The sequence below is a fragment of the Salmo trutta genome, chromosome 8 (genome assembly GCF_901001165.1).
Source record: "Salmo trutta chromosome 8, fSalTru1.1, whole genome shotgun sequence".
Taxonomy (NCBI): Eukaryota; Metazoa; Chordata; class Actinopteri; order Salmoniformes; family Salmonidae; genus Salmo; species Salmo trutta.
The window spans coordinates 46219584-46442673 of NC_042964.1; the positions used below are offsets into that span (position 1 = coordinate 46219584).

The following is a 223090-nucleotide window of genomic DNA, read 5'->3' on the forward strand; positions in this document are numbered from 1 at the left end:
CGCTGTGTCTCTCTCTCTCTGTGTTTTGCTGTGTCTCTCTCACTGTGTCTTTCTCACTGTGTCTCGCTGTCTCTCTCTCTTTGTCTCTCTCTGTGTCTCTCTCTCATGTGTCTTTCTCTCTCTCGGTGTCTCTCGCTCTCTCGCTCTGTGTGTGTGTGTGCGTCTCTCTCTCTCTCTCTCTCTCTCTTGGTGTGTGTGTGTCTTTCTCTCCCCATCTCTCTCTCTGGACGAGGATAAACACACCAGCTTGTCTTTAGATTTAGCCCCAGTAAACTGGAAGACTGCATGCTGAAGTGACAGCATTATGATCCAGGAGGAAATGATACAACAAGTTCAAAATGTTACAATGAAGAACTCTACCAGAATATCAACATTGACCTCAACGTTACAGCAACCTGCATTGGGGATAAAAACTCAAACATCTTCAAAATACATCAGGAAACCTGGAACCAGATAAAAACACTAGAGCCCTCAAACTCAACTCTGGACCTCTTTTTTCCATTGTTCCCCTCTAATCAGGGACTGATTTATACCTGGGACACCAGGTGTGTGATTCCCCTCTAATCAGGGACTGATTTATACCTGGGACACCAGGTGTGTGATTCCCCTCTAATCAGGGACTGATTTATACCTGGGACACCAGGTGTGTGATTCCCCTCTAATCAGGGACTGATTTATACCTGGGACACCAGGTGTGTGATTCCCCTCTAATCAGCGACTGATTTATACCTGGGACACCAGGTGTGTGATTCCCCTCTAATCAGCGACTGATTTATACCTGGGACACCAGGTGTGTGATTCCCCTCTAATCAGGGACTGATTTATACCTGGGACACCAGGTGTGTGATTCCCCTCTAATCAGCGACTGATTTATACCTGGGACACCAGGTGTGTGATTCCCCTCTAATCAGCGACTGATTTATACCTGGGACACCAGGTGTGTGATTCCCCTCTAATCAGGGACTGATTTATACCTGGGACACCAGGTGTGTGATTCCCCTCTAATCAGCGACTGATTTATACCTGGGACACCAGGTGTGTGATTCCCCTCTAATCAGCGACTGATTTATACCTGGGACACCAGGTGTGTGATTCCCCTCTAATCAGCGACTGATTTATACCTGGGACACCAGGTGTGTGATTCCCCTCTAATCAGGGACTGATTTATACCTGGGACACCAGGTGTGTGATTCCCCTCTAATCAGCGACTGATTTATACCTGGGACACCAGGTGTGTGATTCCCCTCTAATCAGCGACTGATTTATACCTGGGACACCAGGTGTGTGATTCCCCTCTAATCAGGGACTGATTTATACCTGGGACACCAGGTGTGTGATTCCCCTCTAATCAGCGACTGATTTATACCTGGGACACCAGGTGTGTGATTCCCCTCTAATCAGGGACTGATTTATACCTGGGACACCAGGTGTGTGATTCCCCTCTAATCAGCGACTGATTTATACCTGGGACACAAGGTGTGTGATTCCCCTCTAATCAGGGACTGATTTATACCTGGGACACCAGGTGTGTGATTCCCCTCTAATCAGGGACTGATTTATACCTGGGACACCAGGTGTGTGCAATTAATGATCAGGTAGAAGAGAAAAGCAGCAGGCTCTGTGATCAGTGATCAGTCAAGCATTACAATAATAGTTACATGAAACCCAACTGATGCATGCTTCATTATGTGTAATCCTCACACACCGGGACAGTCTCACACTAGCCAACTGTAACTCTCACCCCTTAAGGAGAGGGGAACAGACTTGTGTTGTGGTTAAACTGGAGGGTGCTACGATGCATTCGGTTACTCGTCAGAAAAGGTCGCTGAACTATGCTGTCTATCAAATGCAGGAATATTTAGAGGTCTACAGTGGAAAAGGGGGGAATGCAATAGTGTGTGTGTGTGTGTGTCAGAGAGAGAGAGAAAGAGAGAGAAAGAGAGAGAGAGAGAGAGAGAGAGAGAGAGAGAGAGAGAGAGAGAGAGAGAGAGAGAGAGAGAGAGAGAGGTGTTTGTACATCTGTCCAGTTGTGCGGGGGTCTGTATGCATATCCATCTCTCTGTCTGTCTGTGCATATGTGATTCATTCAATCAGTCAGACAGTTTGCATGAATAATCTGCCGGCTGATCAAGGGGGGAGAGGAGGAGGGGGCGGAGGGGGAGAGTCAAGGTGTCCTGGGGGTGGTGAGAGTGGGCCCTGTATTTTCATCTGGGTCGGAGGCTCGCATTTTTCTCATGTCTGTGGCTTAGTGAGCTCAGCTGGAGAGCACATAGAACATGACCTCAGTCTATACATCTCTACTCTCTCTCTATCTCTCTGCACTCTCTTTCTCTCTTTACTCTCTCTATCTCTCTGCACTCTCTTTCTCTCTTTACTCTCTCTCTCTCTCTGCACTCTCTTTCTCTCTCTCTACTCTCTCTCTATCTCTCTGCACTCTCTTTCTCTCTACTCTCTCTCTACCTCTACACTCTCTTTCTCTCTCTCTCTATCTACTCTCTCTCTACTCTCTCTACTCTCTCTCCTTCCTTATGTTTCTTTATTTTCCTCTCTCTATCCATCTCTCTCCATCTGTTTCTCTATCTCCCCCTCTTTCCCTGCCTGCTTTCTCTCTTTCGTTCACTCCCTCCCTCTTTCTCTCTCCACTCTTCTTTAATTTCATCTCCGTTATCTCCTCTCTCCCCCTCTCTCTCTCTCTCTCTCTTTCCTCTCCGACCCCAAACATTGCTGTTAAAATGTCTTGTGGCTAACGAGCAGTGCTAACAAGAACCTGGCTCCAAACCATCATTAGATATTCACTGGTCTCGCTTAGCTTAACCTGAGAGCTTTTCCTGCTGTACCTACTGTACTTGATGACCTTTCCTCTTTCCTTTCTGCCAGCCCTCCCTCCCTCTCTGACAAGTTGGTCATTGTTTAACTAGAGCCATGTAAGACGGGATAGGTCCGGGGGGGTAGGATGTGGGTGGGTGTGTGTGTTAGGTGTGTATGTGTGTCATAACGCTACAGTGTTAACGTGATGTATAAGTGTCTCAAAGAGTTTTACACAGACGTAGCTCAACTCATTAACCATCAGAGTATATCACCCAATAATCCCACTTTAGCCTACAATGTCCAACACTCTAACAAAACCATAGAAAAACCACAGACTGACAAATCTGCGAACCCCACAGAAAAATAACATTTCAAAATGAAGTAAAATAGAGAAAATTACGTGTGTTCGTGAGGGAAGGATTCAGTCCATGACTGACAGGGAATGTTGGCCTTGGTTACCGCCCTCCTGCCTTTGTAGTTCACCCCGGAACCGATGATACACTCCCTCACATAATCTAAAAATGCCAAGACGAGAGAGAAAGAGAGAGACACAAACATTCATGTCAGAGTTAGCAAAACACTGTCATTATTCGCATGGAAGATATAGCTCCCTAAAGTTAATTAAATGTCACTTTGGGGCGTTTCATCAATTCTCAAGCGCGAGACTCCACAGCTTAAACAATCCCTTGGGTCCAAACTGTAAACAGCGGCCATGTTGTTTATGCTCTGGTTGGTTCACCGCCTGTTTGTGTGCACATCTCTGTCCACTGGAGCTACATAACTAGAGCGGGAAGGCAGTTGTTGTGTCAACAGACATCGAGAGCTCTTAAACCTTAGAAAGTCAAGCTCGGAGGATCCGTCACACCACAAGAACCATCACTCTAAACAAACAACATATCTGCATTGCTATAAACTTCTATAAACTTTCCACTGACATTTCAGAACGTTTCGGAGAAAATAGAGAGAGTGTAAAATGCCATGTTTGAGGCAGATCTCGCTAAGTCAACATTAACGGTTATACAGAGTTTTTTCCCAAGACAACCTTTTATGAAGCTTTGGAGGGGGAAAAGTGACAGTGTAAGGCTAAAATGTCATGTTTGAGCAAAAGTCAACAGTTTTATTTACCTTTTTTCTCATAAAGGTCAAAGTTCACCCTGTGTTCCCTGTGAGCACCGTCCATTAAGCGGTCAAAGGGAAGCAAGTGGCATTTCCTGTTTTGATGGTCAAAGTAGAATGCCCTGTAAGAACAGACAGGAAGTAGTTGAGAGATAAGCACTGGGTGATAAGAAATATGAAGGCTGTATGAAGGGAGGAGGGGGAAAGAGGGAAAATGTAGGTCACTGGAGAGAGAAAGATGGAGTAACTGTGAGTGAGTGAGTGAGTGAGTGAGTGAGTGAGTGAGTGAGTGTGAGTGAGAGAAACGTGTGTGAAACAGTTGCATCTGTCTCTATGACCATCTTCTTTGTTTGTGTGAGATGCACCTGCAGGTGAAGGTTTTCTTGTTCTTGCTGCACTTGCGAGCACAGTGCTCCAGCGAGCGGCTGTTCTTGACCATGGAGGGCTGGGGGCAGTCTGGACACAGCATCCTGGTGTCCTCACTCTTCTGGTACTGCTGTAACGACTGCTTCCTGCACTCTGAAACAGGACAGAGTTGGTACTGCTGTAACGACTGCTTCCTGCACTCTGAAACAGGACAGAGACGGTACTTCTGTAACGACTGCTTCCTGCACTCTGAAACAGGACAGAGACGGTACTTCTGTAACGACTGCTTCCTGCACTCTGAAACAGGACAGAGACGGTACTTCTGTAACGACTGCTTCCTGCACTCTGAAACAGGACAGAGACGGTACTGCTGTAACGACTGCTTCCTGCACTCTGAAACAGGACAGAGACGGTACTGCTGTAATGACTGCTTCCTGCACTCTGAAACAGGACAGAGATGGTACTGCTGTAACGACTGCTTCCTGCACTCTGAGACAGGACAGAGAACAGACCATGAAAGAGAGTAGACAGACAGACATGTACACACAGAATCTCGGCTATCAATCACACACACACACACACACACACACACACACACACACACACACACACACAACTAACTCCGCTTCCCTCAATCAATTTGTATGAAGCCGAGAGCTGCCCCATCATTTAACATTAAAGCAGTGAAGTCAGCAGTTTATAGGCAAGAACCAATGAACCATCATCCCTCCAATGTATTTGACTCCACTGCTGAGTCCACTAAGTTTTTTGGGATCATCGACCTTCTCAATGTCTCCTCAATTTCTCTCTCACACACACCCTCCAGGCGTCCGCACCCTGAGCTTTCTTATATCTCTTGGATGTATGGCAGACACTTCAAAACCTTATTCCCTATGATTTATTTTTTGACTGTTTGTTTTGCCATTTATGAATGTGTTATTCAATGTGTTTCTATGGGCTATAGTAGTAGAGGCCAAATTAAATATTTGAATATATGTTTTTGATACCTACAGGGGTCCTAAAATTGTAACTCAAATAGCTAAATGATCCATGGTATTTTAGATCCATGGTATGACCATCTTAGAACAATTCTGTTAGCTTAGTAGACCTCCCCAACGGCTTAGACCTTTAAGGGTTGATAATGTCCCCTGGCAGATATGAAGTTACATATCAGAAAGCCACAGGGACCTCAACTGAACATGTGAGGAGTTACAACTAGACATACTTTTGGTGTGAAGGGGTTTATAGGACTGACGATAATAAACTTGTTATCACATGGTCTCTCAGAGTTCTCATTATTGAGAATCCATAAATAAAGTATTTAAAGAGCATATACTTAAGTGATGTAGTCTTTCCTTCATCATTTGTGGCCAGAGTGAAAAATTCTCAATTGAAAAGTGCTTAGGAGTTTTGAATTTAAGAAACCACATCAGAGACAATTCGTTGTGTCTGTACTCTGCAGCTCACTGTGCTGTCTGTGGGACTCGCCGTGGTCGGAATGGGTTCTGGGAGGACACAATGCCTGGGCGGCATTAGTACTAGATCTGGGACTCATCACGCTGTTGTTCTAACATGCACCCCTCCTCACGCCGCGCAATTACACTTCACTTAGACTCTTCCTCTCCCTCAGACAGAGAGAAAGAGACATTCCGTTATCTCACCGACGCAATATTAGATTGAGTCGTATTAGTTTTTTTAATTGACCAACGTTGGTCAGATATAGTCCGAGTTTTCTTTTTGGAGTGATGCCAAAAGACAAACTTCGGGTTGGTATTATCGGATTTGGTTTTAGTCCACTATCTTGGCATTAACGTTAAACATGTCAATGTGGGATGAGGGGTTCCGTTCCTTTTTCCAAAGTGGAGAGGACCTGTATCCAATAAAACGCATCTCCTCTTTAAACAGCAAAGGAACCGGTTAAAGGTGCGTCTCGGTATCGATTTTGCATACGCATTAAATCTGTGTAAGTGAAAATGTGCGAGGGAGTTAATGGAACTCGGCTCTGCGTCCAGATGTGGCTATAGTGCAGCTCACCTCTGCGCGCACACGCGGGATTCCCAATCAATCAGACTATTCGGGCATGCGCACAACATCCACTGGGTTTAACCAGTGCAATTAAATTTACCTTGACTCAGCTCAGGAATTAAACTTAAGTTAATTTGTCATTTTCCCTGAGCAGTTAGTTAAAGGTCTATTTAGGTGTTTTTGGTCTACTTGATTAGATCAACATATCAGTTGCGTGGATAGCTGCACGAAATTATTTCAGTAGCTATGCAGTTATCGTTCCAGGGACCGTAAAGAGCCTATTACATAAATGACCATGACCTATAACAAAATGTTAATGACAAAGCAGTTATATCGCCAGCAGACGCACTTCAAAAACATGTCTGCAGCGCAGAGGGTCTAACTCTTTGATGTGTACTATAGTTACCTTTACGCAGATGGCCGCGCATAACGCATGCATTAGGCCTACATACATTAGGTATTTATGACAGTGAAAACATAAAGTAATTTCTCACTGATATGCACATTTTCTTACGAGTCAATTGAACCACTCGGCCTATTTCATTAATATAGCCTAACACTGATATAGGCAACGATCAATATAGGCCTCTTTTTTTTAAAGAAAATCTTTGAAACTGAGAATATCTGTTACATTTTGACCAAAAATCAGTGTTGCACAAATGATCCTCTCTACTAAGCAGCATCATCGTGTTACCTTAGCCTACATGCCAAAGCGCAAGGCGCATTCCCTGCCGCACCAGCCAGCTAATGCACACATAGGTACAAACTAAAGACATGGCCACCTCGCCACATTCCAATTACTATATCAACCAGTATCAAATTCCTCGAAATAATTCAGACCGTTGATTACCACTGTGGATTTTGATAGATGTTGCAGCGTATCAATGTATCAACCACTAATTCAATAATGTTTTACGTTTAGGCTACCAATACAAATAAACCTTTTAGTCTTCATGACATATGCAATATTTCTGCGCAAAAGTAAAAGTCTGCAGGCCAGTTAAACGTAGGTTATAAATGATTGGTCTATGGAAGTGCTAGACTTCAATCCATTTCACTTACAAGTCTTCTGATCTGTGTGATATATTTAGAGAACTCGTTCCATTTCATGCCTATGAAAATGATATAGCCTATATGCACAGCCGCTAAACCGAATATTAATGACGGCCTATGTAGGCTATACATAGTTTACCGTTAGGTCATATTGCCTAGTAAGATTTACCTGAATTCACAGCGAGCACAAAACACAAGAAAAGTTTGTAAATCCAGATATCTGCCTTCATCTTTGATGGAGTAGAGTGTATTATCCTAATCCAAGGTTTACGGCGGGGATTGATTGAACGTCCTCTCCGCGTTATACCTGTTTATATGGTCCGATCTGGGATTAACAGGAAGAGCCCACAGTGCAGCCAGCGATGCCCCCCTTTACTGGAAAGAAGCCGTCCTTGGTTCAACCCCCCAGTCCGCTTTATCAAACCGGTTCCCCTCCCCCAGCTGCGCGGCAATTAACCAGCACTTTAACCGCACTCTCGTCCCTTCTTCAGTCAGTTTCCACAGCCACACGCAAAGTGCGTTTGTCAACTTGTTTATCTTAAACAGCTGGAGGTGATACCAAACCGGATACATGTCATTTCCCTTGTAATAGACTGAGAGCTAATACGTAGAAGTATATGCATTTTGGTTTCATATGGCACATTTGAATACAGCTGGACAGAACGCGTACGGGTCCAATGATTCAGCGGGACTGGGTTGATGATAAAATATGAAAAAATGTTTGAGAAGTAGGCTTAATCTCCCCCCCACACACTTTTCCGATTTTTGGCTGAAGTTGCAGATTAAATTGGGATGATTTGCACATGCATGTATAAACTTTATGCAGCGCATTGATTAAGGCCCATAATGACCTAAGTGCTGGCAAAATGAGCAAAAAAACGCCGTGCACCTAAACGCATGGGGATTAGTCTAGGTAACTCCTGTGACCCATAACAAAGACAGTGCATTTTTTTTTATTCCTGAACACATGGATTAAGTTATCTTCCCCAAAATGAAATAGAGAATTTGTGGAATGCAAGTTCCAAGTAGTTGGCTATAGTTTATGTTAAAAGAACGTACCCAGTGAGCAAAATTGGTTGAAATATGTACTTTCAAAGTATTTTTAACGACGTAACCTATTTTCAACGTTTTTTAAAAAGTCTGTGCTCATAGGGTAGGCTCATGAATGGTATAGATGAGTGATAATACCTAAACGAGAGAAACAAAATATAGCCTAGTGGAGAATATTGCAGCAAATGCCGCAGATGCCACGAGACAAATGCATATCTATTTTGTTTTTATATGTCCAAGCGAAAGCAATATTTTAGATAAAATATGATTGGGGGAAAATAATCATTTAGTTTATTTGCTTACATTCTAAATCGCAGCATGTACTAAGATAATCATCAGAAATGCCCCAAAATACGAAATAAACTGAACATAGTAAGGACTGAGAAGTTGGGAACTCAGGAATGTTGGAGGCAGGCCGCCTTTAACTTGGAATGCTGCCCCAAAGCAATGGCTTGCCATCAGATTTCTGGGACAGTAATAAAATGCCATGCCAGTTATTTCAGTCCCAGACCCACATCATAACGACGTATAAAGAGCTGATAGACAGTAGCTTCAGGCTGCCTTTCGGGTTTCATGGCGGCATCCCATCGGGAGCGCTTTTGGGTGACAGTGACAGGATCTACAGTCGTACAGTATGGCGTTTTGCTCTTGGTGTGGCGAGTGAGCGGGAGGGGGACAAACACAGCTGGAAACCATCCCATTTTAGGTACCAGCCAGCCGGGCTTTTTGTTTAACCAGTAAGTTTTCCTGCGTTTTGGACACGAAACAAACCCGTGGAGGGGGGAGCCATCTTTATTTGACAGGAAATCCACACTTCAACCATTAATGAGAGCCGGTAAGAAAGAGCTCTAGAGAGAGAAAGAGCTCTAGAGAGAGAAAGAGCTCTAGAGAGAGAAGGAGAGAGGTAGCGGTAACCCCTCATTCAGGGCAAGTGGGGCAGAGCCCCACCTGTTTTGAGCCCCACCTGTTCAGCCCCGCCAGTTTAGCCTGTTATTTTGGCATTAATATGTGTCACGTATCAGTTTGCAAACAATGTAAAAAAATAATATATATATATATAAAATCATCATTGCATTAATAAAGCCACACACAAACTTGATCTATTTTTTTGCTTTCTTGAATAAGGCAGCTCCAAAATACAGGTGTTTCACCCTAGCTCAGTGCTTTCTGTGGTGGTGGGGCGGCTACTTCTTATGGCTTGAATCCCGTTAGCGGGATCGATATGACAACAGCCAGTGAAAGTGCAGGGCGCCAAATTCAAAACAACAAAAATCTCATAAATTCCTCAAACATACAAGTATTATACACCATTTTAAAGCTTTACTTCTTGTTAATCCAGCCACAGTGTCTGATTTCAAAAAGGCTTTACGGCGAAAGCCAACCATATGATTATGTTAGGTCAGCGCCTATACACAAAAAAACAGCCATTTTCCAGCCAAAGAGAGGAGTCACAATAAGCAGAAAAATAGATACAATTAATCACTAACCTTTGATGATCTTCATCAGATGACACTCATATGACTTCATGTTACACAATACATGTATGTTTTGTTCGATAAAGTTCATATTTATGTCCAAAAATCTCAGTTTACATTGGCGCGTTATGTTCAGTAATGTTTTGCCTCCAAAACATCCAGTGATTTTGCAGAGAGCCACAACAATTTACGGAAATACTCATCATAAATGTTCATGAAAATACAAGTGTTATACATGGAACTTTAGATAAACTTCTCCTTAATGCAACCGCTGTGTCAGATTTCAAAAAAGCTTTACCGAAAAAGCAATAATCTGAGTACGGCGCTCAGACACAAAAACATGCCATACAATATATCCGCCATGTTGGAGTCAACAATAGCATTATAAATATTCACTTACCTTTGATGATCTTCATCAGAATGCACTCCCAGGGATCCCAGTTCAACAATAAATGTTTGTTTTGTTCGATAAAGTCCATCCTTTATGTCCAAATACCTCCTTTTTGTTCACACCTTCAGTTCACAAATCCAAATTCATGATGCGCAGGTCAGACAAAAACTCAAAAAATCCCATTACAGTTCGTAGAAACATGTCAAACGATGTATAGAATCAATCTTTAGGATGTTTTTATCGTAAATATGCAATAAAGTTTCAACCGGAGAAATCCTTTGTCTTCAGAAATGCAATGGAACTGAGCTACCTCTCACGTTAGTGCGCATGGCTGAGCCTCATGCCCTGCTGGCAGTCATCTGACTCCAGGAGATCTTATTCATCCTCACTTCACAGTAGAAGCCTCAAACAAGGTTCTAAAGACTGTTGACATCTAGTGGAAGCCTTAGGAAGTGCAAAATGACCCCACAGACACTGTAGTTTGGATTGGCAATCACTTGAAAAACTACAAACCACTTCCTGTTTGGATTTTTTCTCAGGTTTTTGCCTGCCATATGAGTTTTGTTATACTCACAGACATCATTCAAACAGTTTTAGACTTCAGAGTGTTTTCTATCCAAATCTACTAATAATATGCATATCTTAGTTTCTGGGAGTGAGTAGCAGGCAGTTTACTCTGGGCACGTCAGTCATCCAAGCTACTCAATACTGCCACCATCCATAAGAAGCTCTAGCAGAAAATATATTGCGCTGGGATTGTCTCAGTGTTCTGTCACCAATGGGAACACTATGTCACCACAAAACAACAAGGTGAGTCAAAAAATGTCTTGCATGCTGCTGCGTAAATGATATGTATACGCCAGGTAATATGCCAGGGAGATATGTATACTTTAGCTAAGAAAGTAATACTAAGTGTATGTTGTGTAGTAAGCTGTTAGCTGTTGGTGGTGCACATGTAGCCTATAGCCTGTTTTCGAGAAATCAAATCCAATTTTATTTGTCACATGCACTGAAGATACTAGCCCTTAACCAAGAATGCAGTTCAATAAATATTTACTAAATAAACTAAAATAAAAAAAAGAAAAAAGTAACACAATAAAATAACAATAACGAGGCTATATACAGGGGGTACTGAGTCAATGTGCAGGGGACAGGTTAGCCAAGGTAATTTGTACATATAGGGAGGGGTAAAGTGACTATGCATAGATGATAACAACAGAGAGTAGCAGTGGTGTAAAAGGGGGGGGGGGGTAGAAGCTGTTTAGAAGCCTCTTGGACCTAGACTTGGCGCTCTGGTACGGCTTGCCGTGCAGTAGCAGAGAGAACAGTCTATGACTAGGGTGGCTGGAGTCTTTGACAATTTTTAGGGCCTTCCTCTGACACCACCTGGTATAGAGGTCCTGGATGGCAGGTAGCTTGGCCCCAGTGATGTACTGGGCCGTTCGCACTATCCTCTGTAGTGCCTTGTGGTCGGAGGCCGAGCAGTTGCCATACCAGGCAGTGATGCAACCAGTCAGGATGCTCTCGATGATGCAGCTGTCGTGCCCTCTTCACGACTGTCTTGGTGTGCTTGGACCATGTTAGTTTGTTGGTGATGTGGACACCAAGGAACTTGAAGCTCTCAACCTGCTCCACTGCTGCCCTGGCAATGAGAATCGGGGCGTGCTCGGTCCTCTTTTTCCTGTAGTCCACAATCATCTCCTTTGTCTTGATCACGTTGAGGGAGAGGTTGTTGTCCTGGCACCACACGGTCTCTGACCTCCTCCCTATAGGCTGTCTCGTCATTGTCGGTGATCAGGCCTACCACTGTTGTGTCATCTGCAAACTTCTATTTTTATTTATCCTTTATTTAACTAGGCAAGTCAGTTAAGAACACATTCTTATTTACAATGACGGCCTAGGAACAGTGGGTTAACTGCCTTGTTCAGGGGTAGAATGACAGATTTTTTACCGGGGATTCGATCTAGAAACTTTTTGGTTACTGGCCCAACGCTCTAACCACTAGGCTACCTGCCGCCCCAACTTAATGATGGTGTTGGAGTCATGCCTGACCGTGCAGTCATGAGTGAACAGGGAGTACAGGAGGGGACTGAGCACACATCCCTGAGGGGCCCCTGTGTTGAGGATCAGCGTGGTGAATGTGTTGTTACCTACCCTTACCACCTGGGGGCGGCCCGTCAGGAAGTCCAGGATCCAGTTGCAGAGGGAGGTGTTTAGTCCCAGAGTCCTTAGCTTAGTGATGAGCTTTGAGGACACTATGGTGTTGAACACTGAGTTGTAGTCAATAAATAGCATTCTCACATACGTGTTCCTTTTGTCCAGGTGGGAAAGGGCAGTGTGGAGTGCAACGGAGATTGCATCATCTGTGGATCTGTTGGGGCAGTATGCAAATTGGAGTGGGTCTAGGGTTTCTGGGATAATGGTATTGATGTGAGCCATGACCAGCCTTTCAAAGGACTTTATGGCTACAAACATGAGTGCTACGGGTCGGTAGTCATTTAAGCAGGTTACCTTAGTGTTCATGGGCACAGGCACTATGGTGGTCTGCTTAAAATTTTTTGGTATTACAGACTGGGACAGGGAGAGGTTGAAAATGTCAGTGAAGACACTTGCCAGTTGTCAGCAAAAGCATCTACCTCAGGCGAACAGTAGCTTGAGACTTCCTTAGATATCGTGCACCAGCTGTTATTTACAAAAATACATAGTCCACCTCCTCTTGTCTTACCAGACACCGCTGTTCTATCCGGTACAGCGTATAACCAGCCAGCTGTATGTTGACAGTGTCGTCGTTCAGCCACGACTCCTTGAAGCATAAGATATTACAGTTTTGAATGTCCCATTGGTAGTTTAATCTTGAGGTTAGGTCATCGATTTTATTCTCCAAAGATTGCACGTTTGCTAGCAGAACGGAAGGAAGTGGGGAGAGAGTGAGAGAGAGAAGGATTAAAGGGCTTAGGTAAAAGCCAGAAGCCTGGTCTGCTCCTATTAAGTCATGTGCAGGTTGATTCTTTTTTGGGGTCCCATTTCTTGGGGCCTGTACACTTACTGTATGCGTTTGTTTAATGCAGCGCTGAAAAGCGCCAGCAGGTTTGTGTGTGTTTGTGTGTGCGCCTTAGCCAGGGGGATCTGGGGAGGCCAGGAGTGGAGGTGTGCCTTTAAGGGCACGTGTCACACTGGCAAGGTCAATCAATGTCAGCGAAAGGAGAAATCCAGATTCCTGATTTGCTCTGAAAACATGCCAGGGAGCAAATTACTGTAGGTTGGTACATTTGAAGCACTGGCAGCCTTGTCCCTAATGATTTCATACACTTTACCTCAAGTTCGTTTTGACATTTCATTATGGGTGGAGGCAGGTGAGGTTGCAAGTCAAACTCTTCTTTCACTCAGCCTGCTCATTTTCCCAAAACACATTTTAAACACTTTAGGTCTATCATTACTATAGTATGTTCCAGTATCCACTTCTGTAGGCTATCTACTCCAGATAAATTGGAATAGGGCCGGGATTCGGAATCACATCAACGACTGAAAACAAAGCATCATTCCCCACTCCATTTCCATAAATTGGGATGACCTCACGGTTAGATGCGGCCTCCTGGCTATGAAACACTACGGTTCATTTGGCGGGAAGAGCTGGACCGGGACCATGTGTGTGATCTCCTTCCAGCTCGCGAGATGGGGTTCTGTTATATACCACCCCATTAAAACCCCATCAGTCAGTCCTTCACTCCCCTCCCATAGCTAACTCTCTCAGCCCCAGAGCCAAAGCTCTCCCTGCTATAGGCCCACCTACCACTGCCTAGGCTCACTCTCTCCTCATCAGGACATAGTCAGTGACAGTCCCTGTGTGTTCTAGGCCTCTCTAACAAAGAGAGGGAGGCTAAAAGCTCAAAACATTAAAATGCAATACAACATAATGAGTGGACCTGTCAAATGAGAAATGGAGACAGGACAGACTGTAGCCTTTTGGGGGCACTAAGAGAGATTTGTTTGAGGGCCCCCCCACCTCACAGAAAAACATTTTAGTGGCCGCCTCTTGACGTTGGAGAGAAAAATGTAAATTTTAAAATGAATTTTCTGCAGTTCTACAAATTTTGCCATGGGGCAATTTTTGTTTATTTTTGACCATTTGAATTAAAAACATTCTGTTACCCAGAAATTATTTGATATTAAGATAATAAAAAAAAAACGGCTTCATTGATCCTTTAAAGCAAGTTTTCTGCAATTCTACACATTTTGGCATAGGACGGAGAGAAAACTGCATTTTTATGGGGCAGAGATATTTTTTGTTGTTGCAGTTTTACAGATAATTTCATGCCATTCTACACATTTTGTAGTAACTTATGCCATGAAATTATGATATCTGAGTGAGGAAGACTAATAAAATCAATGGGGCCCCCTGGAGGTCAGGGCCCCTGGGCACATGCCCTGCATGCCCAATCGGTATTCAGCCATGATTACTACGAGTATAGATAGTCTAGCCAGTTAACTACCAATCAAAACATTGTTAGCTGACATGGCTAATTGAGTGACAGTCATAGGAAAAACACTGTGGATGCAAATTGCATCTAGTGTATTCTACTATTCTTACTCTCAATACTAAGTTGAGACCATGACTGAGTTCCGAAAAATAATTATAACAATGTTTTCACCTAGACGTTGAACTGACGTCTGTGCCCAGTGGGTCTGGCTGGAAAACAACTTCCGTCAATATTTCTCTCATTCTACCCACATCTGCTCACCTCTCGCTCCGATTCTCTCCACATCTTCCCCTTTCTCTCTCTCTCTCTCCCCCTCCATCTTCCCTTTCCACCTCCTTCCTTTCTCTTTCTGGCGACACTGTCTATATCCTTCCTGCTGCTCTCTCTTTCACTCCCTTTCTCTCTCTATTCTTCTCCCCTCACTCTCTGACATGCACCAACACACACAGTGCCCAGTGGACAGGAGTGCTGAGCTAAGCAGAGAGGTGTGGACAGGAGAGGTGAGGAGAGGAGGAAGGGAGAGAGCCAGAGGGATGGGTGGTGTTCCTCACCAGGAGGATAAAAGGAGGGTGGACCTTGGACTCCACAAGGACAGACCTTGTCAGCACCAGCCAGACAAAGCCATTGATCACGTGACCCCATTCATTCCTATGTGATGACTCAATAGAGCATTGAAGCCAAATGGAGTTGGTTAAGATGGCGTCTCATGGAGACAACATGATCAATTTGAGCTACTCCAGGAAGTGATGTTGCAGGCTAGCTCAGTGCTGCCCCCTCTCATTGTGTAACTCAAGTTGAAGGCCGACCAGGGTACTGCAGGCTGCCATGAGCAAATACAGTAAATTATCCTAATAACTTCTTCTTTGTCTGATTTTTTAAATAGTCGCTTCAAAGAGGTATATCTGGTGTATTAGAATAAATGATTGGTAAAAAGATTGCAATTTTTCCAGTCATTATAATGGGGATCCTGTTTTCTGCCTTGAACATCTGTGGCTTCAATACGAGGGAGCAGTCATTCTCCCCTGAAATGAACAAATACAGTACCAGTCAAAAGTTTGGACACACCTACTCATTCCAGGGTTTTTATTTATTTTTACTATTTCTACATTGTAGAATAATAGGGAAGACATCAAAACTATGAAATAACACATATGGAATCATGTAGTAACCAAAAAAGTGTTAAACAATTTTAGATTCTTCAAAGTAGCCACCCTTTGTCTTTATGACAGCTTGGCATTCTCTCAATCAGCATCATGAGGAATACTTTTACAACAGTCTTGAAAGAGTTTCCCCATATGCTGAGCTCTTGTTGGCTTTTTTTCCTTCACTCTGCAGTCCAACTCATCCCAAACCATCTCAATTGGGTTGAGGTTGGGTTATTGTGGAGGCCAGGTTATCTGATGCAGTACCATCATTCTCCTTCTTGGTCAAATATCCCTTACACAGCCTGGAGGTGTGTTTTGGGTCATTGTCCTCTTGAAAAACAAATCATAGTCCCACTTAGGGCAAACCAGATGGGATGGCGTATCTCCATGATGGTTAAGTGTGCCTTGAATTCTAAATAAATCACTGAGTGTCACCAGCAAAGCCCCCCCACACCATCAAATCTCCTCCATTCTTCACGGTGGGATCCACACATGCAGAGATCATCCGTTCACCTACTCTGCGTCTCACAAAGACATGGTGGTCGGAACCAAACATCTCATATTTGGACTCATTAGACCAAAGGACAGATTTCCACCGGTCTAATGTCCATTGCTCATGTTTATTGGCCCAATCAAGTCTCTTCTTCTTATTGGTGTCCTTTAGTAGTGGTTTCTTTGCAGCAATTCGACCGTGAAGGCCTGATTCATGCAGTCTCCTCTGAACAGTTGATGTTGAGATGTGTCTCTTACTTGAACTCTGTGAAGCATTTATTTGGGCTGCAATATGAGGTGCAGTTAACTCGAATGAACTTATCCTCTGCAGCAGAAGTAACTCTGGGTCTTCCGGTCCTGTGGCGGTCCTCATGAGACCCAGTTTCATCATAGAGATTGACAGTTTTTGCGACTGCACTTGAAGACACATTTAAAGGTCTTGACATTTTCCGGATTGACTGAACTTCATGTCTTAAAGTAATGAAGGACTGTCATTTCTCTTTGCTTATTTGAGCTGTTCTTACCATAATATGGACTTGGTCTTTTACCAAATAGGGATATCTTCTGTATACCACCCCTACCTTGTCACAACTCAATGGATTGGCTCAAATGTATTAAGAAGGAAAGAAATACCACAAATTAACTTTTAAGAAGGCACACCTGATAATTTAAATGTATTCCAGGTGACTACCTCATGAAGCTGGTTGAGAGAATGCCAAGAGTGTACAAAGCTGTCATCAAGGCAAAGGGTGGCTATCTGAAGAATCTCAAATATAAAATATATTTTGATTTGTTTAACACTTTTTTGGTTACTACATGATTCCATATGTGTTATTTCATGGTTTTGATGTCTTCACTATTATTCTACAATGTAGAAAATAGTAAAAATAAAGAAAAACCCTGAAATGACTAGGTGTCCAAACTTTTGACTGGTACTGTACGTGCTTATGCATTTACTCACACACAGTCATATACAGTATATATGTTGTATGTGAACTTGTATGCGCCTATTGTACATAAATATGTTTGGAAATACACACATGAGCACACGCATGGGCAAACACACACACACACACACACACACACACACACACACACACACACACACACACACACACACACACACACACACACACACACACACACACCGCACACACACAACCAGCTAGGCCACCTGGGTAATATAGCCATACCCATCCCACCCCTTTACACCTCCTTTACCCTCACCCTATCCCACTCCCCACCCCACCCATCACCTAATCCCACTTCCCTCACCTCATCCCACCACCCCATTCCTCCACTCACACCCCAGAGGGGGGCTAATTGGTCTGTGTGATCTCCTTTTTTTCACCTCTGACCCCCTGATGCTAGAATAACAATCCTCCTCCACCCCTAACAACCCCCTCCACCCCCAACGCTTCGCCCCAATTAGGTGGGTCCTGTTTCCCCTCTCCAGTTACAGATGAGAGGTCACGGGGGTTGGAGGACCCACATGTTAGTTTCCCTCTCTGGGTCCAGTGAAGCATGGAAAGTAGCTGGACAACATAAACAGCTTTAGCGGTGAGGATATCACAGGTTAAACAGAAAGTAGTGTTGACTTAACAGAGAAAGTAGTGTTGACTTAACATAGAAACGAGTATCGACTTAACATAGAAAGTAGTATCGACTTAACATAGAAAGTAGTATCGACTTAACATAGAAAGTAGTATCGACTTAACATAGAAAGTAGTATCGACTTAACATAGAAAGTAGTATCGACTTAACATAGAAAGTAGTATCGACTTAACATAGAAAGTAGTATCGACTTAACATAGAAAGTAGTATCGACTTAACATAGAAAGTAGTATCGACTTAACATAGAAAGTAGTATCGACTTAACATAGAAAGTAGTATCGACTTAACATAGAAAGTAGTATCGACTTAACATAGAAAGTAGTATTGACTTAACATAGAAAGTAGTATCGACTTAACATAGAAAGTAGTATTGACTTAACATAGAAAGTAGTATTGACTTAACATAGAAAGTAGTATTGACTTTGAGGAAAATAGTGACAGGTGGAGAAGCAGGAAGGGGAGGGGAGAAAGAATACATTCCAGAGAGAGAGGTACAGAAATGTAGGGAAACAGCAAAAGGGCAAAAGGAATGATGAGAATGTGTTAGAGAACTAGAAAGGGAGAACAGTGAGGAAGAGAGAGAGAGAGAGAGAGAGAGAGAGAGAGAGTGTGAGAGAGAGAGAGAGAGAGAGAGAGAGAGAGAGAAAGAGAGAGAGAGAGAGAGAGTGAGAGAGGATGCAGCTTAAGCCCCACCCTCCTTAACAGATATATCAACAAATTGGCGAGGGCACTAGAACAGTCTGCAGCACCATACCTCACCCTACGAGAATCTGAATGTCAAATGTCTACTGTTTGCTGATGATCTGGTGCTTCTGTCACCAACCAAGGAGGGCCTACAGCAGCACCTAGATCTTCTGCACAGATTCTGTCAGACCTGGGCCCTGACAGTAAATCTCAGTAAAACAAAAATAATGGTGTTCCAAAAAAGGTCCAGTTGCCAGGACCACAAATACAAATTCCATCTAGACACCGTTGCCCTAGAGCACACAAAAAACTATACATACCTCGGCCTAAACATCAGCGCCACTGGTAACTTCCACAAAGCTGTGAACGAGCTGAGAGACAAGGCAAGAAGGGCTTTCTATGCCATCAAAAGGAACATGACATTTGACATAACAATTAGGATCTGTCTAAAAATACTTGAATCAGTTATAGAACCCATTGCCCTTTATGGTTGTGGGGTCTGGGGTCCGCTCACCAACCAATAATTCACAAAATGGGACAAAGAACAAATTGAGACTCTGCATGTAGAATTCTGCAAAAATATCCCCTGTGTACAACGTAAAACACCAAATAATGCATGCAGAGCAGAATTAGGCCGATACCCGCTAATTATCAAAATCCAGAAAGGAGCCGTTCAATTCTACAACGACCTAAAAGGAAGCAATTTCCAAACCTTACATAACAAAGCCATCACCTACAGAGAGATGAACCTGGAGAAGAGTCCCCTAAGCAAGCTGGTCCTGGGGCTCTGTTCACAAACACAACCAGACCCCACAGAGCCCCAGGACAGCAATACAGTTAGACCCAACCAAATCATGAGAAAACAAAAAGACACATTGGAAAGAATTAACAAAAAAACTGAGCAAACTAGAATGCTTTTTGCCCCTAAACAGAGAGTACACAGTGGCAGAATACCTGACCACTGTGACTGACCCAAACTTAAGGAAAACTTTGATTATGTACAGACTCAGTGAGCATAGCCTTGCTATTGAGAAAGGCCGCCGTAGGCAGACCTGGCTCTCAAGAGAAGACAGGCTATGTGCCCACAAAATGAGGTGGAAACTGAGCTGCACTTCCTAACCTCCTGCCCAATGTATGACCATATTAGAGCCAACTATTTCCCTCAGATTACACAGATCCACAAATAATTTGAAAACAAACCCAATTTTGATAAACTTCCATATCTACTGGGTGAAATATCACAGTGTGTCATCACAGCAGCAAGATGTGTGACCTGTTGCCACAAGAAAAGGGCAACCAGTGAAGAACAAACACCATTGTAAATACAACCCATATTTATGTTGATTTATTTCCCTTTTGTTCGTTAACTATTTGCACATCGTTACCACACTGTATATAGACATAATATGACTTTTGAAATGTCTTTATTCTTTTGGAACTTCTGTGAGTGTAATGTTTACTGTTAATTTTTATTGTTTATTTCACTTTTGTTTATGATGTTAACCCCCTATAATTGAATTGAATTGAGAGGGAGATAGACAAAGAGAGGGAGATAGACAAAGAGAGAGAGAGAGAGAGAGAGAGAGAGAGAGAGAGAGAGAGAGAGAGAGAGAGAGAGAGAAAGAGAGAGAGAGCGATATAGCTTTGTGCTCACTGAGTTGAAACCAATGGGACACACAGATGAAGAGTGACATGATGGAGAGTTTTAGGAGGGACCACTGTTCATATGGCACAGCTAGAGAGCACTAGACAGACAGGAGGAGAGCTTACAGACAGAAAACGATAAAGCTTTGCTCACTGAGATGAAACCAAGTCTTTCCCTAACCTCCCCATAATAAAATCACAATCTCAGTCTTAACCCAGTGAATCAAGGTGTTAGGGGCTCTCCTCTCCTGGTGGTGTGTTTCATCAACTAGCTAATGGAGAGCAGATGTGGAGGTATTTCACAAGTGCGGCTTCGGAAAACATTCCTGCACATAAATCCAATTAACTTGAAAACTGGACGCAGGCAGGCGACCGCCCGCTCCAAATCCAGTTGACTTAGGTAATGTAGTTAGAAGGATGAACAACAGAGGATGGAGAGATATAGACAGTCTGCGTTGTGCCTACGTCAAGGCTAAAGGCTAATTGATTTAGCACGCTGAAGCTGAGGTAAACTAAAGTAAACTGCCGTGGTTATTCACACGCGTCACTGTTTTGGTTTATCTGGAAGTTGTCAAAGCATGAGACAGACACATTTGTAGCTGGTGGTCACTTGAGTTGCAAAACCCAGGGTGTTGAACTCATGCTGGCTGACTAAACGAGGGTGAGCGTCCTTTTCTCTGGGGGCAGCAGAAAGTCTGGGTGAGGATCCAATACTTTATCTCTAATCACAGATCTAGGATCAGATCACCCAAACCCTAAAACCTATACTGAACACAAACATCTGACTCTGGACCAGTAGTTATGGGCAACTTCTACCAACAGTGCAACGGCTAAGCTGGGAGACCATCACGGGGATATAAAAGCTCTTAGTTGGTGTGGCCGCAGCTGCAAGGTTGTCTGGCACCTCATTCACTGCTAACTGGCTCCACGTGTGTAGGGGGACAAGCCTAAATAAATTAGCCTCCCCTTCCCCCCCGCCACCATAGACCCCCATCCACGCCTGCCCTTGGCGCAAGGCCCTTTTAGTGGCACAGCGGGACTGCTGTGGTCTTGTGTGGCTTTATTAACTGGGTTGGGGCGTGGAGAGGTGAGATTGGGGAGGGCGACAGGGAGGAGAGAGTCCCACCAGGTGCTAATAGATTTCCTGCAGTTTTGAAACGTTTGTTTGTGTGGGTCCCCTGGAATGGCGTAGGGTTTCATCTGTGGCAAATTACCTGGACCGGGGTTTGACCTCCCTGCAACACTCCTGGCCCAGACACACACTCCTGGACAGATGTGAATACACACACCCAGAAATACGCGCCTACACACCTTTCCGTCATTCCATAACTCCACCCACTCTCAGCCACCCACCCTCAAAAGACATACACTAAAAAAATGCAACTCTCTTCACACGCATGTCTGTACACCTCCTGCTAACCAAACAAACACATTAACACCTGATGTGCAAACAGTCACGTTTCAAAACTAGCCAACCTTTTGAGAGCTGCTGTGAGGGAGGCAGACTTGCATGTGTTTGTTTCCCTCCCCTCATGTGTGTGTGAGTCTGTGTCTGTAAGTCTTTGTGTGTGAGTCTGTGTGTGTGAGTCTGTGGGGTTTACGGTTGTGTGAGTGGTCCAGGCGGGGGGGGGGGGGGGGGTCTGGCATCGGGACTGTGTGTATGAGTCAGAGCAGTAAGTGACCTAAAGCAGGGGAGACAGTGTGTGTGTGTTGCATCTTCTCTCCAAAACAAGCAGCTGTGGGCCCTCTCTGGGAGTCACACACACAAACATGGTATACAGGGCTATCGTGTCAGAAGATGTTTATCTGAACGAGCAGGCAGCTCCCTGTGTGCCCCAGTCTCTGCCTCTTAATCACAGCCACGTTATTACCTTCTACGCCCCAGAACGGCTCCCTCTCAGCCCAAATCACAGTCACACACACCTGGCCCTCACAGCTGAGGAAATAACTCACTCTGCTTGATCACAAAGATGTCTGGATGTCTGCTCTTTGTCTGCATGTGTTATGTCAGTGTCTAAGTCCTAGATTCATTCAGATCAAGCGTTAACCTGCGATAGCCGACACCTGGTGTTTTGGCGGTGTACAAGCTGTAACTGCGTTAGAACGGTCAAATTGGTGAGAAGCTGCTATTGTGATTATTGTCAAGAAGCCACTCCCGTCCCACTCGTGTTAGAAGTTCAGAACGAGAAAGTGTAGGCTATATAGAAATAATGACACTCAAATTGAAAATCATTAAACAAAAAATTATTTCTATCAGCCTAATGGAGCTGTAATCACATCTCACATTCCAGTGGTTCAACTTGTAAACAAGGCTGCATGGAATTTCTCTTAATGCGACTCTGTGCAGCCAATGGCCGTGTCCGCTTTAGGTATAATGCCGGGTATTATGTAATATATACTGTATATAATGTCTGTCTGTCTTTGTTATTATTCTCTTCAGTCCATCTGTCTTTTGTATTGGTCTTGTTTGTCTTCTGCCTGTATGATTGTCCATCCATCCTTCAATCCCTAAATCCACCCACCCACCCACCCACCCACCAGTGGAGGCTGTTGAGGGGAGAACGTCTCATAATAATGGCCGGAACAGAGCAAATGGAACGACATCAAACACATGGAAATCATGTGTTTGATGTATTTGATACCATTCCACTGATCCCGCTCCAGTCATTACCAACAGCCTGTTCTCCCCAATGAAGGTTCCACCAACCTCCTGTGCCACCCACCCATCCATCTCTCTCTGTTAACCCATCCACATAGTAAAGACATATGATTGTGTCTTGCTGTTTATCAGTGGTTCATCAGTTTAACACACATACCAGACTCTTTCACAACACAATGGGTATTTCCCTTGTACACAAACCACTTCTTCTCTCCTTGTCTCTATGACCGGCTGGCCTCCAGTCATTATTCCAGCTAAGAGAGTTGACGTGCGAGCGCCAGTCACGCAGGTGATTTTTGTCAGTGTAATGAGAACCACATCAAACTATCAGCGCTGGTCATGCTGCTCAATGAGGCGGGACTCGGCCAGGCTGGACCACATCTGCCTGGGGGGACGATACATTAGGGAGGGCGATTCACTTTCACCACGGCCAGAACATGAAAGGAACATGAAAAGGGAGCGCTACCAGACTGCAGCAATTTACAGCCAAGAGTGTGCTGAAACAACCAGCAGACGAGTCACCCAGCGAGAGTTAGTGACAGCTGAAGGTAGAGATTGGGGAGTGGTTGCACAGGTGGAGGGGAGTTTGGAATGGAAGTCATATTGGAGGGAAGGTGGGGGGCTGCACCAAGGGGGACACACACCGCACGCCACAAAACGTATAAATACTAACTAAAGCACATGGCCCTTGGCAGGTTACCTACTGTGGCAGGTGGCCCAAAATAAGGGGCTGCTACAAAGCATCTGTGCCCTATAGCTTAATACATGACTTGTAATTATTATAGGTAAATGTAACTGGTCTCCAAATCTGTGGATAACTCGAAGAGGCCCACTTCCATAAACAGAAGTATTCTGGCATGGATATGATCAAATCAAAGTTTATTTGTCACATGCGTTGAATACAACAGTGAAATGCTTACTTACAGGCTCTAACCAATAGTGCAAAAAAAGGTATTAGGTGAACAATAGGTAGGTAAAGAAGTAAACAACAGTACAAAGACAGGCTATATACAGTAGCGAGGCTATAAAAGTAGCGAGGCTACATACAGACACCGGTTAGTCAGGCTGATTGAGGTAGTATGTACATGTAGATATGGTTAAAGTGGCTATGCATATATGATGAACAGAGAGTAGCAGTAGCATAAAAGAGGGGTTGGCTGGTGGTGGGTGGGACACAATGCAGATAGCCCGGTTAGCCAATGTGCGGGAGCACTGGTTGGTCGGGCCAATTGAGGTAGTATGTAGATGAATGTATAGTTAAAGTGACTATGCATATATGATAAACAGAGAGTATCAGCAGCGTAAAAAGAGGGGTTGGGGGGGGCACACAATGCAAATAGTCCGGGTAGCCATTTCATGGGTTCCAGTGTTGAGGATCAGTGTGGCAGATGTGTTGCTACCTACCCTCACCACCTGGGGGCGGCCCATCAGGAAGTCCAGGATCCAGTTGCAGAGGGAGGTGTTTAGTCCCAGCTTAGTGATGAGCTTTGAGGGCACTATGGTGTTTGAACGCTGAGCTGTAGTCAATGAATAGCATTCACACGTAGGTGTTCCTTTAGTCCAGGTGGGAAAGGGCAGTGTGGAGTGCAATAGAGATTGCATCATCTGTGGATCTGTTTGGGCGGTATGCAAATTGGAGTGGGTCTAGGGTTTCTGGGATAATGGTGTTGATGTGAGCCATTACCAGCCTTTCAAAGCACTTCATGGCTACGGACGAGTTCTACGGGCCTGTAGTCATTTGGGAAGGTTGCCTTAATGTTCTTGGGCACAGGGACTATGGGGGTCTGCTTGAAACATGTTGGTATTACAGACTCAGTCAGGGACATGTTGAAAATGTCAGTGAAGACACCCGCCAGGTACGTCCTGGTAATCCGTCTGGCCCCGTGGCCTTGTGAATGTTGACCTGTTTAAAGGTCTAACGTCAGCTACGGAGAGCATGATCACACAGTTGTCCGGAACAGCTGATGCTCTCATGCATGCCTCAGTGTTGCTTGCCTCGAAGCGAGCATAGAAGTGATTTAGCTAGTCTGGTAGGCTTGTGTCACTGGGCAGCTCGCGGCTGTGCTTCCCTTTGTAGTCTGTAATAGTTTGAAGCCTTGCCACATAAGACGAGCGTCGGAGCCGGTGTAGTACGATTCAATCTTAGCCCTGTATTGGTGCTTTGCCTGTTTGATGGTTCGTCGGAGGGCATAGCAGGATTTCTTATAAGCTTCCCGGTTAGAGTCTTGAAAGTGGCAGCTCTACCCGTTTAGCTCAGTGAGGATGCTGCCAGTAATCCATGGCTTTTGGTTGGGGTATGTACGTACAGTCACTGTGGGGACGACGTCCTCAATGCACTAATTGATAAAGCCAGTGACTTATGTGGTGTACTCCTCAATGCAATCAGAAGAATCCCGGAACATGTTCCAGTCTGCGATAGCAAAACAGTCCTGTAGCTTAGCATCTGCTTCATTTGACCACTTTTTTATAGACCGAGTCACTGGTGCTTCCTGCTTTATTTTTTGCTTGTAAGCAGGAATCAGGAGGATTTACAGGATTTACCAAATGGAGGGCGACGGAGAGCTTTGTACGCGTCTCTGTGTGTGTAGTACAGGTGATCTAGAATTTTTTTCCCTCTGGTTGCACATTTAACATGTTGATAGAGATTAGGTTAAACTGATTTAAGTTTCCCTGCATTAAAGTTTGCGGCCACTTGGAGCGCCGCCTCTGGGTGAGCGGTTTCCTGTTTGCTTATTTCCTTATACAGCTGACTGAGTGCGGTCTTAGTGCCAGCATCTGTCTGGCACTGAGACTGTGGTGGTAAATAAACAGCCACGAAAAGTATAGATGAAAAATCTCTTGGCAAAAAGTGTGGTCTACAGTTTATTATAAGATACTCAACTTCAGGTGAGAAAAATCTAGAGACTTCCTTAGATTTCATCCACCTGTTGTTTACATATATGTTTACATATATGCATAGCCCCTTTCATGCGACTATTTTCAAATCACCATTAGAGTCTCATCATGCGGCCTTAGAATGTATTAAAAATCTAAACATATAGCCCAACATTTCTATCACAACTAAAGTTACAAAAATAACTAAATTAAGCATATAGAAGTACCTGTTTCTTTGTTAACCACTCAAAACAGAATAGCCGCATGTGCGTCCTCCCTCAAATAGTTTGGAGAAAATATCCTTTCTATTTTATTCAGCTTTGTTCAATTGTATTCTTCAAACTATAAAATAATATAAAATAACACCATGGAATTCAAAGCAAATCTTGTCTGCTAAATAAACTAGTGTAGCCCACAGCCATACGGCATAGTCAGATCAGGACTTAACAACTCAGAGTATGCTATTCTGTTCTTCTGAAATAGACAACATTTTCTTCATATCATGTTTCTTTTGACCTGTCTAAAATAAGTCATGGATTTATTGTGTTGGTGTAGGCTATATTACATAGATTGTTTGTAGATGTTCCAATGGTCTGCATCATTTTTTACATTTTAGTCATTTTAGCAGACGCTCTTATCCAGAGCGACTTACAGTAGTGAATACATACATTTCATACATTTATTTTTTATTTTTTTTTTTGTACTGGCCCCCCGTGGAAATCGAACCCACAACCCTGACGTTGCACACACCATGCTGGCGTTGCAAACACCATGCTCTACCAACTGAGCCACAGGGAATGAGTGGCTTGTAGGCTGTGTGTGAAAGCCAGGAGATGCTAAATATGTTTATGTTAATTAACGGTCAATTACCGTGAGAGTGGCAGTTATTTGCTTGAAAATCACAGACTGACAAAATTTCATGACCGCCACAGCCCTAGCTGGTATCTCTTTAAATCGGAGGACAGGCTCAATGGATGGAATGGAATAAATGGAATGGTATTAATACCATTTCAGCCATTCCATTCCAGTCATTTCTATTAGCCTTCCTCCTCTTACCAGACTCCACTGTAATCAGTAGGCAGTGCCTGTTCTAAAAAGGCTGCCTGGCCCCTGTATGCTATCCCGATGGGCCCCCTGACGCAGGAACCCTGTGTAAACGTTTACTGTAATCTTCTCTCTTTTACATGTCATCTAATCTCTATTGATGACTGGAAGAGTGAGCTGGGGACCTGCGAGCTGGGGACCAAGGACCTTGAGGTCACTGGCCAGCTACAGTACATGAGAGAGGTGCTGTACAAACAGACCTCTGGAAAAACAAACACAATCTAAATATAAACGTCTCAGCTGTCCTAAATTGGGGTCCCAATCCCCATTCCCGTTCAAATCTCATAGGATTAAGATGTTGAACACCGTCAAAAGACCGTAATGGCCATCCCGACAAAGGCAAGTGAAACCTGCTTACGAGGCCTTTAGAAAAGGAAATTCAAAGCTATGTCAAACCAGGAGATCTGCAAACAAACACAGTTCTATAGAAACACAATGGACTTCAATAGGGATGTTGATAATGCCTTGAAGTTGCACTGAGAAGCTTGGAGACTCAGAGTTTTGAAATGGGCTCAACCAAAAACTCATCAAAGTCTAGGTGGTCTGATCTTCTCTGTCTTTTGTTGGTTGAGGTTTAGAATGTTTCTTTTTCTGCAGCTCTCGACAGCTTCCCACAAAGCTGTTCTCTCATCATCTATCCCCACAACAATTACACTGGACCACATGTATCTTTAGGTATCTCTGTCAGTTTTGGGGGGCTCAGTAGGATTTCACTGTGGGTACTTACGTCTTTGAGGGTCTCCATTTAATCACCAACACATATAGTTTAACACATTTCTCAATTATAGACATATTTCAAATGACATAGTCTTAAACGATTGACCATATCCCCATAAGCCAGTGTTACATTTGTTAAGAGTGAATGTTAAGGTGAATGCATTAGCTCATTCTAAAGGGATTACGTAACAGCCTATCAGCATGTAAATATTGTGCCAACATTCCTTCCCACCAGTGAAGTGCAACTAATAGACTCCATTTAAACAGTGCATTAGGGTTAACTCACCTAAACCACCACCAATGTGCAGTTCCACCATCTCTGTGATGCTTGGCGCCCATTTTGAATCTGTATTTCTGTTCACTAGTAATGAAATACATTTGTTTATGCGAACATATCGTGGGCCATCCAGTGACTGCAGTTCCCGTCAGATATGGATCAACACAAAGCTGAAACGCCGAAACTCAGATAACAATCAAAAACACAACATGACCGAGCCAGAACATAAACTGGAGGGGCCATCTTGGAAACCAGACACAGAAAGCAGAGCCTCTGGCACCGAGTACTTAGTGTCATGTCGAGGTGACCAGAGGTGTCATGGCCATATATTTTTGTTGCTGTTGTTGTTTCCCTCTGATATTACTAGCCACATAGCAATTTTATGAAGTTTGCTTTAGTTACCCCATATAGGTACCCAATCTCCCAAACTCATAACTAGCTATCAAGATGCCATTTCAGGCTATCAATCAAGTTAGAGTAGCTAGCTTGTCTAACTACAGGTAACTGCCAAAATAAAAGAAACACTAATATAAAGTGTCTTAATAGGGCATTGGGCCACCACGAGCCAGAACAGCTTCAATGCGCCTTGTCATAGATTCTACAAGTGTCTGGAACTCTATTGAAGGGATGCTACACCATTCTTCCATGAGAAATTCCATTGTTTAGTGGTTTGTGGATGGTGGTGGAAAACACTGTCTCAGGTGCCGCTCCAGAATCTCCCATAAATGTTCCATTGGGTTGGGCTCTGGTGACTGAGACAGCCATGGCATATGGTTTACATCGTTTTCATGCTCATCAAACCATTCAGTGACCACTCGTGCCCTGTGGATGGTAGCCAAAATGATGGCCTGTCCAGTATTTTTATACATGACCGTATGCATAATGATTTGTTAATTGCTTAATTAACTTTCAATATACTTTGTATCCCACATTTACTCAAGCATTTCCATTATTTTGGTAGTTACCTGTATTTTAGCTGGCCTGCCTGCTGGCAAGGTTGGTAGACTTTCTAAAAGCAAGCAATAACTAAATGTACTGAATAAGACTCACATTCCTTTCATTTTCAGATCTTAGCAGAGAAGCATTTTATTATGTTTCTTTAAAAAAGAACCACCAGCAGGAGGATACAGACAGCTCAAGAGGTGTGATTAGATATGCAGAGAAACATTCATTTTTTACATAGAATTAAGTATACTGATTATGGCTCTTGATTGCATGAAAAAAGCTGTTTCAGGTGCTTGAAAAATCCCAAATTCTCCAACTACCGGACAGGGGGACTAGCTCCCCCTTCCACCCTCATGTACTTTGTGCCCCCTCAGATTTTTGTGGTGCATGATGCCCCCGGGGGTGACCACTCATCCATATCTGGCATAAAAAACACTTTCTGAAGAAACTCTACCCGTGAATTGGAGTCCAAATAGAAAACCCATGACATGCAGATGCAGCATACCCAGAAGCAAGTTTTGGTAACACTTACCCATCCAGATATACTGCTTTATAACTTTGTATAAGCACATGTGAACCTTGTCTTATAACAAGGCTTATAATATGTTAGGTCTCTCTATATCGGGAGTCGGTAATAGGCTGCCCGCAGGCCAAAACCGGCCAGCTGGGTTTAGTTTTGGGTCAAAAAAGACTAAAATCACCAGGAATTCAGCTAGACATTTGTTTAATTTAGAAAATGTATTCCCATATATTCCCACTTAAGAGACATATGTGATCGTGTCTCAATGTAATCCAGGCATGAAATGATTGTTATTTTCAAATATAACCTTTTTTGGGGCTTAGTTGTGGTCAATTTGCAGTGTACAAATGAGTATAATTATGTTCTGACTACCCGACCATCTGCTCTGACAAAAAGGTGCTGGGTCTATATCTATTTGCCTACCCCTGCACTATACGTTACATTTTCAACGGTCTTAAACTGACATTATAAAAGGGCTCATACATGCTCATGACAAGTCCTACAATGCATTATAATGCATTATAACTGGATGATTTAGGTAAAGTGTTACCCATTTTTTAGCAAGGTACACAAGCATCTATTTACTAAAACATATTCCAATGAAAGAGTAGAGACTGCAGACTGAGCATGCAGTCTAGTTTGAAATATAGGTCAAGGGATTGGATGTGTCATGTGCCAAAAGGTCAGCCAAAATGTGAAGTGATATGTCCAATGAACGTTTGCCAACTAACGTTATAGGACTCTGCTCAGCTCTGCCATTTGCTGCTGAAAGCTATGGCATTTCACTGCTGAGTTTGACCTTCACTACGCCCTACTACAGACACCATACAATGTTTATGGTTTATCTTTATAGTTTATGATATTATTACAACTTCTTACAAAGAGATAGTGAGGGAACGACTGAGCCGCTCCATAGTGCTTTGGTCGTAATTGTTATGGTCAATTTCCTGCTCGGGGTCTGTAAAATATGTAATTTCATATTATTGCTCTCTGCTTAGTCATTTCCACAGCTGTGCTACCAGTAATAAAGACTGTTTTATTAATCATAAATACTAAAGGCATTGTAATTGGACTCATTAAAAATGTCCCTTAGCACCAGAGAGACTTATGCGTTCCTTCTTGGGGCCTGCAGTATATCATACAGTATACGGGACAATTTTAACGTTGATCATAAGGGGTAAAATGAGCATGTAGTCTGTCTTTGGGGGGCTGTGAGGGAGTATGTGGCTATGGATGTAGACTTGACAGCAGTTGGTTTCAGGTTCAAGTCTGAGAAGGATCTCTGCTACCGACTAAGCCAATTTACATTTGATAAACATACTGTCGGAGAAGGGGGATTACACTGTACATGAAAAAGCTGGAGCTCTCAAATCTTCATACAGTTGAAGTCGGAAGTTTACATACACTTATGTTGGAGTCATTAAAACTCGCTTTTCAACCAGTCCACACATTTCTTGTTAGCAAACTACAGTTCTGGCAAGTCGATTAGGACATCTACTTTGTGCATGACACAAGTACTTTTTCCAAACATTGTTTACAGACAGATTATTTCACTTATAATTCACTGTATCACAATTCCAGTGGGTCAGAAGTTTACATGAACTAAGTTGACTGTGCATTTAAACAGCTTGGAAAATTACAGAAAATTATGTAATGGCTTTAGAAGCTTCTGATAGGCTAATTGACATAATTTGAGTCAATTGGAGGTGTACCTGTGGATGTATTTCAAGGCCTACCTTCAAAGTCAGTGCCTCTTTACTTGACATCATGGGAAAAATCTAAAGACATCAGCCAAGACCTCAGAAAAATAATTGTAGACCTCCACAAGTCTGGTTCATCCTTGGGAGCAATTTCCAAATGCCTGAAGGCACCACGTTCATTTGTACAAACAATAGTACGCAAGTATAAACACCATGGGACCACGCAGCCCTCATACCGCTCAGGAAGGAGACGCATTCTGTCTCCTAGAGATGAACGTACTTTGGTGCGAAAAGTGCAAATCTTCCAGAAAAACAGCAAAAGGACCTTGTGAAGATGCTGGAGGAAACGGGTACAAAGTATCTATATCCACAGTAAAACGAGTCCTATATCGACATAACCTGAAAGGTCGCTCAGCAAGGAAGAAGCCACTGCTCCAAAACTGCCTTAAAAAAAAAACAGAAAAAAGTTTGCAACTGCACATGGGACAAAGATCGTACTTTTTGGAGAAATGTCCTCTGGTCTGATGAAACAAAAATAGAACTGTTTGGCCATAATGACCATCGTTATGTTTGGAGGAAAAAGGGGGAGGCTTGCAAGCCGAAGAACACATTGAAGCAACATCTCAAGACATCAGTCAGGAAGTTAAAGCTTGGTAGCAAATGGGTCTTCCAAATGGACAGTGACCCCAAGCATACTTCCAAAGTTGTGGCAAAATGGCTTAAGGACAGTGGCCATCACAAAGCCCTGACCTCAATCCCATAGAGAATTTGTGGGCAGAACTGAAAAAACATGTGCGAGCAAGGAGGCCTACATACCTGACTCAGTTACACCAGCTCTGTTCAAGAGGAAGGGGCCAAAATTGACGCAACTTATTGTGGAAACCTTGTGGAAGGTTTGACCCAAGTTAAAAAATTTAAAGGCAATGCTACCAAATACTAATTCCGTGTATTGTAACCTTCTGACCAACTGGGAATGTGATGAAAGAAATTAAAGCTGAAATAAAATCACTCTCTACTATTATTCTGACATTTCACATTCTTAAAATAAAGTGGCGATCCTAACTGATCTAATACAGGGAATTTTTACTAGGATTAAATGTCAGGAACTGAATTTAAATGTGTTTGGCTGAGGTGTATGTAAACTTCCAACTTCAACTGTAAATGTGTCCGCTAAGCAAATTCAATGTCATAACCACAGAGAGATATAGATATTCTTCACTTTCACTTCCTGGATGTTGTTGTTGGCCCGGCCTCAATTCTCATCGCTGATTGGCCGGTGGGAGTCCCTGGGGGACACTGGGATAGCAGACTGCAGCTTATTTCAGTATCTCACACACATTGTGGGGAAAACTGGGAAATATGTTTTGGCAACATTACAGTAACAGTAAGTCAATCTGGGTTGGGGAGGAAAGGGCCCAGAACTGCAAGAGGACGCCATTCAATAGCTAATGAGAAAGTTTTATTCTGAATATACTGTATTTGCACATGAATAAACATTTTCCAGGATTATAAACATTACTATTTTCTTTCTTTCGTCCGAGAATAATAACAGTATCGTACAAATTTATACATGACTGATTCAGGCGAATCAAGTTCCACAAAAGTGTAACATCTTAAAAGCACAATCAAGGGAGATTGACGGGGAGGCCCACCAATAGCCTGTCAAAAGGGAGGCTGACAAGGGGAGATTAGTGGATAGGTCCACCAATGGTCTGCCATAGTGTGGCAGGCATGAAAACGCTGGCAGAGAAAGTTTGGGGGGCGGTCCCACCAATAGCCTGACATAGTGTGGCAGGCATGGGACACTCCCCTTAAAACACACACTGAGCGTTCTTGAGAAGAAAAAAAAAAGAGTCCAGAAAAAGCATAACCCACACAATCCACACAGAGAGCACCACAGCATCGAAAAACACTTCCAATCACTCTGCTAATATGTTATTCCTGAGGTGACAGCATCTGATTTTAGCCCTTAGAGTGGCATGAAATAACCAGACACCATTTCCTAAGGGTCTCGTCTGGTCTTGAATGTGACAACCTGTGACAGAGGAAAAAATATGTATTGTCACATACACCAGAGAGGTGCAGTGAATTGTGTTGTTTTACAGGGTCAGCATAGTAGTACGGCGGACCTGGAGCAAATTAGGGTTAAGTGCCTTGCTCAAGGGCAAATTGAACGATTTTTCACCTTGTCGGCTCGTGCATTCGAACCAGTGACATCTCGGTTACTGGCCCAACGCTCTAACCGCTAGGCCACTGCGCTCACTCAGACCAGGGCGGTACCAAATGCTGTCTCCTCAAGAGAAAGGCAGTAGAAGCTGTATCGTTATCATATCATAAACAAACACCCAACAAACCCACGGTATTATGCTTCCCATCCCAACGTTACACACCAAAGCAGGAGAAGAAAGAGGGTACTTTATCTCATTGCCTGCCACTGATACAGTATCATGGCATTATCATGCAACACAGGGAAAATAGATGAGATTTGCATTTATTCAATCCTAAACGTTGCATAAACGTTAGTAATAGGTTTCTCGGTAAACAGAGAAAGAGAGTCCTATGGCACTTGATATTCTTGAATGTTCTTAGATATTGAGGGTCTTAAATACCAGTATGTTAGTTAGTTTCCCCACAGAACATTGAAACAACCAATACGGGACCCTAAATGTCACCTCAGACCACTCGTATAGTTTCGGACATGACAGCAGTCCGCCTTTGGTGATGGTGCTCGAGTTTCGCCACATAACATATTGGCAAATAATCATAGCTTAAGACTGGGATCATAACAAAAGTCCCCTTCCTCTTCAGTGTTTCAGAGAAATGGAAAAAGCCCAGATGGATCTATTCTGGGTGACGTAAGAACGCTTTTGTAATTAGAATTTAAGCAATGATAATGACGTGAGGGAGAAGTATTTGAATGGCACTACATTTAACATTTACATTTAAGTCATTTAGCAGACGCTCTTATCCAGAGCGACTTACAAATTGGGTGCATTCACCTTATGATATCCAGTGGAACAACCACTTTACAATAGTGACTAGAGACCACACAGCGTAATCATGTAGTTTCCCAACTCTACACTGAATTGACAATGTGGTTTTCTGAGTCCATATGCCTCTGTTTTCAAAGGAAACAATGTGTGAATGTTTCTGACATTACCCCAAGGCTCCTTTAAAGTCCCTGTTTTGGCAGTTGTTTGCATTTTCATTTACAGCAATTAATTCAATGAAGTATTACTAATACTAGTCTTAAGCAAGTTATCGGAAACTATGATTGTCTATTGTTATCGAATTGATTGTCTGAAATGATCTTTTTTAGTGCTTAAGAGGTCAATTCAGTGCCAGGAACTCCTCTATATTTGCTCTACAACAGATCAGTAACACTAATCGACCATCAGATCACGTCCCAGTCGAACTAGCTGAATTGCATCACAAAGAAAAAACATTTTTTTAAAGCACAGCATATCTACCATGTCCCTCTTTTGAACCATGTTCAAATATTAAACGAATACAATCAATTTAGAGAGGAATTGTTGATATTCTGACATGATAATAAAACCGTTTTTTAATAAAACTGTTTTTCTACAACGTTGAATAAAGAAACTTAACCTTATGTCTCTTTCACTCAAAAGTTATTCCACTGCATAATCATTTGGCTAGGATGATTGATGGGTCCAGATTTGGTCCTGAATAAAATGAGGCACATTTCTGTTATTTCTTATGTAGAATTTTGGCAGCTGTTCTTGTGGAGAAATGAGTTAGCAGGTGTATACCATAGTATAGTACACTCAGAAAGACAGTATCCTATTTTAAATCTGTCTTGAATCTCTAATTCATAAAGTTAAAGTACCAGAACCACAAGGCACACAAAAACTAAGAAAGTACAACAGGACTGATATCCACACTGATATGAATGAATTTAGATTGTATTGTATCGATAGACATTCTCAAGAGGTCTTAAAGCAATTTCCGTTTTAAGGGGGATATTCACTTTGCAACGAGGTGCAATTGTTTTTGATTTGGGGAAATGTTCTCTTCAATAGCGGGCAGAACATTGTGAGAAAGACAGATTCTTGTAGTTGCAAGTCACATATTCAACTATACTCAAATCAAGAAGTGATACATAAGCAAGCACAAATAAACTGTCATGTACCAAAGTCTACATTTCATACATCCCTCCTACTCTCTCTTCATTTTATATCCATTGTATTGACGCATTGAAATCAATCAAAAAAGAATGGCATTAAAACCAACATAACACAGTAGCATGCAGCTATGCCCTTCATCCTAATAAAAAACAAAAACAAACTTAAATATTAAAATGAATACCAAACACATCAAGTTTCCTTCAGGTCAGTAGCCACACAGTCAAATAAATAAAGCTAAAGGGTTTGTCTGACTAAGAATCAACATGGCACTAGAGATTAGACCAATGAGTGCACTAGAGGCCAGCCGGGGTGCCCTGATTGGTCAACTGCAATTTGGCAATGATGGTTAGTTCAAAGGGACCAGATACCAAGATGGTAGGACCTGACATTGACCATTTGTGGTCAGGGTTGAGGGAGAAGTGGTTGACCGCAAACAGAAATGGATCCATCACTTCAAACAGGGGATAGTGAGTGGGGGCAAAAGGGTTCATATGTGACCACATGTACTGTATATGAATGAATATGATGGTCGTACACCACATCTATACAAGAGGACAACAGCGTGAATGTAAATGTGTTGCTACTTTTAAATGGCAGTTGAAACAAACAGAATAATGCCAACAGCACCCCAGTGTAAAATAAAAAATTCTGATTTCTGACTTTCTATTAAACAACTTATTGCAACTTCAACAAAACAAACAAACATTTCAATACTGAGTAACAAGCCACTGCAAAACGCTTTGAAGTAAATAAATAACTTTGTGACAAACACAACGGGACGGTTGCGAAGGGCAGCACTGTTTCTGGCAGTGTTGAATAGAAATCTACGGGGATCTCTTTTAGAACATCACAAAAACCTCAAAAACCTAAAAGGAACCCAAAAGGAAGAGGCAGTCCGTTCACTTTCCCCCTGGCACTGTAAGGCAGTCCAACCTGTAACATTCGCAGGGTTGTCATCGTCGAGCCAAACAAAGGTCAAAGTTCACCACTCAATCACCTCGATCTCCCTAAACTCAGATGGCTGGAAGCTCAGACGGCTGGAGGGGAAAAGTCAGGGGTCAGGGATGAAAGTTCTCGCTTAGAATTTTTTTTACATCCCGCCGACGTTAACTTTCCTCACTTTCTCCCACCCCTGGGTGAAGAAATGTAACGAAACCCTTGAAAAACACAAATATCCCAAAAGAAGATCTGTCAGGATGTGGTTTCAGATGTTTTTTTGTTTTAGCGTTCGTCGTTTTGAGGCAGCGTTGCATGCCGGTTGCCAGGGGCAACCGAGGTCTTCAGAGGTCACGAGGGAATGGCGTGATGAGTTGAGCCGGCCAGAAGCCAGAGCAGGGCCAGCTGCAGCGCCACCATGGCCAACAGGGACGGGCTCAGAGCGGACGCACCACCACAGTCAAAGTCCTCCTCCTGTGACCACGGCAACAAGGGGGGAGGAGGAAGGTGGCAGGGGGACAAGTTAGTGACAGACACAACCAAGTTGATGACCTTCTGACCCTGCTGACTAAAAGATAATGGGTTGAGTAGGGGTACAACAGCCCAGTATGTCTTACATATTCATAAAGCTATGTTTGATGACATAATAGCAAGGTATAATGGTACTAGACTGCATATCCACACTGAATAGAGAATGGGGTATGTATGGAATAATTGTAATCTGAGTATGGAATAATCCATGTTGGATAATCTGATGTCTGATAATCTGTACAGCTCTATAGAGTGGAACGTAATAACAAAACATTGAGACATATATAATTTGCTACATGATAAAATAAATAATCATTTGTTAGAGTTAAATTAGGAAGCAAGGGCCTGCGTTAGCTAGCATCTAGATTAGTAAACATGTCAGTAGACAAACAGACAGATAAAGAGAGATGGACAGAAATACATAGTATGATACTAAGAAAAAGAGATAGAGAGAGAGAAAGAAAGAAAGAAAGAAAGAAAGAGGGAGAAAGAGAGAGAGGGAAAGAGCTTGATGGGACTGACCCGAGACAGCACATGAACAGTGGCAGCAGTAACATGAGCAGAGAGGAGGCCAATGGAGAGCCTGCGCTCGTCGGGCACATGTGCTCATCCTAACCATCAACAGCCAATCAAAGAGCAGGAAAGAAACAGAGAGAAAGAGAAAGTCATGCAGCAAACATTCCACAGTTAGCAGTTAGAAAGTCCATGTGCAAAGTGAATGGGCAGAAGAACAGAGAAAACAAAACACTTTGTGGAAAGGAGAAGAGAGAGAAACAGAGAGAAGCATCTAAATAGAAGGAAGGTGTGTGTGTGTGTCTACGTCTGTGTGTGTCTACATATGTATGTGTGTGTGTGTGAGTGAGTGAGTGTGTAATTGAGTGTGTGTGTAATTGAGAAAGAGTGCAAGCATAAGAAGTTAACTCCATCATGAAACTTTGAGAAACCAAAAGGTTCGCCACTGAGATAAGACCAGTCTGAAAAACAAACCAAAGCATTCAAGTGCAGAGATTTCACACAAAGGATTTTAGTCATATACACTAAATATTTGCTTACTCTTGAACCACAGTGCAGTATGTCAATAACTGCCAATAACTTGTATTTGTGTGGGAAATCTCTGCACATATAGTATTCCAAAGACAAGAGTAGAGAAAGAGGCAGCCATTTTGAGTAAAAGATGGAACATTAACGAGAGAATTATGCACAAAGAGAAAAGCACATGCATTGTGAAAACATATTAGTGTATTGTGAGTATTGACATTGTGACGTTAAATTTGACGGTTGCCATTTTTAAACACAGAGGATGACAAAATAATGACGTGACCTACCCTCTCGTTGTTGTCGAAACAGGCATCTGGACCTTTTCGGAACCTTGGTTTCTCAGCCATTTCACATGGGTCTGGTCCCTCAGCTACATCAACCCATTCAGGAAATAAACCATTGGTTCTGGTAGCTCAATTGGCTAGAATATATCTACTGAACAAAAATACACGCAACATGTGAAAATTATTGGTCCCATGTTTCATGAGCTGAAATACGTTATCCCAGAAATGTTCCATACATACAAAAAGCGCATTTCTCTCAAACTTTGTGCACAAATTTGTTTACACCCCTGTTAGTGAGCATTTCTCCTCTGCCAAGATAATCTATTAATCTGAAAGGTGTGCCATATCAAGAAGCTGACTAAACAGCATGATCATTACACAGGTGCACTTTGTGCGGGGGACAATAAAAGGCCACTCTAATATGTGCAGTTTTGCCACACAACAATGCCACAGATGTCTCAAGTTGAGGGAGAGTGCAACTGTCATGATGACTGCAGGAATGTCCACCAAAGCTGTTTTCAGAGAATTTAATGTTCATTAATCTACAATGAGCCGCCTCAAACTTCGTTTTAGAGAATTTGGCAGTACGTCCAACCGGCCTCACAATCGCAGACCACATGTAACCACCACGCCAAGCCTAGGACCTCCACATCCGGCTTTTTCCCCTGCGGGATCGTCTGAGATCAGCCACCCGGACAGCTGATGAAACTGTGGGTTTGCATAAGCGAAGAATTTCTGCACAAACTATCAGAAACCGTCTCAGGGAAGCTCATCTGCGTGCTTGGTCGTCCTCACCAGGGTCTTGAACTGACTACAGTTCAGCTTCGTAACTGACTTCAGTGGGCAAAGGCTCACCTTCGATGGTCACTGGCACGCTGGAGAAGTGGGCTCTTCACAGATGAATACCGGTTTCAACTGTACCGGACAGATAGCAGACTGATGTTTGATGATGTCAACGCTGTGAACAGAGTGCCCAATAGTGGAGGTGGGGTTATGGTATGGGCAGGCTCAAGCTATGGACAACGAGCACAATTGCATTTTATCGATGACAATTTGAATACACAGAGATACCGTGACGAGATCCTGAAGCCCATTGTCGTGCCATTCATCACCCGCCATCACCTCATGTTACAGCATAATAATGCATGGCCCCATGTCACAAGGACCTGTACACAATTCCTGGAAGCTGAAAATGTCCAAGTTCTTCCATGGCCTGCATACTCACCCTACATGTCACCCATTGAGCATGTTTGGGATGCTCTGGATCAACGTGTACGACACTGTGTTACAGTTTCTGCCAATATCCAGCAACTTTGCACAGTCATTGAAGAGGCGTGGGACAACATCCACTGGCCACAATCAACAGCCTGATCAACTCTATGCGAAGGAGATGTGTCGTGCTGCATGAGGCAAACGGTGGTCACACCAGATACTGAGTGGTTTTCTGATCCACGCCCCTACTTTTGTTTTTTAAAAGGTATCTGAGACCAACAGATGCATATCTGTATTCCCAGTCATGTGAAATCCATAGATTAAGGCCCTTATGAATTAATTTCAATTGACTGATTTCCTGTTATGAACTAACTCAGTAAAATCTTTTAAATGTTTGCATGTTGCGTTTATATTTTTGTTCAGTGTAATTCTTGCATCAGATATTGTGGGCACAGAATTAAATGGAACATTACTACATTGTATCTCTATGGCTGTGTGTTTCCCACATTGTGGCCACACATACCCAATCGATATCACTATCCACTTTGGATAGAAGTGGAGGAAAGCAACTAGTAAATTACCATATCAAATTAAATATCAAGCCATAACACTAATCTAAATGTGAAAGAACAATCGGAACAGATGCTTTCAGAAAGACATGGAAAAACCACGTCATTTTTGGAGCAAATCAAATAGCCTCCTCTGAAACCCTTTTGGCTGCCATTTTGAATTTATGTGAATTTTCATTAGGCTCCTTGCATAATTGGCTACAGCCCTGGTGTGTTGGTGTGTTGGATATTATCGATTTGTTTGTAAGCCTTTCAGAGTGGATTAGCCTTCGCTATCATCTGCCACAGAGAGAGACAGGAGACTGAGTAAGTACAGGTCTGAGTTTGGTTCATCGGCCACAGAGAGAGACAGGAGACTGAGTCAGTACAGGCCTGAGTTTGGTTTATCGGCCACAGAGAGAGACAGGAGACTGAGTAAGTACAGGTCTGAGTTTGGTTCATCGGCCACAGAGAGAGACAGGAGACTGAGTCAGTACAGGCCTGAGTTTGGTTTATCGGCCACAGAGAGAGACAGGACACTGAGTCAGTACAGGCCTGAGTTTGGTTTATCTGCCACAGAGAGAGACAGGACACTGAGTTAGTACAGGTCTGAGTTTGGTTCATCTGCTACAGAGAGAGAGAGAGAGAGAGAGAGAGAGAGAGAGAGAGAGAGAGAGAGAGAGAGAGAGAGAGAGAGAGTGAAAGAGAGTGGAAACAGTCAGTACAGGTCTGAGTTTGGTACATCAGCCACGGAGAGAGAGAGAGAGAGAGAGAGGAGACAGTCAGTACAGGTCTGGTTTGGTACATCAGCCACAGAGAGAGAGCGAGAGAGAGAGGAGACAGACAGTACAGGTCTGGTTTGGTACATCAGCCACAGAGAGAGAGCGAGAGAGAGCGAGAGAGAGAGAGAGAGAGAGAGAGAGAGAGAGAGAGAGAGAGAGAGAGAGAGAGAGAGAGAGAGGAGAGAGTCAGTACAGGTCTGGTTTGGAACATCAGCCACAGAAAGAGAGAGAGAGTGGAAACAGTCAGTACAGGTCTGGTTTGGTACATCAGCCACAGAGAGAGAGAGAGAGAGAGAGGGGAGACAGTCAGTACAGGTCTGGTTTGGTACATCTGCCATAGAGAGAGAGCGAGAGAGAGCGAGAGAGAGAGAGAGAGAGAGAGAGAGAGAGAGAGAGAGAGAGAGAGAGAGGAGAGAGTCAGTACAGGTCTGGTTTGGTACATCAGCCACAGAAAGAGAGAGAGAGAGAGTGGAAACAGTCGGTACAGGTCTGGTTTGGTACATCAGCCACAGAGAGAGCGAGAGAGAGAGGAGAGAGTCAGTACAGGTCTGGTTTGGTACATCAGCCACAGAGAGAGAGAGAGAGAGAGAGAGAGGAGACAGTCAGTACAGGTCTGGTTTGGTACATCAGCCACAGAAAGAGAGAGAGAGAGAGAGGAGACAGTCAGTACAGGTCTGGTTTGGTACATCAGCCACGGAGAGAGAGAGAGAGAGAGAGAGAGGAGACAGTCAGTACAGGTCTGGTTTGGTACATCAGCCACAGAAAGAGAGAGAGAGAGAGTGGAAACAGTCGGTACAGGTCTGGTTTGGTACATCAGCCACAGAGAGAGCGAGAGAGAGAGGAGAGAGTCAGTACAGGTCTGGTTTGGTACATCAGCCACAGAGAGAGAGAGAGAGAGAGAGGAGACAGTCAGTACAGGTCTGGTTTGGTACATCAGCCACAGAAAGAGAGAGAGAGGGGAGACAGTCGGTACAGGTCTGGTTTGGTACATCTGCAACAGAGAGAGAGAGAGAGAGAGAGAGAGGAGACAGTCGGTACAGGTCTGGTTTGGTACATCAGCCACAGAAAGAGAGAGAGAGGGGAGACAGTCGGTACAGGTCTGGTTTGGTACATCTGCAACAGAGAGAGAGAGAGAGAGAGAGAGAGGAGACAGTCAGTACAGGTCTGGTTTGGTACATCAGCCACAGAAAGAGAGAGAGAGGGGAGACAGTCGGTACAGGTCTGGTTTGGTACATCTGCAACAGAGAGAGAGAGCGAGAGAGAGAGAGGAGACAGTCGGTACAGGTCTGGTTTGGTACATCTGCAACAGAGAGAGAGAGCGAGAGAGAGAGGAGACAGTCGGTACAGGTCTGGTTTGGTACATCTGCCACAGAGAGAGAGAGAGAGAGAGAGAAGCCAGTCAGTACAGGTCTGAGATTCACTTAGCCATAGAGGAAGTTCTGATCCATTGAGGAATATTAAACATATTGTACTCTGCTTGTAAAAGTCAAGAATATAGGGACCAGTAGGATCAAATAAAAAACCTGTACAACTTACTTTTACAACTGTACACCATTTAATAATTAAACAAATAATAATCTAGTTATATGTGATTATTTTAAGAAGAGTCACTGTATATACAAAGACCAGTAAACTAGAACTAACAGACTGTAAGTAGTATAGATGAACTACACAACTACATTAGACATGAATATATTACTACTATATTAAACATTAGTGCTCTATTGACTGTATGTTTAAAGGATACAAGGCTGCTCGGCCTGTATTAAGGGCTTGTGGTCACATGACATGCAGGTGAGCTTGGCATCAGCGATGACGAACACCAGGTTGGTCTTCCACAGCTTTTCAGCATGGAACATCCTGGATCAAGACAGAAATGAGACAAAGAGGAGATGCCATGAGACAGTCATGTTTTCCAGAAATCCCGGTTGGAAGAATCCCGGAAACTAATTATATTTCATATTTCAAGTGAAATACCCTTATGTTCCAATGAAAACATAATTGGCTGAATGAGTTGAGTCTACCTACCAAACATAAGCTGCATCTAACCTTGAAGGGTCGGTGTGAGGGCAACACTGTCTGCTTATATATGGTCCAAGCTCTAGTCTTAAATTACACCGGCCTCAGACCATAGCAGACCATAGCGGAAACACGGGCCGGCAGTTTTGAGTTTAGACAAAAATTGACCTTCTTTATGGTGGTTGTTAACTGGCGACGTATGCGAAGCTAATGCACAGCAACACAGTGCGGCAGGCACCCCATTAGACAGCACGAGGGAGCCTTAAAACAGCAAACGCACCGCTAAGATTGTGGTCTGCCTTGCAGCATACTAACTCTACCTCACCTTTAAGGCATGTGGAGTTTACTACCTCCACGGCCCAGGGAACTCCACTTTGTCATTAGAGTGCCGGGTTTATTTGGTTGAGTGCAAATCCACTGGCAGCACTAGCAGCTCACTAGCAGCCCACTAGCAGCCCACTAGCAGCCCACTGGCAGCCCACTGGCAGCCCACTGGCAGCCCACTAGTAGAGCACTGGCAACCCACTAGCAGAACACTGGCAGACCACTGGCAGACCACTAGCAGACCACAAGCAGAGCACTAGGACCACTAGCAGACCACTAGCAGACCACTAGCAGCACTAGCAGACCACTAGCACCACTAGCAGACCACTAGCAGCACTAGCAGACCACTGGCAGACCACTAGCAGACCACTAGCAGACCACTAGCATCACTAGCAGACCACTAGCAGAGCGCTAGCAGACCGCTAGCAGAGCACTAGCAGAGCACTAGCAGACCGCTAGCAGACCGCTAGCAGGCCGCTAGCAGAGCACTAGCAGAGCACTAGCAGAGCACTAGCAGACCACTAGCAGAGCACTAGCAGACCACTAGCAGACCACTAGCAGAGCACTAGCAGAGCACTAGCAGACCGCTAACAGAGCGCTAGCAGAGCGCTAGCAGAGCACTAGCAGACCACGAGCAGACCACTAGCAGACCACTAGCAGACCACTAGCAGAGCACTAGCAGAGCACTAGCAGAGCGCTAGCAGACCGCTAGCAGACCGCTAGCAGAGCACTAGCAGAGCACTAGCAGACCACTAGCAGACCACTAGCAGACCACTAGCAGAGCACTAGCAGACCACTAGCAGAGCACTAGCAGACCACTAGCAGAGCACTAGCAGAGCACTAGCAGAGCACTAGCAGAGCACACCAAGACTATATGACAAGAGTACTTTAGAATGAAATTGCACAGAACCTGTGTGAAGAAGTTGTTTGTAGTCTCAGTGATTTAGCTATGTGGTGGGGGGGAGGGAATGAAGGTGCTTGTATTCAATTGAGGGGCTCCAATTCCCAAGATTCTTTGCGTCCAACATTCAACCCATTATTGTGCCTTCCACCCTGGCCAAAAGTAGTGTACTACCACATTTCAATTTCAGACGTATCCACAGTCATTAGAACCAATTGTATGGCAGCACCATCTTTAGATAGGATCCTGTGCCCTATTATTGGAACTAAACTGTCAGAGGTAATATGGGTCAAGCACATTCCACTGTCTTGAATCTGCACAGCTGGTTTAGAGCAGACCTGATCGCAATCAGCCAGTACCTTTTCCCCACTGAGCCACATATAATAATTCCTTCCATTGAGGTAGAGTTGTACTTGGCTCTTGGTGGGTTCATATATAATAAGTGTGATGAGCAATGATCCCTCATTTCTGTCGTCATTGAGTAAACTTCAGGTCTGCTGAGATCAAACGTTCGGTGCAACTTCTGGTGTGTTTACTGTGAACACTGAGGCTGTACCTGCTTTAAGTTACAACAGTGGCCAACTAGGCTACTTTGGCTATTTGATCATAATGTAGGCCTATCAGAGTGGTCTACCATCAAAAACAATGGAGAAAATGCATCTCAAAACATTTGAACATGGAAATAGCTGTTCTATCATTCAGCCTACAGTAGCAGCCAATGTGCGGTGTTTATTTAGGCCTACATTCCATGAGACTTTTGGAAAAAAACATGCAGGACTTGACCTTATCCACTTGTCCTTCAGACAAGGTGACTGAAATGTGTTGTTTGATGCAAGAAACCACTTAACAAAATAAAATGCATTATTATTCCCATACCATTATTAAAGAGAATCAGACAAATGATGCTTTGATCTCAAAACAAGCGTATCTACTCCCAACCTCTCATGCTGTAAGCACAGTCCAGTTGAAAGTGAACGGCACAGATCCATATATGGCAATGGTCTATTTGCATATACGCCTACTGCTGTTCTGATTATTCTATGGTGCGGCATAACCAGAGTGTGGAGTATGGACCTGAGTCATGCCTGTCAATGCAATAGAATCCTACTCCAATGCGCTCCTCCTACAAGAAAATCTCTTGCATAGCTCGTTTTGTTTCAGTATGTTGCATTGAAAGTGGCTAATATTGCATTGATTTGATCACAATTCCCACATTAAAGGGAAATGTTGATAGCATTAACTAAAGGAGAGAACTAGAATGTTGAGTGAAGTTCCATTTCGTGCTCTGCGTGGCAGTCCCAGAGGATTGTTGATGAGGTTTTACCAAGGTTATGTTCAGTTGGGTACGCCATACCAAAACGTTTTTCAATGGAAAATGGAATTCTATGTTGTTATTGGACAGGTTTAGGTAGTGCCTACCCATTTAAAAAAGAATCTCCCTACTGCGAAGGAACCTGGAGTGTGTGAAATAGGTTGCAGTGACTGACAACTCTCACCTGGAGCAGTTTTCACAGTCTAGCGTTCCTCTGAAGGACTTTTCCTCGTTGTCATAGAAGTATTGTGTCTGCTCCGTGATACAGCTCTCCTTGGACATGTCAGGTATTTCGTCATCAGTGTCCGCTGTGGAACAAACAGAACGCACACACAAATGCAGCACACACGCACGCGCACAACACACACGCACGCACACAAACAAACAAATTGTCAAGGATCCAGCAAAGTATGGGTTATGTACATAGAACACACCGTGTACATTCTCAAGTTCTGAGAAGACAAATTACTGTTCAGTTGCTCTGGTAGCCAAAACATACAGAAATCTATCTACTTTTGAACAATGTTATTTCTCAAATAATATTCCTGGCATAGGTCATCATTGCTTGATGAATAACTTGCCCTGCTCTGAGAATTCCGTGATTGCTTTCATAACAACAGCGTCAATACTTTTTATTAAGGGCCCGTCATGCTAAACAGAAAAGGGCATTTTATTACAACGTCATTTTTAATGAGATCATACTTAACAACCTAATTTTAAAAAATGTTTTAGAAGAGTCGGAAATCTCACCTGCGTGCAGGAAATGAGGGAACGCTATGCTAACCAAAAACTGCTGTAGTATCGACCTGTAGGGAATTAAAGTACACGAATGATAGAACATCCAACAAATCTTCTGTCCATGACAGGATAAATACTCACATACTGTATAATCACAGCCCACATTTCTTACAGATTTTCATTCAGACGGCGAGTTTATTGGCTTTTAGCGAAGGAACCACAAATGTCATAATCAAAAAGCCTTTGTGTGGAAAAATATGACAATGTGTTAGCCTCCCTGTAAACAAATCTAATTTTATTGGACATATTGTAAGACACACAGCTAATGAAATCAGGACAGAATGCGAGCTAGTGTAAACAAAGTGCTCTGGGACCTGTCGAATGCTTACACAGACTGCCCACAGACTGCCTCTGTATCTTTACATCTGCACTGGGAACAGTGTTAAAGAATCAAGAGTTGGGTCTCACCAGGCTGCTGCTGATGCTAACCATCCAACGTTCAAAATGTCTGCTATGGTGGGCTGCAAGGGACAAAAAGGTTGGCTATTACAAAACACATTTCAAAACATATTTTCACATATTTTCACAAGCATAACTTCAGGTAATCGAAACAACTCCCAATAACTAAACATTCCATGTAAAACAGCACATTTTAAACTTGGGCTTAAAACTTTTCTAAACATCCTGATTGTGCAGGCAGAGCGAGTCTCGAGCCGAGGCATTTACCAAGTGTGCGGACACCGACTCAGACAAGCCAGACAAGATTTTGGAAGGGAATTAGCGCAGAGCCCACCACAACAGATGCTAGTGTAAATCTACAAAGTGAAAAGGAACAACAAGTAGGTTCCTGTTTGACTGAAAAAACAGCCATGTTGTTTTGATTATGATTAGCATGCAATGCTCTGGTCTAGTGACTCAGGCCTGTGTCCTTTCTTTCCAGGTTGATAGAGTTTAGTCATCAAGGGGAGCTAACTAACCATGTTAAACGTCATATCAAATTCCTAACAAAAGCTATTATCTACATCTTTGATCTAAATTTGTAGTCAAAATCTATTAGTGCGTAACGATGAAAATGTAGATCAAAGTCTACAAAAGATTCTGTATGTTAATTGATACAAATGTATGATAAAAATCTAGAACCAACATTGTCCTGAATAATTCTGTAAATAACTTTAAATTAAAGTGATAGATCACTCCAAAAGTGTGTCAGAAGACTACAGACCACAAAAGTTGGTTGTGAAGATCCAACTTTAGATGTGCTATCTTAATTTGATCAATATTTTGTTGCAGAGAATTTTCCATTGCAGTAGGAAATTATGTAGGTTTAAAAAGGCTTCTAAAGTTTGTAATTTTAAAGTAGACTTGATTTGCCCTAACAAAAAATGTATCAACCACTACAAAAATGTCCATTAATTATAATCCACATTTCCTGTTTGTCACATCCTGACCAGTAAGGGGTCATTTTGTTATGATAGTTTGGTCAGGGCGTGGCAGGGGGTGTTGGTTTTGTGTGTTTTTTTTTTTTTGGGTTGATCTATGTTATTCTATTTCTATGTTTAAATATCTAGTTTTGCTGTTTCTATGTTGGAATTGTTTGGGGTTGGACTCTAATGGGAGGCAGCTGAATCTCATTGCCTCTGATTAGAGACCATATTCATGTAGGGGTTTTCTCATTGTGTTTTGTGGGTGGTTAATTTCTGTTTTGTATTACTTACCTGACAGAACTGCTTGGCTGTCGTTTTTTGTTTCGTTGTTTCAGTGTTCAGATACATGATGAGCACTAACCACGCTGCGCCTTGGTCTACTCCATTTGACAGTCTTTACACTGTTGCTGCAGGATTAACAAATAAACTCTCCTTCCAGACTCACATTAAGCATCTCCAATCCAAAATGAAATCTAGAATCGGCTTCCTATTTCGCAACAAAGCATCCTTCACTCATGCTGCCAAACATACCCTCGTAAAACTGACCATCCTACCGATCCTCGACTTCGGCGATGTCATTTACAAAATAACCTCCAACACTCTACTCAACAAATTGGATGCAATCTATCACAGTGCCATCCGTTTTGTCACCAAAGTCCCATATACTACCCACCACTGCGACCTGTATGCTCTCGTTGGCTGGCCCTCGCTTCATACTCGTCGCCAAACCCACTGGCTCCAGGTCATCTACAAGTCTCTGCTAGGTAAAGCCCGCCTTATCTCAGCTCACTGGTCACCATAGCAGCACCTACCCATAGCACGCACTCCAGCATGTATATCTCACTGGTCACCCCCAAAGCCAATTATTCCTTAGGCCACCTTTCCTTCCAGTTCTCTGCTGCCAATGACTGGAACAAACTGCAAAAATCACTGAAGCTGGAGACTCATATCTTCCTCACTAGCCTTAAGCACCAGCTGTCAGAGCAGCTCAAAGATCACTGCACCTGTACATAGCCCATCTGTAAATAGCCCATCCAACTACCTCATCCCCATACTGTATTTATTTATTTATCTTGCTCCTTTGCACCCTAGTATCTCTACACTGTGTGCACAATTATTAGGCAAGTGAGTATTCTGATCTTATCATTGTTTCTATTCACATTTTTGAACTCCAAACCATATAAACTTGAATGCTTATTGGATTTAATCATTTTCAGGTGATATGTATTTGTGTAATGAGGGAGGGTGTGGCGAAAGTGAATAACACCTTATATCAAGGTGTGCATAATTATTAGGCAGCCTCATTACCTCAGGTAAAATGGCCCAAAAAAGAAATTTAACTGACACTGAAAAAAAACAAAAATGTAAAATGCCTTTCAGACGGATGCGACACTCTTTAAATAGCTAAACTTTTGAGGTGTGACCACTGGACATTCAAACGTTTTGTTGCGAATAGTCAACTGGGACGCAAAAAACGCATGGGGAAGAAAAGGTGCAAATTAACTGCAAAAGACTTGAGAATAATTAAATGCTAAACAACCAGGAACCCATTATCCTCCAGTGCCACCGTATTCCAGAACTGCAACCTACCTCGAGTGTTCAGAAGTACAAGGTGTCAAGTGCTCAGAGACATGGCCAAGGTCAAGAAGACTGAAACAAGACCACCACTGAATAAGATTCACAAGTTGAAGCGTCAAGATTGGGCAAAGAAATACCTGAAGACAGATTTTTCAAAGGTTTTATGGACAGATGAAATGAAAGTGACTTGATGGACCAAATGGATGGGCCCGTGGGTGGATCAGTAATGGACACAGGGCACCACTTTGAGTCAGGTGCCAGCAAAGTGAAGGAGGGGTACTGGTATGGGCTGCTATCATTGAGGATGAGGTAGTTGGACATTTTCAGGTTGAAGATGGACTGAAACTCAACTCCCAAACCTACTGCCAGTTTCTGGAAGATTCTTTCGTCAAACAGTGGTACAGGAAGAAGTCCTCAGCATTCTAGAAGGCCATGATCTTTATGCAGGACAATGCTCCATCACATGCATCCAAGTACTCCACTGCTTGGCTAGCCAGCAAGGGCCTCAAAGATGCCTGAATAATGACCTGGCCCCCTTCCTCACCTGACTTAAATCCTATTGAGAACTTGTGGGCCCTTCTCAAACGTGAGATTTACAGTGATGGAAGACAATACACCTTTTTGAACAGCATTTGGGAGGCAGTGGTTGCTGCTTCAGCGAAAGTTGATCGTGAACAGATGAAGAAGCTGACAGACACCATGGATGGAAGGCTCAGGGCAGTTAATGGCTATATTGGTCACTGAATATTTTTGAAAGGCCAAAAATGTTATATAATTGTCATTTTGTGTTACTTATCTGCTACACTTACTCTAAAAATTGAGAATAAACAAGTGAGTTGAGAGATTATTTTTGTAATTTAGTTGCCTAATAATTCTGCACACTAATAGTTGCCTAATAATTGTGCACACTTATATATTTCCCTGAGAAAGACAAAACTCACTTTTCCTTTGTTAAACATTCAGGTTTGAGGTTCAATAACATTTTGGATTGACTGACAGCATTGTTTGTTCAACAATAAAATTAATCCTGAGGAATACAATTTGCCTAATAATTGTGCACGCAGTGTACTTGCACATTCATATTTTGCACATTTACCATTCCAGTGTTTAATTGCTATATTGTAATTACTTCGCTACCATGGCCTATTTATTGCCTTATCTCCCTTATCCTACCTCATTTGCACATACTGTATATAGACTTTTCTACTGTATTATTGACTGTATGTTGTTTATTCCATGTGTAACTCTGTGTTGTTGTATGTGTCGAACTGCTTTGCTTTATCTTGGCCAGGTCGCAGTTGCAAATGAGAACTTGTTCTCAACTAGCCTACCTGGTTAAATAAAGGTGAAATATAAAAAAACATGTTTTTTCCTGCTGCAAGAAACTGGCCAAATTAAGATAGTACATGTGTATATACCTTAAATTATATTGCCTCAAACGAATGGGAAAGACGTGCACAAATAGCCAGATCTACACAACAAATGGCTTGAGAAATGGACTTATCACCTCATCAAATAGCCAGATCTACACAACAAATGGCTTGAGAAATGGACTTATCACCTTATCAAATAGTCTGATCTACACAACAAATGGCTTTAAACATGGACTTATCACCCCATCAAATAGCCAGATCTACACAACAAATGGCTTTAAACATGGACTTATCACCTCATCAAATAACTAGATCGACACAACAAATGGCTTTAAACATGGACTTATCACCTTATCAAATAGTCTGATCTACACAACAAATGGCTTGAGACATGGACTTATCACCTCATCAAATAACTAGATCTAGACAAAAAATGGCTTGAAACATGGACTTATCACCTTATCAAATAGTCTGATCTACATAACAAATGGCTTGAGACATATCACCTTGATCTTAGACTACGTTTGACATCTAAAAACATCTGACAAGTTTTGATTTTAGAGTGAACCATCACTTTAAACTACATTTCTATGGCTTGTTATTGAAAATGTTCACTACCCCTTTAAGATCCCATATTACAACAGCTTCAAAATAGTCTTAGAGCAACCTAACACTCAGTCCACTCCAAGTGTTACCCAAAGACATTACTCTGACTAATCCATTCTTTTCAGGAGGCCTTTAACTGCTCAAACGGCTCTTACTCGTTACCCCGCATTTCCCCTGGTGTCCGTCTAATCTGTATTTATGGTTATTTATGGTCCTCTGGTGACGGTGTGTGTGTATGTGTGTATGTGTGTGTGTCTCTGGCTTATGTAACTCACCACGTAGACTGAGCGCAGGCCCGCCGCGGACCCCTTGCTCTCCCTCTTGGGGTCGCAGACCGACTGGTAGTCGTACGTCTTGTTGAGTGTGAACAGAGACATGTTGACCAGGTTGACCATGAGGATAGGGTCGATCATCCCGAAGAACTGGCCGATCTGTAGGGGGGGAGGAAGGAGATGTGCAAGCGCATTGCACATGTAAGTGCCCATGGACGCAGAACAGACACTTATACACATGAACACACACAGATTGACGCAGATACATTGGATGTACACACACACAACACACACACACCACACATCTGCGACCACCTGTGAGTTCCCAGTGCCCATATAAACTTTTCTAATAACATTTATGAAAATAAATACAAATAAAACAGATAGGTTCAGTGAAATGCGTTGTTCTAAAGGGTCGGCCATAGTAGTACGGCGCCCCTGGAGAAATTAGGGTTAAGTGCCTTGCTCAAGGGCACATCGACAGGTTTTTCACCTTATTGGTTCAGGTATTTGAACCAGCCACCTTTCGGTTACTGGCCCAAAGCTCTAACCTCTAGGCTACCTGCCACTCTTTATAATTGACGGATATACACTGAGTGTGCAAAACATTAAGAGCAACTTCCTAATATTGAATTGCACCTCCTTTTGCCCTCAGAACAGCCTCAATTCGTCGGGGCATGAACTATAAGGTGCCGAATGCGTTCCACAGGGTTGCTGGCCCATGTTGACTCCAATGCTTCCCACAGTTGTGTCAAGTGGGCTGGATGTCCTTTGGGTGTTGGACCATCATTGTTGATACACACGGGACACTCAAATCGGTGCGTCTGGCACCTACTACCATACCCCATTCAAAGGCACTTAAATATTTTGACTTGCCCATTCACCCTCTGAATGGCACACATTTAACCCGTCTCCTCCACATCATCTACACTGATTGAAGTGGATTTAACAAGTGACATCAATAAGGGATCATAGTTTTCACCTGGATTCACCTGGTCAGTCTATGTCATGGAAAGAGCAGGTGTTCTTAATGTTTTATACACTCAGAGTATAACCCAGGTGATTTGAGTAAAAATCCTGTCCAGGACTGACCAGTACAGAAATGACCCCCTCTAATAGGCTAGTGTGGCTCACCATTTCAAAAAGGATTTCCTTAGCATTTTTTTTTTTTTGAGGAGATAAAAACCCAAAAGCTTTAATCTTGGTGAAGTCATCTCAGCTCTCATGAGCACTCGGACACACACACACATTTTTAAAACACACGCACACATGAATGTGCTCTCACACACACACACACTCCTGCACATGTACTCCCGCGCACGCACACAATCACACACAGTCAGTAAATACCCCCTGGCTCACCCAGCTGATATGTAGCAGTGGGATTCAGTTTAATCAAATTAACACAGTATACCAGGAAGCCTAAATGAACATGGAGGAAGTGGTCACGGCACGTCTAGACATCCCTTCGGTGTGTGTGTGTGTGCGCGTGTGTATGTGCGTACGTCAGAGCAAGTGTACGTGTTAGTGTGTGAGTTTGTGTGTGTGTGTGTGTGTGTGTGTGTGTGTGTGTGTGTGTGTGTGCGCGTGTGTATGTGCGTACGTCAGAGCAAGTGTACGTGTTAGTGTGTGAGTTTGTGTGTGTGTGTGTGTGTGTGTGTGTGTGTGTGTGTGTGCGTGTGTACGCGAGAACCAAAAAAAACGCCCTCTTCTTCCGCTATTCAAGGTCGTTGTGAACGACCCCAAAATCACACCGCTCCCCTCATTTTGGACCCTGCAACCCCAAGATTCTGAGAAACAGTTGGTTATGGCTCACCACGTCTGTCATAAGGAAATATAAATCAATGCTTCTATAAAAACCTGTCTCCCCTTTCCCTGTGGAATAACACAAATAATGAATTAACAGTCACAGATCTGTCGGCTGGGACCCGCCAGGACCCCCTGGAGAGGGAGAGCCGTACCTCCTTTAGGAAACATGATTTAGGGTCGAGCGGCCTTCTCCAAACAAGGAACCCTAGTTTTTTAGTGCTCCTGCCAAACATCTGAAGGGGACTGATTTATCCAGCGCACACCCTGATTGGGGCCTGCAGCCTGGGCAGCATGAAAAACATTTATTCAAGTGGTAGGGTGAGGGGCCCACACTGGGTGTAGTGTGTGTGTGTGTGTGTGTGTGTGTGTGTGGGGGGGTGTATATGGTGAAGTTAGGTTCAGATAGGGTTTGAGTGTGTTGAAGTGCACATGGGGTTAGGGACATGTTGGGTAAACTTAGTCAGGATCAGGTTAATTTGAGCCAGTGTTGACTGTGGGTTGAGTAGGGCTGAACAAGGTAATATCAATGGAATAAGTGTTGGATGAGAGTGACTCACCTGACCGATGTATTCATCCCGATTGGCCATGACTAGGAATCCCCCATCATCCAGGATGACACAGTCCACATGCTGGAATCATATAGAGATAATGGGATAAACCATCATCATATAGGGGAGGTAGAATTGGATAATTCTCAATCATTATTTGCATGCTTAATCAAGTCATCTTAATTTAATAGTTGTATTTGTCTTAAAATTCGATCGCCAATCAAATAATTGTATTTAATATAATTGTATAATCAATCAAATGATCTTACCTCATCATTCCTCTGACAACCACAGATCTCGTCCTTACACTGTAGGAGACAGGAAAAGGTTTTCATTTCAGACACAAAGAGTTCATTAAGAGTCATTATGAAATAATGTCAATCTACTTACGTTCATCTTCAGAGTAGCATTGATGAAGTTGGTCATCCAGGTACTGATGTCCAGTTTCACTCCCACAACTGCAATCAACCACCACAACCACACAACCAGCACAACATTACAGTTCCACTATGGTCTGAACTAAACAACCACCACAACATTACAGTTCCACTATGGTGTGAACTAAACAACCATCACAACATTACAGTTCCACTATGGTGTGAACTAAACAACTACCACAACATTACAGTTCCATTATGGTCTGAACTAAACAACCACCACAACATTACAGTTCCACTATGGTCTGAACTAAACAACTACCACAACATTACAGTTCCATTATGGTCTGAACTAAACAACTACCACAACATTACAGTTCCACTATAGTCTGAACTAAACAACCACCACAACATTACAGTTCCATTATGGTCTGAACTAAACAACCACCACAATATTACAGTTCCACTATGGTCTGAACTAAACAACCACCACAACATTACAGTTCCATTATGGTCTGAACTAAACAACTACCACAACATTACAGTTCCACTATGGTCTGAACTAAACAACCACCACAACATTACAGTTCCATTATGGTCTGAACTAAACAACCACCACAACATTACAGTTCCACTATGGTCTGAACTAAACAACCACCACAACATTACAGTTCCACTATGGTCTGAACTAAACAACCACCACAACATTACAGTTCCATTATGGTCTGAACTAAACAACCACCACAACATTACAGTTCCACTATGGTCTGAACTAAACAACCACCACAACATTACAGTTCCACTATAGTCTGAACTAAACAACCACCACAACATTACAGTTCCACTATAGTCTGAACTAAACAACCACCACAACATTACAGTTCCATTATGGTCTGAACTAAACAACCACCACAACATTACAGTTCCACTATGGTCTGAACTAAACAACCACCACAACATTACAGTTCCACTATGGTCTGAACTAAACAACCACCACAACATTACAGTTCCATTATGGTGTGAACTAAACAACCACCACAACATTACAGTTCCATTATGGTCTGAACTAAACAACCACCACAACATTACAGTTCCACTATAGTCTGAACTAAACAACCACCACAACATTACAGTTCCACTATAGTCTGAACTAAACAACCACCACAACATTACAGTTCCACTATAGTCTGAACTAAACAACCACCACAACATTACAGTTCCATTATGGTCTGAACTAAACAACCACCACAACATTACAGTTCCACTATAGTCTGAACTAAACAACCACCACAACATTACAGTTCCACTATAGTCTGAACTAAACAACCACCACAACATTACAGTTCCACTATAGTCTGAACTAAACAACCACCACAACATTACAGTTCCATTATGGTCTGAACTAAACAACCACCACAACATTACAGTTCCATTATGGTCTGAACTAAACAACCACCACAACCTTTTCTGCTCTGGACAGAAACACGTCACTGAAGGGGACTACATGGACATTATTTTGATGTTTTCTGTTGCAAATGTTTTAAAAAAATGTACGGTTGTGTGCCCAATTAAACATGACCCTGGTGTGTAGAGTCCTTACCTGCTGGTTTGAGTCTGACTCCATCAATGTCCAGGTTCACTGCTCTGCTCACCAGGACTGAGTCCTCAGTCACTGAGACAAGAGAGGGAACAGAAGGGGTCAGTTATGACAGACAGACAGACAGACAGACAGACAGACAGACAGACAGACAGACAGACAGACAGACAGACAGACAGACAGACAGACAGACAGACAGACAGACACAATTGACTTACTGTTGGTGTCCTCCTGGTAGGGTGTTGGTGTGAAGATGTAGATGTCATTGTCCAGACTCCTCTTATAGAAGCTTGACTCGTACGTCTCTGGGTCCTCTGTCCAGTCTAGTCCAGCACTGAAAAACACACATACTCAGCTGCATCAACATTAATACTACAGATTTATCAAGTGAGCAAACATTCCTACAGAACATAACATACTGAATGTAAATTACCAATCAAGTTGAACTGCTCTACATGATGCTTTATAGGTAGTTATCATCATTAGAACAATGGATAGAGAGAGAGAGAGCTGAGAGAGAGAGAGAGAGCTGAGAGAGAGAGAGAGCTGAGAGAGCTGAGCGAGACAGAGCTAAGAGAGAGAGAGCACAGAGAGAGAGCTGAGAGAGACGAGAGAGAGAGAGAGAGAGCTGAGAGAGATGAGAAAGATAGCTGAGAGAGACAGAGAAAGAGAGAGAGAGAGAGAGAGAGAGGAAGAGAGCTGAAAGAGAGAGAGGAAAGAGAGCTGAGGGAGAGAGAGGAAAGAGAGAGAGAGAGAGAGAGAGAGAGAGAGAGAGAGAGAGAGAGAAAGCTGAGAGAGACGAGAAAGAGAGAGAGACAGAGAGAGAGAGAGAGACAGAGAGAGAGAGAGAGAGAGAGAGAGAGAGAGAGAGAGAGAGAGAGGAAAGAGAGCTGAGGGAGAGAGAGGAAAGAGAGAGAGAGAGCTGAGAGAGACGAGAAAGATAGCTGAGAGAGACAGAGAAAGAGAGAGAGAGAGAGAGAGAGAGAGAGAGAGAGAGAGAGAGAGAGAGGAAGAGAGCTGAGAGAGAGAGGAAAGAGAGCTGAGGGAGAGAGAGGAAAGAGAGAGAGAGAGAGAGAGATGGAGAGGGAGAGGAAGAGAGCTGAGAGAGAGAGGAAAGAGAGCTGAGGGAGAGAGAGGAAAGAGAGCTGAGGGAGAGGAAGAGCGAGGGAGAGAGAGAGGGGGAGAGGGAGAGGGAGAAAAGGAGATAAAACATCACATATCAACTTGAGGAATACCTTTTGGGATAAATGCGAGTGATTCCTCCATCAGTGGCCACAAACCTGGCCAGGACTCCATTTCTGAAAGGAATAGGAACATTCAATGACAAAAGTATCCAGTCCTTCAACACAAAAATGTATGTTTAAATCATGCAAGCTGACAATGTGTATCTGTTTTTCCTTGTTTGTGTTCATAGCTAGGTGGAAAAAACTTTCACAAACCACAACCTTTTAGTTAAATCTACTTGATTAAAACAAGAATTATGCATTTGTGTGTGGATTGTGTGCTTTCGTGCGCATAGTTTGGTTGACTCACGGCATCTGATCTCTCCACTGCTTGACGAGGTCTGACGTGATGCCAGCGTCCAGCAACAATCTGTTCACCAGATCCACGTTGCCTGAAAGACAAGGAACCAACATCACTTGGGCTTGATTCAATAATAACAGAAGGCTGAAACCCATTGACCTGCCTGCTGAGTGATCAGTATCTGATCTTTGTCGGTATAGAGGATTTTCCTTCTTTTTCAATTCAATTTAGCTTTATTCTTTGACCTTCAGACAGTGGTCACGAAACTGAGTCATCTTAATAAGAGCAGTGTGTTTGGTCTGCAGGTTTGAATGTATTGTCATGAATCTTGACCTGGAGGCATCTCTGCAGAGTGGTCATTAGCTGTCACAGCCACAGAGTCAGCAAATCTGATTTTAAACCTAACCCTAACCACACTGCTAACCTTAATGCCTACTCCTAAACTTAAAGGTTTTTTTTTTTTTAAATCACACATTTTGACTTTGCAGCTGGCCCAGATAGTGGATATTGCTCAGTTCTGCCTTCAGGGCAAGACTCGTGACAATAAACGTCAACCTGCCTTCGGTTTTTGAGACGCTGACCAAGAGGCCTACCGTGAGTCAGAGAGCCACGGACACAAGCTGTGACTCAATCTATATAATAGTAGGAGGGGGATGGAAGGAAGAAAGAGGAAGGGACAGAGAGATAGAGAGGAGGAGTTGGAAGAGAGGGGGAGACCAAGAGAAAGAGAGAGAGCGAGGGAGGTAAAGATGAGAGAGAGGTAGAGAGAGATGGTGACAGAGTAATGTGTGAGAGAGAGAGAGAGAGAGAGAGAGAGAGAGAGGGATAAAATAAAGAAATGGATCAGACGATGTATCAGATGATGGATAGAAAGAGTAGAATGGGAAAACACATTCCCATCTTGTTTTCCAAGTTGTGTGTGAGGTCCTGCACTCCAATGCTGTTATCCAGTGCTGTCATGATAGCAGAACAAGCACAGTCTCTGAATCTTCTGTGATGTGAGCCTGTAACGTGAGCCACCATATTATTATGAGGTAAAGTCATTAACTAGTACTTAATAAAGAAGTGCACTTGGAGTGTGTTTGGGGGAATGTACCAAGTCATTTCAGAGACGTCCGACATGACCAATACAACACAAACGCACTCAACTGAACACAGACTAGTACGCGATCAAAGGGGGACCGTTTTTTTCTGTTACGAGTCGCACTTTGAACCCGTTGCCTTCGCTGCTCCAGTCCATTAACGTTGAGACTCGGTAACCCTCCATTTACAACACACCACACACACCACAGAGAAAACAGCTGGTGTAACACTTTATCCCCCCCCCGTTCCCTCCACCTGCCCCAGTGGTTTTCATTAGGGGCCTCTGATTGAAGGCAGGCCAGGAATTCTAATGTACTTCACCGCCACTGCAGTGGCTTAAACAAGTAAACCATGTAATGTCCCACTCCCCACCCATGCCAAACATCCCACAAGGTCTGTATACACAGCAGTCTATAGTCCTGCAGAGAACACCCATCAATCTCCCAAGCAGAAATGGACAAATAAGGAAACTAATATCCTAATTACGGGAACTAATATACCAATTGGGGGACTTGTATTACAGGGGTATTTCCAATTGATTGTTTCAAGTTACTTTTTCAAACCTAAAAATCTGACTAGACTACACATCAAGCATATAAACGTTACTTTTGAGAGACATCGCTGCATTTCTAGGACAAACTTGAAAGAGAAAAAAGGACTGAGTATCTTTCCAATTGAGATGGCGGAGTACTACTTTTCAAACCAACACATCAGACCAATAAACGTGAGCTTTGAGTGACATTGCTACATTTCTATGAAACACTTTGAGAGGGAAAAGAAAGGAATGAGGCGAGTAATTAACCTCTACTGTTATATCAGAGAGTGATGTACTGCTAATGCATTGGTCAGATGTCGGAGACTCAGTCTCCATCGGTCTGAAAGCTCCGGCGCACAGGCCTGATTTGGCCCTTTTTATTGCTCCGCTCGCACTCTCACCTCGACGGGGTTCTGGTCTTTCTCACAAACACACAGTAATTGGACCAGTAGGTGGGGTATGTGGGGGTATATAACTTGGTGGAGTGTGTGTGTGTTTGTGTGTGTATGTTGCGGCAAAGCCGAGGCATCTAACACATGTGCCCTGAGGCGTATGATGGTCAGACTTTTAGAGTTAGGATCAAACAGGCCAACACAAGGAGGGAGGGGTTCTACAGACAGAGAGACCTGACTGTCTTTCTTCTGTATACAGTATACTGCATAGCACCTAGCAGTCACTCCAGACATCCAGACCTATGGTTCACTATAGGCACCCCAGGGAACATGCTCAGTTGGCCCTCCTATGAAGACATCAATACTGTAGCCTTCCCTGTAGCTCAGTTGGTAGAGCATGGTGTTTGCAATGCCAGGACAGAAAAAAAAAAAATGTATGAAATGTATGCATTCACTTCTGTAAGTCGCTCTGGATAAGAGCGTCTGCTAAATGACTAAAATGTAAAAAAATGTACTGTCCAAGACCCATGTTGTTCTAGTGCCCACTGAACAACGGTCTAACAACCAAGATTTTTCACGTAACTTGTTGAGCCTAAATTATCATTATTAAAGGATCATTATAAAATGTATTCCAGAGTGCTTCATTACATGTAATGTATATGTTAAAAAATAATAATGTAAAAATGTAACTGATGTCTCAATCTACTCACCACCAGTTCTGAGCAGTGAGTGTTAAACCATGGATGGTGGTTGGTTAGTGGCTGGAAGAGGGAACATAGGAAAGGTGTCTGATTTTCCCTGGTATTAGCTACTCTTTGTTGGAAGGGTTAAACCCAGGGAAGGTGTCTGATTGTCCCTGGTCTTAGCTACTCTTTGTTGGAAGGGAGAAACCCAGGGAAGGTGTTTGGTTGTCCCTGGTCTTAGCTACTCACACAGTGGGTTGTTGGGAGTCTTCCTGTCGATGTACTCGTTGAAGTCCATCAGGAACTCTGTGTTGTTTTTAGACGGCTTCAGATCCTTACAGTACTCCCTATGGGATGAAAAAAACAAACTCAAATCCTATACATTTATATGTACAAGTAACTGCCAAAATAAAGGAAACACCAACATAGTGTCTTAATAGGGCATTGGGCCACCACAAGCCAGAACAGCTTCAATGCACCTTGGCATAGATTCTACAAGTGTCTGGAACTCTATTGGAGGGATGTGACACTATTTTTGCACAAGAAATTCCACCATTTGGTGTTTTGTTGATGGTGGAAAAAGCTGTCTCAGGCACCGCTCCAAAATCTCCCATAAGTGTTCAATTAGGTTGAGATCTGGTGACTGAGACAGCAATGGAATATGGTTTTCATGCTCAACAAACCATCCAGTGACCACTCGTGCCCTGTGGATGGGGACATTGTCATCCTATGTGGTGTAGCCATGGTAGCCAAAATAATGGCCTGCCCAGCATTTTTTATACATGACCCTAAGCATGATGGGATGTTAATTAACTCAGGAACCATACCTGTGTGGAAGAACCTGCTTTCAATATACTTTGTTATCCCTCATTTACTCAGGCGTTTCCTTTATTTTGTCAGTTACCTGTAAATAAACCTTTCTAAAAAATAACAGTCAATCTTCTTACCTTGGTGCAATGAGAGTGTATCCATACTCCTCAAACTTGTCTTCCTGCAGGCTTTCAGAGACTGTAGAAGAGCAGAAAGCTGTGAGTCCTACAAACATCTCTGTGCCATTCATATACACAGACCTTGGAACCGGAAGAAGGGTATCACACATAACTCATGTCAAGTTAACATGATGACCATTGATTGATACAGATGCTGATGAGATTCATGGCTGATGGATCAAATGACTTCTGTTGACTGTAATAGTAGACTGTCAACTGATGGGCCATGGTGATTCAGACATCATGAAGACAATCCCCAGTCCTAGACGGTCCACAGTTTGTATAGACACATGACTCCACGTCTGATAGAGAGATACAGCTTTGATGAATGTAAGTTAAGTGTTGTCTGTCAACTCCTCATTTTAAAGCACGGTGGGGGTATACATTCCTCTGCCCATCGTCACAGGATGACCGTACCACCCCCACCCAGGGAGTAAGGCTCTTAGAAGTTTGTATCTTAAAGGTGGTAAATACCATGGCAAAGATTAGGTTTGGTAGCATAGAAGATAATACAGGAAATACACTCTATGTAAAGGGTTTATACTTAGTTGACTGTGACTAGAACTAGGTCTAGAAAAATCTACGGATAGCAGTGCACAGCAGAGAAAAAGAAATTATGAGACAATCGCTAATGAACAGATGTAAATCAGGTCGTGTGGGCGACATGGAACCTTGGCGTGGGAATGACTTCCCTATGCATGCTGGGAAAAACAGCAGACAGACACGACTCTTAGAACAGGAGGAGAGAGACAAGAGGAGAAAAAAATACTTGCCCTCATCCCCTGGAGTGGACAAAATCCCCGCAGAGAGAATATGTGAAAGAGAGATGCGTCCCCATGGGTGAACGAGGGAAGGAAGGAGGGAAGGAAAGTAGAAAAAAACAGGGTAAAACCACAAGGGTCAAAAGTCAACAATATATTTTATTCACAGAGCGAGGCCTTGAATAAAAATATTGCACTCCCATCAAAAGGTTTCTTCTCAAAATGTAAATGTTGACTGATCAAGCGACAAGGGTCACGCAACGAGAGGGTTTACAATGAGCATTCTAGCGATAACATTGCATTGCTTTCAATGCATTGATTTCAAGTACCATTATCATCATATTTTCTGTACTGTAATACAGTGGTAATGATGAATCCATGGGGTTATTAGTGTTGAGTAATGTCTTCATATGACAATGCCATGGAAAGGAATAGAAGAGACATTCATCATGGTAACATGGAACATAATCCTGTTGTATTGCTTGGATATTACTTTGATATTGTTTAAAATATGGTGCTTGTTATTATTATATTGTGGTGCGGTATTCGTTATGACCTCATGGGCTAGACTTCAGACTAGTACGTGAGGTCTTTGGTAGTAATTGTTGGAAAATAATGATGTCCATGTGTAGATTCTTGGTACATCGTCAATACTTCAATTACATGAAGTCTAATTTAAAAGACATTAATGACAGCCCCATGTTTATTTTGTCACTTTTTTTGAAATCATAGATTGCCTCCACCTACAGTGTCTTTGAGAATGTGAATGAATGTATACAAACACAAAAGACACACACTGATACACAGATTTCTAATGAACCAGAGACATGTTTTAGGGAACTCCACTGAAAGATGTGGATACCATGTTGAAAGCAAACATTCCATGGCAATCACATACACTTAGAATGTAAACATGCCACCTAGAGTGATATTCAATTGTACGGTATTTGTACAATTAGGGGTGAAAGGTGAAAGGTTGGAGAGTTTAGTTACAGGGCTGGGCAAGCCGATACCATTACAATACAGTCAAACCAGGAAGTGAATTGAAATCACAAATCGAATCAGCGTCATTATTGTCAATAAGGATTTTTCGATTCTTGAATTGGAATTTCAAATCACTTCCGGTTCTGGCTGAATTTAAATGGAACCTACCCCAACCAAATGTGTTTTGGATGGCCACTCTCTCAATACAAGTAGACTGTTAGTCTGTTATGTGACTCAGCGACCACATGAGACACACACCCACACACAGGGGAGACAATAGCAAAGGATACTGGTGCACACAAAAGGAGAGAGAGACAGAGAGAGACAGAGAGAGACAGAGAGAGACAGAGAGAGACAGAGAGAGACAGAGAGAGACCGAGAGACACAGCGAGAGAGAGAGAGAGAGAGAGAGAGACAGCGAGAGAGAGAGAGGGAGAGACAGCGAGAGAGAGAGAGAAAGAGAGAGAGAGACAGCGAGAGAGAGAGAGAGAGAGAGAGGTGGTGCTCTGTGGGGACGAGGTGGTTTCTGTCTTTTATTAAGACTATTTTACGAGCTTGTAAACCTCTGAATGATTAAAAAAGAGAAACTAAAGAAGGGAGAAACCGTCCAGTCATGTTTTGGGCAAACACTCATCGCTTTCTCTTTTATGGGTTCACCTTAAAATAATGCAAACATCCTCCCCTCTGTCCTTCCTGTTAGCTAGACTCTAGAGGGTTAGTGCCAAAGCCACATCTGAGTGCCATTGGGGCAGGTGGGATAAACAACATGCATACAGAGGCTTGTGAAAATACACACTCATACACACACTCACTATTGGGCAGCAGCATCGCATGCAAGGCTCTCCTTGTGTGTGGTCAGATTAGGGACTGAATCAGTGTGATCAAACACTATCTAAATCAGTTATAAGACCCTTATCTACATGACTCAGATTATTGTACATCACAACATCATTACACTACTACGGACCTCTTTACACTACACTACTTTGACGACACAATCTAGGTCCAGGAGAGATACTGTAATGTAAAGAGACAGATCTAGATTTTCTCTTTAGGAGATGTCTCCCACACTGCCTCTGGAGGAAGTGAGGGAGGCAACTACACAACATACACCCCTCCCACACCACATGTCCCTGCAAGAATTACTTTCATTAACCTAATACCAGCAGACAGCATTTTGTTTGCCTATATACTTCAGTATTTACGGTATGCTAATAGCTGCACTTACACAGGAAGCAGGAATGTGGCTTTGGCCACACCACATCAAGGTTAGTGTAAACAGAAAAGTTGCAAATCTAGTGTTGAAGAGAGATAGACAGTGTGCCTAGAGGAAGGGTGTTGTATTGGTAAGGAGATGGGACACAATTATGTTAGTTCCAGGAACGTCTTCACTAAGATAAAACAGAGCATTATGGGTACTGTTGTTCATCATGCTACAGGTGTGAGCGCAGGAGGACAGGGAAGGTGTGAGGTAAGGTACAGGAGGAGAATACTTGCCCAATTCCACTGAAGGGGTTCCAACACATGGAGAAGACAGGGGTGAGAAGGTCAGCAGGAGAGGAGAGGAAGGAGGGAAGGGGGAGCGGGAAAGAGAAGGGGACAGGAAAGAAGCAAACAGGGGTACACAATATTTTATTCATCTGAGTGTTGAATAAGAACATTGCAGCTTGAACAGGATGTATGAGAAATGGGCTTCCCATTTTACTGCAGAAGACAGATGATCAACTCAGGGACCGTCCCAATCAGCTAAGGGACTGAGTGGTAGGAAAGTAAGATGGATTGTGTGTCTGTGTGTGTGTGCGCTTGGGGGACCGAACAGACCCACAGGAGGTACCCAGACAAACTGAACTTCCCAGGAAGACCTGTGTGTATGTGTGTATATGTGCATGTAAGTGTATGTGTGTGTGTCTGTATGTGTATCCCAGTGGTAAGGGACAGTTGAGAGGGGAATAAAACAGACCCACAGGAGATAACCAGACCACGAAGACAGAAACACAGACCTTCCTATGGAAGACCCATCATCCTAATACAATGACTGACTAACAACACACAATGATTTGACTATTGAGAATCTCACAGCTTGACGGGGACATGAGAGGGGAGTTTGAACACATGGAAATAAGTGTAGTGTGAGAGAGAGCGAATGAGAGAGATGGAGTGTGTTTGTGTGTGCTCACAGACAAGCTGAAACGTGAGGCTTCCCTTAACCCCTATGTGGTATACATTTAAATGTCATTGTCATCTGACAAATGTGTTTTGTCATTCTGTCTACAGTCGTGGCCAAAAGTTTTGAGAATGACACAAATATTAATTTTCACAAAGTCTGCTGCCTCAGTGTCTTCAGATATTTTTGTCAGATGTTACTATGGAATACTGAAGTATAATTACAAGCATTTCATAAGTGTCAAAGGCTTTTATTGACAATTACATGAAGTTGATGCAAAGATTCAATATTTGCAGTGTTTACCCTTATTTTTCAAGACCTCTGCAATCCGCCCTGGCATGCTGTCATTTAACTTTTGGGCCACATCCTGACTGATGGCAGCCCATTCTTGCATAATCAATGCTTGGAGTTTGTCAGAATTTGTGGGTTTTTGTTTGTCCACCCGCCTCTTGAGGATTGACCACAAGTTCTCAATGGGATTAAGGTCTGGGGAGTTTCCTGGCCATGGACCCAAAGTATCAATGTTTTGTTCCCCGAGCCACTTAGTTATCACCTTTGCCTCATGGCAAGGTGCTCCATCATGCTGGAAAAGGAATTGTTCATCACCAAACTGTTCCTGGATGGTTGGGACAAGTTGCTCTCGGAGGATGTGTTGGTACCATTCTTTATTCCTGACTGTGTTCTTAGGCAAAATTATGAGTGAGCCCATTCCCTTGGCAGAGAAACAATCCCACACATGAATGGACTCAGGATGCTTTACTGTTGGCATGACACAAGACTGATGGTAGCGCTCACCTTGTCTTCTCCGGACAAGCTTTTTTCCGGATGCCCCAAACAATCGGAAAGGGGATTCATCAGAGAAAATGACTTTACCCCAGTCCTCAGCAGTCCAATCCCTGTACCTTTGGCAGAATATTAGTCTGTCCCTGATGTTTTTCCTAGAGAGAAGTGGCTTCTTTGCTGCTCTTCTTGACACCAGGCCATTCTCCAAAAGTCTTTGACCACACTGTGCGTGCAGATGCACTTACACCTGCCTGCTGCCATTCCTGAGCAAGCTCTGTACTGGTGGTGCCCCAATCCCACAGCTGAATCAACTTTAGGAGACGGTCCTGGCGCTTGCTGGACTTTCTTGGGTGCCCTGAAGCCTTCTTCACAACAATTGAACCGCTCTCCTTGAAGTTCTAGATGATCCGATAAATGGTTGATTTAGGTGCAATCTTACTGGCAGCAATATCCTTGCCTGTGAAGCCCTTTTTGTGCAAAGCAATGATGACGGCACGTGTTTCCTTGCAGGTAACCATGTTGACAGAGGAAGAACAATGATTCCAAGCACCACCCTCCTTTTGAAGCTTCCAGTCTGTTATTCGAACTCAATCAGCATGACAGAGTGATCTCCAGCCTTGTCCTCATCAACACTCACACCTGTGTTAACGAGAGAATCACTGACATGATGTCAGCTGGTCCTTTTGTGGCAGGGCTGAAATGCAGTGGAAATGTTTTTTGGGAATTCAGTTCATTTGCATGGCAAAGGGGGACTTTGCAATTAATTGCAATTCATCTGATCACTCTTCATAACATTCTGGAGTATATGCAAATTGCCATCATACAAACTGAGGCAGCAGACTTTGTGAAAAGTAATATTTGTGTCATTCTCAAAACTTTTGGCCACGACTGTATACGCAAAGGAAATGTTTACTGCGTAAAAGGTCATGCCTTGATATAGGTCAGGAGGTTAAAGTGATTTAGAATGCTACTTACATTTGGCCTGGGTGATGGTGTCTCCAATAGTAGTGTGGATGTAATGCAGGCTGTACACTGGAAGGACCAAGGCTAGACTGGGAGCACATACACACACACACACACACACACACACACACACACACACACACACACACACACACACACACACACACACACACACACACACACACACACAAATAGATGCACACGCACAGAGATGAATAGGTGCACACACACTTACATGCCACACACACACCACAACATTTTCATATTTTGCAGAGTTCTAACAAAGAACACATTTGCAAGAATCACAGATCATCTCCACACAAACTTAAAAGTTGATCCACACATCAAAACAAAAATGTCTTAAAACTTGTCATCACTGAAGCTAAAACTTTCACACAGACATATTCTGCTGAGCTTTGTAACTTATTTTTTACAAGTACATTTATCATTTGAACAGTAAAAGTCATCATTCCCCATTCAAATACAATATTTCTTATTTTGCTCCAGATATCTGCATGCTCCAGTTTAGTGCACACATTAAGGACAGTCTCAAAAGGGTTTGGACTAGGTGGTACACACACATTTAGGACAGTCTCAAAAGGGTTTGGACTAGGTGGTACACACACATTTAGGACAGTCTCAAAAGGGTTTGGACTAGGTGGTACACACACATTTAGGACAGTCTCAAGAGGGTTTTGACTAGGTGGTACCCAGCTACAACCAGAAGTGACTTTGTTTGTAGCAGGTTAGGAGAACTTACGCAGCAGGTTAGGAGAATTCACTTAACAGGTTAGGAGAATTGGGTTAAGGTTAGGATTAGTTAAAACGCTCTCCTAACTTGCCAAGAAAAGTCAATTCCGGGCGTATCTGTACTCCGTCTAGTCACAACCATAGAGATAGATAGAGGACTCATCTTTGTATCTGTGCCATTATTGCGTCTGTTACAGCATGGACAGCGTCATTGAGGCAATCTCCATTTTGAAGTAGTACATTTTCTTCTTCACAATTGGCTGATTTCTCCTGATGACCCGGTTGGACATGACTCCAACAGGGTCACCAGGAGGGATCAGCCAATGAAGTTGGATGTCCACCCAGTTGACTACATTAAAATCTGAGATTTGCATAACTAACCCAAGATAGACCACAGACTGTCGTTTCCAATGGGAGCAAATTCATTATAGTGGGCAGAACAAGCAAGGAGGTGGACAGAGACAAGCACAAGCTAGCGAGATCCTATTGGCGTGTTCTAGCATGTATTTGCATATTTCCCTTAGGGAACGCATACTCTGAAGTGTGCATGTGCAATAGCTCAATTCGCCCTTGCACCCCTTTTAAACAACGAAACATTTTGAAACTTTGGCAAAGGGTAAAGTCTACAAAACATAGTCCACTCTGTAAAATATTCTAGTCTTGGGGACAGAAAACTGTATCAAATGCTTAAAAATCTATGAGAACTTAGCAGAATGTGGGCCAAAATCCATCCAGCTGCATCTTCTTCCACTGCCTGCCACTGGGCTTCCTCTCATCACCATTTTTGGTGGCGAGTGGAAATGCCACCAGGAAGCTTCAAATGTACACTTCCGGTGAAACATCTGGCTCATTGTTTTATCTGCGATAAAATGTTGGAAGCCCTCAATGGCGCTACCTGTGCTAAAACTGCCTTTTGGCCACTAGAAGCCCCTATTATTCTCTATGGCCACGTCCTTTCAAGCGGTTGCATTAATCAGGTGTCAGTGCACTACTAGTAGTCATAAGAGATGAAAACAGTGACCCCTATTGTTCTTCTAGATAGGGCCCTGAGTTTTTATGGAACCTAGTTATATGCCTTGACCAGGTAAAACTCCAGACTCTTGACCCATGAGAGTTTTCTTGGTCAAGTCACGTGGTCAGAATAAAAACTCAAGGCCTTAAAAAGGAATACTGTACATGGTATACTCAGGTAGGGGTACAAATACAGTACATGTAGCTGTTACCTGTAATCTGTACCCTTTACAGGGGCATATGTGTACGATCTTTCGCTTCGGTCTATGTACCGCTGTGGAGCAGAACACACATTTGTCATCAAAGGGACAGCTCACCCCGAAATAGTCTAAAAAAGTGTTTTTGTTTTTCCATCATGTTTTAGTTTACCTCATCCTGGGACTTCACTAGTGTGTGCACCGTGCGGTGGCCGGTTTCTCCATTAATCATGTTCGTTCTTATCTGAGGACAAAAAACACTTAGCTCTTAGGAGCAAGTTCAACCCACAACAGGATAGAATGTGGACACAAAGGTGGAAGTATTAAAGAAGACCGTCAGTGGTCTCCATCTTACCTCTACTTTAATCTCATCCTCCAGCTCAGCGTCAAGGAAATCCAGAGTTACAGGCTCCTGAAATTTAGGATTCTAGAGTGCGAGACAGAGACAGAGAGCGAGAGACAGAGAGCGAGAGACAGAGAGCGAGAAAGAAAGTGCGAGAGAAAGTGTGAGACAGAGTGAGAGAGAGACAGAGAGTGCACGCATGCGCGCGAGAGAGATTTAATACAACATTTACTGTTTTATAGATTGAATCAACCCAGATAAGAGTTCACCCAGGAATTATTTAAGACAGTCTATGTGAAATTACCATTAAGGGTGACATTAGTCATGCAAAAGAGAACAGACCTGTGAAAAAAACAGCCTACCTGTCTATGTTGAATATTATGGTTATTTTGCTTACTGCAAATTAGTCATGCAAAAATGACTCTATGTCCAGATTAAAATGATTTCCAGTCAGGATTTGCCTCAATCTTTGTCCGTGAACCTTTCATCATGAGCCTAGACAGATACAGCACCAGAACTCCAAAACAAACTTTATGAAATAGGAGTTGAGATATTAACAGGAGCTAAACAAAACCATTTAATACAGATAAGGTACAAACACAAACATACAAAGATATGCTATGTGCCAACTTTACCTCTACCTACATTTACATATTACCTCAACTAACCTGTGCCACCACACATTGACTCTGTACCGGTACCCCTTGTATACATCCTCACTACTGTTATTTTATTGTTGCTCTTTATTTGTTATTTTTCTATTTTCTTCTTTTTTCATTTTGTTTTTATACATTTTTTACTTCAGTTTATTTTAGTATATACTTTCTTAACACTTATTTTTCTTAAAACTGCATTGTTGGTTATGGGCTTGTAAGTAAGCATTTCACTGTAAGGTCTGGCTCATGTTGTATTCGGTGCATGTGACAAATACAATTTGATATCTACCTCAGGTACCTTATTATTATCTATCCTGATGCCTTGTCACTTTACCCTGCCTTCATGTACATATCTACCTCAAATACCTTATTATTATCTATCCTGATGCCTAGTCACTTTACCCTGCCTTCATGTACATATCTACCTCAAATACCTTATCATTATCTATCCTGATGCCTAGTCACTTTACCCTGCCTTCATGTACATATCTACCTCAAATACCTTATTATTATCTATCCTGATGCCTAGTCACTTTACCCTGCCTTCATGTACATATCTACCTCAAATACCTTATTATTATCTATCCTGATGCCTAGTCACTTTACACTGCCTTCATGTACATATCTACCTCATACCTTATTATTATCTATCCTGATGCCTAGTCACTTTACCCTGCCTTCATGTACATATCTACCTCAAATACCTTATTATTGTCTATCCTGATGCCTAGTCACTTTACCCTGCCTTCATGTACATATCTACCTCAAATACCTTATTATTATCTATCCTGATGCCTAGTCACTTTACCCTGCCTTCATGTACATATCTACCTCAAATACCTTGTTATTATCTATCCTGATGCCTAGTCACTTTACCCTGCCTTCATGTACATATCTACATCAAATACCTTATTATTATCTATCCTGATGCCTAGTCACTTTACCCTGGCTTCATGTACATATCTACCTCAAATACCTTATTATTATCTATCCTGATGCCTAGTCACTTTACCCTGCCTTCATGTACATATCTACCTCAAATACCTTGTTATTATCTATCCTGATGCCTAGTCACTTTACCCTGCCTTCATGTACATATCTACATCAAATACCTTATTATTATCTATCCTGATGCCTAGTCACTTTACCCTGCCTTCATGTACATATCTACCTCAAATACCTTATTATTATCTATCCTGATGCCTAGTCACTTTACCCTGCCTTCATGTACATATCTACCTCAAATACCTTGTTATTATCTATCCTGATGCCTAGTCACTTTACCCTGCCTTCATGTACATATCTACATCAAATACCTTATTATTATCTATCCTGATGCCTAGTCACTTTACCCTGGCTTCATGTACATATCTACCTCAAATACCTTATTATTATCTATCCTGATGCCTAGTCACTTTACCCTGTCTTCATGTACATATCTACCTCAAATACCTTATTATTATCTATCCTGATGCCTAGTCACTTTACCCTGCCTTCATGTACACATCTACCTCAAATACCTTATTATTATCTATCCTGATGCCTAGTCACTTTACCCTGCCTTCATGTACATATCTACCTCATACCTTATTATTATCTATCCTGATGCCTAGTCACTTTACCCTGCCTTCATGTACATATCTACCTCAAATACCTTATTATTATCTATCCTGATGCCTAGTCACTTTACCCTGCCTTCATGTACATATCTACCTCAAATACCTTATTATTATCATCTATCCTGATGCCTAGTCACTTTACCCTGCCTTCATGTACATATCTACCTCAAATACCTTATTATTATCTATCCTGATGCCTAGTCACTTTACCCTGTCTTCATGTACATATCTACCTCAGGTACCGTATTATTATCTATCCTGATGCCTAGTCACTTTACACTGCCTTCATGTACATATCTACCTCAAATACCTTATTATTATCTATCCTGATGCCTAGTCACTTTACCCTGCCTTCATGTACATATCTACCTCAAATACCTTATTATTATCTATCCTGATGCCTAGTCACTTTACCCTGCCTTCATGTACATATCTACCTCAAATACCTTATTATTATCTATCCTGATGCCTAGTCACTTTACCCTGGCTTCATGTACATATCTACCTCAGGTACCTTATTATTATCTATCCTGATGTTGTCACGGCTGTTTGAATGATCGGACCAAAATGCAGCGTCGGTTTCGTTCCACACATTTATTGGACAGTGAAACTTAATGCAATACAAAAATAAACTGAAGGACAAAACAACAAACCGTGACGCAGGAGGAACAAACACACTCACAAAATATAATCACCCACAAAACACAAGTAGGACAAACATCAACATAAATATGGCCTCCAATTAGAGACAACGACAACCGGGTTCCTCTAATTGGAGGTCATGCCAAACAAAACCCAACCTAGAAATACAAAACTAGAAACTAAACATAGAAATACAAAAACGGACAAACACTCCCCTGTCACGCCCTGACCTACTCTACCATAGAAAATAACAACTTACTATGGTCAGGACGTGACAGATGCCTAGTCACTTTACCCTGCCTTCATGTACATATCTACCTCAGGTACCTTATTATTATCTATCCTGATGCCTAGTCACTTTACCCTGCCTTCATGTACATATCTACCTCATACCTTATTATTATCTATCCTGATGCCTAGTCACTTTACCCTGCCTTCATGTACATATCTACCTCAAATACCTTATTATTATCTATCCTGATGCCTAGTCACTTTACCCTGGCTTCATGTACATATCTACCTCAAATACCTTATTATTATCTATCCTGATGCCTAGTCACTTTACCCTGCCTTCATGTACATATCTACCTCAAATACCTTATTATTATCTATCCTGATGCCTAGTCACTTTACCCTGCCTTCATGTACATATCTACCTCAAATACCTTATTATTATCTATCCTGATGCCTAGTCACTTTACCCTGCCTTCATGTTCATATCTACCTCTAATACCTTATTATTATCTATCCTGATGTCACTTTACCCTGCCTTCATGTACATATCTACCTCATACCTTATTATTATCTATCCTGATGCCTAGTCACTTTACCCTGCCTTCATGTACATATCTACCTCAAATACCTTATTATTATCTATCCTGATGCCTAGTCACTTTACCCTGCCTTCATGTACATATCTACCTCAAATACCTTATTATTATCTATCCTGATGCCTAGTCACTTTACCCTGCCTTCATGTACATATCTACCTCAAATACCTCGTACCTCTGCACATTGATCTGGTACTGGTACTCCCTGTATATAGCTCTACATTGATCTGGTACTGGTACTCCCTGTATATAGCTCCACATTGATCTGGTACAGGTACACCCTGTACATAGCTCCACATTGATCTGGTACTGGTACTCCCTGTATATAGCTCTACATTGATCTGGTACTGGTACTCCCTGTATATAACTCTTCATTGATCTGGTACTGGTACTCCCTGTATATAGCTCTACATTGATCTGGTACTGGTACTCCCTGTATTTAGCTCCACATTGATCTGGTACTGGTACTCCCTGTATATAGCTCCACATTGATCTGGTACTGGTACTCCCTGTATATAGCTCCACATTGATCTGGTACTCCCTGTATATAGCTCCACATTGATCTGGTACTGGTACTCCCTGTATATAGCTCCACATTGATCTGGTACTGGTACTCCCTGTATATAGCACCACATTGATCTGGTACTCCCTGTATATAGCTCCACATTGATCTGGTACTGGTACTCCCTATATATAGGGTGGCAGGTAGCCTAGTGGTTAGAGCATTGGGCCAGTAACAGAAAGGTAGCTAGATCGAAACCCAGAGCTGACAAGGTAAAAATCCGTTCTGCCCCTGAACAAGGCAGTTAACCCACTGTTCCTAAGCTGTCATTGTAAATAAGAATTTGTTCTTAAAAGTGACTTGGATTGGATTGAAAGATTGTTGGGAAAACCACAAGTTTTCACCTTCAAAAATCAAATAAAATTGTATTCATCACATGTGCCGAAAACAACTTGTGTAGACTTTACAGTGAAATGCTTGCTAACGAACATTTCTCAACGATGCAGAGTTTAAAAAATAGTAATATAAAATATTAACTAACACGAGGAATAAAACAAAATGCACAAGAATGGAGCTACATACAGGGAGTACCAGATCAATGTGGAGCTATATACAGGGAGTACCAGTACCAGATCAATGTGGAGCTATATACAGGGAGTACCAGTACCAGATCAATGTGGAGCTATATACAGGGAGTACCAGTACCAGATCAATGTGGAGCTATATACAGGGAGTACCAGTACCAGATCAATGTGGAGCTATATACAGGAAGTACCAGTACCAGATCAATGTGGAGCTATATACAGGGAGTACCAGTACCAGATCAATGTGGAGCTATATACAGGAAGTACCAGTACCAGATCAATGTGGAGCTACATACAGGGAGTACCAGTCCAGATCAATGTGGAGCTATATACAGGGAGTACCAGTCCAGATCAATGTGGAGCTATATACAGGGAGTACCAGTCCAGATCAATGTGGAGCTATATACAGGGAGTACCAGTACCAGATCAATGTGGAGCTATATACAGGGAGTACCAGTACCAGATCAATGTGGAGCTATATACAGGGAGTACCAGTCCAGATCAATGTGGAGCTATATACAGGGAGTACCAGTACCAGATCAATGTGGAGCTATATACAGGGAGTACCAGTCCAGATCAATGTGGAGCTATATACAGGGAGTACCAGTACCAGATCAATGTGGAGCTATATACAGGGAGTACCAGTACCAGATCAATGTGGAGCTATATACAGGGAGTACCAGTTCCAGCTCAATGTGGAGCTATATACAGGGTGTACCAGTACCAGATCAATGTGGAGCTACATACAGGGAGTACCAGTACCAGATCAATGTGGAGCTATATACAGGGAGTACCAGTACCAGATCAATGTAGAGCTATATACAGGGAGTGTATGTAGAGCTATATAATATCACCAAACCACAGCAATTATCTGAAGTCTTTACCCATACTTGTGTATTTATTTAATGCACAGTAATGATGTTTTGATACAAGAACACCAGTGACATATTTTCTCAGGGCAGTTTACGGGAAAGCTGTGAGGCGGACCTTAAACTAAAGACTGATGTGAAACACATGGCTACGTGGGCGTAAGCTCCATGTTCTCCCTGTGTTTGTTGTGTGGAAATCATGAAGTGTCCCTCGCAAACCTTCTCTACACAAACCCATATGGTGACCTTTTCCGAGATAGCTTTGTTTGGCTAGCTTCCCCAAGTGCTAAGTGTGGCTAGGCTACGCTAGGGTAATGCTAAGCTATGCTAGCCTAACGGTAGGCTAACGCCAGGCTGCTAAATCTCCCATGCCTTGCTAACAGGTATATTGGGGCTTTGCTTAACAAGGTTGTGCAGCATACTGTGATTAAAGGAACAGATGAGTGTTGTAGTTTTGTGTGTGTGTGTGTGTGTGTGTGTGTGTGTGTGTGTGTGTGTGTGTGTGTGTGTGTGTGTGTGTGTGTGTGTGTGTGTGGTGTGTGTGTACTGTACCTTTGGGCAGAGGTTGGGATGCAGCAAGACATAACCGTTGGGGTCAATGGCAAAGTAATAGCCATTTGGTCCAAACTACAAGAGGTAGAAAGGGACGGGATAGTTAGTGTGTGTGTCGATGGTATTGATGGTGTTCTGGATGCTTAACATAGGCTATGTGGGTATGTGTTAGTGTGTGTGTGTAGCACACATGCGAGTGTGTCTTACTGTAAATCTTGGCGTTAGTCTTTTGATGTCGTCCAGAGACACATCGATAGCCATCACTCCCAGGATTAGCTGGTTTTGGGGCCTCTGAGAGAAAAAACAGTCAAGGAAAAGTGGAATGAGACCAAAACAAAGCATTATATAGTACCTCACTCAGAGGGACCCCTAGTGCTTCACACACACATTAGTATATCACTCAGAGGGACCCCTAGTGCTTCACACACACAGACACAGGCATTCACAAAAACAATTTTACTCCCATGACTCAAGTCCCTTGGCGACTTTAAAAAACATTTCCAAAGTAAAGAGCACAGTGGAGATAAAAAAATGTCCTTTAGAAATCCTTGTTGTTACTGTGACTCATTAACGAGTCATTCTCAGCCTGGCTTTAGTCATTACAGGTCCATCAAACACCATCCATGTATTGATATGTAGGCTGTGTGTGCTGTTTTTAAATGTATGTAGTTCTGTTCTTGAGCTGTTCTTGTCTACTAATTGTCTGTATGTTTTGTGTGGATCCCAGGAAGAGTAGCTGCGGCTTTCACAACAACTAATGAGGATCCTAATAAAATACCAAAATACCAAATAGCATCATCTTGAAGCAGTTAGCTACTGTTATCAGATGTCGTTGCTTCCTGTGGCACAGAGTGGGCAGGCTTTGAAGAGTGAAACTATATCAGCAAAATGGCTGACAAGTACCTCAACAAGGAGATAGTAGAGGAAGAAAGGACCCACATCGTAATCGACTGCCGAGCTGACAAGGTAAAAATCTGTCGTTCTGCCCCTGAGCAAGGCAGTTAACCCACTGTTCCCAGTCCTGTGGTGTGACCCAGTGTTCAGTTCTGGAGGTAAACCTGGCTGAGGTCATCAACTCCCTGCTTCTGGGACATACTGCTGTGCAAATCAAACACACTTCTGAAAGCTCATTGCGGGAATGCAAGTAAATTAGTAAGTAAGCAAGTAAGCAGTCAACCAGCCAGTCAGTCAGACAGCCAGTCAGTCAACCAGCCAGCCAGCCAGTTAGTCAACCAGCCAGCCAGTCAGTCAACCAGCCAGCCAGTCAGTCAGTCAGTCAGTCATACAGCCAGTCAACCAGCCAGTCACCCAGCCAGTCAGTCAGTCAGTCATACAGCCAGTCAACCAGCCAGTCACCCAGCCAGTCAGTCAGTCAACCAGTCAGTCAGTCAGTCAACCAGCCAGCCAGCCAGTCAACCAGCCAGCCAGTCAGTCAACCAGCCAGCCAGTCAATCAATCAGCCAGCCAGCCAGCCAGCCAGCCAGTCAGTCAATCAGTCAGTCTGCCTGCCTGCCAGCCAGCCAGCCAGCCAGTCAGCGCTGTACCTGTAGTCCCCTCTCTTTGTCAGCTTTGGTGTTGGTCTTGTTGAAGACTGGAAGTGTTCCTGTGATCACCAGACCCAGCTCCTGTAAACCAGATCACATGTATTTTCAGTCAGTCTCCTTTAGAACAGCATGTCAACACCCCTACTGGTCTTATCAGACTGATAACAACAGGTATAATATGCACCAGTTGAGGCTGGTGGGGGGAGCTATAGGAGGATGGGCTCATTGTAATGGCTGGAATGGAACCAATGGAACGGAGACAAACATGTGGTTTCAATGTTTGATGTGTTTAATACCGTTCCATTGAATCCATTCCAGCCATTACAATGAGTCTGTCCTCCTATAGCTCCTCCCACCAGCCTCCTCTGCTATGCATTCTCTATGCACCTGTATACTGGTGTAGGTTGTGTTCATGTACTATAGTCTATAGGTAAGAATAGTACTTGTAATGAAATAGTAGCCTGGTCCCATATCTGTTTGTGTTGTAAACTCAAGCACAAGCAGATATGGGAGCAGGCTAATGTACTAGCCCTGTGGAGCAAGACAGATTATTAGTGAGAGTCCATAATAATAACTTTCCATTGGTGTCAGACAGGGCAATTAATGACGCAAATACACTTTCCAATACAAACACCAGCTATCTAGTTGTAAATAAAAACAGCAGAAATAATGGGAAGCTGTGCAGGGTAGTATTTACAGGGTGAATTTGGGGACAACAAGGCATACACAGGGTGTCAGGCTGTTGACTATGGTAAGTTTAGATACTGTATTATAAACTTGCTATGTGTGTCCGAGTGCAACTAGTGACGCAAACACCCTTCTAATACAAACACCAGCTGTCTAGTTCTAAAAATAGCTCATATCAAGGTCAAGTTGCGTCCTGACTTAAACAGTGGATAAGGGATGAAAGTGCACCCGATAGAGAAAACGTCACGTTTCCATGTTCAATCACATAACATTGTTTACTATGGAACGATCCGGAAAAAAACTAGAAAGAAATCTGTCCCTAAATTAATGGACTCAAAATGACACGTCTTTGCAGGTAACCAGACACAGGGCCATGTGGTGTGTGTGTGTGTGTGTGTGTGTGTGTGTGTGTGTGTGTGAGTGAGTGCCGGTTTGCTTGTGTGTGTGTGTGAGAACACACAGTGGGCCGCTATTGTGACGTGTGGCTGGAGAAGCATCTGTTTCCAGTAATGAGGTGGACAGCCTCCATCACCACAGCAGCGAAGACACCATCTCTCTAGTGCGTCTGGATGGTCTTCATGGTGTTATGTGTGCTTACTGGAAATGTGCGATGACCTCTGAATCTGTCATGGTGCAATCTGTAATCAGATTTCCTTATTGCACTGAGACTGTGTCATGCCGTTGGATTTGACACCATACATCCATCTTGCTATGTCTCCAACTTCACGTTATATACAAAAAAATATAAACGCAACATGGAAGGTTTTGGTGTCATGTTTCACGAGCTGAAATAAAAGATCCCAGATATTTTACATTGGCACAAAAAGCTTATTTCTCTCAGATTTTGTACACAAATTTGTTTACATCCCTGTTACTGAGCGTTTCTCCTTTGCCATCCACTTGACAGGTGTGGCATATCAAGAAGCTGATTAAACAGCATGATCATTACACAGGTGCACATTGCGCTGGAGACAATAAAAAGCCATTCTAAAATGTGCGGTTTTGTCACACAACACAATGCCACAGATGGCATGCTGACTGCAGGAATGTCCACCAGAGCTGTTGCCAGATAATTTGATGTTCATTTATCTACCATAAGCCGCCTCCAACGTCATTTTAGAGAATGTCCAACCGGCCTCACAACCGCAGACCATGAGTATGGTGTTGTGTGGGCGAGCGGTTTGCTGATGTTAACGTTGTGAACAGAGTGCCCCATGGTGGCGGTGGGTTTACGGTATGACCAGGCATAAGCTACGGACTACGAACACAATTGCATTTTATCGATGGCAATTTGTATGCACAGAGATACCGTGACGAGATCCTAAGACCCATTATCGTGCCATTCATCCGCCACCATCACCTCATGTTTCAGCATGATAATGCACAGCCCCATGTTGCAAAGATCTATGCACAATTCCTGGAAGCTGAACATTTCCCAGTTCTTCCATGGCCTGCATACTTACCATGTCTGGGATGCTCTGGATTGACGTGTACGATAAGGTGTTCCAGTTCCCGCCAATATCCAGGAGCTTCGCACAGCCATTGAAGAGGAGTGGGACAACATTCCACAGCCCACAGCCTGATCAACTCTATGCGAAGGAGATGTGTCGCGCGTTGCATGAGGCAGATGGTGGTCACACCAGATACTGACTGGTTTCTGATCCACGCCCCTACCTTTTTTTAAGGTACAGTATCTGTGACCAACATATACATATCTGTATTCCCAGTCATGTGAAATCCATAGACTAGGGCCGAGTCATTTTTTTAATTGATTGATTTCCTTATATGAACTGTAACTTGTTGCATGTTGCGTTTATATTTTTGTTCAGTATAAATATTGTTCTGAAGCCAACGTCCCACTGTGTGTGCTGGGTTGTTTCTGACTTGGCTCCAATGCTGTTCAATAGAAATCAATACTGGTTGATTTATATTACACGTATATTTTGACAGCTTGTTTCAGTGCACTCGGTCCGTGCCTTATCCGCTGTTGAAGTTTATACACAACTTGAACTTGATATGAGATATTTCTAGAACCAGAAAGTGTGTGTTCATGTAAAATATGAACTTGATACGTGATATTTTTAGAACTAGATAGCTGGTGTTTGTATTGGAAAATTGTATTTGCGTCACTAGTTCGACTCTCGGACACCCTTAGTAAGTTTATATACAGTATGTGCATTAACCTTAGTCAACAGTGTCTTGGCTGGTGGTACTGTAGTATTGGGAAGTACATTTGCTTCACTATTTGAAGCCTTTGACACCCAAGTTTGCATTAGTTCTACCCTCTAGGGTTGGGGTAAAGTTGTACAAATATTGAATTGCAATTAAATTCCAAAAGATTAAGTGTTCTTACATTTCCAATTCAATTCCAATCAAAAAGTAAACATATCCTAATTCCAATTAAATAACAATTCTAAATTTATCTCAACGTAAATTCTCCACGAGTGAATTCAAGAATTGAATTGGAATTTCAGTTTAAATTGAAAATGACCCCAATCCTGCTACAGTTTAATGTAAACTTGATCCCAACCCTGGTACACTTTAATGTAAACTTGATCCCAACTCTGGTACACTTTAATGTAAACTTGATCCCAACCCTGGTACACTTTAATGTAAACTTGATCCCAACCCTGGTACACTTTAATGTAAACTTGATCCCAACCCTGGTACACTTTAATGTAAACTTGACCCCAACCCTGGTACACTTTAATGTAAACTTGACCCCAACCCTGGTACACTTTAATGTAAACTTGACCCCAACCCTGGTACACTTTAATGTAAACTTGATCCCAACCTGTCACGCCCTGACCAGGTGAACTCTGCTATTTTGGTCAGGGTGTGGCATTTCTATGGTTTATTTTCTATGTTTTGTTATAGCCTTTCTTTGTGGTTTATTTCTATGTTGGGCTGGGGGTGATTTCCAATCAGACAGCTGTCGCTAGTTATGTCTGATTGGGAATCACATTTAAGTTCCTTTTCCCCCACGATGTTTGTGGGTTGTTGTCTCTTTGTTTTGAGCACGTAACATATCGACATTTTTCTTGAGTTTTGTGTACATGTTTATTTCCAGTGTGTTGAATAAACATGTGTTCGCTCCCAGCTGCGCCTTGGTCCACTTCTTCCTTCCTGCACGACGATCGTTACAGAACAACCCACCGAACCAGGACCAAGCAGCGGGAGGATAAGGAGCGCAAGAGATGGGCTCGCGAGGGGAAGGAGTTCTGGACCTGGGAGGAGATCATGTCGGGGAAAGGACCCTGGCGGAAGGATTCCCAGGTCGAGGAGGTGATGCCAGCCGGTGGAAGGAGTCGCAGGCGGCGGTCGAGGAGGCCCGGAAGACACCCCCAAGAATTTTTTTTGGGGGGGCTAATGGGGTGGTCCGGAAGGGCAGAGGAAGAGCCCAGACCACTGCTCTCGTGGGGGATAACGGCGAAGGAGGAGGCAGAGATGTGGCAGGTCCTGGAGGACCTGCGTAGGGACAGCGTGGAGGAAGAGCCTTGGGTGGCAGAGGTGCGCACGGTATCGCCAGTGCGCCTGCACAGCCCAGTGCGCTCTGTGCCAGCGCCCCACATTTGCCGGGCTAGGGGGAGTGTTCAGCGAGGACGTGTTGTGCCGGCTCAGCGCTCCTGGCCTCCGGTGCCCCTTCTCGGTCCGATGTATCCTGCGCCGAGGACGCGCACTGTGTCTCCGGTACGGCTGCACAGCCCAGTGCGTTCTGTGCCAGCGCTCCACACTTGCCAGGCTAAGGTGGGCGTTGAGCCAGAACGGGTGATGTCAGCTGTGCACTCCAGACCTCCAGTGCGCCTCCTCGGTCCAGGATATCCGGCGCCGCTTATGCGCACTGTGTCGCCGGTGTGCGGTCACGGTCCAGCACGTCCTGTGCCAGCACCTCGCCCTTGCCGGGCGAATGTGGTGCGTGTCCACAGTCCAGTCCGGCCCATCCCTGCTCCCCGCACCAAGCCAGTGGTGCGTGTCCCCAGTCCTGTCCGGCCCATCCCTGCTCCCCGCACCAAGTTAGTGGTGCGTGTCCCCAGTCCTGTCCGGCCCGTCCCTGCTGCCCCCACCAAGTTAGTGGTGCGTGTCCACAGTCCTGTCCGGCCCATTCCTGCTCCCCGCACCAAGTTAGTGGTGCGTGTCCCCAGTCCAGTCCGGCCCGTCCCTGCTCCCCGCACCAGGTTAGTGGTGCGTGTCCCCAGTCCAGTCCGTCCCGTCCCTGCTCCCCGCACCAAGCCAGTGGTGCGTGTTCCCAGTCCTGTCCGGCCCATCCCTGCTCCCCGCACCAAGCCAGTGGTGCGTGTCCCCAGTCCTGTCCGACCCGTCCCTGCTCCCCGCACCAGGTTAGTGGTGCGTGTCCCCAGTCCTGTCCGGCCCATCCCTGCTCCCCACACCAAGCCAGTGGTGCGTGTCCCCAGTCCTGTCCGGCCCGTCCCTGCTCCCCACACCAAGCCAGTGGTGCGTGTCCCCAGTCCTGTCCGGCCCGTCCCTGCTCCCCGCACCAGGTTGGTGGTGCGTGTCCACAGTCCTGTCCGGCCCATCCCTGCTCCCCACACCAAGCCAGTGGTGCGTGTCCCCAGTCCAGTCCGGCCCGTCCCTGCTCCCCGCACCAAGCCAGTGGTGCGTGTCCCCAGTCCAGTCCGGCCCGTCCCTGCTCCCCGCACCAGGTTAGTGGTGCGTGTCCCCAGTCCAGTCCGGCCCGTCCCTGCTCCCCGCACCAGGTTAGTGGTGCGTGTCCCCAGTCCAGTCCGGCCCGTCCCTGCTCCCCGCACCAGGTTAGTGGTGCATGTCCCCAGTCCTGTACGGCCCATTCCTGCTCCCCGCACCAGGTTAGTGGTGCGTGTCCCCAGTCCTGTCCGGCCCGTCCCTGCTCCCCGCACCAGGTTGGTGGTGCGTGTCCCCGGTCCTGTCCGGCCCGTCCCTGTTCCCCGCACCAGGCCCACGGCACGTGTCCACAGTCCGGCACGGCCTGTGTCCGGTCCACCGGTGACCAGTCCTGTTCCGGTCGGCGGCTCCGCTCCGGAGCCTGAGCATGCCGCTCCACCGTGGTCCAGTCCGGGCCAGAGGGGTAGGGCTAGGGTGGAGGCAGGGGGAGAAACACGCCCGGGGCCAGAGCCTCCACCGAGGGTGAGGCGCCCACCCGGGTCCCCCCCCTAATAGACTTTAGGTTGGTGCGCCGGGAGTACGCACCGTTGGAGGGGGGGTACTGTCACGCCCTGACCAGGTGAACTCTGCTATTTTGGTCAGGGTGTGGCATTTCTATGGTTTATTTTCTATGTTTTGGTTATAGCCTTTCTTTGTGTTTTATTTCTATGTTGGGCTTGGGGGTGATTTCCCAATCAGACAGCTGTCGCTTGTGAAGTCTGATTGGGAATCACATTTAAGTTCCTTTTCCCCCACGATGTTTGTGGGTTGTTGTCTCTTTGTTTTGAGCACGTAACGTATCGACATTTTTCTTGAGTTTTGTGTACATGTTTATTTCCAGTGTGTTGAATAAACATGTGTTCGCTCCCAGCTGCGCCTTGGTCCACTTCTTCCTTCCTGCACGACGATCGTTACACAACCCTGGTACACTTTAATGTAAACTTGACCCCAACCCTGGTACACTTTAATGTAAACTTGATCCCAATCCTGGTACACTTTAATGTAAACTTGATCCCAACCCTGGTACACTTTAATGTAAACTTGATCCCAACCCTGGTACACTTTAATGTAAACTTGATCCCAACCCTGGTACACTTTAATGTAAACTTGATCCCAACCCTAGTACACTTTAAAAACCCAATAATGTTGTGGGTCCATCAGACAAATGTTGTGGGTCCATCAATAACAAAAACATGAACACCACACAAGAGTTAATGGAATTAATAGTATAAAAGTGTACTGTAGGATTTGCTTTGAACCATTTCAACCTGTATTCCTATATTTCCTGTATAGCTAGGCTGTCTGAACAGTGACATGATCAGCCTGAAAGTCTGAGGGAATTGAATTCGAGTTGGAATTTGTGCAACTGTTGGGGATAATATTGAATTAGGGAATTGAATTCTTGGAATTTGGAATTGAGAGGAATTGAATTATCTCTGAATTCAAAGACTGACCTGTATTTTGAATTTAATTCAATGGAATTTACAGGGAGAGAGAATTTAACTAGAATTGCATTTATGGAATTATCTCCAACCCTGAAGTGTACACACTTCACCTATCCTCACTGTAACCATTCAGAATACAACTTCACACTATTTCTGATACTGTGCTGTAACTATATTCACACCACTGCTGTTCATATTTCATCCCCTGTTCGATGTTGTGTCAGTTGGTGTAACGTACCAGTGCGTCCTGGTAAACGTTGGTCCATTGAACCTGCTTGGCCTTGTTGTTTGCTTTGACCATGGGCCTTCCCAGTACATCCAGGTACTCCTGTTGTGTGTGAGAGAGGAATCAGACCAAACCAATCAAACAATCACTACTGTGCATTGAATAGAGTGACTATATAGAGAGGTGTATCATATGACCACAAGAGGGCATCAGACACAAACTCTAAAGAACTGTAGAAACGCTGTACAGCATTATTACTACAGGCCAGATTTACTGACCATTTGCACCAAAGCAAGGTCTGCATCTTATAGTTGAGTTTAGACTTCAGTGTTTTAAGATCTATTTGATCACCGTTTACCTGAGTGTTGATCCTGATAGCACCGATGGAGGGGATTTCATAATAGTACCCTGGAACACAAGTATTTCACCTTTACACGTCATCATCTACAATATAACATACCAGAACACAGTATGGTAGACTTTGGCTCTGATTGAATTCCATGACAATGCATCCTTCCTTGTTCTCTTCCTGGAAGTAGTCACTTATCTGACATGGTCTGGTCCTACTGTAAAAGCATTAGTGTGGACACATTGCTTTTCCTAATCTAATCATATCAAATAGGGAGGAAGGACGTAGTATTCAGGCAGGGCCATGACGTATGTGTGTTTGTGTGCGCGTGTGTTCTGTACCTTTGTTGGTGCAGGCCATCCACTGGATTGGTCCTTTGTCATAGTTGTGTTGGCCCACTGAGAACGTGAATATCCGCACCTAAAGGGTCAACATAGGGCTAAGGGTCAATAAATGTAACATGTATGTATCTGTGTACAGTATGTTTCAGTGTATGCATATGACTTGTATATCTCTACAGTATGTATATGTTGGTGTGTATTATCTAGCAAGAGATGGGAACACTAGTCCACCCGTTGCCCTAGGATTTCTACACTCTGCTTACCAAACACATTTACACAGTATACGGCCGATTATGAACAAATATACACACCTCAGGAGGCTGGTGAGGGGAGGACGGCTCATAATAATGACTGGAATGGAGTGACTGGAATGGTATGAGACACTAGGAAAATATGTATTTGATGTGTTCGAATACCATTCCATGGATTCTATTGCAGCCATTACCATGAGTCCGTCCTCCCCAATTAAGATGCAACCAGCCCCCTGTGATACACACATCTGTATCATTGAGAAATTGAAGCGCTTTGATTTATGCACGACAGAATGCATTCTGTAGCAGCAACTCCTCTGATGGAGATCTTCCCCAGGATCATGTAAACTACCCAAAGAACCTCCTCTTCCTGAGGGTTCCTTATGTCTGTGTGTAGGAGACGTCTCTATCTCTCAACCAACCTTTTTGTCAGCGTTGTACTTCTGGAAGATCTCCTGGGCCCTCTCCTCTCCTCCGTCAGTGAACAGCATGATGATCTTGTTACACAACGCCCTGCCCTGGGTCACGTTCAACTAGAGCGATAGAGAGGGGAATGACGGAGGGGGGATAGAAAGAGTGGGGAGAGGGGACACAGAGAGAACGAGAGAGGGGGGGGGAGTGGGGACACAGCACAGAGAGAGAACGAGAGAGAGGACGAGTAGGGACATGGAGACGAGGAGGGTTGGGGGGCGAGAGAAAACAACACAACTAACATTTTATGTAATTTAAATGACTAAAGCACAGTGATTAGGTTTACGATGCACTGTGTATTTACAAACCATCAGAAAAAACATCAGTTATTGAAAGATCATTTTTTGCGTCTTGAACCAATATTTCCCCAGGTCTTGTATTTGTTGGATTCAAACTAAATTACTTTTAGGATGGGACAATGAAGATTTATTGAATTGAAGAGGTCAGACCTGGACAAAACACTGCCAGTTAAATCCACTTATTTTCCTTTCAATAAACTTCATTCTAAGAGTGCTGACCTTTTACAAACATTTAATTTCATTTATGAAAGTGGGCACCCCATCAAAATAAGGTTTGATGGAAAAAGGTATAATGTATCACCATCAGGGTCCTATTTATTAGGAACCAAATGGAGGAAAACGGACTGAAACAGGGAGAGAGACTACCTGAATTTGTCCAATAACAAACGTTTTGCTACGGTGTGCCCAAATGAATTACGACCCAAGTGATTGAAACAAATAGAAGAGTGAAATGGCCAAAATGGCCAGCAGATGGCGATACGTGACAACAATAACAGGTGGTCTCCTCTGGGGCGATTACTAGTACTATAGCTTGTGTTTCCATTGTTATTCTCATCATTCAAGCTAATCTAATGTCTCAGTTTCATCGAGTTACATCAACCACGTGGGCTAATGAAAAACAGGGAAAACCCAGGCGACACAAAGTCTGAAGAGTTGGAATGGAAAAATACAAGGGATATGTTTAATGTTTTGTAGACACACTGGTCATGCCTCTCTCCCTCCCTCTTCTCTCCCTCGCACTTTCTCGCTCACTCTCTTGAACGCACTCACACACTCACTCACACGCCACACCACAGTCCCTCCTAACTGGCACTCACACACTCACTCACACGCCACACCACAGTCCCTCCTAACTGGCACTCACACACTCACACACGCCACACCACAGTCCCTCCTAACTGGCACTCACACACTCACACACGCCACACCACAGTCCCTCCTAACTGGCACTCACACACTCACTCACACGCCACACCACTGTCCCTCCTTAACTGGCACTCACACACTCACACACGCCACACCACAGTCCCTCCTAACTGGCACTCACACACTCACACACTCACACACGCCACACCACAGTCCCTCCTAACTGGCACTCACACACTCACACACGCCACACCACAGTCCCTCCTAACTGGCACTCACACACTCACTCACTCACACACGCCACACCACAGTCCCTCCTAACTGGCACTCACACACTCACACACGCCACACCACAGTCCCTCCTAACTGGCACTCACACACTCACACACGCCACACCACAGTCCCTCCTAACTGGCACTCACACACTCACTCACTCACACACGCCACACCACAGTCCCTCCTAACTGGCACTCAACCTCATGCACACACGCATGTACGTGCATACATTCAAACAGCAAACTATAGCACACACACACACTCTCTCATCCCCTACCGATGAGAGCTGCTCGAAGGCCAACTCGAAGCCGCCTTTGTAGTTGGTGATGCCCTTGGCTGAGATGTTCCGCACAGCATCCTTCAGGAACCTCTTGTTCCTCACGTTGGCCTGGACCAGGTTCTGAAAGCACGCCGCCTTCACCGCTTTATCATTGAACTGTAGCAGACAGATAGACAGAGGGAGGGGGAGGGAGAGAGAGAGGAGGGATGAGTTGTTGAATTATCATCGAACTGAATGAGAGACAGAAAGAGAAATAGAAAAGTCACCCGCTGAGACAGAGGATGAGCCATACACATACATTCCTACACACCCACACACATGACAGGGATTTTAAGGCATTGATGTTTGGTACAGTCTGTGGTTAGAAATACTAATATTAGTCATTTGAAAGGGGCACTGATATCATTCTGTCCACATTTACATATACAAGAAAAGATCACTGCTACACACACTCCAGTTACAGAGATCACTGCTACACACACTCCAGTTACAGAGATCACTGCTACACACACTCCAGTTACAGAGATCACTGCTACACACACTCCAGTTACAGAGATCACTGCTACACACACTCCAGTTACAGAGATCACTGCTACAGACACTCCAGTTACAGAGATCACTGCTACAGACACTCCAGTTACAGAGATCACTGCTACACACACTCCAGATACAGAAATCACTGCTACACACACTCCAGTTACAGAGATCACTGCTACACACACTCCAGATACAGAAATCACTGCTACACACACTCCAGTTACAGAGATCACTGCTACACACACTCCAGATACAGAAATCACTGCTACAGACACTCCAGTTACAGAGATCACTGCTACACACACTCCAGTTACAGAGATCACTGCTACACATACTCCAGTTACAGAAATCACTGCTACACACACTCCAGTTACAGAGATCACTGCTACACACACTCCAGTTACAGAAATCACTGCTAGACACTCCAGTTACAGAGATCACTGCTACAGACACTCCAGTTACAGAGATCACTGCTACACACACTCCAGTTACAGAGATCACTGCTACACACACTCCAGTTACAGAAATCACTGCTACAGACACTCCAGTTAGAGATCACTGCTACAGACACTCCAGTTACAGAGATCACTGCTACAGACACTCCAGTTACAGAGATCACTGCTACACACACTCCAGATACAGAGATCACTACTACACACACTCCAGTTACAGAGATCACTACTACACACACTCCAGATACAGAAATCACTGCTACAGACACTCCAGTTACAGAGATCACTGCTACAGACACTCCAGTTACAGAGATCACTGCTACACACACTCCAGTTACAGAGATCACTGCTACACACACTCCAGATACAGAGATCACTACTACACACACTCCAGTTACAGAGATCACTACTACACACACTCCAGATACAGAAATCACTGCTACAGACACTCCAGTTACAGAGATCACTGCTACAGACACTCCAGTTACAGAGATCACTGCTACACACACTCCAGTTACAGAGATCACTGCTACACACACTCCAGATACAGAGATCACTACTACACACACTCCAGTTACAGAGATCACTACTACACACACTCCAGATACAGAAATCACTGCTACAGACACTCCAGTTACAGAGATCACTGCTACAGACACTCCAGTTACAGAGATCACTACTACACACTCCTCAGTGCACAAAGGTGTCTACTTCTCTGTGTGTGTGTGTGTGTGTTTGTGTGTGTGTGTGTGAAGCACATGGAGACTGAGAAATTAGTCACTGTCACGTTTCGAACATCTAGGGTGATAGGGGTATGTGGGGACAATGATATCTGCATCACCATCTGTACAACCAGTCTCTCTCTAACACACACACACACACACACACACACACACACGTTCTTGTTATGAAATCAGTCTTCTTATTCTTACACAGGGTTCATTAGCTTTGCCTGAAAATCTTTAGTTGGCTCTGAGACATTAATATACGTATAACACCGCTGCCTAATTTAATTAGCATCAAACAACCGTTGGGTTGCTAGGACTACCTCTCTGAAAAATACAAAAACTGAAATGTCTTGTTATTAAGGAAGTAGAAAAACAAATGTAATTATAACATACAGAAATCAAATCCAAGAGCAAATTAAGATTCATAGTGAGAGAGAGAGAGCGAGAGAGCGAGAGAGCGAGAGAGCGAGAGAGAGAGAGAGAGAGAGAGAGAGAGAGAGAGAGAGAGAGAGAGAGAGAGAGAGAGAGAGAGAGAGAGAGAGAGAGAGAGAGAGAGAGAACTTTTCCCTCCATAACCTAATGAATTGAAAGGTGTGGAGACATAAGAACTGGGGGGATTGATGGAACGTTTTCAGATATCACCACAGGGGGACTTGTGTTTCTGCAGATCCAAATAAAGACTAACATGCTGGGGCGGAAGCAGAGAAAATATTGGTTTCTAAATAATTATGGATGGAGATGTCCCCCGTCCCCAGCCCCTTAACTCCCGGGAAATCCAGTTTCTCACAGAATTTCCAATCGTTGCAGGGACTTCTCTATTCATCTCCTTCATTTTAAATTCGGGAACCGGATAGTCGCATCTGTATTTCATCATTCCTCGCCACTCTCATATCGTCTTGTCTAGCTGGCGCTCACATGGGCTGCCGTTGAGTTGGTTACACATGACTCTGCTGAACACAGATAATTGTATATGGACACACTGAACAAACAGAACTATAGGCGCACACACACACACACACACACACACACACACACACACACACACACACACACACACACACACAGTACATTCATGTGTGTATTCAAGCCCATATCTGATTAAAGACATACAAATCCATCCACTCATCCAGATCACTTTAACCAAAAGGCCAGAAACCCCGCCTAAAGCCCCATACAGCAAGCAATGCAGATGTAGAAGCTCGGTGGCTAGGAAAAACTCCCTAGAAAGGCAGGAACCTAGGAGGAAACCTAGAGAGGAACCAGGTTCTGAGGGGTGACCAGTCCTCTTCTGGCTGTGCCAGGTGGAGATTATAAGAGTACACGGCCATTAAGGCCAGATCGTTCTTCAAGATGATCAAACGTTCATAGATGACCAGCAGGGTCAAATAATAATCACAGTGGTAATGGAGGGTGCAACAGGTCAGTACCTCAAGAGTAAATGTCAGTTGGCTATTCATTCCAAGAACCCATTCCTCAAACACAATAACGACTAGCACAAAGTAATTGCATTCGTCCTATAATTATAATGGGTAAAGACCACAGTCATTCCATTCGTCCTATAAATAGCCTGTGTGTAAAGACCATGTTCTGCCAACTGCCTTGGATACTCACATAGACCACATTGACATAGTCATCGTCAGACAGGGTCTCCAGCATCTCGTTGACAGAGGTGTGGATGAGCTTCAGGGTGAGGCCAGAGACACTGCCGCTCCTACGGACAGACGTTATAACCTGTTATTACATATCTATGACAGTGTTATTACGTGCCTCTTACTACAGTGTAATGGGAGAATAACCATGAAAAACAGTCATTGTCTGGTTTGGAGGAGTGGATCAGTTTGAGCGTTAACTCAGACACCTACAGGAAGGAGAGAAAGGGTATTAGATACCACAGGAACAGGTTATTACCAGATGTTACACATCTATGACTGTGTTCTCCAGACAAATATGTGCTTGTTTGATCTGGATTTAACTTGAACTGGATTGCTTCCTTCAGCCAAGAGCTAAAATAGTCTGTTGTTGTATTTCTCTTGTTTGTGTGGAGGAATTTCAATTGAATATCTCTTAGATGAACACATCTATATCCGCAGCAGAGTAATGAGCAAGGGGAATCAGACCACATAAACAACAAATGTATCTGACTCAACCAACACCACCATACTGTAATTCATATTTAGCACTAGGCCTAAGTGTGTTGCCGCCATTACATATGCAATAAGACCACTAACTAGCCTGTTAGCATTCAGGGGCCCAGAAAGACATTGCTCTTTAAATTTGCCACGGCTGAAGCTATAAAACTAATATTGAGTGTGATGAAGTGGGAGACATGGGCCGTGTGCTAAATGGCACCCTATTCCCTATACAGTGCACTACTTTTGACTAGCGCCTTATGGGATTCTGGTCAAAAGTAGTGCACTATAGGGTGCCATTTGGGACAGGCAGAGACAAAGAGGCATGAAAACAACCACAGGCCGCGTGACTACTAGTCTTTTAGCTAACACTAATAGGCTCTCTAGATATAGGCCTATCAGGATAAACATGTGAGGGGAAGTGGCTAGCGTCATTAGGCTAACCCAGCAGTGGGCTTAAAGTGCTATCACCATGCCTCCTCTAGCCGACGCTAACGCTACATGAAAGGCTAACATTAGCATAGAGTGAGTCACTTTAACTCTGACATTTCATGTTGTCGTAGCGGCGCCGAGGATTGGACATTTAATGATATAGGCCTACACTTGAACATAGCACCACTCAAGTTAAAATTGGATGTGAGAGAAGTTGAGAGCAGATGGTCTATATATAAATACATGCTTTAATTAGTTGCAGGTAAAGACAAAATGCACAGAACGGAAAAAGGAGGAGTGAAGGGTTGTTCCTTTTATATTCCTTCTGCTCGGGCATCACCACGACGGCAGCAGCACAGCTTTGATGTTGAAATAGCCTGTCAACCGAGCCCGCCAATTATCTACCTCGCGTCAAGAGCTAAGGGGGGCGAAATGGATTTTTCATATATATATTTTTTATTGTTCTCATTTAGGTGCTGGCGCGGTGCCAGCCTTTCCATTCCAGGCACAGCCGATTAATCAGGGTGTGTCGCGGTGGCAAGGGCTTTACCCATCTAATATAGACAAATTGTTTTAGTTCCATGACAACAAAAAAACTTCCTATAGGAAATTCTCATTAGCACATAATAAGATGATAGTGTTATGTATGTTATGTACAGTATACAGCAGGGATTTGCTGATGGACTTGATATACATGACATTGATAGCCTAGTGTGTAGTTGATACAATAGCATATAGTGGTTTGATTAAAGATGCACTATGCAAAAATCGCTCCGCCATTTCCTGGTTGTTAAAATTCTAATAGTTTTCCTAATTTCTATTTAGGTGACAAAACATGCAAGTATAGTGTAGAGAATCAATGTACCATCTAAACCGCTGTGAAATATCTTTTACATAACCCAAAATATTGTATTTTCAGCTTTTTGAAGTTGGTGTACCGCTTCTTAGACTTGCTTTCAATGAGAATGACAGATCAATAACTCTATGTGAATTTGGGTTGGATCCCCCAAAAAAGTTACAGCTTGCAGCTTTAAGACAAAATAGTCTGGCTTTCTTGCTCTACTTTTCCAAGTTTCCAAGTGATTTCTGATGTACTTTACATGAAATAGCCATATACCCAGGGAGTATTGTGGGAGCTTGTTCCGATGTTGTTACATTTCTTTTAACATTTTTATTTAACCTTTATTTAACTAGGCAAGTCAGTGAAGAACAAATTCTTATTTACAACGACGGCCTACCCCGGCCAAGCCCGGATGATGCTGGGCCAATTGTGTGCTGCCCTATGGGACTCCCAATGACGGCCGGTTGTGATAAAGCCTGGAATCGAACCAGGGTCTGTAGTGATGCCTCTAGCACAGTGCCTTAGACCTTAGACCACTTTGCCACTCGGGAGCCCCTATGTGTAAGGTCTGTGTAATACTAACCACTCTCAGAACAAGAATAGACTGACGAGTTACAGAAGAAAGTTCTATGTTTCTGGCCATTTTGAGCCTGGAAACAAACCCACAAATGCTGATGCTTCAGATACTCAACCTGTCTAAAGAAGGCCAGTTTTTTTGCATGTTTAATCAGCACAACAGTTTTCAGCAATACTAACATAATTGCAAAAGAGTTTTCTAATGATCATTTAGCCTTTTAAAATTATAAACTTGGATTAGCTAACACAACGTGCCGTTGGAACACAGGAGTGATGGTTGCTGATAATGGGCCTCTCTATGCCTATGTAGATATTCCATTAAAAAAATCAAAACATAAAAAAAAAATACAACATTAACAACGTCTACATTGCGTTTCTGATCAATTTGATGTTAATTTAATTGACCCCCCCAAAAAATGTATTTCAAAAACAAGGACATTTATAAGTGACCCCAAACTTTTGAACGGTAGTGTACACTCACAGCAAAACAAATTATGGTTTCGCTATAGTTCATGACGAATTTTATTTCCTCAGTCTCTCCAAGTCATGAGATGATGCAGCTCTAAGCTCAGCATTACAGGCTGGTGGTGGGGGGAAGTCAGAACTTGTTTTTATGACTGGTCATGAAATGGATTATGACTGTAAATATGAATCACAAAGAGAGAGTCACTCACGCATCCACTAGGATCAGCATGTCCTTAGGCGACGCTGCCCCCTGGATGTACCTGGTAAACAAACCCGCAAATAAATACAGCGGTGAAAAAACACTTGACACTTTTACCTTATGTCTAATGATTCCAACAAATAGACCAACATAAAAAAACATTGTCAAAAGCAGTCTGACTTAATAGTCAATTGTAAAGTAACAGGGTTATGCATCTTTGTGTGTGTTGTGTGTGTGTGTGTGTGTGTGTGTGTGTGTTTCTCAAACAGTGTTTAATATGATGACCAAAAATCTAGGTTTAAGCAGGGCAGGCAATGTTCATTCTGAGAAACACTTGGAGAGATAGAGGACGAGGAGACAGGCGGTGACTCAATGTCTCCACTCACCAAGGTCGCCGCCGGACGTCGTAGAGGTCAATCTTATTGGGCGTTTTTCGCGAGTCCATCCAAGGGGATGCTGGGTACAAAGACAATTTAAATCAAATCAAACTTTATTTAAAGTGCATTTGAAAAGACAACACACTTCACAGTAAAAGCATAATGCTTAATTTGAGTCCAGACAGAGACTACTAACCAGCTGAATGTTACATACATCATAACAGTTTGACTTTAAACGCTGCATTTTAAATTCAACTTACTTTGATTCTAAATGTGGTTTTACAGACGTGTTGAATACGTTTTATGTATGTTTTATTTCCCTCATTAAAATGCATGCGTTTTTCTGGATTTTTTTGTTGTTATTCTGTCTCTTACTGTTCAAATAAACCTACCATTAAAATGATAGACTGATCATTTCTTTATCAGTGGGTAAACGTACAAAATCAGCAGGGGATCAAATACTTTTTTCCCTCACTGTACCTACACGTACGCTACGGTCACAAGACGCAGGCCTCCTAACTGTCCCTAGAATTTCTAAGCAAACAGCTGGAGGCAGGGCTTTCCCCTATAGAGCTCAATTTTTATGGAATGGTCTGCCTACCCATGTGAGAGACGCAGACTCGGTCTCAACCTTTAAGTCTTTATTGAAGACTCATCTCTTCAGTAGGTCCTATGATTGAGTGTAGTCTGGCCCAGGAGTGTGAAGGTGAACGAAAAGGCACTGGAGCAACGAACCGCCCTTGCTGTCTCTGCCTGGCCGGTTCCCCTCTCTCCACTGGGATTCTCTGACTCTATTACAGGGGCTGAGTCACTGGCTTACTGGTGCTCTTCCATGCCGTCCCTAGGAGGGGTGCCTCACTTGAGTGGGTTGAGTCTCTGACATGTCCTTCCTGTCCTGGTTGGCGCGCCCCTTGGGTTCGAGCCGTAGGGGAGAACTTCGTGGGCTATACTTGGCCTTGTCTCAGTGTAGTAAGTTGGTGGTTGAAGATATCCCTCTAGTGGTGTGGGGGCTGTGCTTTGGCAAAGTGGGTGGGGCTATATCCTGCCAGGTTGGCCCTGTCCGGGGTATAGTTGGACGAGGCCACAGTGTCTCCCGACCCCTCCTGTCTCAGCCGCCAGTATTTATGCTGCAATAGTTTATGTGTCGGGGGGCTAGGGTCAGTCTTTTATATCTGGAGTATTTATCCTGTCTTATCCGGTGTCCTGTGTGAATTTAAGTAAGCTCCCTCTAATTCTCTCTCTCTCTCTCTCTCTCTCTGAGGACCATGCCTCAGGACTACCTGGCCTGATGATTCCTTGCTGTCCCCAATCCACCTGGTCGTGCTGACCTGTTGCACCCTCGACAACCACTGTGATTATTATTACTTGACCCTGCTGGTCATCTATGAACGTTTGAACATCTTGGCTATGTACTGTTATAATCTCCACCTGGCACAGCCAGAAGAGGACTGGCCACCCCTCAGAGCCTGGTTCCTCTCTAAGTTTCTTCCTAGATTCCTGCCTTTCTAGGGAGTTTTTCCTAGCCACCGTGCTTCTACATCTGCATTGCTTGCTGTTTGGGGTTTTAGGCTGGTTTCTGTATAGCACTTTGTGACACCAGCTGATGTAAAAATGGCTTTATAAATACATTTGATGGATTGATAGATCTCTGCATGTGTGGTTCCCACAGTGAAGCATAGAGGAGGAGGTGTGATGGTGCTTTGCTGGTGACACTGTCTGTGATTTATTTAGAATTCAAGGCACACTTAACCAGCATGGCTACAACAGCATTCTGCAGTGATATGCCATCCCATCTGGTTTGCGCTTAGTGGGACAATCATTTGTTTTTCAACAGGACAATGACCCAACACACCTCCAGGCTGTGTAAGGGCTATTTGACCAAGGAGAGTGATGGAGTGCTGCATCAAATGACCTGGCCTCCACAATCACCCAACCCCAACCCAATTGAGAAGGTTTGGGATGAGTTGGACTGCAGAGTGAAGTAAAAGCAGCCAACAAGTGCTCAGCATATGTGGGAACTCCTTCAAGATGGTTGGAAAAGCATTCCTTATGAAGCTGGTTGAGAGAATGCCAAGTTTGTGCAAAGCTGTCATCAAGGCAAAGACTGGCTTTTTTATTTTATTTGTTTAACACTTTTTTGGTTACTACATGATTCCATGTGTTATTTCATAGTTTTGATGTCTTCACTATTATTCTACAATGTAGAAAATAGTAAAAATAAAGAAAAAGTCTTGAATGAGTAGGAGTCCAAACGTTTGACTGGTTCTGTATATTTAAAAAAAACCTTCTACATCAACAAATTTCACAAAGTGCTTTTCAGGTCGGTCATGTCAGAGGTAGGGCATAAGGAGGCAATTGATGGCTGTCCCTGTGTCCTTGTCCCCATCTCTGTCCCCGTGCCCGTCCCTGTGTGTGTGTCAACAAGCCCACAGCTACCCAGGCCTTGGTGACAAACACAGGGATCGCCGTGACTCACTGTTTTCCCAACCTCCGCGTGTGTGTGAGAGAGAGCTCTAGTGTGTGTGTGTGTGTTTGTGTGTGTGAGGGTGTGTGTGTGTGTGTGTGAGAGAGAGCGAGAGAGAGAGAGTGATCTTTCTCTCTCTTTCTGTGTGTTTTTTCAGTGTGTGTGAGTGCTGAGTAAATACAACGTGACAAAGTGGCCCAGCACATTACGTCTCCATTAATAGCCACTTTAAGGTCATGGGCTGATGGCGTAAGCCGATTGGCTGGCTGGTTACTCACCTGGGAAGTAGCGAGCCAATCCGGTGGCACTGCCGAACACCTGCCACAGTAGAGTAGGATCCTCTTCCTTGTTCTTCCTAAACACGGCCTCTAATGCGTCTGTCCAGTTCAGCTCATTCAGCACAATGGTGGCTGTGGGATAGACAAACACATACGCATACACATACATTAGTATTCACATAACAGAGTTAAATGCCCACTCTGTGATATTTACAACTGTTTATGATAATTTGAATTAACAACTCCTTTTCTGAGGGGACTTCCTTTGAGGTGACGGATTGGTATACAAGACACATAACAACATGATATAACTCAAAAACATGTACAGAAATGCTATTGAAGCAATAGATGAGTATTCACAGAGAGAGAGCCGAAGCGAGAGGTTTCACTCCCGTCAAAATCTATCCACGTGGGAAAACAGTGATTATGGCTTAACCCCCTAAGGTCAATGTCTGCACCCCCGCTGAAATCTAATTAGCATAATATAAAAATCTCCATTAAAATCTGTCAGTTTAAGCTAGAGATATCGGTTGTATTGCATTGGATGAGTCTCAATCCACTGCATGTGGATGTCGCACTATGTCAGTGAAAGCTGACAGAGCTAGAGCGGTGTTTGTCAGATCATGAAACAACCTGAAAATCAGTCCAAAAATCGTTTTGGCCTACAAACTATTATGACCCCTCTGTGGAAAGGTTAGGCTCTTACCAACAAGTACATGTAAAGCTCCCTGAGTGGCGCAGCAGTCTAAGGCACTGCATTGCAGTCCTTGAGGTGTCACTACAGACCCGGGTTCCATCCCAGGCTGTGTCACAACCAGCCATGACCGGGTGTCCTATAGGGTGGTGCACAATTGACCCAGCATCGTCCGGGTAAGGGGAGGGTTTGGCCAGGGGGGCTTTACTTGGCTTTAATTGCGCTCTAGCCACTCCTTGTGGCGGGCCGGGTGCCTGCACGTTGACTTCGGTTGTCAGTTGAACAGTGTTTCCTATGACACATTGGTGCGGCTGGCTTCCGGGTTAACTTCTTATGGCTGGGTGGCAGTATTGAATAGCTTGGATGAATAAGGTGCCCAGAGTAAACTGCCTGCTACTCAGGCCCAGAAGCTAAGATATGCATATTATTAGTAGATTTGGATAGACACTCTGAAGTAAACACTCTGAAGTTTCTAAAACTGTTTGAATGATGTCTGTGAGTATAACAGACCTCATATGGCAGGCAAAAACCTGAGAAAAAATCCAACCAGGAAGTGGGAAATCTGAGGTTTGTAGTTTTTCAAGTCTTGGCCTATCCAATATACAGTGTCTGTGGGGTCATATTGCACTTCCTAAGGCTTTGACTAGATGTCAACAGTCTTTAGAACCTTGTTTGAGGCTTCTACTGTGAAGTGGGGGAGAATAAGAGCTGATTGAGTGAGAGGTCTGCCAGAAGGGCATCTTCAGTCATGCGTGCGCCCATGAGAGGTAGCCGAGTTCCATTGCATTTTTTAAAGACAAAGGAATTCTCCGGTTGAAACCTTATTGAAGATTTATGATAAAATCATCCTAAAGATTGATTCTATACATTGTTTGACATGTTTCTACGAACTGTAATGGAATTGTTTGAGTTTTCGTCTGGCCTGCGCGTCGTGAATTTGCATTTGTGAACTTAAGGCGTGAACAAAAAATAGGTATTTGGACATAAAGGATGGACTTTATCGAACAAAACAAACATTTATTGTTGAACTGGGATTCCTGGGAGTGCATTCTGATGAAGATCATCAAAGGTAAGTGAATATTTATAATGCTATTTCTGACTATTGTTGACTCCAACGTCTGAGCGCCGTACTCAGATTATTGCATGGTGTGCTTTTTCGGTAAAGCTTTTTTGAAATCTGACACAGCGGTTCCATTAAGGAGAAGTTTATCTAATGTTCCATGTATAACACTTGTATTTTCATCAACATTTATGATGAGTATTTCTGTAAATTGATGTGGCTCTCTGCAAAACCACCGGATGTTTTGGAAGCAAAACATTACTGAACATTACGCGCCAATGTAAACTGAGATTTTTGGATATAAATATGAACTTTATCGAACAAAACATACATGTATTGTGTAACATGAAGTCCTATGAGTGTCATCTGATGAAGATCATCAAAGGTTAGTGATTCATTTTATCTCTATTTCTGCTTTTTGTGACTCCTCTCTTTGGCTGGAAAAATGGCTGTGTTTGTCTGTGACTAGTTGCTGACCTAACATAATCGTTTGGTGTGCTTTCGTAGCAAAGCCTTTTTGAAATCGGACACTGTGTTGGGATTAACAACAAGTGTATCTTTAAAATGGTGTAAAATACTTGTATGTTTTATGAGATTTTAATTATGAGATTTCTGTTGATTGAATTTGGCGCCCTGCACTTTCACTGGCTGTTGTCATATCGATCCCGTTACCGGGATTCCAGCCATAAGAAGTTAAGTGGGCGGGTGTTAAGGAGTGTGTTTTGGTGGGTCATGTTTCAGAGGACGCATGAATTGACTTTCACCTCTCCTGCGCCAGTCGACACTTAGCGTTGCGCATGGTGATCTAAGGCTTGTCTGTGGCTGCTCGGGCATGGAAACCCATTTCATGAAGCTCCCGACGAACAGTTCTTGTGCTGACGTTGCTTCCAGGGGCAGTTTGGAACTCGTGTTGCAACCGAGGACAGACTATTTTTACTTGCTTCAGCACCCGGCGTCCTGTTCTGTGAGCTTGTGTGGCCTACCACTTCGTGGCTGAGCCGTTGTTGCTCCTAGACCTTTCCACTTCACAATAACAGCACTTACAGTTGACCAGGGCAGCTCTAGCAGGGCAGAAATTTGACGAACTGACTAGTTGGAAATGTGGCATCCAATGACGGTGCTACGTTGAAAGTCACTGAGGTATGTCCTGCCGTACATACCTACACGTACGCTATGGTCACAAGACGCAGGCCTCCTAACTGTCCCTACAATTTCTAAGCAAACAGCTGGAGGCAGGGCTTTCTCCTATAGAGCTCCATTTTTATGGAATGGTCTGCCTACCCATGTGAGAGACGCAGACTCGGTCTCAACCTTTACGTAAGTCTTTATTGAAGAATCATCTCTTCAGTAGGTCCTATGATTGAGTGTAGTCTGGCCCAGGAGTGTGAAGGTGAACGGAAAGACACTGGAGCAACGAACCGCCCTTGCTGTCTCTTCCTGGCTGGTTCCCCTCTCTCCACTGGGATTCTCTGCCTCTAACCCTATTACAGGGGCTGAGTCACTGGCTTACTGGTGCTCTTCCATGCCGTCCCTAGGAGTGCGTCACTTGAGTGGGTTGAGTCAATGATGTGATCTTCCTGTCTGGGTTGGCGCCCCCCCCCCCCCCCTTGGGTTGTGCCGTGGCGGAGATCTTTGTGGGCTATACTCGGCCTTGTCTTAGGATGGTAAGTTGCTGGTTGAAGATATCCCTCTAGTGGTGTGGGGGTTGTGTTTTGGCAAAGTGGGTGGGGTTAAATCCTGCCTGTTTGGCCCTGTCTGGGGGTATCGTTGGATGGGGCCACACTGTCTCCTGACCCCTCCTGTCTCAGCCTCCAGTATTTATGTTACAGTAGTTTATGTGTCGGGGGGCTAGGGTCAGTCTGTTATATCTGGAGTATATCTCCTGTCTTATCCGGTGTCCTGTGTGAATTTAAGTATGCTCTCTCTAATTCTCTCTTTCTTTCTCTCTCTCTCTTTCTTTCTCTCAGAGGACCTGAGCCCTAGGACCATGCCTCAGGACTACCTGGCCTGATGACTCCTTGCTGTCCCCAGTCCACCTGACCGTGCTGCTGCTCCATTTTCAACTGTTCTGCCTGCGGCTATGGAACCCTGACCTGTTCACTGGACGTGCTACCTGTCCCAAACCTGCTGTTTTTAGCTCTCTAGAGACAGCAGGAGCGGTAGAGATACTCTGAATGATCGGCTATGAAAAACCAACTGACATTTACTCCTGAGGTGCTGACCTGTTGCACACTCGACAACCACTGTGATTATTATTATTATTTGACCCTGCTGGTCATCTATGAACATTTGAACATCTTGGCCATGTTCTGTTATAATCTCCACCCGGCACAGCCAGAAGAGGACTGGCCACCCCTCATAGCTTGGTTCCTCTCTAGGTTTCTTCCTAGGTTCTGGCCTTTCTAGGGAGTTTTTCCTAGCGACCGTGCTTCTGCACCTGCATTGCTTGCTGTTTGGAGTTTTAGGCTGGGTTTCTGTACAGCACCTTGTGACATCAGCTGATGTAAGAACGGCTTTAAAAATAAATGTGATTGATTTATTGACTGAGCTGTTCAGTAAGACCAATTCTACTGCCAATGTTTGTCTATGGAGATTGCATGGCTGTGTGCTCAATTTGATATACCTGTCAGATCCGGGTGTGGCTGAAATAGCTGAATCCACACTTTTTTGATACTTCAGGGGTCATAAAATTACAAATGAAATAGCTAAATGATTCTTGGTATGACCTTCGTTAAATTCCATATAGCTTAGTAGAATATGATACATATGACAGTGGACAGTCACACAGACACCTCAATTTCAATAATGTATCTGAATCTTGAATTCAATCTAGATAAATATATCCATGCTATAAAAACAAATCTCTACAGACAATGGTATGCTGGTACCTGAGAGAATTCAGGCATGTAAGGGGTTAACTGCTCCAGGAAGAACAAGGTGCATAGCTGTATTGGGTGGGGAGAAGCTGATCACACACTGAGGACTATCTTTATTTCCTCCAGAGCTTCCCATCCCTGTGCAGCCCTCCACTCACCAAGGACTGGTCTGAGATCAGTGTTCACAGTGATCTCTGTTTGATGACTTTGAGGAGAGTGGCGTGTCAGTTGGAGGAGACACTGAATAAAGAGATTGAGAAGCTTCCTGAAATCAAACTGAAGAGGATTCAGCAGTATGCAGTGGATGTGACTCTGGACCCTGATACAGCACAACGTGAACTCATCCTGTCTGAGGATGGGAAAGAAGTAAGATATGGAGACACACAACAGAATCTCCCTAATAACCCAAAGAGGTTTGATCCTGTCCTTATTGTCTTGGGAAAGGAGGGATTCTCCTCAGGGAGATTTTACTATGAGGTGACTGTTACAGGGAAGACTGGATGGAGTTTAGGAGTGGCCAGAGAGTCCATAAACAGGAAGGGGAATATCACACTGTCCCCCGATAGTGGATGCTAGGCTGTGGTCCTGACAGATAGGAGTAAGTACGCAGCTTGTGCCCCCATCTTTACCCCCCTCTACTTGAGAGAGAAGCCCCAGAAGGTGGGGGTATTTGTGGATTATGAGGAGGGGCAGGTCTCCTTTTATGATGTGGAGGCCAGGTCTCATATCTACTCTTTCACTGGCTACACCTTCACTGAGAAACGATATCCATGCTTCAACCCTAGTGTTAATCATGATGGTAAAAACTCTGCCCCTCTGATTTCCCCTGTCAATCACACAGACTGAGTTTGAACCTGAAAGTAAGTGACCTGTAAAATAAGTACCTCAATTAGAGTTGTCTTTTATGAAACTCCAGGGAGAATATTTCACTGTAGAGTATTACTGATGTGCTTGTTTGTTATAATCAGTATTCCATCTGTCATTATGTCCAACCTCTGAATATAAATGGAAAAACCAAAGCCTATAAAAAGCATTGTTAGTCTGTTAGACATGATGAGTGCAGAATGCAGCAGCAATGTAACATAGTCTACCTGTATTACCATATCTCTCAGGCTCACATCAAGTTATTACTTCATATCTGGGAGAGATTTCAGGGGATGTTCTGATTATTTTTTATCAGATAATATCACCACTACATGTTTGTTTTACCTACACTCTTAGAAAAAAAGTGCTAAGTAGAGCCACACAGGTGTTTTCGGTTTGTAACCATAGGGCAACCCTTTTTGGTGCTGGGTAGAACCCTTTGCAGAGGGTTCTATCTAGAACCCACTATGTAGGGTTCTTCCAAGAACCCCCTCTATATGGTTGTACCTACAACCCTCTATGTAGGGTTCTACCAAGAACCACTTTAACGTCTAAAGGTTTTTCATAGAACTGCCCATGAAGGGTTCTACCAAGAAACCTTCTATCTTTGAGGGATCTTCTTAGGACCATCTATGAACGGTTCCACCAGCCTTATTAGCCTTTAAAATGTAATTATTAATGACAATACATTGCATGTATCATAAGGCCTTTGTCTGAGGGCCTAGTTATGCCATAACACATTGGTGTTAGGAATCTCCTGGTTTACATGCCACATCAGGCCTGATAGTCACATTATGCTGACTTGCAAAGTGATGTGTAATTCATAAATCCAGCCAGTGATAGGCTACCTAACAATTGGAATTGATAATCACCCCCAACCTGCATTCAGAATGACTGCAGGGTAGGAAAGATTGAATACTGAGACAACGTCAATCATTTAAACTGGAACAACTATCTCAGTAACGGGTGCAATGAATCCAATTACAAACCGATTGGATTAGTTTAGATATTATCTTTGTGTAGCATACAATTAATCAACCATTCAATGTACATGCAAAAACACAGATATTACAGTAAAACAAACAATTCTGAAAATCTTCCTGCAATAGAGCATGCTGGGAAATATTATATATGGCTCTATGTAGAACCCTTCTTGCCTTCCAAAGAATCCTTTTTTCCTTCCAAAGAATCATCAAGAACCCTTGTCTTCCAAAAAGGGTTCTTCTGATCAAAACAGTTCTTGGTAGAGCCCTATCCCTCCGTAAAGAACCTTTTTGGAATTATTTTTTCTAAGAGTGTAGATATTATGCACACTGTATATCTCTGTTGATCCTCATTAGCTGTAATTAACACTTAGTAACATTCAGGATTTTTCAAATCCAGTTGAAAAGTGATCAAATTGGTATTGGGTCTAGTACAGTCCCAGAGCTTTAGAATAGTGATGGCTATTTATGACATCAGTTTGGAATAGTAGACTTATGCCACTGTGGGGAAATATATGTGATATTGGGTTGTGTGTAATAAATGGTGTGTTTCTGACTCATCATTGTATATAATTCTCAAAGATTTTTTTTTACTAAAAAATAAATCTACATGTTATTGCACCTTGTCTGTCTGCCTTTCTGAACTGATAATAACATGAATAACACTCATTGTGAAAATAAAGGCAAAGAATTAGTGAGTGAATGATGAAAACAATCAAGAGAAACATGACAGTGGACAGTCACACAGGCACCTTAACTTAAATAATGTACTATTGACTTAAATCGAAAAAAAAATATCCATGCAATAAAATTCATAATCTACAGACAATGGAAAACTGGCATCTGAGCGAGTTCAGCCATGTAAGGAGTTAACTGTTCCAGGGAGAGGGGAGGACCATTTCAACATCACTTTGCTGAAGTGGATTGGGAGGAGCATTACAATGTCACTTTGCTGAAATGAAACTTCAGTATACAGTGTACTGAGTATGGAATAAACTCTCCCCAGCTCTTCAGAAATATCTATTAAATACACAGTCTACTATCTCACAGAAAATACAAAGATATTACCCACAAACGCATGCTGGTGAGTAGAGAGATTAACATGGACAGATAAATTAAGTTAAATTAAGATTAAGTTCAACCATGTTTGATGTGTGTAAATCCTTTTTAGTTTCCAACAGTATATTTAAACTCTTTATTCTTTGGTTTTAGTACTATTTTCTATGTTATATGGTAACGCGTGTCTAGATTGGCTAGTATCCCTCCATAACGCAATGTTGGAAACTCTAAAGCTTAAACTACAATTTAGTTGGCTGATTCTAGATTATGTATTTTTTACGGTTTGACTTTTCTTTCTCTGTCTAGATATGCCCACCTCCAGTAGTCTCCTGTATGAAGAGCAATTCCTGTGCTCTATCTGTCTGGATGTACTGTAGTCACCGAGGAAGGCTGAAGGGCTCATTAAAGAGCTGGAGCAGGAAACCACTGAGCTAAAGAGAAGAAGCACTGAGCTGGAGCAGCTCTCACACACTGAGGACGACCTAAACCTCCTCCAGAGCTTCCCATCCCTGTGCAGCCCTCCACTCACCAAGGACAGTGATCTGTGTGTGGGGACTGTGAGGAGAGGTGTGTCTCAGCTAGAAGAGACAGTCATGAGTGAGATGAAGAGGCTGTTTGATGATGAGCTGAAGAGGATTCAGCAGTATGCAGTGGATGTTATTCTGGACCCTGATACAGCAAGCCCCTGGCTCATTCTGTCTAAGAATGGGAAAGAAGTGAGAACTGGAGAAAAAAAACACAAGCTCCCTGATAACCCAAAGAGGTTTGATTCTGCCGTTAATGTCTTGGGGGAAAAAGGCTTCTCCTCAGGGAGATTCTACTATGAGGTAACTGTTACAGGGAAGACTGAGTGGAATTTAGGAGTGGCCAGAGAGTCTATCAACAGAAAAGGGACTGTTACATTAAGCCCTGATAATGGACGCTGGGCAGTGATCCTGAGGGATGGGAGTAAGTACATAGCTTGTGCCCCGACCCGTGTCCACCTCTACCTGAGAGAGAAGCCCCAGAAGGTGGGGGTGTTTGTGGATTATGAGGAGGGTCAGGTCTCATTTTATGATGTGGAGACCAGATCTCATATCTACTCTTTCACTGGCTACACCTTCACTGAGAAACTATATCCATACTTCAGCCCTTTGCTCAATGATGGTGGTAAAAACTCTACTCCTCTAATCATCTCTCCTGTCAATCACACAGACTGAGTTTGAACCTGAAATTAACTGACCTGTAAAATTAGTACCTCAATTAGAGTTCACTCTTTCATCAAACACCAGGGAGAATATTTCACTGTAGTTTATTATCTGATGTTTGTTATTATTATTTGACTTCTAAAAGAACAATCCTTTATCTGATCTTAACGGAGCACTGGGCCGGCCACTCTTAAATATCACCTGGGCCAGCACAGGGGAAACACCTTCCCACTAATGAGATGACAAACCAGCACAGGTGTAACACATACTGAGTAACGAGGGGACACTAATCAGTGCGCACCACGTGCCAATGTCCAACCTCTGAATATAAATGGAAAAACCAAAGCCTATAAAAAGCATTGTTAGTCTGTTAGACATGATGAGTGCAGAATGCAGCAGCAATGTAACATAGTCTACCTGTATTACCAATATCGCCAAGGCTCACAACAAGGTATGACTTCATATCTGGGAGAGAGAATTCAGAGGTTGTTCTGATTATTGTTCCCCATGATGATATCGGGGAGGGGACTGTGACTTTGTCTCTGTCCAATAGCACGCCTGTATGTTTGTCACATGAAACTTGGTTGTATGATGTGTCTTGCTGTAGAGATCTGGCATGTTCTAAATGACACAGACTGGCCAGGTGGAGGCACTATAACAAGCAAATGAAAATGAATATTTTGAAAGGTCACGCCCCTCACCCAGTTTGTCCAAAAGTCATGAAATTCAGTACATTGGTCCTCCTCTTCACAAGGAACAAATTTGCAGCAGGGATCCATAAGGTCCACCATGATGGATATTACGCCATTTAGTATTTTGTGAATAATACTTAAAACGCTACTCCTCTGGCACTGAATGACCGATCTGCAAGAAACTTCACATGCAGCACGTATGGCCAAACGTCTCTCAACGCAATATATTCCAGACTAGTACCTAAAACAACATGGCCGTAATGGCCAATAAACTTTCATGTGGTCTGACACATAAATCAGTCACAGATATTTGTATTGTAACAAATTCGGTACACATGTTGAAAACACTGTCAACAAGACCCAACATATGCAAGAACATTCATATCAACCACAAGGTGGCACTATAACGGGCACATGTTTTGTTAATATCAGCATTGTCTAGTTTGAATTTTCCGGGGGAAGGGGGTTGTATCGTTGAGGAGGACAAAATGTTTAATGTTGCACTGTTTTAATTCTGATAATATCGGCACTATATGTTTGTTTTACTTAGATATATACAATGCATATACTCTGTTGATCCTCAATAGCTTTAATGGACACTGAGTAACATTCAGGATGTCTGGATAATTAAATTATAGTGATACAATTGGTATTCAGTCTAGCACAGCACCAGAGCTTTAGAATAGTGATGGGCATTTATGACATCAGCCTTATTCTATGAAATATGATTGAATTGAATGTCATTTTTTTTAGTGGGGGGGTATATTATATGGGGGTGTTTAATCGTCTGTTTCTATGGTTTTGATGACTCATTGTCACTGCATTTCAACATCACCTTGTCGAAATAAAACTAAAGTATACAGTGTATTGTGTACGGTACCAAACTCTCTCCAGCTCTTCAGAAATATCTATTCAGTACCCATACACTGTGTCTACTTTCTCACAGAAAGAACAGAGATATTATCCACAAACAAGCAGATGAGTAGAGAGATTAACATGGACAGACAAATTGAAAGGTAAGCTTTAGTGTGTTTACTACTTCTTACTTTTTTGTTTTAACAGTGTGCAAATCCTTTTTTCTTTTCAACTGTATGTTTAATCTCTTTATCCTTTGGTTAGACTATTTTCAATGCTATATGGTAACACATTGTATCAAGGTTGGCTAGTATCCACCCATAATGCAATGCTGGAAACTCTAAAGCTAAAACTACAACTGAATTGACTGATTCTACACTTTTAGAAAAACAGGTGCTAAGAAGAACCATACAGGGTTCTTTGGTTTGTCCCCATTGGGCAACCCTTTTTGGTGCTGGGTAGAACCCTTTGTAGGTTCTATCTAAAACCCTTCATGTTGGGTTCTTCAAAGAACCCCTTGTATATGGTTCTACCTAGAAGCCTCTATGAAGGGTTCTACCAATAACCATTTTATCAGCAAAAGTTTCTTCCTAGAACCATCTATGAAGGGTTCTATTGAGAATCCTCTTATCTTCGGAGAGTTTTTCCTGGAACCCTGTATGAACGAGTGGAACCCACCAGCCTTATTAGCCTTTCAAATTAAATTATTATGACAATACATTACATGTATCTTATACAATGGGTGGGTCTAATCCTGAATGGTGATTGGTTATAACCACATTCCAGCTGGTGTCTATTCCACAAGTTACCACCGGCTAAATCTATGATGTTAAAATGCCTATTTACTCTGTTCCATCTGACTGCGCAATCCACTGTCTCATCAGCCCAGCCAGGCAATTTATCAACTAGATCTCCACTATAAAAAGCATCTACAACAGTAGAGATTTGAATACAATTTAGTCGGTCTCCGACATTTGCAACATTGTTTCAATATTCAAATTCCTTCTCCAGCTGTCCCATAGCAGCGAACGTGTCGAGAGTCAGGAGGCGGGATGAGACAGGCAGGCAGGCAGCTTTTCTCAGCCAGTCGAAATCATGAATGAATTTTTATGGATATATACAAAGAACTATCAATAGAAAACAGGTCAAACGAAACAAAGTGCAGCTAGTTTGCAGTCTTCCCAGCTTCAGTTTGAAGTGATTGTATTAGCTGTGTTGTTGGCTAGCTTCTCTGAACAACAGTGTCCTGAGGAGAGAGCACATTTTCTATGCCAGGTGAAATTGCGCATCATTAGCTCATTGTTATGGATGTATCCAAATAAATGTCACTAGAAAACACCTAAAACAAATGCAGCTACTTTGTTGTTATTCTGGCTGCACTGTTTGACGTGACTAAGTTATCCATAGTTGTCTAACTAGCAAGCAAGGGATAAGAACGTTGCCAGAAAGTATGGCAATAGAACATTTAGAACGAACGACTGGGTCGCGTCTCTGGCAACCGAACCGATAGACCAGCCGGCTTGGGTAGCAACCCAAGATTTGTGTCGGGACTATATCTTGTGTAAGGATTAAATAGTATGAATAAATTAATTAAAACGTTTAATGAAAATATGTAAATCATTATTTCAATATGTTGGTAACCCATTGTTTGAAAGTGATAAAGCCCTCAAAGCCGGTGTTTGTCTTGGGCCTAACAACACCCGTGCCAATATATCCTCCAAACACGCGCTTCTTGTGCATTACCACTTAAATAAGGCCTTTCTTTGAGGGCCTAGTTACAGTGGGGCGGCAGCGTAGCCTAGTGGTTAGAGCGTTGGACTAGTAACCGAAAGGTTTTAAGATTGACTCCCCGAGCTGACAAGGTACAAATCTGTCGTTCTGCCCCTGAACAAGGCAGTTAACACACTGTTCCTAGGCCATCATTGAAAATAAGAATTGGTTCTTAACTGACTTGCCTAGTAAAATAAAAAAATACCCTATCACAGTTTTGTTAATCATTTCCTGGTTTACAGGCAACATCAGGCCTGCAAGTCACATTATCATGGCTTGAAAAATGATGTGTAATTCAATATTTGGAATCAAGCCAGAGTTAGGATATCCAACAAGTGGAATTCTTAAATCACCCGCAACCTGCATTCAGAATGACTGCCAGGGTAGGGAATATTGAATACTGAGACTACCTCGATCATCTAAACTGGAACAACCAAAATTACTAACAGATTGGATTAGTTTAGAAAACTGTATGTTATTTATCTCTGTGTAGCATAAAATGTATTAACCAATAAATGTACAGATATTACAGTAAAATAAACAATTCTAAAAATATCTCTGCAACAGAGCATGCTGTGAAAAAATATATAAGGTTCTATGTAGAACCCTTCCAAAGAATCATCAAAAAACTCTTTCTTCCAAAAACGCTTTAGGATGGTAAAGGGTCTAGGTGGGACAGCAGGTAGCCTAGTGGTTAGGGTATTGGACTTGTAACTGAAATGTTGAAAGATCAAATCCCTGAGCTGACAAGGTAAAAAGTTGTCATTCTGAACAAGGCAGTTAACCCACTGCCTTGAACCCTTTGACTTACAATATTCTTCCAAAAATCATTCCTGGTAGAACCCTATCCCTCTGCAAAGAACCCTTTTTTCTAAGAGTGTAGAGAATTTTTGGGGAGAGACATTTTATGTTAAACTCACATTTTGATCACTTGAAGACAAAGAAGAACCATCGGAGAAAAGTCCTGCTTCATCTCCATCTAGATAAGGCGTCCTCCAGCAGTATCGTGTCTGAAGAGCAGGTCCTGTGCTCAGTCTGTCTGGATGTGTTCACTGAGCCTGTCTCTATTCAATGTGGACACAATTTCTGCATGACCTGTATCAGGATGTATTGGGATAGCAGTGACATGTGCCAGTGTCCCATCTGTAAAAATACATTTGATAAGAGACTAGATCTCTTTGTTAATGCTTTGATTCCTGAGATCGCCATTCAGTTCAGGAAGTCAGTCCAGTGAAAGCTACCAGCAGCCCAAACCAATGCCCTGTCAAACCTGGAGAAGTGTCCTCTTCTCCTTGAGAGAGAAGCCCCAGAAGGTATACTCCTGTTGTAAAGAAGCAATATGCTTAATATTAGGAAAGTTAATAAATATAGTAGGCCTAGCCTATAGAAAGCTGATGGGATCCTTCTGTTTCTAATAGAGGCAATCACTCTGTTTTCTCAGGCAATTGCATAGCCTATAGAAATGTTGTGCAACATGAGCTCATGGGCTCTCATGAAGAGTTTGATTAGATTTCCGATAACATTTGCATTACATTTTCATTAGAGTGATTAGAGGGACAATAGAGTGCTGAGTACCAGGCAGTTAGTACGTTTGGTAGGCTACTAATGACCATCAGCAGCATCAGAGCTTGGAGAAGCCTAATTACTGTGACTAAACTGTCACATGGAATTTTACTGCCGTCGTGATTCGTGACGGTCACCATAACAGCCCTACTCATCATCACGGTATATAATTATCGACGATACATTTTCACAAAAAACTAAATCACATGTTATGGTACCTTGTTTGTCTGTCTGAACTTATAATAACTTGAATGACACTCATTGTTAAAGAATTAGTGAGTGAATGAGTTATTGAAAGACAAAAGAGATTGAGAGAAATATGACAGTGGTCAGTCACACAGACACCTCGACTTAAATAACGTACTCTTGACATTCATCTAAATAAGTATATCCACACCCTACAGACAATAGTAAGCTTGCATCAAAGAGTTTAGGCAAAGGGGTTAACCTTTCCAGGAATAACAAAGTGCATAGTAGTATTGGGTGGGGAGGACCATTTAAACTTCACTTTGCTGATATGAAACTTAAGTATACAGTATGCTGTGTATGAGATTAGATTCTCTCCAGCTCTTCAGAAATATCTATTAAATAGCTACATGCCGAGTCTACTGCCTCACAGAAAGGACAGAGACATTATTCACAAACGCATGGAGGTGAGTAGAGAGTTTAAAATGGACAGGTAAGTTGCAGATAACCTTTACCGTATTTAATGTGCAAATCCTTTTTATTTTTCAATGGTAGGTTTAAACTATTCTTTGGTTATAAGACTATTTATGTCATAAGGTATGTGACCCGATTCAGGAGACTAGGCGCATGTCACAAGTCACGACTTCACAGGAGAGCGGTTTGAACGTAAAAAGACAGCACATAAAAACACAGCAACCTTCCCACTAGCCATGACTGGCTGAGATAATGAGTGGGCTGGACATGCCGAGAGATGAGTTCGGATTGGTATAGAAGGCTTTTGTCTATTTGAGCTGGTCAGTCTGTGTTGGTAATCCTGTCGAACGCGGCTTTTTAAAAATGTAGCTGCATAAGTGTTGCTCTCCACTTTCTGGAGGATCGAGTTTTGAAATCAGTGGAATTAGCTAAAGAGATGGGAAAACACCTGCTTCCGGATTACGTCTTCAATCTAAGGCCATTTGTGGCATGGATCCATGACAGGGAGACACGTCCACCATGTATGATGATGTATGTAAGATAGTCTAGCTAGCTACATTTTCAGATATTACACATCTCTAATTTTGACAGAAAGTTGATTAATTTCAAGCTAAAGTGTACTGTTAGCTAGCGTTAGCTGGCTGGCTCTCTAGCTAACGTTAGGTGGTGTGACGTGATGTGTGTGATCTTACATGTTGTTTACCAGGCTAGGTTAATTGTTTACCTAGGTAGCTAGCTACATGTCTTAAGCCAAAGTGTACAACACCCGTTGAATTTGGTCGGTGTCAATAAACGTCGGTAAAAAAAGCACAATGAAATTGTTGCCAGCAGGGCTGGTTAGGCTGCTTTCATGTTATCCAGAGGTAAACAAATCATCCGTGGATCTGTTGGGGCGATATGAAAATTGTAGTTGGTCAAGGGTGTCGGGTAAGGTGGAGGTGAAATGATCCATAACTAGCCTCTCAAAGTACTTTATTATTACAGAAGTGAGTGCTACGGTGCAATTTAGTGATTTAGTTCAGTTCCCTTTGCCCTCTTGGGTACAGGAACAAATGGTGGACATCTTGAAGCAAGTGGGGACAACAAACTGGGATAGCGAGAGATTCAATATGTCCGTTAACACTTCAGGCAACTGGTCTGCAGATGCTCTGAGGACGTGGCTTCGGATGTCGCCTTGGCCAGCAGCCTTGCGACAGTTAACACGCTTAAATGTCTTACTCACGTCGGTGGCTATGTGTTTTGCTCAAACAGGGCGAAGAAGGTGTTTATCTTGTCCGGGAGTGCAGCGTCGGTGTCCGCAATGTGGCTGGCTTTCCCTTTATAATCCGAGATTGTCTGGAGTCCCTGCCACATATGTCTCATGTCTGAGCCATTGAATTGGGACTCCACTTTGTCCCTGTACTGTCATTTTGCCTCTTTGATTGCCTTACAGAGGGCATAGCTGTTCTGTTTGTACATGTCCATGTTCCCAGTCGCCTTGCCGTGGTTTAATGTGGTGGTCTGTGCTTTCAGTTTTGCCATCTATCCTGGGTTTTTGGTTTGGATCAGTTCTAATCATCACAGTGGGAACAGCATCCTCTATGCACTTCCTGATGAACTCAGACACCTAGTCAGTGTATACGTCAATACTGTTCTCAGAGGCAATGCAGAACATTTCCTAGTCTTGAAGCATAGATTCCGATTGGTCAGACCAACGTTCAAGAGTCATTACGATGGGTACTTCCTGTTTAAGTTTCTACCTATAGGAGGGGAGGCATGACCTGATTTTCCAAAAGGGAGGGCGGGGGAGTGCCTTGTCGAAGGGGGAGAGCTCGATCCGCGAGTAGCACAGGAGATGTGTTGAGAAAACTTTGGTAATGTTTTCCTCAGATTTAATTTATTATAGTCCCCAGCCATAATAAATTGGGCCTGAGGATATGCGTAGTTCCTATAGAGCCGTCGTAGGGTCGGCTTCAGGGGGAAATACACGGCCGTGACAATGACAGAAGAAAATTATCTCGGGATGTAATGCGATCGGCAATTGATGGTGAGGTATTCCAGATCGGGAGAACAAATGGACTTGAGTTCCTGTACTTTACCACAATCACACCATGAGTAGTTAACTTCTCTAGGATAGGGGGCAGTATTTTGACGTCCGGATGAAAGGCGTGCCCAAATTAAACTGCCTGCTACTCAGGCTCAGAAGGTAGGATATGCATATTATTTGTAGATTTGGATAGAAAACACTCTGAAGTTTCTTAAACTGTTTGACTGATGTCTGTGAGTATAACAGAACTCATATGGCAGGCAAGAACCTGAGTAAAATCCAACCAGGAAGTGTGGAAATCTGAGGGTTGTAGTTTTTCAAGTGATTCCCTATCCAGTGTACAGTGACTTAGGGTTCATTTTGCACTTCCTAAGGCTTCCACTAGATGTCTACAGTCTTTAGAACGTTGTTTCATGCGTCTACTGTGAATATGGAGCGAACAAGAGGGCCTGGAGTCAGATGACTGAGAAAATGACATGAGCTCAGAGGTGAGCGCTCACGTGAGAGTTAGCTGTGTTCCTTTTCTTTTCTGAAGACATTGGAATTGTCCGGTTGGAATATTACTGAAGATTTATGTTAAAAACGTCCTAAAGATTGATGCTATACATCGTTTGACATATTTCTACGAACGTAAATATAACTTTTTTTTACTTTTCGTTGTGACATTTGCGCACGCTTCCTGCATTTGGAGTAGTGGACTGAACGCGCGAACAAAAGGAGGTATTTGGACATAAATGATGGACTTTATCGAACAATAAAAACATTTATTGTGGACCTGGGAATCCTGGGAGTGCATTCTGATGCACTTGTCAAGGTGATGTCCTAACATAATCTAATGTTATGCTTTCGCCGTAAAGCCTTTTTGAAATCGGACAATGTGGTTGGATTAACGAGAAGATTATCTTTAAAATGGGATATAATAGTTGTATGTTTGAGAAATTTGAATTAAGTGTGTCCCAGTAGCGTCCCACATACCCCAGAGAGGTTAACTACAAAACATACACCTCCACTTTTCTTTTTCCCTGAGAGTTCTTTCTTCCTGTCTGTGCGATGGATGGCTGAATCCCCATCCCTCACCTTTATAACAAACCAAGTGGCGGGGCTGCAAACTGGGGCTGCCACTTTTTGTTTTTACAGAATAAAACAATGGAAGACACAAATAAAAGGGTCAAAACGAATAGGACTCCACTGATTAAATCACATTTAGTGACATAAAGAGCAAGTCTGAAAATGGATGTTGGGATCGTTAATGTAACTCTGGGGGAAGAGTTGTCACATCAGAGAACTACTGGAACACCGATTGCTGAGTTAGTAGTCACTAACTCACACACACACACACACACACACACACACACACACACACACACACACACACACACACACACACACACACACACACACACACACACACACACACACACACACACACACACACACAGTAAAACATTGTTGCATTTCAACTTTAGATCACCAGTTAGTGTGATAAATGTGATAAAATAGATTTGCAATGGGAAGTAATAGCTGGTTTGTTCATTTCATTTTGGACATGAAATGGTTGCGCTTTTGTATTGTTATGATTTCATGTTGCCATTGTTTACAGACGGCTCGATGCGGAAGCTATTCGGTTTCCCCAAAATAACATTTCCAGTCAGAGGCATATTCAGTTCCTCTAGTTCGCTATCAAATAAGTGTTTACACGTTTTTAACCAGGGTCTCCCATTTTGCTGCCTGTGGGCTGCCATTGTAATCCATTCTAGACCACACAGTCATGCGAGAGCTACAACGTAATCTCCCACTTCTACAGGCGAAAATGGTGATGCTATGTTTTCAGTTATTTTCTGGATTTTTGAGTTTGATTGGACCAAACATCTTCCAATATGCTCTATAGTCACGGTTCGCCACTGGACACACACGTACGCAGCCAAAGATAACACCTATAACATTGATTTTCAAGGGTTAGAGGTTAAACTGTGGTTATAGGGAGGGCGTCAACTACAAGACCACCTCATGGCTACATAGATAACAGCACAGTAACACACAGCACATCTTTTTAACCATAATTGACAATGACAAGTATCCAAAAGCAGCAGTCTATTGCTAAAACGGATTCAGTGGCTCAGATCTGGAGAAAAAAAAACTACAAAGAAAAATAACTAAAACATTAAAATAGCCAAATGTTCTCTTCCCAGGTAGGATTACTTTAATAAAATGAGTTTACAATAAGCATGCTGTTTTACTGAGGGAGAGAGAGCACACTGACTCTAAAAGGAGAACTGTAGAGAGGGAGCTAACAAGAAAGGGAAAGAGAGAGACGACCGAGAGGGAGAGAGAGAGATGACCGAGAGGGAGGGAGAGAGAGAGAGAGACAACCGAGAGAGAGAGAGGGAGAGAGAGAGAGACGACCGAGAGAGAGAGAGGGAGAGAGAGACGACCAAGAGAGAGAGAGAGACGACCGAGAGAGAGAGAGAGAGAGAGACGACCGAGAGAGAGAGAGAGAGAGAGAGAGAGACGACCGAGAGAGAGAGAGAGAGAGAGAGACGACCGAGAGAGAGAGAGGGGAGACGACCGAGAGAGAGGGAGAGAGAGAGACGACCCGAGAGGGAGGGAGAGAGAGAGACGACCGAGAGAGCGAGAGAGACGACCGAGAGAGAGAGAGAGAGAGAGAGAGAGAGAGAGAGAGAGAGGGAGAGAGAGACGACCAAGAGAGAGAGAGAGACGACCGAGAGAGAGAGAGAGAGAGACGACCGAGAGAGAGAGAGAGAGAGAGAGACGACCGAGAGAGAGAGAGAGAGAGAGAGAGAGACGACCGAGAGAGAGAGAGAGAGACGACCGAGAGAGAGAGAGAGGGAGACGACCGAGAGAGAGGGAGAGGGAGACGACCGAGAGAGAGGGAGAGAGAGAGACGACCGAGAGGGAGGGAGAGAGAGAGACGACCGAGAGAGAGAGAGAGACAACCGAGAGAGAGACGACCGAGAGAGAGAGAGACGACCGAGAGAGAGACGACCGAGAGAGAGAGAGACGACCGAGAGAGAGAGACGACCGAGAGAGAGAGACGACCGAGAGAGAGAGAGGGAGAGACGACCGAGAGAGAGAGACGACCGAGAGAGAGAGAGAGAGAGAGAGAGAGAGAGAGAGAGACAACCGAGAGGGAGAGAGAGAGTGACGACCGAGGGAGAGAGAGAGTGACGACCGAGAGGGAGAGAGAGAGTGACGACCGAGAGGGAGAGAGAGAGAGACGACCGAGAGGGAGAGAGAGAGAGACGACCGAGAGGGAGAGAGAGAGAGAGACGACCGAGAGGGAGAGGGAGAGAGACGACCGAGAGGGAGAGAGAGAGAGAGACGACAGAGAGGGAGAGAGACGACAGCGAGGGAGAGAGAGAGAGAGAGAGAGAGAGAGAGACGACCGATAGGGAGGGAGGGAGAGAGAGAGAGAGAGCGAGATGACCGAGAGGGAGGGAGAGAGCGAGACAACTGGAGAGAGAGAGACAACCAGAGAGAGAGAAAGAGAGACAACCGGAGAGAGAGAAAGAGACAACTGGAGAGAGAGAAAGGGACAACCGGAGAGAGAGAGAAAGAGAGACAACCGGAGAGAGACAGAACTGGAGAGAGAGAGAAAGAGAGAGAACTGGAGAGAGAGAGAACGAGAGACAACTGGAGGGAGAGAGAAAGAGAGACAACTGGAGAGAGAGAAAGAGAGACAACTGGAGAGAGAGAAAGAGAGAGAGACAACAGGAGAGAGACAACAGGAGAGAGAGAAAGAGAGAGAGACAACAGATACAAAGAGAGCCAGAGATAAAGCAGATTTTTTTATATAGTAGCTTGTAATGCTATTTGGCTAATACACCCTGTATCTAATTATGTTGAAAAATGCAGTGTTTTCCCCAAAAGAGTGGCACAGGGATGGCAGCATGTCAAGCTGATGTTACCCATGACTCACAGCCCAAAGCAGCAGCAAACCAACATAGCTACGCTCAGAGAGGAGGGGAGGGGAGGGAGAGTGGGGGAGGGAAGAGAAAGGTAAGAGGGGTGCTAGTGGGGGGAGAGAGGAGAGAGAGGTGGGGCGAGAAATAGGTGGGGGGAGAGAGAGAGAGAGGAGAACATGTGAGAAAAGAGGGGAGAGAGGACAAAAAAAAGAGAGATGTGGTAATGCAGCTGCCTCATAGCATAGGTGAGAGAGAGAGACAGAACGAGAATGGACAAATGAGAGAGGAAGGGAAAAAGATGAGAAAGACTAAAAAACAACCCACTTCATCTATACAGCAAATGGGCCACATGTCAGATCTCATGGAGTCAACACTAGCACAGCTGTGTGATCTACCGGTGTTGTGAAATATACACACTGATGCAGCTGACACACAGTGCACTGTACCAACACAGACACAGAGGACATAGTGCTTTGAACATGGTAGTAACATGGAGATTATAGAACATGACCAGGTGGAGAGATGGGAAAGAGACAGAGAGAGACGGAGAAAGAGAGAGTGCGAGCATGAAGAGAGGAAGAGAGAGAGAGACAGGGAGTGAGAGAGAGTGTGAGTGTGAGGAGAGGAAGAGAGAAGGATAGGAAGACAGGGAGAAGAAAAACAGTAATGGGGAGACAGAAGAGAGAGTTAGGCCGGGGACCATTGATCAGCCTCAACACCCACATCAGGGGTGGGGTCTAGAGCCCTAATGAAACCCAAACGCCTAGAACAAATCACAGCTTCGTGTAAACAAATCCATCTCCACGGCAATGTGTCTGTCACCACAGCGATGGTCGAGGTCGCCGTGATGGAGACAGAGGAGTGGGACGGATCACCACGGTAACACAAGCCCTGGTCAGGTCTAGTTTCGGGGAAGTGTGTGTGTGTCTATCCATGTCTATGTGTGTGTGCATTTGTGTGTGTCTGCATGCTTGTGTGTGTGTGGCAGAGTGGTGTTAAATCACTAATGGCCGCCACGCATCCCAATCGACCAGGGTCACAGCACAACAACAGTGTTGCCGCGGGGACACATCAATCAACCTGGACTTTACGCTTTCTCTCTCTCTCTGTCTCTCAACACAGCCCGGCTACAACAGACAGACAACAGCCTGGTCATAATCACCAGAAAATAAAGAGCAGAGCACATGAAAAAAGAGGAGGAAGGGAAGGAGGAGGATGATCAAAAGAGATAAAGGGATAAATGAAAAGAGAGGAAGAGGTGACAGAAAAGGAGAGAGAACAAGGGATGGGAGAAAGGAGAGAGAACAAGGGATGGGACCCTTAGGGAAAACCCACATTAATTACACATGAACACTTGTAAAGTGTTCAAAAAATACATGTTTTCATGTGATCACGTGATCTTGTGTGAAGTTAATGTGATAACATGTGACAACATGTGAAACTACACGTGAAAACCTGATCACATCTGAAGTGTTCCAAAAACATGTTTTCACATGTAAAAATTAATGGGAAATTATGTGATTTTCCACACGTGAAATCATGTGGTTTTTTTTTTAAACGGGTGAATGGAGTGACTCATAGGAGGGTCAGGAGGAGAGAGGGAGAGGGCATAGGAGGGTCAGGAGGAGATAGGGATGAGGGGAGCGGACAGACAGAGAGGACGTGAAAACGACCAAGTGGAGGAGAGAAGAGTTGACGGAGGAGTGTCCTGAGACTGGAGTGAATGGAGGAGGACAAAAGGATGAACTGATGAAGAGAAAAGAGGAGAAGAAGAAACCATCAGAAAACTGGGACTATCACAGAGATGACATGACACAGTCATTCTGTGTCTTGGCCAGCTGCCGTGGTCCTATCAGCACTGTAATTACTCCACTTGACTGTGATTACAGTATCAGAAAGGGGCTGTGGTGAAAGCCTGCAATCATCCTATCAGAGAGAGCCTTTCACTCAACGATACTCACCATTCACTACTACTGCACTCCCTGAGCCCTGTTCCAACACTTCCCTCCTTTTCGCCTCATTTCCTTGAGATTTGCAAGTGCATTTGGTTTTTGCTTCAATCTTGCATTGAATTCAATGGGAGATTTGTGTGGAGATTTTAATGAAGATGTCATGTTAGGATTTGGCCCACTAGCTTAGTCTAAAGCTATTTTCACACAAGCAACAGGTTCTCAAGATGACCAATTCTGTATATTCGCCTTGAGCCTTCCTCGGCCCAAGCAAGAGCCCAAATTTTGTCTCAGGCTTCGGGCTCTGCCAGAAGGGTAAGATGAGGGTGAGAGTTTTCCAGGAAGTTTGTCACTGAGTGGAGAGTTGTGTGTGAGTAGCGGTGTGTGTGAGTAGCGGTGTGTGTGTGTAGCGGTGTGTGTGTGTGTGTATGTCTGCTCTCACCTGGGCTATTCTCTGAATAATTGCAGCTCGAGGGTAAGAGACACCCACACACACACAAAGGTTAGGGCTTTGGGATTATCAAACACCCCTTTGCCTCGTGTTTGTGCATGTGTGTTCATGTGTGTGTGAGAGAATTAAAGAGTTAGTGTGTGTTTGTGTCACAGTCCTATGATTGTGTGGTTCCTCCCTGTGGGATATGTTCACACTGTTATTAAAGCTACTTCCTTCACTCTGGGATATGTTCACACTGTTATTCAAAGTGTTTTCTTTCCAATGGTACCACTTATATGCATATCCTGGCTTCAGGGCCTGAGTAACAGGCAGTTTACTTTGGGCACGTCAGTCAGGCGGAAATTCAGAAAAAAGGACCCTAGCCCTAAGAGGTTTTAAAGCTACTTCATTCACTCTGGGATGTGTTCACACTTATTAAAGCTACAGTGGCTTGCGAAAGTATTCACCCCTTGGGATTTTTCTTATTTTGCTGCCTTACAATCTAGAATTAAAATGGATTTTGGGGGGGTTGTATCATTTGATTTACACAACATGCCTACCACTTTGAAGATGCAAAATATTTCTTTCAGAACAGGCGTATATATACTGAGATCATGTGACACTTACATTGCACACAGGTGGACATTATTTAACAAATGATGTGACTTCTGAAGGTAATTGGTTGCACCATATGTTATTTAGGGGCTTCATAGCAAATGTGGTGAAAACAAATGCACGCACCACTTTTCCTTTTTTAAATTTGAAGTTATATTTTTCTTTTAACTTCACCAATTTGGACTATTTTGTGTATGTCCATAACATGAAATCAAAAATAAATATCCATTTAAATTACAGGTTGTAATGAACAAAATAGGAAAAACGCCCAGGGGGATGAATACTTTTGCAAGGCACTGAACTTCATTCACTCTGGGATGTGTTCACACTAATATTAAAGCTACTTCATTCACTCTGGGATGTGTTCACACTAATATTAAAGCTACTTCATTCACTCTGGGATGTGTTCACACTAATATTAAAGCTACTTCATTCACTCTGGGATATAGTCACACTGTTATTAAAGCTACTTCATTCACTCTGGGATATAGTCACACTGTTATTAAAGCTACTTCATTCACTCTGGGATATGTTCACACTGTTATTAAAACTACTTCATTCACTCTGGGATGGGTTCACACTGTTATTAAAGTTACTTCATTCACTCTGGGATATAGTCACACTCTTATTAAAGCTACTTCATTCACTCTGGGATGTATTAACACTGTTATTAAAGCTACTCCATTCACTCTGGGATGGGTTCACACTGTTATTAAAGCTACTTCATTCACTCTGGGATGGGTTCACACTGTTATTAAAGCTACTTCATTCACTCTGGGATGTATTAACACTGTTATTAAAACTACTTCATTCACTCTGGGATATAGTCACACTGTTATTAAAGCTACTTCATTCACTCTGGGATGGGTTCACACTGTTATTAAAGCTACTTCATTCACTCTGGGATATAGTCACACTGTTATTAAAGCTACTTCATTCATCCTGGGCATCTCTGCCCAAGGCACCGTCTGTCAAAGTCCACTCTGAGACTGGGTCTGGTGCCACCAACACACAGACACACATACTGTACACACCACCTGACGGGCTGACCAATCAGGACCCAATGCCACAATAAGGACCAATCTGCTTCTGTAAGGAGGGTAAATAAGGGAAACCCACACGTAATGAAGGCTGGCCCATAGAATGACATCAGAGCCATGTATTGAGAGAGTTGGGCCATTGTGGTTTCTGCACTATGAAGCATTTACATGACACTACATGGCTTTGAATTACATCTAGAATTTAATAGGATCTCTGTGAGATGACCATTGTTGCCCAAACATAATAATAGAGCACCTCAAATTAGTACTCGGGCCTTTCTGGTGCTGCTTACCGGTCTAACTAAATAACTACACTCACAGACACACACCAAAAGGTGTCCAAAATAAGAATGTTCAGTAAGTCAGAGGGCCAATTGTGTCAAAGATGGAGAAATACAGAGAAGGGAGGGAGAGATATGGAGAGATACAAAGAAGGGAAAGAGAGATATGAGGAAGAGGGAGAGATATGGAGAAGAGAGGGAGAGATATGGAGAAGAGAGGGAGAGATATGGAGAAGAGAGGGAGAGATATGGAGAAGAGAGGGAGAGATATGGAGAAGAGAGGGAGAGATATGGAGAGATACAGAGAAGAGAGGGAGAGATATGGAGAAGAGAGGGAGAGATATGGAGAGAAACAGAGAAGGAAGGGGGGGAGAGATATGGAGAGAAAGAGAAGGGTGGGAGAGATATGGAGAAGAGAGGGAGAGATATGGAGAAGAGAGGGAGAGATATGGAGAGATACAAAGAAGGGAAAGAGAGATATGGAGAGATACAGAGAAGGGAGAGAGAGATATGGAGAAGAGAGGGAGAGATACAGAGAAGGTGGGAGAGATGTGGGGATATACAGAGAAGGAAAAGAGATATGGAGAGATACAGAGAAGGGAGGGAGAGATATGGAGAAGAGAGGGAGAGATATGGAGAAGAGAGGGAGAGATATGGAGAAGAGAGGGAGAGAATTGGAGAAGAGAGGGAGAGATATGGAGAGAAACAGAGAAGGAAGGGAGGGAGAGATACGGAGAAGAGAGGGAGAGATATGGAGAGAAACAGAGAAGGAAGGGAGGGAGAGATATGGAGAGAAATAGAAGGGTGGGAGAGATATGGAGATAAACAGAGAAGGGTGGGAGAGATATGGAGACGAGAGAGAGAGATATGGAGAGATACAGAGAAGAGAGGGAGAGATACAGAGAAGGGTGGGAGATATATGGAGATAAACAGAGAAGGGTGGGAGAGATACGGAGAAGAGAGGGAGAGATACAGAGAAGGGACGGGGAGATATGGAGAGAAGCAGAGAAGGGAGTGTGAGATATGGAGAGATACAGAGAAGGGTGGGAGAGATACGGAGAAGAGAGGGAGAGATATGGAGATAAACAGAGAAGGGTGGGAGAGATACGGAGAAGAGAGGGAGAGATATGGAGATAAACAGAGAAGGGTGGGAGAGATATGGAGACGAGATGGAGAGATATGGATAGATAGAGAGAAGAGGGAGAGATACAGAGAAGGGTGAGAGAGATATGGAGATAAACAGAGAAGGGTGGGAGAGATATGGAGAAGAGAGGGAGAGATACAGAGAAGGGACGGGGAGATATGGAGAGAAGCAGAGAAGGGAGGGTGAGATATGGAGAGATACAGAGAAGGGAGGGAGAGAGACAGAGAAGGGACGGAGAGATATGGAGAGAAGCTGAGAAGGGAGGGTGAGATATGGAGAGATACAAAGAAGGGAGGGAGAGATATGGAGAGAAACAGAGAAGGGAGGGAGCGATATGGAGATAAACAGAGGAGGGAGAGAGAGATAAATAGAATGGAGAGATATGGAGAGAGAAAGTGATAAAGAAATGTGTTCTTCTCAGCTTAACAGACGACAGGACCAACGTATCGAGCAGAGCAAACGAGAGAAGAAAAATAGATTTGTACGCTATGAGCTTTGTCACAGGGACAGTGACATCACCACAGACAGATTACACACACTTTTTTTTGCATACTCATACACACACCCTAATAAACACACACACCCTCAGAGTGTCTGAGCTCGTCTGGGCCAGTGTATGTATGGAGTTGACAGGTGACACACAGGGTTGACGCTAACGGGCATCAGGCGAGTCAGAGTTCCATTTCCAAACTGAGCCTCCAACACTCATACTCCACACGCCAATCCTCTTAATGAGTGAGATCACACACACACACACACACGCACACACGCACACACACACACACTTGCATGATGCAAATGCACGCACACAAACACACAAACACACACACACACACACACACACACACACACACACACACACACACACACACACACACTTGCATGATGCAAATGCACACACATACAATATTTCAATCTCGTGCACACTAACACTCATTTTCAATCTCAAACCCATACCAATAGGTCGGCGCACACGCACACACACACACACACACACACACGTCCCTATTCCCCACCCACACCAAATCAGCAGGGAGAAAGGCTCCAATCAGCAGGCCCCACTGTGGACAGTCTCTATACCCTGCTATTATTAGACTGAACTGGAGAGCAGAGAGAGAGAGCAGGAAGAGAGGGAGAGAGAAGGATGGGAGAGAGGGAAGAAATGGAGATAGGGGAGATGGAGAAGAAACGGAGAGAGGGGGGACATGGGGAAAAGACGAAGAGACAGAGGGGGAGATGGAGAGAGTGATGGATAGAGTGAACAAACCAAAACAAAGAGAGAAAGGAGAGGAGTGTGAAAGTCAAAGGAGGAAAATATGGGTAAAAAGATACATTAGAATTGAGAATGTGAGAGAAAGAGAGATTGAAAGAGAGAGGGAGGGTGGGACACCTCATCAAACCTTGATTCAGCCATCAAACCCACAAGGACACTTGGCCTAGTCTAGACAATGTCCTGTAATAAACTTACCACCCTGCCTATCTACACACACACACACACACACACACACACACACACACACACACACACCACCACCCAGCCCACTCTGGCGCCCACACACACACACCTCCATGGCAACGCTGACAGCACCAGCCGGCTGAAGTAGCATTGATGTGGCAGCCCATCCTAGGAGAGAGAGAGGAATAGAGGAATGTAGGGAGAGGTAGAGGGATAGAGGAATGTAGGGAGAGGTAGAGGGATAGAGGAATGTAGGGAGAGGTAGAGGGATAGAGGAATCTAGGGAGAGGTAGAGGGATAGAGGAATGTAGGGAGAGGTAGAGGGATAGAGGAATCTAGGGACAGGTAGAGGGATAGAGGAATGTAGGGAGAGGTAGAGGGATAGAGGAATCTAGGGAGAGGTAGAGGGATAGAGGAATGTAGGGAGAGGTAGAGGGATAGAGGAATGTAGGGAGAGGTAGAGGGATAGAGGAATCTAGGGACAGGTAGAGGGATAGAGGAATGTAGGGAGAGGTAGAGGGATAGAGGAATCTAGGGAGAGGTAGAGGGATATAGGAATGTAGGTGGAGGTAGAGGGATAGAGGAATCTAGGGACAGGTAGAGGGATAGAGGAATCTAGGGAGAGGTAGAGGGATAGAGGATTGTAGGGGGAGGTAGAGGAATGTAGGGAGAGGTAGAGGGATAGAGGAATGTAGGGGGAGGTAGAGGAATGTAGGGAGAGGTAGAGGGATAGAGGAATGTAGGGGGAGGTAGAGGAATCTAGGGAGAGGTAGAGGGATAGAGGAATGTAGGGAGAGGTAGAGGGATAGAGGGATGTAGGGAGAGGTAGAGGGATAGAGGGATGTAGGGAGAGGTAGAGGGATATAGGAATGTAGGGAGAGGTAGAGGGATAGAGGAATCTAGGGAGAGGTAGAGGGATAGAGGAATGTAGGGAGAGGTAGAGGGATAGAGGAATGTAGGGAGAGGTAGAGGGATAGAGGAATCTAGGGAGAGGTAGAGGGATAGAGGAATGTAGGGAGAGGTAGAGGGATAGAGGAATCTAGGGAGAGGTAGAGGGATAGAGGAATGTAGGGAGAGGTAGAGGGATAGAGGAATGTAGGGAGAGGTAGAGGGATAGAGGAATCTAGGGAGAGGTAGAGGGATAGAGGAATCTAGGGAGAGGTAGAGGGATAGAGGAATGTAGGGAGAGGTAGAGGGATAGAGGAATGTAGGGAGAGGTAGAGGGATAGAGGAATGTAGGGAGAGGTAGAGGGATAGAGGAATCTAGGGAGAGGTAGAGGGATAGAGGAATGTAGGGAGAGGTAGAGGGATAGAGGAATGAGTAACACAGAAGCTCGCCGCCATAAACAATCGGATGAAAAGAGGAAGGGACAGACATGCTGTGACTGTGGGGTGCGTCGCTAAATCCCCCATTAGCCACTCAGAGCCACAGTGACAGAAAAATAGAGAGATAGAGTGAGAAAATGTGTGCGTGAGTGAAAAGGAGAGAGAGAGCGAGAGAAGGGAGAAAGCGAAAAAAGAGGGGACAGAGAAAGAGAGAGAATGAGACCACCAGAGCGAGAGGAAACGAGAGGGATGAATCATTCCTGGACCCACTCCCCCTCCCTGTCCTACCCACTACCTCCTTCCCATCCCCCCCTCTTCATCATTACTCATTCCCGCTTGTAAAAATATCTGGACGCACTCGTCCATCCATCCGTCCTGTGCATGATAATGATCAACACGTCTGTAGATGGACGGACAGACCTAAAGATTCATCAATACCTCTATCATATGCAGGATTATACAGTGAGCTCCAAAAGTATTGGAACAGTGACACATTTTTGGTTATTTTGGCTCTGTACTCTAGGAATTTGGATTTGAAATGATAACCTTATAAATACTTCAAAATTTGACGTTTGCAACAACTTCGAAATTTCAGGGTTAAGAAACATGGATGAAAGTCTAATTCTGACGTAAGACTGAGACGTGGTAGCTGTTTGTACATAGTCCCCCCCTTTTAGGGGACCAACAATATTGTGACAAATTCACTTATATGTGTATTAAAGTAGCAAATACTTAACTTTTTACTACTTTAATACACAAGTGAATTTGTCCCAGTACTTTTGGTTCCCAAAAATTGGGGGACTATGAACAAAAAGTGCTGTAAACGGATCACCCGATATGGATGAAAATACCCCCAAAATGTAAACTGCAGTCTGCACTTTAATCCTCATAGCCATTGTATAATTTCGAATCCAAAATGCTGGAGTAAAGAGCCAAAACAACGAAAAGTGTGTCACTATCCCAATACTTTTGAAGCTCACTGTACAGTCGTGGCCAAAAGTTTTGAGAATGACACAAATATTAATTTCCACAAAGATTGCTGCTTCAGTGTCTTCAGATATTTTTGTCAGATGTTACTATGGAATACTGAAGTATAATTACAAGCACTTCATAAGTGTCAAAGGCTTTTATTGACAATTACATGAAGTTGATGCAAAGAGTCAATATTTGCAGTGTTGACCTTCTTTCTCAAGACCTCTGCAATCCGCCCTGGCATGCTGTCATTTAACTTCTGGGCCACATCCAGACTGATGGCAGCCCATTCTTGCATAATCAATGCTTGGAGTTTGTCAGAATTTGTGGGTTTTTGTTTGTCCACCCGCCTCTTGAGGTTTGACCACAAGTTCTCAATGGGATTAAGGTCTGGGGAGTTACCTGGCCATGGACCCAAAGTATCGATGTTTTGTTCCCCGAGCCACTTAGTTATCACTTTTACCTTATGGCAAGGTGCTCCATCATGCTGGAAAAGGCATTGTTCGTCACCAAACTGTTCCTGGATGGTTGGGACAAGTTGCTCTCGGAGGATGTGTTGGTACCATTCTTTATTCATGGCTGTGTTCCTAAGGAAAATTGTGAGTGAGCCCATTCCCTTGGCTGAAAAGCAACCCAACACATGAATGGTCTCAGGATGCTTTACTGTTGGCATGACACAGGACTGATGGTAGCGCTCACCTTGTCTTCTCCGGACAAGATTTTTTTGAGATGCCCCAAACAATTGGAAAGAGGATTCATCAGAGAAAATGACTTTACCCCAGTCCTCAGCATTCCAAACCCTGTACCTTTTGCAGAATATCAGTCTGTCCCTGATGTTTTTCCTGGAGAGAAGTGGCTTCTTTGCTGCCCTTCTTGACACAAGGCCATCCTCCAAAAGTCTTCGCCTCACTGTGCATGCAGATGCACTCACACCTGCCTGCTGCCATTCCTGAGCAAGTACTGTACTTGTGGTGCCCCGATCCCGCAGCTGAATCAACTTTAGGAGACGGTCCTGACGCTTGCTGGACTTTCTTGGGCGCCCTGAAGCCTTCTTCACAACAATTGAACTGCTCTCCTTGAAGTTCTTGGTGATCCGATAAATGGTTGATTTAGGTGCAATCTTACTGGCAGCAATATCCTTGCCCGTGAAGGTCTTTTTATGCAAAGCAATGATGGCGGCACGTGTTTCCTTGCAGGTAACCATGGTTGACAGAGGAAGAACAATGATTCCAAGCACCACCATCCTTTTGAAGCTTCCAGTCTGTTATTCGAACTCAATCAGCATGACAGAGTGATATCCAGCCTTGTCCTCGTCAACACTCACAGCTGTGTAAACGAGAGAATCATCAACATGATGTCAGCTGGTCCTTTTGTGGCAGGGCTGAAATGCAGTGGAATTTTTTTTGGGGGGGGATTCAGTTTATTTGCATGGCAAAGAGAGACTTTGCAATTAATTGCAATTCATCTGATCACTCTTCATAACATTCTGGAGTATATGCAAATTGCAATCATACAAACTGAGGCAGCAGACTGTGAAAATTAATATTTGTGTCATTCTCAAAACTTTTGGCCACAACTGAATACTGGCCCACTCACTACACACTATCTCAGCCAGTAACTAAATGACGAATAAATAAATCCATAACCTCAGGTATGAATACTTGTGTGTGAATGTGTGTGTGTGTGTGTGTGTGTGTGTGTGTGTGTGTGTGTGTGTGTGTGTGTCCATACATGCGCAGGGTGCCCTGTGTCCTCAGTGTGTCCATGCTAAAAGAGGCCCCTGGCCCCGGGGGTACAGGGTCACTGAGAGCCTCTCTATCATCCCGGTACTCACCCAGATGTACACTACTACCCCCATTCTAGTCATTCAGAGCAACACAATACACAGCAGCCTCCCTGCACTATTACCAACACACTGATGGAGCGCACACACACAGAACCATGTGCACAAACACACAGCTCACAAACTGAATACACTAATGTGTGAGCTGATGGAACAAGAGCCTAGCGTTTTCCTCCCTGAGTGACAGTGGCTTGTAGATCTTAAGGAAGGTGATGTCTAATGCTCACTAGCTATGTCACATATGCTACACACACACACACACACACACACACACACACACACACACACATACACACACACAACCCCCCCCCTCCAACCCACCGCTAAAACCAGGCCATCTAAATCACCTCAATCAGCACCATCATAATTCCCACAAATCACACCTTCTGTTCATTTTCACACCACGACCCTGTTGGAACTGAAACTGAGTCTGGATCATGAGTGTTCTGACATCCAGTCTTCTCTAAATAAAGCCTACAGAAATAGCCCTGGTCTGGGAACAGATCATGATAGGTCACACTGTTCCCTGTTTGAAGTGGTTTTCACTGTTGTCCCCTATGAAAAATTAAAAATAAATAGGCACCTAGTGACGTTCACCTAGTGTTAAGAGGAGGGAATCAACACATATCCCTAGAATAGGCCTTAGCCTAGAGTGAGCTCAGTGTGAAGACATGGAGAACAGCATAATGAACATGGACACCTAGTGGCATAATGAACATGGACACCTAGTGGCATAACGAACATGGACACCTAGTGGCATAATGAACATGGACACCTAGTGGCATAATGAACATGGACACCTAGTGGCATAATGAACATGGACACCTAGTGGCATAATGAACATAGACACCTAGTGGCATAATGAACATGGACACCTAGTGGCATAATGAACATGGACACCTAGTGGCATAATGAACATGGACACCTAGTGGCATAATGAACATAGACACCTAGTGGCATAATGAACATGGACACCTAGTGTTATAATGAACATGGACACCTAGTGGCATAATGAACATAGACACCTAGTGGCATAATGAACATGGACACCTAGTGGCATAATGAACATGGACACCTAGTGGCATAATGAACATGGACACCTAGTGGCATAATGAACATGGACACCTAGTGGCATAATGAACATAGACACCTAGTGGCATAATGAACATGGACACCAAGTAGCATAATGAACATGGACACCTAGTGGCATAATGAACATAGACACCTAGTGGCATAATGAACATGGACACCTAGTGGCATAATGAACATAGACACCTAGTGGCATAATGAACATGGACACCTAGTGGCATAATGAACATGGACACCTAGTGGCATAATGAACATGGACACCTTGTGGCATAATGAACATGTGTAACCGATGTGAAATGGCTAGTTAGTTAGCGGTGGTGCGCGCTAATAGCGTTTCAATCAGTGACGTCACTCGCTCTGAGACTTGAAGTAGGGTTTCCCCTTGCGTTGCAAGGGCCGCAGCTTTTGTGGCGCGATGGGTAACGATGCTTCGTGGGGTGTCAGTTGTTGATGTATGCAAGGGTCCCTGGTTCGAGCCCGGGTTGGGGCGAAGAGGGGGACGGAACCTACACTGTTACACATGGACACCTAGTGGCATAATGAACATGGACACCTAGTGGCATAATGAACATAGACACCTAGTGGCATAATGAACATGGACACCTAGTGGCATAATGAACATGGACACCTAGTGGCATAATGAACATGGACACCTAGTGGCATAATGAACATGGACACCTAGTGGCATAATGAACATAGACACCTAGTGGCATAATGAACATAGACACCTAGTGGCATAATGAACATGGACACCAAGTAGCATAATGAACATGGACACCTAGTGGCATAATGAACATAGACACCTAGTGGCATAATGAACATGGACACCTAGTGGCATAATGAACATAGACACCTAGTGGCATAATGAACATGGACACCTAGTGGCATAATGAACATGGACACCTAGTGGCATAATGAACATGGACACCTTGTGGCATAATGAACATGTGTAACCGATGTGAAATGGCTAGTTAGTTAGCGGTGGTGCGCGCTAATAGCGTTTCAATCAGTGACGTCACTCGCTCTGAGACTTGAAGTAGGGTTTCCCCTTGCGTTGCAAGGGCCGCAGCTTTTGTGGCGCGATGGGTAACGATGCTTCGTGGGGTGTCAGTTGTTGATGTATGCAAGGGTCCCTGGTTCGAGCCCGGGTTGGGGCGAAGAGGGGGACGGAACCTACACTGTTACACATGGACACCTAGTGGCATAATGAACATGGACACCTAGTGGCATAATGAACATAGACACCTAGTGGCATAATGAACATGGACACCTAGTGGCATAATGAACATGGACACCTAGTGGCATAATGAACATGGACACCTAGTGGTATAATGAACATGGACACCTAGTGGCATAATGAACATGGACACCTAGTGGCATAATGAACATGGACACCTAGTGGCATAATGAACATGGACACCTAGTGGCATAATGAACATGGACACCTAGTGGCATAATGAACATGGACACCTAGTGGCATAATGAACATAGACACCTCCGAGGCCTAAGCAAAAAAATCCAGAACGGTGCACACTGAGAAGGTGCCTGAGCCACCACCAAATGAAACAGTGATATAGGAGAGTGGAAGGGACGACACCATTTAGATGGAACGAGCCGGTGACAATACTACAGGCTGATTATCAGTACAAAATGTCATCACTGAGATAGCAGGCTCTACATCTCAAGCAAAAAACAACATCAGCAATACACTCACCAGCTTCCGTTGTTTATGTGACACGGACATGCTACAGCATTCAGGGACTGTACCGTGGCTAAGGTGCACACGGAGCAAGGAGACACTGCCTGGAATCTGTCTGTTGATGAGTTGGAAGTGTTCATTTCAATCCTGTATGTCCGTGGAGCATTCGGTGGAAAGAGCGTGTGTATGGAGAGCTTCTGGTCAGACATGTATGAGATACTTTTCTTTGGAGAAACCATGTCATGGGATCGCTTCAGAGAGATCATGCTTTACCTCCATTTTGATGACAAAGAAACAGAAATTCACCTTGGTATCCAACGTATAAATAACTGACTATTTTTTACTGCTGTCTTATCGACATTTATATTCATTATAATGCCATTATTGCTTTTTGCTGATTTTCACTGTTTCTCAAGCACACCTATCACTTATAATGATGTTTAGGATACTGATGCTTCTATCATTTGACCTTGTGTCTTACTGTCCATTTGTCTTGGTGAATGTGGTATTTTGGGGTATTTTTTGGGGTCGTTATAAAAATAAGCTGTTACCGTGTTCCAACACATACGCCTTCTGTTTCATAATTGTAGCAAAGTCACTCCATAAAATAAAATGCATTGAACATTTTAATGTTGTGTTTTTAATGTTTTTACATATAGCCTAGTCACAAACTAATGAAATAAAAAGTACCTTAGACCTTCATAAACACAACCAAACTATTATTTTAGATATAGCATATATTAAATGTATTAATTACACTGTTAGAATGTTGTAGTCAAAATGACTGCTCATTAGCTTGAAGGGGGGTTCCCTCAAGGCCCAGCTGTTCTAGTGTAAAAGAGAATGAGATTAAGGCAGAAAGAGGAGAGAACGAGTGAGAGGAGGCAGACAAGCAATGAAAGAGAATATGTTAAATCGTGAGTGTTAAAGAAAAAGTGGCAGACAGAGCCGAGGCCGATAAGAGGAGTGACAGACAGAGCCGAGGCCGATAAGAGGAGTGACAGGCAGAGCCGAGGGCGATAAGAGGAGTGACAGACAGAGCCGAGGCCGATAAGAGGAGTGACAGGCAGAGCCGAGGGCGATAAGAGGAGTGACAGGCAGAGCCGAGGGCGATAAGAGGAGTGACAGGCAGAGCCGAGGGCGATAAGAGGAGTGACAGGCAGAGCCGAGGCCGATAAGAGGAGTGACAGACAGAGCCGAGGGTGATAAGGGCAGTGACAGACAGAGCCGAGGGCGATAAGAGGAGTGACAGGCAGAGCCGAGGCCGATAAGAGGAGTGACAGGCAGAGCCGAGGGCGATAAGAGGAGTGACAGACAGAGCCGAGGGCGATAAGAGGAGTGACAGACAGAGCCGAGGGCGATAAGAGGAGTGACAGACCGAGCCGAGGGCGATAAAGGCAGTGACAGACCGAGCCGAGGGCGATAAAGGCAGTGACAGACCGAGCCGAGGCCGATAAGAGGAGTGACAGGCAGAGCCGAGGCCGATAAGAGGAGTGACAGGCAGAGCCGAGGGCGATAAGAGGAGTGACAGACAGAGCCGAGGGCGATAAGAGGAGTGACAGACAGAGCCGAGGGCGATAAGAGGAGTGACAGACAGAGCCGAGGGCGATAAGAGGAGTGACAGACAGAGCCGAGGCCGATAAGAGGAGTGACAGACAGAGCCGAGGCCGATAAGAGGAGTGACAGACAGAGCCGAGGGCGATAAGAGGAGTGACAGACAGAGCCGAGGGCGATAAGAGGAGTGACAGACAGAGCCGAGGGCGATAAGAGGAGTGACAGGCAGAGCCGAGGGCGATAAGAGGAGTGACAGACAGAGCCGAGGGCGATAAGAGGAGTGACAGACAGAGCCGAGGGCGATAAGAGGAGTGACAGGCAGAGCCGAGGGCGATAAGAGGAGTGGCAGACAGAGCCGAGGGCGATAAGAGGAGTGACAGGCAGAGCCGAGGCCGATAAGAGGAGTGACAGGCAGAGCCGAGGGCGATAAGAGGAGTGACAGACAGAGCCGAGGGCGATAAGAGGAGTGACAGACAGAGCCGAGGGCGATAAGAGGAGTGACAGACAGAGCCGAGGGCGATAAGAGGAGTGACAGACAGAGCCGAGGCCGATAAGAGGAGTGACAGACAGAGCCGAGGCCGATAAGAGGAGTGACAGACAGAGCCGAGGGCGATAAGAGGAGTGGCAGACAGAGCCGAGGGCGATAAGAGGAGTGACAGACCGAGCCGAGGGCGATAAGAGGAGTGACAGACAGAGCCGAGGGCGATAAGAGGAGTGACAGGCAGAGCCGAGGGCGATAAGAGGAGTGACAGACAGAGCCGAGGGCGATAAGAGGAGTGGCAGACAGAGCCGAGGGCGATAAGAGGAGTGACAGACCGAGCCGAGGGCGATAAGAGGAGTGACAGACAGAGCCGAGGGCGATAAGAGGAGTGACAGGCAGAGCCGAGGGTGGATCAGACAAGCATTAAAGAAGAGCATGATAGAGCAAGATTAAGACTAGAGAAAGACATGGAAGCAGAAAGACTGAGAAAGACCCAGAAAGTATCCACACAAGCTTCACACAAGAAAAAAAAACATGGCAGTTTTATTGACATTCAGTGTGATTCTCTCATGAGGTTGTGGGTGGGAGAGTGAGGAGCAGCTGGTGACCGGGGTGACTCGGAGGCCAGGTCTTCTGCCCATTGGTTGGGTTAGGCAGGGCTAAATTTAGACTGCAAGCATTGGCCGGACCATCAGCTGACTACTACACACATTCTGAGAAACTGACTGACCAAAATGTCATGGAAACATGCTATAAATACTGTACAATGCGCGGATGTGTGTGTGTACTCACAGCCCTCGTATATGTCCGTGGGTATGTGGACTGCCGTGGTGTTGTAGGAGATGAGGCGTCTAAATTGCTCGTCTTCCTTAAACTCTGGATAAAGCCGGTTTGGCTTCTTGACCTCTGTATCATTTGAGTCCAGCTATAAGGGAAAAAGACCAAAGGAATGAGATATTATTGACGCAAATTGGAGGTCAATGGAGAGTATACTGCATGGATTTGGTGAATACAAAGTATTGTGTGTGTGTGTGTGTGTCTGTCACTTTGCATTATGGTGCGCTGTATGATAACACATGCGTGTGTCTGTGTGGCGCTTGCTCCATCTCCTGTGGCTGTGAATAATATTGGTGTGTATTCAGATGCCTGACAGTACTGATCTCCTGTGTCTTGGCCAGTCAAAGCCAGAATGACATCAGTTGTTCAGGAGAGGTGTGTGCCTGCCTGCATGTGTTCTATCACCACATCCCCTGTGGAATTACTATCTGATCCCCAGTATCAAATCAGACAGATGACTTCAGAGGCCAAGGGATGCAGACGATATCACAGGCACAGATACGTGTTCTTGAGATAATCCCTCACACGCACACACGCGCACACACACACGCACACGCACACTAGACATAACATGCATGCACGCTCATTTGAATATGCACGCATACACGCACACGCACATGCAAACAAAAACACACACTAACCCTAGCGTACTGTAACAACTTTTGTGTGTCTTTTCAGGGCTCTAGAGCCTGGGCCACAGCTGGGGGATGTGGGGGATCCTTTAAGGTTATCAATACGCTTTACAACAGGTTTAGTAACCATGGCTACAAAGACAGAGGGTGCAGGTGGGATTTTGTTGAATATACAGACTCAATATGACTCAGATCAAATCTCTTCACAACACATGTTATACATGGGGAAATAACAGTAGAAATGTACTCACGTTTTCTTTGGCATAGTAGTAATGGATGTCATCAGGCTATGGAGAAAGGGTGGAAGGGAAGAGAGAGAGAGAGAAATAGAAAGATGTGAAAAACACAAATTTATAAACACAGCAGGTCTTTGGTAGGGGTTTAAATCAATGTGCATTGTAAAGTTTTCAGACAGTGTTGTGTGGAAACTGTGTTCCTATTTAATGTTGTTTTCCATTCTTCAGTGTGGTTGAATTATTTTTCTTATTTTCTGAATTCAAGCACTTCTTCACTCTCTGCGTATGTCTCCCCTAATACAGTATGTGTGTGTGTACTCCCCTAATACAGTATGTGTGTGTGTACTCCCCTAATACAGTGTGTGTGTGTGTGTGTGTGTGTGTGTGTGTGTGTGTGTGTGTGTGTGTGTGTGTGTACTCCCCTAATACAGTGTGTGTGTGTGTGCTTGACACAAAAGCAGCAGTAGTGTTGTAACCAACTCTCTCTTTCATCCGCTGTGCGAGCTTCCTGTCAGAGCACGAGCAAGTCAGGCGCTAACGAGCTAGCCTATCCAGCCTAGCTGACAGATGGACGCCTTGGGGACATGGAGCCGGTTCACTGGTTAGCACCACCTGCCTGCCACCCCCGGCGCTGCAACATGGGGCTAACGCTACATAAAACACAGGCCCGTTCCCCCACCTGTGACCTGCTGGTGGTGTGAGGCTCGATAGTTAGCGCCAGGCCATTAGCGATGAGCTAGTTGTTAGCGATAGACAGTTCTGGCAGCGGTGCTCCAGCATCTGCTCACCTCCCGAGAGACAGGCTGCAGTCCTTGCAGAGCTTACACACAAGCTCGCACACATATAGACACACTCTGTCTGTCTATCTTAGTTTCTACTGTATCTCTCATATACTCAGATCCCTGGGGGGTGAGACAGTGTGACCTTAGTGTGAGTGTCGCTTCACAAGGTTCTCCACAACATTAAGATGGCCTGACAGCCATCATGAGGAGGTCTCTTCATGTTAGCTTTGAAGCGCTGTGGCTACACTCCCCACCTCCTTAAGTGTGTGTGTGTGTGTGTTCTACGTGCATGGATGTGAATGTGTGTTAAGGTGGTTTCACACACACAGAGGTTTGTAGAGTATTGGGGTAAATGTTTTTAAGTGATGTAACTCCTGAGGGAGGGAGGACGTCTTCTGGGCTTTCATACAGAAATGAGGCGTGTGTGCAGGCATACACACACACACACACACACACACACACACACACACACACACACACACACACACACACACACACCCTCGGGTGCAGCAAGGACATGGGCCGGTTCACGGAGGACTACGCTGTAACCGCGATGTTGGCCGGAAGGATTAAGAAGAAGGAGTGAGGAAGAGGGTGTCTGGAGACAGACTGGACCACGGAGCTCTCCTCCTAACGCTTTCACTGAGCGCGTGCAAGGGACATGGAGCCAAGACACTCCTCACGACACGCAACATTGCCTGAGAAAGCCAGCAGTTTAAGAAACTGAAATGAATAGAGAAAACTACATTCAGCCTCGTTTGTCGTTGCCTGGTTGACACGCACCCGCACACACACACTTGGGATCAATTAGCTAGCTCAACATAAACAGTCTGAAAAAGCCAACCTCCGAGTCCTTTCATCGGTGCAGGCTTAATTGGCTAAGACTAACATGTGCGCTAATATTTGCTCGTTAGTTACAGAAAACGCTGGACGTTCACACTAATGACTCTTCGCCAAGGGATAATTATCCAAGCTAGCCAAGCATCTCCATCCAGTCACACATCCCAAGCCTCAAAGAAGTAGACCACGGCAGCATAAAGCAGCATAAAGCAGATACTACTTTGTTCCCCACACGTTCCTACTTTGTCCCACACACACGCATGTGCACAGGCACGTACAAAGATGGAGCACACACACACACTTTCCGTGAGCGTGTAGGAATCAGACTGATAAGAAACTTTTAATGGAGAAGAGTCATTAAAAGGAGTATCGGAGGCGTTTATAATGACACTGTCCAGGTTAGTTTGAAGCTAATAGACTAATAGGAGGCAATGGAGTTCTCCCACATAGAGGCAGTAAATATATATATATATATATATATATATATATATATATATATAACAGGTAATTTGTCATTTTCAATATGGCTGCCGAAAGTGAGTGGCTTTCGCATTACTTAAGAGAAGTAAATTAACAATTTGAATTCATTAGAAAAACGTTGTGGCTCGGACAAAGAACGATTGGACATGGGGAGTTGAGGAACTGCATCATAATTCATGATGAGGCCTACTAATCAAGTGCAGAGACAGGCTGCTCAGTAGAGAAATGTGTCCGATGGGGAGTGAGTTCAAGTAGAAGAAAAGATTATTGGAATCGTGTTCATAAACAGTGCATTCGTAAAGTATTCAGACCCCTTGGCTTTTTCCACATTTTGTTACGTTGCAGCCTTATTCTAAAATATATATATATTTTTATCTCATTAATCTACACACAATAACCCATAATGACAAAGCGAAAACAGGTTTAGAGAAATGTTTGCACATTTATAAATAATTAAAAAAATCGGAAATATTACATTGACATAAGCATTCAGACCTTTTACTCATTACTTTGTTGAAGCACCTTTGGCAGCAACTACAGCCTTGAGTCTTCTTGGGTATGGAGCTACAAGCTTGGCATACATGTATTTGAGGAGTTTCTCCCATTCCTCTCTGCAGATCCACTCAAGCTCTGTCAGGTTGGATGGGGAGCGTCGCAGCACAGATATTTTCAGGTCTCTCCAGAGATGTTCGATTGTGTTCAAGTCCGGGCTCTGGCTGGGCCACTCAAGGACATTTAGAGACTTGTCCCGAAGCCACTCCTGCGTTGTCTTGGCTGTGTGCTTAGGATCATTGTCCTGTTGGAAGGTGAACCTTTGCCCAATTCTGAGATCCTGAGTGCTCTGGAGCAGGTTTTCATCAAGGATCTCTCTGTACTTTGCTCCGTTCATCTTTCCCTCGATCCTGACTAGTCTCCCAGTCCCTGCCGCTGAAAAACATCCCCACAGCATGATGATGTCACCACCATGCTTCACCGTAGGGATGGTGCCAGGTTTCCTCCAGATGTGACCCTTGGCATTCAGGATAAGATGTTCAATCATGGTTTCATCAGAACAGAGAATATTGTTTCTCACGGTCTGCGAGTCCTTTAGTGGGCTGTCATGTGGCTTTTACTGAGGAGTGGCTTCCTTCTGGCCACTCTACCATAAAACCCTGATAAGTGGAGTGCTGCAGAGATTGTTGTCCTTCTGGAAGGTTCTCCCATCTCCACAGAAGAACTCTGGAGCTCTGTCAGAGTGACCATCAGGTTCTTAGTCACCTCCCTGACCAAGGCCCTTCTCCCTCGATTGCTCAGTTTGGCCGGGCGGTCAGCTCTAGGAAGAGTCTTGGTGGTTCCAAACTATTTCCATTTAAGAATGATGGAGACCACTGTGTTCTTGGGGACCTTCAACGCTGCGGAAATGTTTTGGTACCCTTCTCCAGATCTGTGAATCGACACAATCCTGTCTCGGAGCTCTACGGACAATTCCTTTGACCTCATGGCTTGGTTTTTGCTCTGACATGCACTGTCAACTGTGGGACCTTATATAGACAGGTGTCCTGTCCAGACCATGTCCAATCAATTGAATTGACTACAGATGGACTCCAATTAAGTTATAGAAACATCTCAAGGATGATCAATGGAAACAGGATGCACCTGAGCTCAATTTCGAGTCTCATAGCAAAAGGTCTGAATACTTATGTAAATAAGGTATTTATGTGTTTTATTTTTAATTCATTTGCAAACATTTCCAAAAACCTGTTTTCACTTTGTCATTATGGGGTATTGTGTGTAGATTGATGACTAAAAACATGTATTTAATCCATTTTAGAACAAGACTAATGTGGAATATGGAAAAAGGGAAGGGGTCTGAATACTTTCCGAATGCACTGTATACTGGCTTAATGGGAATTTGAGAGAGTAAGACCCAGTGTGTGCATGGCTCTGAATGTGTCCCAATGCAATCTAATTGAATTCTACTTAATTGAAGGATATTAAAACTCTATTGTCAACCTAATGAGATTTTATACAAAAATGACCATCCAATGTTTTTATTCTACCAGGTAAATTGACTGAGAACACATTGTCATTTACAGCAACAACCTGGGGAATAATCACAGGGGGAGATGGGGGTGAATGAGCCAATTGGAAGATAGGGATGATTGGGTGGCCATGATGGTATGAGGGCCAGATTGGGAATTTAGCCAGGTTAACACCCCTACTCTTACAATAAGTGACCACAGAGAGTCAGGACACCCGTTTAACGTCCCATCCGTAAGAAGGCACCCTACACAGGGCAATATCCCCAATCACTGGCCCTGGGGCATTGGGATATTGTTTTTTAGAACCGAGGAAAGAATGCTACTGGCCCTCCAACACCACTTTCAGCAGCATCTGGTCTCCCACCCAGGAACTGACCAGGACCAACCCTGCTTAGCTTCAGAGGCAAGCCAGCAGTGGGATGCAGGGCGGTGAGCTGCTGGCAATTACAACGTTCATATATGATCGTGAAAGAAATCAATCTCTTCTTATAGAGTTCAAGGCTTCTATAGGTAATGCATCCAGAGATAATGAGGACATTAATAATGTTGATCTACACAACCACTCACTCACCTCAGGATCATTCTTCCACCGATGCCACATCTGAAAATCCTCTGCAGCGGATGCCAGTGTCTGGACAAAAAAACAGAGAAATAGAGTTGGAATTTTAACACATATTTCCTTTCAATTAAGGAGTTGACACAGTGCTTGTGGCAAGCAGAGAGAGAAAGAAAGAAAGAAAGAGAGAGAGAGAGAAAGAGAGAGAGGGAGAGAGAGAGAGAGAGAGAGAGAATGGTACTAATGTTCATGAACATTGATCACGGACATGAAAGTGTTAAGAGCATAAAAGCCACCATACTCCTCCACCGTACACAACATATACTGAGGGTACATTACACACCTCAGCTCACCTTATCATGGCTAATTCAAACAACTGGCTCACCTTATCATGGCTAATTCAAACAACTGGCTCACCTTATCATGGCTAATTCAAACAACTGGCTCACCTTATCATGGCTAATTCAAACAACTGGCTCACCTTATCATGGCTAATTCAAACAACTGGCTCACCTTATCATGGCTAATTCAAACAACTGGCTCACCTTATCATGGCTAATTCAAACAACTGGCTCACCTTATCATGGCTAATTCAAACAACTGGCTCACCTTATCATGGCTAATTCAAACAACTGGCTCACCTTATCATGGCTAATTCAAACAACTGGCTCACCTTATCATGGCTAATTCAAACAACTGGCTCACCTTATCATTGCTAATTCAAACAACTGGCTCACCTTATCATGGCTAATTCAAACAACTGGCTCACCTTATCATGGCTAATTCAAACAACTGGCTCACCTTATCATGGCTAATTCAAACAACTGGCTCACCTTATCATTTCTAATTCAAACAACTGGCTCACCTTATCATGGCTAATTCAAACAACTGGCTCACCTTATCATGGCTAATTCAAACAACTGGCTCACCTTATCATGGCTAATTCAAACAACTGGCTCACCTTATCATGGCTAATTCAAACAACTGGCTCACCTTATCATGGCTAATTCAAACAACTGGCTCACCTTATCATGGCTAATTCAAACAACTGGCTCACCTTATCATGGCTAATTCAAACAACTGGCTCACCTTATCATTTCTAATTCAAACAACTGGCTCACCTTATCATGGCTAATTCAAACAACTGGCTCACCTTATCATTTCTAATTCAAACAACTGGCTCACCTTATCATGGCTAATTCAAACAACTGGCTCACCTTATCATGGCTAATTCAAACAACTGGCTCACCTTATCATGGCTAATTCAAACAACTGGCTCACCTTATCATGGCTAATTCAAACAACTGGCTCACCTTATCATTTCTAATTCAAACAACTGGCTCACCTTATCATGGCTAATTCAAACAACTGGCTCACCTTATCATGGCTAATTCAAACAACTGGCTCACCTTATCATTTCTAATTCAAACAACTGGCTCACCTTATCATGGCTAATTCAAACAACTGGCTCACCTTATCATGGCTAATTCAAACAACTGGCTCACCTTATCATGGCTAATTCAAACAACTGGCTCACCTTATCATGGCTAATTCAAACAACTGGCTCACCTTATCATGGCTAATTCAAACAACTGGCTCACCTTATCATTTCTAATTCAAACAACTGGCTCACCTTATCATGGCTAATTAAAACAACTGGCTCACCTTATCATGGCTAATTCAAACAACTGGCTCACCTTATCATGGCTAATTCAAACAACTGGCTCACCTTATCATGGCTAATTCAAACAACTGGCTCACCTTATCATGGCTAATTCAAACAACTGGCTCACCTTATCATGGCTAATTCAAACAACTGGCTCACCTTATCATGGCTAATTAAAACAACTGGCTCACTTAATCATGGCGAATTCAAACAATTGGCTCTACTTCTACAACCACTAGTAATGCTGTCAACACAGAAAGTTATTTTACACATTTTCACTCGACACCCCCAGGTGTGAAACGAGCATGGGGGTGTCACAGTATAAGACGTCATTGTGCTCAAATTAGATCCCTCCCCCCACTCCATGTTGGCCCAGATCTGGCCCTAATGACTAAGTTAATGGGTTTCTAATGAGGATCATCTTTTCATCTCAAACTGGTCTAGAAACACACTGTAACACTCATTTCCCCTGGGGAAATATGGAATCTAATTCCAGTCACTAGCTACTAGTACTGCAGAAAGGGAGTTATTCACGTCACCCATAAATGTTATAAGTTAAATTAATTGAACAAAGGCGAAGCGGGGGGTTAGTGAGATGAGATAGTAACAAGAAAATCAAACAAAGAAAAACAAAACAATGAGCTTCCTTTGAGGATGAATCACAGGGGCAGAGATCTTACAATCTTCACAATGGCAGTTTGTGTTTAAGTGCTGTATCTTTCAGAACTCGGCTCTGCAGGCCAAGTGTTCCCTTTTCTTTGGCTCAGAAAACCACACAACCTGGATCCTAGCATCCCAAAGACAAATGCACTGAGCTTATGCGGTCTTTCTTTGCCATGCTATCGCTGCAGGCTGGGTGAGCTGCATGATGCTACCACACGCTTACGCTAAGTCTCTCCATTTGGCTACAATGAGAGCTGTGTTAGCATTACATCATCTCCTCTACACAATGATATCACAAGTGCATAATTACAGTAATTATGCCTAATCAAAGCCAATAGACCCTCAATGCATACTGCCTGCCAGAGTGCTTTGCAAGCACCTTCTTTTTTCTGTCCATCGCTGAATAAATTGAGGCGGCTAACACTATTCTAAAGCTAATGTGTTTAGCGCTGCTAGCGTTATTGGCTTGCATCTTCCCCTGGGCTTCTTGTAGCTTTGTGGGCCTGCTGACCCTATCAAAGCTAAGACTGATGGACAAAAATGAACAGTGTACTGACAGAGATGGAGTATAGAGGGAGGGGTAATATTTTTAGGGTGAAGTGCAATGTTCCCTACATTTTTGGGAGGCACTGAGCAAATGTTTGATCTTGTGAGCGGAAACTTGAACATTGTGAGAATTTTGTGCAACTTCCGGCACACGTTTACAGTGAACACTGAGGCTGTTCCCTTACAGTTTTAGACATTAGCCAATAGGCTATTTGAGCATAATGTAGGCCTACCAACAAAACCAATGGAGCAAATCCCATACCATTTTCACATGGAAATAGCTTTTGATTTCTATGATATATTTATTTATTTTTAATTTATTTTTAATTTCACCTTTAATTAACCAGGTAGGCAAGTTGAGAACAAGTTCTCATTTACAATTGCGACCTGGCCAAGATAAAGCAAAGCATTTTGACACATACAACAACACAGAGTTACACATGGAGTAAAACAAACATACAGTCAATAATATAGTAGAAAAATAAGTCTATATACAAAGTGAGCAAATGAGGTGAGATAAGGGAGGTAAAGGCAAAAAAGACCATGGTGGTGAGGTAAATACAATATAGCAAGAAAAACACTGGAATGGTAGATTTGCAGTGGAAGAAAGTGCAAAGTAGAAATAGAAATAATGGGGTGCAAAGGAGCAAAGTAAATAAATAAATACAGTAGGGGAAGATGTAGTTGTTTGGGCTAAATTATAGATGGGCTATGTACAGGTGCAGTAATCTGTGAGCTGCTCTGACAGCTGGTGCTTAAAGCTAGTGAGGGAGATAAGTGTTTCCAGTTTTAGAGATTTTTGTAGTTCGTTCCAGTCATTGGCAGCAGAGAACTGGAAGGAGAGGCGGCCGAAAGAGGAATTGGCTTTGGGGGTGACCAGAGAGATATACCTGCTGGAGCGCATGCTACAGGTGGGTGCTGCTATGGTGACCAGCGAGCTGAGATAAGGGGGAACTTTACCTAGCAGGGTCTTGTAGATGACCTGGAGCCAGTGAGTTTGGCGACGAGTATGAAGCGAGGGCCAGCCAACGAGAGCTAACAGGTCGCAGTGGTGGGTAGTATATGAGGCTTTGGTGACAAAACAGATGGCACTGTAATAGACTGCATCCAATTTATTGAGTAGGGTATTGGAGGCTATTTTGTAAATGACATCGCCGAAGTCGAGGATCGGTAGGATGGTCAGTTATACGAGGGTATGTTTGGCAGCATGAGTGAAAGATGCTTTGTTGCGAAATAGGAAGCCAATTCTAGATTTAACTTTGGATTGGAGATGTTTGATGTGAGTCTGGAAGGAGAGTTTACAGTCTAACCAGACACCTAGGTATTTGTAGTTGTCCACATATTCTAAGTCAGAACCGTCCAGAGTAGTGATGCTGGACGGGCGGGCAGGTGCAGGCAGCGATCGGTTGAAGAGCATGCATTTAGTTTTACTTGTATTTAAGAGCAGTTGGAGGCCATGGAAGGAGAGTTGTATGGCATTGAAGCTCGTCTGGAGGTTAGTTAACACAGTGTCCAAAGAAGGGCCAGAAGTATACAGAATGGTGTCATCTGCGTAGAGGTGGATCAGAGACTCACCAGCAGCAAGAGCGACATCATTGATGTATACAGAGAAAAGAGTCGACCCAAGAATTGAACCCTGTGGCACCCCCATAGAGACTGACAGAGGCCCGGACAACAGGCCCTCTGATTTGACACACTGAACTCTATCAGAGAAGTAGTTGGTGAACCAGGGAAGGCAATCATTTGAGAAACCAAGGCTGTATATCCTACAGTAGGATTGAAAAGGGGTTGATATCATGTTGATTCGATCACAGAAAAAACGTTATCTATATCGTGAAAAATAATGGGGCGTACTCAGTGAAGTTTACTCTCTTGCGTCTCTGCGCCGCAGTCCTGGAGGAGGTGCGCAGTGTAGAGGAAACATTGGTTTAGTGTTTGAATCACGAAGTAAAACCAACCGACAGCGCTAAACCTAAGATTGATTCTAAAGTGCTGCCCTGCTAATGGCTAACCTGGTTCAGCTGTGCCACAGGTATTTCTTGTTTTTGAGGTGACTTTTTTATTTTGTGCCTGGAAGACCAAGCAGGACGAATTAGGGCCAATCACTGATATTGAACAATTAGCTCAGTTGGTGAGGTAATTAGAATACATATAGTGCCTGGTTGGAACTAAACCCTGCAGAAGTCATAATTTCTCAGAAGATTAAAATATTTTTTAGCTTTGACCTTTCTTTAGAACATAATGCAATTTGCCACATTATTATTATTAATATTATGACCAAAATGTTTTATACAATAAAACATCCACATGCAAACGATAACATACAGATGCTCACCCAGATCCACAACATCACCCCTGCTCCAGCACCTGCATCACTCTGCACCACACGGCCTCAAACTTTGGCTGTCTATTATATAAGTAATATAACTTTGGGGCATGTTCCCTAGGTCGGCAGGGAAGGCCCGGGAACTCAGTCCCGCTTTAAACTTACTATTGAAAGTTGTAACTGATGATAGTAGAATGCACAAGGTCCAATTTCAAAATCAGGTAGTGGATCATCAGTTCCTCTTGTCAGGTTAGTCATTGCACACCTTAGAGAGCTATTTATAACTTGTCAGGTTAGTCATTGCACACCTTAGAGAGCTATTTATAACTTGTCAGATTAGTCATTGCACACCTTAGAGAGCTATTTATAACTTGTCAGATTAGTCATTGCACACCTTAGATAGCTATTTATAACTTGTCAGGTTAGTCATTGCACCCCTTAGAGAGCTATTTATAACTCATCAGAAATGTCCAGATCAACTAGCCCATGTCAGCTAATGTTTTTTTATTAGTTTTTTTTAGCCTATAGATATTGTTGTCATTTTTTTGTCACTCAAATATAACATTAATACACATTAGACATGGCTAAATATATAGAATTGCTAGAAAATCTGCTTTAAAACTGCAAAATTATCTTCACCAACAAGAGGGGTGTGAACAGTTTGTGTCATGAACAGCGCTAGTGCCCATAGAACTAGACGTGGCGCGAACACAGCGGGATGTTCTCCAATGCTGGAAAGGTGGCCCTGAGTGGAAAAGTTGGGAACCCCTGCATTATATCACCCTGTCACAGGCCTTCCCAGTTAACACCACCTCATAAGATTGCCTGCTGCAGTTGTTCAAGAGATGTCCAGTTTGCAGCCGAATATGCAGCATAAAGACAAGGTGTTCCTAATGTTTGGTATAGTCAGTGTATACTGTATAATTAGCCTGTATGTATTTTTAGATATAAGCCTATTGTATATGTGTATAATTGCAGCGTCACCATCTTTACAGTAAAATAAATACAAATACACACATGACTTTAAGCTACATATTCATTTGACAGAGGTAATGATGTTTGCAAAACAAGTGTTTCTGAGCTTGTCAATATTACACAGGTAAGCTAACGGTTATATAGATCAGGAATGGAAACAGGCTCTATAGACCTCTATATATGAGTGACTGTGTCCAACACACAACCACCTGTTGCTATGCTGGACACCTACTGACCAAAGAAAGTGATATGTATTGCTAAAATAAAGGTTTAAGGAAATACAGGCAGGCACCACATTACTGCAAGACAAAACAGCTCCCTCAATCAAGCATGATGGTCTTGTAAGTATAAAAGCAAAGCTTGTTTTCATATAATTTTGTTTAAAAAAAGCATGGAAATGGAATGGGATTAGTGTGGTGTGAAGAATCCAATAATTTAACTTGAATGTGGTACAAATCACATTATTGTGGAAGCACCTCCTCTAAGAGTCTAAATTAGGCTGTTTGAATCCTATTGGGCTGACCAGTATGGGGCAGATCTGGCAACACATAACATGATCTCTCATGATGAGTTCCTTACTGTACATATATCAGTGGAAACCCACTGTGATAACTGTGACACTCATTTCTCTCAGTGCAGACACATTCAAACCTCTCTCTGATCCTTCCTGAAGAGCCAACACCCGAACAACGTTCGCCTCTCATGCAGAATGAAAGACAATCTGTATTTGGAGCTTAGCTCCTTCTCTCTCAGTTTCTTCCTAATGAACTGGTGTGTTGCAATGTTTATATAAAGTTTTGATAATGAAATCCATTACTGCGGTTTCTTTTCAGACAGCTAATTATACTGAGTGACTTGAGACTTGTGCGCACACTGAAGCAAGCGTGAGCTCGCTGTTTGACGTGTGGTTGCCATGGCGATGTCCATCGTTTGAGTTTATTTGTTTATTTTCACAGTGACAGTGCATATTAATCAACGTTTCAATAAAAGTGCCAGTTTAGCCAGCCGGCTAATTTTCAACCGCTGTCCCTGGGCAGGTTATTAAAACAATTACAATACAGACAAACAATGAGCAGTGAGCACATGTAGAGCAACATAGAAGAAGCAACACGTAGCACGCAGACAGAACAACATAGAACAAGCAACACGTAGCACGCAGACAGAACAACATAACACAAAAAGCAACAAAACAAAATATATAAAAGCAACAGTGTTTCCACACCTCACAAGCTACAGACAACATGGAAAGCAACAATACACAGCTAGGGATTATGTTCACAAGTCTGATTGGCCTTTAGCCATGTCTATGTTTTTTTGTGAAGTTGTGCAGTTGTGTGTCTGATGGCAGTGTGTTCCAGACATGGGAAGCTCTCACAGAGAAAGCAGATGGACTAAAGTTGCTTTTCCTTAAGGGAACTATACAGTCACCTCTAATGGCAGACCTTGTGGATCTGCTGCCATGGGTTTGGGTTTTCTGTTTAACAAAAGTATCTGCCTTGTTATCTGAGCGACGGTTGTCAGGCAGGTTGGACCACGTATTCTGAGTGGCGAGGGGGAAGAGGTGAATTTTATTGTGTCATCAGGACGTGCTATATGATCTGCAATGAGAGGAAAATGTGAAACATGCTTTAGGTGTGTGTCTTAGTTGTTGGTGCTGTGAGGACAAAAACCTGAGACTTCATTCAGGTGTGTGTGTGTGACAGGAAGAATGGACCGAGTTAGTGAGGATTAACACAAATGCCAACAAAACGGTGCCTATTGGACCCCAACACACACACACACACACACACACACACACACACACACACACACACACTCAAAAGGTCAGTCATCCACAGTATGATCACATCCCCTTGGGTTACGTTGTTAAATAAATTCAGACTGTGTTCAACGCTCTAGCAAAGCGCTTGAATTCTGAATGAGGACTAAATGCTTTGAGCCACAGTTTAAATGCAGGCTGGTAAATTATTTACAACTCTCACACAGGAGCTCTGAAGATTCAGCTTCCCTCCAAACAAGTCGACCTGACAACTATGTCTGTATCCAGTCCATATTTGATTAGATTATGGATCTGGGGTGAATCTCCTATGTGTGCCAAATAAATATTGGAGCAAAATTTGGATCAATTCAATCAGTTCTGAATTCAATTGAGGAAACAGACTTAACTAATTATCTGAAAAATATCTATGTTGACAAGATCTGAAGTGAAGTGAATTTAAACACAAAAATCCCATGGGATGCCATCTTTCTTTGTGTTCCCCTCTCTGCCTCTCCAGCCTCTCCCCTCCTCTGAGACAGTAAATCCAGACTACTAGTTTCTCCTCCGTTTAGCACTCATATCCATCCCTTCATCCATTATTTAGACAGAAGCATGTAGACACGGAGAGGAAGATGTTTCTCAGTCTTTATCACTGAGGAGGATTCGAGATACATTCCTCAATCAGGGAAAGGAGACAGACGGAGAGAGAGAGAGTGAGCAAGAGAGAGGGGGGGTTATAGGAGGTGTTAATGTTTAGTGTGAGAGAGAGAGAGAGAGAGAGAGAGAGAGAGAGAGGAGAATAAAGAGGGGTTCAGTAAGGAAGCTATGCCCCAAAATATGATCATTGTTTAAATTCATATTTGATGCATGATCAAAGAGAAGAGATGATGATCAGTGGAACAATCAAATGTGCTGAACTAAAATATAAACGAAAAATGCAACAATTTCAAAGATATTATTCAGTCAATTGAAATATACAGAACTAAAATATAAACACAACATGTAAAGTGTTGGTTCCATGTTTCATAAGCTGAAATAAAAGATCCCAGACATTTTTCAATTGCGCAAAAAGCTTATTTCTCTCAGATTTCCCAGGACCTCCACATCCGGCTTGCGTGATGGTCTCAGACCAGCCACCAAGACAGCTGATGAAACAGGAGTATTTCTGTCTGTAATAAAGCCTAATTGTGGGGAAAAACTGATTCTGATTGGCTGGGCTTGGCCCAGCCATGTGAAATTCATAGATTAGAACCTAATTTATTTCAATTGATTGATTTCCTTATATGAACTGTAAGTCAGTGAAATTGTTGCATGTCACGTTTATATTTTTGTTCAGTATATATACATATAGATTGATATTTTTTCACTGACTCTCTTGTACTGGCTCTATGCACACTCACTAGACTCTACTTACACACACTCACATTCCATGCTGTGGAGAATTATTCTCCACTCTGCTGTAGAGTATTTTTCTCCACTCATACAGGAGTAATAAAAGGCCTAGTGTATTCATTTGGTGGGATTTTATATATATATATATATATATATATATATATATATATATATATATATATATATATATATATATATATATATATATATATATATATACACACACACACACAGTTGAAGTCAGAAGTTTACATACACTTAGGTTGGAGTCATTAAAACTCATTTTTCAAACACACAAATTTCTTGCTAACAAACTATAGTTTTGGCAAGTCGGTTAGGACATCTACTTTGTGCATGACACAAGTCATTTTTCCAACAATTGTTTACAGACAGATGATTTCACTTATAATTCACTGTATCACAATTCCTGTGGGTCAGAAGTTTATATACACTAAGTTGACTGTGCCTTTAAACAGCTTGGAAAATTCCCGAAAATGATGACATGGCTTTTGAAGCTTCTGATAAGCTAATTGACATCATTCGGGTTAATTGGAGGTGTACCTGTGGATGTATTTCAAGGCCTACCTTCAAACTCAGTGCCTGTTTGCTTGACATAATGGAAAATCAAAAGAAATCAGCCAAGACCTCAGAAAAAAAATTGTAGACCTCCACAAGTCTGGTTCATCCTTGGGAGCAATTTCCAAACGCCTGAAGGTACCACGTTCATCTGTATAAACAATAGTACGCAAGTATAAACACCATGGGACCACGTAGCCGTCATTCCGCTCAGGAAGGAGACGCATTCTGTCTCCGAGAGATGAACGTACTTTGGTGCGAAAGGTGCAAATCAATCCCAGAACAACAGCAAAGGACCTTATGAAGATGCTGGAGGAAACAGGTACAAAAGTATATATTTCCACAGTAAAACAAGTCCTATATCGACATAACCTGAAAAGCCGCTCAGCAAGGAAGAATCCACTGCTCCAAAACTGCCATAAAAAAGACAGATTACGGTTTGCAACTGCAGCATCATGTTGTGGGGGTGTTTTGTTGCAGGAGGGACTGGTGCACTTCACAAAATAGATGGTATCATGAGAGAGGAAAATTATGTGAATATATTGAAGTAACATCTCAAGACATCAGTCAGGAAGTTAAAGTTTGGTCGCAAATGGGTCTTCCAAATGGACAATGACCCCAAGCATACGTCCAAAGTTGTGGCAAAATGGCTTAAGGACAACAAAGTCAAGGTATTGGAGTGTCCATCACAAAGCCCTGACCTCAATCCTATAGAAAATTTGTGGGCAGAACTGAAAAAGTGTGTGCGAGCAAGGAGGCCTACAAACCTGACTCAGTTACACCAGCTCTGTCAGGAGGAATGGGCCAACTTATCACCCAACTTATTGTGGGAAGCTTGTGGAAGGCTACCTGAAACGTTTGACCCAACTTAAACAATTTAAAGGCAATGCTACCAAACACTAATTGAGTGTATGTAAACTTCTGAACCACTGGGAATATGATGAAAGAAATAAAGGCTGAAATAAATCATTCTCTCTACTATTATTCTGACATTTCACATTCTTAAAATAAAGTGGTGATCCTAACTGACCTAAGACAAGGTCTTTTTACTAGGATCAAATGTCAGGAATTGTGAAAAACTGAGTTTAAATGTATTTGGCTAAGGTGTATGTAAACTTCCGACTTCAACTGTATATATATATATATATATATATATATATATATATATATATATCGTATTTATCAGGGAGTGCTGCAGCCCCTCAGCACCCCTACCCCCGTGGCTATGACTGGTACTCTTTGTATATTGCCTCGTTATTGGTATTTTATTGTGTTACTATGTCCTTTTTTAATTTAGCAAATATTTGTCTTACTTTTATTCTCCGCATTGTTGGGAATGGGCTCGCAAGTAAGCACCTCACGGTAAAGTCTACACCTGTTGTATTCGGGGCATGTGATGAATACAATTCGATTTGATTAAACCTAATGTCTTTGGCTGAGAGAATATAGGGGTCTTTGGGTTTATGGTGTACTCTGTATATTCGCCTTAATAGGACTTTAGTGATCGCTCTCTACCTTGGGTCCCATCAATCACGACTGTCTTTACACACTGCCAACAGCTATGGCGGAACAAGTGGGTGCAAGGGTGGGTACACGAACACACGAATGTGACCGACCGGCTCCGTTCAGTCATGTCTAAAATTTGAAATTGTGTCTTTTTACATTGGATAAAAGTAGAGACTCAGAGCTATAAATCGGTATATCATACACTACAGTTAAGGAACAAAGGGAAAGTAATTCTGCTTTGAAGGTTTATAAACGTGTAACCTCACTTTTGAGAAAATGGCATTTGAATGTTTTAGTACCTACTGGAGAGCTCTTCTTTGTCTACACCCATTCAGCATCGTTCACACCCTCTCAAGCTTTAGCCCCACCCATCTCTTTAAGGGTTGATCCGAGCGTTCTGTCCTAACAACAGCCGTCTAGGACCCAAGCTAACTGGCTAACTTTGGCTAGCTACTTTCAGATACAAATGAGTGAACAGCTCACTCTGACCATTTCACTCACCCTAGCAGAGCTGGTTATGCTGTTTTTATGTCATCCAGAGCATTGGTGACTGCAACTGTGCTGCTGGCAACAATTTCATTATGCTTTTTTTGCCAACGTTTGCAGACATCGGCCGTATTAAACGGGTATTGAGTGTTCGTAAATTCGTCAGTTATTCTTCGCTCTGGCACACTCAGACGAGAGTGCTCTGAAATCGGAGTAGATAGCTAGAACGAATTTACCAGCTACGTCTATCAACATCTATCGTTTCACAGTGACATCCTGAACATTCTGTTGAAGTGGATACCTGCACAGTGGAGTCTATGGTTAAGCCGTAGCTAGCTAGCTAAACACCAAACCATAATCCAAACTCATGCATGAATCTGCAGGTAACTAACAAACTAGGTTCAACGTTAGCTAGCTAACATTAGGCTATAACTAGCAAAGCAAATGACTCTGAGATACAAATAATATTACTACACAGATCATACACATAATGTTAGCTAGAAAGTCAGCTAACGTTAGCTAGTGAGCTAACAGTACACTTTAACTTGAAATGAAAACACTTTCTGACACAATTAGAAACTTGTAATATATGAAAATGTAGCTAGCTAGACAATTTGACCTATATACATGGCTGGAGAATTATCCCTCTCTGTCACGGATGCCAAGGTTGCCCTTAGTTTGAAGATGTAATCCGGAGACAGGTGTTTCTCCATCTCCTTACCTATCATACTCCAATTCCACTGATTTCAAAACTCGGTCCTCCAGAAAGTGGGAACACTTATGCGGTTCTACTACGCAATATATATATTTTTAAAGCCACGTTAGACAGGATTACCATCACATACTGACCAATTCAAATAGACAGAAGAGTGGCAGACCAATCTGAACTCATCTCTCGGCATACCCAGCCCACTCATCGCAGCCAATCATAGCTAGCGGGAAGGATGCTGTCTTTTTCTGTGGCTAAACCAACTCGGCTCTTAATTTAACAATTTTATTCATATTTACAGCTGGAATACCAGTTTGTTATTACAGCACATGAAAGTTCACATGTTCCAGAAGGCATTTCTGCCCAAAAACATATTTTGATTTGAAAACAATGTTTATGTTCAAATGGCTCTCCTGTGAAGTAGTGGCACGCGACATATGCCTAGTCTCCTGAAACGAGTCACAAATACACACACAATTTACATTTACATTTTAGCAATTTTCTGTTGCAGATGCTCTTATGCAGAGCGACTTATAGTTAGTGCATTCACAACTCATGCAAGCATGTACGCTACCAATCAAAAGTTTGGGGTCACTTGGAAAAGTCCTTGTTTTTGAAAGAAAAGCAATTTTTTTTGTCCATTAAAATAACATCACATTGATCAGAAATACAGTGTAGACATTGTTAATGTTGTAGATGACTATTGTAGCTGGAAATGGCTTTTTTACATAGGCATACAGAGGCCCATTATCAGCAACCATCACGTTGTGTTAGCTAATCCAAGTTTATCATTTTAAAAGGCTAATTGATCTTTAGAAAACCCTTTTGCAAATATGTTAGCACAGTTGAAAACTGTTGTCTGATTAAAGAAGCAATAAAACTGGGCTTTAGACTAGTTGAGTATTTGGAGCATCAGCATTTGTGGGTTTGATTACAGGCTCAAAATGTCCAGAAACAAAGTACTTTCTTCTGAAACTCGTCAGTCTATTCTTGTTCTGATAAATGAAGGCTATTCCATGTGAGAAAATGCCAAGAAACTTAAGATCTCGTACAACGCTGTGTACTACTCCTTTCACAGAACAGCGCAAACTGTCTCTAACCAGAATAGAAAAAGGAGTGGGAGGCCTCGGTGCACAACTGAGCAAGAGGACAAGTATATTAGATTGTCTAGTTTTAGAAACAGACGCCTCACAAGTCCTCAACTGGCAGCTTCATTATATAGTACCCGCAAAACACCAGTCTCAACGTCAACAGTGAAGAGGCGACTCCTGGATGCTGGCCTTCTAGGCAGAGTTGCAAAGAAAAAGACATATCTCAGGACTGGCCAATAAAAATAAAATATTAAGATGGGCAAAAGAACACAGAAACTGGACAGAGGAAGATTGGAAAAAAGTGTTATGGACAGACAAATCTAAGTTTGAGGTATTTGGATCACAAAGAAGAACATTTGTGAGACGCAGAAAAATAGAAAAGATGCTGGAGGAGTGCTTGACACCATCTGTCAAGCATGGTGGAGGAAATGTGATGGTCTGGGGGTGCTTTGGTGGTGGTAAAGTTGGAGATTTGTACAGGGTAAAAAAGGGATCTTGAAGAAGGAAAGCTATCACTCCATTTTGCAACGCCATGCCTTACTCAGTGGACGGTGCTTAATTGGAGCCAATTTCCTCCTACAACAGGAAAATGACCCAAAGCACAGCTCAAAACTATGCAATAACTATTTTGGGAAGAAGCAGTCAGCTGGTATTCTGTCTATAATGGAGTGGCCAGCATAGTCACCGGATCTCAACCCTACTGAGCTGTCAAGCCAATCCAACTTGTGGGAGGTGCTTCAGGAAGCATGGGATGAAATCTCTTCAGATTACCTCACCAAATTGACAACTAGAATGCCAAAGGTCTGCAAGGCTGTAATTGCAAATGGAGGATTCTTTGATGAAAGCAAAGTTTAAAAAAATTATTATTTCAACAAAATATCATTATTTATAACCTTGTCAACGTCTTGACCATATTTCCTATTCATTTTGCAACTGATTTCATGTATGTTTTCATGAAAAACAAGGACATTTCTCAGTGAGCCCAAACTTTTGAATGGCAGTGTGTGTGCACTCACACGCACATGCACACACGAACACACAAGTTCCTTACTGGAATCCTCCTCAGGGGGTTAAGGAGGAAGTACCACTAGGGGTCAAATTGGGTCAGGGGTCAAAGGTCAGCAGGTACTTTGGCACGTCAGCAGGTGCTTTGACTCTCCCTCACCTGTTCTCCATCTGCCCCTCCAGGTCCTTCCCAGTGTTATTCAACACACAGCGCCACAGGCTAACTAACGAGGGATGGTAAACAGGCATGCTAATGAGCAACACTGAGCTAATAGGGAACAGGCTAGCTAACGAGCTATTACAGTGTATAACAGGCAGCGAATGAGCTAAAGCAACATTACCCAGGAGGAGGGCAGCTAAATTAGCATATAGCAAAGTCCTGGCACAACGAACACTGCGTGGGTGGAGGTTGGATAAACCCTAACCTGTAGGGACCTGGGGCCTCATTTATCAATCATGCGTAAGCACAAATCTGTGCGTAATCCATGAGTGGGATCATTTCCATGCAGTGTGAGATTCATCAACATGAACATTTGCATGAGAGTGTGCATAAATTTGGACATTAAACCGGTGGAAATCTGACCTTTGCTCTGATGTTTTGGTCCAAACGCCGTGTCTTTGTGAGACGCAGAGTAGGTGAAAGGATGATCTCCGTATGTGTGGTTCTCACCGTGAAGCAAGGAGGAGGAGGTGTAATGGTGTGGGGGTTCTTTGCTGGTGACACTGTCAGTGATTTATTTAGAATTCAAGGCACACTTTACCAGCATGGCTACCACAGCATTCCGCAGCGTTACGCCATCCCATCTGGTTTGCGCTTAGTGGGACTATCATTTGTTTTTCAACAGGACAATGACCCAACACACCTCCAGGCTGTGTAAGGGCTATTTGACCAAGAAGGAGACTGATGGAGTGCTGCATCAGATGACCTGGCCTCCACAATCACCCAACCTCCACCCAGCAGAGATGGTTTGGGATGAGTTGGACCGCAGAGTGAAGGAAAAGCAGCCAACAAGTGCTTAGCATATGTAGGATGTCCTTCAAGTCTGTTGGAAAAGCATTCCAGGTGAAGCTGTTTGAGAGAATGCCAAGTGTGTGCAAAGCTGTCATCAAGGCAAAGGGTGGCTACTTTGAAGAATCTCAAATATATTTTGATTTGTTTAACACTTGTAGGCTTACTACATGATTCCATATGTGTCACGACTTCTGCCGAAGTCGAACCCTCTCCTTGTTCGGGCGGCGTTCGGCGGTCGACGTCACCGGTCTTCTAGCCATCGCTGATCCACCTTTCATTTTCCATTGGTTTTGTCTTTGTTTTTTACACACCTTGGTTTTCATTCTCCAATTACATGTTAATGTATAAAACCCTCTGTTTCCCCCATGTTTTTTGTGCGTGATTGTTTCAATGTTCATTACGGTTCATGATGGCTGGTATTTCGACGGGTGCTGTTTTCACCCGTGCGTAATATATATTTAACCTTTGTATTTCGTCAAGTGTATTTGTTACCTTGCGCCTTTATTTTTGAGTACGTTGCTCACTCATTTTGCTCTCATGCGCCTGACTTCATACACCAGCTACACTCACCTTCTGACAGAATCACGCACCAACCCATATGGAGTCAGCAGGAGCAGACACCCCCGGATTAGGGGTCGAGGAGCGCGTCCAGCAGCATGCGGCCATAATACAACATCTCGGCATCGCCATGGATCGCGTCCTGCAGAATATGGATCGCTGGGAGAGAAGAGGAGTTCCTCCAGCACCTCCACCAGCACCACCAAGGGCACCACTACTCACCCCTCCTTCACCCGGTCCCAGTGGGATTCAGTTCGATCTTCCGAGGGAGTATGATGGGACGGCTGCGGGATGTCAGGGGTTCCTACTCCAGCTGGAGATCTACCTAGCAACCGTCCACCAGGCTTATGCAGTTCGATCCATACTGGATTTGAGGCGTCGGGCGAGGGGCCTTTAGTTCCTCGTGGAGTGGGAGGGGTACGGTCCGGAGGAGAGATGCTGGGTGCCGGTGGAGGACGTGTTAGACCCATCAATGCTGCGGGAGTTCCACCGTCTCCATCCTGATCGCCCTGCGCCTCGTCCTCCGGGTCGTCCCCGAGGCCGGTGTCGGCGCGCTGCTGGAGCTGCGCGTCAAGGGGGGTTACTGTCACAACTTCCGCCGAAGTCGGTCCCTCTCCTTGTTCGGGCGGCGTTTGGCGGTCGACGTCACCGGTGTTTTAGCCATCGCTGATCCACCTTTCATTTTCCACTGGTTTTGTCTTTGTTTTCTACACACCTGGTTTTCATTCTCCAATTACATGTTCATGTATTTAACCCTCTGTTTCCCTCTGCAAAAGGTGGCTCTACAAAGATTTGACTTGTGAATAGTTAAGCACGCTCAAGTTCTCTTTTTTTTGTATTACTTGTTTTTTCACAATAAAAAAAAGTGGTTGTGTAAATCAAATGATACAAACCCCCCCAAAATGTATTTTAATTCCATGTTGTAAGGCAACAAAATAGGAAAAATGCCAAGAGGGGAATACTTTCGCAAGCCACTGTATGTGTGGTTGGGGGGGTGGGGGTTATGTGTGTGTGTCGTATATGTGTGTGTGTCACTCTGATCCCATGGACCCTGACACTATGCACTACTGCTCTCTGTTTCTCATTCTACCTGCTACACCTCCAACACCATAGTCATTCAACTACAATTCACACCATTGTGGACAACTGTATTACAATCACTTCATCTTTGGCTGCTTTTTGTAGTAATTTAGAGATGGAGAGAAAAATGGAGAGATGAGAGAGAGAGAGATGGAAGGAGAGAGATACAAGGGAGGCATTGAACGAGGTGAATATAAAATACGTTCAAACAGAAAGAACAGAAATACACACACACACACCTTTCTGTCCCTCTTGGTCTCACTCCCAAACACCCCTTGTTCTCTACCTCTCTCTGTCCCACCACTCACACATCCAGCCACACATAGGAGCCTCCTCTACCTCCACTACCTGTCTGCCTGATTACAAGGATATAAGGATTAGTCACGCCTAGAAAGGGAACAAACTCCTGTCGTCTCCTTGATGTGTCCCAAGGCGCCAGGCAGGAGAACATGAGCATCTGCTGTTGTGACTGGCAACACTTTAGTCACATCCTCTCCGCTCTGCTCGCCTGCCTGCCGGGAGGGAGGGAGACAGAAAGAGACGTGGAGATACTGTTAAAGACTTCAGCTATAGTTGCTTTCACACACCTGCATGTGTGTGTTCACACGCATACCAGTATACACACACACACACACACACACACACACACACACACACACACACACACACACACACACACACACACACACACACACACACACACACGTGACTGAACCCATCTGCACGACTCAAAACTGTGCTGTGCTGTGTACACCTGCACCTGTTGAGCTAAAGCCTAGGCATTAGCTTGGGGACAATGATGATGACAAGGATGATGATGACAGAGATGATGACGAAGATTATGACACACTTTTCGTTAGATTTGAAAGTGCTTTACATTGTGTGTGGGGTAAATCACCCAACACCCCATCCACCACCAATGTGTAGCACCTGCCTGGTTACACCAGCACTTTCCTACAGTCAATTCTCCTACAGTACCAGAGTAACTACAGAGTCATCCTTGTTAAAGCTGCGTCTCTCTCACTGTATCTATCCACCACTCTGCGCTAGCGAGACAAACAGATGTTCTCTCTCCTCCAGCAACATCAATAATACTCCTATCCCAGCAAGCACTCTGTGTTAGGCTCAATCTGCTGCAAACAACAGCCAATTACGGTTAAATCCAGCCTCAATGCTTCTAAAACGCTCCCCAAACGCTGTGGGGCGCCCTCAGGCATCATCTCAGGCTACCTGCTCCATGGCTGGTTTTCTTTACAAGCCCAGCAGAGTCCTGCTCCTGTTATTAAAGGCCTCATTTTAAAAATTGCCCTTTTTTTATTATGTTTTTAGGGAGAGGGAGTCGGCTAAGTCCGAATAGTCACTAGCCATGAGTTAGGCTTATTAGATACCCAAGCAACTGCACAGTGTCTGGCAGCAGTTTAAAACCGCTGGGCCTCGAGCGACTCCCCCTTCAAGCTAATGAGCAGTCATTTTGATTGCAACATTTTAACAGTGTAATTAATACATTTCATATATGCTATTAGCTAAAATAATAGTTTTGTTGTGCTTATGAAGGTCTAAGGTAACATTATAATATGATTACAATTGTAAACAAAATAGCATTTTCATTAATTTATGTTACTGTAGGCTTTATGTAAAAAAAATAAAAAATAAGGTGTTCAATTGATTTTATTCGTGGAGTGCCTTTGTTACAAATATAAAACAGAAAGCGTATGTGTTGGAACAGGTTACCAGCTTCTTTTTATACAAATTAAAAAAACACCAAGACGCATGGGCAGTAAGAGGCGCGGAGAAATTATGAAAACATCAATATCCTAAACATTATTATAACCACCAAGTGTGCTTCAAAAATAGCGAAAATCAGCACAAAAGTCATATAATGAATTACAATGAATATAAAAGTGTCGATATGACAGCAGTAAAAAATAGTCAGTTATTTATACGTTGGATACCAAGGTGAATTTATGTTTCTTTGTCATCAAAATGGAGGTAAAGCATGATCTCTCTGAATGCAAATCAATTTATAAAATTTTTGACATGTGTTTTTCTGGATTTTTTTGTTGTTATTCTGTCTCTCACTGTTCAAATAAACCTACCATTAAAATTATAGACTGATCATTTCTTTGTCAGTGGGCAAACGTACAAAATCAGCAGGGGATCAAATACTTTTTTCCCCCACTGTAGAATAGATTCTTCATTCACAACTGGTGATTCGGGAGAAGGAGTGGAGCAGGCCCTACTGTCGGGAGAAGGAGTGGCGCAGGCCCTATGTCGGGAGAAGGAGTGGAGCAGGCCCTACTGTCGGGAGAAGGAGTGGAGCAGGCCCTACTGTCGGGAGAAGGAGTGGAGCAGGCCCTACTGTCGGGAGAAGGAGTGGAGCAGGCCCTACTGTCGGGAGAAGGAGTGGCGCAGGCCCTATGTCGGGAGAAGGAGTGGAACAGGCCCTACTGTCGGGAGAAGGAGTGGAGCAGGCCCTACTGTCGGGAGAAGGAGTGGAGCAGGCCCTACTGTCGGGAGAAGGAGTGGAGCAGGCCCTACTGTCGGGAGAAGGAGTGGAGCAGGCCCTACTGTCGGGAGAAGGAGTGGCGCAGGCCCTATGTCGGGAGAAGGAGTGGAGCAGGCCCTACTGTCGGGAGAAGGAGTGGAGCAGGCCCTACTGTCGGGAGAAGGAGTGGAGCAGGCCCTACTGTCGGGAGAAGGAGTGGAGCAGGCCCTACTGTCGGGAGAAGGAGTGGCGCAGGCCCTATGTCGGGAGAAGGAGTGGAACAGGCCCTACTGTCGGGAGAAGGAGTGGAGCAGGCCCTACTGTCGGGAGAAGGAGTGGAGCAGGCCCTACTGTCGGGAGAAGGAGTGGAGCAGGCCCTACTGTCGGGAGAAGGAGTGGAGCAGGCCCTACTGTCGGGAGAAGGAGTGGAGCAGGCCCTACTGTCGGGAGAAGGAGTGGAGCAGGCCCTACTGTCGGGAGAAGGAGTGGAGCAGGCCCTATGTCGGGAGAAGGAGTGGAGCATGCCCTACTGTCGGGAGAAGGAGTGGCGCAGGCCCTACTGTCGGGAGAAGGAGTGGAGCAGGCCCTACTGTCGGGAAAAGGAGTGGAGCAGGCCCTACTGTCGGGAGAAGGAGTGGAGCAGGCCCTACTGTCGGGAGAAGGAGTGGAGCAGGCCCTACTGTCGGGAGAAGGAGATGCAATGGGGAAAAACTGGTTCTAACTCCAGTTTTGTTTGTGATGTTAAGATTCTAACAACGACAGTGTGTTATATAGACTTATTTAGTCAAGGTCAGAGGGGGGCATGACATCAAAAATGGTAGTAATATATATTTTTTATTATTGAACAGTCAAAATGGCTGCTTTAGCAGTTCTAGTCTTAAATTAGCTAGCCTAGCGACAACACTGTCTGGCTGATATTTAAATGAGCTAGCTAGATAGTGATTTTTTTCGGCTTCTGTGTGGGGAGGGGAGGATTATCAATGGGTTGACTGGTTGTCATTGGGTTGACTGGTCGTCATTGGGTTGACTGGTCATCATTGGGTTGACTGGTCATCATTGGGTTGACTGGTTTTCAATGGATTGACTGGTTTTCAATACTCTCATGTTCATAATATCCCTCACACCTCACCTTTAAGTCATGAATGTTAGGATTTACACAACATGCTTAGCCTTATACTATGACATACTCCAGAAAGGTTCAGTATCAGTAAGCATCCTGCTAAACAGTTGTTGACATTTTGACAGTAATATAAAAAAAATTGCTAAACAGTAATTTCACCATTTCACATAGACAGCACAGCTGTTGGGGCTGTCTGATCTGAACTGAATAGAAAGCAGAATGATAGAGAGAGAGAGACAGAACACGACAGCTGCGCTGACAAAGGGACCAGGTAGTGGTAAATAATAATGTGAGCTAGATAATGAGTCACTGCTGGGCTGACACACACACACACACACACACACACACACACACACACACACACACACACACACACACACACACACACACACACACACACACCACACACACACACACACACAAATCAAATCAAATGTATTTATATAGCCCTTCGTACATCAGCTGATATACACACACACACACACACACACACACACACACACACACACACACACAGAAATACAGGCCTGAATCAAACTCTGATTCAACACTTTCAGGAACATTAAAATCATTCAATATTTACCATCTCCCACAGAGGGAACTGATTTTTCCCCCACTTTAATTTGTTTGCACAATATTGCATCATACTCCATGGTGGGGACAAACAGAGATGGACGAGACATGGAGGCTCATTCAAATTTAAATTAGGAAAATCGAGTGCCTAGACATTGGACATATTTTAATATATTTTAAATAGGCAGTCTGCCTTTATATTCTTGTTAACCCAGGCGAGACAGTGGATTGTGGAAAGTATTGAGTGCTTTACGGTCGAACATACTGTAAAAGCGCTAGCGTTTCCACCAATAGGGGAGGGTGTTATTAGAGACGGTCTCGGTCAATATGAGCCTAACCACCTGTGAGATGGGCTCGGTCAATACAAGCCTAACCACCTGTGACACATTTACCATATTCAATCTCTGTTTGACATGATGCAATAATAGCCTCCTCCATCTCTCTTTCTCTACATCCCCCTCTCTCTGTCTTTGCTCTCTTTCTCCCTACTTCTCTCAAATTAATTCAATTTAATTTCAATGGTGCTTTATACACATGTAAATAATGCTAAAACAGAATGGTTTTTGTTTCGGTCTCTCTCGCTCTCCTCTCTTTGTCAAAACACTTCTGTTATTCCGATGAAGGACCTGACACTAGTATGGTAGTTGCGTATAAACAGAGACAGTTGCATAGACATTTACATCCTAATTTGATAGCAGAGCAACATAAACATCTCTAAATAATGTTTGACAGGAAGACGATGTCATAAAAATCCAATCTACAGTGTACTTTTAATCTATAGTTTTAGCCAATTAGGCTTGGGTGGTATCCAGGTTTTCATATCTTCATACCGTTCTTCTACCATCGCGGGATTTATGTTATTACTGACAAAGTACACAAGGGGGTGCTAGAAATGCAAAAAAAGAACATTGGGCTTACCAGAATGCTAACAACATTAGCACAAGTAAAAGCAAAATCACATAGATAAATGCTAGCAGAATGCTAAAGAGCGAAAATGAACATAAACTAAATGCAAAGACAAGCAAATCTAGCTCATAAAGTTATACAAGCATAGCTAGTAGCTACCGAATGTCCTTTTTTTTTAGTGTGGAGATTTACAAGCAAAACTGAATGAGAGAAATTGTGCAAATGAACAAAGTTGTGATGTATGCTTTCATGAAGGAAGAGCAGCATCTGTACACAGAGGGGAGAAGAACAGAGGAGAAACAAAATGCTAGTAGGAAGCACTGGGAAAAAATGGCAGCTGTACAGATAACTCATCCAGAGCTCTTTGACTTCTCAAAGAGATATCTGATAGCAAAACGTTAGTAGTGAATTGGACAAAAGAGTAACTTCATCACCTCATATGCGCTGCACAACAGACACTGGACTGACCAGCTCCTGTTTTCTCCTGTTGTGCTGTTACAAACAAGAGACTGGCTCAACTGTTCTGTGGAACTACGGTAAGCTTTATAATTTAAAATAATGTGACAGGGGAAATGAAGAACGCAAACTTTTTTTAACTAGGCAAGTCAGTTAAGAGCAAATTCTTATTTACAATGACAACCTACCGGGGAACAGTTTGTTCAGGGGCAGAATGACAGATTTTTACCTTGTCAGCTCAGTGATTCAATCCAGCAAACGTTCGGTTTCTTGGCCAACGCTCTAACCACTAGGCTACCTGCCGCCCCAAGTACCCCAGTATACTGTATATACGGTATAAGCCTAACATGTAACATTAAGAAGCATTTCAAATTAAGAAATTGAGACATTGCCGTGGCTACTACATTTCATCCAACCATCTGCTATTACCTCACGGGAAGGTCCCTACACGACAAAATTAGGCCACGCCATTGGACTAAAGTCACCGCTAAATATGCATCCCAGTCGCCTGGAAAATAAGTATATAATGAGCAGGTAGGTGGCCATGTTGGCTCAAGGCATGGTGACCACATAGTGTTTACACCTGCACTGGCTCGTCATGCAGGCATGGGGTGAGAGGGAGTGGAGCAGGGCAAGAGCCATTAGTGGATCTGGAGAGGAGCCATTTTGGCTCTGTGTGGCTCAGTGGGGTTGTGCCACCTGTCAACATGCCAAAGCCCAACATAAAGTAACTCCAGATGAAGGGTCCCTCAGGCCCCCAGCACTTTAACACACTAATATCTTACACTGAGCTACGTGGGCTCTGGCTTTTGTGTGTGAGTGTGTGTGTGTGCTAGCTAAGTAAGATTTAGATGAGAGATGGCGGCAGAGAGAGAGAAAGTAACATAGGGAAGAGTGGAAGCAAGAGCGTGTGTGTATAATTCTGTGAGTGTCTGGCTAGAGTACAATTTGTCTGATCTCTCTGTCTCTCTCGGATCCATCCCATAATTGCACATTTTGAGCTGCCATAACAGCATAGCAGCATTCCTAATTTCCTTTACCCAGCATGCATTTTAACCATGCTGTAAGATGGAATATATCATCCACGGTAGGCCACTTGCTAGCTAGCCAATATGAATTACACCCTCTGTTCAGATCAATCAGCAGGGTGCTTATTCAATGAGGAAGTTACTCTGAAGTGAACCAGTTATACTCTCCCAAATGCCATCAATATCATTTGCCCTGTTATAATAACCCTGATTTCACATTCTGCATACAAAATCAATCAGGGGATGAATAAATGCATTTTTCGGATGATTTGTGATACTAATGCAATTTATTAGAGCTTGGTCTGGGCTAAAAATGCTCCTTGTTTTGATTAATTAAACACAAACACACACACCATATTGTGTGTGCGTGCATGCGCTTAAGTGCGTACATCTATGCATAATGTCAAGACTGAGTGTGTAGCGTGTGATGAGGGTTAAACTCCAGTGTTTAATGACCCACAGTTTGTCACTTCCTCCTCCTATGATAGACCAGGCAGGAATAATGACTGAGTCCCAGACACTGAGTCACTCCATTGTAATTAACCAACACTAGATTACATTACAACGCCTCGTTTCATGGCTGTCTATTGTTACCATTCTCCTTAGCTTAGTCGATGGAGCCAACATGATTGTTCAGATTTCAGAACTAGTGCTTGGAATGCCAAGACTTATTGTGATGAATGCCAAGATGGCCAAAACATCAAGGATTTTTTACTTCTAAATAAAGGATTTATTTTAACTTGAAGAGTGAAAGCTCCACCTGTATTTCCTTCTAGTGTAAAGACATCCACAAACACATTCAATGTTAAATAGGAAGTACTTAGATGGAAGTTTTTTGGTAGGTTGATGTGGCATTGGATAGGTAGCTGGGGAAGCTAAGTATAGCACACTGGGAACCAACGCAACATCTGTTTATGAAGCCGGCATTGCTTCGCAAACGAGCGTCATGCCAACCGGCAATCCGGTAGCATTCATGGCGCCGAGCTCCATGGCAACGCCTGGGTTCCCATGTGGCAGCTCAAAAACAATCAGCGTTGCCATCTCCACACTGTGTTAAACTTCACACTCCACCCTAGCCGCAAATAAGGCTTTTACAAGGACCTATGTTCCTTCCTGACACTGATGGACTAACTCCTAATTAGGTAACATTTGTTTCTTAGTCCACCAACCTGGAGAGACAAACACTGCACACAGAGAGACAAATCAACTCAACAGACTGAGCCTCAACACAAACTGTGGCTTTGGATCTGGTGCGGAGCCCAAAGGCTTTTAGACATGGAGCCAAAGAGCTAATGTAATCCCACAGGCTAAAATCAACTCACACCCAATCAATATTCAAATGCAGGATGGCTACTCTGTCTTCATTTTCTTTCTTTCTGCTCTTCCTCCTCTTTCCCTCTCTTTTGTTCCCTCCCTCTTAGGCTAATCTCTCTTGCTCTTTTGTCACTTTGTCTGGCACTCTTTCCCTCTCTCTCTCTATCCATTTACCCATCCATCGATTGCTCTCCTATATCTCTTTCTCTCCTTGTCTGAATTACGGTGTGCACCACTCAGGGTCAATCCGGTCTGTCTGTCTGTCTGTTGTTCCCCTACGTTGTTGCGCTTTTGTCAACAAGTATCCACCCACAGGTGGATTCAATGTCCCAGAAGATGATCCTTCGATGCATTGAGATGGAATAACCTTCTCTTGCTCCAGCTCTTTTTCTCTTCCTCTAACTTTTGAACATTCTGGAATATTTGGCATGTCCCAGAATGCTTTGCTCCATAGGAACCCATTTAGGTATCAAAAAAATAAAAGATAAGATATTGAATTTGATCTTTACTACTATAGCCCATAGAAAGACATTGAATAACACATTCATAAATGGCAAAAAATAGTCAAAAAATAAATCATAAGGAATAAGGTTTTGAAGTGTCTGTCCTATATCAAGGAGATATAAGAAAGCTCAGGAAATATATATATATATATATATATTTATCTCCTTATTTTTGTTGGCACAAAACTACCTCCATACCTCCATTAATTTGTATGAGTTACCTTTAGACGAGTCCCGTGACACTTGTGGTGAACACTATCTCGTTCGTGAGAGTCTCCCCTTTCTACAGTGGGGTCATATTAGTTTGTAGCCCAAAACGGTTTGGACGCTACAGACTAAAGTTGGCACATCAACGTTACCGACTTCAAAAGAGTCCTTTTCGGATGCTCCAGACGTTTTCGTGAGAAGACCGTTTTTCGGGATGGTCTAAAAACAGCTCTGTAGCTCTGTCACTTTGCACCGCTGATGAGGAAGGGCGACATAAGAGGATGTTGTGGATTGAGACGCAACCCATGCAAAAAACAGATATATCTCTAGCTTAAAATTAAACTGACAGATTTTTACAGGGATTTTTGTATTACATTACTTAGATTGTCAGGTCAATACAATCCCCCCAAGCTGAGTGTCAATGCATATTATCATCTAAAACAATGTAACATACTAGTTAGTATTGTTAATGGACGCTTGGCTGCAGAACATCAGTAGAACCACTATCTGGGATTGTGCACCCATGGTCATTGTAATAACTGGATTATTTCATAGATGGAAGTCTGGCAGTCTGGCACCTATGAACATAACATCACATCTCTACGCAGCTCTGACGGCTTGGACTATTCCTCTTGCAATGGTTGACTACAGGGCCAGTCTAAGAGTGGTGTAAAAAAGGGGAATAAATAATGAATGAAGAGACAGAGAGAGAGACAGACAAAGGTGGCCAGGGTATCAAAGACAGCAGGCGTCTGGAGCGATAGCAGTCAAAGAGAGGTCAGATCTATCCAGTAGATACCCATGTAGAATACCACCCACCCACCCACACGCACACACACACACACACACACACACACACACACACACACACACACACACACACACACACACACACACACACACACACACACACACACACACACACACACACACACACACACACACACGCAGTAAGCACCAAGCACCTTCAGTCAGTGATATTAACCAGGGACAGCCCTATAAAGCCCTGTAGTGAGAGTGTGTTATTGAGAATGTGTGGGCTCTTCCATTTGTGCTCCGGAGTAATGACAGAGGTAATCTGAGCATACTAAAGCGGGGGAGACTCTGAGTCATAGGAACAGAGAGAGAGACCAGAAAAAGAGAGGAGAGGAAGGGAGTGGAAGAGAAAGAGAGACCAGAGTTTCTCAGAAGCCTATTTATGAAGTGAAATATTTCCTTCTTTTCAACAATGAGTGTTTAGCATCCATTTCCCACTGCCCCACAGTCACAAATCACGAAGAAACGCCATAGGATACGGAGAAAATATAAATAGAGAGAGACAGAAGAAGAAAAAGAAAGGGAGGGCAAGGAGAGAGCAAGAAGAGAGTGATGGAAAGAAAGATATGAGGGCTAACATGCTGACCACACTGCTCGTATTACATGCGCAAGCGTTGCAAAAAAATAAGTAGCCAAGCGCTAAAATAGAACTTGGCTCTATTTTTTACGCTTGACACGCTGCAAGTCCCAGCCTCTCCCATCTCCTCATTGGTTTTTAGGAGCCTATACCCATGTGGGTGATTGAAAGTTGAACTGAGGTCCAGTCCAGTTGGTGGTGGTAATGCACCTTAAAGTTGGTTGCCAACCGCCATATAAAGTCCAAAGAAGAAGAAGTCTGAAGGGGGAGAGATTACTAGAAACTAACTCGGTTTACCCTTTTATTTGTGGATTATTGTCAGAGGAGAGGACCTTGTGCATTTCAGGTAAAATAACAACTCAATGTTTACATCCCAGGACAAATTAGCTAGCAACAGCAAGCTAGCTAGCTAAATGGACATGAATGTTTCATGTATTTTGACCTGTCCCCAAATTAATATAGAGTTCGTTTTGATATTTCAACTTGCGCGTCCTGATCGTGTCTGGTGTGGATGTACAAAAACGTGGACGCACGCGCCTGCCCGGTCTAGTCAGCATGTGAGAAGAACTGACAAGGGGAAAGAGAAGAGCTGACAGGGGAAAAGAGAAGAGCTGACAGGAGGAAAGAGAAGAGCTGACAGGGGGAAAGAGAAGAGCTGACAGGGGGAAAGAGAAGAGCTGACAAGGGGAAAGAGAAGAGCTGACAGAGGGAAAGAGAAGAGCTGACAGGGGGAAAGAGAAGAGCTGACAGGGGGAAAGAGAAGAGCTGACAGGGGGAAAGAGAAGAGCTGACAAGAGGAAAGAGAAGAGCTGACAGGGGGAAAGAGAAGAGCTGACAAGGGGAAAGAGAAGAGCTGACAGAGGGAAAGAGAAGAGCTGACAGGAGGAAAGAAAAGAGCTGACAGGGGAAAGAGAAGAGCTGACAGGAGGAAAGAGAAGAGCTGACAGGGGGAAAGAGAAGAGCTGACAGGGGGAAAGAGAAGAGCTGACGGGGGAAAGAGAAGAGCTGACGGGGGAAAGAGAAGCGCTGACGGGGGAAAGAGAAGAGCTGACGGGGGAAAGAGAAGAGCTGACAGGGGGAAAGAGAAGAGCTGACAAGAGGAAAGAGAAGAGCTGACAGGGGGAAAGAGAAGAGCTGACAAGGGGAAAGAGAAGAGCTGACAGAGGGAAAGAGAAGAGCTGACAGGGGGAAAGAGAAGAGCTGACAGGGGGAAAGAAAAGAGCTGACAGGAGGAAAGAAAAGAGCTGACAGGGGGAAAGAGAATAGCTGACAGGAGGAAAGAGAAGAGCTGACAGGAGGAAAGAAAAGAGCTGACAGGAGGAAAGAAAAGAGCTGACAGGGGGAAAGAAAAGAGCTGACAGGGGAAAGAAAAGAACTGACAGGGGGAAAGAAAAGAGCTGACAGGGGGAAAGAGAAGAGCTGACAGGGGGAAAGAGAAGAGCTGACAGGGGGAAAGAGAAGGGCTGACAGGGGGAAAGAGAAGAGCTGACAGGAGGAAAGAGAAGAGCTGACAGGGGGAAAGAGAAGGGCTGACAGGGGGAAAGAGAAGGGCTGACAGGGGGAAAGAGAAGAGCTGACAGGAGGAAAGAGAAGAGCTGACAGGGGGAAAGAGAAGAGCTGACAGGAGGAAAGAGAAGAGCTGACAGGGGGAAAGAGAAGAGCTGACAGGGGGAAAGAGAAGAGCTGACAGGGGGAAAGAGAAGAGCTGACAGGGGAAAGAGAAGAGCTGACAGGGGAAAGAGAAGAGCTGACAGGGGGAAAGAGAAGAGCTGACAGGGGGAAAGAGAAGAGCTGACAGGGGGAAAGAGAAGAGCTGACAGGGGGAAAGAGAAGAGCTGACAGGGGGAAAGAGAAGAGCTGACAGGGAGAAAGAGAAGAGCTGACAGGGGGAAAGAGAAGAGCTGACAGGGGGAAAGAGAAGAGCTGACAGGGGGAAAGAGAAGAGCTGACAGGGGGAAAGAGAAGAGCTGACAGGGGGAAAGAGAAGAGCTGACAGGGGGAAAGAGAAGAGCTGACAGGGGGAAAGAGAAGAGCTGACAGGGGGAAAGAGAAGAGCTGACAGGGGGAAAGAGAAGGGCTGACAGGGGAAAGAGAAGAGCTGACAGGGGGAAAGAGAAGAGCTGACAGGGGGAAAGAGAAGAGCTGACAGGGGGAAAGAGAAGAACTGACAGGGGGAAAGAGAAGAGCTGACAGGGGGAAAGAGAAGAGCTGACAGGGGGAAAGAGAAGAACTGACAGGGGGAAAGAGAAGAGCTGACAGGGGGAAAAGAGAAGAATTAGAAAGAGGGAAGTTGGAGAATAAGAGAGAACAGAAAGAGAGGAGGGGGGAAGGATTGAGGGAGAGAAAGATCAGAGTGGAAACAGGGGGTTTGTGTATATATGTGTGTCTACAACTTCTATTTGGGAGAGTTGCTTACAGAAGCACAAATCTAATGACACTAAGAAACATGGCCGACCCACTGACATAACAAAGAAGGTCTCAGAGAGATATAAACAACCTAAGTCAGTTTAGGGGGGATTTGTTGAATATTGATTTAGGAGAACATTTTACTGCTTTGATGACAGAATGATTTATGTCATTACATTAGACTAGAATAATGCCCAGGTAACATTCTCATAACGTTATTAGAATGTTTGTTTGGTCAATGACCAGACTCTTTGGGCACTTGGACTTTAGCTAAGGGCAAACCCAGATATAGTCCTAACTATAAGGGACAGTCTAGGAATGTAAGCAAATACAGAAGTCATTGGGTTTAAGAGCTAAGTTAAGAGCTAAGAGCTAAATTAAGGGATCAGTGACTTGACACTGCAAATTTGTATGTAAGTTTGGATGCACTGCAAGCTCAAGGCAGAAAGAGATGAGAGACAAGAAGAAAGAGAGAAAGAGAGAGAAGACGTATCTAGACTTGACAGTTCATGCAGCTTTAGTATTTTGATCATAGAGTTTTGATCATGGAATTCATGCATCTACAGTGAGGGAAAAAAGTATTTGATCCCCTGCTGATTTTGTACGTTTGCCCACTGACAAAGAAATGATCAGTCTACAATTTTAATGGTAGGTTTATTTGAACAGTGAGAGACAGAATAACAACAAAAAAATCAAGGAAAACGCATGTCAAAAATGTTATAAATTGATTTGCATTGTAATGAGGGAAATAAGTATTTGACCCCCTCTCAATCAGAACGATTTCTGGCTCCCAGGTGTCTTTTATACAGGTAACGAGCTGAGATTAGGAGCACACTCTTAAAGGGAGTGCTCCTAATCTCAGTTTGTCACCTGTATAACAGACACCTGTCCACAGAAGCAATCAATCAATCAGATTCCAAACTCTCCACCATGGCCAAGACCAAAGAGCTCTCCAAGGATGTCAGGGACAAGATTGTAGACCTACACAAGGCTGGAATGGGCTACAAGACCATCGCCAAGCAGCTTGGTGAGAAGGTGACAACAGTTGGTGCGATTATTCGCAAATGGAAGAAACACAAAAGAACTGTCAATCTCCCTCGGCCTGGGGCTCCATGCAAGATCTCTCCTCGTGGAGTTGCAATGATCATGAGAACGGTGAGGAATCAGCCCAGAACTACACGGGAGGATCTTGTCAATGATCTCAAGGCAGCTGGGACCATAGTCACCAAGAAAACAATTGGTAACACACTACGCCGTGAAGGACTGAAAACCTGCAGCGTCCGCAAGGTCCCCCTGCTCAAGAAAGCAAAAATACATGTCCGACTGAAGTTTGCCAATGAACATCTGAATGATTCAGAGGACAACTGGGTGAAAGTGTTGTGGTCAGATGAGACCAAAATGGAGCTCTTTGGCATCAACTCAACTCGCCGTGTTTGGAGGAGGAGGAATGCTGCCTATGACCCCAAGAACACCATCCCCACCGTCAAACATGGAGGTGGAAACATTATGCTTTGTGGGTATTTTTCTGCTAAGGGGACAGGACAACTTCACCGCATTAAAGGGACGATGAACGGGGCCATGTACCGTCAAATCTTGGGTGAGAACCTCCTTTCCTCAACCAGGGCATTGAAAATGGGTCGTGGATGGGTATTTCAGCATGACAATGACCCAAAACACACGGCCAAGGCAACAAATGAGTGGCTCAAGAAGAAGCACATTAAGGTCCTGGAGTGGCCTAGCCAGTCTCCAGACCTTAATCCCATAGAAAATCTGTGGAGGAAGCTGAAGGTTCAAATTGCCAAACATCATCCTCGAAAGCTTAATGACTTAGAGAAGATCTGCAAAGAGGAGTGGGACAAAATCCCTCCTGAGATGTGTGCAAACCTGGTGGCCAACTACAAGAAACGTCTGACCTCTGTGATTGCCAACAAGGGTTTTGCCACCAAGTACTAAGTCATGTTTTGCAGAGGGGTCAAATACTTATTTCCCTCATTAAAATGCAAATAATTTTATAACATTTTTGACATGTGTTTTTCTGGATTTTGTTGTTGTTATTCTGTCTCTCACTGTTCAAATAAACCTACCATTAAAATTATAGACTGATCATTTCTTTGTCAGTGGGCAAACGTACAAAATCAGCAGGGGATCAAATACTTTTTTCCCTCACTGTACTGTACACCTACATTTAAGGTGTACATTTAAGGTGTACACCTACATTTAAGGTGTACATTTAAGGTGTGCACCTAGATACATCTACCTTGTCCACAGTGTGTCCGGATTCCCTTTTCCAACGCTATATTGAAATGCCAGTATGCATTCTATGAACATTGAAATAGGCAAAATATGATAATAACACAACAACAACTGATGGCAGTAGCTAACTAACTGTAGCTAACTAGCCAGCTAAAGTCTGTAGCTAGCCAGCAAGCTAGCAAGCAACGCTAAAAGGATTGCAAACGGGTTAGCATTATTTTTCTAAATATTAGCTAGCTGGCTAGCATTTATGTGGCCAGTAAACACGTTACTCACACGGTAGGAATGTATTTCCACCAGGTGCCTATAGGTCCCAAAACACACGTTTTCTGGAGAGTTGTGGGATGAGTGCTGATGACATCGCCCACTGTATGTGCTTTTGGTGGCCTGATTGCGCCCAGACTGAGGAGAAAACCCGTACACAATGCATCCCTGACCACCTCCTGAAGTGGTCAGACAGATCAGAACACAATCGGAACACAATCCCACCACCACCCGTCTTTTCAATGCATCCCTGACCACCTCCTGAAGTGGTCAGGCAGATCGGAACACAATCCCACCACCACCCGTCTTTTCAATGCGATCTTCGTATTCTGACAGCAGAAGTCGCAAGTGTAGACTCAACCAGAGAGAGATAGAGACAGGGAAGGGGGGGATGCGGGAATGAGAAAAAGAAGGCCCTGCATTATGGGAAAAAATGTGGGCATGACAGAGAGCGAGAGAGAGAGAAAGTGAGGAGGAAGACAGAAAGAGGCAAAGAGCCATGAGGTGAGCCCTGCACACGTACAGCTGGTGCTCATGCCCTCAGGGTGCCTGCACAGTCACAGCAGCATCTGGCACACCATCAGATACCCTGCCAATGTCTGCCAAACAAGCAGGCCAGAAAGAGAGAGCTAGAGAGAGCTAGAGAGACCTAGAGAGAGAGAGAGAGAGAGAGAGAGAGAGAGAGAGAGAGAGAGAGAGAGAGAGAGAGAGAGAGCGAAAAAGGAAAGAAGAGGAAACTGAAAAAGGGAGACAGCAGAGAAGGAGAGATAGAGAGGAAGTGAGAATATTCAGCCTCTCTCCACCATACCCTGTCCTCCTTATTATATAGCCCTAATTAAGGATCAGTGATCTCATCTCAGTCTCTCTCTGTGAGAGCAGGGGAAGCAGGGTATGTGTGTGTGTGTGTGTGTGTGTGTGTGTGTGTGTGTGCATCTAAAGATGTCTTAAAGTGTCATAGTATGTGCTTTTAAAAGTGTGAGTGTGTATGCGTGTGCATTTGGGTGTGTGTGTGTGTGTGTGTGTGTGTGTGTGTGTCTGTGTGTGTGTGTGTGTGTGTGTGTCTAAAACAGTTGTTCCATCTTCACTTCCCCCTTACTACAGGGAAGGAAACCCTGTCTATTGCCAACCTCTCAAACTTGACCATCCTCTGTATCACACCATAACAGACCCTGTTATCTCCACCATCCTCCCTACCTCTACCATCCTCTGTATCACACCATAACAGACCCTGTTATCTCCACCATCCTCCCTACCTCTACCATCCTCTGTATCACACCATAACAGACCCTGTTATCTCCACCATCCTCCCTACCTCTACCATCCTCTGTATCACACCATAACAGACCCTGTTATCTCCACCATCCTCCCTACCTCTACCATCCTCTGTATCACACCACAACAGACCCTGTTATCTCCACCATCCTCCCTACCTCTACCATCCTCAGTATCACACCATAACAGACCCTGTTATCTCCACCATCCTCCCTACCTCTACCATCCTCTGTATCACACCATAACAGACCCTGTTATCTCCACCATCCTCCCTACCTCTACCATCCTCTGTATCACACCATAACAGACCCTGTTATCTCCACCATCCTCCCTACCTCTACCATCCTCTGTATCACACCACAACAGACCCTGTTATCTCCACCATCCTCTCTACCTCCACCCCCCTCTCTACCTCCACCCTCCTGTCATCTCCACTATCCTCTCTACCTCCACCCCCCTGTCATCTCCACCATCCTCTCTGCCTCCAGCATCCTCTGTATTGCACCACAACAGACCCTGTTACCTTCACCATCCTCTCTACCTCCACCCCCTCTCTACCTCCACCCTCCTGTCATCTCTACCATCCTCTCTACCTCCACCATCCTCTGTATCACACCACAACTGAACCTGTTATCTCCACCATCCTCTCTACCTCCACCCCCCTCTCTACCTCCACCCTCATGTCATCTCCACCATCCTCTCTACCTCCACCATCCTCTGTATCGCACCACAACTGAACCTGTTATCTCCACCATCCTCTCTACCTCCACCATCCTCCCTACCTCCACCATCCTCTGTATCGCACCACAACTGAACCTGTTATCTCCAGCATCCTCTCTACCTCCACCATCCTCCCTACCTCCACCATCTTCTGTATCACACCACAACTGAACCTGTTATCTCCACCATCCTCTCTACCTCCACCATCCTCCCTACCTCCACCATCCTCTGTATCACACCACAACAGACCCTGTCATCTCCCCCATCCTCTCTACCTCCACCATCCTCTCTATGACACCACAACAGAGCATGAGCATCAAGAGTTGCCACTGAATCAGACTGAAAGAACAGACAGGCATCACATCAACCGGCTCCAAACCCAAGATGGCTGCTTATTAAGTTAATGACAGCAGCCAACATTTTAATTGAATTGTGCCGGCTCGACAATCACATTCGCCCCTCGCGCCTAGCCACTAGAGATGGCTACCATAGTAACAAAAGGGAAATGGCTCTATCAGTTTCTCAGACATCTGGGAAAGGAACAGAATACATCGGGGGTGCAAAGATGTACAGAACAGGTTGATCTATAGGGCTAGTGGGTACCTAGTCAGTTGCACAACTGAATGCAATCAACTGAAAAGTGTCTTCCACATTTAACCCAACCTCTCTGAATCAGGTGCCCGGGGAGAAGATGTTGTGGGAGTTAACTGCCTTGCTCAAGGGCAGAATAGCAGATTTTTCCACCTTGCCGGCTCGGGGATGTGAACAAGCAACTTTGCGGTTACTGTCCCAACGCTCTAACTGTTAGGCTACCTGCAGCCTAGTGTGACAGAGAAGAAATGTGCTACTGTGCATATCGGACTAAGAGGATAATTAAGTGGGGTCTTCCTTCGAGAAAGTTGCCGATAGAAATATAATGAGTAGAGATGACAATATTTCTGATTCTACATGGCAGAGTACAATGTCTGTTCTACATGATGCATTTCTATCTGAACACTCAAAAGTTGCACCTTTCTGAATAAGTTAAGTGATAAGAATAGAATCTACATTTTTTCCGAAATGTGGTTATCTGTTATCAGAGGACATTGTTTTAAATTAAATCAGTTGTACCTTGCCACATTGCACACTATTACATCTAATATGACTAGCTAGCATTGTTGCCATGGCAGCATTGCAAAACACGACCTCTCTAAAGAAACAAACCTAAATGTATTAGATGATACAGAATAACAGCTGAAATGAATTCACTTTCTGTGTCTTCTTGACAAGTAACACGGACATCCTGTTTTCTTTCCTATGTTCTGTGGTAGAGTGTGTAGCAGGCCATTGTGTTGCTAGAAGTCTTTGTTACTAGTCTTTCTGCTCTTGAATTGAAGCTTGAGAGAGCTAGCATGTTCATATAGGAGTATTTGAAGGTAGAGAAGGGAGAGACTGTTATAGTGAGAGAGCTAGAGAGAGAGAGAGAGAGAGAGCTAGAGAGAGAGAGAGAGAGAGAGAGATAGAGAGAGAGAGAGAGAGAGAGAGAGAGAGAGAGAGAGCTAGAGAGAGAGAGAGAGCTGTTGAATGGGCCCTAATAGGAGCCTGGTGTTGTGTGAGAGGAGAGTGGTCCTGATTGAATAGCGTAATAGGAGCCTGGTGTTGTGAGAGGAGAGTGGTCCTGGTTGAATAGCGTAATAGGAGCCTGGTGTTGTGAGAGGAGAGTGGTCCTGGTTGAATAGCGTAATAGGAGCCTGGTGTTGTGAGAGGAGAGTGGTCCTGGTTGAATAGTGTAATAGTAGCCTGGTGTTGTGAGAGGAGAGTGGTCCTGGTTGAATAGTGTAATAGTAGCCTGGTGTTGTGAGAGGAGAGTGGTCCTGGTTGAATAGTGTAATAGGAGCCTGGTGTTGTGAGAGGAGTCAGGTCTATCTCTCTATCTACAGTCAGGTCTATCTCTCTATCTACAGACAGGTCTATCTCTCTATCTACAGTCAGGTCTATCTCTCTATCTACAGTCAGGTCTATCTCTCTCTCTCTATCTACAGTCAGGTCTATCTCTCTCTCTCTCTCTCTATCTACAGTCAGGTCTATCTCTCTCGTTCTCTCTCTCTATCTACAGTCAGGTCTATCTCTCTCGTTCTCTCTCTCTATCTACAGTCAGGTCTATCTCTCTCTCTATCTACAGTCTGGTCTATCTCTCTCTCTCTATCTACAGTCTAGTCTCTCTCTCTCTCTCTATCTACAGTCTGGTCTATCTCTCTCTCTCTCTATCTACAGTCTGGTCTATCTCTCTCTCTCTCTCTCTCTATCTACAGTCTGGTCTCTCTCTCTCTATCTACAGTCTGGTCTCTCTCTCTCTATCTACAGTCTGGTCTATCTCTCTCTCTCTCTATCTACAGTCTGGTCTATCTCTCTCTCTCTCTATCTACAGTCTGGTCTATCTCTCTCTATCTACAGTCTGGTCTATCTCTCTCTCTCTCTCTATCTACAGTCTGGTCTATCTCTCTCTCTCTCTCTATCTACAGTCTGGTCTATCTCTCTCTCTCTCTATCTACAGTCTGGTCTATCTCTCTCTCTATCTACAGTCTGGTCTCTCTCTCTCTATCTACAGTCTGGTCTATCTCTCTCTATCTACAGTCTGGTCTATCTCTCTCTATCTACAGTCTGGTCTATCTCTCTCTATCTACAGTCTGGTCTATCTCTCTCTCTCTCTCTATCTACAGTCTGGTCTATCTCTCTCTCTCTATCTACAGTCTGGTCTCTCTCTCTCTCTCTCTCTCTCTCTCTCTCTCTCTCTCTCTCTCTCTACACAGTCCTGGTCCTAGCTCTCTCTGTCCTCCTATCTACAGTCTGGTCTATCTCTCTCTCCTCTCTCTCGCTCTCTATCTACATCTGGTCTATCTCTCTATCTACAGTCTGGTCTAAATTCTCCTCTCTTCTCTCATCTCTATCTACAGTCTGGTCTATCTCTCCTCTCTCTCTATCTACAGTCTGGTTCCCATCTAGTCGGTCTTCCTCCTCTCTAACAGTCTGGTAGATCTCTTCTCTCTCTCACAGTCCTGGTCTATCTCTCCTCTATCTACAGTGCTGGTTCTATCTCTCTCTCTCTCTAATCTACAGAGTCCTGGTCTATCTCTCTCTATCTATCACAGTCTGGTCTATCTCCTCTCTCTATCTTACAGTCTGGTCTATCTCTAGTCTGGTCTATCTCTCTCTATCTACAGTCTGGTCTATCTCTCACTCTCTGGTCTATCTACAGTCGGTCATCTCTCTCTCTCTCTCTCTATCTACAGTCTGGTCTATCTCTCTCTCTCTCTATCTACAGTCTGGTCTCTCTCTCTCTATCTACAGTCTGGTCTCTCTCTCTCTATCTACAGTCTGGTCTATCTCTCTCTCTCTCTCTCTATCTACAGTCTGGTCTATCTCTCTCTATCTACAGTCTGGTCTATCTCTCTCTATCTACAGTCTGGTCTATCTCTCTCTCTCTCTCTCTCTATCTACAGTCTGGTCTATCTCTCTCTCTCTCTATCTACAGTCTGGTCTATCTCTCTCTCTACAGTCTGGTCTATCTCTCTATCTCTCTCTCTCTATCTACAGTCTGGTCTATCTCTCTCTATAGTCTGGTCTATCTCTCTCTCTATCTACAGTCTGGTCTATCTCTCTCTCTACAGTCTGGTCTATCTCTCTCTCTACAGTCTGGTCTATCTCTCTCTCTACAGTCTGGTCTATCTCTCTCTCTCTATCTACAGTCTGGTCTCTCTCTCTCTCTCTCTCTCTACAGTCAGGTCTCTCTCTCTCTCTCTCTACAGTCAGGTCTCTCTCTCTATCTACAGTCAGGTCTCTCTCTCTATCTACAGTCAGGTCTATCTCTCTATCTACAGTCAGGTCTCTCTATCTACAGTCAGGTCTCTCTCTCTCTCTCTCTCTCTCTCTCTCTCTCTCTCTCTCTCTCTCTAGTCTGGTCTATCTCTCTCTCTCTCTATCTACAGTCTGGTCTATCTCTCTCTCTCTCTCTCTCTCTCTCTCTCTCTCTATCTACAGTCTGGTCTATCTCTCTCTCTCTCTATCTACAGTCTGGTCTATCTCGCTCTCTCTCAATCTACAGTCTGGTCTCTCTCTCTCTATCTACAGTCTGATCTCTCTCTCTCTCTATCTACAGTCTGGTCTATCTCTCTATCTACAGTCTGGTCTATCTCTCTCTATCTACAGTCTGGTCTATCTCTCTCTCTCTATCTACAGTCTGGTCTATCTCTCTCTCTCTATCTACAGTCTGGTCTATCTCTCTCTCTCTATCTACAGTCTGGTCTCTCTCTCTCTCTCTATCTACAGTCTGGTCTATCTCTCTCTCTCTCTATCTACAGTCTGGTCTATCTCTCTCTATCTACAGTCTGGTCTATCTCTCTCTCTATCTACAGTCTGGTCTATCTCTCTCTCTATCTACAGTCTGGTCTATCTCTCTCTCTCTCTATCTACAGTCTGGTCTATCTCTCTCTATCTACAGTCTGGTCTCTCTCTCTCTCTCTATCTACAGTCTGGTCTCTCTCTCTCTCTTTCTATCTACAGTCTGGTCTCTCTCTCTCTATCTACAGTCTGGTCTATCTCTCTCTCTATCTACAGTCTGGTCTATCTCTCTCTCTATCTACAGTCTGGTCTATCTCTCTCTCTATCTACAGTCTGGTCTATCTCTCTCTCTATCTACAGTCTGGTCTATCTCTTTCTCTCTCTCTCTCTACAGTCTGGTCTATCTCTCTCTCTCTCTCTCTACAGTCTGGTCTATCTCTCTCTCTCTCTCTCTCTCTCTCTACAGTCTGGTCTATCTCTCTCTCTACAGTCTGGTCTATCTCTCTCTCTCTATCTACAGTCTGGTCTATCTACAGTCTGGTCTATCTCTCTCTCTCTCTCTCTCTCTCTCTATCTACAGTCTGGTCTCTCTCTCTCTCTCTCTCTCTCTCTCTCTATCTACAGTCTGGTCTCTCTCTCTCTCTCTACAGTCTGGTCTATCTCTCTCTCTACAGTCTGGTCTATCTCTCTCTCTCTATCTACAGTCTGGTCTATCTCTCTCTCTCTATCTACAGTCTGGTCTATCTACAGTCTGGTCTATCTCTCTCTCTACAGTCTGGTCTATCTCTCTCTCTATCTACAGTCAGGTCTCTCTCTCTCTCTCTCTCTCTCTCTCTCTCTCTAGTCAGGTCTATCTCTCTATCTACAGTCTGGTATATCTCTCTATCTACAGGTCAGGTCTATCTCTCTATCTACAGTCTGGTCTATCTCTCTATCTACAGGTCAGGTCTATCTCTCTATCTACAGGTCAGGTCTATCTCTCTATCTACAGGTCAGGTCTATCTCTCTATCTACAGGTCAGGTCTATCTCTCTATCTACAGGTCAGGTCTATCTCTCTATCTACAGGTCAGGTCTATCTCTCTATCTACAGGTCAGGTCTATCTCTCTATCTACAGGTCAGGTCTATCTCTCTATCTACAGGTCAGGTCTATCTCTCTATCTACAGGTCAGGTCTATCTCTCTATCTACAGTCTGGTCTATCTCTATCTACAGTCTGGTCTATCTCTCTATCTACAGTCAGGTATATCTCTCTATCTACCGTCTGGTCTATCTCTCTATCTACAGTCTGGTCTATCTCTCTGTTGATCACTATAAGCAGATTCAGTTCCGCCTCATTACCCTGAGGGCCACAGGCAGGTCAGTCTGCTCATTAAGCCTCCATGTTAACACTCCACTGGCTGTTGTTCATTGCCCAACCTGCCCCTCGACACTTGCCAGGAACATCATTATAAAAAGAAATTGTTCTTAACCGACTCACTTGCTTAAATAGAGGTTAAAAAAATGTAATCAGCTGCATGTGTTTATTAATGTCTTCTCGTCAAAGTACCTTCAGCCATCCCCCCTTTCTCTCCCTCCATCCCCCTCTCCTTTTCTCCAACCCTCCATCCCTCTCTTTCTCCATTCCTCTCTTCTTCCACACACCAGTCTCCCCCTTCTCTCCCCTTCCCTCCCTCAATCCACACGTCCAGCGAAGAGTTAAACATTCAGAACTGAACAGCCTCTGTGATGCGTGCAGGTGAAACCTGACATGGTGTCAGAGCTCAGAACAAATGTTGCATTACATCTCTATCTATCTCCATCTATCTACCCAATTACCTAATCTATCAGCAGTGTGTGTGTGTGTGTGTGTGTGTGTGTGTGTGTGTGTGTGTCTAACAGTGTGTGTCAGCATTGTATTTTTATCACAATGATAAACAAAGGAAACAACTATCTCGTTAAAACCTGACTGCAACTATTGTGATGTAAGAAAAACAAAGGAGCTGATGACTGACAGGGTAATTAACACCCGCTACCACGGCAACCCACAGACTTAATTGGATTCTGGCCCAAGCCAGATCGATCCTGATTGATCGAGACACACAATGCCTGGGGACTTTAATTGTCTTTACTCAAGTGGTGGTAGGATAAAGTTATCTGGATGGGGATAGGTATTATACAGAGGGCATAAGGACACAGCGAGGACAACTTTGAGTCTGACATTGTCTAGTCATAAAGGAAAAGATGGCAGTATGATATATGCTAACCACAAATGGGATTTGACCCTCTTTCGCCCTAACCCTATCACTAACCTAATTCAACAACAAATAGCTCACATTCTTGGTCATCAATTCCGATATCATCAATTTGCCTTTTCTAACACGGTGTGTGTGTGTGTGTGTGTGTGTGTGTGTGTGTGTGTGTGTGTGAACTGATATGAACTGGTACTCACCTTGAGAGCACGAGAACGGTTGGCCAGGAGATTCTCGATGTTCCCCGCTGCATTAGCCACCAGTTGGCTGGCATCGTTGGACCCCACACTGAAGTACTTCCTGTGGCTCTGGAAGATCTGCACCAATCAGGAGACAGAGGGTCAAAGGTGACAGTGAAGCAATCAAGAGAGAGAATCAAGGGTCAAAGGTGACACTGGACCAACCAGGAGAGAGAGATACTTTGATAAAATATTGACATTGTGTATCTGAGAATTGTACCTATGAGGATAGTCACAAAAATGTACTTGATTACCTTTATTTGCAGGGACAATGAACACAATAATCCAAATGTATGTAAATGTGTCAGATGTGTCAAATGTGTCAAATCATGACGTCACCGCTGTGTGTACAATGCCAGTGTAAATCAAGCAACATTATGCAACATTGGAGCACAACGGCAAACACCACTTACTGAATGAGGAATAAAACAATAAAAAATCTGAAATGCCAAACAGCCAATTATTTAGCAGCCGGAGGGGCTTTCTAGGTCCGGCATTAAAACCACAGGCCTGTAGTGTGTGAGTGTATGTGCATGTGCGTGTATGTGTCTAAGTCTGTGTATCGAAGTGTGTGTTTACTTAGCTAACCTCTGCGGGGCTGTGCTATGTGTTTCTGCTTGTCCATGAGTAATGATACTGATGGTTATTCTCCACATGCTCTTTCTGCTTACAAGCAAATACAATCCCCTCCCCAGTGTGGTAAACAAAGCAGCCATGCTGCCAGAGGTCTCAATGAAGGAAACCTACATTTATTCTACTGCAACAGTTGACCATTGATATAATACCACTCTCTATCTATATATAGGCTATAGGGTCCAGATTAGATCATATAGTCTATCTATTTTCCCTCACCCCATGAGCATCAAATGATGCCTGCGACAGGCATGTTCTCTTTCTTTTAAATGTCTGTGATGGCAGCCCTGACAAGCAGGGCAAGAGGTAGCCCTGGCATGGTGTCTGTTATGGGTATTGTCCTGAGAATACTGTGTTGCTCAAGGGAAATCATGCCTGTGTGTTGTCCCTGGGACATGTGTGTGTGTCTGAAAAATGTCATCCAAAAGGAATCTGAAGTACATTGACAATTACTGTGATGATTATTGTGCATTTCATATATCTTAATATTATTTTTTTCTAGTTATACATTGTTATTGATTATTGCATTGTTGGGCTATAGGTTTGCAAGAAATACATTTTCACTGTACTTGAGCATGTGACATTTAAACTAGACATAATTACAGCGGCTCCATATCAGGCCTGGCTAGGCAAGAGGAGGAGAGGTGTCATAGGGTTATAGCAATCAACACAAGGGATGTGTCCCAAAAGGCACCCTATTCCCCATATAGTGCACTACTTATGACCAGAGCCCCCTATATAGGGAATAGGGTGCCATTTGGGATGCAGGCAGAGTAACAGCTCCTCCTAACTGTCCATATCATGTAAGCTTGTTAGGGAAGTGGATAGGGATGTGGTGTTTGGAGTTGACACTGATAGTCCTTGAGTGTGGACATTCCCCTAGCAGAATACTGTAAACAGATGTCCCACACATCACTAATGAGATGGCACTTTGTAAAGTCCAGATCTGTTGTGACAACCATCATTGTATTGGATGTGACACACATCAAACAGGAGAGGTCAGGAGTATGTGTGCGCATGTGTGTGCGCATGTGTGTGTGCGCGTGTGTGTGCGCGCGTGTGTGCGCGCGTGTGTGTATATTGATTGTTGAATGGTGGGTCAGAAATCCAGAGTTGTGGATGTGTGACTATGGGGTTGCAAGCATCCTGTGCGTTTGAGAGGAGTGTGATGGTGTGGTATATACACGTTTGTGCACGTCTGTGTGGCTATGTTTACAAGGTGTTCCTGTGTGTCCCACCTGTATGAGGTTCTCCACTCCGCTGGCTGTGTCCGTCAGTGTGACCAACTCCTGCTGCATCTGCTCCACCCATTCCTTTATCCTGAGGAAACAATGAAAGCACCAATCAAAATCATTCAAATGAATTTACTTCCTGTAACTCATCGAATCTGATGCTCAAATTGTTTTACTTATCATCCAATCACATCGATATCTCTAAACTGCTTTTATCAGGATCATATTAAATTGGCACCAAGCAAAAGACGATGGACTGAAACAGGGAGGGAATTACTGAACTGTTCAGTAAGAAACGTTGTTGTTTTTCTGTTGCGAATCATTTTGCTTCAGTGTGCACTAATAAATAAGACCCTAAAGGTGCAGAATGATCCGATAGTAATACATGTCTGTCAAATAGAATAAGGAATCAAGTTAGCTCTATGTTACATTTCTATCTGCAAAGCTGTGAATGTTCCGCCTCACTGCATAAATTGTCTTGACTTACTTCGATTCGCCAATCACCTTGCAGTAGATACCACATGATGACACATTAACAGAGCAGTTGAGTCAGGCAGTAACAGTACTGCTGACTAGAGGTCGACCGATTAATCGGAATGGCCGATTAATTGGGGCCGATTTCACGTTTTCCTAACAATCGGAAATTGGTATTCTTGGCCGTTTTTTGATTTTTTTTTACACCTTTATTTAACTAGGCAAGTCAGTTAAGAACACATTCTTATTTTCAATGACGGCCTAGGAACGGTGGGTTAACTGCCTTGTTCAGGGGCAGAACGAAAGATTTTTACCTTGTCAGCTCGGGGATTCAATCTTGCAACCTTACGGTTAACTAGTCCAACGTTCTAACCACCTGCTTTACATTGCACTCCACGAGGAGCCTGCCTGTTACGCGAATGCAGTAAGAAGCCAAGGTAAGTTGCTAGCTAGCATTAAACTTATCTTATAAAAAACAATCAATCAATCATAATCACTAGTTAACTACACATGGTTGATGATATTACTAGTTTATCTAGCCTGTCCTGCATTGCATATAATCACTTAGGTACACGTTGCTCCAACGTGTACCTAACCATAAACATCAATGCCTTTCTTAAAATCAATACACAAGTATATATTTTTAAACCTGCATATTTAGTTAATATTGCCTGCTAACATGAATTTCTTTTAACAAGGGAAAATGTGTCACTTCTCTTGCAACAGAGTCAGGGTATATGCAGCAGTTTGGGCCGCCTGGCTCGTTGAGAACTGTGTGAATACTATTTCTTCCTAACAAAGACAGCCGACTTCGCCAAACGGGGGATGATTTAACAAAAGCGCATTTGCGAAAAAAGCACAATCGTTGCACGAATGTACCTAACCATAAACATCAATGCCTTTCTTAAAATCAATACACAGAAGTATATATTTTTAAACCTGCATATTTAGATAAAAGAAATCCAGGTTAGCAGGCAATATTAACGAGGTGAAACTGTGTCACTTCTCTTGCGTTCATTGCACGCAGAGTCAGGGTATATGCAACAGTTTGGGCCGCCTGGCACTTTGCAAACTAATTTGCCAGAATTTTACGTAATTATGACATAACATTGAAGGTTGTGCAATGTAACTGGAATATTTCGACTTATGGATGCCACCCGTTAGATAAAATACGGAACAGTTCCGTATTTCACTGAAAGAATAAACGTGATAGTTTCCGGATTCGACCATATTAATGACCTAAGGCTCGTATTTCTGTGTGTTATTATGTTATAATTAAGTCTATGATTTGATAGAGCAGTCTGACTGAGCGATGGTAGACACCAGCAGGCTCGTAAGCATTCATTCAAACAGCACTTTCGTGCGTTTTGCCAGCAGCTCTTCGCAATGCTTCAAGCATTGCGCTGTTGATGACTTCAAGTCTATCAACTCCCGAGATTAGGCTGGTGTAACCCATGTGAAATGGCTAGCTAGTTAGCTGGGTGTGCGCTAATAGCGTTTCAAACGTCACTCGCTCTGAGACTTGGAGTAGTTGTTCCCCTTGCTCTGCATGGGTAACGCTACTTCAAGGGTGGCTGTTGTCGATATGTTCCTGGTTCGAGCCCAGGTAGGAGCGAGGAGAGGGACGGAAGCTATACTGTTACACTGGCAATACTAAAGTGCCTATAAGAACATCCAATAGTCAAAGGTATATGAAATACAAATCGTATAGAGAGAAATAGTCCTATAATAACTACAACCTAAAACTTCTTACCTGGGAATATTGAAGACTCATGCTAAAAGGAACCACCAGCTTTCATATGTTCTCATGTTCTGAGCAAGGAACTTAAACGTTAGCTTTCTTACATGGCACATATTGCACTTTTACTTTCTTCTCCAACACTTTGTTTTTGCATTATTTAAACCAAATTGAACATGTTTCATTATTTATTTGAGGCTAAATTGATTTTATTGATGTATTATATTAAGTTAAAATAAGTGTTCATTCAGTATTGTTGTAAGTGTCATTATTACAAATACAGTTTTTTTTTAAAGTCGTCTGATTAATCGGTATCGGCATTTCCCGTCCTCCAATAATCGGTATCGGCATTGAAAAATCATAATCGGTCGACCTCTACTGCTGACGATCACGTTATGCAAAACATACCTCGCCATGTAGGCTAATATATTCAGCGGTCTAGAAACAGTCATGTTTACCACGAGTATATGTGTTTTGACTCCCCATTAACTGTGCATTAGAGTACATATAGATATAGACAGAGTAGATTATATATTCATGGTTGTCAGTGGGTGAGTAACAAGGACAGGGGTGAGATAGTAGGTAATGTATACAGGGATAGTAGAGGGAGAAATTAGTAACAGCACGACTCCATTCTATCATAATGCTTTATTTTGATTGTGTTAATGAGATACAAATAAACTAACTGTACCCTATACAGAAACTGAACAATAGTTAATTGGCTCAATAAACTGTCTACCCTATACAGAAACTGAACAATAGTTAATTGGCTCAATAAACTGTCTGTACCCTATACAGAAACTGAACAATAGTTAATTGGCTCAATAAACTGTCTACCCTATACAGAAACTGAACAATAGTTAATTGGCTCAATAAACTGTCTGTACCCTATACAGAAACTGAACAATAGTTAACTGGCTCAATAAACTGTCTGTACCCTATACAGAAACTGAACAATAGTTAACTGGCTCAATAAACTGTCTGTACCCTATACAGAAACTGAACAATAGTTAATTGGCTCAATAAACTGTCTGTACCCTATACAGAAACTGAACAATAGTTAATTGGCTCAATAAACTGTCTGTACCCTATACAGAAACTGAACAATAGTTAACTGGCTCAATAAACTGTCTGTACCCTATACAGAAACTGAACAATAGTTAATTGGCTCAATAAACTGTCTGTACCCTATACAGAAACTGAACAATAGTTAATTGGCTCAATAAACTGTCTGTACCCTATACAGAAACTGAACAATAGTTAATTGGCTCAATAAACTGTCTGTACCCTATACAGAAACTGAACAATAGTTAATTGGCTCAATAAACTGTCTGTACCCTATACAGAAACTGAACAATAGTTAACTGGCTCAATAAACTAACTGTACCCTATACAGAAACTGAACAATAGTTAATTGGCTCAAAGGTGTATACAGTATGGATTAAGTAAACACTGAAAGTGTGTCAAGTTCACAGTGAGTGGTTCCTTCATTGTTCTGAAGAGAATAGGTCCATACGTAACCATAAGACCAAAATGTGTTATAAACAAATGGATTGATACACATTGAATAACCAGTATAGCTGCCATTTTGAACACATTTTTGTCCTCTGTTGAAAACGTTTTGCTACAGCGTGCCCTATTGAACACGAATCGGGTCACATACAATAGCGATGAAATCTACGCAAGGTTGACGTGGGGATTGTGGACTGCATTGGTTCATTCATTACACTAGCAGTAGGGAATAGTCTAGAAGTGGGTGAATGGTCCATCCACAGGTAAACACAGTGATTGAGTGTGCACATTTCCAAACAGCAGGTAGCGGTGTGTCTTAATAAATACATCTACTTCAAACACCTAAATGCAGACCCAGAGGAGACATGGGCTGTGTCCAAAATGGCACCCTATTCCCTATACAGTGCACTACTTTAGACCAGAGCCCTATGGGAGCCTTATGGGCCCTGGTCAAACCTAGTGCAATATATAGAGTATAGGGTGCCATTTGGGACTCATCCCTGATTTGAAGGACACCACAGCAGTACATGAACCCTCAACATAGTTAGGGGAGGAAGTATGAATCCATATCCACGAACTCACCAACTGTCAAACACCTAGATTAATCTTATTACTTGACAAGTGAGACGTGGTACAGGCTCATCTTCTAGGGAGAAACACACACACACACACACACACACACACACACACACACACACGTGAATAAAAACACGCAGGCAGGCACGCACGCACCTTGCCCCCCCCCCCCCCAACACACACAAACGTGTTAAAAATCCTTGTCAATAACCATTAAAAATGCATGACTGGGAATCATAAGGGAAATTAAAAATTTTCTCCCAGGAGTGTTTTAACCCATTCCACTATACAGAAGTGCATTAGCCCTTGACTTTGGATATGTGTTATGTTATCCTATCTAATAACCCACACTGCAATGTGACTGGGGCTCGTGCTGTAAAACATACAGAACCAGTCAAATGTTTGGACACACCTAGTCATTCAAGGGTTTTTCTTTATTTTTACTATTTTCTACATTGTAAAATAACAGTGAAGACATCAAAACAATGAAATAACACATATAGAATCATGTTGTAACCAAAAAAGTGTAAAACAAATCTAAATATATTTTATAATTGATATTTTTCAAAGTAGCCACCCTTTGCCTTGATGACAGCTTTGTACACTCTTGGCATTCTCTCAACCAGCTTCATGAGGTAGTCACCTGGAACGCATGTCAATTAACAGGTAGGCCTTGTTAAAAGTTAATTTGTGGAATTTCTTTCCTCTTTTAAATTTGTTTGAGCCAATCAGTTGTGTTGTGACAAGGTGTTATTTAATAGTTTTGATGTCTTCACTATTATTCTACAATGTAGAAAATAGTAAAAATAAAGAAAAACCCTGGAATGAGTAGCTGTGTCCAGACTTTTGACTGGTACTGTATATATAGCTCAGAGAAGCAGCTGTCTGGGGGGGCTTGGAGGCAAGACTGGAGTACTATCAGCACATTTCTGATCACACACACACACACACACACACACACACATGGCTGCGCACTCATTCACACTCACACACATGCTCATACAAACACACACGCTCACACACCTTTCCTCCTAACCCCTCCATGAAGATATCAGTGCATGACATACCCTTGAGCCAGCACCACTGAGCCAGCACCGCTGAGCCAGCACCACTGTGCCAGCACCGCTGAGCCAGCACCACTGAGCCAGCACCGCTGAGCCAGCATCACTGAGCCACCGCTGCTCTCATAGCCCTTAGCTCACAGCAGGAATAGCTTCTAGGAAGCACAGTAAGGTACTAGCCTGTAGAGTCAGCTTTTGTCTGCTATGTCCAACAGAGTGCTCCCTAGAAATGTGTCCCTTGGTCCTATCCAACAGAGTGCTCCCTAGAAATGTGTCCCTTGGTCCTATCCAACAGAGTGCTCCCTAGAAATGTGTCCCTTGGTCCTATCTAACAGGCTATGCAGATGCAACAGGTGCCCTCAGCAATGAGGTCCTCTGTTAAAATGTAAATGTGTTGCCGCTGCACTTAGAATAGCATTGGACAGGAGATGCAGAGAGAAACAGCTCACATGTAGAACGCAGCATTTATAAAATAATGAATAGACTTCATATTCTCTATGATGAACATATGGGCTGACTATTTGGAATCCTTCCCTGAATACTGACCTTATGTTCTAGCTTTTATGCCGTATTCCCTCAGGTAACCAACAACAGGTGGAAGAGCTTAGTAAATCTGGCCAAAAGCCAACTCTGCTCCGCGATTAAACGATGATTAGTTCTTACAGTATCCAATACCGTATAATAACTACAGACAGACGGTACAGCCTATAGCCAATTTGTTCTGTGTGTGTGTGTGTGTATGTGTGTGTGTGTGTGTGTTCAGCCCCATAACTTGTTTGAAACAGGAGAGGCAGCCGGTAATGAGGAGAGGGGAGCAACAATAAACCTTGTCCCATGGAGGGGACCGTTTCTGAGTAAAGATAATGTAACTGTCCTGTAGCCTCTGGCAGCTATGGAGAACCCAGAGGTCAGAGTGTTGGTTAAAGAATGACACCACATTACTATTGGTACACAGTGAACTAACACCTGTGATAAAAGCATTGTGAAAAAGCTTGCTTCATCTAAAGTCAAGGACAACAAAAGCATTATTGTTTATGTCTCTAAACAAATGAGGGTTCTTGTATTGTTTAAAAAGACGAGCTCTACCTCAACACATAATGTAAAAAGTGCGATGTTACCACAAAGAAGGAAAAGCAATGCTTTTCTCTCAAAGACAAACCATGAAGTAATGTCTAAAAAAGAGGTTTCAACACTTAAAGAGCTCAACAAAGCCCTCTGAGAGGATGGAAACTTGGAGCGGGTCATGGAAAAATGAGATAACATCGCCCTACCCCTTCCCCCTCTCATCCCTCCCTCTCACTCTCCCTAGCGAAGGGGAAACGGAGGAAGGGGGTGTGGGCTTTGAGGCGGGAAAACCCAAAATGGCTGGTGAGCCAGAGAGAGAGAGAGAGAGAGCCAAGCAATACAGCCAGTTGCACACTCCGGGGCTGGGACTGAGACTGAGTGGAGCCTTGTGAAACTCAGCCAAGTGTAAAGAGAGAGACCCATAACCCCCTAGAGCCTTTTCTCTCGCTGTCTTGCTGCTTGTGTTCTTAACATCCCCCACTTACACAACAGACTGTCCACATTTGGAAAACGGCGGCAGTTTTTCATTTTCTCTTTCTTGCCATCCTCCTCTTACACAATGTAATGTTTAAGTTTGTTTTGCTCTGTGGAGAGAGCAGAGGGCAGATCACCACGGGTACACTGCCGGAGGTGCGCCCGAGGAGAGAGAGGACTGGTTTTTATTTTGGATTAATAAATAATGTGATATGCAGAGGGAGAGCCTCCACTTTAAAAGAAATGACATGGACCTCCCACAAGGTTTCTTGCCGAGACATTTCAATTTAAATGCGTGTCTGTGAATTCCAAACACAGAGGTGGTGATTTTTTTATATGACTACATGGGAATAGATGCGGACAGGACAGATGATCACTACTGAATCAGTTAAGACGTGTTGTCCTGCTTCGTGCAGTATGGCATTCAGTTATTTTGTCAAAGACATATGATAACTTTAGTGTTTTTATTCATTTTCCCAAAATCAGTAAGCCATCCAAATAGACCCCACCACATACAGGTGATTAGACAAAGATATTTAAATTGTTCAGAGAATTCATTGGAGCGTTCCCCACTACTGTCAATGAGGATCTTTTGGTTCATCTTTTGATTCAATCTTTCAATTGCATCTTAGCCTCACAGAATTAGCCTCTCATATATTTAACCTATTAACCTTGTACAGTAGCTGGTGATTAGACAAATAGTTTTCTCTCTCTATAACAGAAGACGCCTCCCCAGACCAGCTGTCACCTGTGTGTATTGGAAACCATTGAAACCAGAGCACAGGGGCCTTCAGAGGACATAATGGGGTTCAAAGGTGAAGGGGTAAGGTGCCCCTCTTAGCCTAGTCTGTGTGTATGTGTGTGTGCGCACGCGTGTGTGTGTGTGTGGAGTTGAAAGGGTCTGTATTATGTACAGTAACTCATCAACTGAAGTGCTATATCGGGGGTGTGATGAAGCATAAAATAGGACAAATGTTTCCCTGAGAGTTCCCCGAGAGTTCCCCGAGAGTTTCCCGAGTTTCCCGAGTGTTCCGAGTGTTCCCCGAGCTTTCCCTGAGCATTCCCCGAGTGATCCCCGAGTGATCCCCGAGTGATCCCCGAATGTTAGAGTAGGATCTGACCCCAAGTGCCCTAGAAACATAGTATTTAACAGTACTATCCCCAATCAGGTCACCTCTCTCAAAGACTTGGAAACAACACCATATGTTACAGTACAGCACTAAGAGTAACAAACAATAAAACAAATATATATATACTGTATACAGTATATATCATTATTATCACTTAGATGCAGTGAAATGTGTTGTTTTACAGGGTCAGCCATAGTAGTACGGCGCCCCTGGAGCCAATTAGAGTTAAGTGCCTTGCTCAAGGGCCATAGTGAACAAGTTGCCCAAGAATAACGTGTTTAACCAATAAACACGCACAACACAGAGCAGAGCGTCCAATCCCAGAGCCCGTTACAGAAGAGTGGGAAGCCCAGAATAGCTTGTCTGACTCAGAGTGAGAGCATCATTGACTGACCTCTGGCTGGATTAGCCCTCGGGTTACTTTAGACTACTGAGGCCATTTCTGTTCTCTCCACTCCCTTTCACCCAGCTTCTTTTTCAAAATGATGCAGCCATATCATCCGGCTTTATGTAGCTACTAACTGAAGCAATGGCTACGTTCCAATATCCAGATAATCATTTAGAATTCAAACCAGAAGGTCATTGAACCATTGTCCTACACTCTTAGAAAGAAAAGTGCTATCTAGAACCTTTAAGGGTTCTTCGGCTGTCTCAGAGGGTTCTACATGGAACCCAAAAGGGTATACCTTGAACCAAAAAGGGTTCTACATAGAACCAAAATGGGTTCTCCTATGGGGACAGTCGAAGAACCCTTTTCTAAGTGTGTATATGTTTAACATTCCATTTGTACTGCTACAGTGGTAAATCAAAAAAAAAAAAGAGCATATTCCAAAAGAAACAAACACCCCCAACTCTGTCATGGCTTAAACTATTTTTTGCCCATGTGGCTGCACTTGACAGTCCCATATTTCAACCCTTTTCAGGTGTCTCAACTTTTCTTCCTACCTTGCTGACAAAAAGGTCCTTTTATCAGCAAGATGCATTAATGAATTCAGGCTATAAGAGTGTAGACCCAATGACAATCTCCAAATGTCTTCACACTTTTTGATGTTTTGTAACAGATGTCTCTTTCCATTGATCAATGGCGCCAGTGCACAGTGCACTGTTTGGATGCTAGTTTTATTGTGGAGTGGACCAACATGCGCGGGTAGCCTACCTTTTCAAGTGATTTATTTGACAATAAGACTGGTCGTGTTCATACCAAAGGTAAAAGGTGATACATTTATTACCGTTAAATGACATGTCTTTACTATAGGGCCCATCAATTTGTTTTTAATAAATAAATGAAAAAAGAATGGCGACCATCCAAAATAGCAGTTAATAATCGTACTCTGATACACACTTCAGTTAGTGTTACAATGCCCTAATGTATCATAAGGCCTTATAAATGAACTTATGAGGCAATTTGTGTGTGCCTAATAGAATGTGTTAGCGCCATGCTAAGTATGCTAGGCTACTGTAAATATTTATTGATTAGAAAAGTTAAGTTTTATTTATCTTAGTTGTAAAGGCATTGTACAATATGCTAACTAGCAGACATCGCTGGGTTCAGCTAGAGCTGGCAAGCAGGCAGTAAAGATGGGAGTTTTCCACCACTGGGCCAATCTTTCTCACAAAAAGATCCCTGAGAGATTTTTCTGGAAAGTCTCCCTTGAAGGATTCCTCTGAACTTAAAATGACTTCCTTCACCTATACCAATAAAGTATTTTTTTCCAACCCTCTCTCTCTCTTTTCTAAAACGTATTCTCCACAGCCACCGTATGCCCTCCACATAGGCCTATCCATCTGCACTTTCTCTCCATGTTTTCTTTTCCATCTGCTCTTCTTTCCTCTGCTTCATTGCTCTGATCTGAATGAACTGACCAGGTGAAATCCAGCCTGATGATGAGCTTCCACCACATGGTTTACACCTGTAAATTCTTCTCCAATCATTGCAGACAAGGAGAGAACAGATTTCCAGACAAGTGTGAAAGAGCCAAGTCTCGCTTCTACAGAACCCATTTAAACAGCAGAAAGTGATGACTACTCTTCAAGGAGACTTTCTGTTCAGAAGTGTTGTGTCATTGTCGTCAGATACTGTTTCATTTCTATGTCAAGATAGACGTTTAATTCAGGGTTTGGATCTAAAGACGGTAAGACGTCTCACGGAATCTCACCTCTCATTTAGATAGACATTTAGATAGACGTTTAATTCAGGGTTTGGATCTAAAGACGGTAAGACGTCTCACGGAATCTCACCTCTCATTTAGATAGACATTTAGATAGACGTTTAATTCAGGGTTTGGATCTAAAGACGGTAAGACGTCTCACGGAATCTCACCTCTCATTTAGATAGACGTTTAATTCAGGGTTTGGATCTAAAGACGGTAAGACGTCTCACGGAATCTCACCTCTCATTTAGATAGACATTTAGATAGACGTTTAATTCAGGGTTTGGATCTAAAGACGGTAAGACGTCTCACGGAATCTCACCTCTCATTTAGATAGACATTTAGATAGACGTTTAATTCAGGGTTTGGATCTAAAGACGGTAAGACGTCTCACGGAATCTCACCTCTCATTTAGATAGACGTTTAATTCAGGGTTTGGATCTAAAGACGGTAAGACGTCTCACGGAATCTCACCTCTCATTTAGATAGACATTTAGATAGACGTTTAATTCAGGGTTTGGATCTAAAGACGGTAAGACGTCTCACGGAATCTCACCTCTCATTTAGATAGACATTTAGATAGACGTTTAATTCAGGGTTTGGATCTAAAGACGGTAAGACGTCTCACGGAATCTCACCTCTCATTTCAACCTTTCATTAGTGATCATCACACTTCTCCTCATTGCCAAGGCAACAGCTCTCAATTAGTACACAGGTAGCCTATAACAGTTACAATGACCCAGAGAAACCACACAGCCACAATGTCAGCGATTTTCTTTTTACAAAAACACTGAAGTGGGCTTCCAACAGCATCAGCATTCAGTCAAGCCTAAAATGTCAAATGTAATGTTTGGACTCCATAGCTGTACTGTTTTTCTATTTGTTTACTTTTGTAACTTCTGTTTGTATCAGGGCAGAACCTGACACCATGTAAACACCACTAGCCAGCAGAGAGCTCCATCGATTGCAAAGTCAAAAGCCCCATCATTCCTGAGCACTATCATAGAGTAGAAACAGATCGACAAAGAGGTCAAGGCCCCATCCTGAAACAACCCTTAGCCCCTGAAAGATTTGGATAGGTATGGTAGTAGTTTAATCTTATCCCTGATAGGCTGGGTGTAGATTTTGTCATATAGCTCACACCTATCCAATCTTTACACATAATCAGATCTAGGGGGTAGGATGTGTTTCTGGACAGGACAAATAGTTAGGATTAGCAGTTACCTCTCACATGTAACTGAGATAATCAGTGACCTAACTACCAGCAACCAGTAATTTTCAATGAAAGGAGGAGATGAGACACGAGGACATACACAGCGACTTAACGGTCCCAACGAGAGCTAGCAACCAAAGTTCAACATTACCCAAGTTTATGCTAATTGTAGCGACGCAACTGCGCAGCAGCCAGTTAGACTAAATACACCACTTCCTGAGTCTCTCCTCTCCACCACTCCTCTTCTCTTCATTCCACTCTCTACTGTTAACACAGGGCTGTTTTGACACTCACACTTTGTCAGCGGAGCCACACTTGATCTCTAAATACTGTCAAACTGTCAGGGAGAAGAAGCACGGCAGCAGGCAGCAACTGCCTGACAGACAGATGCAGACTGGAACGGGGGTGTTTTTTAACATAACATGAGTTATTTATCGGTCTCATACACTGAGTTAGTCTCAACCCCTTATTAGTGGGGATTTTCCTTCTAATCTACTCTTAGAGGGATATACCAGTGACATAGGCATGAGGAGGCGGGAGAGCGAGAGAGAGAGAGAGAGAGCGAGAGAGAGGCTATAATTTAGCCATCAGGTACCTAATAAAAGCTGGTACTGTGGAGCAGTAGGCTTTAATAACCAACCTGACAGAACAATGGCGAAGACAAACAGCCTCTCTCTCTCTTTGGTATCGCTTTTTCTCACTGTTTACCTTGCTCTTTTTTCTCTGTTGCTTCCTCTCTCCTTGTTTTTCTAGCACTCTTTCTCTCCTTTGCTCCCCTTGCTTTCCCTCTCCCTCCCTTTCTCATTTTACCTCTAACCTCCTCTCTCTCCTTCAGTCTGTTTCACTTTAACCATCTCTTTTGCTCTCTATCACTCTCTCCCTTCCCCTCCCTCCCTCCCTGAGAGGCAAAACAGGCAGTTAAAGGATAATATCCTCTTTATTTATCGAGGTCAATCACACAGTAATTGTAGGCTTTGTAGCTGTCTTCCACCCTCATTATCCTAGGCGGCGAGAGGTTATTGATGTTCTTCTCTCTTTCACTCTTCTCCCCCCATCATTTTCCCGTTAAAAAGTCAGAGTACCGGAACACGGAACCCCTGCTTAGATCTGAGGTGGCTGGTTATGTGGGAACCCATGGCAACCATGCTTGTTGCACTCCAATGGGTACTTCTGGTATAAATAACAACAGAGAGAATATGAGGACAGGAGAGACTGTCCACTGTTGTCCAGGCATGTTCATTTCCCCTACAGTGGAAATGAAAATGACATCCCAAAATAACGATCATACACTAACAAATACCTTAAATATATCTAACTATACCGCAATACAACGATGCCTGACACACACACACACACACACACACACACACACACTTTGTATAACTAACCCTGTGGGGACACAATTCAGTCCCATTCAAAATCCTATTTTCCATAACCCCTAAACCTTACCCTTACCCTAACATTAACCCTAACCCCAAAACCTAACCTTAAACCTAAACCTAACCCTAGCTCCTAACCCTAACCCTAAAACAAACCCTCATTCCTAAACCTAATTCTAACACTAACACTAATTCTAACCTTAACTCTAAGTAAGATGGCGACGGAGCAAAAGGCAGACGTTTTACGTGCCCCCAACCGATTGTGTGTTTTTGTTTGTTTATCTGCGTTGTTTGTAATTTATTTTTTTTACTCTTTTTGTACATAATGTTGCAGGTACCGTCTCTTGTGACCGAAAATAACTTCTAGACATCAGGACTGCGATTACTCACCATGGACTAGCACAATACTTTTTCTTCTTTCACGACTCTGACGAGCCCGGGGCGGAGGATATACGGCTCCTTTGGGAACAGTCCGGAGAGCGGGATGCCTTCTGAGAAGTCGGAGGTGATCGAATAAACCCCCACTTCCCTCAATTCTGCTAGCAAACATGCAATCTTTGGACAATAAAATGGACGATTTACTGGGAAGATTAAATTACCAATGGGACATTAAAAACTGTAACATCTTACGCTTCACGGTGTTGTGGCTGAACGACGACAATATCAAAATACAGCTGGCTGGTTATACGATGTACTGGCAGGACAGAACAGCGGCGTCTGGTAAGACAAGGGGTAGTGGTCTATGTATTTTTGTAAACAACAGCTGGTGCACGAAATCTAAGGAAGTCTCGAGCTATTGCTCGCCTGAGGTAGAGTTTCTCATGATAAGCTGCAGACCACACTATCTACCGAGAGAGTTTTCATCTATATTCTTTGTAGCTGTTTACATACCACCACAGTCAGAGGCTGGCACTAAGATAGCATTGAATGGGCTGTATTCCGCCATAAGCAAACAAGAAAACACTCACCCAGAGGCGGCACTCCTAGTAGCTGGGGACTTTAATGCAGGGAAACTTCTTGACGGTCGCCTAGGATAGGGGGCGCTACAGCGATTTTTGAAAAAAATGTGTGCCCATTTTAAACGGCCTCCTACTCAAACTCAGAAGCTAGGATATGCATATAATTAATACTTGTGGATAGAAAACACCCTAAAGTTTCTAAAACTGTTTGAATGGTGTCTGTGAGTATAACAGAACTCATATGGCAGTCAAACCCCGAGACCGATCGTAACAGGATGTGTAATTCTGAATTGCGGACTCAAATTCATCACTTTGTCTATAAATCACACCGTGAGCAATGGTTCATTGAGCACTTCCTATTGCTTCCACTAGATGTCCCCAGTCTTTACAAAGTGGTTTGAGTCTCCTACTGTGAAAACTGACTGAATGAGACGCTGTGGAAAGTGGTCACATGAGGAGGGCCATCACCATTATGACGCAGGCACCCCTGGCTACCCTCCCCTTTCGAAACGTTTTGAAAGACAATGCAATCGTCCCCGTTGAATCTTATTGGAGCTCTGGTTGAAAAAGGCCCTAAAGATTTATGTTATACAACGTTTGACATGTTTGAACGAACCTAAATAAAAATAAAAAAGTATTTTATTGAAAGAGGAGGCCCGCGGCCGACGGAAGTTTTGGAGCAGCCTTCAGAACGCGCTAACAAGAACAAGCTATTGGGACGTAAAGGATTAACTTTTTCGAACGAAAATACATTTGTTGTGGACCTGGGATTCCTGGAAGTGCTTTCTGATGAAGATAATCAAAGGTAAGGGATTATTGACAATAGTATAACAAGAGTAGATTTGATATGCGATTGTTCCAAGATGGCGCTGACCTGTAACGGTAGCCTATTTTTCTGAGTATCGCATCCCCTTTTATCACAAGTGTGATTACCCAGTAAAGTTATTTTTAAATCTGGCATTACAGGTGCTTTCAAGAGATATTCATCTATAAATCTTAGAATGACAATATTACATTTTAAAAATGTTTTCGAATAGTAATTTAGTAAATTGTAGCGCTGTTTCACCGGATGCATTTGAGGGAAAATAGTTAGTCAACGTCACGCGCCGATGTAAAATGCTGTTTTTATATATAAATATGAACTTTATCGAATAAAAGAATGCATGTATTGTGTAACATGACGTCCTAGGAGTGTCATCTGATGAAGATTGTCGAAGATTGTGCTGCATTTAGCTGTTTTTTGGTTATTTGTGATGCATGTGGTTGGTCGGAAAATGGCTATGTGGCTACTTTTACGATATACTCCTCTAACATAATCTAATGTTTTGCTTTTGCTGTAAAGCCTTTTTGAAATCGGACAACGTGGTTCGATTCAGGAGAGGTGTATCTATAAAACGATATAACATAGTCCTATATTTGAAAAAAATATATATTACATTTTGTTATGCTAATGGCGATAGGATTTTTCGCTGGATGTCGAGCCCGACCAGGGGTTAAATCAGTTTTACCAAATGTCTATCAGCATGGTAAATGGGCAACCAGAGGGAAAAGAACTCTGGACCAGCTATACTCCACACATACATACATACATACAAAGCTATCCCTCGCCCACCATTTGGCAAATCTGACCATGATTCCATGATTCCTGCTTACAAGCAAAAATTAAAGCAGGAAGCACCAGTGACTGGATCAATAAAAAAGTTCCCAGTCCAGTGCTTCCGGCGACAGTTCCCAGTCCAGTGCTTCCGGCGACAGTTCCCAGTCCAGAGCTTCCGGCGACAGTTCCCAGTCCAGAGCTTCCGGCGATGTTTTACAGTCCGGAACCTCCTGAGACGGCCCACAGTCCGGAACCTCCTGAGACGGCCCACAGTCCGGAACCTCCAGCGACGGCCCACAGTCCGGAACCTCCAGCGACGGCCCACAGTCCGGAACCTCCAGCGACGGCCCACAGTCCGGAACCTCCTGAGATCACAGTCCGGAACCTCCTGAGATCACAGTCCGGAACCTCCAGCGACGGCCTGCAGTCCGGAACTTCCAGCGACGGCCCGCAGTCCGGAGTCTTCAATGACGGCCCGCAGTCCGGAGTCTTCAGCGGCGGTCCGCAGTCCAGAGTCTTCAGCGGCGGTCCGTAGTCCAGAACCTCCAGCGGCGGTCTGCAGTCCAGAAACTCCGGTGAAAATCCACGGTCCGGGTCTTTCAGCGACGATCCAGGGTCCGGTGACACAAAAGCAGAGGGATCAGCGGGCGGAGCGGGGGTTACGCCCCGAACCGGAGCCGCCTCCTCTGCTGGAGGATCCGCGGGATGAGAAGGTTCTGTGTACTGCACCAGAGCCGCCATAGACATTAGTCACCCTCCCTAACCCTCCCTTTTTTTTCATCTTTGTTTAGGTGCGTTCGAAATCCACACCTTTGGGGTGGGTACTGTCACGTCCTGACCATAGAAAGCTGTTATTTTCTATGGTAGAGTAGGTCAGGGCGTGACAGGTTTTTTTTCTATTTTAGTTTTTCTATGTTATGTTCTAGTTTTGTATTTCTATGTTGGGTTTTTGTTTGGGATGATCTCCAATTAGAGGCAGCTGGTCATCGTTGTCTCTAATTGGAGATCATACTTAAGTAGGTGTTTTTCCCACCTGGGTTTGTGGGAGATTGATTTTGAGTTAGTGTATGTTTCACCTCTGCGTCACGGTTTGTTGTTTTCTGTTCTTTAGTTATGTGTATGTATTGCTTAGTTTCACAGTGAAAATAAAATGTGGAACGACACACACGCTGCACTTTGGTCCTCTCCTTCTTACTATGACCGTGACACACACACACACACACACACGAGAATAGTGTATATTTAATTCATGAAATGCTAAACAATTCAAGAAGAGCGTCTAGTATGTATTGTAGTGTGTTCTGTAGTGTGTACTGTAGTATGTACTGTAGTATGTTCCAACAGACACATTATAAAAATACACCCGGGGGTGTTGTGAAATTTCAGGTTACCATCGAAATGCAGCTTGGAGTGGGTGCTAGTCTATGACCTCATTTCACTTCGGAGAACCTTTTGGTTCCGGACATCTGACAATCATCTGACAAACCGAAACGCCTGCACCGGAGTTCTCACTCCACTGGATCAACCCAGCACTGTAGCAGACCACACCAGCCTTACCCAACCCAACCCATCCATCCCCTCTGCCTCACAAAATACACTATACCCACTTTCATGTGACGTGTTAAAAATAGAAGATTAACCCTCCAGCCAAAATGTCCAATTAACCCAATCTACCACCCACACAATAAGGCTAAGTGCCTCTTTGCTGGGGTTGTTCAGAGTTGAGGTGTCTCTCTGATGAGTCCACTCTGACCCAACCAGTGTTGTAAACGCCACTTGTATCCACACGACTCCATTCCAGACCACAAGCCCCATCGTGTCCTAATCCCTCTGTTATTTATTTTTGACTTTATAAAGTCTGGGATTAATGTGTGAACTGGTAGACTAATGGACATGAAGCACTGATGACTGAGCCTCCGTTGTTTTGGGGTATTATAGGATGTGTTAGCAAGTGGTGAATATAGCCAATGAATCAAAGACTCATCATACATTGCAGTCAGACTATTTCCAAGGTAAAGAAATTATCAATAAATTGTGAATTTTCCCTTTAAAATTTTGTACAAATTCTGTGAGTTTGGAGCAGATTGGTCAAAACTTCATAGAGCTGGAGGTTTTGGTCTAGTTGGCATTCAAGTCAGACTCAAGACTAAGAAGGTTTTTAGTTCAATATATTGAAATAGTGTATCTAAGTTTCTTCAGCTGGGTTTAAATTCAAAGCAAGTTGCTGAGGATAGTTTAGTGATCCTTTAGACAAGGATGTCTTAAACGGCCTTCTCTGTCTCAACAGATAGACATGGTGTTGTAGTCTAATCCCAGATCTCATTTCCTGCTCCGGGATTCCAGAATACTGTACTGCGTTATGTACAGCCGGGGTTCCTGTGGTGGACAGGGCATCGGTCCAAACAGCTGTTCACCATTCCCATTCCCAACGTCTCCCGTGCAACGTCTCGGAACGCAATGGAACATTCTGGGAGGTACCATGTGCCACAGGTGGCAGGGGACGACGTAGCCAAGGTTAATTTAGCTTTAGCGTAGCGCTGGGTGATTACTTCTACTTCCAGTCTTCCTAGTGTACACACACACACATCAGGTCAGTCAAAGTAGTCTGTCATTCCCAGAGGCCTGAACCGGAGGAGGGGGTGGAGGAGACACTAAAACCAGACACTAAAACAACAAACAGGAGGCTGCACATAAAGTGTGGACCCCCAAGCCTTCAGTGGTGGAACGTGGGGGAGATTTATGGGGTATGGGGGGAACAAGTTAGCGCGGTACAAAGATATCCCAGACCAGTACAACCCCCAGGTCTGAGTCAGAGTCAGGACACTCACCCCCTACCCTAGAGGCTAGAGAGATCACCTAAATATAGCCTGTGTGAGAGAGAGAGAGAGAGAGAGAGAGAGAGAGAGAGGGGGGGGGGGGGAGCAGAGCGAGAGACAGAGAGAGAGCAGAGAGACAGAGAGAGAGGGAGAGAGAGGGGGGGGAGTGAGACCAGAGAGAGAGGAAGAGAGAACAAGAGAGAGAGCAGAGAGAGAGAGAGAGAGATCAGAGAGAGATCAAAGAGAGAGAGAGTGCAGCAGAGTTTGCTGTGGGCCCAGACCGAGGCAGCTAGTGTCTGGGTAGCTGGGTAACCGATATAGCCTTTAGCAGCTTACGCAGATGGGCCGTGGGCATTCTTCCTGAAATATACCTGCTAACACCAGCTCTCTCATGGGGAGCGGAGTCATACACAGACATACAACCCGGGTTGGCTTCAAACACCTTTCGAATATATAATACCGTTAATATGGTCATAAGTAGACTCTTTTTACCTCTGACAGTTGAAAGTTAAAATATTTATGCAGAATAAGAAACCTATGCGGGAAATTAACCCACAACCATGGTGTTGGCTGCTCCACACTCCAACCCACTGAGTCAGTGGAACCTCCTAGTCATTCAACGGTCGACAAACACCCTTGTGTTCTAGTTACTATGCACTGACACAGACAGCTTCTTTAGCTCTTTATTACCCATTGCCTCGGTGAGTGCAGAGAGTGCGGGTGGAGCGGCCTTCACATTATGCCAGCAGATCAGGGTGGACAGGGTTGGGAACACGAAAAGGCATATCCATTTAGCTGGTTGAGCATGAAATCTAATTATGAAACGCGGCGAGGAGGGTGATGGGAACCATGGAAATGGAGGAGAGGGAGAGAGAGTGGGACATAGAGGAGAGAAGGGAGGAGGGGGGAGAGGGAGAGAGATGGAGGTAGAGAGATGAAGGGAGAGAGAAAGTGAAAGTGGGAGAGGGAAGGGAGTGGGAAGGGAGTCAAAAGCAAGACGAATGTGATCACAGGCTTAACTGTAACCAGACAGCATGACATGCACCCATCAGGCCAAAATACCATTTATATATAGATAGGGTGAGGCTTTATTTAAACGGGGGTTAAAAAAGTGCTTATAAAGCATTATTTAATAGCTCATTACCCATGAACAATCTGTTTGTAAATAATTAATTGTCATTCATTTGTGTATTTTGTAGGAAATATATTTTCTAATCATGTATTTTGTAGAAAATAAATTTCGTAATCATGTAATCAAGTCACTCAAATGCCTTATACATGCATTTATACATATGTATTGATTAACTGACTGGATGACTAGATGACTTACTGACTGACTGACTAGCTGACCAGCTGATTGACTAGCTGACTGCATGGATGACTGACTGACTAGCTGACTGACTGACTAGATGACTAGCTGACTGACTGACTAGCTGACTGACTGACTAACTGACTGACTGACTGGAGGACTAACTAACTGACTAACTGACTGACTGGATGACTTACTAGTTGACTGAGTGACTAGCTGACTGGATGACTGAATAGCTGACTGACTAACTGACTGACTGGATGACTTACTAGTTGACTAACTGACTAGCTGACTGACTTGCTGACTAGCTGACTGACTAACTGACCAACTGAATGACAGACTGACTAGCTGACTGAATGACTAGCTGACTGACTGGATGACTGACTGGCTAACTAGATGACTGACTGACTAGATGACTGACTGACAGACTAGCTGACTGGCTGACTGACTGACTGTATGACTGACCAGATGACTAGCTGAATTACTGACAAGCTGACTGACTGGATGACTGACTGACTGACTAGCTAACTGAATGACTGACTGACTAGCTGACTGACTGGATGACTGACTGGATGACTGACTGGATGACTGACTGACTGGAGGACTGACTGGATGACTAGCTGACTGACTGAATGACTGACTGAGTAGCTCACTGACCGGATGACTGACTGGATGACTAGCTGACTAATAGGATGACTGACTGACTGACTGACTGGATGACTGACTAACTGGATGACTGACTGACTGGATGACTAGCTGACTGACTGGATGACTAGCTGACTGACTGGATGACTGAGTAGATGACTGACTAACTAGCTGATTGACTAGCTGACTGGATGACTGACTGACTGGATGACTGACCGGATGACCAGCTGAATTACTGACTAGCTGACTGACTGGATGACTGACTGACTGACTGACTAGCTCACTGACTGACTAGATGACTGACTGGATGACTGACTGACTGTCTGACTAGCTGACTGACTGACCGACTGGCTGACTAGCTGGCTGACTGACTGACTAGCTGACTGACTGACTAACTGGATGACTGACTGACTAACTAGATGACTGACTGACAGGATGACTGACTGACTGACTAGCTGAATTACTGACTAGCTGAATGACTGACTATCTCACTGACTGACTAGATGACTGACTGACTGACTGACTGACTAGCTGACTGACTGACTGAGTGACTGACTAGCTGACTGACTGACTAGGTGATTGACTGACTGACTAGCTGACTGACTGAATGACTGACTAGCTGACTGACTGAATGACTGACTAGCTGACTGACTGAATGACTGACTAGCTGACTGACTGGATGACTGACTAGCTGACTGACTAGCTGACTGACTAGATGACTGACTAGATGACTGACTGGATGACTGACTAGCTGACTGACTAGCTGACTGACAGGATGATTGACTGACTGGATGACTGACTGACTGACTGGATGACTAGCTGAATTACTGACTGACTGACTGACTGGATGACTGGCTGACTGACTAGCTGACTAACTGACTAGATGACTGACTGACTAGATGACTGACTGACTAGATGACTGACTGACTAGCTGACTGACTGACTGACTAGCTGACTGGATGACTGACCGAATGACTAGCTGAATTACTGACTAGCTGAATGACTGGATGACTGACTGACTGACTGACTAGCTGACTGACTGACTAGCTGACTGACTGGATGACTGACTGACTAGCTGACTGACTGAATAGCTGACTGACTAGCTGACTGACTGACTGACTAGCTGACTGACTGAATAGCTGACTGACTGACTGGCTGGCTGACTGACTGGTTGGCTGACCGACTGGCTGACTAGCTGGCTGACTGACTAAATAGCTGACTGGCTGGCTGACTGACTGGATGACTGACTGACTGGATGACTGACTGACTGGATGACTAGCTGAATTACTGACTAGCTGACTGACTGGATGACTGACTGACCAACTGGCTGACTAGTTGGCTGACTGACTGACTGACTAGCTGACTGACTGACTGGATGACTGACTAACTGGATGACTGACTGACTGTATGACTGACCGGATGACTAGCTGAATTACTGACTAGCTGACTGACTGACTGACTGACTGACTGACTGACTATCTCACTGACTGACTAGATGACTGACTGACTGGATGACTGACTGACTAGCTGATTGACTGACTAGCTGATTGACTGACTAGCTGACTGACTGGATGACTGACTGAGTAGCTGACTGACTGACTAGCTGACTGACTGACTAGCTGACTGACTGACTAGCTGACTGACTGACCGACTGGCTGACTGACTAGCTGACTGACTAAATAGCTGACTGGCTGGCTGGCTGACTGACTGACTGCATGACTGACTGACTGAATAACTGACTGGCTGTCTGACTGGCTGGATTACTGGCTGACTGATTGACTAGCTGGCTGGCTGACTGGCTGGCACTGGGCCTCTCTCGGGGCACAATCTGTGACATCAGACTTTGCATTTCAGATTCGATGATGTTAATCATCTGCCTCGAAGCCACGGAGCAGCCTAGGAGACATGTTCCATCTTAAGGAGAGAGAGAGAGAGAGAGAGAGAGAGAGAGAGAGAGAGAGAGAGAGAGAGGGAGAAGAGTGGCTACAGAACATCTGAGGCAGACAGACACTGGCATGTGAGGTTAGCGCTGGAGCACAGAGATGCAGTCACGCACTGTGACAGAGAGAGGGATAGAAAGATGGAGAGGGAGGAGGGGGAAAGAGATGGGGGCAACATGAAAAGAGATCAAGAGGAAAAGTAAGAGAGAAACAAGCAACAATAAGAGAAAGCAGGAGAAAGAGAGCGAGAGGCAAGGGGAAAGAGAGAGGAGGGAGAAAGAGCGAGAGCAAAGAGAGCGAGAGAGAGCGAGAGAGAGAGGAAGGGAAAAAGAGAGAGACGTTGGGAGAAAGAGAGAGAGGCAGGGAGAAAAAGAGAACAGCAGGAAGAGAGAGAGGCAAGGAGAAAGAGAGAGAGCGCGGCAGAGAGAGGCAGGGTGAGAGAGAGGGTCAGGGAGAAAAAGAGAGAGAAAGAGAAAGAGGCAGGGAGAAAGAGAGAGACAGGGAGAGAGATTGAGAGGCAGGCAGAAAGAGAGAGCGGCAAGGAGAGAGAGAGATAGAGAGAGGCAGGGAGAAAGAGAGAGGCAGGGAGAGAGAGAGATAGAGAGAGGCAGGGAGAAAGAGAGGCAGAGAGAAATAAAGATACAGGGAGAGAGAAAGAGGCAGGGAGAAAGAGAGATAGAGAGAGGCAGGGAGAAAGAGAGATAGAGAGAGAGGCAGGGAGAAAGAGAGAGACAGGGAGAGAGATCGAGAGAGGCAGCGACTGTAGAAAGAGAGAGACAGGGAGAGAGAGGGGCAGGCAGAAAGAGAGGCAGGCAGAAAGAGAGAGGCATGAAAAAAGAGAAATAGAGGTAGGGAGAGTGAGAGAGAGGCAATGGGAAAGAGAGAGAGAGAGGCATGGAGAAAGAGAGAGAGAGAAAGAGCAAGAGAGAGAGAGAAAGAGGCAGGGAAATAAGAGAGAGAGGTAGGGAGGTAGGGAGAAAGGGAGAGAGAAGCAGGGAGAAAGAGAGATAGAGGCAGAGAGATAGAGGCAGAGAGATAGAGAGAGAGAGAGCAAGAGCCAGAGCAAGACAGAGAGGCAAGGAAATAAGAGAGAGCGGTAGGGAGGTAGGCAGAAAGAGAGAGAGAGGCAGGGAGAGAGAGAGCGAGAGAGAGAGGCAGGAAGGTAGAAAGGGGGAGAGGCAGAGAGAGAGAGTGAGATAAAGAACAAGACAGAAGAAAAATCTCTAAAGCCAAGATGTTGATTGTGTCTTACAACTATAGGAGCACTTCCGACAATTCAGACAATTATATTCACAAGTCACCAAATAATTGATTAAAACACACTGTTTTGCAATGAATGTCTACAGTAGCCTCAACATCCCGCTGTAGGGTAGGACGATGGTGTGACCGGAGGACAGCTAGCTTCCATCCTCCTCTTGGCACACTGACTTCAATACAAAACCTAGGAGGCTCATGGTTCTCACCCCTTCTATAAACTTGCACAGTAATTATAACTTCTGGAGGATGTCCTCCAACCTATCAGAATGTATGCAGCATGAACTGACATCTTGTCCACCCAATCAAAGGATCAAATAATGAATCTAGTACTGAAAGCATAAGCTACAGCTAGCTAGCACTGCAGTGCATACAATGTGGTGAGTAGTTGACTCAAAGAGAGAGAAAGAGAGAGATTGTAATTTTGTTCACTTTCAGTTTCACTTACTTAGCTAGCAATTGCAGCCTGTTAGTTTAGTTACTCAAACACCCGGCTCAAACAGAGGGATGCTATGTTAGCTAGCTGGCTATGACTAGCCAACACAACACTGGAACTGTTCCAAGTCAAGGTAAGCTTTTGGTTTTATTAATTTATTGCCACCGGGGCCCGCTGGTGGAACTGCTTACTGACTATACACTAACGTTACTGCATGATTGTAGCGGGTTTACTAACACATTAGTTATATTAGTTATGTTGATTATGGGGACAACTGTGTAGGCTGTGTGTAGCGGTTATGACATGGTTTGGAAAGGTTTTTTCAGCCGGTCACATACAGCTGATTTGTTGTTCATTGAAGTCCATAATCGAAGGGAAAAGGTGAGAGGAGGAGAGTGCATAGAGGCTAGAATGAATACAACGTGGCTGTTTATGCGTGATCAGGGGTGTATTCATTCCACCGATTCTGCTGAAAAATATTTCTTAAATGGAAGCAAATGAAACGGGGATAACATATCTGAATTTGTCCAATAGAAACACTCGTTTGGAACTGTTGGACTAATGATTACACCCTAGATCACCTAGATGCAGGCAAGAGTGTACAAGGCGGTATTGAATGTGTCACTGTCATCTCAACATTTTCTCTCGACCTGTGTGCACCTACATTGTAAACTTTCATTCATAGGCTAGGTTGTAGCAACCTCATGATGGGTATACAGAAAATTTGAGTATCATGCAGTAGCCTAAACCTATCGATGTTACATCGAACTGGGTGATTGGAATATGAATGACAGTCATCCAACATGCTGTAATAGAAATAAGGCCATGCTTATGAAAAAATGTATTGTCCTCCCTTACGTTAAATGGCACTGACCTCCACTGTAGTCAAGTATTATAGCTAGCCGGGTTGCCAGTCTGTTTATGTCAAGGTTAATACAGTCCTGTGGTGGGTAGAAGACCAGGTTTAAATCCAGTCGTTCACACTACTTCCTCAACATCTAAGGAACCAATTGAATACTAGATGCCGGTGCACGTCAGAAACTCGTCATTCGGCCAGCCCAAAAGGCATTCGAAAGAATTTTGGATTTCTCAATCATTGCCAGTTTAAAAGTCATTTTTCATAGGGAACAATGTGTCAGTCAATCAACATTTTTAGTCTTTAAAACTCCACGACTACCATCAACCACTCAGTGTCTATAAAATCTCTCTCTATAACACTCAGTGTCTATAAATCCTCAATGCCTATGGCTACACTGCCAGTATGACATCATCCTCTTGTCTGTGCCATTAGTATTAGAGCCAAATGGATCACTAGATCTCCAGGGGAACAGACCAAGAGAACAGAACATAGTTCAGGCAGTGATGTCACCCTCCCTCACAGGATGCTGCTGAGGGGAGGACGGCTCATTATAATGGATGGAATGGAGTGAATGAAACGCTATTAATGCTATTAAATGAATGCCATTGCTATGAGCCTATCCTACCCAATTAATGTACCACCGGCCACCTGTGCCCTCCATCCATGAGACCTGGGGTGAGGTGATGAGGTGAAACTTTCAGAACGTTGCAGATAGAAATGTAACACATAGAACCAACAGGATTCCAAACCTATACCTACCTGATAGGTCATCTAATCTACACAATACATTCCTATCTGAACGTTCTGTAACGTTGCACCCTCCTAAACAGACCCCTGAAGTTAGGCAGAACCAGATCGCCCCGGAGCTGAGTGGGGTGTCATTTGATTACTAGCTGCATTTGAAGTGCAGCTAGTGAGAATAGCAGTGTGGGCATTAATAAACTCATAGACGGGTTGGTTTACTGAACCACTGCACCTGCTAGGCATGTAAAAGTGAATGGGCGTGTCTTCTGTTCTGAGTATGGCAACCAGACATTTGATCAGTTCATCTGTCAGCAATCTAATTATATTTATGAAAATTGCATATAGAACTAGCTTTTTACTTTTTTAGTAGTCACTGTTCCACCAGTACTTGCAAGGTATTCGAGGAAAAAGGCATGGGTGGGTAGGGATGTACTGCCTAACTCATATTAGATAGAAATAAAGAAGCCTATCATTCCTAAAATAATCACAATGCCACCTCATGGCATGTCGCCGTTGACAATATGATGCCGACAATGGGGCCTTAGAAAGGGTTGGCGTACTTCTTTTTCAGTATAAAAGGAATTGTGTGTGTAGAGCCATACATGCATTCTACAGTGAGCTGAGACTATTTGGTCATTCATTGCTTTGCCTTGTCACTGCACTGAAAGGAAAGATTCAAGTCGTCCAATTCATTGAGTTGGACATAATTTACCTGAAGTTACGTCAGGGGCGTTGCCAGAAGGGTGCTGAAATATGATTTGTGCCCCCCCATCTGTCAATCTGGCTCAGATAGGAGAAAAAAGATGGTGCGTTTATCTGCCTGTTTAGCGATATTACAGAGCTGGCTTAAGGACCATGCGGACGGCTCAGAGCTGGCGGGAAGGCTGGTTGATTGGCTGACAGGCTTTAGGACTATGGAAGATAGCTCAACATGATCTCAGAGCATTTCATAATGCAATTCGTACAATATGATACGAATTCGCAAAAAGTATGATATTTTACTAATTCAAATGCATTGTTGCTAACATGACTAGGTCGCTAATGCTAACGTTAGCTAGCAGGCTATGGGTTAGTTGTCAGGGTTAAGGTTAGGAGTTAGGTTAAAGGGTTAGGGGAAGGGTTAGTTAACATGTTAAGTAGTTGCAAAGTAGCTAAAAGTAGTTAGTAGTTGCAAATTTGCTAAAATTGTCTGTGATGAGATTTGAACAGACAACCTTTGGATTGTTAGACGTTCGCGTTATGTTTTTGCGATAAGTAACCTTCTGTTTTATGTAACCATACCAAATGTAACATATCATACTAATTTGAGTGTTCTGGATTTACATGTTCTATGTTACACCTAGTCTATGAGACCAGGCTGGATGGCTAAGTGGCTAGGTAACTGCTGTTTGACTTGACAGGTGCTGAGCTAGTGTGTAGTTGCTAGTGTGTAGCAGCTAATTTCTGTTGGCAATGGCATGTATTTCTTCTAGAATGTTATGCACTTCCCTTATCACCTTAGGTGAATGAAGCTACAGCAGCCAAGTTGATAATGGCTGAAGTCATTTTTGCCTGTTTTTGTTGTTCTTCAAATATAATTTTAGAGCATTTAAATTGTGTAAATGAGGGAAATCAGCTTCCACTTTCAAAAAATTCCTTGAAGGGGAAAAATATTTATTGGAGGGGGAGTCACCACTGAACATCTAACTTGAATATGGATCACTTCAAATGTATTTATTTAATAAATTAGGGCAGATACAAATGAACAGTTGAAACAGTTATTCAATACAATGCATCATAGTTTAAAGCAATTTTCAAAGCTATTTGTGATACGATTTGCTGATTTCCCATAGCCACCCAGGACTGGTTCTTGCCCCCCCTCGTTTAATCAAACGAAGTCGGCTATTAACTATAGGCTAATTTCAGCAAGATCCAGAAGCACAATTCAAACATTGTCACAGTTTTCGAAGACGTTATGCATTTCCATTGAAACACATGACCATAACCCGATGGGTAACCGTTTGCAATGCAATGCAAGTTTTTTCAAAAATGTTGTAGGCTATTATTGGGCTATTTGTAATAACAACCACATAGTTAAATAAGCCTATTATAATGATATACTTATAATATTATAACAATATAAATAACATCTAGCCTACATCATAATAGCCATAAATAGTTTGTATTTTGCTTTAGGTTTAGTAATGGGAAAGCAAACAGGCTGTCATCGGAGGACAGCCTGTTTGGTAAGGCTACTTACAGAAGTGGCGATGGGAACTGCACGGTTGACACACTATTTAACGAAGCCAGAAGTAAAAGTAGAGCGGCGAAGGAGCTGTAGGTATCCATGATTGAACGGAGTTCCCAACACACGATAATAAAAACCGACTCAAGTCAGGGAAAGAGATGCGTGAAGCAGTCCAAATCCTGAAACCGTGTGCGTCTTCTTGTGCGTTCCGCGGACCTGTCACACAGCCATCGGGGGACAGTTCGAAAACAAATCTCAGCTGGTTCGTCTCCCCCTGATGAGTTTGTGTTTGTATGTCTTTTTCAGAGAGTGTGTGTCAGATCTCCGGCCGTAATCTTACAAGACGCGCCCAGTGTGTTTTTAGGAGAAGAGTGGAGAGGGAGGACGCCCCGCTCGCCAGCACGGAACAGTGTGTGTAGGCAATGTGTGCGAGAGAGCCCTCCCGAGCGGATCGGTTTCCAAGCCCCCCACTCCACTCCGCCCCGACCCCTTCCTGAGAACGATCATCATCACGCGTTGCTCTCCATACAAGGCACTCACTCCTCGCTGGGGCTGGGCAACGAACGGCCACCGCCTAGCGAGCACGCAACACCAGCCACTCAGAATCAAACTCACTGGCAGACAAAAACTGTTTCACTTTTTTTTTATACACTATATCACATATGTATGATATTGATGATATTGCTATCGGGATAAAGGAAATTGTGTTCTAAAATAGTAAGGAAACTGTTCTAAAATTGTGACTGCATGGCCTATATCAAATATCAGTGAAGTATATGACTTTAAAATGACTATTTACTACGTTCCATCTGACTGCGCAATCCATCAGCCCAGCCAAACAATTTATCAACTAATGCCTATTTACTATGTTCCATCTGACTGTGCAATCCATCAGCCCAGCCAAGCAATTTATCAGCTTGATCTCCACTATAAAAAGCATCTAGACATTATCTCACGTTTTTTTAGACTAACATTTTGTTTTCAACAGCGGAGATTTGTTTAATCCTTACTGTCCGTCTCTCCGACATTTACAAAATTGTTTCAATATTCAAATGCTATCTCCAACTGTCCCATAGTAATGAACATGTCAGGAGTTGGGACGAGGCAGGCAGCGTTTCTCAGCCAGTTGAAATCATGTATCAGCTGCCCCTGTGACAACAATTTTGGACCCCCTTGTGGCCCCCCTAAATGTGGAGTATGAAATCATTTTTACATAACTGATTTTTGCTATCGTTATTAGACAGTGGCAACGATGATGATTATGAACATGGTCTTTTGCCTGCTAATGCCTGCAATGCAGTGAAGAAAACGATATGACAACAATAACGTCTAATGTAACTGGCCCCTCTAACAGTACAACTGGCCCCAGCTTGGCCCCCCCAGTTGAAATGGTCTAGAACCGCCACTGCTTGGGTAGCAACCCTAGATTTGTGTCGGGACTATATCTTGTGGAAAGATGAAATAGTATGAACAAATGAATCATAATAGCGTTTTTAATGAAAATATGTCAATAATTATTTGTGACTCGTTTCAAGAAAATAAGGGGTATTTTACGAGTCACTACTTCACAGGAGAGCCATTTGAACGTAAACTTTAGCTTTTTATCAAAACACGTTTTTTGACAGAAATGCCCTCTGGAACATGTGAACTTTCATGTTCCTTAATAAAAAACTTGTATGGAATCTGTAAATAAGAATATACAATTGTTAAATTATGAGCCTAGTTGGTTTAGCCATGGAAAATAACATGAGCTGGTCAGTATGTGTAGATAATCCTTTCTAACGCAGCTATTTTGAAAAATATCACATAGTGAACTGCATAAGTGTTGCTCTCCACCTTGTGGAGGACCGAGTTTTGAAACCAGTGGAATTAGAGTATGATAGCTAAAGAGATGGAGAATATTCTGGTGTTTGATTGCAAATATGCAGAGAGAGTTGAAAGAGAACACACAGAAGGCTGTTGTATAAAACACCTGTCTCAGGATTACATCTTCAAACTAAGGGCAACCATGGCATCCATGATAGAGTGGGAGAACTCTTAAAGGGAGTGCTCCTAATCACAGCTTGTTACCTGTATAAAAGACACCTGTCCACAGAAGCAATCAATCAATCAGATGCCAAACTCTCCACCATGGCCAAGACCAAAGAGCTCTCCAAGGATGTCAGGGACAAGATTGTAGACCTACACAAGGCTGGAATGGGCTACAAGACCATCGCCAAGCAGCTTGGTGAGAAGGTGGCAACAGTTGGTGCGATTATTCGCAAATGGAAGAAACACAAAAGAACTGTCAATCTCCCTCGGCCTGGGGCTCCATGCAAGATCTCACCTCATGGAGTAGCAATGATCATGAGAACGGTGAGGAATCAGCCCAGAACTACACGGGAGGATCTTGTCAATGATCTCAAGGCAGCTGGGACCATAGTCACCAAGAAAACAATTGGTATCACACTACGCCGTGAAGGACTGAAATCCTGCAGCGCCCGCAAGGTCCCCCTGCTCAAGAAAGCACATATACATGGCCATCTGAAGTTTGCCAATGAACATATGAATGATTCAGAGGACAACTGGGTGAAAGTGTTGTGGTCAGATGAAACCAAAATGGAGCTCTTTGGCATCAACTCAACTCGCCGTGTTTGGAGGAGGAGGAATGCTGCCTATGACCCCAAGAACACCATCCCCACCGTCAAACATGGAGGTGGAAACATTATGCTTTGGGGGTGTTTTTCTGCTAAGGGGACAGGACAACTTCACCGCATCAAAGGGACAGGGCATTGAAAATGGGTCGTGGATGGGTATTCCAGCATGACAATGACCCAAAACACACGGCCAAGGCAACAAATGAGTGGCTCAAGAAGAAGCACATTAAGGTCCTGGAGTGGCCTAGCCAGTCTCCAGACCTTAACCCCATAGAAAATCTGTGGAGGGAGCTGAAGGTTCGAGTTGCCAAACGTCAGCCTCGAAACCTTAATGACTTGGAGAAGATCTGCAAAGAGGAGTGGGACAAAATCCCTCCTGAGATGTGTGCAAACCTGGTGGCCAACTACAAGAAACGTCTGACCTCTGTGATTGCCAACAAGGGTTTTGCCACCAAGTACTAAGTCATGTTTTTCAGAGGGGTCAAATACTTATTTCCCTCATTAAAATGCAAATCATTTTATAACATTTTTGACATGCGTTTTTCTGGATTTTTTGTTGTTGTTATTCTGTCTCTCACTGTTCAAATAAACCTACCATTAAAATTATAGGCAAACGTACAAAATCAGCAGGGGATTAAATACCTTTTTCCCTCACTGTATGATCTGTGTAGTAATATTATTTGTATCTCAGAGACATTTGCATTGTTAGTTATAGCCTAATGTTAGCTTGCTGTAATTAAACCTGGTTGGTTAGCTACCTGCAGATTCATGCAGGGTAGTAATGTTATGAGTTGGAATTTTGGTTCATTGTTTAGCTAGCTAGCTAGCTACATGTCTAATCAAAAGACTCCACTATGCAAGTAAACATTTCAATAGAATGTTCATGATGTCACTGCAACAACGGTCGATAGACGTAGGAGGTAAATTCGCTATGGCTATCTACTCCGATTTCAGAGCACTCTCGTCTGTGTGCCAGAGTGCAGAATAACTGACAAATTTACGAACGCTCAACACCCGTTGAATATTTCCGGTGTCAGTAGACGTTGGCAAAAGAACGTAACTCAACTGTTGCTAGCAGCACAGTTGCAGTCACCAACGCTTTGGATAACATGAAAACAGCATAACCAGCCCTGCTAGGTTGTGTAAAATGGTCAGCGTGAGCTGTTTCTCATTTGGAGTCAACATGGGCCAGCATCCCTGTGGAACGCTTTCGACACCTTGTAGCATCCATGCCCTGATGAATTAAGGCAGTTCTGAGGGCAAAAGAGGTGCAACTCAATATTAGGAAGGTTTATGACTAGAGTTTACGAGCCTGTGTGAGTGATATAAACCCAGATGGCTAGTTAATCTATGAATAGCTCTTAATTCAAGGCGCATCATGATTATTACCCATCATAGCGATCATTCCTGTGCCATCTGTAGGCCTAGATGTGCAATGTTTGCCATAAATGGCTGTGGCGGGGAGAGTGGAGCGATCCGAGCGTTTATACCAATCAGAGATATATTACTGTGCAAATAAGTGGCGTGCTCCTCAGCTCTGCAAATATCAGGTTTCACCGGCAGCCATGTTAAATATTAGGGCAAAGAGACCTCTTCCCAGAGTCCTGGTTACATGAGAGTGTTTACCATGCACCACCACCAGACTGTACTGGACATACAGTGACTTTGGAAAGTATTCAGACCCCTTGACTTTTTCCACATTTTGTTACATTACAGCCTTATTATAACATGTATTAAATCAAACAATTTCCTCAGCAATCTACACACAATACCCCATAATGACAAAGAGAAAACAGTTTCTTAGAAATGTTTGCAAATGTATTGAAAATAGAAATACCTTATTTACATAAGTATTCAGACCCTTTGCTATCGAAATTGAGCTCAGGTGCATCCTGTTTCCATTTATCATCCTTGAGATGTTTCTACAAATTGATTGGAGTCCACCTGTGGTAAATTCAATTGATTGGACATGATTTGGAAAGGCACACACCTGTCTATATAAGGTCCCACAGTTGACAGAGCAACCAAGCCATGAGGTAGAAGGAATTGTCCGTAGAGCTCCGAGACAGGATTGTGTCGAGGCACAGATCTGGGGAAGGGTACTAAAAATGTCTGCAGCTTTGAAGGTTCCCAAGAACACAGTGCCTCCATCATTCTTAAATGGAAGAAGTTTGGAACCAGCAAGAGTCATCCTAGAACTGTCCATCTGGCCAAACTGAGCAATCGGGGGGGGGGGGGGGCTTAGTCAGGTCATGTGCCTTTTACTCCTCAGTAAAAGGCACATGACAGCCCGCTTGGAGTTTGCCAAAAGGCACCTAAAGACTCTCAGACCATGAGAAACAAGATTCTCTGGTCTGATGAAACCAAGATTGAACTCTTTGGCCTGAATGCCAAGCGTCACATCTGGAGGAAACCTGGCACCATCCTACGGTGAAGCATGGTGGTGACATCATGCTGTGGGGATGTTTTTCAGCGGCAGGGACTGGGAGACTAGTCAGAATCGAGGCAAAGATGAACGGAGCAAAGTACAGAGAGATCCTTGATGAAAACCTGCTCCAGAGCACTCAGGACCTCAGACTGGGGCAAAGGTTCACCTTCCAACAGGACAACGACCCTAAGCACACAGCCAAGACAACGCAGGAGTGGTTTCAGTACAAGTCTCTGAATGTCCTTGAGTGGCCCAGCCAGAGCCCGGACTTGAACCCGATCAAACAATTCTGGAGAGACCTGAAAATAGCTGTGCTGCAACGCTCCCCATCCAACCTGACAAAGCTTGAGAGGATCTGCAGAGAAGAATGGGAGAAACTCCCCAAATACAGGTGTTCCAAGCTTGTAGCGTCTTACCCAAGAAGACTCAATGCTGTTATCGCTGCCAAAGGTGCTTCAACTAAGTACTGCATAAAGGGTCTGAATACTTAATTAAATGTCAAAATTGTTGCTTTGTCATTATGGGGTATTGTGTGTAGATTTACTAGAAAAAAACAATTTAATCAATTTTAGAATAAGACTGTAACGTAACAAAATGTGGAAAAAGTCAAGGGGTCTGAAGACTTTCTGAAGGCACTGTAGTAGAAGGGTAGACACATGAGGGCATGCATGCCTGCCCAAATAAAACCTCATTATAGTCATTAAGAAATGACATCATAGCGTTTCACAGTATCACAAAATGTACAGTCAAGAAGGAATTACTGGAAATGAGTGTCTCACACACACACACACAAACACACGCACGCACGTGTGCGCGAGCACACACACACACACAGCTCATTCTTCATGCATTTAGTCTGTCTTAAACAGGAAGGCAAACAGAAGGCCCCCTTTAACAGGATCACACTGGATTAAGTCAGGATTATGTGTTATTACTAAAGCCTAAACTCAACAGCAGCCAGCTGAATACCAAAGACATCACATCTGGCAAAGGTACAGCTGATGGATATGCATGTCTTCAATATATTTGAACGATGATATGAGACTGATGATATAATAATTGTTTGATATAAGAATTCCTGCTATCAGTGTCAGCTGATAGCATGAAACCTAGAGAACCACCAAGACCTACAATTTACTATGGCAAAAAATACTTCAGGGAATAAACCTCTAGTACTCATAAACCAGTACACAGGCTACCAGCTCTGAACACGTCTCTGAACATGTCTGTCTCTGTCAGCTTGGAAGAAAACGGTTTGTCTATCATATGGCTATCAAATATCCAGGAGCATAGCAATGTATATATAGAGCACTGGATAGGACCTGCTACTGAGAATGCATGTCTATATTGGTGGATATGCACAGTTGGCCTGTGGCCTTGTCACTAATATAACAGAAAGCCAGCTGAACTCAACCACACTTCTAACTGGTCCCTGGTGGGCGAGGGCGAGCGAGAGAGAGAGAGAGAGAGAGAGAGAGAGAGAGAAGATTGAGGGAGGATAGTGAAGAGAGAGGAGATGGGAAGAGTGAGAGAGAGGAGAGAGAGAGTGGAAGAGTGAGAGGGAGGACTGTTCTGAACTGAATTAGGGGCTGCTGGGTGCAGGTGGGGCCACTCTCTCATGACCAGCCCCCTGTCGCCCTGGGATTCCACCCTAGCAGCCATTGCCTAGCAACGCCACACCGTCTCCTCACAACGAGAGGCTTCTTCCAAACGAGCGCATGGTGAGGAGGGGGGTGTTGCGGCTGAGTGTTGCGGCTGAGTGTGTGTGTGTGCCAGGTTTTCGAGTGGCACTCACAGCACTTACGATTCCATTACAGGTTATTTAAGGTTAGTGAAAGCTCAGCAGCCCTCATCTTCAGTTTAAGAATAAACAAACGACAAAAAAGTAATGCTTAATACTGTTTAATTTCCCAAACATGTGACAGCTCATTAAAATATATTTGCAGGGCAAAGAGTCTTTGCATTTTATTCAAATGACTTTTGAATGCCTTTGGGTCGAAATCATCCGCTGGCCTTTTTCAGATCACATTAAACGTGTAGTCTAATAAAGCACACACACAGTCTCTTCACTCATCACTGGCTTTGTGGCTTTCATTATTTAAGCCTATTTAGGGATGTTGACATCGACGACAGTTGGGCAGATTCGTGCATATACAGTATCGTATCCCAAATGAAAACGACATGCGATTTGAAGGTTCAATGTAGCGTTTCTTCTTCTTTTTTTATCTCAATATCTAATCAATACTGGGTCAGAATTAAGTCCCTTACTGTGATGGTTTCATTTAAAATTGTAAAAAAAAAAAAAGCAAAAATAGTTAATTAGCAAAGAGCAATTTCTCAAGCAACAATTTTGCTTGGACTGTCTCGGGGGAGTGGTCTGATATTATTGGCAGAGAGATTTGGATCTCTTTCTTATTGGTCTATTAACTAATTTATGATGTCACCAGGCAGGCCAAAACTCCATCCCACCAAAACAGGCTGAAATTCAGGCGATCTTTTCAAACACTTCTTACACTAAAAGGGCACTATCGTAATTTTCACAATTTCACAGTATTATTCCAAACTCGTAGTGTGGAAATATATATAAAACACAGAACTGGGCCTTTAATGCAACTAGGCCCATATTATGGCATTTGGAAACCTCTGCAAAATGGTGCAATACACAAATGTCATCAAATAATCTGTTCAGAATAGTAACTCATGTTTCAATAGCTATATTAATTCATGTTTAAGTTAGCAATGAAATTGTGCACCAGGCTGTATTCATTTATTTACTTTTTTTATTTAACCTTTATTTAACCTTATTTTACAATGACGGCCTACCCCGGCAAAACCCTCCCCCAAACCGGACGACACTGGGTCAGTTGTGCGCCGCCCTGTGGGACTCCCGATCACGGCCGGTTGTGATACAGCCCAGAATCGAACCAGGGTCTGTAGTGACCCCTCTAGCACTGAGAGGCAGTGCCTTAGACCGCCGGGCCACTCGGGAGCCTCATACAGTCTCATACAGAGACTCTGAGAAAGGAGTGCTGATCTAGGATCAGTTTTGCCTTTTAAACCCCCTATGGTCGATGTCCGCACCCCCATGGAAATCTAATTAGCATAATCAAAAATCCCCATACAAATCTGTCAGTTTAAGCTAGAGATAGTGTATCTGTTTTTTGGCTTTGGATGTCTCAATCCACCGCATCCGCCTATGTAACACTTGCGCATCTGCAGTGAAAAGTGACAGAGCTAGAGCAGTGTTTGTCAGAGCATGAGACATCCCGAAAATCAGTCTTCTTACAAAATGATCTGTAGCATCTTAACGGTTTGGCCTAAAAAACTATTATGACCCCCACAAGTGTCTTGGGACTCGTCTGAATTCGGTACAGCCGATCTGCCAACTTCTATCTGTAGCGTCCCAACAGTTTGGACTACACACTAACAGTTTGGACTACACACTAACAGTTTGGGCCAAACACTATCAGTTTGGGCCACACACTAACAGTTTGGGCCACACACTAACAGTTTGGACTACACACTAACAGTTTGGACTACACACTAACAGTTTGGACTACACACTAACAGTTTGGACTACACACTAACAGTTTGGGCCACACACTAACAGTTTGGACTACACACTAACAGTTTGGGCTATACACTAACAGTTTGTGCTACACACTAACAGTTTGTGCTACACACTAACAGTTTGGGCTACACACTAACAGTTTGGGCTACAGACTAACAGTTTGGGCTACAGACTAACAGTTTGGGCTACACACTGTCAGTTTGGGCTGCACACTGTCAGTTTGGGCTACACACTATCAGTTTGGGCTACACACTATCAGTTTGGGCTACACACTAACAGTTTGGGCTACACACTAACAGTTTGGGCCACACACTTACAGTTTGGGCCACACACTAACAGTTTGGGCCACACACTAACAGTTTGGACTACACACTAACAGTTTGGGCTACACACTAACAGTTTGGGCTATACACTAACAGTTTGTGCTACACACTAACAGTTTGGGCTACACACTAACAGTTTGGGCTACACACTATCAGTTTGGGCTACACACTGTCAGTTTGGGCTGCACACTATCAGTTTGGGCTACACAATATCAGTTTGGGCTACACACTGTCAGTTTGGGCTACACAATATCAGTTTGGGCTACACACTGTCAGTTTGGGCTACACACTATCAGTTTGGGCTACACAATATCAGTTTGGGCTACACACTGTCAGTTTGGTCTACATACCCTCTGTGTAAAGGTAAGACTCTCACGAAAACATACATGTCAGTTGTTTTGTGTGTATATGGAGACTGTTTAGTGACAAAAATAAGGGTTTAAATATATGTAAAAAAAAAAAATATGTTTCCTGATCTTTCTTATATCTCTCAGATATAGGATAGATACTTCAGAACAAACTTCCTTTAGATTTTTTTGGGGGGGACTATCTCTTGTTCCGTGTAGTGAATCTGTTATTCACTTTGTTTCTATGGGCTAATAGCAGTAAGGCCAAACAATATTTTTCTTCAAATATAAAAAAGAAATGGATACTTCAAAGGGTTCTTAAAATGCAAAATCAAATGACAAAATGATCCTTGGTATGACCTTCTTAAAACAATTCCATATCGTTTTGTAGCCCCCCCCCCCCCCCCGCCGGCTTAGACAGGGCTTAGACTCTTATAGGTTATGACTACAATTATATGGACAGGAGGGACCTAGTCCTAGATCAGCCCTATTATTCTGAGACGTTTTATGAGCACGGGTCATGGTTTACCCCTATTTCACTTTTTGTATTATTTCATGTTATTCGGGATGACAGCGGAACTCTGGAAACGACACTTATGCAACAAATAATGTTTTTTTTTCATTCTCTTGTGGGCCTGCCAAGTGGAATTTATTTATGAATTAGTCCCGAGTGAGGCAATGTTTCATGGCAATGGTCAATGTTAAATTGGTATCCCCTCCACCCCCTCTCCTCCCGTCTTGGTATATTGATAGTATACCCTCACGTGAGATGACACTGATACATTATAGGGTGTGTGATCTGACAATTTCATTGAGATGCACATAGAGACAGAAGGAGACAGAGGGAGGGCATAGAGCCATCTACGATTATCATAAGGGCGTACCCTATGGTGTATCACTGTGATATACTGTAGTCATACTATGTACTATCATTTGTCCTCCTAGCATTTTGTCTTGTGTTACATCAGGTGGGTCAAACCCGATGAGTGTCAGACCATGCAATCTTTTACGGCCTTTATAGACCCTGAGTGTACAAAACATTAAGAACACCTGCACTTTCCTTGACATAGACTGACCAGGTGAATCCAGGTGAAAACTATGATCCCTTATTGATGCCACTTGTTAAATCCATTTCAATCAGTGTAGATGAAGGGGAGGAGATGGGTTAAAGAAGGACTTTTAAGGCTTGAGACAATTGAGACATGGATTGTGTACGTGTGCCATTCAGAGGGTGAATGGGCAAGACAAAATATTTAAGTGTCTTTGAACAGGGTGTGGTAGTAGGTGCCAGGAGCACCGGTTTGTGTCGAGAATTGCAATGCTGGTGAGTTTTTCACGCTCAACAGTTTCCCGTGCGTATCAAGAATGGTGCACCACCCAAAGGACATCCTGCCAACTTCACACAACTGTGGGAAGCATTGAGTCAACATGGACCAGCATCCATGTGCAATGCTTTCAAGACCTTGTAGAGTCCATGCCCCAACAAATTGAGGCTAGTCTGAGGTCAAAAGGGATGCAACTCAATATTAAGAAGGTGTTCCTAATGTTTTGTACACTCAGTGTAGATTCGTAATGATTGAAGCTCATTGATAACAGCAAACGTATTCCCCTTCACACAAAATGAACAATTTTAAACACTGAAATTCATAATTCCAGGGGATTAGCTTCCTTCTAGAAAATAATTCAACTTTACTTGGTAAGAGGTCAACAAGAGGGGTACATTTTCAAAATTAAAGTAGGTGTATATATTTAATATATATTTTTTGGAGTGAAGATGGCGTAGCAGTGCAGACGTGGTTTGTCGTTCTCCCCTGTACATTTTGTCTTTTTTGTCTTTTTTTGTATAGATTTCAATTTATTTCATTCTCTTTTACATTTTTTTAAATTAAATATACCTTCCGCTAACCCGCCTCACCCAATTTGATACGGATCCGCTATTTTTAGACCTTTTAGCCAGAAGCTAGCCATCAGAAGCTAACCAGCTAATTAGCTACTAGCATTTAGTTATTGTCAGCCACTGCTAGTGGCCTTTACCTTCGGCACAGACTCCAGCTGCTTTTAGCCTGGATAACACTTGCCAGCCTGCCAGTATCGTACAGTTTTCTCCACTACAATGCCTGATTCCTGCCGTAAGTCCTGGACCATTACTCCTGATCATCACAGCTAGCTAGCTGCCACCGAGTGCCGTACGCTCACCCTACTCCTCCTCTGTTCCTTGGGTAATTTGGAGGTTAACCCAGGCCCTGCATGTCCCCAGGCACTCTCATTTGTTGACTTTTGTAACCGAAAAAGCCTTGGTTTCATGCATGTTAACATCAGAAGCCTCCTCCCTAAGTTTGTTTTACTTACTGCTTTAGCACACTCCGCCAACCTTGATGTCCTTGCTGTGTCTGAATCCTGGCTTAGGAAGGCCACCAAAAATTCTGAGATTTCCATCCCCAACTACAACATTTTCCGTCAAGATAGAACTGCCAAAGGGGAAGGAGTTGCAATGTACTGCAGAGATAGCTTGCAAAGTTCTGTCATACTTTCCAGGTCTATGCCCAAACAGTTCGGGGTTCTAATTTTAAAAATGAATCTCTGCAGAAATAAGTCTCTCACTGTTGCCACCTGTTATAGAGCCCACTCAGCTCCCAGCTGTGCCCTGGACACCATATGTGAATTGATTGCCCCTCATATATCTTCAGAGTTTGTTCTGTTAGGTGACCTAAACTGAGATATGCTTAACACCCCGACAGTCCTACAATCTAAGCTAGATGCCCTCAATCTAACACAAATTATCAATGAACCCACCAGGTACAACCCCAAATCCGTAAACACGGGCACCCTCATAGATATTATCCTGACCAACTTGCCCTCCAAATACACTTCTGCTCTTTTCAATCAGGATCTCAGCGATCACTGCCTCATTGCCTGCATCCGCTATGGGACCGCGGTCAAACAACCACCCCTCATCACTGTCAAACGCTCCCTAAAACACTTCTGCGAGCAGGCCTTTCTAATCGACCTGGCCCGGGTATCCTGGAAGGATATTGATCTTATCCCGTCAGTCGAGGATACCTGGTCATTCTTTAAAAGTAATTTCCTCACCATCTTAAATAAGCATGCCCCTTTAAAAAAAAATTGAACTAAGAACAGATATAGCCCTTGGTTCACTCATGACCTGACTGCCCTCAACCAGCACAAAAACATCCTGTGGCGGACTGCAATAGCATCGAAAAGTCCCCGCGATATGCAACTGTTCAGGGAAGTCAGGAACCAATACACGCAGTCAGTCAGGAAAGCAAAGGCTAGCTTTTTCAAACAGAAATTTGCATCTGTATCTCTAACTCCAAAAAGTTTTGGGACACTGTAAAGTCAATGGAGAACAAGAGCACCTCCTCCAAGCTGCCCACTGCACCTCCTCCCAGCTGCACTGTCACCACCGATAAATCCACGATAATCAAGATTTTCAATAAGCATTTCTCTACGGCTGGCCATGCTTTCCTCCTGGCCACCGCAACGCCGGCCAACAGCTCCGCACCCCCCACAGCTACCTGCCCAAGCCTCCCCAGCTTCTCCTTCACCCAAATCCAGATAGCAGATGTTCTGAAAGAGGTGCAAAACCTGGACCCGTACAAATCAGCTGGGCTAGACAATCTGGACCGTCTCTTTCTAAAATTATCCGCCGCCATTGTTGCAACCCCTATTACCAGTCTGTTCAACCTCTCTTTCGTATTGTCCGAGATCCCTAAAGATTGGAAAGCTGCCGCAGTCATCCCCCTCTTCAAAGGGGGTGACACTCTAGACCCAAACTGTTATAGACCTATATCCATCCTGCCCTGCCTTTCTAAAGTCTTCAAAAGCCAAGTTAATAAACAGATCACTGACCATTTCGAATCCCACCGTACCTTCTCCGCTGTGCAATCCGGTTTCCGAGCTGGTCACGGGTGCACCTCAGCCACGCTCAAGGTACTAAACGATATCATAACCGCCATCGATAAAAGATTGTACTGTGCAGCCGTCTTCATTGACCTGGCCAAGGCTTTCGACTCTGTCAATCACCATATTCTTATCGGCAGACTCAACAGCCTTGGTTTCTCAAAGGACTGCCTCGCTTGGTTCACCAACTACTTCTCAGACAGAGTTCAGTGTGTCAAATCGGAGGGCCTGTTGTCCAGACCCCTGGCAGTCTCTATGGGGGTACCACAGGGTTCAATTTTTGGGCCGACTCTTTTCTCTGTATATCTCAACGATGTCGCTCTTGCTGCGGGGGATTCCCTGATCCACCTCTACGCAGACGACACCATTCTGTATACATCTGACCCTTCTTTGGACACTGTGTTAACAAACCTCCAAACGAGCTTCAATGCCATACAACACTCCTCCCGTGGCCTCCAACTGCTCTTAAACGCTAGTAAAACTAAATGCATGCTTTTCAACCGTTCACTGCCCACACCCGCCCGCCCGCCAGCCCGACTTGCATCACTACTCTGGACGGTTCTGACTTAGAATATGTGGACAACTACAAATACCTAGGTGTCTGGCTAGACTGTAAACTTGCCTTCCAGACTCATATTCAACATCTCCAATCCAAAATTAAATCTAGAATCGGCTTTCTATTCCGCAACAAAGCCTCCTTCACTCACGCCGCCAAACATACCCTAGTGAAACTGACTATCCTACCGATCACCGATCCGCGTTGTAATTTACAAAATAGCCTCCAACACTCTACTCAGCAAACTGGATGCAGTCTATCACAGTGCCATCCGTTTTGTCACCAAAGCCCCATATACCACCCATCATTG

General features: G+C 43.7%; 2 protein-coding genes and 1 pseudogene across 4 annotated transcripts in view; 1 reads left to right on the plus strand and 2 right to left on the minus strand.

Annotated features, from left to right (window-relative positions):
- LOC115199105 (hepatocyte growth factor-like) overlaps positions 1-7982 on the minus strand; it is a 39341-nt gene extending 31359 nt beyond the window's left edge. The window contains exons 1-4 of the mRNA XM_029761675.1: positions 7538-7982; positions 4290-4443; positions 3934-4046; positions 3209-3323 (exon numbers count right to left, since the gene is read on the minus strand). Of these exons, the coding sequence (XP_029617535.1) occupies positions 3209-3323; positions 3934-4046; positions 4290-4443; positions 7538-7598 (443 nt within the window). The 5' untranslated portion in view covers positions 7599-7982. The remainder of the gene's footprint in view (positions 1-3208; positions 3324-3933; positions 4047-4289; positions 4444-7537) is intronic.
- A 24592-nt stretch (positions 7983-32574) lies between these two features.
- Positions 32575-209440, minus strand: LOC115199102 (voltage-dependent calcium channel subunit alpha-2/delta-1-like). 3 transcript variants are annotated; one of them, XM_029761669.1, is made up of 40 exons: positions 209011-209440; positions 181447-181528; positions 179537-179653; positions 138556-138615; positions 133877-133912; positions 132949-133081; positions 96063-96194; positions 93330-93399; positions 92954-93004; positions 89913-90012; positions 86582-86740; positions 84814-84924; positions 84141-84219; positions 83809-83858; positions 83463-83552; positions 76455-76535; positions 75118-75201; positions 74911-74985; positions 68669-68740; positions 68486-68557; positions 68329-68390; positions 66368-66444; positions 63943-63951; positions 61474-61482; positions 60659-60719; positions 59961-60058; positions 57028-57109; positions 56730-56792; positions 55713-55828; positions 55498-55569; positions 53911-53978; positions 53790-53828; positions 53530-53601; positions 51167-51322; positions 46379-46431; positions 45923-45978; positions 45357-45480; positions 42364-42476; positions 38078-38160; positions 32575-36695 (listed from the first exon to the last, which is right to left on the minus strand). In XM_029761669.1, exons 1-40 carry the CDS (start codon positions 209097-209099, stop codon positions 36573-36575), a joined length of 3279 nt encoding a protein of 1092 aa, XP_029617529.1. In that variant the 5' UTR covers positions 209100-209440; the 3' UTR covers positions 32575-36572. The 3 variants fall into 3 exon arrangements, with proteins under 3 accessions (XP_029617529.1, XP_029617530.1, XP_029617531.1); XM_029761670.1 differs by lacking the exon at positions 61474-61482; XM_029761671.1 differs by lacking the exons at positions 61474-61482; positions 63943-63951.
- LOC115199106 (pyrin pseudogene) lies at positions 103337-104952 on the plus strand (annotated as a pseudogene).
- Positions 209441-223090: the final 13650 nt, after the last annotated feature.

Bases quoted from the DNA above. Each gene is read 5' to 3' on its own strand.
- LOC115199102 (XM_029761669.1), bottom strand. From the start codon at position 209,099: ATGGATACCTACAGCTCCTTCGCCGCTCTACTTTTACTTCTGGCTTCG. The intron at 56,793-57,027 runs GTGAGTCAACCA...TATTCCTTTCAG, and splicing joins CAGTGGAGAGATCAGATGCC to AAATGGAGTCCTGGCCAGGT. The intron at 53,979-55,497 runs GTAAGGACTCTA...GGTTGATTGCAG, and splicing joins AGTCAGACTCAAACCAGCAG to TTGTGGGAGTGAAACTGGAC.